Source organism: Prionailurus viverrinus, chromosome D1 (genome assembly GCF_022837055.1).
Source record: "Prionailurus viverrinus isolate Anna chromosome D1, UM_Priviv_1.0, whole genome shotgun sequence".
Taxonomy (NCBI): domain Eukaryota; kingdom Metazoa; phylum Chordata; class Mammalia; order Carnivora; family Felidae; genus Prionailurus; species Prionailurus viverrinus.
Genome location: NC_062570.1, coordinates 16685096 through 16928888, shown reverse-complemented (window position 1 = coordinate 16928888; position 243793 = coordinate 16685096). Strand labels below are relative to the sequence as shown.

At 49.0% G+C, this 243793-nt stretch overlaps 13 protein-coding genes, 1 long non-coding RNA gene and 1 other non-coding gene across 47 annotated transcripts; 6 read left to right on the top strand and 9 right to left on the bottom strand.

Annotated features, from left to right (window-relative positions):
• The first annotated feature begins 9423 nt into the window (after nucleotides 1-9423).
• On the top strand, nucleotides 9424-17036 carry MCAM (melanoma cell adhesion molecule). Of its 3 annotated transcripts, XM_047876814.1 has the most exons (16): nucleotides 9467-9548; nucleotides 11315-11439; nucleotides 11529-11736; nucleotides 11823-11893; nucleotides 11971-12058; nucleotides 12978-13157; nucleotides 13281-13402; nucleotides 13487-13649; nucleotides 13743-13861; nucleotides 13942-14083; nucleotides 14252-14373; nucleotides 14471-14612; nucleotides 14694-14765; nucleotides 14941-15088; nucleotides 15410-15527; nucleotides 16000-17036. In XM_047876814.1, the coding sequence occupies exons 1-16, from the start codon at nucleotides 9482-9484 to the stop codon at nucleotides 16027-16029; spliced, it is 1917 nt and encodes a 638-aa protein (XP_047732770.1). In that variant the 5' UTR covers nucleotides 9467-9481; the 3' UTR covers nucleotides 16030-17036. The 3 variants fall into 3 exon arrangements, with proteins under 3 accessions (XP_047732772.1, XP_047732769.1, XP_047732770.1); XM_047876816.1 differs by lacking the exon at nucleotides 15410-15527 and having other exon boundaries at nucleotides 9424-9548; XM_047876813.1 differs by having other exon boundaries at nucleotides 9424-9548; nucleotides 14471-14765.
• Nucleotides 17037-17406: 370 nt separating this feature from the next.
• On the bottom strand, nucleotides 17407-102326 carry CBL (Cbl proto-oncogene). Of its 2 annotated transcripts, XM_047876811.1 has the most exons (16): nucleotides 101792-102326; nucleotides 79257-79504; nucleotides 51321-51467; nucleotides 48002-48158; nucleotides 47090-47211; nucleotides 46620-46757; nucleotides 45705-45792; nucleotides 44990-45121; nucleotides 44572-44775; nucleotides 37815-37946; nucleotides 37291-37668; nucleotides 35460-35554; nucleotides 27969-28109; nucleotides 27497-27597; nucleotides 26603-26785; nucleotides 17407-25604 (listed from the first exon to the last, which is right to left on the bottom strand). In XM_047876811.1, exons 1-16 carry the CDS (start codon nucleotides 101984-101986, stop codon nucleotides 25333-25335), a joined length of 2733 nt encoding a protein of 910 aa, XP_047732767.1. In that variant the 5' UTR covers nucleotides 101987-102326; the 3' UTR covers nucleotides 17407-25332. The 2 variants fall into 2 exon arrangements, with proteins under 2 accessions (XP_047732767.1, XP_047732768.1); XM_047876812.1 differs by lacking the exons at nucleotides 79257-79504; nucleotides 101792-102326 and adding an exon at nucleotides 62223-62432.
• On the bottom strand, nucleotides 36046-36175 carry LOC125147295 (small nucleolar RNA SNORA19). Its single transcript, XR_007145123.1, has one exon. It is a non-coding gene; the product is annotated as a small nucleolar RNA SNORA19 (small nucleolar RNA).
• Nucleotides 102327-105947: 3621 nt separating the features above from the next.
• CCDC153 (coiled-coil domain containing 153) lies at nucleotides 105948-110669 on the top strand. 3 transcript variants are annotated; one of them, XM_047878578.1, is made up of 8 exons: nucleotides 105948-106023; nucleotides 106570-106651; nucleotides 107111-107176; nucleotides 107600-107719; nucleotides 108230-108322; nucleotides 109805-109935; nucleotides 110216-110348; nucleotides 110444-110669. In XM_047878578.1, the coding sequence occupies exons 1-7, from the start codon at nucleotides 105970-105972 to the stop codon at nucleotides 110342-110344; spliced, it is 675 nt and encodes a 224-aa protein (XP_047734534.1). In that variant the 5' UTR covers nucleotides 105948-105969; the 3' UTR covers nucleotides 110345-110348; nucleotides 110444-110669. The 3 variants fall into 3 exon arrangements, with proteins under 3 accessions (XP_047734534.1, XP_047734533.1, XP_047734535.1); XM_047878577.1 differs by having other exon boundaries at nucleotides 110216-110669; XM_047878579.1 differs by lacking the exon at nucleotides 105948-106023 and adding an exon at nucleotides 106108-106216 and having other exon boundaries at nucleotides 106575-106651; nucleotides 110216-110669.
• Nucleotides 110670-111370: 701 nt separating this feature from the next.
• On the bottom strand, nucleotides 111371-115664 carry NHERF4 (NHERF family PDZ scaffold protein 4). Its single transcript, XM_047878576.1, is given in 9 exon segments — nucleotides 111371-112207; nucleotides 112440-112640; nucleotides 112781-113008; nucleotides 113114-113310; nucleotides 113534-113738; nucleotides 113994-114130; nucleotides 114241-114430; nucleotides 114706-115182; nucleotides 115184-115664. Coding segments are annotated over 9 exon segments (1926 nt in total). The 5' UTR covers nucleotides 115445-115664; the 3' UTR covers nucleotides 111371-112177.
• Nucleotides 115665-115842: 178 nt separating this feature from the next.
• On the top strand, nucleotides 115843-116294 carry LOC125176766 (uncharacterized). The gene is made up of 3 exons (XR_007156385.1): nucleotides 115843-115906; nucleotides 116029-116122; nucleotides 116219-116294. It is a non-coding gene; the product is annotated as an uncharacterized LOC125176766 (long non-coding RNA).
• Nucleotides 116295-116346: 52 nt separating this feature from the next.
• Nucleotides 116347-128649, bottom strand: NLRX1 (NLR family member X1). Of its 6 annotated transcripts, none has more exons than XR_007156384.1 (11): nucleotides 127877-128038; nucleotides 126193-126320; nucleotides 125567-125636; nucleotides 124977-125065; nucleotides 123793-124412; nucleotides 122385-123206; nucleotides 118990-119585; nucleotides 118628-118714; nucleotides 117642-117893; nucleotides 116803-117233; nucleotides 116347-116692 (listed from the first exon to the last, which is right to left on the bottom strand). XR_007156384.1 is itself a non-coding variant. In XM_047878572.1 (11 exons), exons 3-11 carry the CDS (start codon nucleotides 126260-126262, stop codon nucleotides 116912-116914), a joined length of 2928 nt encoding a protein of 975 aa, XP_047734528.1. In that variant the 5' UTR covers nucleotides 126263-126320; nucleotides 126547-126730; nucleotides 127877-128038; the 3' UTR covers nucleotides 116347-116911. The 6 variants fall into 6 exon arrangements, 5 of the variants coding, with proteins under 5 accessions (XP_047734528.1, XP_047734530.1, XP_047734529.1 ...); XM_047878572.1 differs by adding an exon at nucleotides 126547-126730 and having other exon boundaries at nucleotides 116347-117233; XM_047878574.1 differs by lacking the exon at nucleotides 127877-128038 and adding an exon at nucleotides 128502-128649 and having other exon boundaries at nucleotides 116347-117233.
• Nucleotides 128650-131633: 2984 nt separating this feature from the next.
• On the bottom strand, nucleotides 131634-145125 carry ABCG4 (ATP binding cassette subfamily G member 4). 3 transcript variants are annotated; one of them, XM_047823780.1, is made up of 15 exons: nucleotides 144943-145125; nucleotides 144056-144305; nucleotides 139798-139915; nucleotides 139541-139673; nucleotides 139365-139415; nucleotides 139016-139161; nucleotides 137763-137886; nucleotides 137520-137634; nucleotides 137207-137349; nucleotides 135856-135954; nucleotides 135464-135632; nucleotides 135258-135358; nucleotides 133770-133928; nucleotides 133484-133602; nucleotides 131634-133319 (listed from the first exon to the last, which is right to left on the bottom strand). In XM_047823780.1, exons 2-15 carry the CDS (start codon nucleotides 144291-144293, stop codon nucleotides 133094-133096), a joined length of 1941 nt encoding a protein of 646 aa, XP_047679736.1. In that variant the 5' UTR covers nucleotides 144294-144305; nucleotides 144943-145125; the 3' UTR covers nucleotides 131634-133093. The 3 variants fall into 3 exon arrangements, with proteins under 3 accessions (XP_047679736.1, XP_047679737.1, XP_047679738.1); XM_047823781.1 differs by lacking the exon at nucleotides 144943-145125 and adding an exon at nucleotides 144615-144698; XM_047823782.1 differs by having other exon boundaries at nucleotides 133216-133602.
• A 9191-nt stretch (nucleotides 145126-154316) lies between these two features.
• On the bottom strand, nucleotides 154317-166256 carry HINFP (histone H4 transcription factor). 7 transcript variants are annotated; one of them, XM_047823785.1, is made up of 12 exons: nucleotides 166160-166243; nucleotides 165709-165746; nucleotides 160641-160825; nucleotides 157792-158021; nucleotides 157420-157531; nucleotides 157099-157251; nucleotides 156522-156599; nucleotides 156314-156434; nucleotides 156089-156227; nucleotides 155872-155996; nucleotides 154986-155286; nucleotides 154317-154516 (listed from the first exon to the last, which is right to left on the bottom strand). In XM_047823785.1, exons 3-12 carry the CDS (start codon nucleotides 160813-160815, stop codon nucleotides 154505-154507), a joined length of 1446 nt encoding a protein of 481 aa, XP_047679741.1. In that variant the 5' UTR covers nucleotides 160816-160825; nucleotides 165709-165746; nucleotides 166160-166243; the 3' UTR covers nucleotides 154317-154504. The 7 variants fall into 7 exon arrangements, with proteins under 7 accessions (XP_047679741.1, XP_047679739.1, XP_047679742.1 ...); XM_047823783.1 differs by having other exon boundaries at nucleotides 154317-155286; XM_047823786.1 differs by having other exon boundaries at nucleotides 154317-155286; nucleotides 165709-165848; nucleotides 166160-166229.
• Nucleotides 166257-169820: 3564 nt separating this feature from the next.
• Nucleotides 169821-179156, bottom strand: C2CD2L (C2CD2 like). Of its 2 annotated transcripts, none has more exons than XM_047823777.1 (14): nucleotides 178392-179156; nucleotides 176266-176361; nucleotides 175783-175902; nucleotides 175506-175616; nucleotides 175299-175415; nucleotides 175093-175204; nucleotides 174847-174955; nucleotides 173880-173944; nucleotides 173662-173789; nucleotides 173396-173570; nucleotides 172607-172708; nucleotides 172331-172467; nucleotides 171958-172243; nucleotides 169821-170899 (listed from the first exon to the last, which is right to left on the bottom strand). In XM_047823777.1, exons 1-14 carry the CDS (start codon nucleotides 178743-178745, stop codon nucleotides 170688-170690), a joined length of 2124 nt encoding a protein of 707 aa, XP_047679733.1. In that variant the 5' UTR covers nucleotides 178746-179156; the 3' UTR covers nucleotides 169821-170687. The 2 variants fall into 2 exon arrangements, with proteins under 2 accessions (XP_047679733.1, XP_047679734.1); XM_047823778.1 differs by having other exon boundaries at nucleotides 172331-172464.
• Nucleotides 179157-183541: 4385 nt separating this feature from the next.
• On the top strand, nucleotides 183542-188585 carry DPAGT1 (dolichyl-phosphate N-acetylglucosaminephosphotransferase 1). Of its 2 annotated transcripts, XM_047823790.1 has the most exons (9): nucleotides 183544-183931; nucleotides 184265-184385; nucleotides 184559-184772; nucleotides 185013-185159; nucleotides 186639-186723; nucleotides 187089-187277; nucleotides 187586-187673; nucleotides 187833-187988; nucleotides 188067-188585. In XM_047823790.1, exons 1-9 carry the CDS (start codon nucleotides 183771-183773, stop codon nucleotides 188130-188132), a joined length of 1227 nt encoding a protein of 408 aa, XP_047679746.1. In that variant the 5' UTR covers nucleotides 183544-183770; the 3' UTR covers nucleotides 188133-188585. The 2 variants fall into 2 exon arrangements, with proteins under 2 accessions (XP_047679747.1, XP_047679746.1); XM_047823791.1 differs by lacking the exon at nucleotides 188067-188585 and having other exon boundaries at nucleotides 183542-183931; nucleotides 187586-187692; nucleotides 187833-187971.
• A 724-nt stretch (nucleotides 188586-189309) lies between these two features.
• On the top strand, nucleotides 189310-190637 carry LOC125146878 (histone H2AX). Its single transcript, XM_047823796.1, has one exon. The coding sequence runs from the start codon at nucleotides 189384-189386 to the stop codon at nucleotides 189813-189815; it is 432 nt and encodes a 143-aa protein (XP_047679752.1). The 5' UTR covers nucleotides 189310-189383; the 3' UTR covers nucleotides 189816-190637.
• A 318-nt stretch (nucleotides 190638-190955) lies between these two features.
• On the bottom strand, nucleotides 190956-198769 carry HMBS (hydroxymethylbilane synthase). 4 transcript variants are annotated; one of them, XM_047823792.1, is made up of 15 exons: nucleotides 198613-198769; nucleotides 195784-195831; nucleotides 195563-195616; nucleotides 195162-195234; nucleotides 194657-194706; nucleotides 194516-194571; nucleotides 194057-194134; nucleotides 193766-193843; nucleotides 193567-193642; nucleotides 192617-192730; nucleotides 192327-192365; nucleotides 191982-192101; nucleotides 191687-191740; nucleotides 191494-191580; nucleotides 190956-191396 (listed from the first exon to the last, which is right to left on the bottom strand). In XM_047823792.1, exons 1-15 carry the CDS (start codon nucleotides 198643-198645, stop codon nucleotides 191223-191225), a joined length of 1134 nt encoding a protein of 377 aa, XP_047679748.1. In that variant the 5' UTR covers nucleotides 198646-198769; the 3' UTR covers nucleotides 190956-191222. The 4 variants fall into 4 exon arrangements, with proteins under 4 accessions (XP_047679748.1, XP_047679749.1, XP_047679750.1 ...); XM_047823793.1 differs by having other exon boundaries at nucleotides 195796-195831; XM_047823794.1 differs by lacking the exon at nucleotides 195784-195831.
• Nucleotides 198770-200476: 1707 nt separating this feature from the next.
• Nucleotides 200477-210284, bottom strand: VPS11 (VPS11 core subunit of CORVET and HOPS complexes). Of its 5 annotated transcripts, none has more exons than XM_047823772.1 (16): nucleotides 210062-210284; nucleotides 209326-209474; nucleotides 209098-209233; nucleotides 208379-208542; nucleotides 207618-207865; nucleotides 206726-206927; nucleotides 206166-206317; nucleotides 204925-205111; nucleotides 204116-204262; nucleotides 203804-203992; nucleotides 203535-203696; nucleotides 203170-203309; nucleotides 202883-203085; nucleotides 202588-202759; nucleotides 201109-201331; nucleotides 200477-200982 (listed from the first exon to the last, which is right to left on the bottom strand). In XM_047823772.1, the coding sequence occupies exons 1-16, from the start codon at nucleotides 210246-210248 to the stop codon at nucleotides 200818-200820; spliced, it is 2826 nt and encodes a 941-aa protein (XP_047679728.1). In that variant the 5' UTR covers nucleotides 210249-210284; the 3' UTR covers nucleotides 200477-200817. The 5 variants fall into 5 exon arrangements, with proteins under 5 accessions (XP_047679728.1, XP_047679729.1, XP_047679730.1 ...); XM_047823773.1 differs by having other exon boundaries at nucleotides 202588-202729; XM_047823774.1 differs by having other exon boundaries at nucleotides 209326-209433; nucleotides 209981-210266.
• Nucleotides 210285-218190: 7906 nt separating this feature from the next.
• On the top strand, nucleotides 218191-229990 carry HYOU1 (hypoxia up-regulated 1). 6 transcript variants are annotated; one of them, XM_047823433.1, is made up of 26 exons: nucleotides 218191-218342; nucleotides 219202-219299; nucleotides 219513-219606; nucleotides 219783-219861; nucleotides 220014-220168; nucleotides 220262-220338; nucleotides 220636-220817; nucleotides 221044-221159; nucleotides 222390-222582; nucleotides 222774-222908; nucleotides 223062-223144; nucleotides 223243-223375; nucleotides 223530-223717; nucleotides 223918-224056; nucleotides 224765-224825; nucleotides 225038-225117; nucleotides 225523-225708; nucleotides 225800-225972; nucleotides 226169-226256; nucleotides 226371-226493; nucleotides 226678-226811; nucleotides 226944-227028; nucleotides 227674-227914; nucleotides 228009-228056; nucleotides 228333-228383; nucleotides 228507-229990. In XM_047823433.1, exons 2-26 carry the CDS (start codon nucleotides 219209-219211, stop codon nucleotides 228569-228571), a joined length of 3000 nt encoding a protein of 999 aa, XP_047679389.1. In that variant the 5' UTR covers nucleotides 218191-218342; nucleotides 219202-219208; the 3' UTR covers nucleotides 228572-229990. The 6 variants fall into 6 exon arrangements, with proteins under 6 accessions (XP_047679389.1, XP_047679394.1, XP_047679388.1 ...); XM_047823438.1 differs by having other exon boundaries at nucleotides 218212-218391; nucleotides 228510-229990; XM_047823432.1 differs by having other exon boundaries at nucleotides 218212-218391.
• The last annotated feature ends 13803 nt before the right edge of the window (nucleotides 229991-243793 follow it).

Sequence of the window (243793 nt, the reverse complement as noted above, 5' to 3'; positions counted from 1 at the left end):
CATTTGACTTCGGCTCAGGTCATAATCTCATGGTTGGTGAGTTCCAGCCCCACATCAGGGTCTCTGCTGTCAGCACAGACCCCGAGTTGGATCCTCTGTCTCCCCTTTCTCTCTGCCCCTCCGCCACTCATTCTCTTTCTCTCTCTCAAATAAAAAAAAAATTATAAAAAATAAAATCTTTGGGGCACCTGGGTGGCTCAGTGGGTTGAAGGTCCAACTCTTGATTTCAACCCAGGTCATTATCCCAGCGTCATGGAATCAAGCCCTGCCTCAGGCTCCATGCTGAGAATCCCTGGGTTCCCTCTCTCCCTCCCTCTGCCCCTCTCCCCCACTTGCTCTATCTAAAATAAAGTAAGGGGTGCCTGGGTGGCTCGATTTGTTGAGTGTCTAACTCTTGGTTTCAGCTCAGGTCCTGATCTCAAGGTTCATGAGTTGGAGCCCCCACATCAGACTCTGCGTGCTGACAGTGTAGAGCCTCCTTGGGATTCTCTCTCCTGGGCCCTCCTGTGGTCTCACATGCTTTCTCTCTCTCTCTCTCAAAATAAAGAAACTTAAAAAAAATAATAAAATGAAAAATAAAACAATCTTTTTTTTTTTTAGAGAGAGAGGGCACAAGTGAGCAAGGGACAGAGAGAGAGGGAGAGAGAGAGAGAGAGAGAAGCAGGGCTCACCCAAAGCAGGGCTCAAGCTCACCGGATGTGGGACCTGAACTCACGAACTGTGAGAACATGACCTGAGCTGAAGTCCGATGGTTGACGAATGAGCCACCCAGGTGCCCCCCAAAAATAAAATCTTAAAAAAAAAAGACAAAAAACCTTAAGTTAGTTTACCTTGAATATTTTCTTGACTTTAAGTCATACAAAAACCACAGCTTTACCTATTTTTTAATTTTGTCATTAGAAAGTGTATTTGTCAAGGTAAGAGGGTAAAGCATATTTGATAGTTAGCTTCCAAATAACTCAAATATTTCGATATACGATATGTGAGCCTTCGTTTGTACTCTGACCTGGCCCCACAAATACTGGGGGTGGGCCTGTGCCTTCCATCCCTCTGCAGGTAATGATTTTTATTTGGTTTTTGTCCTTTCACCATTTCTATTTGAAAGTATAAATATAGAGGTGTAATGTATAAAATGTTCACCCGCTTTTTTTTTTAAGTTTTATTTATTCATTTTGAGAAAGAGAGAGAGCTTGAGCAGGGTAGGGTAAAGAGAGGGAGAGAGAGAATCCCATGCTGTCAGTGTGGGGTCCGATGTGGGGCTTGAACTCACAAACTTCGAGATCATGACCCGAGCCGAAATCAAGAGTCGGACGCTCAACCGACTGAGCCGCCCAGGCGCCCCAAGTGTTCACCCATTCTTACACAAAAAATAGCATTGTCTGTATAGTGTTCTATAACTAGCTTTTTAATTTAAAATCGTGTTCTGGCCATCACTTCCTATCAGCGTACAGAAATCATTATTCTTTTTAACAGCTGCATAGTACTCCGCTGTGTGGGTTTAAGGATTGTGTAGAGGGGGCTCAGAAAGTGAACCCCACTTCAAGTTGGATATGGGAAGGAACAGAGGCTCCCAAGAGGGTCTCAGTCACATGGGGGTGACATAAGGGAAGAGGGCCCCCCCCAACACTCATCTTTCGCTATAGCGAGGGTCTCTCATGATCAGATAAATCGGCTTGTGGAAAATTAAAATAAGGCCAACCCGTGTGTGGAGACTGCCTCCCCAGAAGGGACTGGATGTTTCCAACCTCAGTCACAGGGGAAAGGATGGACCTGAGAAGGGAAACAGGACCTTAGAAAGTGGGGCTTCTCATTCTGTCCCTCTGGGGCCTGAGCGCTGATAACATCTACACCCGTCTGCGGATGCTTCCGTGATCGCAGCTTTCACAAGGCACCCTGTTGCTCTAGATAATTTCCCGTAGTTTACAAATCCTCTGTAATCTGGCCTCATCCCTCAGGAAACTCATCCTTCCCTTGCAGGATACTAACCAACTGCCAGTAGTCACCTGCACACAGCATGCTAGGTCACACTGTAAAGATTTTATCTTGAAGTCATCTCTACACCCAGTGTGGGGCTCGAACTCACAACCCCGAGATCGAGGGTCGCTGGCTCCACCAATCGACCCAGTCAAGCGCCCCCCCGCCCCCCCCAGGTCACACTTTAAACAGCACACGCCACACCCCGTCCCCTGGTTACCTACTATCATGGTTAAAATGAAGCTAGGTGTGAACTCATCTAGGCGGCCTTCTTTGACAACCTCAGGCCGGGTTCAGTAACTGCTCTGTGTGCATATTTGCGCTCAAGCACTTGGCACGTCGTATTATAACTGTTGACTTGTGTGTTTCCCTCAGTAGAGTAGAATTTCCTCAAGAACATGGATCCTGTCTTACTTATCATCCTACCAGGGCGTCTGGGTGGCTCAGTCGATTAAGCGCCCGACTTCAGCTCAGGTCATGATCTCACGGTTCGTGGGTTCAAGCCCCGCTTGGGGCTCTGTGCTAACGGGTGGGAGCCTGGAGCCTGCTTTGGATTCTGTGTCTCCTTCTCTCTCTGCCCCTCTCCTGCTTGTGCTCTGTCTCTCTCTCTCTCAAAAATAAATGAACATTAAAAAAAAAAAATGATCATCCTACCTCCAGCTCCACCTTAGTACCTGACACCCAATATCCTGCCCAGAACGATGGGGCGGACAAGGAAACCACCACAATGCCTTTTTCCTTCACATCAAGCCCTCTCTGTCCACACATCTCCTTGATTTCGACTTCCCTGCTGTTATCACTCAGGATGAATTGGAATGTGGCCCTAGAGTCTGGCTTCTCCAACTCATCAGTCCTGCTTCTCAATCCCAGTTCCTCCCACCTACTCCAGAAGATGAGGGAAACAATTCAAACTAGGGGCACCAGGGGGCGCTCTCGGGCAAAGAAGAAACAGGCCCTCTAATCTTGAGTTCCAATCGCATCACATCGGTTGCCATTGCTCAAGAACCCGCAGTGGCTCCCGATTGCCTACTGTCTCTTAAGATCCAGTCCTTCCCCTAGGACCTAACTCCACCCCATCTGTCCAAACTCACACGTTACGCACCTTCTACCCGGCTGAATATCTAGCCATGTAACACTCTTTCTTGGGCACCAGCTGTTTATGTAAAGGTGATGCCGACAGGTGATGGTAGTGGCTAAAACTCTCCTCAAGGCACTCCAAATAAACCTATAATGGAAATGAAAGCAGATATACTTGCCCCATCTGCTAGCCTCCCTTTCAGTCCCAGCCCTCCCCTTGCTCCTGCCACCCGCCCTGCCTGGAAAGATCTCTCCTCACTGTTCCCTCTCTAAAACCAGACTCTTCACAGAAGCCTCCACTGTTCCAGAAAGACTTTCCTGGCTAGTGCAGGCAGAGGTTCACATGGATGTTCCCTTTTCTGAATCCCTGTTGAACATCCTGTTTATACGTCCGAATTCAGTGCTCCTCAATCCACTGCCTTTGTTTCCATTATAGGCTTACTTAATTCAGCTGTAAATTGTTACAAGTATAGCACACTGGTTTGTGAGTTCGAGTAGTCTTGGTTCAAAGTTTAGTTCCTTGAGGCGGTCAGAAAGTTCTGGAAGTAGGCAGTGTTGATGATTGGATAACATTGGGAATGTACTTAATGCCACTGAATTGCACAATTGGAATGATTAAAAGGGTGAATTTTATGGTATGTGTATTTTACCACAGTAAGATATATATATATATATATATATATAGATAGATATATATATATATATGTGTGTGTGTGTGTATTCCCATTGCTCACAGGCTGTGTGAGTTTAGATCATGTCACTCTTTTTTTTTTTAAGTTTTTAAAATTTATTTATTTTGGGGGGGAGGAGGGGGCAGAGAGAGAGAAGGAGAGAGAATCCCAAGCAGGGGTCTCAAACCCATGAACCTTGAGATCATCACCTGAGCTGAAATCAAGAGTCAGACGCTAAACTTAAAAAAGGGGGGGTGGGGAGCAGCTGGTGGCTCAGTCCGTTAAGCATCAGCTCTTAGTTTCAGATCAGTTCATGATCTCATGGTCTGTGAGTTCGAGCCCTACATCAGGTTCCATCCACACTGATGGTGCGGAGATTGCTTGGGATTCTCTCTTTCCCTCTCTCTCTGCTCCTTTCCTGCTCGTGCTCTCTCTCTCGCTTTCAAAATAAAAAAACTTAAAAAAAAAGAGATGCTTAACCAACTGAGCCACTCAGGCACCCCTTGATCATGTCACTCTTCTTCAGTTTTTTTCATTTTTTTGCAAAGATCAAGATAAATACTGGTGATAAAAATGATCTTGATGTGAAACGTCCAAGTTGTAAAGCACCATATATTAGATATGAGTGGCTTCTTCCCTCATTCTGAGCACTGCCGTGTCCCCTCTGAACAGTCACTGGTTTGGTCACTTGCCCAAGATTAGTTAACGAAGTGGCAGGGCTGTCTCAAAGCCACCCACAGTCAGCGGTTTGAGACCAAAGTTGAGAGGGACGCAAAGGGAAGATGCCACGGGGGAGTGCAGCCCCAGTCTTAAACCTAGTCTGGGGCTTTTTCCTGACTCCAAATTCTGTGTTCATCCTCCAGCCACAGGGGTGTGGCACAGGGAGGCAGGGAGCAGTCTCCAGGCGTGCCTCCCCTCTTCTCTTTCCTCCTCTCTCCTCTCCTCCAAGGTCAGCTGTGTCAACCACAGTGGGGATCACAGGTCCCCACCTCCAGGGCTCCTCCCAGGTGGCTCACAGGTCTGTGTGGAAGGAGGGGAAAACAAAATGCAGAAGTCGCCTGGAAGAGAAGGCCAGGAGACCCTGGTGGTGTGCCTGGGTCCCCCTTAGGTCTCTCTGCAGTTAGATTAGCTGGCCTTTTCTCAGGGACAACTCAAAGTCAAATGTAAACAGCCCTCTGGGGACATTTCTAGGTGGTGGTATTTTGGGGAGCGGATGTGAACTTCCCTGAGGGGGAGAGGTGTAAGCTCCAGCATCCTGCTCCCATGCCCTCCCCCCCACCCTACCAACTTGCTCCCTTCTCCAAATTTAGGATGGGAGGAGGAAGCAGCAGGGGCCTCAGAAGCCAGAGAACTGAGATCCAGGATTCGGGGGAGGGGGGGAGGGGAAGGGGATGTGCAAGGAGGCCCTCTTATCACAGCTAACAGGAGTGGGTATTGCAGAGCTAGAGAGAGACCCAGAAACCCCCACTCCTGTCCCGAGGCTGAAACCCTGGCTGGAGGGTCCTACTCTTTCCTTGATCCGAGGTAGCTGCGCGCCCAGGAGGCGGCCCCCTGGGGCTCCCCATGCAGCCTCGGCTCTCTCCACCCACTCCCCCAATTCTACTTCCCGCTCCTACTTTCCAGCGCGAGGGGGGCGGGTGGGGTACTGGACTGAATCACGGCTGCCGGCTGCGCTCTGGGAAAGGCCTAGGGACCGACTGGGGCTTCCGGAGAGCTCCCGGGCCCCCGCCCAGAGCCCCTCCCCGGCCCGCGGCTGCCGCCTGAGCATTTAAGGTAATGTTTGGGTTGGTGCGAGCGGCGCCGGATGCCCCGCCTCCCGCGGCCCCCGCTGGGCGAGACCCCGAGAGCAGGGCTCCTGGGACGCCCGGCGGGCTCCCCCGGGCCGAGGCCTGGGTGCTGGAGGGCCGCCAACGTGGAGAGGCCCCTGGGGTCGGAGAGGACAGGGACAGTCACCATTCAGAGGCCTTAGCGGGGTTGGGATGGGAGGGCAGCCCCCCTCCATTCTGGTGGAAGGGTCCCTAGTCCCCAGGAAGCGTCCCTATGCATCCACATCCTCTTTCTCCTTCTCTCCCCCCACTGCCAGCAGACAGGGGGCTGAGAAGAGAGGCCAGCGGCTCCCAGGGGAGTCTCTGGAATGCTGGGAGCCTGGGAACAGGCCGTGCAGTCCCTGGGAAAGCCAGGCTGTGGGAATCCCACCCGCAGCCCCCTCCCCAGGATGGACCACCACCGGATGCCAGAGACCCCAGCTCCCCCACAGGGGGCTTTGTGAGAGTGGAACCCTCCCCCCCTTCCAAGCCCCAGCCTAGGCCGACCCGGAGTTCAGTAGGCCAGCTGTGACGAGGAGTCCCCTCCCCCGCCCTCCGCTTGCCCTGCCGGCTCCAACATAATTCTTGCCATTGTGCCACTCACCCCCGCCCCGCTCCCCTTCTCTAGACCCCTGTACAATGGGGCCTTTGCCGCCTCCAGCACTCAGGGTGGAGATGAACTCACTCAAGGTTTTCCAAGTTTAAAAATAGCCCCTCCCATCCCCCACGCCCAAGTCACCCTCCTCTTCCCCTGCCTTTCTGGGGGCACACCTCAATCCAAGCTGCACCTCCTTCCTCCTGCCCTGGGTCAGGTGCAAAGGACATGTGAGACTGCGTCCGGCCAGGATAGGGGCTGCTTCCCCCCATTCAACCTCTTCCCCCACATCTTCCAACCCAGCCCCCCAGTATCCGGTTTCCTGGCCTGATGATGTCTTCAGCAACTACCGCCCCCCACCCTCTTCCCACCCTATTTTCCACTCCCTCAATGCGGTCTCCTCCCAACTCAGACCCCCATTCTGGAAAAATTCCCCTCCCTTCCCCTCCAAACACTCAAACTGGACCCTATTCTCTGGCCAGGCCAGGGGGTTCCCCAGCCTCCATAATTGCCAAGATTGCTGGGCTGCCCCCCCTCCACCCCCAGTTCCTTCCTCATTGCAGCTGCAAACTTGTCTTTATCAGCTTCCTTCCTCCGCCCAGCCCGCCCTTCTCCTATCTTCCTCCCAGTCAAGCCCCTCAGCTAGAGGGTTGGGTGGAAGGGCCACCGTGCCCACTGTGCTGAGAGAGGACTCCTAGGTTAGAATCCTGCCCCGGTGGCCCCTTGGGCCAGGCCCATCCCTGTCTTTTTATCTCCCCATCCGCTACACTGCGGCCGGGGCCTCACTCTTCTCCACTTTAACTTATCCTGAAACGAAAGCCCCACCCACCCGGGAGACCCGACCATGGCCACCACCCCACCCAGCCTCAGTTTCTCTGCCTGTGGTCAGACCCATGCCAGGGAGACACGAAGAGGACATTCTACACGGCGGGACCCCTCATCTCCGAGTCGCCTGGGCCTATCATGGGGGTGGAGGAAAGCAGCCTTCCTACCCCTTCCTTCTGGAGAGAAATAGACAAAGAATTCGGACTCTGGTCCTGGGCTTCTTTTTGTCTTGGCCTACATTCGAGTAAAGCTGCTTCCAACACAGCCCAGGTGTCTCTGCCCGTGGCCACCGCCTCCTTGATCCCTCTCCAGCTGGGTCACAGTCCTCTCTTGCTGAAAGTTCTTCCTCTGCTGCCTTCTCTCTTCCCTGCCATTACTGCAGCCCCACTTTCTGGCATCTTCGAGGAGCCGGAGGGCTGATACTCTCCACCTTCTGTTCTCTCTACCCTGTTCTCCTGCCTTTCACTGCCCTTTCTTCTTGTTTCCGTGCCCCTTTGCATCCTCTCCAAGGTTCTGATCTCTCTTTGGTTTGGAATCTCAAAGTGCCCCCATCATGAGCCCATCCCAAAGCTGCCTGCCCCCTGACCTCTACCACCCACTCCCTGGCAGCCCAGGTCGCCCCCAGGCTGCCGGCTTCCTTAAAGGACAGCCTTTGCGCATGTTTGGTGGAGCCACACTGGGAAAGGATGTCACCCTGGGCTCTAACCTCATTTCCCCTTCGACGCTGAGGCAGCTCCTCTACCCCCACCTGGCTGCACTCTGCTCAGGGCGGAAGAAGAATTCTGAACTGACTGTCCTTGGTGGCTAGCTGGCTTTGTTTTCAGGCGGAGAGGAGAATGATTAGTTAATGGTGTTAAGTGAAGGGAAGGGAGTGGGGGCGGGGAAGCGGAGCTCCCTGCCCAGCTCTGGCTTGTGGGGTGGGGGAGGCAAACAGCATCCTTCAGCCATTCCTGCTCCTTCCCCCGTAGCCGAACAAACTCATCCATTCCACTCTGGGCCCCGGGGCCAGTCCATACATTCACTCCTGGGGGATGCGGAGCCACGGTCCTCCGGTCCTCCGCTTGGCCTCTCCCCCTAGGCTCCAGGCCCCATGCCCCTGCCCTGGCCGGCTTGGCATTGCATCTGGCTGGAGACTGATGAAGGGAGAGGAGGGGTCAGCAAGGTTCCAAAAAACCGAGGCTCATGTGGTTTGCCAGTCATCTCTGCGTCATCAAAATACCAGCCCAGAGCATTCTCTCAAGTCACCTGCCCATCTCTAGCGTTTGCTGCCTCACGCTGCTCCTCCCCCAGCCCGCTGAGAGGCTGCTCTGCCAGGCGACCGGCCTCCACCCCAAATCCAGACCTCTATTTGACCCTCTCCCTGGAGTCCCAGCAGATGTGATGCTGGGGTCTCTAAGAGGCAGGAGCCCATCCCACTCCCCAGAGCCGGAGTTCAAGGGGCCAGAAGACCTGGGTGTGGGAAGAGGGGGAGCTTGCTGTGTGGAGGGCTGCCTGCGATCAGACCTGATTCCCCCTCCACGCTTCCACCCCCAGCTGCGGAGCCAGTCCACAGGGGGCCTGGGGTTGTGCTGTTGGTGGTGGTGAAGGGCGGTGGGGAGGGGGGTGGGGAAAGCCCTGCTTCAGGGGGTCCTTTCAACCATCAGGACAGCAACAGGTTTTCAGAGGTCAACTGCAGACGTCGCACCCATGAACCCTTCCTTCTCCCTCTTTTCTTTATTCAGGAGAGGGGAAACTGAGCCCCAGCTGGGCTCATTGAGTGAAGAGGGCAAAAGCAGAATCTTCAAGGCCCGGACTCGGTTCCGTGTGAAAGCCTTGGGGCTGTGAATTCAGCCCCCCTCCCTCTTCCGCTCTTCAGACTTGCGGGGGCTTGGGTTCGAAGGGGGAGCCCACGGGGCACCGTCTCCACTCCTCAGTGCGGGTACCTCCGGGTCTGCGGGCCCCGGCCCGGGGCTCTTCCCTCAAAGCGACCAGCACTGCGAGGCTTGGGGGTGTGCGAGGCTTTGGGGGTAGTGTCAGGCCGGCGGCAGCCGCAGTGGTGCAATATTTCTGGGAAGCCGCCGCGGCCGGCCGGTTTCTCGGTGGCAGGGGTCCGGCGGGGTGGAGGAGGAGGAGGCGGGCAGAGGCGCCTGCACGGGAGGCCCCCAGCGGGGCGCCGGAGGACCTGGTCTGCTGCTCCTCCGCCCGGCCGTCCCGGTAGGGGCCGAGCGGGGCCGAGCGCCGCCGGTTCTGAGCCGGCGTGACTCGGGGCGTCCGGGCCGACCTCCCGTAGCCGCCGCCTCGGCCAGTCAGCCCGGCCTCGAGACACCTGTCACTGCCCCCTCGCCGGACCCGAGCCGGCAAGGGGGCTGGGCGCCGGGCCCGGCCTAGCCGGGCGCGCGGCTCCGCGCAGCTCCGGGCCCGCCCCCGTGGAGCGGCGGCGGGGGCGGGGGGCTGCGCGGGGCGGGGCGGGCCGGGCCCCCTCCCCCGCCCCCCTGACGTCAGCCCCCGGCCGCCGCCGGCTGGCTCACTAGGCGCTCGCCCTCCGGCCGGGAAGCATGGGGCCGTCCGGGCTTGTCTGCGCCCTCCTGCTCGCCGCCTGCTGCTGCTGTCGCCGCGCCGCGGGTGAGTGGCTTCGCAGGGGGCCCGCGCCCCCGAGCGGCCCGGGCCAGGGGTCTTTGGCGGAGCGCGCCCGGGGAGCGGAGCCGGCGGCGCGGCGCCGGTCGGGGCTTTGCGCCCGGGCGTGCGCTCCTCCTTCCCGGCGCCTTGCGCGCGTGCAACTCTTCTTCGCGGCCAGTTTGCAGCCTCGATCCTAGAGTATCCCGGGGAGGAGGACGCAGGGAGGAGGCTGCTGCCCGGAGCCGGAGGGGGTGGAGCCGAGCCTCTCGGGGGAGCTGGGGAGAGCTTTGCCTCAGGTGCCCACTCTGGGGGCCCGCGGCTGGAGCGGCGGCGGGAGGCGCCGCTGGAGCGCATCCCCAAATCCCGGATCCTGCGCCCGCCTGTTGCTGGAAAAGGCGGCTTGCTTAGCGGGAGGGGGCGCGCCGACGCCTCCTCTCCGGCCTGGGCTCCGAGCCAGGCTGGAGGTGAGCGAGCGGGGGAGGGACGGCGGCTCCCGCCCGAGCAAGGGCGTTGGCAGGGGCTGGGGGGCGGCGTGGGTCGCCTCGCGCCTGTCCGGGTGAGGGGATCACAGGTGGCAGAAGCGAGGGCTCGAGGGTGCCCAGGGTGGAAGCGCCCAGAATTGTTACGCCTCCCGGAGTGGGACCACGTTCAGGTGGGAAGAGCGCCCCTGCACCTCGGAGTTTTTCTCTGGAACTGCCTGGGAGCCGGGCGCTCCCGGGTCCACGCTGCCCTTGTATGGCCTGCAGCGGTGTCGCGTGTTTCTCTTGGCTCCCTTTCCCGGGTCCCAGCCGCTGTCCGGCTGGGGAAGGGGAGGGCTAGGCAATACCCAGCTCGCTGGCCTCATGCCCGGTGCCTACAGTGTCCCTGGGGTACCCCAGGCTGCTGCCTCCCAGGCTGACTGTGTTTCTGGGGAAAGGGCTAAATTGGGCTCCACAGCTGCAGCCAATCTAGCCCCACCCTGCCCCGCTCCACTAGCTCTGGGGAAACGGAGTCAGGGACGAGAGCGAGGCCTCTGCTGTGGGCTGAAGACCGCTCCATCTGCCCTCCTTGTCCGGGCGCCAGCCCAAGGCAACAACCCAGGCATCCCTGAGGCCAGCCAGATGGTATTGAGTGACATCACCTCCTCACAGGGCAGGCAGCACGCTGGCACCACTGACGTCACTCTTGCTCACTGCCTGGCCCTCACCCTGACCCCTGGGGGACATTCTGACCCCTTCGTGCTCACAAGACTCCCAGGCTGGGGGTCCCCTGAGCGTGTGGGATGTCCACGGAGGTACCGCTTTGGGAGCCCGAGATGGGAGCTTCTGGCCGGGGGTGGCTCGCTGCGTCTTGTGGGAAATTTGGGGAGGGCTTTTTTGGGGGGCAGAGTAGTGAGGTCTTCCCCGCGGTGTGGGGACACAAAGGGGCCTGTGTGCCCCAGCCTGGCACATGCCTTGCATTCCCACACTCTGAGCTCACTGGGAGTGGAGGGGGCCTGGAAGGAAAGGGGCCTTCCTCTTGGCCCACCGCCTGGCTTGCCCCTCTGCCAGCCTCATCTGGAAGGTGCCTGGTGCTCAGGGTCTCCTCCTGCGATGACCAGAGACGGTCCCCCTCGACTCCCCTGAACTGGGGGAGAGGGCGGCCTGGGGCAGCCGGTAGAGAGGGGTTGAGGCTCAGGAGGGCAGGGCCCTCTCCCGGAAGAAAAGCTGCAGGGAGCGGGCTGGGAGGGGAGGCCACGGGGAGCAGCTGGAGCTGACACCACTGCTGGGGTGTCCCCCCCCCCCGCACCCCAGGTGTGCCTGGAGAGGCGGAGCCCCCCACCCCGGAGCCCCTGGAGGTGGAAGTTGGCGGGACAGCCCTTCTGAAGTGCGGCCCCTCCCACTCCCCGGGCAACTTCAGCCACGTGGACTGGTTTTCTGTGAGTGCGTGGAGAGGGTGGCAGGGTGGGAGGCTCTCCCCCTCCCGCAGCCCCAGGACCCTCCCCTCCCCTCCGTCACCCCTCCTCAGGTCCACAAGGAGAAGCCTACTCTCATCTTCCGCGTGCGCAAGGGCCAGGGCCAGAGCGAACCCGGCGAGTACCAGCACCGGCTCAGCCTCCTGGACAGAGGGACTACTCTGGCCCTGGCACACGTCACCCCCCACGACGAGCGCATCTTCCTGTGCCAGGGCAAGCGCCCTCAGTCCCAGGAGCACCGAATCCAGCTCCACGTCTACAGTCAGTGCCCCATCCGTGCCTCGCGGGCGGCGTGGGTCGCGGGAAGCGGTGTGGTCCCACATGCCCCTCCTCTCCGTCCCTTGTAGAAGCCCCGGAGGAGCCGACCATCCAGGTCAATCCCTTGGGCATTTCAGTCAACAGCGAGGAGCCCGAGGAGGTGAGCCACGCCAGGGTGGCCAGGCGGGGCCTGGCGGGGCCTGAGCGGCAGCGAGACTCACGGCCTGTCCCCCTCAGGTTGCTACCTGTGTGGGGAGAAATGGGTACCCCGTTCCTCAAGTCATCTGGTACAAGAATGGGCGGCCCCTGAAGGAGGAGAAGAAACGTGAGTGCAGCCCCATCAGCCCTTAAGGGCCCTGCTTACGGTGCCACCACCTTGCCTTTCGTCGGACCTTGGTTTTTTGAAGTACACAAGCGAGGCCTGAAAACGTTCTCGCGAGAATGTAAACGACCCAGGAGATCTAGAAGGAAAATTCCCTTCTTGCCCCATCCCGGAAAGTAATCTCTGCTGTCAGTTGAGTGTTCGTTCTTTCCGGCCAGTTTCTGGGTCCTTACACATACAGAGATACGTCTCGGCACGTGTAGGCTTTTGATTTTTTATTCTCTAAATCAGTGGTTCTCAAAGAGGGGTCATTTTGCTCCTCCCTCCGGGACGTTTAGCGCTGTCTGGAGGTATTTCTGGTTGTCGCCAAGGGAATGGTGGTGATGGCACCTGGGGGACGGTCGGCAGCCTACAGTGCACGGGGCAGCCCCACCCCACAAAGAAATCTCTGCGCCGACCCTTCGGCAGCACCGAGGTCGGGAAACCCCTGATCTCGGTGGTTCTGCGTGGTAGATCACTTTTCTTTTGACGGTGAGCCTTGGAAACCTTTGCAGCTTCGTCAGTGTAGCTCTACCGGATTATTTTGCTTAACCCCCCCCCCCCCCCCAGTGGGTATGGTGTAGTCAGGCTGGCCGTTCATTACCCCCGTGGGTGGGCGTCTGGAGTGTTTGCTGAGAGGCATCGGTCAGTCACTGTGGCATTCCTGGCACGCGCCCTGGAGTGCGCGCGCGTGCGCGCCCGCGAAGCAGGTGGATAACGAGCAGTAAAACTTCAGAGGTGAAGAGTCGCGGCTCCCGTGGTGCCTGGCCTCCTGCGGAGCCCGGGGTCCCTCCGGGAGCCCCCTCCGGCAGCCCCTGCGACCAGGGGGTGGGGGCGGAGGCGGGGCCGAGGCCGAGCCTCTCTCCCCTTCCTCCCTGCCCAGGGGTCCACATTCAGTCGTCCCAGATCGTCGAGTCGAGCGGTCTGTACACCCTGCAGAGCGTTCTAAAGGCCCAGCTGGTTAAGGAAGACAAAGACGCCCAGTTCTACTGCGAGCTCAACTACCGGCTGCCCAGCGGGAACCACATGAAGGAGTCCAGGGAAGTCGTCGTCCCGGTTTTCTGTGAGTCCCGATACGGCCCTGGGCTGGGGCGGGTGGAAAAGTCCGGCCGCTCCCCAGCGCAGGGACGGCTGGTGGGCTGACGGCCGCGGCCCCCATGCCCCCCGTGCCCCCCCTGTGCTATAGACCCGGCGGAGAAAGTGTGGCTGGAAGTGGAGCCCGTGGGCGTGCTGAAGGAAGGGGACCGCGTGGAAATCCGGTGTCTGGCTGACGGCAACCCCCCACCCCACTTCACCATCAGCAAGCAGGTGCGGAGGGCGCCCGCGCTGGGTGCACACGGGCTGCGAGAGCGGCTGGAGGCACACGCTGCTCACCCCCTCGCTCTCCCCCAGAACCCCAGCACCCAGGAGATGGAGGAGAAGGCGACCGAGGACAACGGGGTCCTGGTGTTGGAGTCCGCCCGGAAGGAGCACAGTGGGCTCTATCAGTGTCAGGGCCTGGACCTGGAAACCATGGCATCGCTGCCCAGCGAGCAACAGGAGCTGCTGGTGAACTGTGAGGGCCCCGGGGCCCCGGACGGCGGTGGGGGGAGCAGGCAGGGGGCAAGCGGGAATTTTGCCCAGGCTGACGCCCTTGCCGTGTCCCCAGATGTGTCTGATGTCCGGGTGAGCCCTGCGGCCCCGGAGAGTCGGGAGGGCGGCAGCCTCGTCCTGACCTGTGAGGCAGAGAGTAACCGAGCCCTGGAGTTCCGGTGGCTGAGAGAAAAGGTACTCAGGCGGGCCTGGGGCTGTGGGGCATGGGGGGCCGTGTGGCTGTGAGTGACCCACCGACCCCTCTCTCACCCCAGACAGGCCAGGTGCTGGAGAAGGGGCCCGTGCTCCGCTTACACAACCTGCAGCGAGACGCGGGGGGAGGCTACCGCTGCGTGGCCTCCGTGCCCAGCGTCCCGGGCCTGAACCGCACTCAGCTGGTCCGCGTGGCCATTTTTGGTGAGGCCCTCTGGGCAGAGACCGGGCGGCCCGGGAAGCTACCCCCGGCTGGGTGGTTTCGAGCTCTTCGAGGACGAAAGGCCACCGGCTGCCCCGGGATGCTCTGGCAGGGAGGGGGAGGCAGGCCAGCGGAGTTGGCCGCCACACCCGTCCCCCTCCCTCTCTAAGGGTCCCCGTGGATGACATCAAAGGAAAGGAAGATGTGGGTGAAAGAGAACACAGTGTTGAATCTGTCCTGTGAAGCGTCGGGACATCCCCGGCCCTCCATCTCCTGGAGCGTGGACGGCACGGTGAGCCTACCTCCTTTTCCCCTGCTCACGCACCCCTGCCCCAGGCTCTGCTGCGGGGACCGGGCCCGGCCCCTGAGCTCCGCCTCCTTCCTTACAGGCCCATGAACAAGACCAAGATCCGCAGAGCGTCCTGAGTGTCCTGAACGTCCTCGTGACCCCAGAGCTGTTGGAGACGGGTGCAGAGTGCGTGGCCTCCAACTTCCTGGGCAGAAACACCACCACCATTTTCCTGGAGCTGGGTACGGGCCTCGTCCGTCCTCGGTGTGGCGGGTGCGGGCTTGTGCTTTTCTTAACCCACCTTTCGATCCGTTTAACCACAGACTCAAACAGAACCACTGGCCTCAGCACCTCCACTGTCAGTCCTTACAGCAGAGCCAACAGCACCTCCACAGGTGAGCAGGCGGTCTGGGCTCGAGAACGGGGGGCGGGGGGGGGGGGCCGCGGGGCTGTGCCAGGGCACCCTTATCCTGCCCTGTCCCTGCCCGGGGAGCCCCGGGCTGGGTGGGGCAGTGGTGGAAGCGTGGCCACCTGGGGCCGGGAGTGACTAGGAACGTCTCTGTGGGACAGAGAAGAAGCTGCCGGAGCCTGAAAGCAAGGGCGTGGCCATTGTGGCCGTGACCGTGTGCGTCCTCGTCCTGGCCGTGCTGGGTGCCGTTCTCTATTTCTTCTACAAGAAGGGCAAGCTACCATGCGGGCGGTCGGGCAAACAGGAGATGTAAGCATGGTACCCCGCGCCCTCTATCCCCCCGTCGTGCTACCCAGCTTGTTGCCTCCGCGGGCACATTCCCTGCCTGCTCGAGTGCCCGCTCACCCCTTAGGAGCAGGAGGGGGACGCTGAGTGTGAGTGCTCCCTGCTCTCCTGCCCGCTGCATTCACCCACGCCTTCTCCCTTCCATTCACTGCGTGTTTCCCTTCCCCGAGCTGGCCCCACAGCACCTGCCTAAGAGCCCCATCACCCAGTCCAGTGTCTTTCCCAGCGACCTTCCCTTCCCTTGCCCCTGAGTTGCCAACTTCTTGCCTCCCTCCCTCCTCCCAGCACGCTGCCCCCGTCTCGTAAGAGCGAATTTGTAGTTGAAGTTAAGTCAGATAAGCTCCCAGAAGAGATGGGCCTCCTACAGGGCAGCACCGGTGACAAGAGGGCTCCAGGAGACCAGGTAGGAGGCAGTTCCTGCGGCCAGTGCCTGACGCCTCTCCAGGGATTGGGAGCCGCGGGGGCTAATGGCTCTCGTCCCCTGAACACTCACTCTCTCTCCCTTTCCTCCTCCTCTACTGGAGACTGGGAGCAGGCCCGTCTTGCCTTCCTAACACTAGTCCCAGGTTGGTAGGGCGAGGAGAGTGGCCAGGGGACCGTGGACAAGGGGCAGCTCCCCGGACTGACAGCACACACTCCGCCCTGTCACCGCCACCTTTCCCCGAACAGTGCCGTGGCTCAGGTCACCGAGCGCGGTGTGGCCAGTCCAGTTCGGAGCCTAGGCCCTCCTGCCCCGCCCCCTCCCACCGCTTCCCTCCACGCCTCGTCCATCAGCTTTGGCTTCGGTCCCTCATCCCTTCAGCGCTCCCACCCCAGACGCGCCAACGCGGTCCCCCCGCGCTCCCCTCACCTCTCTCCTCTTCACCTACTTCTAGGGAGAGAAATACATCGATCTGAGGCACTAGCCTGCTCATCACACTGAGTGCCCTTCCCGCCTGGAACACTTCCTGCTCCCTGCTCACCCTCTCCCAACACTCAGGATGATCGCCAAAGCCTCTAAAGCGGGGTAGGAGAAGGTCCCTACTCCAGCTGGCCTGCAGACCCCATTTCTGAGGGAAGGGCCGTCGGGAGAAGGTCCTCTTCAAGGACCGACCCACCGAGGTCTCGGTTGGGTGAGGCTCATCCCAGGGAGGGGCCTCCGTATCCCGGGAGTGGGAAGGAGTTTCTTGCAGACCGCGTTTTCTCTGTAGACATATTGTGGATGTATATACCTGTTTTCTACCAGCAGCCAAGTTAGGTAGTCTGTTTATCTGGAGCTGGTTTCTGCCCCAAAGGCTGGCGTCCTCATTCGGTCGTGTCACTGAGGTGAGGACACACTGAGCCCAGGCCCCTCTCTGCTGAAGTATGTTGCTCACACCGGTTCTGGAGAGTATGTACCCCAGCATTCATTACAAAGCAGCTGCCTGCCTGCCGCGGGAGGCCCTTTTGTGACCCACGTCTCTCTGGGAAGAAGCCAGGACTGGTGTTGTTCCTTAGATCTTGTTGTCCCTGCAGGGAGGAAGCTGGGCAGTTTTCCAGGGTTAGGCCATTGTGCCCAAACCCCCCGCGTTAATTTGGCTCCCATTGCCCTGTCAGGGGGTCACGTAAGACTGAAAGGTGGGGTTAGGGGACAGCCATGAGGTCCAGACTATCCTTTATGACGATTAAGACTATAACTCTATAAGCACCAAACTTCTATAAAGTGAGCTAATGGCCTTAGACCCTGGGAGAAGGGCCTTCCCTAGTGGGAGAATGGTACTTAGGGATGAGAGCTGGCCTGGCTGGAGCTTTGGGGTGTGAATGTGTATCTGTGTGCGCGCACCTGTATGTATATGTGGTTTCGTTAGGTTGTGTGTAAATTTGCAAATTTCCTCTATGTGTGTATATATATATATGTATATGTAAGAAAAATAAAGCTTAACTGTCCCAGAAATCTCACCCCGTTTTTTATTCATCATGGGCACCACAGCAGCCTGGGGTCTCCACAACTGGAATCGTACTGAACAGAACACACCACCCTTCACATTTAGGAGCGGGGACCAGAGGTTCCCTCTGCTTCTGAGCACACAGCTCCTGCTCCACCACAGAGGAGGAGCCCCCTGCTTCTCAGCAGCAAGGCCGCCTCGCCCTAAGGCAGCTCTCAGGGCCCGGCAGGCTGTTGGCAAGGAGGAGCTATCAACTTTTTCCTAGGCTTTCCGGCGGCTCGGACTTGCCTCGAGGTAGCAGCAGACTCCCCGCGATGACTGCGCGGGCCTGGGCTTTCACTCTCCCACCCCCACGGAAGGGCAAGAACCCCAGGCTGCTACAACAAAAGAAACTTTATTTAAAAATATTTTTTTTTTTTTTTACAGACATGGGTGCTTGAAAAAGCTCTTTAGTTAACTGTGTATGGAAATGAAAAAAAATTAATAAATAACATTAGTATAACAGACCTCTAAACATTAATACGTTGGCAAAACAAAAGGGACGTCAAATGAAAACCAATCTTAAAGCTCTGCTCTTCTCTGTAAGAATATTTACCTTCTGTCTTATTCTTTACAGGTGAGAAGGATTAAATACTGCTAATAGAAATTTTTTTTTATATTAATGACACATTTTTAAAATAGTCCACAAAAATCTCCTCTAAGTTTTCGTTTTGTTTCATTTTTAACACTGATATACAAATTGGGACTCTATTCCGGAGGAAGCATCAAGTTCTCCTCAGCCCCACCCAGGCCAAGAATGTCAAAATCCTAAAGAGGGAGGACGTTCAAAAGAATGGTTTCTCTCCCAATTCTTGATTAAAGGCAGGGAAGAACTGAAAGGGGAAAGGGAGAAGTAAAATTCTCAGATAGAAAACTTTTTTTTCCTTTTTTCTTTGCTGAAACTGACTGTGACGACCATGCTGAGGACCGGGCACGTGGTCCTTGCTGCCTTCCCCAGGGGAAAACTGGACCCGCAGAGGGCACTGGCTGCTTAATGCTTTAAGACTGAAGTCTGCAAATGAAAGGAAAGCCACGTCTCGAGGGAGAGGCAGGAGGTCTAGGCCAGTTCAGGATCCAGCAAAGAGAAAAGACACACACCACGTCTGTTCTCGGGAGAGTCCGTCCTACACTTTCCCATGCAGTTGAGTCACTAGCAGGCCCAGAGGCTGGCACACTTGAAATGGTCCAGGGCGTACCTGGAAATCCCAGAACAGTCTCCCTCTCTCCTCGCTGGAGACAGAGGCTTCAACCTGGCGGCTGCGATCCTGACTAGAGCCAACCGAATGATCCCAGGGGAACACGTACTCCAAAAGAGCATCACGGCAGGGAGAGGGGACCCCAGACGTGCCTCACCTATCTGACATCTCTCCAGCCACACAGAGCGTTTCCTCCTCCCCCCAGTCTGTAAGGATGGACACTCAAGGTAGAGGAGCTAAGACTCTGGTATTTCCATATTAAGTCCTAAAATGCAGCCTGAGTTACAGTGCTGCCTTAGAAAGGCACAAAAATGTTTGGCTTTTTTTTTTTTTCACTGTGCTAAAAATTGTTTTGTTTTGAATAAAGGAAAAAGATATATAAGGTTAAAAATCCCAAGTCACCACAGCCAGAAAGCAAATGGAGGAGGAGGTGCCTCGTAGCTGCCATGCCCCTACCACATGTTTCAGCAGGAGGTCAAGGCCGAGACACGGAGACCGGTAGGTCAGGAGGCATCCGCTCTCACGGGCAACGTGCCTGCAGGCTTACCCAGACAGCAGAAGGAAGAAACCGAGGAAGAGAAAACACACAGTCTACAGACTCCTACGTTGGTTCTCTGCCTCTGCGGTTTCAAGACCGCCATGAGCACGGCTACCTCGCCCCGAGCAGGGTCCGAGGTAGGTAGGGAGGAGGGAACGGACACACGGGGCACGCGACAGGCGAGCAGGTTGGCGCACTGGGCGTGGGCACACGGCGCCCCCCTCGTCGGGGCTGGGCGGGAGGCGGAGTGAGGCCCGAGGAGCTGCCCGGGGCGTGTGCCCGAGCCTCCCCCCTTCCCTGGCCCTCTGGTCCGGCTCGGGCGTGCAAAGAGGACTTGTGAGAGGCAGTGGAGGGGTGCCCCTCACGTTCATTTCAGGAGCGGGTCAAGAACGTGGAGCCGGGCAACCAGAACTCCGCTGATCTGTTCGGCCGCCTGAGCGGTAGGAGAGCGGAGGCTGGCTTTCAGCCTTTGCTCTGGGCAAACAGAGGGAGCGGTCCACCGCGTTTTTCTCGAGCGTTACACAAGGGAAGCGGCAGGGAGAGCTGCAGACAGCTGTTGCTCTTAGCCGACAGCTGGCCCTTCCGTTCTTTTCCCGCTCCCATCTGAATGTGAGGGAGCCTCCGGCCAGAGCTTGCTCCTCCCGTCCCGGCCCCCCCGCCTCTTACGCGGGTGCCGCTGCTTAGACCCAAAAAACACTGCGCTCCCCTGTGGAACCACGCCAGATTTCCTAGGACAGGGAGGCACCCGGCCCTGCTGTCCCTCTGCTCCTTGATTCTGGCGCCCAGTCCAGGATACCAAATGCAAGGGCTGACGACCCACCCTTCATCACGTGCCTCAGTGTGTATCTTTGGATTACTAGGTTACTTCTGTGTATTCCTAACGACTCCAACAGTTTAAAAAAGTTACAAGTAATTATGAACATGCCTTAAGAACACGGGACAGGCTCTAGGATGAGGTAAGCAAGATCAAAAGACTTAGTAGGCAAGCAGTTTTTCGAAAAATAAAATTAAAATTAAAAAAGGCTCTGATACAGGACTACAAAGAAATCAAGTGGACAGGGGAGACCAGGGTTCCCGGTCTAAAGAGCTCTCAGTCAAAACTCTTCTAAACTGGAATCTACATCTAATTTATATCCTGGCTACTGTCCCGGTTATTATATATTCCTGCTGGCTATGGGGAAGTAGTTTCTGAGGTACCCCGGAAGGCTTGCCCAAGAATATTGCCGCAGGGCTCTCCTCGAGGAGGAGGGGAGCCAGGGCCACGGGCCCATAGAATGGATGTATTTTCGGTGCTAAAACTTGAAGAGAGCCCAAAAGTCCATGGGTGGCTACAGTGGGATGTGTGATCTGCTCTCCAAATAATATGAAAGAAGGCTAAAAACCTGAGATTGAATGAAGGCAAAGAAACGTCACCTAAGAACAGACTAGCTCTGGAACAGGAGGAACGGGTCCTGAGGAGGGAGGTAAGAAATCTTGGATGCCAAGACTGATAAAGGGATTGAAAACAGGAAATAAGGAAATAAAGACGACGATAACCCAAATTAAGCAAAACCCAAGAATTTTCTCAACATCCCAGACACAGTCCCATGCCTACCTTCCTACTCTAAAAAAAGGCAGTATGACAGCAGTTTTACTACTAAAAGACCTTTAGGGTATCTATCCTGCCTATAGCCTCTTCTCCCCCCATCTCCCACCCAAAGGGGCACACCGCTGCCGCCCCACACGCCAAGGCTAACTGGTCAGGCGTAGACACCCAGGCAATGTGCTGGGCCAATCGTGTTCTTTCTTGAGAATCTGAATGAATCAAGAGGCACTGGGAAGCTGTGTACGGTGATCCCTAGAGCTGGGACGTCGTGTAGACTTGGGGACTGGGTTGTCTATTCCAGGGCTGTGCCTGACAAGCAGGAGAAAGGACCGGGTGCAAAGTCGGACAGTCCCAGCCCAGCCCCATACAAGAATCGACTGTACTTCTCGCACTGGGGTCTATAAAATACCCTGTATCCTTAGGATTCCCTCCTTTCTTTAGCCTGAATACCTGTTTCTGACATCCGAAGGATTCCGAAACAGGACAAAGATACAAAACTGTGGCTTCCTTTCACTATGAACCCTCCTCCATGCACTGCGTAGCTTTACGCGCTTCTAAAGAAAGACAACGAACATAGGCTGAGGTCAAAGTAGTGCCAGTAACACTGTAGGTGGACTTAAGAATACTTCAGATTGAATTCTAAAGCCTGAAAGTCTAGCAGGAGAGTGGTGACGTATGTATTCTGATGCTAAGTTCTAGGGTCCTAGGCTCCTTAGCCCAGGAAAGGCTGGCATTTCTGAGAACTGAGTTCCATCTATTTTGCCGACTGGCTCTTGGGAGACCAAAGGATCAGCTGAAGATCAGGACCGAACAACAGGTATCCGCCCCTCTCCCACACCTTCAGCCTTTCTAAGACATAGAATCAGCTGCAAAGGTGTTGGAAGACTGGAAAATAAGTTCCAAAGAGAATGGGAGGTGGTAACAGGTCCCCGAAGGGCGACAAGGAAACTTCACAACAAGGGGGATTAGGAACTCCAGCAGCTCAGTAGGAAGATCAAGGAAGGCACTAGACTGGAAAGGAACTATGGGCAGATGCTTTACTTAAACACGTAACTGCCCTAACCGTGCCGCTGAGCCAACACACCCCTCAACCCACCAGACAGATTCCACTGAAATACACAAAAGATGGTGGGTACCCATGAGACACGTTGAGGAATCTCCCAGAAAGTATCAAAGCTCTAGGAAGACGACACGGGTTAACGGAAGAGCCTTGAATTGATTTTACCCAGGACAGCTCTTTAAGGAAATACAGATCTACATAAAAGAGCTGTGAATAAAAACTGCACCATCTTTTGGGGATGAGCTATTTTAGGGCCAAATGCAAGTCCTGGACAGGGAGGAACACAGAGAAGCTGGCACTTCTGGCACATGGTAATCGCTCATACACATTTGCTGAACGAACAACCTAATTGGTAACCACCAGGCCAGGCCGATGGTTAGAATACCACTGTTCCCTGGGCAGCGGTCACCAGAGTCAGAAAGGCCAACGGCAGGAAGGGGGACTTCCTTAGCTTGGGAAGGAGATCTAGAACCCTGACTGTCATGAGGTGAGGTAGGAGAATATTCTGCATCAACACCATCGCCAACCACCCACACACACAGGTGTCAAGTCTGATCATGGTGCCTTGAAGGGAATATACAGTCCCTACTCTGCTAGCAAATTTACAAAACTCATTTGTAGGTCTGCTGTTTGGACCCTAAGTTATATTTTAGTTTTCTATAGAGGAGATAAATACTTTAAGATTGAAGAATAGCGACCCCCATCCAAAAATTTTAACCCGCAAAGCAGCTGAATGACACTACGAGCGCTGTCCCCCACCCTGGGCCCTGGTGTCGTCTGTATGCGAAGAGCACAGAAGAATGGCGGAGTGTGTTGAGTGGGGGGAGGAGGGCTAGTGGAAGAGAATGGCTGTCCAAGGTGCAGATCATTACTTACATAAGAATGAACAGATGCACGTGGAGACCGGAAAGTGCCCAATCTCTTATTTTCTTAAAGGGAGGTATATCACGAGCCCACAGGTTTTTCTGCTCTGGGAATCTTTTACTTTAGTGGAAGCAGCACAGAGGGCAGCTGGGCACAGAGGAGCACAGAGGCAGGCCGTGCAGGGCAAGCCAGAAAGAGGGAAAGGAGACTGGACTGAACAGAATAGCCTAGTGCATTTGAGAAAAAAGAAAAACATCAAAGTGACTTTTACCTTATCCACCTGGCAAGTTAACACAGAAGGAACCACTTGTAATTCGGAGGGAGAAGGGAGATGGGTTTACCCAAAATGGCAAAACTCAAAGCCTACTTCTGAAAGAGCAATTCTAAATTCAGAGCAGAGCCCAAGGATTAAAAACTGCCATACGAATGGAGGATGAAGAAGCTGGTATTTGTGCCTTAGCCCAAGGAAAATTTAAGAGATTAAAGTTTTGGAAATACCCTCAAGACAAGCCTCCACGTGAAAACTTTCGTGAGACTACCTTGGCGACCTGAGGTTTGGACCCAAGTCTGTCCTCACAGACCCGAGGAGAGAAAACCTCACAGAATGGTCTCAGAAGCTTGAAAGCCTATAGCTACCCAGCTGCCAGGCCGATGACCAAGCCAATCAATGAAGCGTATGTCCAACACTGGGATCTGACACCCCAGTTGGAGGCCTGACCCCATGAGCCACAGGGGCGCTCAACGAGGAACAAAAGGATGAACTCGCCCTTAGCCTATATATGTAAGGACACACTCTCCAAAGATTTTGGATACACTGAACAGGCAAAAGATATGCAGAATCAGTGTTCTGTTCTCTTGACACATCTTCAGACTATGGGCAATGTCTGCAGACAAGGAAAACTTCCAGTGTGGAAAGGCATGGAAAATGCTGCCATTTCTTCTAGTTTTTCGTCTGGGTCTTCAGCATTTAAACAAAATACAAACTGAACGTTACCACAAACGAAACCCTATCCTTACTGGCTTTTAGAAGGAGACGCTAGGTTACTGCCACTCTCCCTGCCCCCGGCCACGACCATCAGGACCTCCTGCACCTGACAGCGGGCTGGGCTGTTTTCCGCCGCGTGGAGCAAACACTGGGGAACCAGAGCAAATCAACAAGAAGTCCTGTACCTTCTACCCTGGGAATGTAAATGGTTCGGAGGCAAGAGGATAAAGCCAACAGGTCTAGGAACAGCTGAGAGCCAAGAGAAGAGTTAAAAAAAGTTTTAGTTCCACAGATGACAAGATGAGAAACAAAACCGATCTGAAGGGATTCTGGATCTAAAGACAAAAGCGTGATTCAGATTTTGAGGAGGGCAGATCGATCAAAGAGCAGGCGTGCTCCTGACAAGCGAGGGGGTACACCCGCTTTGCTGGGGAAGCCAGCAAAGACCGGACAGAGAACTGACCCAACTCCAGGGGTCATTTCGCAGCACCTCCAGGAACCGACTAACGGGTGCCCCGTGCTGGACCCTGAATCTCCTTTGTAACCTGCAATTACACAAATCGTCAGGCTTCTCACATACGGTCTCTGACCACAGTAAAGTCATTTATACACTGAATGCTAATTACCGTGGAGAACGCAGTCACGAGAGAGTACACAGGACTAAGGTGATGAGGAGACGGAAGGACGTGCTACATGCCCAAAGCCACAGGCACAAGAGAAACCCAGCTGTCGGAGGCCCCCATGCGGGACTGGGGCTGTCAGCGCAATGCTGCACCACCATGGGTGTCAGCCCCTTTCCTTCGAGGGCAAAGAGCAGATTCTCCTCCGAAAATATAACCTGGCTCATGTTCAAAGGGAGACACCCGTATAAGCTGGAATTAACTCACCGGGAAAAAAAAAAACCCAACAGAGACATCTTCACTGTTTTGTGCATCTTATGTAGAACAAGGCAAAGAGCCTGTGCGTGAAGCTTGCTAAAAGTTTTGTGGTATTCGGGTCAGAAAGCCATTGCTGGAAACAAATGCCCTTCCCTTCCCGTGAAGCAGAAAAACCCACGGCCTACGTTAGAACACATACCTGGCATCAAGGCAACGGACTCCCACAGACCATCTTCTGGGGGAGGGCATGGAATGTATCTGAAGGCCTCTATCTCGAATCATGGAATTAGGGTAATGAAAACATCGTACTTTAACAGAGTCGATGTTCCTATGGAAACAGTGCTTTGGAGTGACCAGTGTTAGCTGCTAGATCAAACATGACTATAAGGATACAGCAACAGTACTTTTTCCCCCACTACCCATCTACCACACAAACCAACACCAACCATCACACATAATAAGGAACATCCTATAAGCCACTCGGCTTCAGTAAGTCTGGTCACAGCAAGCCCACTGCCAATGACAGACACCAAGGAGGAGGAGGAAGCAGGACAAAGGACAGAGGGAGGGTGTTCTAAAAATACAAGACTTGAGCTATGCACGTGGTAATCCAAGCCGTCGGGGAGTGTTGAAGTTGTAATACACACTGGGGTTGGGTAGAATACCACAGTAGATGGAAGTCTTTAAACGATTCCTTCCTAAACCTCTTGTGCTAATTCCCTGCCTGGGATTAACACACACAGCAGGTTAATCTTATAATCACAGGACACACGCAACCACAGACAGACAGAAACACAACCACATCCTTAACCCAGGGAAGTCTGAAGTCCCCAGTGAGGATTTACAGCACAATACTTCTCCTACTGCTTTCCGGACTGTTCCCCAGGTAGGCTACCATTTACTAAGAATCCACACTCTAAGGTGAGGACTGAAGGACACCTTCGAATCCACTCTCAAAACAAATAAAATAATAAAACACACTAGCTGCTCCATGTTCATTCCACTGCTTTGAAATCTTGGAACCACAGATGTGAAACCCCACAGAGAGGGCGAGACCTCACCGCGAAGTCTCCAAAGGCACCTCTGCCCTTGCAGGTGCCACTCCAGTAAGAGCGGCCGGCTCACTGGTCCTCTGACGCTGCAGCGGGGCGGGGGTGTGCTAGGTGGCGACGTGGGCGGGAGAAGAAATAGAAACAAATTCCCGGAGGATATTTTTGGCCATTTCGATGTTGTTGTGGGCAATGACCAAAGCTTTCTGAATGTCCTGGTAGGAGTATCCCTGACTCATGAGGTTCTCGATCTCGCTGGAGAGCTGCGGTGGGGCGGGGGCGGCACTGCCTTGCTGACAGCTACCTGCTTTTCGTTCAGAGTTGATTCTCCGAGGGAACGGTTTGGGAGGCCTTTCGGGAACTTGGGAACCCTCAGTGAAGTCTAGAAGAAATCAGAAAGAAAATATTTGCAAATCTGGCGGGGGCGGGGGCGGGGGGAGAGATCCCCACCTAACGGCAGGAATAACAGTGTGCTAAGATCAAGGTATTACCGACCTACTGTACCTGGGCAGGGACTTGTGCTCTTAAAGGGCCGGGTTTTACCGGTTCCAGGGTTTTAGCAGAAAGCCTTCGCCTCCTCCTCACAGCGGGAGCAGCCTTCTAAATATACCATGCACCTGCTCCGCTGACAGGAACACTGCTGTCCTGAGCACAGACACCTGCATCCGCATCACGCTTTATACACTTTTCACACACAGAGTGCCTAGATTATTTAAAACAACTTCTCTGGCAGGGCCAAAGACACTAAACTTCTCCTTCCACAAAGAGGACCACAGAAATAAGACTAAGTTGCAGTGGAGAAGCATTAAACAAGGCTGGGCGGGTGGGGATCACCACCTGTTTGGGCAACTGGATGTATCTTTTTTGCCAGCTGTCCTGAGCACAGTCTTCAATTTCCAGAGTGACAGCAACTCTGGCTGCTGCCCTCCCAGGCAGCCACAGGTGCAAGGGCAGCCCCTGAGAGCCAAGGCCCAAATGTGAGCTGGCTCCGAGCCCACTCAGTGTGCTTCCAGAGCCGGCGCGCCCTCGTTCCAATGGGACAGGGCCCGGAAGTCAAGAATGCGTGCTCTGAACCATCAAGCTTCATTACTGGTGTCATGACACGCACCCCAAAGAACCAGACGTCCTACCTAGCACCAGCCAGGAGCAGCCACGGGTTAAGGAACAACCTTGTTTCTAAGTCTGGCAGAATCCTGAAGAGTCTGACTACAGTTCAACTTCCTAATGGAGACCCCGGGACCACCTTTCCTCCCACGTAGACTAAAACAGACTTAACATCTGGTGACAAAAGCACTGTCACCAGGCAGTCACCTCTGTTGCAATACAAACCGGGAGCCACACAGCCATTCAGCACAAACCCAGGCCGGCCTGGAGACTCACTTGCGGTGGGGTCGCCTTCCAGAGACAACCAGCCGAACGAAGAGCTGGCGTTAGAGATGTCGGACAGAGTCCGCCGGGCCAGCACTGCCGGCACAGGCGGCTTGGGGACGTCATAGCCATCCTCCTCATTTTCAGACTCCTCGGGTCCGGTGCTGGCGTGGGCCGGGGCCAGATTCCCTTCACCTAGAGAACGGTTTGTGCGGTTATCTTCTGCTTCTCACACACACACACCCCGTCTTCTAACGCAGCTCATTCGTTCACACATGTCCAGCACGCAAGCTACCAATGGTCTACCCTGGGCCTGACCGCCAAGGCAGGCCCCGCGGGTGGAGACAAAAGAACAGAGAAAACGCAATCTGCACCGACACTGCGGCCCTGCTCTCCTGAACGTGGTAAAGGCTACCCTTGTCAGGGTTAACAGCCACTGAAGCCAAAGACTCAAGTGTCATTTTATAGTATTCATTCAACATTTCTACTGGCGTTTCACCTCGCAAGACCAGCCAAAGGGCCTGTGTGTGCTGCCTTCTTGAACTTTCAACTTGGTAAGCTAGTTGATATGGGAATTGAGTATTCACCACCCACACACAAAAGAATTTCATCAATGCTAAAAAGCAAAGGAAATAAAAGGGAGCTGCCAGCATTGCGGGCCCAGGCCATAGAACCCAAATGTCTCTAGGCCCTGGAAGGATGAAAAAGTACAAAGGAAACTAGTTGCGTGAACAGGAAATAAAACAGAGGAGAGGGTTTTACTGCCCCTGGATCAAAGATATTTTGCCAAGAAGATTATTTAAAAGAAGTTTCTGCCTAGAATCAAGCTGTCTCAAACAGCCAAGTATGACAGGCTCATTCCAATGGCACATCAATGATTTTCAAAGTAGCAGAATGGCTACTCACCAAAGGTGCTGCTCTCTGTGACAGCCGGTGCCGCCTGGGACTGAATATTATACATTGCTTCATATGTACAGCTATCAATCTGCTGGTCACAATCACACGCTCTGAACCAGAAGGAAAGTGGCATATGATCTTCAGAAATAGAACTCTGTTATCTGCAAACTTATTAAGCCTCGTCTATTCTTAACTATCCTAGACCCTGAGTCTATCAAGATAGCATTTTCCTTTTGCCAGGATCACTAATAAATGGCACAGGATCGACTCTTACGATGCACAATGGACGTGTGGTTTTGTAACTACTGTGACAGTGAGGAAGCGTAAGTGGAATTGCTTCTAGGTGCAAGGGGCCAAACGCTGGGGTATGTAGGCTCCACACGTCTTTCTGCTTTCGTTCTGGCCGGATAACATCACGTAGGGAGCAGCTAGGCAGGTGAGCGGTGTCAACTTAATTCCCAGAAGACTATCGTGAACGTACCGTGAACTCTGGGTTGTGTCCAAAGGCCATTTCCCATCCGGTTTTGGAAGTCCTAGAGGCCTGGAGGAGGGGGTCATATACTCCGTGTCCTCCTCACTTTCACCCTGCTCCCCGGGGGGCAGCTTTGGCACAGGAAGAGGCCTGGGAGAGGAAGAAGACAGAAAAAGAAAATGAAAACGATAAACAAGCTGCAAACGTGCAAGTGTGAAATGAGACATATCACTTCGAGACAGGCCGCAACTCACTTCTGACGGAAAAACACATGCCACCTAGGGAACTGTTACTTCTCCCGGTCGAGACAGGTTCATTATTACAAAACACACTAACTTCAAGTTTTGCTTTCAGCTGACCACAGACACAGCTATGTTGTCTGAGATGGGCTACACGGGAACAGTGCTTGAAGCCGGTTCGTCTCAGTCCCCAAATAAACTGGGGTCCCAGCCCAAGAGCTGGCGTGCCAGTTTTTCCCTCACCAGGCACGAAGCGAGCAGCAGCTGTGGCCTTCTGACAATATGCTAGGAACCTATGCCAGATGCTAATTCTTAACATCTACCTATGGTTTCAAAGACTAATACAGCTTGTTGAAAGCTTCCTCAAAGGTTATCTCCTACTTTAATCACTCTTCTCCTCATTTTAGAAAACAAAAATCTGACATCAAGAGAGATCAAGTGGTAGGTTAGCATCAATTCTGAGATGGCATCTCCCATCTTCTGACTCCTGCTTTGGGGATCTTGCCATTCCACCCGAAGCTCTCACCTAGCAGCTCTGGAATCGAAACTTCTCCTGCTCCCTCCTCCCACCCAAGAAACTTGACAAAACCAGGGGCAGAAAATCAACAAAACAAGACACATGCACGTGTGCACAAGCACACACACACATACACACAACTGCTGCTGGGAACGTGAGTTAAAGAGTGTACCTCCTCCCTTCGTCTTTGTATTTTTGCACATCCTAAACACTCGATAAGGAGCATCTACTGGATTTGTCTGTATTTACTCCATGTTTCTTTTTCCCAACTATAAAAGCAATAGCTGCTTATTATAAAACACTTAAATGTTACAGAAACCTAAGACAGAGCGACAGTCCCTATAATCTAACTGCAGGTTTTTCTTATGTCTACGTATTACTTTGTGTTCCGCGTGCTGAAGTTTTGGGGTGAAAGCATATTAGTATCTACAATTTGCTCTGAAACGTGCCCAAGAAGTAAGACAGACTGACAGATGGATAGGGACAGAAGTATATAGAGGGGTGCCTGGCTGCCTCAATTGTTGCAACGTGTAACTCTTAATCTCAGAATTGTAGGTCTGAGCCCCACGCTGGGTGCAGAGATGATTTAAAAACAAAAAGTACATGGAACTAAAGGGTATTATGCTAAGTGTAATTCGCAAGAGAAAGACAAATATATGACTTCACTCATATGAGGAAGTTAAGATACAAAACAGATGAACATAAGGGACGGGAAGCAAAAATAATATAAAAACAGGGAGGGGGACAAAACATAAGAGACTCATAAATATGGAGAACAAACTGAGGGTTACTGGAGGGGTTGTGGGTGGGGGGATGGGCTAAATGGGTAAGGGGCATTAAGGAATCTACTCCTGAAATTACTGTTGCACTATATGCTAACTTGGATGTAAATTTGGAAAAAAAAAAAAAAAAAAAGGGTAAGTGAGCATAAGAAGATGTTAATAGAGCCCGGGTGGGGAATATATGGCTGTTCACTGTAAAAATCTGTCACCCTGACTCTATGCTTGAAATTTTTCATAACAAGTCGTTGATGGGAAAAACCCATCAAGATTAAGAAAAAATATCAAGTATTAGTGAAGATACAGGGAAATGGTACTTTCACATAGTTTCAGAAATGAGACATTGGTACAATTTTTCTGGAGTGTAATTCAGCGAAAATATTTAACCAAACAGGCATACACTCGGGCTCAGAAATTCCATTTCTAAGAATTTTCCCTAAGGAAATAATCAAGAATACTCACTAGAGCATTATTTATGATACTGAAAAAATAGGTGATAACCGGTCAAATAAGAACGTACTGAATAAAGTAACTTTGGAACCACATACGCAGCAATATACCTGAAGCCAACCGGGTCCCTCAGTGCCTTAGAGGTTCCAAGCAGAAGCCTCAGAGGCCTACTTCCTTCTACCACAGCCTGTCTGTACTTATCTACTTTACCTACTAAGGTTCCAATTAAGTCAGTTCTGCTGCTTTGTAATCCTTTGCAAAAACCTGAAAATCATTGTAGTAGGAGACTATATTATGATGTCCTAGGATGTTCAAGATCCTCCTAGTGAAAAAACGCATGTACAATAGGATTCCATACCCACATAGAATGGCAACGAAGCCATTCAAGTTGCTAACCACTGTCTGAACCTAGGTGTTAAGATTATGGATAACTTTCATTTCTTCAGTGTCACATATCTCTATTTTCTAAATATTCGTTAGCGTATTACTTCCATAGAGAGAAAAAGGTCATTAAAGGTGCAAGCAAAAACTTTTTAAATTAGAAGCTTTTTGTTGATGATGTTAATAAAAGTATACAACTGCACTTCCTTCCTCATTAAGTATCTTGGCGATACATCAAAACACTCACAATCTCTTGTCCTGGTAATTCTACTTTGGATGTATCTCTGGTTATGTGAAGATGTTCAATGAAGCAAATTTATTATGGTAAGAGGTTTTATACAAAATAAACATCCAACAGGGCAATGGTTAAATATGTAATGTTATATGATACTATATAACCATTAAAAGGGACTATTTTGAAAAACCTTTTTTTTTTTTTTTTTAATTTTAGTTAACATATGTTGCAATATTGGTTTCAGGAGAATTCAGTGATTCATCACTTACATGCAACACGCAGTGCTCATCACAAGTGCCCTTTTTAATGCCCATTGCACATCTAGCCCATCTGCTACCCACCTCCCTCCATCAATCCTCAGTTTGTTCTCTATCGTTAAGAGTCTCTTGTGGTTTGTTTCCCTCTCCTCTTACCTCCCCCCTTCCACATGTTCACCTGCTTTGTTTCTTAAATTCCACATATAAGTGAAATCATATGGTATTTGTCTTTCTGACTGACTTATCTTGCTTAGCATAATACATTCTAGCTCCATCCACATTGTTGCAAATGGCAAGATTTCACTCTTTTTGATGGCTGAGTAGTATTCCGTTGTATATGTACTACCACATCCTCTTTATCCATTCATCAGGTGATGGACATTTAGGCTCTCTTCCTGGTTTGGCTACCGTTAATAATGCTGCTATACACACTGGATTGTTAAAGAACTTTTTTAATGATAGGGAGAAATGCCCAAAATAAAAGGCTAAGGTGAAGAAAAGGGAGACTTTAAAACCATACCTTGATTTAAAACATACGTACACTTTACATGTCTACAGACACGACCAGTCGCGAACATCATCTAACTGCCTGAAACAGCTATACAAGCAGGATGAAATACAAACGAAAGGACGCACTGGAGAGCGGCCTGGCAGCCAAGACTCAAGGGGCCAAGACTCAGGATACCTTAAAGCCAGCCCTATACAGGGGTTCTGAACTTGAGATGTGAAGGCAGTTTCAACAGGCTAGGGAGAAAGGGACCAGAAATTTGGGGTTCCGTGATGGCCAAGACATGGGAGGCCAAAAATCCCAGAGAAGGGCACAGGGGAGAACTAGGTGTGAAATCCTGCTATAGTTTTCCCTGGAGCTGCAGCTAACCTCTGAACTGTGTCTAGAGGCCAGCAGATTCTGAGAAACTGAGCAGACGGTAGTAACTGAAGGGCTCAACTGATACTTTGGTTATCTCACTAACCTGGAGAGACAAAGGTGGAGTTAACAGATACGGCCTTTGAAAGATTACTCTTCACGTGTTCAGTAAAAGACGAATGGAGAATTTTATTAGAAAATTAGAATCCGTACATTTTTAAAAATCACGTGGAGGGGCGCCTGGGTGGCTCAGTCGGTTAAGCGGCCGACTTCGGCTCAGGTCATGACCTCACGGTCCGTGAGTTCGAGCCCCACGTCGGGCTCTGTGCTGACAGCTCAGAGCCTGGAGCCTGTTTCGGATTCTGTGTCTCCCTCTCTCTCTGACCCTCCCCCACTCATGCCCTGTCTCTCTCTGTCTCAAAAATAAATAAAACGTTAAAAAAAATTAATAAAAATAAAAATAAAAATCACGTGGGAATTCCAGAAGCTTAAAACACAGTATCTGAAAATACAAACTGAACAGATGGATTCAGGGCAGGTTAGAAACTGTAAAAGAGAAGATCAGGAAACCGGAATAGAGTAGAAACTATTGAGATCAAAGTAAAGAGAGGAAAGGAAAACAGCAGAGAGCCTAAGAGCTGTATGAGGCACGGTCAAAAAGGAGGGACATTCAGGTAACTGTGGTCACAGAAGGAGAAGGGAAGGAGATGGCAGTGCTCAGTCTATTTTAAGAAAGAGTGGCTTGAAATTTTCTAAAACAGGTTTTAAAACATGAAATCACAAAATCAATAAGCTCTACAAACCTTAAGAAGAATAAAGAAAACTATTTAGAAGTATTATAGTAACAGCACTGGCATCCAAAGACAAAGAGGTCTTAAGTAGTCATGCAAAGAAACACTACCTGTAAAGAAGCAACATTAGCCTGAGAGCTAATGCTCCAACAGAAACAATGGGGTATTCTTAAAATGCTGAAAGAAAGCAATGGTTTGTAACTGTACTTTTTAATTTTTTTTTTCCAAATTTATTTGTTTTGAGAGACAGAGCATGAGAAGGGGAGGGGCAGAGAAAGAGAGGGAGACAGGATCTGAAGCAGGCTCCAGACAGAGCCCGATGCAGGGCTCGAAGTCACAAATCATGAGATCATGACCTGAGCTAAGTTGGATGCTTAACTGACTGAGCTACCCAGACACCAACCCCCCCGACCAATTTTTTTTTTAAGTAATTTCTACACCCAACATGGGGGTCAAACCTACAACTCTGAAATCAAGAGTCACATGCTCCACCGACTGAGCCAGCTGGATGCCCCACTTCATAAAAATGTTAAAATATTTTATGCATCGAAAAACTATCCACCATAAAATAGCAACCCACAGAATGGAAGGGAATTACTCACAAATCACATCTGATAAAGGATTAACATTCAGGATATAGAGAGAACTTATAAAACCCGACAACAACAATGAAAGGACAAACAATCCAATTAAAAAACAGGCAGGTGCCTGGGTGGCTCAGATGGTCTCAGCTCACGACAAGATCTCACAGTTCACCGGGTTCGAGCTCCTGTGCTGTCAAGCACAAGGAGCCTGGGATTCCTTCTCTCTCCCCCTCTCCTGCTTGTGCTCTCTCTTTCTCAAAATAAATAAGCAAAATTTAAAAAATTACAAACGAGTCGGGGCGCCTGGGTGGCTCAGTCGGTTAAGCGTCCGACTTCAGCTCAGGTCATGATCTCGAGGTCCGTGAATCCGAGCCCCACGTCGGGCTCTGTGCTGAAAGCTCAGAGCCTGGAGCCTGCTTTGGATTCTGTGTCTCCCTCTCTCTCTGACCCTCCCCCATTCACGCTCTGTCTCTCTCTGTCTCAAAAATAAAAAAACGTTAAAAAAAATTTTTTTTAAATAAATAAAAAATTAAAAATGATCAAATGTCTTAAATAGACATTTTCCCAAAGAGGATATGTGAATGACCAATAAACCCATCAGAAGATGCTCGATATCACTAATCATTAGGGAAATGCAAATCAAAACTATGAGACACCACCTCATTAGAATGACTACCATCAAAAAACCCCCGAAATACCAGGGGTTGGCAAGAATGTGGAGAAACGGGAATCCTTGTGCACTGTTGGTGGGGATGTAAAATGGTACAAGAGCTGCTGCAGGAAATGGTGTAATAGGGTCTCAAAAAAATTAAAGAAAGAATTATCCTATGATCCAGGAATACGACTTCTGGGTACATATTCACAAGAACTGGAAGCAGGGCCCTGGGGGTACTTGTTCCCCCACGCTCACGGCAAACTCTTCGCAAACAGCTGAAACGTGGAAGCGATCCAAGTGTCCGTCCACCGATGAACGGATAGGCAAAATGTGGTCCAGCAGTCACCCTTTATCTGCAATTTTATTTTCTGTGGTTTGACTTCCCCGGTCAATTGTGGTCTGGAAGCAGATGATCCTCCTCCTGATGAAGGTCAATAGGGGCCTAACACCACGTCACGGTGCCTACGTCGCTCACCTCGCTTCATCTCGTCACATGGGCATTTTACCATCTCACATCACCCCAAGAAGGGTGAGTACAGTACGGTATTCGGAGAAAGACCACAGTCACGCACTTGTATCATAGCATACTGTTGTAATTGTCCTGGTTTATGATCAGTTATTGTCGATAATCTCTTACTGTGCCTAATTTATAAATCAAACTTCATCATGTATGTACGTAGAGAAAAAACATAGCATACACACGTTTTGGTACTATCCTTGGTTTCAGGCATTCACTGGGGGTCTTGAAATGCACCCCCTGCAGATAAGGCACAGGGTGGGGTGGGTACTGCATACAAGGGGAGTATTATTCAGCCTTAAAGACGAAGGAAATTATGCAATACTGTACAACATGAATGAGGACATGATGATAAGTGAGTTAAACCACAAAAAGACACATACTGCATGGTTTCCTTATACAGGTGGTAGAGTGGTCAAAATCATAAAGTATAACGGTGGCTGCAAGGGGCTGTGGGAGGGAAGGATGGGGAGCTACTATTTACCAGGTACAGAGTTTCCGTTTTACGAGATGAAGAGTTTTGAGCATGGATGGTTGTGATGGTTGTGAATGTAGTTAATACTAATTTAATATTTAATACTAATAATGTACTTAATACAGTGAATGTATTTAATACTGCTGAACTGTACGCTTATAAACAAGATGGTACAGTTCATGTGTCTTTTTGCCACACACACAAAAAGAAGACACCAAAGAATTAAGAATTAAAATTAAAAATGGTAAGAATTAAGAAAAGAACTGTTTTTACAAAAGTCAACAAAACCAGACTGCTTCTTTGAGAAGATGAATAAAATTGTTAAGCCCAATAAGACAGAGAACATGCACAGAGAAAAAAAATTAGTCCAAAACAGAAAATATAATAATTCTGAATTGCTACAAATACAGATCAATTTTTATTTTCTTTATACTCCTGTGGGTTTTCTAAATTCCGTGAGCGAGCTGTTTTAACAGTACCAACTCCACGGTGAAATACAGCTTTAGGGGCACCTCAGTGGCTCAGTCCGTTAAGTATCCAACTTCAGCTCAGGTCATGATCTCACAGTTCGTGAGTTCGAGCCCCACATCAGGCTCAGTGCTGACAGCTCAGAGCCTGGAGCCTGCTTCAGATTCTGTGTCTCAGTCTCTCTCTGCCCTTCCCCTGTTGTGTGTTCGTTCTCTCTCTTTCTCCCTCAAAAATAAGTAAATGTTTACAAAAAAAAAAAAAAATTGAAATACAGCTTTAGTACTTACCTGGCAGCCAGAGAATAAATGGCACTGGCAGACGCAGAAGGTTTGATTTTGGGGTGCTCAAACTCTGAACCTGCTAATGGGCTGTTATTCATATTCTGGAAAGAAAAGTGGTGAAAAAGAACCTTCTTAACACAGCTCAGTATCTCCTCTTATTTATTTAACTTATTCAAAATAACCAGAACAGTAACACAGACACACACTTCACTCTCAACGCTGTGCTTACGGGTTATTGCATCCCACCAAAAGTAGGACTGCTTTCAGGCTCTGAAGAAAGTCTAAATGTAAGGGTTAGGAAGACAGAGATCTAAAAAGAGCCAAGGAGATGGGGTTTATGGTTTCAATTCTAGATTTGAGGAAATTGGCTGTCTCCACAAATACCATTTCTAATTTTAAATATCTGTACCTCTGCCTACAATGATGCCACCAGAAAGTCCAGTCTAATTTATTCTAATTGGACTGCCTATCACACAGATGCCACTTAAATGCAAGCCACTCTCCCCCTTCTCTTGCAACCAAGAAATATGCAGTTCATTGAAGGGCCACAGCATTCCTCAGCTTCACTACTCACAGACCATTCTCTCTTTTTATTTGTCTGAAGGAGACTGCCAGCATTACTATTCAGTTGTACTGCTAATTAACCTTCAACTATCCGTACAGCACACAAGAAATAACACCGCTCGCATACACAAGAGAACACGGGGTAATGAAATGTGCACTAGACCAGTCTCTCTCTTGCTTACTTCGCATCAGCTCTATAAGCCCCTTTGTGATTCCTCAGACTCTCCCAAACTCGCTGGCTTCCCCTTCATCCTGGAACGGTCTCCCTGAGAATCAGCACAGCGGGCTCCAGGTCTTTGCTCAGAACTGTACCCCATCCCTCCATGTACCCCATCCCTCCACGTACCCCTCAGCCCGACTCCAGCTATCCCTACAACCCCGTTTTGAGCTATTTTCCTCCACAGCACTCATCAGCACCAACATCCTGTGTTTCATTAACTTACCAAGTTTATTTTGTCTTTACTCCACCAGAATGTAAACTTTCTAAGGGTAAGATTTCTTGTTGAGTACATACAGAAACAAACCCCCCAAAAACAGATACACCTCCCCACGCCCAGGTCTGGACCCCTTTCTCATGCTTATTCAATGAACTACTAGCCTTTTTTCAATCTATCCTTTCAGCAATCTATTTTACATAATGCTACTACATGTACCTCTTGAAACCATCATTTTGCTCCTGTCACTTCACTGATTTAAAACCTTCAGATGCTCATTTCCCACCAAATAAATTCAAATTCTTTTGGCCTTGATGGGATTTTCAAGGTCCTCTAATCTAGCATTAACGCTCCTTTCATGACCTTTTCCCCACTCCGATACACAAACCTTCTGCTCCACTCATATTAACCTACTTCTAATCCCACAACACACCTCAAGCATCTGTGTCACTGCGGCTCTGACCTTAAAACTATCCACTTGGGAAAGAACACTTCAAATTCAGATGCCATTCGTTCCATAAAACCCTCATGATTGCTCTATTTGGAAATAACCTCTCCTTTCTCCAAAACTGAAGTGTTTTCTATTTACACTACACGAATCCAGCCATACCTACGTATATACACACATACGCACGCACCCACATACATACTGCAGTATTTACAAACATGCCTTATCTGATCTACTAATACACTTCTTGAGGGTATATATACTTGTGAGGGTAGGGATTACGTTTTATTATTTCTGAATCCTATACAAAACGTAGACAAAAGTGCGACCCATGAAATGCCATCCACAAATATTTGTTAACAGGCTAAATAATTTCAAAAGCAGGACTCACCACGGAGGTATCCACAGTGAATGTGCTTCCAAGCCTAGGCACATCTGTTCTGGGCTCCATTTGTGAGGGCAATGAAAATGGAAGTGAGTGCCGGTTGGTTAATTCTCTACCTGTCCAGGGGTCACCAGCGTTTGGAGCGACCACTGGTACTTTGGGGATCGGCCGAGGCAGCCATGATTCCCCAAGGCGGCTAGAGGGAACAGGGGGCAGTTTGTCCCTGGACGGACAGTCGCCTGGTGTGCAAGGCAAGGGGCGTCTCTGAGGCCGGCTTTCTGCTCCAACAGAGTATGGCCGGTCTGGAGGGGGCGGTGGTGGAAGATCTCGAAGTGTGGGAGGTATCGGTAACGGTTTGTCCTTATGAAGGGAGCCAGAAGCTGCCTGTGGACGCAGGATGAAAGCAAATCAATCAAAACCCACTAATCAAAAACAACAACAAAACACCCAACAACCACCACCACACACACACAAAGCCCACTAATCCACAACAACGAATCAGAAAACCGTAGAAACGGATAACGTCTTACCTTGGAAGCACTTCCAAGCCCAGAAGCACTTGAAGGAATAGACACCCGCTGTTGCAGAAGGTCAAGTCGCGGTGGCACCGGGGGAAGGGAGGCTTGCGGGGCCACTGAAAATGGAGAGGGAGGCCGTTCCACCTGACACAAATAAAATTTCCTAATAGGTTATTCTTGTTTTGAGGGAGTGGCATCTTTCAACTCCTCCGAAAGCTGTAGACAGCAAGTGCTAGATGAACACTGACTAGAACGGCCAATGGCTCAGACTTCCTGAATTAGTTCCGTGTCACCATAAGAGGGCGCTCTCAATCACAGAAACACCATACAGATGCAAGTTACAGGCAAGGATCTAAAAATGGCTGTGCTACAAAAAGCTTCTTAGTTTACATCCGAAAACAAGTGTTACAATTTTCCACATCCTCACCTGGAGAGAAAAAAATCTTTTCAAGGTTACAAATACGAGCCCATACAAAAAAGAAAGGAGCAGACGTTAACCTTTCAACAAGTCACCTGGGGAAAAAAACATTTAAGGGCACAGGACAATGAAAGAGATCAAAGATGATACATTCTCCATGGGTTGCTATGATAGAAATAAATAAATAAATAAAGGTGTTTTAAGAGGAAAACAACCAACAGGATTGCTAAAAAGCGTCTTGCGTCCTTCTGAAGAAACAAGTTATTTCAATTCAGCAATTCAAAGGGATTAATATTTTCTATCAATCTGTGTTCTTAAAGTATGAGGTGCCAAACTGGTCGAAGCAATACATGTCTGTGCCTATCGCAGGGTGCCGGGTAGCTGATAAGCGTTTCCAGGTAAGCGATCAAAAGAGATGCATAATTCATACAAAATGCTACTTGGCATTTGTGTTCCCTTCCAGGAAGCAATACAGATGGAATATGGGCAAATATGTATTACAAGCACTTGCATAAAATGACAAAAACAAAAAACAAAAAAAAGTTCACACCCTTAGCCCTGCCATTAACGCTGAGTGGTTTGTAAACGAGGGCAAAGAAAGCCCTCATCGTCAGCTACCGGCTGTACTCATGCCTGAGGAAACGGGGCTCCGACTCAGTGGTGCATGAGCGATGCAGCTGGAGCAGCCAGGCACCTCAAGGGTTAAGAAAGTGAGAAGTTATTAGGCTCATTCTCACTTCTCCATTAGTTTCTAGCCAGTCGCTGTATCCGGATTTCTCCATGGAAGAGTCTCGTATCTTTACGTGCCTTTTCGTTCTGCTCACCAATCCCAGACCCGATTTATTAAAGCCAGCTTCTAGCAATTCTCCCAACTTCTGGTTTCTTATCTCGCCAAATCCTTTTGCTCACCATTACCAGCTTAGCCATCCTTCAATGTGCAGTCGCTCAAAACACCATCCAACACTAACTCACTTTCCCAATGTCTCAACTCAGGAATTCCTACCTCCTCACCTTTGTTCAAGTTGTTTCCCAATCTGAAAGGCCCTCTCTGCCTTGAAGATTTATTTTTAAGTGATCTCTATACCCCACATGGGGCTTGAACTCACAACCCCAAGAGTCACTCGTTGCCCCGGCTGAGCCAGCCTATTTCAACCAGTCTCGCCATCTATCCTCGTTCTCATTCCTGAAGTGCAGAGGTTGAGCTAATCATACTCTTTAATTCATGTCTCACCATCACAACTGTTCTTTTATCTCAACATCTATGAAAGTTCCAGAAAAGGAGAAAAACACAGGGGAGAAATTATCAGAGAAATGAAACAAGAGTGTTTCTGAGACCTAACGGACACAAATATCCATAGGAAGGTTTTACTGCACAGTTAGCCCAATGAAGGAAAAAACCCACAACAAACAAGCAAATAAATAAGCCAAAAAGGCCCTTACATTTTCAAGGAATTAAGGATAAGGAAAATAACCTAAAAGTTTCTTGGGGACAGGGAAAGGGGACACCAAACAGCAAACTAGAACCTACAAGCGAAGTGAAGCCGTAACCATTGAGAGTTGAGTCTTTTTCAACCTACTATTCTGTAACCAGTCCGTCTGAAGGTTGAACAAAGACACTGTAAGGTATCAAACGTCTCAAAAATTTTACCTCTCACCTTTCGGAAGAGATACTCCACCCAAACAAGGAAGTAAAGCAAGAAAGAGGGAACATGGGAGACGTGTTTCACAGGCACTTCCACAGAAAGGAGCGAGGGAGGTTTCGCGGGGGTGAGAGGAAGGCTCCAGGGGCTGGGTTGCAACACCCCCAGAAAGTCCAGGCTGGGGCTGGAACGTGAAAGACTCTCATATGGTCCTACACTATATTATATACTACGTACTGTATTCAGAGAATTAAGAGGCTATCGGACAGCTTGGTAAGCCTTGGCAGTGACAGGTACAGACGGAAAACTAAGGAAATAAAAATAAAGCGATTATCCCAAGAAGAGCAGAAGGTCATGTGAGAAAACAACAGCAAGTGCATCGTCGCGTATTACTTGGAGAGTCAGGGAGCAAAATCCTTACACACCGAATAGTGATTTGGCCCCGAACCACTCAAATGTAATAGGGAGATATGGTGGAGGAAGGAGAGAGATAATAAACCCTTTTCTACAACACCTGAAGTGAACAGAGACTACTACTGAGGAGGCAAAAGAAAGCAGTGTAAGTAGATGGCATGAAGGGTTCAAGAACTAACAAATCTGAGTGGGCACACAGAGGAGCTGAAGGGAGGGCGGTGGAGGCAGGGAGCCAAGGTTTCTGTCAGCCTTCTAGCAATTCTTTTACACTTACCAGAAAATCCACACGCATTTATCATTTGGATTTTGTAGTAAGTAGATCCACTGTATTAAAAATGAATCAAAATAAAACAGCAACAAAAAACAGCAGCTACCCAGGACATGATGAAACAGGCACTCTCCTAGTCTCGTTTACCTTTGGGAGTGATTTTACAACCAAAAAACCGGGGATAAATTTTAGTATCTACACAAAAAAAATTAAATATCTTCATAAAATATTTTATTCATACAAATGCAAAGAATAATAAACACCTACGTAAGTACATCTAAGAAATGCAACAGCACTGTCTCTGTGAAACTCCCCTGTGCCTCTCCCCTAACTGTATCTTTTCCTCCATCAAAGAGTCTAAACGTACATTCACTTTCATTCAGCAATCCCACTGCTTGAAATTTATCATACAGACAGACTTGCAAAAGAACACCAGCCTGCATAAAAAGTCTCGAAATAATACAAAATGTTCATTGAGAGACTACGTAAATTGGGGGCGCTTGGGTGGCTCAGTCAGTTAAGCCATCCAACTCTTGGTTTGGCTCAGGTCATGGTCTCACGGTTCCTGAGTTCAAGCCCCAACCTAGGCTCCACAATGATAGCACAGAGCCTGCCTGGGATTGTCTCTCTTTCCGTCTCTCTCTGCCCTTCACCTGCTCACACACTCTTCCTCAAAAATAAATTAAAAAGAGAGAGAGAGAGACAGACAGACAGACAGACAGACAGACAGACACTACATAAACTGAGGTACCTGGCTCAGTTGGTGGAACATCTAACTCTTGATCGCAGGGTCGTGAGATCAAGCCCCATGTTCGGTGCAGAGATTAATTAAAAATAAAATCTTTTTTAAAACAGGAAAGACTATAAATAAATTATGGAATAGCCAACTGATAATACACGAAGCTGTTTTTTCTTGATCTGAATTATTACAGTGTACTTTTTATTTATACTTTTATTTAAATGAATAAATTTAAAATCATTCATACAGATCACATTAAGAAAATTTTTTACAAGCATTTTTTTTTTTTTTTTTTTTACAAAAATAAGGTGACACTATACATAGTATACAGTTATTTTTAAAACAATATACATCAGGGGCGCCTGGGTGGCTCGGTTGGTTTCGGCTCAGGTCACGATCTCACAGTTCACGGGATGGAGCCTTGTATGGGGCTCTGTGATAACACCGAAGAACCTGCTTGGGATTCGCTCTCTCTCTGCCCCTTCCATGCTCACATTCTCTCCTTCTCTCTCAAAATAAATAAACTTTAAAATCTATATGTAGATATACACATGAGACAGCTTTCCACTGAAGTGTATGTAAACTGAACTCCTTCTGCAGAGGATTCCACTATGTGGACTGTGGTAGCCAGAATGAGGATTCCCTGTCCCCCAGCCCGAAGATGTTCATGCACACCCTAAAACCCAGCAACTGTGGATACCTTACTTTCCTTGGTAAAAGGAACTTTGCTGATATGATTAAGGGTGTGGATCTTGAGATGGGGGAATTACCCTGGATTATCAGGATGGGCCCATCTAATCCCAAGAGTCCTTAAAAGCAGAGAACCTCTGAGAGATAAGGCAGGAGGAGGAGGAAAGGAGTCCAGGATCCAAAGAATGCAGCTGACCACTGGAAGCTGGGAAGAGCACGAGCTGACAGCCAGCAAAGACACAGGGATCTTGATCCTACAACTGGCAAGGAACTAAACTCTGCCAAATCCAAATAAGAAGGGAAATGGATCTTTCCCTAGAGCCTACAGACAGAACTACAGACCTGCTGACAGCCTGATTTTAGCTTGACGGCACAAGTGTTGCACTTCCCACCTTCTTGGAAACGGTAACAATAGTTTGTGTTGTTTTCAGCTGCCAAATTTGCAGTCGTTTGTTACAGCAGCCATAGAATACAAGCACATGGATGTATCATAATTTCTTACTGCTGGACATGTGACTTCATTCTGAGTTTTCATTGTTGCAGACAATGCTGTAAGAATAACTACATCCACATCTTTGTGTGCTTATCTGAGTATTTCTTTTCTTTTCTTTTTTTTTTTTTTTAATTTGATAGAGAGAGAGCACTCGTGCAAGCAGGGGAGGAGGAAAGAGAAAGAATCTTAAGCAGACTCCACACTGAGCAAAGAGCTCAACGTGGGGCTTGATCCCACGACCCTGGGATCACGACCTGAGCGGAATACACAAGTCGGACATTCAACCGGCTGAGCCACCCAGGTGTCCCATTCAGGATAAATCGCTAAAACTGAAATTGCTAGTTTAAACATTACACATTTTGATAGATGTCAAATTGTCCTCCAAAAAGATGGGCTAATCTGTACCCACATCAACACTGAATGTGATTCCTATTTCTCCACAGTATTACTCATCTACAAAATTTCATAAAGGGGTAATTTTAATTTCAAACAAATACATCCATGAAAGTTCACCTCTCTATCCTTTTATTCAGCTTCCCTAATATTCCAGGAGTTACGAATAGATTTTCATGAATGAACACACAGAAATTTATGTAAGAATATAAAACTGCTTTAGAGGCAGCTTGGAACCAAAACTTTGGAACCAAAGAGCCTGTTTAAGAGGCCAAAACTTCAAAAAAAAATCTGTCCACTTCAAAAAACCAAAAATGTACACCTCACTCCAGATTTCCTCCACTATCCATTACTGATACAGTATAGACAGATTTATCAATCCTGTTCTGAAGCGGTTTCAATTCCCAAACATTCAAAACAATTACTAAGTGCTCGATTTTGAGGAGTAAATTACAAATGAGACATGGCTCTTGCTTTGTGGGAATTTATAACATACCAGGAAATACATTTATAAAATATTACAAGGTGGTAAGTTCTATGGCGGACATATTCAGCGTCCTAGAGACACCCGGCCAGACCTAGATATGTGCGTAAATACATGTGAACTAGGGGTGGATGGAGGAGGCAGGGAACAGTCTGGAAAGGTTTCCTAGGAAATGAAATCTCCACTAAATTACATAGAAACCACCAAGACAAAAGCATGGAGAGATTTTTAGTGGTTTGGCCTTGCTGGACCATAAAACATAAAGCAGAAAGGATTATAAGGGCAAAGTGCCTGGAAAGGAGAATGGCTTAACCCATTAAGTAATGAGAAGTCTGGGGTAAGAGTATGAGGCAAAGGAATGAGGTGGTCAAGTCTGCACGGTAGACCAACGGTTCTGGAAGCAGGAAGAAGAGATAAGGAGGACAGCCTGAAATAAGGCAGTGGCACTGAGAACAGAGAGGAGACCCAATGGATACAATCATTTAAGAGATCAATCCATTCTTTCGATACTTACTGAGCACCTACTATGTGCCAGGCAGTAAGGGGATGATACGAAAGAAAGCTGCCGATGATCTGTAACACTCTAAACTAGAGAACCTAAAGCGTATCAGAAGCTTCTGTTTGCCCTATATTGGCTAAAATCTTCAAGGACTGCCTTACTTCTTACTTGGGAATGAATCTGTTTTACCCTACCTACTCATGTTACAGAATTTGATCCCATCCTTTCCCGGCCTTTATATGTTTCCTCTCTTTACCAGGGCCTTTCCAGTTTGTTTAGTTTCTACACAATACTTCCTACCGCCGGTTGTCATTTATTTGGTTACTAACAGTGCCTCAGCACCCCCGCCCCCCCGCAATCTAACCTTCTAATGCCACAACATTAATTAGGAAAGAAGGCAAGAAGACCGCATTCTCCTCACAGCAGCAAAATAGGGTCCCATTTTTTTATACTCCCCTCATTTTCTCCAACAAGCTACGTGAGTAAAGCCCTGTCTAGGACACAGGGCATGGGCCTTAAAGGCGGAATGTCTGGCCTTTGGAGGAGACATGAGTATAGGACTGTAGGAGTTAAAATAAGGGAAGTGCTTAACATGGTCTCTCTCACATAACAGATACTCAGTAAACGTAAGCTACTGTGACCCCTTGTAGATCGATGTCAGCAGGTGCTCTATCGCTTTAAAGCACAACTCAGCATGCAGTCTGTCACAGTCTCTTGCACTGCAGTCTTACCTTGGCACCAGCCAATTCCTTCATCATAAAGAGAGAATCATCCGCTCGTTCGTCGTCATCGTCATCATAATTTGGGGAGGGAGCTCCCTCGGCTCCTTGCCTCAGCAGGCTGCCACTTCCTCTAGGGTCAAACGGATCTACCACAATGGGCTCAGTACCTTTAATTTCACATCGGCAGAAAGGACAGCCCTGGCCTTCTGATTCCTGCGGAAGAAACAGGAGATGGTAACAGACACGTCTCAAAGTACTGACAAGATCTGTCCACTGGGAAATGCATTTCCTAGAGACGAAAAAAGAAATCAAAAATTTAAAACCTACCCCAGAAGCCAGGTCATCCTTTTTATCTGTAAAGGATACACAATCCCCAATTCTTCAGAGTGATTACACAGCTGGGGAAATGCATGCTTTGGATCCATACCTGCCAGGACGTAAGACAGGACGTGCACATGAGGTGTCCACAGGGCTCGATTTTTACATCCTTATCATTTTCAGCACATATTTTACACAGTTGGAATGTGGAGCCCATCTCACAGTATAATTCATATTGTTCCTTTGATTAGAAAGAAATTAAAGAGATTACTCAGCCCATTCAGGTATTTGTTGAACTGTAACTGTACTGTTACTGATTGTAAGTGTAAATACTAACAACAGAAAAACTAAAGACTTATTTTCTATACAAATTTTGCTTGTACGAAAGTGGTCAATAGTCTCTCGTTAAAAGAGAAAAAAAGCACTCGGTCTCGGTCCTATTTTAAGTTCTTTAGAGAAACCACACACACATAAATTCACTAATCTAGTCAATGGTTTAAAATGTAAATGTTCTGGGGTGCCCGGGTGGCTCAAACACCCGCCTTCCACTCAGGTCATGATCTTGAGGTTCGTGGGTTCGAGCCCCACGTTGGGCGCGGTGCTGACAGTTCGGAGCCTGGAGCCTGTTTCGCATTCTGTCTCCCTCTCTCTCTGCCCCTCCCCCACTTGCCCTCTGTCTCTCTCAAAAATAAACATTAAAAAAAGGATAAAAATACATAAATGTAAATGTTTCACTCACTTAATACAATAGAACTGTCAGTTCTGTAAAGTACATACAAAAGCTTGCCTCCAGAGCTATGGTTATACCATACAACAAAATTCACCTGGGTCACTTTGATGTGGTCTTGGGGAGTTGGTTCACACAAGCCTGTCAGGTCAGGATTCTGATTCCGTCCATCTGGAAACAGATAGCTGTAAAAAGAGTAACCAGCCTCGGGGTTTTACTAAAGCTAATTTGTAACTGCTACCAAGACAGACAAATTTTATCTAGCAATTCTCTCATTCTAAAAGGGTAGTTTTGCGTAAGTACAAAGATGTATCTTACTAATACTTCAAAAAACATACAGGGGCGCCTGCGTGGCTCAGTAGGTTGAGCATCCGACTCTTGATTTCGGCTCAGGTCATGATCCCAGGGTTGAGGGATCAACCCCCACATCGGTCTCCATGTTGAGCATGGAGCATGCTTAAGATTCTCTCTCTTTCCCTCTGCCCCTCTCCCCCACTTGCACTCTCTCTCTCTAAAAACAAACCAAACCAAAACAAAACAAAAACAGAACAGTTCCAAGAAGATATTCCCAAACACTGATAGCTCTTTCTCTAGGCCACAACGCCCCAGGCTCTATCGTCTGAGAGGCTGACAACTTTTTCAGTAAAGGGCCAGACGGTAACTATTTTTGGCTCTGCAAGCCACGTAAGTCTGTCTGTGTCATGTATTCTTCTCTGGTTGTTGTTTTTTAAGTAACACTTGAAAAGGGAAAACCTGTCTTAGGTGCGGGCTGTACCACAACAGCCAGCCTCATAGCTAACAACAGCTCCGAGCCATAGTTTGCCAACCCCTATGACTCCTTTTAAATAAAAACAAAAGTCCTACAGAACCTGGAGGTCAAAACAATATAACCTGTTAAGATGCTCCTTGAATCTGAAACTGTAAAAGAACCCTGGAATAAAGTCACTGATGATCAAGTTTCACAACCCCTAAGTTCCTAGACTCCAGCAGATGACAAACAGTAGATACTCACAAGCCTTCCCTGAAGCCGTCAATCAGGGCTTGAAAGAGAGGTTTATTGTGTGGGATTGTCTGGAGAATGTTCCCGTCAGCAGTGACGTACCCAATAGCCCACTGACCCAGACGAGTGCAGCTGAGCCGGAAAATGTAACTGTGAACAGTGAGGAACAGAACCTTTTACATACTTGTATTCGGGTGGAAGCTGAGACAGAGACAAAAATCAAAAGGACCACCAATAATAGATTCTACGATGACTACAGAGCAAAAGCAAGAAACACATAAGCTCAATTTTTAAGTGGCTTGAAAGCATTTATCAAACCCTAAGATCTGAATCCGTCAATTCCTCTGGTGAACAGACAGCAATCCCAGTAAAGAAACGTGGCCGCTGGGGAACTAACATAAGATCGTGTTTCCTCCTTTCTGGCAAAGGTCACAAGAGAATAAAATATAGGAGGATAAACCTCTTTGCTTCAAGGAACTGACCTTCCGGGTTTGTGAATGAACTTCTGGAGCCGAGCTTTTACTTCATCATACGTCAGGAAAGCCATGTATCCGGGATGAGTTACAGCAAGACTGTTCCAGTTCCTGAGCAAAGAGGACCACGGCTAAGGGAACAAGAGTTCAATCAGACCACTCAGCTCAAGACCTAAACCAACTTCAGAGCAATGAAAAACGGAAGGAAAACAACCTTGATTCTCAATGATAAATTCTCCATTGACTCTCACAAATTTTGAATTATGTTGTCACTCTGAGGGAAACACGGTTGAGATAAGAGCTTACAAAAACTAAGAAAAAACAAATAAACACTTACAGAAAGATTTTTTTCATAAAATGAAATTCAAGACATTCTAACGCAGTGCTACTGACAGGAGTGAGGTTAAATGGCAACAAACAAAAAAATCAGAGAAACAGCAGGACCCACACGTGCAACTAAGAAGTTGCAAACAAAGGCTTATGCGAGTTTGGCTACATGCACATTATCTTTATGGAAAGAAATAAATGAGCTCTTTCGAAGCTCTCAATATTAACAGTCAAGAATTTCAATACAATAGGAGAAAAAGTTGGAAACACATAATGTCCAGCAACAGGAAACTGATTAAATAGATCATATTATACCCATTTTCTGGACGTTCCAAAACCATTAAGACAATGCGAAAGAAGACTACTCACTAACAAAATGAGATAATAAATATGAGGTGAACAAAGCAGATCATATAGTTATTCTTACCAATAAATAAATAAACAAAAATACAGGGCAGTGGGGGTTTTTTTGCTTATAATTTCTAGACTAAAAATACTTTTATACAATAAACTTTCAAATGTTACTTTTTTAAAGAGCTCTCTCTTCAGAAAAGTGGCAACAACTAGTTGTTAGTTTTGTTTTTAGTATCCTACCTGAAAGAGTCTTGTAAAGATGTCAAATTCAAAAACTGAAATATAATCATTGCAGGTCAGATCAATAGTGGATTTCAGAGCCATGGCCTCGAGCCCGGAACTGATGGGATGCACTTCGTGAAGGGCCTGTCGGAAACTCTTCCAAGGGACTATTGTCCTGGGTGGGGGGTGGGGGGTGGGACGGAAGGCACTGAGTGAGACAACAGACAATTCTGGGCATTGCTAAAATAACCAAGGAAAAGAAAGCCACATGAGGTCTTAAAACCAATTTCAATTCTCTTAAAGAAGCTAAGCTATATTTTGGATTGAGAAGAGAAAGGGAGTAAACGATGTATTTCTTAACTTTCTAATGCGTACATTAGTAACAGAGACATCTTCTTCCACTATTCTTTGGCAGAAGGTCACAAACTAACCCCTTTCTCATCTTTCTTCACACATTTGTTCCATTTAGGGAAGCACGGAAAGAGAGAGGAAATTACTCTTTTTATATAATAAATGCAACCTCTGGCCAGGCCTCAGTTAACAGAAAGCTTACGTTTAAACTAAGTTTTTTTTTTTTTTTTAATATTTATTCATTTTGAGAGAGACCGCACACGCATGTGCGCGTGCACGAGCGGGAGAAGGGCAGAGAGAGGAGGGGAGAGAATCACAAGCAGGCTCCGAGCTGTCAGGGCAGAGTCCAACATGGGGCTCGATCCCACGAACCGTGAGACCATGACCTGAACCAAAATCCAAGAGTTGGACACTTAACCAACTGAGCCACCTAGGCGCCCCAAAATAACTTTTTCTTTTCTTTTTTTAATTTTTTTTTTAATGTTTGTTTATTTTTGAGACAGAGGGAGACAAAGCGTGAGTGGGGGAGGGGCACAGAGAGAGGAAGACACAGAATCTGAACAGGCTCCGGGCTCTGAGCTGTAGGGACAGAGCCTGTCGCGGGGCTCAAACTCACGGACCACGAGATCATGACCTGAGCCAAAGTCAGAAGCTCAACCGACTGAGCCACCCAGGGGCCCCCAAAATAACTTTTTCAAAGCATGAAATACATCCTGAGTTCTTTGAGGAACTCACACTCCCAAGGATGAGACAGGAGGAAATAGGCTTATGGCACAGGAGCAACAGAGTTTGACAAGGATGAGGAATAAATTATTAATATAAGTGATTAAACCCCAGATAAGGCAAGCACCAGATACTATGGGATTTCTATTTCTCAAAATACAAGCTCATTGCCTTTGAAAAGTTTTAAGACATCAAGTGGCATTTTGAACTCTTTTCTAATGTAGTTATTAAGTTAAAAGAAACAAAGTTAAACTTATTCCCATCCTCTTTACCCAGATTTTGAAATCACTAATTATTCTATGTTTTACATTTACACATATTTTGAAAAAGGTGGCATTTAAAAAGAAATTTACATTAGGATCTCTATATTCGATGAAAAAGTTTTATTGTTTTCTATCTTTTCATTTCCTTGATCCAAAGTTTCAGAGGACATACAAGAACATTTATATTAATACTTAAGAGCATAAGCTTAATTCATGAATCTGTCTGTCGAATTTAAAACTTCTATACATCAAAAGACGATATAAGGAAAGTGGAAAAACCAGCTACAGATTAGAAGATACTTGTAATGTAAGTAACTAACAGACAATCCGTATCTTACAAGAGGAGAAAGAGTAGTAAAAAGGACAAGTCAGGAAGAGGAACAGGCAAGTTAGAGTAAGAATCCTGACTGGTCACACTTGTGAAAAGATGCTCAGTCTCCCATGTCATCAGGACTATAAAGCAAAATATGACACCCAATTCACATCACCAGTGTTAGCCAGACTGTGGAGCTACTGGAATTTACGTACACTACTCATAGGGATATAAACTAGTATAACCACTTTGGAAAGCAACTGGGCAATATCTGGCAAAGCAGAGGATGTGAAACCCCCTGATTTGGCTATTCTGCTCCTAGCATGGAACTATGAAGAAGCTCCTGCCTATGAAGGTGAATATAATTTTGTTCACCTCAGCGCTGTTTGTGATAGCAAATAATGTGAAACATATGTCCACTAACAGCAGAACGGATGGGGAGAAAAAGAAATAGATATTCAAACAAAGAGCACGGGTCTCAACTGAATCTGCGAAATTTTCTCCAAAAAGAAAAAAAAGTTAACTCTTTACATCAAAGCAGGGAAGCAGATACAGTACGTCCTCCCTTATCTGCAAAGGATACTTTGCAAAAACCCTCAGTGGATGCCTGCAAACGCAGGTAAATACCAAACCCTATATATATTATGTTCCGTCCTATACACACACACCTAAGATAAAGTTTAATTTCTAAATTAGGCACACTGAGAGATTAAGAACAATAACTAATCAAATAGAACTGTAACAATATACTGTAATGGAAGTTATGGAAATATGATCTTTCCCTCTCACAATATCTTACGGTACATACCCTTCTTGTGGTGGGTGATGTGAGATGATAAAATGCCTAAGTGATGTGATGAAGGGAGGTGAATCACGTAGGCACTGTGATGTAGTGTTAGGCTACTAGTGACCTTCTGATGAAGTATCAGGAGGATCACCTGCTTCTGGACCACAGTTGACCGCAGGGAACTGAGACCATGGAAAGTAAGACTGCAGGTAAGGGGGGGAGGGGGGAAGCTACTGTACATTCATGTTCGTTATTTTTCTCTATGCTTTCCCATATTATTCCATTCATAAAAAAATAAGTAGGGGCTCAGTCCGAAGACCATATGACTCAGGGTTGTGATTTCGAGCTCCACACTGGGGTTAGAGTTTACTTAAAAAAAGTTGGGGCAGGGGCGCCTGGGTGGTGCAGTCGGTTAAGCGTCCGACTTCAGCCGGGTCACGATCTCGCGGTCCGGGAGTTCGAGCCCCGCGTCGGGCTCTGGGCTGATGGCTCAGAGCCTGGAGCCTGTTTCCGATTCTGTGTCTCCCTCTCTCTCTGCCCCTCCCCCGTTCAAGCTCTGTCTCTCTCTGTCCCAAAAATAAATAAACGTTAAAAAAAAAAAAAAAAAAAAAAGTTGGGGCAGCTGGGTGGTTCAGTTGGTTCAGCATCTGACTCCTGATTTCAGCTCACATTTGTGAGATCACTTGTGACATCAAGCCCTGTGTCGGGCTTCGTGCTGAGCAGGCCTGGTTGGGATTCTTTCTCTGCTCCTCCCCCACTCTTTCTCTCTCTCAAAATAAAATAAACATTAAAAAAAAAAAAAGGAAAAAAAGTTAAAAATTAGATAAAAAATTTAAAAATACACAAAAGGCCAAAACATATGCTTTAGTTTTTCATAGTTCAAATTATTTGGGCACTTACTTCTCCCCAAAAGCTTTCCTCCAAAATTCTGCAGCGTCTGCTTTCGTAATCCGAAATGTGTCTCCTTGAAAGAGTCCACTTGGAAAGATTCCTTTTAGTTCCGCCAGCATGTGGCTGAAGATCAGTGACAGTTTGGTTAGGTTTCGCCTACAAATGGTCAGAAGTGCAATAATTAAACACATAAAGTTATTTTTATTTTAAATTCACTGAAATCAACCTAGTCAGGTGTGTAATTAATATGAACATGAATATACATTTACGAAGAACCTCTTCCAATATACTTTCTGATCAATATTATTCAGAGATATTATAAAACTAGGAAAGGAGAGAGGAAGGAACTGTGCTGTTGACATATGAAATACTCTGTGATACCATCTGTGTTCAAAGCAGGGCTTCAGAAACTGTTTTTGCTCTAACATCATATGAAAGATGCAGATAGAACAAAGACTGTGGCACTCACTAGATCCACGCCCATTCCCTCCATTCAAAAGATGTCCTATAGTAAATAGAAAAAATTTAACAGAATATATTTTGAGGCTTTTAATCTAACTCAAGCCAAATACCTCTGAGTATTCACTAATATGAACAAATCCACGTTGTGAAGATGACAGAGGACTCAAATAAAGGTACTTACTTGAACACCTCGACTAATCTCACAAAAGAGAGGAAATGCTAAAAAAGCAAAATAATCAGAATAGCTTTGTATAAGCTATTCTGGATTTTAAAACAAATCATCATATGACTCACACAAATTAAAAAATAAATTACTAATAAATTAATAAATTACAATTCTCAATTTAACAAATATTTTCACTTAAATCAGACCTTAAAGAGGTTAAGTTTTACCAAAACAACTCCTCATCCTATACCAAAACTGAAGTGCTAAAATCCAAACCCTGTAAAAATTCCTAAGTGAATATGCTACTATTCTGCTTTGACAATCAGGGAACTTATTCTAATAGCCTGTTTAATCTCTGCTTAATGAATGGAATCATAAAGATGCCACACAGCTTAATGTACTGAGTTATGTAATCACTGTGTTGGGGCACCTGGGTGGCTCATTCGGGTAAGCGTCCAATTCTTGATTTTGGCTCAGGTCATGATGTGAGGGTCGTGGGACTGAGCTGCACACGTTAAGATTCTCCACCCCTCTGCTAGCACTCTCTCTCTAAAATTAAAGAGTCACATGCTCCACCCACTGAGCCAGCCAGGCACTCCTAGGTGCATACTGTAATCAGATTACCTTTCTTATCTTTAATGTGCTGTCACACAGAAAAGATACAGACAGATGCTTTACTGTTAAGCACCAAACCAGCTACCGGCTGCACTACCTTCCCTTTGTCTCAATCATTGGTATTTCTGTATTCAAAAGTCTGTTCTTGTCATGAGTGGCTTATAAAATTTCAAGTCAATTCATAATCAAATTTGATCATCTAAAAATTCTCTTTAATAGAGAGAGACTTTTCTCTTTCTGTTATAATGGAGATCCCATCTTTGTCTTTAATGTATAAAATGCTGCACCAAAGTAACCAAGTCTCTCTGGCCCTGACTCTTGTGCAAAATGCTACTGAAATCTTTCCAGTCAGCTTTTCAACAAATCCGCTCCACTTTCCTGATATGTCTTCCTGCACTTGTAGCAAGTTATTCTCTTTCTAGTTTCCTATTTGTTTTCTGAAAGCACCTACAAAAGTGATAATATATTCCTTGAAGAGAGTCTTAAAATAATTCATATGCTAAACAGATCAAGTGTGAGACAGGAATACAAGCACTTATCCAATCCCTGAGTTGCATCAGCAGTTCTCCTCCTGGCACTCGGAGATCCTTCCATTACGGCTTGCTAGAACTTTTACTATTTTACCAAAGTTGTAACAAAAATCATAAAGATCAAGGCTGTATCACAGAATGGGGTGCCTGGTTGGCTCAGCTGGTAAAACATGCGACACTTGATCTTGGGGTCGTGGGTTCCAAGTTTCACACTGGGTATAGAGAGTACTTAAAAATAAAATTTTTAGGGGCACCTGGGTGGCTCGGGCAGTTAGCATCTGACTCTTGATTTCAACTCTGGTCATGATCTTCCAATTCGTGCGATTGAGTCCCGCATCAATCCCTCTTGGGATCCTGTTTCTCCCTCCTTCTCTGTCCCTCCCCTACTCTCTCTCTCAAAAATAAATAAACTTTAAAAACAAACAAACAGAAAGAATATATCACGAATATATCTCAGAAGAATTCTGCAACACAGAACTTGGTAGAAAACGTTCAAAGCACCAATTATTCCCAATGACCTTACTTTCAAGTCGTCAGCGGGACACAGTAGACTGAACCTCAATAAACACAGATCACATTCTGCCAAATGTTAATCTTTAAAGAGAAACAAGTGAGAGCCCAGGATTTCCTTAAGTTATGCTAAATTGTTGAGAACTTACTATGTGTAAAGAACTATGCTGGGGCTCCTGGCTGGCTCAGACAGAAAACATGCGACTCTTGATCTCAGGGTCGTGAGTTTAAGTCCCACGCTGCGGATATAGGTTACTTAAATATTAAAAAAACAAAAAACAAAACAAACTATGCTAAACAGTACAGCAGAGTAATATATGTATAATATGACCAAGAAGATATTATATCACACTCGCAAGGTTTTAACAGCTTTTTCAGGACTCTTATTTCCTCCTGAAAGTATCTTTCTTTGGTTTCTCTCATGCTGTCCTCTCTTGGTTCTCCTACTGGCTTTGTCTTTCTTTGGCTTTTCTTCCTATTCTCTCAACAGAGCTACTTCCCAAGAATATGCTCTCGGCTACTTTCTTTTCTCTCTCCGTGTAATCTCTTGACTCTTCCTTCACAATCAGAAGCTTGAGAAACCACTCTGCAAGCGATTCCCAAATCTTAAAATTTGGTAACTTTCCAACTGCCAACTATACTTCTCCATTCACATGCTAACACCTCAAAGCAACATGTTCAAAATTAAATTAATCTTCCTTCTCAAATCTGTTCTGTCTTCATATTCTCTGTAATGACAACACCATCTTACTTCCCACAAGTTCAAAACCTTAGAAGGGCGCCTGGGTGATTCAGTCAGTAAAGCATCCAACTCCGACTTAGGTCATGATCTCACCACGGTTTCATGGGTTCAAGCCTCACATCGGGCTCTCCACTCTCAGCACAGAGCCCACTTTGGATCCTCTGTCTCCCTCTCTCTCTGCCCCTTCCCCGCCTGCACGCAGGAGCGCATGTGCGTGCTCTCTCTCTCTAAAATAAACATTAAAAAAAAATGTTTTTAAATAAAGAGTTTCTGAAATATATATATATATATATATATATAATATAAAGCTTAGAGTTATCTCGGCTTCTTCCACCTCCCTTATTCTCCATATCTGACCTATTTGTCAATTTGCTGACCACTGTTGTCTTCCTACCTTTAAACTACATGATTTTAATTGAAGTTCGTTGCTACCCTCCCCCACCTACTCCACAATTCAAACTTTAGTCTTCCACACAGATGGCCAACAGACACGTGAAAAGATGTTCAACATCACTCAACATCAGGGCAATGCAAATGAAAACCACAAAGAGATATCACCTCACACCTGTCAGAATGGCTCCAATCAACACACAAGAAACAATTGTTGGTGAGGATGGGGAGAAAAAGGAACCCTCATGCACAGTTGGTAGGAAGTGAACTGCTGTAGCCACTGTGGAAAACCATACAGTGGTACCTCAAAAAGGTAAAAATAGGGACGCCTGGGTGACTCAGTCGGGTTGACGTCCGACTTCGGCTCAGGTCATGATCTCCCGGTTGGTGGGCTCGAGCCCCACTTCGGGCTCTGTGCTGACAGCACCGGAGCCTGGAGCCTGCTTCAAATTCTGTGCCTTCCTCTGTCTCTGTCCCTCCCCTGCTCACACTTTGTCTCTCTCTCAAAAATAAACATTACCAAAAAAATGTGGTTAGGGTGAGGGGGAGGAGGAGGGGAGTGGTCTCTAGTCTTATGATTAGGTCTCAGCCTTTAAAAAAAAAAAAAAAAAAAAAAAAAGGTAAAAATAGAACGATCCTACAATCCAGTAATTGCACCACTGGGTATTTACCCAAAAATTACAAAAGCACTGGTTCAAAGAGATACATGCACCCCTATGTTTATAGCAGCATTATTTATAATAGCCAAATTATGGAAGCACCCAAGTGTCCACTGACTGATGGATAAAGATGTGTGTGTGTGTGTGTATACACACACAATGAACTATTACTCTGCTATAAAAAATGAAAGCTTCCCATTTGCAACCACATGCATGGAGCTAGAAAGTATAACACTAAGTGAGATAAGTCAGGCAGAGAAAGACAAATACCATATGATTTCACTCATACATGTAATTTAAGAAACATATGAGTAAAGGAAATAAGATAGGCAAACCAAGAAACAGACTCTCAACTACAGGGAACTCTGATGGTTAGCAGAGGGGAGGAGGGTGGGAGATGGGTGAAACAGATGGTGGGGATCAAGGAGGGCAGTTATGATGAGCACGGGGTGATGAGTGCAAGTGTAGAATCACTAAACTGTACATCTTAAAACGAATATTACAGGTTTTTTTTAAATTTATTTTGAGAGAGACCGAGAGAAAACAAGCGGGGGAGGGGAAGAGAGAGGGAGAATCCGAAGCAGATTCAGCATGGACATAGGGCTCGAACCCATGAAACCGCAAGATCATGACCTGAGCCGAAATCAAAAGTCAGACGCTTAACCAACTGAGCCACCCAGGCACCCCATTATTACACTGTACGTTAACCAACTGGAATTAAAATTAAATACAGTAACAAAAACAGACTTCAGTCTCCAGTCTCCTCCTGTGAAGGTGAATCATGCCACATATATAACTGCCTTTTTAAGGAGGGGAAAAAACAATTTCCACACTGCCAGGGGGACAAAACCCAAACTCAGTTTTGATTTGAAGACTTTCCGCTGACTTGAATCTAAGCTACCTCTCTAACTAATTTCTTACTTCTTCACGAGTATGTTCTAGCCAAACTGAATACGTCATCTTTTCTCATACATACTACCCTTGTTCACTTTCCCACCTGTAAGCCTCTGCTTATCAGTTTCCCTAGTCTGAAATAAGACGCAGCTTAAATGTCATTTCCTAAGGAGCCAGCTAGAAGTAATGAACCACTCAAATACCCACAGCACGTTCACCGCAGCTCTCATGTCATCTGAACCCCTCTTGAACTATCGTTATCTATGTACACGAGAGCTAAATCCATTTCTAACGGGTATTCACATCCCTTTGGGCAGCTGCCACCATTTCTAACCTTCGTTATACCTTCAGAAAACACTGCCTGCTAGTGCTAGGCTCTAGGGATGGATGCAGCTATGAACAAAACAAAATCTGGCTTTCTGGCATTCCTGTTCCCGTGGGAGAGCATCAGGTGGTGGGAGAAAAGTGCTTTGAAGAAAAACAATGCAGCCTATGAGAAGAGAGTCATGGAGAGTTGCTGTTTTAAAAATTTTTTTTTTTCAACGTTTATTTATTTTTGGGACAGAGAGAGGCAGAGCATGAACGGGGGAGGGGCAGAGAGAGAGGGAGACACAGAATCGGAAACTGGCTCCAGGCTCTGAGCCATCAGCCCAGAGCCCGACGCGGGGCTCGAACTCCCGGACCGCGAGATCGTGACCTGGCTGAAGTCGGACGCTTAACCGACTGCGCCACCCAGGCGCCCCTGAGAGTTGCTGTTTTAGAGAGGGTCGTCTTAGGAACCTCTCTTTTGAGAGTTGACTTCTAAGCCAAGTCTGAAGCAGGGGCAAGAAGGGAGTCTGGGATGACTGAGCTGTGTTGGCATCTTTTCAAAGAATGTTCCAGTGAGATCTACCAAGGGTCCAGCACGATGCTGGATCAGAGATAAAATATACACACCAAAATCATAATGAGCAGAAAGCTATTTTAATTTGTGAAGCCACAAAAAAAAAAAAAAAAAAAAAAAGAGAGAAAGAAAAGAAAAGGGAAAGTTATTGACCACAAGGATGTAATGGCACCAGGCACCTAAGAGCAGCTCAAAGTGCTGACTGAAATAGTTACTGAAAATCAATTTGAGACACTTTCCTACTCAAGGATGCATCCCCAAAAAGCCAACTTACATTTCTGAAAACCACCAGAGTTGTGCACCATAAGCATCATACTTCTTAAAAGGAAATTAAATATCTATAAAAGCCCATGGGTCACAGCATTTTGTAACTGATCTGAGTTGAAACTCTGTTCAGGAACATTTTAAGGCCGCTGGCTTATGGTTGAGTGCTGTGTATAAGGCTGAGTTTAATCAGCAGAATCCGTCTAAACATGTAATCTTAGAACCACGAGGCGTGATGGATATTTAGCTTATTACGAGGTAAGCAATACTTTTCAAAATTCTGTCAGCAGTTACTTCAATTCATACAATATGTTCTAACGATTCTCCAAAGAGCCACAAAGGAACACAACTGTTCTATTTTTTTATAAATACCCTGAAGACAAAACTTTTCTTAAGTTCCAGCAGTAGCAAGTAATACAGGTTTTACTTTAACTCATGAGGTATTTGAAGAAGGAAGTCATTTTTTTTTAATGTTTATTTTTGAGAGCGAGACAGGGAGCAAGTGGGGGAGGGGCAGAGAGAGAGAGAGAGAGAGAGAGAGAGAGAGAGAGAGATTGAGAGAAAGGGGGAGAGAGAGAAAGGGAGAGACAGACAGACAGACAATCCCAAGCAGGGTCCAGGCTCCAAGTTGTCAGCACAGAGCCCGAAGCGGGACTCGAACTCACAAACCATGAGATCATGACCCGAGCCGAAGTTGGATGCTCAACCAACTGAGCCACCCAGGTGCTCCCATTTTTATTACCTTTGACACCAAACATCTACACCTAAGTAACCACAAATTCTACCCTCTAGCTTCCCTCCTCCTCTTCTCTTACCTCACAACTTCCCCATAATAATCGAATGCTGACTCAGTATACAGTGTCAGTTGTTTTCAAAGTTCAGACCAGTGTCAGCTCTTTCCCCCTAACTCAGGTCCTACTCTACAAGCCAACATACCTTTGTACCTGAGGCCTAAAATAATGGTTACATTTTCTGTGTATAGTTTCAGTTAGTAAGGGACTAAGATTTCTATGTCACCAATACATAGCTATATTAAAGATTAAAGAAGCAATATAGCTCCTGCTTTAGCTTCTAAAGTAGAAAGATAAATACAACTTGATAGGAATCGCAATCACCATTTCTATAAATCAAACAGGACAGTGTTGAAAAGTAGCCTTTATATGAACACGAGATAAACAGAAAACTCTTCAAATGATTCCAACCAATGAACTTACCACACAAAATACTGAAAAACAAGCCATCTTTAGAACTCATGGCCACAAAGTACTTTGCAGAGAAAGAGGAAATGAAAAAAAGAACATAGTATGGGGAGATAAATTAACTCTTTATATTAAAATTTATAGTACAGCAACAATTTATTTCATGAAGAAAAGGACTTTTCAGAAATAAGTATTAAGAGATTGAGATCTTTTAGAAAACAATGATGACTTACAATACAGTTAGTCCAATGTATTCATAAAGATATTCTCACTTAGGGTTACGTTTCTGAAACTCCATTTTGGGGGCGCCTGGGTGGCCCATTTGGTTAGGTGTCTACTTCAGCTCAGGTCGTGATCTCACAGTTCGTGATTTCAAAACCCATGTCGGGCTCTGGACTGCCAGTGTGGAGCCTGCTTGGGATCCTTGCTCCCTTCTATCTGCCCCTCCCCTACTTGTGCTTTCTCTCTCAAAATAAATACATGAACTTAAAGTACGGTCCTTAAAAAAAAAACAAAAAACTCCATTTTGATAGTAATAAATTCTGTAACACACAAGCATGGTCTGTCTATTCTTTCTACAAAGCAGTATGTGAAAATATATGTGAGAATAGTTAAAAAGACTAGAGATCTAAAATGTATTTCCTGGAGGGGATGCGTGCGTGGATCAGTTGGTTAAGTGACCGACTTTGGCTCAGGTTGGGTTCTCGTGGATCGTGAGTTCGAGCCCCATGCTGGGTTTTCTGCTGTCAACACAGAGCCTGTTAATCTAATGTGGTAAGTTAAATATTGTTACCTATTTGGGGTGCCTGGGTGGCACAGTTGGTTAAGTGTCCGACTCTTGATCTCAGCTCAGGTCATGATCTCATAGTTCATGAGTTCAAGTCCTGCCATCGGGCTCTGTGAGGTTGTTGCAGAGCCTGCTTGGGATTCTGTCTCTCCTTTTCTTTCTGTCCCTTCCCTGCCTGTGTTCTCTCTCTCTCTCTCTCTCTCTCAAAATAAACTTAAAAAAAATTTTTTTTAAATATTGTTATACATTCTAACATTAGAGACTTGCTAAATGCCAGAATCTGTGAATTATTTTACTCAATTTTCTTTCTGAAGAAATAACACAGGGGTGCCTGGGTGGCTCAGTCTGTTGAGCATCAGACTTCAGCTCAGGTCATGATCTCATAGTCCCTAAGTTCAAGCCCTGCATCAGGCTCTCTGCTGTCAGCACGGAGCCTACTTAGGATCCTCTATCCCCATCGCTCTATCCCCCTTGGTTGCTCTTGCTCTCAAAAATAAATATTAAATGTTAAATAAGTGTTAAAAACATTAAAAAAAAGGTAACACAGAAACATCAAAAATCATCTCAGCCATTTCAAAATACTGTCTCATGTGAAAATGGTTCAAAGACTCAGAAAGAAGTTTCTTTGATTTTTAAAGCAAAGGAAGCAAGACTTTCATAATTTAGTTACTTGAAGAATCTAGGGGACAGGTATAGGATTGGTGTAAAGTTCTTTCAATGTTTCTGTATGAATGAAAATTTTCATAGTAAAACACTGGGGGGAAACCCCAATAATTTAGGCTGAAATGTGTTTTAGTGTTTGTGGACCCAATGAACCTGTATTTCCCAGTGGGTAAATTTCAAAGTGATTAACACTTTTAATACAATGATTCATAAATAGCTACACAACATTACACAGTATCATTTTGAAGTTGTAAAACATTCTCCCAAATGAGGTCAATATAACCCTTTTTTTGACATTTAGCCATGGTGTGGGCTAAGGACTCCACAGAGATGATGACAAATTAATTATACTGTTGAATGGTGAAATGATCAATGTTTGTAAGTACTTTATGTACCGGTACCATTTCAGTGATAACTATGCTGCTTTCCTAGTCACTGGACTCCAAAAACCTTATATGCAAACACTAATGTCATCCAAAGAATGCTGACTGAGAACATAGTGACATGACATTTATAACTCAATAGCAGCATCCTCTGCTCAGAGTAATCAGCTTTAAAAATAGATACAACGGAACTTCTTTCAACAAGCTTCAAAGGAAGTCAATAAAGTACTGTTTAGCTCTTATCTGCTTAAACTGCTTTAAAAAGGGGGGGGGGGTGCAAAACCAAAAGCATCACCTACAAAAGGAGTTCTGAACCAGTATCTCTGAAAATATCAATGACCTTTTTTTTTTTATAATACTAAACACACATTAAACGTATCTGTATATTGGTGGTCCTGCCTTTGAGATCCCCAGTTACATGTAACAGACTACCATCACACAACATTAATCATCCAGAGCATTTTGAACTACCGGTTTCATAGAATTCAAAGCTAAAGGGACACTAATGTAATTCACCAAGTGACTGGGAGGGCAGCAGCCCATGTGAGAATCTCTAATACTCCCCTCACACTTCTAACAAATTAATCTTAAAACTCAGACGCAATCTCTTTACTCCCTCCTACACAAAGATTTTCAAAGACTTCCCAATAACCACCAAAAAAGTTCAAACTCCTCAGCTTGTAAATTAACATATACTACAATATTTTCCCAAACATTCTATACCTTCTGGGGCCCCACACCTTTCTTGATGGTGTTACATCAATACATGCCTCCCTCTAGTTCTAATAGTTCACATTAAGAGCTTATTATGTGTCAGATGCTTTGCTAAACTACATGCATACCTCCTGTGATTCTCACAATGCTTTGAGATAGGAATCATTAATCCTACCTTACAAATGAAGAACAAAGACAGGGATATTAAATGACTCACCCAAGGTCATAGAGCTAGTAACTGGCAGAGCAGGTCGTGAGCCCAAGCTGGTGGGAATGATATATATTTCCTTTCTAATGTCTGTGGTTACTAAAATCCTGCCCAAAGTTCACTCTAAATGCTGACTCTTTGGTGTATGTGTTGGGTGGGGTGGGCATGGGATATTTAACAGCTTTCATTTAATGTCTTACTCTCCAACCCCAGACCCCAAAGCATCTTAATTCTTGGCACAGGCTTCATGGGGCGCCTGGGTGGCTCAGTCTGTTAAGACTCCAACTTTGGCTCAGATCATGATCTCTCAGTTCATGAGTCTGAGCCCCACATCGGGCTCCGCACTGGCAGTGTGGAACCTGCTTGAGATTCTCACTCTCTCCTTCTCTGACTCTCCTCTGTTCTCTCAAAATAAATAAAACCTAAAAAAATAAAATAAAAAATAAAATACTTAGCACAGGTTCCATCATGTCCTGCTTTGTATCAGCTGTCTCAGTCCCCAACAGAATAACAACTCCTTAGGGACAGGAGCAGGTAAAGGGTCTTACACACTATCTCCTGCAGTAGTGAGCACACTGCCTTGCACTTAATAGGCATTCAATAAATTTGTAGAATGGAATTAGAAAATATAACTTTACCTTTTAAATAAACTTTTTATTTTGGAATCTTAGATTTACAGAAAAGTTGCAAAGATAGTACAGAATGTTCCCATATACCCCTCATTCAGTTTCACTTTCTCCTAATGTTACCGCCTCATGTTACTATGGTACATTCATCAAAAGTAACAAACCTTCATCAGTATGGTCCTATTAAGTAAACCCCAGACATTATTCAGGTCTCACCTGTTTCTTCCATTAATGCCCTTATCTGTTTCAGGATCTAATCTAGGATACATAGCATTTATCATCATATATCCGCACTCTCCTCTGGTGTGGGATAGTTTCTTAGTCTTTGTTTTTCGTGACCTTAAGAGTTTCAAGGGTTACTGGTCAGGTGTTCTGTAGCACATGCCCTCAAGGTGTTTAGCTGATTTTATTCTCATATTTTTGACCGTGCTTGAGTTTACAGAAAGAATGTCATAGAAGTGAGGTGCCCTTTTCATCACAACAGGGGATATGTGAAGTCCACATGACATCACTAGTGATGTTAAGCTTGACCATTTGGTTAATGCTGGGAGTGTCTGCTTCTCCACTGTATAGTTATTAGTGGAAAAGATTTACTTTTTCACAGATCTATTCTTTCTTTCCTAACTCATCTGAAACAGTGATCACTTATACTAGAGACAATATTTTAAAATAATTATTTCTGGGGTGCCTGGGTGGCTCAGTCGGTTAAACATCTGACTCTTGGTTTTCGCTCAGGTCATCTCACAGTTCGTGGGATTGAGCCCCATGTTGGGCTCTGTGCTGACAGCATGGAGCCTACTTGAGATGATCCTTCCTCCCTCCCTCCCTCCCTCCCTCCCTCCCTCCCTCCCTCGCTCTCTCGCTCGCTCGCTCGCGCGCGCCAAAGCCTAAGAGACTCTTAAAAACTGAGAACAAACTGAGGGCTGATGGGGGGGGGGGGGGTGGTGGCTGATGGATATTGAGGAGGGCACCTGTTGGGATGGGCACTGGGTGTTATATGGAAACCAATTTGACAATAAATTTCACATATTTAAAAAAAAAAAGAGAGAGATTCTCTCTCAAAAAAAATTAATAAACAAATAAACAAATTTCCTAAAGAGTTTAAAAATAAAATCTGACTTCTCTATATTTCAAAATAACCTTTGAATTTATTCAACCAAGTTTTGAAAGGTAACTATATAAGTTATTATATACACTGAAGCATTTGTCTGCAGCTAAAAGCATATTAACCCTGAGAACTGATTACTACTTCTCTATACCAATTCTTTAAAGAATACACAAACACATAACTAACATAATGCAGAAATCTCCAAAACTTCTCATATCCTCCCACTAACAAATGACAAAACCACCAGGCAATTTTCAGAAAGCTCATTCTGTAAACTTAAAAAATAAATTTAAAAATATAAGGATATATGGGGCACCTGGGTGGCTCAGTCTGTTAAGCATCTGACTTCAGCTCAGGTCATGATCTCACAGTGAATTCGAGCCCCACTTTGGGCTCTGTGCTGACAGCTCAGAGCCTACAGCCTGCTTTGGATTCTGTGTCTCATTCTCTCTCTGCCCCTCCCCGATTTGTGCTCTGTCTCTCAAAAATAAATAAATGTAAAAAAAAAAAATTTTTTAAATATATGGATACATTATAGACAGACAGAACAAATTATACTGAGGAGATAGCTCTAATAGAATCTAATCAAATATGCAGAAAGTCTATCTGGTTAGCATTAATTATTTACCTCCTGAATATATTAGACATTAGACGTTTAAATACATGGTTTTTCCCAACAAATACAGAGTAGCTACTAAACTTTGCTATCCTCAAAACTTGGGAAGGAACATGGAATTTTCTATAACTATCTGAATCTAATGCTTCTAAGGGATCAAAACTAGAGAAATCTTCATCACTGCCATTCTCTTCAATGTATTTTCCATGAAATATAATCCTCAAGCTCACAATTCTGTATCTCTGTACAACTCTGGTATTAGTATTTTAGCTATTAGTATTACGAATTAGTATTTAGTATACAGTTTATATATGTAAAGGTGTATATATAGTATATATGTAGTATATAGTATTAGCAGTATTTTATCAAACTTAACATACTTTACTAAGAAACCATCAACAAAGACAACTACGACATAAGAAAGAACATCTTCCTCGACGCTACTGTCTAGTTAGCAAAGCAGACTTGCACACTTAGGAAGACTCTAGTAAGTACTAAAGTCAAGTAAAAACCAAGTGCCACAAGAACATGGGTGGGAGAACCACAAATTAAAACTAGTAAAATTTAGGAGACCTCTTGGGCTTTACAGAATCCATAAAACTTCCAACGATGGGAAAGAAAGGGATTCCAGGCCGAGGGAGTGAACCAAGACTCCACAGAGGAGCTCGGAGACTGGTAAACCTGACCGGGATGGCTGGAGTGTATCACCACCGTGGGAGGCTGCGATAAAACTGAAAACGCGGGCAAAACTCAAAATGGAGATTTAGCAAGCTGGGTGGGAGACAGGACAGATGCAGGGGGAAGTCATTAAAGGTCTGCAATCAGGAGTCATATTTAATGGGTTTTAAGGCCATAAATAACAGCAGTATTGAAGAGTGAATTAGAGGAGAAATGACAAAAGCAGGAACATCAGTTAGGATATACTGCAGTAGAAAGGTAATGGGAGCCTGAACATGGGCAGTAAAATAAGACCGATTTAGGGTGCCTGGCTGGCTCAGTAGGTAGAGGTTGCAACTCTTGATCTTGGGGTCATGAATTCAAGCCCTGTGTTGGGTGTGGAGATTACTTAAAAAAAAAAAAAAAAAAAAAAAGGAAATACACACACACACACACGTATATGTATGTATTTTTGAAAGACCAATTTGAGAGATACTGCAGAAGTAAAATCAAGAAGAGATGACTGAATAGAAGAGATGGTGAACAGGAAACTCTGAGCCTGAGCAACTGGGATAGGGTTATTCCCATTTTTATAGTAATAAATATACAATATATTAATATTTTATAGTAATAAAAGCTAACACTTTTATTGAAGGCTTTCTATGTGTCAGGCACTTTATGTATCTTACTATTTAGTTAATTATCATATACAATCCTGCCAGATCGATTGAACCATTATCCCCATTTTACAGATGAAAAACCCAAGGCTGAAAGAAAAAGCCTATAACCGATCCTAGCAGTTCGGGCCTATCACCACTATGTGATACCAATGCTAGGAACAAAGCAGCAGCTGCTGGTCTGCTTGTGTTCTGACACGTTGAGTGTGAGGCGTCCGAAAGATATTAACACGGCAACATCTAGCCAGCCGCCTGAGAAAGAGGCAGGGAAGCAGATGTGCACAGGATTGTTGACACGACTGGGAATGGAACGGCCTGTCTGTTCCTTCCCTCACACAGGACAATCCAACTGAAATGATGGCGTTTTGAAAAAACGTAGAGCGTCTGTCTCCCTTTGGGAGGAGTGTGGGGGAAGGTGGGATGAAGTCGGAACATGAGTGGCAGACTTCTTTTATAAAAAGCAGAACAAATCCATGTGGAAGGTTGTCTTGAAACAATGGGCAACCGGTGTCCCAAGTGAGCCACCTTTCTAAGAAAATCATGATTTTCTACTTGTTCTCACATAAGGCAGAAATTAATGCCATCTCTTTGGACCCAGACTTTGTTTCTCAGTATCTTTTACAGACTTGATGAAAATCCATTTAGCATCCTAGCGCATCTCCCTACGTTCTAAAATTTTAGGGGTTCTATCACCCATTCATATTTCCCAACAGGAAAATCATATGGAACCTGTATATTAGAGCCACCATGCAAAAGTAAACCATATTTACTGTGTTCATTAAATTTGGTAAAGTAAGACACATATGATAAAACATCAACATTGTCAAAGTGCAGAGGTATGTTCACAAATGAAGAAAAATAAAGAAAAAATCACAAATGTGTCTTGAGTAGAATGTAAGATATTTGAAAGCTGAAATCTTAAACCTATCATGATGAATTGGTAAAATAAAATCTTCAGAATCTACCAGCTTTTAAAATCTAACACAATTAGACACAAATAAAAATATAGAAGGTATTTTAATAACAGAATACAATGAAATCTATTCCAATAACCTTTACTAATTTACTCATTCCATAAACAGTGAATGCCTACTATATGGCAAGCACTGTTCTTAAACGTGTTAAGTTTAGGGGAAATGGACTTTCATTTCAAACCTTGAGTAAACCACAACCCCTAAACAGAGTAGGCATCAAAAACCCCCTCCCCAGCCCTCACACACATAGTTATGCATGCATGTATGCACAAGCATGCACATTAGACCATAACAGTACTACAGAAGCATTTTTACTGAATATTCCCCACAAAAACTAATTATTTTTGCAAACAGTCACAAATACAGAAAGAGAATAACTCATTTTGATTACTTCAATAGTCAAAAGACCATGAGAAAAAAATTCTATGCTAGTTTCTCTTACTGACATAGATGAAAAAATTGTAAACGATCGTTAAATAGAATCCAATGAAGCATTTATACATCATTACAAACTAGGGTTGATCCAAGCAATGCAAGGATAGTTTAGCATCACAAATCTATTACCACAATTCACTGTTAACAACTGCATACAGAAATAACAAAAACAAAAAAGGTTCCCTTTATAGAGCCATCTTTTTTTTGAGAGGGAGAGAGTGTGCGCATAAGCGTGGGGGGGTGGAGACGGAGAGGGAGGGAGAGAATCTTAAGCAGGCTCCTCACCCAGCATGGAACCTGACGCAGGGCTCAATCTCATGACCCCAAGATCGAGATCATGACCTGAACCGAAATCCAGAGCCACATGCCCAACCACCTGGGCCACACAGGTGCCCCTATGGAGTCATCTTTATCTCCATCACAGTCCAGTTACCACTTTAGTCCCAGCCACCATCATCTCACGTAGATAACGGACTCTGGCTCCTGACTGATCATCCTATGCTCTCTGGCAATGAGCTTAGCAATGAGCTAACAAAGACCAAGGGCTCCTCCTTCCCTGACAGGAAGAGTTTCTCCTAAACATCTTCCCAAGGGCTCCCACAGTCCCTAGGTACCAGGCAGCTGGTTCTCAGCAGTTCCTGGAAACAGGTGGTTCCCCAAATCCCACTTTTTACCTTACTCATCACACTCAACCCCTGTAAAGAGAGCTCAGGAGTGGGTTGGGGAGGTAGGGTCTCTTTCCTGGAGCTCAGTCGCATGCCCCAACCTAAGCACTTCTCTCCACAGGACACCCCGAGAACAGGGGGATCTGTGTACCTGTCATCCTTCCATGCATGAATTCCAGCCTGACATTCATCTGGAGTCTACTGAGAGTCAAGTTTTCAAAAGTGACTTCAGTAGTTTTTGAATTATGAGATTTCTTCTGAAAAAATTATGGTAAAATACACATGACATAAAATTATTTTAACCATTTTCAAGTCTATAATTCAATGGATAGGACATTGAATACTTTTCTCCTTCCCATAATTTGAGGACTGTGTATCTAATTGTTTTTTAAGAAAGCAAATACTTTGGTCTGTTTTCTGTGTACAGGCATTTTTCTAAGAGTTTTCTAAATATATTAACTTATTATAATATGACAACTAATATAATAGGATATATTATAAATACAATATTTATAATATAATAAAATTATAATATAACTTATAATATATAACTTATATATAATTCATAATAACATATTATACAATATTTATAATGATTGTAATATGTAATTATTATAATATAATTATATATAATTAATATTAACTTAATATAACATGATTATAACATTATAATATAATCCTATGAGAACACCTTTAAGTGAGATACTGAGGCAAAGAGCAGTAACTTGTCTAAGGCCATTACACACGGCTGATGGCAGAGGACTCCAATCTGGGCAATCCAGCTCACACATACCGTCAGCCGCTTAGCACCTAATTTCTACTGTGCCAAAACATCACGGCTCAACATGCCATGTTTCCTGATACATAAGTGTGCCGCTGAGTGGAAATGACTGACAAACTGTGCTATAAAACAGGGACTTAATAATCATTCAGGATCTGCAAGTAAAGATTTAATCTACAAAATCTTGATCCAGTGATTAAAAAGGAAAATAGACAATATTCACACATACACAGGCCTAAAGACCCCTGCGCAAAGTTCGTGTGGAGAATTTAACTCACTGTTAACACAAACAACAATGGAAGATTCTCTCTCCTAAATCCCTTTTCAATCATGCTCTTTGAAATCAGAACAGCAGAATCAAAGAAAAGGATCACTATTATCTGGTTCAACTTCACCAAGATTATACAAGTCAACTACTCTAAATATAAATAACTGGGGGCGGAGGGAGGCGGCGCCTGGGTGGCTCCGTCGGGTTGGGCGTCCGACTTTGGCTCAGACCGTGATCTCCCGGCTGGAGCCCTGAGTCGGGCTCTGTGCTGACAGCTCAGTTTCTGGAGCCTGCTTCAGATTCTGTCTCCCTCTCTGCCTCTCCCCCACTTGCAAGCGCTCGCACTCACTTGCGCACGCGCGCTCACTCTCTTTCTCTCGCTCGCTCTCTCAAAAATAAACATTAAATGTAACTAACTGGGGGAAGAGGCCCTAAGAATAAGAATGGAAACAAGTTAAGAAATACTAACTCTAAGTACTTAAACTTGGATTTCAACCATCTAGGTGTATTTTATTAGACACTAAAGCTGGGTGAGTGTTTTGCATGTAAAAGGAGGTGGGGGAGGGTTTAAACAAAGAGGAAAGAAAAATGCTAACGAAGTCTTCTCAGTCCATTTTTCTGGCAAATTTAAAACACTGGATTTAAGCTTTCGGAAAAAAAAAAAAAAACAAAACAAAACGAAAAACCTGTATTTCAACACACAGTAAGCGTAAGGAGAAAAAGAAGTTGCCAGGATGAGAATTCACACAGTTAGGTATCCCTAGCAAGCATTTGCTACTTTGTACACAACAGCCTGGCAAAAAAGGCATTCTTGCAGCCAGCTTTTGAGCTTGTTCTTTAAGATGTTCTCATTTAAATGCAGTTGTACACTTCACAAGTATTATGGTTTTAGAGCAAGCCTTGGTTGGCACTATTAGAGCAAAGTGATTAGAAAAAGGCTTTTACACATTCTACTTGACATTCACTGCCTACTTCGCTATAACGTTCTGGTTTCATAAAAGTTACCACAGATTCTCGGAGGGGAGGCAAGGGAGGAGAGCTTCATATTCCTTCTATTTGCATAATCAAGCTTATGTCCAATGAGAAGTATTCGAGTGACCTTCTCTTGTTATGTAAGGACATAATCCTGTGATAAATGGCACTGCTGAATATTTTTGTGTTCAAAAGACATGCCTGTTAAAAAAATGTTTTAACTTCTCTGAGTCTATGTGGTTTACTATTTCAGAAGATACTTGAAAAGTGGGGTCTCCAAGGGATCATTTCTATAGTATGGAATGGAATATACAGTTACCTTTCCTTTACATTCAGAGAAAACCAAAGTCATTAGTAATAAACATTTGGGAGAGTAGCTTAAAAAAAAAAAAAAAAAAAGAGGCTCTGGCACTTAACTAGCTACACGTACTTGGGTAACTTATTCTAACTCTTGAGAACACAAAAATATCTATGCGGGTCCTCTGCCCATTGTTTAGTCAGGTTATTTGTTTTTGGTATTGAGTTGTAGCAATTCTTTATATATTTTGATTATTAACCCCATATTGGACATATCATTTGCAAATATCTTCTCCCACTCAGTGGGTTGCCTTTTTGTTTTGCTGATGGCTTCCTTCACTGTGCAAAAACTTTTTAATTTGAGGTCTTCTCAAAGTGTTTATTTTTGCTTTTGTTTCTCTTGCCTCAGGAAACCAACGAGTTTACTGCCTAGATTTTCTTTTCGGAGTTTCATGGTTTTATATTTTAATTCAAATCCCTTCTCACTTCTTTTGATAAATCTCTAAAAGTGGAACTGGGGGCACCTGGGTGGCTCAGTCAGTTGAGCCTCCGGCTTCGGCTCAGGTCACGATCTCACAGTTTGTGGGTTCAAGCCCCACGTCGGGCTCTGTGCTGACCTCTTGCTCAGAGCCTCGGGCCTGCTTCGGATCCTGTGTCTCCTTCCCTCTCTACCCCTCCCCTACTCACACTTTGCCTCACTCTGTTTCTCAAAAATAAATGTAAAAAAAAAATTTTTTTCTTAAATAAATAAAAGTGGAACTGCTGAGCAAAAGTTTAAATCTTTGTATATAAACCAGCCCCCAGAAAGGCTGAACCAATTTCATTCCTACCACAACCAGGTAGGGGTGCACTCAATTTCCTGCACCCTCCTTTGAAACACTAAAGCCAATTTTCCATTTTTTTGCCAATTTTTTTAGTCCAAAGGAAAATTATTTTAGGACTAGCAAACTAGATTTATTTTTTAGTATTTCTATTTGCCCTTTGTTTATTTGAGAGCAAGGGCAGGCATGTGTGTTGCACAAACAAGTGAGGAGCAGAGGGAGAGGGGGAGAGAGAATCACAAGTGGGCTCCCTGCTGTCAGCGGAGAGCCTGACACGGGGCTTGACCTCGGTAACCTTGAAATCATGATCTGAGCTGAAATCAAGAGTCAGGCGCTTAAATGACTGAGTCACCTAAGTGCCCCTGTCAACTTTCTATTTAGAGAAAGGGTTTTTTTGTGTGTTTTTAAATTTTTCTTTGCTGGCTACTGCAATCTATCCTCTCTCCTTTCTTTCTTTCTCAGTCTCCACCATCAACTCCTCTCCCCTTAGATGATTCTGTCTACTCTCATGGCTTTAAATATTATTCTGAAAGCCACTAAATTTCTAACTGTAATCTACACCTCTCCCTCTGAATTCCAATGTCCAACACAGCTAATTGCCTGGTTGACTTATTGCCTTAGATCGCTCATAAAAATAGCTCAAAAGTAAACAAGTCCAAAAGGAACTCTTGATTCTCCCCACTCGCGATTTAGTTCTTCCCACACCTAGACTCCAAATTCCCCAGTTTAGTAAATGCTGCCGCCACTGACAGAGTTAATGACAGAAATCTATAGGTCATCATCGATCCTTCTCTGTCATCTTTTCTAGCTCTCCTCTTGTCCAAGTCACTAGCAATTCTTTTCGATTCTAGCTCCAATCCATCTCCTGTCTGTCCACTTTTCTCCCCAGACCAGGATGTCTCACCTCCCATGTGGCTGACAGCAACAACCTTGTCACGTACGCCTCTCCTCCCATCACTGCTACCCCCACAGGCCTAATCTGTTTCCCACAGAGCAGCCAGCAGTTATCACTGTAAAGTAACAACCAGGTCAGGTCCTTCCCCTTTTCTACTTCTCTATGGCTTCCCATTGCACCATCTATCCCGTTTCTCAAACCAGAAACCTAGCCAATCATTAACAACTCATGTTATGCCAGCCTGAAAACACATCAAGTACTATCTACTTCTTACCTTCTCTGCCATCACAACTTTGTGTTCAATTCATCATCTTCTCTGCCCAGCATTGAAAAGGAGGTGCTGCCCCTTTCCCAATCGAGAGAAATGCATTGCTAATCTGAGAGGGAATCTTTCCTCACCAAGCCCAAACTTCTCAACACAAAGATCTAAGCTGCCATCATCTACCAGTGAGATTTGGCATACTAACTTTATAACTAAAAAGGCAGGACAGTTACAACAAAGTTTAGTCTTACTTCCAAAGTACATACAACAAAACGGTAATGTTTTAAAATTAGCTGCATCTCAATATCCCATTCAGCTTCTGCTAGAACATCCTGTGCAAGAAAGAAAACAGGTGCAAAAACCAGGGTTACAGATCAAAGACAAAAAAGCAGCTTATAGCTTTTGCTTATATCGTTTTTATGAAGTCTAAGAAAAACAAGGGCAAATTTCTCTTTAGGGAAGTTACTTCATCCAATATCCTCTCTAAAACAAAGACAGGAAGCAACTATATTAAATATTGATAGATATACTTATGCAGAGCATATTGAAGGGATCAGCTCTTCAACTTTCAGTCTAAGAACAAACTCCCTTGTGCATACAGCTTGAGGGGAATAAGTATGCTCCCCAAGCCACAGGTTCATCTAGAGGTGACACCTGGCCCACGCCGGATGAATCCCAGCACTTGCCTTTTCTTTGGAGTTGACTGGTTCAGGGATAATCAACTGATCTCTAGCAAGTCAGATCAAAACGGAAACTAAGAGTCAGATGGTCTGCTACAGCAGAAACCCTTAAGATGTAAATCCTGGATGTAGCAGAGGTCAGATTTTCCTTTAATTCAGACATTAACCTGCATTGAGAGAACGCAGATAGAATCCCAGCACATTTCCAACCCTGGTTTCAGTTACTCCTCAGGCTTACTTGCATTCTTGCCCTTAATACAATTTAACATATTCACTTTTTCTAGAATTTTACAAGTCCACAGATTTCCCTCTCCAAAGAAGAAAAACCAGGAATGAAGCATGAAAGGCTTGTTAACTTCCTTTCATGATTTAAAAAAAAAAAAAAAAAAAAAAACCCACTAAACAAGGAATAGAAGAAAACTTTCATAACCTGATAAAGGACATCTCTGAAAAATCCCACAGCTAAACATCATACTCAATGGTGAAAGACTGAAAGCTTTCCTCCTAATATCAGGAACAAGACAAGGATGTCTGCTCTTACCACTTCTATTCAACATAAATTCTATTCAACATGAGGTTCTAGACAACACAAGTAGGCAAGAAAAAGAAATAAAACTTATCCATAAAGTAGTAAAATTTCCTCTATTTGCACATGACATGATCTTGTTTGTAGAAAATCCTAAGGAATCCACTAAAAAACTACTAGAACAGGGGCGCCTGGGTGGCTCAGTCAGTTAAGCGTCCGACTTCGGCTCAGGTCATGATCTCACGCCTCGTGAGTTCGAGCCCCACGTCAGGCTCTGTGCTGACAGCTCAGAGCCTGGAGCCTGCTTCAGATTCTGTCTCTCCCTCTTTCTCTCTGCCCCTCCCCACTCTCTCTCTCTCTTTCTCAAAAATAAACATTAAAAAAAATAACTTAAAAAAACCCTACTAGAATCAATAAATGAGTTATGCAGAGTTGCAGGATATAAAATCAATACATAAAAATCAATTGTGCTCTATAAACCAGCAATAAAGTATCCAAAAGTGAAATCAGAAGAGCAATTCCATTTTTAATAGCATCAGAAAGAATAAAATACTTAGGAACAAATTAAGCCAAGGTGAAAAACTTGTACACTGGAAACCACAAAAACAATGTTCAAAGACTTTTAAAAAAAACCTAAATAAATGGAAGGATATCCCATGTTCATAGATTGGAAGACTTAGTATTGTTAACATAGCAATACTTCCCAAATTGATCTTCCAGTCCAATGCAAAATTACAGCCACTCTTTTTGTAGAAATTGATGAGCTGATCCTAAAACCCATAAAGAATCTCAAGGTACCTCAAATAACCAAAACAATCTTGAAAAAGACCAAAGCACACTTCTTGATTTCAAAGCTTTACTACAAAGCTACAGTAATCAAGATGGTGTAGGGGACACCTGAGTGGCTCAGTGGGTTAAGCTTCCAACTTCAGCTCAGGTCATGATCTCACTGTTCGTGGTTTCAAGCCCCACATCCAGCTCTGTGCTGACAGCTCAGAGCCTGGAGCCTGCTTGGGATTCTGTGTCTCCCTCTCTCTCTGCCCCTCCCTTGCTCACACACTGTCTCTCTTTCTCTTTCAAAAATAAATAAACATTAAAAAAAAATTTTTTTGAAAGAAAAAAAACCGATGGTGTAGATACTGGCATAAGGAAAGACACATACCCAATGGAAAGAACAGAAAGAATCCAGAAATAAAAATTTAAATTTACATATAAAATTTACATATAAAATTTACATCTAAAAATAAAAATTTACATATGGTAAATTGACTTTTGACAAGTGCATCAAGCCAATTCAATGGGGAAGAGTGTTCTTTTTCTCTTTTTACTTTTTTTAATGTTTATTTATTTTTGAGACAGAGCACCAGCAGGGGAAGGGACAGAGAGAGAGTGGAAGACACAGAATTCAAAGCAGGCTCCAGGCTCTGAGCTGTCAGCACAGAGCCCGACATGGGGCTTGAACCCACGAACCATGAGATCATGACCTGAGCCAAAGTCAGAAGCTCAACCGACTGGGCCACCCAGGTGCCCCAGAAAGTGTTCTTTTCAATAAACAGTGCTGGCACTAAAGGATACCCACCTGCAAAAGAATAAAGTTGGACCCTTACCTTTAGACCATATACAGAAGTTAACTCAGAATAATCACAGGCATAATCTTCATGACACTGAATTAAGCAATGGTTTCTTAGCCATGACATCAAAAGCACAAGTAACCAAAGAAAAAATAGTGGACATCAAAATTAAAATCGTTTGGGGGCATCTGGGTCGCTCAGTCGGTTAAGCGTCAGACTTCGGCTCAGGTCATGATCTCATGGTCCGTGAGTTCGAGCCCCGGGTCAGGCTCTGTGCTGACAGCTCAGAGCCTGGAGCCTGCTTCAGATTCTGTGTCTCCCTCTCTCTCTGACCCTCTCCCATTCATGCTCTGTCTCTGTCTCAAAAATAAACATTAAAAAAAAAAAATTTTTTTTTAAATAAAAAAACAAAATTAAAATCGTTTGTACTTCAACTGATACTAACAAGAAAGTAAAAGACAACCCACAGAATGGAAATAAAATTTTGTAAATCATATATCTGATAAGAGTCTAGTATCTAGAATATGTCAAGAACCCTTACAACTCTACGTTATAAAGAAAAACAACCCAAAATGGGCAAAGAATTTTAAGACATTCCTCCAAAAAAGATATACAAACAGCCAGTAAACACAGGAAAACATGTTCACATTATTACTCATTAAGGAAATGCAAATCAAAACCACAATGATACCTACTTCATACCTAGTAGGATGACTATAATCAGAAACAAAAACAATAACAAGTGTTGGTAAGAAACTGAAACCCTTGTACGTTGTTGGGGGAATGTGAAATGCTGCTGCGGTAAACAGTCTTGTAGTTCCTCAAAAAGTTAAACGTGGAGGGTGCCTGGGTGTCTCAGATGGTTGAGCAATCAACTCTTGATTTTGGCTCAGGTCAGGATCTCAGTCATGAGATGACCAAGTTTCGTGGAGCTTCACGGAGCCTGAGGTTAGGCTTGGAGCCTGTTTAAGATTATCTCTCTCCCTCTTCCTCTCCCCTACTAGTGTACTCTCTTTCTCTCAAAAAAGTTACCATATGACTCAACAATTCTACTCTCAGGTATATACCCAAGAAAACATGGCCACACAACAACTTGCACACAGATGTTCATAGCAGCATTACTCATTATAGTCACGTGGAAACGAAGCTGTCTGTCTGTAATCAAAATGGGATATACCCATGCAAGCAGATATTATGTAGCCATTAAAAATGAATGAAGTACTGACCCGCACTATAACATGAATGAGTTGTGAAAACATGCGCTATGAAAGCCAAACAAAAAAGGCCACATGTTTTAGAACTCCACTTATGTAAAACACCTACAACAGGCACATCTTCAGAGATAGAAAGGATTGTGATTGTCAGGGGTTCAGGGGTACGGAGCAGGAGTGGGGAATGGAGAGTGACTGCTAATGAGTATGATGTTTCTTGTTGACGGAATGGAAACATTCTGAAATTAGACACTGGGGACGTGACACAATTTTGTGAACATACTAAAAAAACCACTGAATTACATGCTTTAAAAGGGTGGATTTTATGATATGTTAACATCTCAATGTGAAAACTGATTGGGGGATGCTGGGTGGCTCAGTCGGTTAAGCATCCAACTTCCGCTCAGGTCATGATCTCACAGTTCGTGGGTTGGAGCATGCGTTAGGCTTTTCGCTGACAGTGCAGAGCCTGCTTGGGATTCTCCCTCCCTCATGCTTTCTCTTTCAAAATAAATAAACTTTAAAAAAATTAAAAACCGATTAGGAAGGAGCACCTGGGTGGCTCAGCTGAGCATCTGACTTCAGCTCAGGTCATGATCTCACGGTTCGGGAGTTCAAGCCCCACATTAGGCTTGTTGTTGTCAACGCAGAGCCTGTTTTGCCTCCTCTGTATCCCACCTTTTCTCTGCCTTTCCCCCACAGAGCCCGCTTTTGATCCTCTGTCCCCCATCTTCTCTCTGCCTTTCCCCCGCTCGTTCTCTCTCTCTCAAAATAAACTAAAAACAAACAAAAAAAAAAACCCAAAACTGATTAGGAAAAAAGCCTCTAAGAAACCAAAATACAGATCACAAAGGTCATACAGTAAAGCCCTTTTCCTTCATTAAAAAAAAAAAACAACTGAATCTCAACTGAAATTTATTCTCACTTTACATATAACTTGTACAAATCTTGCTGTATTAAACCCATAGTATATTAAAAACTTTATATTATGGAGAATAAAACTGATATTCCCCAGGAATACTGGGGTAAAGTATCAGGCACACTAAGAGTAAAGTTAAAAAAAAAAAAAAGGCAAACGAGGGCCCTCCGCGACAGCCCGTTTGTGCTTAGTGTCCCGTGCACACGCTTTGCAAGCAGCGGCACCACGTGTCTGACTTCCAGCGAGTTGAATGGATGGCAGCAGTTACTATTGCTGCCAGTACAGCTGCGACTGGATTATCTGGCTCACAAAAGATTTTACATTCAAGATCATCCAACAAGGGGCGCCTGGGTGGCTCAGTCAGCTAAGCGTCCGATTTCGGCTCAAGGCCATGAGTTCACAGTCTGTGGGTTCGAGCCCCGCGTCGGGATCTGGAGCTCAGAGCCTGCAGCCTGCTTCGGATTCTCTGTCTCCCTCTCACTCTGCCCTTCCCCTGCTCGCACTCTGTCTCTGTCCCTCTCTCCCGCCCCAAAATAAATAAACATTAAAAAAAGATCATCCCACAAATCTATGGTGAACCCTCACATCCAGAAAGACAACCCTAAGGTAGTACATGCTTTTGACATGGAAGATTTGGGAAATAAAAGTTCGTGTACTGCCATTGCTGGAGGTCCAAAAAGTTCCCAGTCTGTGATGGATTCACACAAAAGCAATGAAGAGAATTGAGACAACGTGGGACCTCTGATCATTAAGAAGAAAGAAACTTAAATGGACAGTTTTGATGCTGTAAACCGACTCGTCATGATGTTACCCGATTGTTTAACTAGAATGACTACCACTTCTGTCTAATTCACCTTCCCTGGGTTCTAGATGGGGTATATTGCCAACTGCAGCTTTCGTATTCATAGCATTTGCTTCCTTGTTGAACCATCGTGGTGCACATTGTTTAAACAAAAAAAGGAAAAAGTAAAAACCTCATGGCCTTTGGGTTAAAAAAAAAATTGCAAAAGAACTTGAAACAATAGTATGAGGCCATTCAGTTAGGACAAATCGGTCTACATACTTCATTAGGATCTGGCAGTGTCACGAATACTCGGCCTTGTACAATAAGCTATGTTTAGAGTGAAGAAAATGAGGAAGATGATTAAAATTAGAGCTAATACACTTATCACTTTCACTGTGCCAATCACTGTCCTAAGCTCTCAACCTTTACTCAATAATTCCCAACAACCTTACAAGGAAAGTACTACTATTATCTCATTTTACAGATGAAGAAACTGAGGGATCAAAGAGCTAAGTGCCAAGTTAAAATTCAAACACAGGCTTCAGAGTCCATCCTCTTAACTAGTACACCATACTGTCACTCAGAGATGAACATTTCATTGTTTAAAAAAAAAGGTAACGGGCGCCTGGGTGGCTCCGTCGGTTAGGCATCCGACTTCGGCTCAGGTCATGATCTCACGGTTCATGGGTTCGAGCCCCACGTCGGGCTCTGTGCCAAGAGCTTGGTGCCTGGATGGAGCCTGCTTCAGATTCTGTGTCTCCCTCTCTCTGCCCCTCCCCCACTCATGCTCTGTCTCTGTCTCTCAAAAATAAACAAACATTGAAAAAAAAGTTAAATATTCAGTATGCTCTAAGACTGGAAAATCTATAATTTCACTGTAACAGTGCTCTTTAAAAAAAAAAATCTTAAAAATCATGGCAGCGTATGTATGATCTATAGGGGACTGTCCAGAAGTAATAGAACAGCTACCACCTGACTTCACCCTGTACTCCCAGCTCACTTATCTTCCCCAATTCTAGCTAAAGTAGCCTGCTCCCTTTCCTTCAACATACAGAGCCTATGTTTTCATGCCCCTGTGTTAAAGGCCTTTTCTTCATTTCACTGACTAGGAAATTTCTACTTGCCCTCCTAAAACCTAGCTCAAATAACACTTCCTCTGTGCCAAATTCTCTGATGCTGCTAGGCCAAACTGTGTTCACACAGCATTTTGTACGTATCTCTATTAAGCGATCTAACACAGTACCTCAACTGAGAGCTTAACTCCCCTTTTCACCTCCTACAATTAGAACCTGGTTCACTGCAGATGTTAAAATTAAATTTTAAGTTCTGGTACCTAATAAAGGAAAATTATTTTTTAAAAACTTAGCAATACAAAATCACCAGTTAGCTATAGCCCACATAGTCAGGGTTTTATTTTAACAAAAGTCATAAAATTTAAATATTTTAAAGGAACAAAGTTCACGTTCCTATCAACCCAGGAGTTACAAAGGTTCCCACAGACTGAATTCAATCGCCAGAGATCTTTTTAACGAGAAAAGACTGGTACTCTGGACCAAACCTGAGTAATTTGCCATAGTAAAGGTAATACGAATAACGATGTGGGTATAATTTTAAGTGAGAGATGAGGGTTCCTGGAATCTAAGCCAACAGAGTCAAAGGAGTGGCAGGTAGGCTACAGGGATACCATTCAGTAAGTTACTGCTTCAGTCGTCACACATGCTAACTTAATCCCGTCCTTCCTAATTCATGTCACTCCTTGAGAGTAATTTACTACCTAAAAAGTTCAAGTAGCATTTACATTTTTATTACTTGTTCTAGATGAATTAATATTTCCAACTGGTCATAATCTCATGGTTTGTGAGTTCAAGCCCCATGTTGGGCTCTGTGCTCGGAAGTCTAGAGCCTGTTTTGGACCGTGTGTCTCCCTCTCTCTCTCTGCCTCTTCCCCGCTCACACCGTCTCTCCCTCTCTTTCTCTCAAAAATAAACATAATAACAGCACACTTTTAAATCAAATGTCAACTCTGCATTCTCGTTGACATAAATGTTAAAACCAATTCAACTACTTCTGTGTGTTACCCACTCAGGCAGTCACAGACCTGAATAAATATTTGTGTGGTATTTGCCATTACCTAGGCTGAGAATTCTCCTCATACATTCTTTCTTTCCCCTCCTTGAAGAGGCTTATGGTCTGCTTAGTTTTCTTCATCAAATTCTCCATGAACACCCTAAAATACTCATTTTCTCCAAGTGTCTCCATCTTCCCCTCATATCTTGACAAGATAGTGCGCAGATGCTGGTAGGTATCTGGCAGCAGGTCTAAGATATAAGGTGGGCTATTCTTTAGCGCCAGCTTTGGGTTCTGACACAACCGCACCACCTGCAACAAATGGAAAAGAAGGGCTATTACTGGGAGGATCTTAAGGACAATATCCTTTTTCAAGTTAAAAAAAAAAAAAGTTACAAAATATGTGTTCGATTGCAGAAATAGAAAAAAAAATGCACAAGACCCTAAGAGATGATCTGTAACACCCCTGCCTATGGACAATGATTTTCCATTTTTAGTGGTTCCCCTGGAAGGGTGGGTTCTTAAAACCGTACAAGAGACTAATGGTTCAGAAATTACATAGCAGGCTAGGGGCGTCTGGGTGGCTCGGTCAGTTGAGCGTCTGACTTCGGCTCAGGTCATGATCTTGCGGTTCATCATTTAAGCCCCGCATTCGGCACCGTGCTGACAGCTCGGAGCCTGGAGCCTGCTTTGGATTCTGTGTCTCCCTGTCTCTCTGCCCCTCCCCCTCTCTATATAAAATCAAACACATGGCTACCCTGGGAAGTAATGCAGAGGCCAGAGTTTAACCACTGGGGTGAGGGAGCAGAGCGGCCCTGAACCCAGTAAAGCATGCAGCTGAACCGAGACACCATTCCTTGCCATATAAATGACCTCCAGAATTTGCCTGATAATTCTTTTTCCCATCTTCTACTTTCAACTTTTCTGAGTCCTGATGTCTTATATAGGTTTCTTTTAGAGAACAGGTAGCTGTATTTTTAAAACTCAATGTAACAATCTTTGTTTTTTAACTAGTGAGTTTAGTACATTTTATATTTGTTACAATGACCGATAAATCTGTATTTATTCCTACCATCTTATTTTGTACTTCGCCACTTACATGGATTTTTCTGTGTCTGGGAAAAACAAATAAATTAGTGGAACAGAAAAGCTTAGAAATAGACCCACACGTATACAGACCCTTCACTTATCACAAAGGAGTGGTCTTTTCCAAAAATAGTAGTGGGACAACTGGGTATCCATATAGAAAAACAATAAAATCAAACTAAACCCTCACCTTACACTATCCCAAAAATAAATAAATAAATAAGCAAAAAAACAAAAACAAAACACCAAAGAACTATGTGGGTTATAGACCTAAATGTCAAACGCATATCTATAAAGCTTGAAAAGATAATAGAAGAAAATTATCTTCATTACTTCATGAGAGAGAAAACTTTTTTAAACAGGATAAAAAGCATTAACCACACACATACAAAAGCTACTTAAATTCTACCACTTTATAAGAACTTGTTCACGAGATACCGTACAAAGAGTAAAAACACATGTACAGAATCAAAGAATATATTTGAAATACACAAAATATGTCTAAATGTACCTATATCCAAACTATACAGGCATACCTCAGAGATATTGCAGGCTCGATTCCAGACCACCACAATAAAGCACCCATCTCAATAAAATGAGTCAAATGAGTATTCTGGATTCCCAGTACATATAAAAGTCATGTTTATACTCTACTATAGTCTATTAACCGTATAATAGTATTAGGTCTTAAAAAACGTACATACCTTAATTAAAAAATACTTTATTGCTAAAAAATGGCAACCATCCCCTAAGCTTTTAGTGAGCTGTAACCTTTTTGATGGTGGAGGGTCCTGACTCAATGCTGACAGCTGACTGACCAGGGTGGTGGCTGCTGAAGGCTGGGTGGCTATGGCAACTTCTTAAATTAAGACAACAGTGAAGTCTGCTGCTTCGATGGACTCTTCCTTTCATGATTGAGTTCTCCGTACCATGAGACGTTCTTTGATAGCATTATGCCCACAGTAGAAATTCTTTCAAAATCTTTCAGTCCTCTCAAATCCTTCCACTGCTTTATTAACTAAGTTTATGTCACATTCTAAATCCTTTGCTACCATTTCAACCGTCTTCACAGCATCTTCCCCAGGAGATTCTATCTCAAGAAACCAGTTTCTTCGCTCCTCTGTAAGATGTGACTCCTCATCTGTTCAAGTTTGATCCTGAGATTACAGCCATGCAGTCCCATCTTTGGGGTCTGCTTCTGCAACTAGTTCTCTTGTTATTTCTATCACACCTGCAGCTACTTCCTGCCCTGAGGTCCTGAACCCCTCAAAGTCTACATGAGGGTTACAATCAACTTCTTCCAGACTCCTGTTAATGTTGATATTTTGACTTCTTCCCATGAATCAAGAATGTTCTCAATGTCATCTAGAATGGTAAATCCTTTCCAGGGGTTTTCAATGGACTTTGCTCAGATCCAAAGAGGAATCACTATCTGGGACAGCTATAGACTTATGAAATGTATTTCTTGAGTAGTAAAACTTGAAAATCAGTGTTAATTTTTTTTTTAATTTTTTTTTTTAACATTTATTTATTTTTGAGACAGAGAGAGACAGAGCATGAACGGGGGAGGGGCAGAGAGAGAGGGAGACACAGAATCGGAAGCAGGCTCCAGGCTCTGAGCCGTCAGCCCAGAGCCCGACGCGGGGCTTGAACTCACGGTCCGTGAGATCGTGACCTGAGCTGAAGTCGGACGCTCAACCGACTGAGCCACCCAGGCGCCCCGAAAATCAGTGTTAATTAAATGCGGTGTTAGCAGGCATGAAAACAACATTAACCTTATACATCTCCATCAGACCTCCTGGGTGACCAGGTGCAATGTCAATGAACAGTAATATTTTGAAATAATTTTTTTTAGTATTTTACTTTTGAGAGAGAAAAACCAAGTGGGGAAGGGGCAGAGAGAGAGAGAGACACAGAACCTGAAGCAGGCTCCAGGTTCTGAGCTGTTAGCCCAGAGCCCGATGCGAGGCTTGAACTCATGAACTGTGAGATCGTGATCTGAGCCAAAGTCAGATGCTTAACTGAGCCACCCAGGTGCCCCTGAAATTTTTTTTTTTTTTACTCTGAGCAGTAGGTCTCAACAGTAGGCTTAAAATATTCAGTAAACCATGTTGTAAACAGTTGTGCTATCATCAAGGCTTTGTTGTTCCATTCACAGAGCACAAGCAGAGTAGATTTAGCATAATTCTTAAGGGCCCTAGGATTTTGGAGTAGTAAATGAGCAGTGGCTTCAACTTAGTCACCAGCTGCATTAGCCCCTCAACAAGAGAGTCGGCCTGCCCTGTGAAGATTTGAAGCCAGGCACTGATTTCTGTCTACTGATGAAAGTCCTAGACGGTATCTTCATCTGATAGAAGGCTGTTTCATCTACACTGAAAACTTGTTTAATGCAGCCACATTCACTATCTAAGCTAGATCTTCTGGATGGCCCGCTGCAGCTTCTTTCTACACCAGCACTTGCTGCCTCAACTTGCATTTCTGTGTTATGGAGACAGCGTCTTCCCTTAAACCTCAAGAGCCAGCCTCTGCCAGCTTCAAACTTCTCTTCTGCAGCTTCCCCCACCCTCTTATTGGCTGAAGGGAATGTTGGGGCTGGTTTGGTCTTCTATCCAGACCACTCAAAGTTTCTCCACATCTGCAGTAAGACTGTTTTGCTTTTATCATTTGTGTGTTCACTGGAGTAGGTAGCACTTTTAATTTCCTTCAATAACTTTTCCTTTGCACTCAACTTGGCTAACTGGTGCAAGAGGCACAGATGTCAGCCTATCTCAGCTTTAGATATGACTTCCTCGCTAAGCTTAATCATTTCTAGTTTTCGATTTAAAGTGACAGACCTGCCACTCTTCCTTTTACCCCAACACTTAAGAGGCCATTACAGGGTCATTAAATGACCTAATTTCAATATTGTTGTATCTCAGGAAATAGGCCATATGAGAGGGAGAGAGAGGAGGAATCTGGTCAATGGAGTAGTCAGAACACATACCACATTTATCGATTAAGTTCACCATTTTAGGAGCGCCTGGCTGGCTCAGCACAACACACAACTCTTGATTTTAGGGTCATGAGTTCAAGCCCGACATTGGGCATAGAGCTTATTTAAAAAAAAAAAAAAAAAAAAATTTTACCATTTCACATGGGTGTGGTTCGTGGTGCCCCAAAACTAGAATAGGAATATCAAAGATCACTGATCACCGTAACAAACGTAAATAAGAAAAGTCTGAAATGTTGGGGGAATTTACCATATGACAGAGACACAAAGTGAGCAAATGCTGTTGGAATAGTGGAGTAAAGGGTTGCCACAAACCCAATTTGTAAAAAAAAAAAAAAAATGCAGTATCTGCAAAGCACAATAAAACAAGGCACACCTGTAATTGCTACTGTGACATTTCCTTTCTCCTCTCTTTCTGGGACTTCAATTACTTATACATAAAGACCTTTTCATCATATTCCATTTGTCATACACTCTTCGGTCTTCTCCATCCTTCTGCCTCTCAGTGCTTTAGCCTGAATTTTTTTTATCTTTCACTTTCCTAATTGTCTCTTCACTTGTATCTATGCTATTAAACCCATTCACTGAGTTCCTAATCATCAGTTCTTGTGTTTTTCGGTTTCAGAATTTCTAATTCATTATTTCAAATCTCAACGGTACCAATTTTATCTTTAATTATTCTAACACATTAATCACAGATTTATTAAGTTCATGACTGATAACTCAAATATCTCTGCTTGTCTTATGGGTATATTTCTATTGTCAATTTTTCCTTTTGGTTTCCAGTTGCATTTTGTCTTTTCATACGTCTATTTTTTACTGAATGTTGGACTCTGTATACAAAAAATGACAGAGGGGCACATGGGTGACTCAGTCAGTTAAGTGTCCAACTCCTGATTTCAATTTCAACTCAGGTCACGATCCCACAGTTTGTGAGATCAAGCCCCGCATTGGGCTCTGCGCTGACAGCACAGAACCTGCTTGGGATTCTCTCTTTCCCACACTCTCTGCCCCTCCCCCTCTCGTGTGCACACTCGCTCACTCTCTCTCTCTCTCTCTCAATAAATAAACATTTTTTAAAAATTATAGAGGGGCGCCTGGGTGGCTCAGTCGGTTGGGCATCCAACTTCAGCTCAGGTCATGAACTCAGAGTTCATGGGTTCGAGCCCCGCATCGGGCTTTGTGCTGACAGCGTGCAGCCTGCTTTGAATTCTGTGTCTCCCTCTCTCTCTGCCCTTCCCCCACTCGCACTCTGTCTCTGTTTCTCAGAAATAAATATCAAAAAAATTATAAAAAAGAATTATAGAGACAACCTGAGGCCATGGATGATGTTATTCAGAAAGGGTTTACTTTTGCTTCTGGCAGACAAACAGGCTGGGGACATTAGGAATCCCAGACCACCTTCATGTAATCCAGAATTGAACAGATTGAAAAACTGGACTTTAGTCCCTATAAAGACTAGTCTACTTCCGTTTCACCCTTACTCCTACAATTTAGGCCCTGAGGGACCCAACCCCAAAACCCAGAGTTTCCCAAGGCTCTCTACCTTGGCAGGCTCTAATTCCAATTTTTTTTCCTCGACATCCGTATCTTGAAAAGTCTGCTCAGCCTTTCAACGGTCACTTCCAGAATCAGCCATGACCTCATGGGCAAGGTAGCCTCAAACATCAGGCAAACTTCTCAGAGCTTTCCTCATCTTCCAGAACCTGGCCTCATAAATCCTTACTGCCTTCACAGCTCTTGAGGGTCTTCTGGTTTTTCTAATTATCAGCAATATTTGGTTTGAAACTTACCTAACATTGTGTACCAGTCGGAGGAGAGAAGTGTAACATCTTGCTTTTTATCTCACACTTAAAAACACCGATTTCTTCCTTGAGTCAACAAAAGCTCATTATAAACCTTTTTGTGATGTTTAAATGATTCCATTCTATGGATACATCATAACGTATCTCAAACACCCCCCCCCATTTGTTTTAACATTTACATTGTTTTCAAGTCTTTACTGCTCCAAGTATCACTGTGATGGACATCACTGGGCATGGTACTCTTCTGTACATTAGCTTATTTCCTCAGGATAGATGCCCCAGAAGTGGAAACATGAGGTCCATCTAGAATAACTGTAAAATTCCCATTTAATAACTAATCATGAATGACTCTTCAAACAATGAGTAAGTCGATACATTTTTAAAGCCAGGTAGGTGTTCTATTCTCTGTACACCATTTCCTGAGCTCTTGAAAAATAGTCCCATATAACCCTACCAAATAAACACAAGCTGCATCAATATGAATATCTGATGTATGAATATTTTAACAGTGTTTTAGGAAGCTGCTCATCCTATCAAAGGTTTAAGCCAAAAGGGAACAACATAGCCAAGGGAAAAAAAAAAAAAACTCTACCTCAGAAGACAACTATATGCTAACAGCAAGAACTCATATTAATAAAACAGTCTCCAATTTACAAGTGTTACATTCCAAAACCTCATTTGTAAGTCAGTTGTTTATAATTCAGAATATATTTTTACAGTGTATTTATAATAAAAACAACTAAAATGAGAGCTTCCTTAGGTTAGTCCATGGAGGGAGGTAGGAGAGTCTGACAATAAGACTGAGAGATCAAGACCCAACAAAGACTACAAGAGGTCTATAACTAAAGGGTTTTATTTTCAGAGAAAATTGGACATGATTTATATGTAGAAAGAATCAGAAGAGAAAAAGATAAACGAAAAGCTAAGGTTTCTGGCAAACAACAGGGAATGAGATCTACCACACAGCTAGAAACACTAAACACCATTAGAAGAAAGGATACCCCCTTCCTCTAAACCAGAAGAAAGGCAGGGAGGGCAGGTCAGAGATAAACTCAGAGATAGGAAGGCAGTAAGCTGAAGGCTGTTCCTGATGGTTTTGCCTTTTCTCAGTGCACGTATTCAATAAATATATGCCAAGCATTGGGATAAAGAAGTGAAAAGACAACATGCCTGAATCAGAGAGCAATCAAGGCAATAAACTATAAAAAAGAAGTAAAAAAAATACAAACTTCTAAGACCTGAAACCATAAAACTCCCAGAAGAAAATACAGGTGGCAAGCTCCTGGACATGGGTCTTGATGAGGATTTTTTGGATCAAACTCCAAAAACAAGGGCAAAAAAGCAAAAATAAATGGTACAACATCAAACTAAAAAGTTCCTGCACAGCAAAGGAAGCCATCAACAAAATGAAAAGGCAACCTACGGAATGGGAGATGATATTTGCAAATCATGTATCTGGTAAGGGGTTAACATGCAAAACACATAAAGAACATCTATAACTCAACAAAAAAACTTTTTTAAAACTCTTGATTTTCACGTGGGCAAAAAGTCTCAATAGACATTTTTCCCCAGAAGACATACAGATGACCAACAGGCACATGATCAACATCACTAATCATCAGGGAAATGCAAATCAAACCCACAATGAGATACCACCAGATTCCTGTCAGAATGTCTAGTATCAAAAAGAAGTGTTGACAAGGATGTAGAGAAGAGGGAACCCTCATGCACTCTTGGTGGGAATGTCAACTGGCGCGGTCATATGGAAAATAGTATGGAGGTTCCTTAAAAAATTAAAAACATGGGGCGCCTGGGTGGCTCAGTCGGTTAAGCATCTGACTTCGGCTCAGGTCGTGATCTCACAGTCTGTGAGTTCGAGCCCCGCATCGGGCTCTGTGCTGACAGCTCAGAGCCTGGAGCCTGCTTCCGATTCTGTCTCCCTGTCTCTCTGCCCCTCCCCCGTTCATGCTCTGTCTCTGTCTCAAAAATAAATAAACATTAAATTTTTTTTTTTTTTTTTTTTTTTTAATTAAAAATAGAGGTGTGCTTAGGTGGCTCAGTCAGCTGAGCATCTGACTCTTGGTTTTGGCTCAGGTCATGATCTCGCGGTTCATGAGTTCGAGCCCCACATCAGGCTTTGTGCTGACAGTGCAGAGCCTGCTTGAGATTTCCTCTCTCCCTCTCTCTCTGCCCTTCCCTGCTCACTCACTCTCTCTCTAACTTAAAAAAAATTTGTTTTAATTAAAAATAGAACTACCATAGAATCCAATAATTCCACTTCCAGATATTTATCTGAAGACAACAAAAAACTAATTTGAAAAGATACACGTACCCCTATGCTCACTGCAGCATGATTTACGAGAGCTGACATACGAAAACAATCTAAGTGTCCGCTGATGGATAAATGGATAAAGACGACACGGTAAGGGGTGCCTGGGTGGCTCAGTCAGTTAAGTGTCTGACTTGTGATTTAAACTCAGGTCATGATCTCATGGGTCGTGGGATTGAGCCCAGCGTCAGGCTCTGCACTGCCAACCGGGAATCTCTCTCTCTTCCTCTCTCTGCCCCTCCTCTGCTCGCACTCTTTCCCTCTCAAAATAACTAAACAAACATGCTTAAAAAATAAAATAAAAAGTGTAATCCTGAACTAAGAACTTGAAAAGATGTGGTATATATGCACAAGAGACTACTGCTCAGCCATAAAAAGAAATAAAATCTCACCGTCTTTGACAACATGGATGGACCCTGAAGGTATTCTGCTGTGAAATAAGGCAGAGAAAGACAAATACCGTATGATTTCACTTACATGTAGAATCTAAAAAATAAAACAAGCAAATAAAACTCATAGATACAGAGAAAAAAATTCATGGTTGCCAGAGGGGAGGGGTGATTGGGAGGTCAGCAAAATGAGCGAAGGGAGTCAAAAAGTATAAACTTCAGTCATGGGAATGTAATATACAGCTTGGGGACGACAGTCAATAATACTGTACTGCATACTTGAGAGTTGCTAAGAGAGTAAATCGCACAAGTTCTCATTGTAAGCAAAAAATTTTTGTGAGGACAGGTTTGTAATTCTGTATGGTGACAGATGGTAACTATACTTATTGTGGTGATCGTTCGATAATGTATACAAATACAGAATCATGTTATACACCTGAAATTAACAGAATGTTCCATGTCAATTATACTTCAATATTAAGAAAAATATCACACTCAATGCAAAGAATTAGAGTAATATAGCAAGAATATGCTGAACAACTCCTCTAGGCCAGTGAACAGGGAAAGCTTCTCTGAGATGAATCTGGACTAAAAGCGGAAATTACACAAAGGAGCTAGCCAGGTAGTATCAGCAGAAGAGGAGCCCAGAGGACGGGTCATCTTTAAGTCCAAAAGTGAAACAGGTCTAGATCTGTTTGAAGAATAAAAACATCAGTGAGACTAAAATGGAGACAGCAAAGTAGAGAAAGCAAGAGAGAGATGTGGAAGAGGTAGGGCATTAACAAGGAGACATTACAATAAAGCCTAACGTACAGGCTTTTTAAATTTTCAATGAAATTTTTAAAAAATTAAGAATGTTTAAGCTTTCAATTAAAATTAAAAAATTATCTGCAAAAACAGAGATAATACCTACTCACAATAAACACTTATGAAAGGCCTATAACTTCCAATAAACTAGGCACTCAATATGTTAGTTCCCCTCCCCATTTCCATACAACTTGACCAGGCTTATCTTCAGGGTAGGCAGGAATTATGTACCGAAGATGAGTGATAGATTAACACATCACCCTTTGATGACTCCCCGAAACTGGTACCATTATTTCTACCATCTTGGTTCACGCCACTCCAACTTCCTAATCCTGCATGCTCTCTAACTGATGACCAAAGGATAGAGAAAAGGCAGCAGGCCACCCAAGAACAGCGTAACCTACGATCTGCAAAAGCTACAGTAACCACCACTCCTCCAAAGGCACAAATCCAGCACAGCTCCCAATAAGAGTTTCCATTTATATCCAGGGCGATACACACCAACCCGCATGTTCTCCCTATTTAAAGATAAGGGCACTGGGGTCCCTACTTAGCTCTGTCGGTTAAGCGTCCAACTCTTGATTTCGGCTCAGGTCATGATCTCAGTTTCATGAGTTCGAGCCCTACATTGGGCTCCGCACCGACAGTGCACAGCCTGCTTGGGATTCTCTGTCTCCCTCTCTCTCTGCCTCTCCCCCACTCACACTGTCTCTGTCTCTCTCAAAATAAATAAATAAATGTAAAAAAAAAAAGAAAAACAAGAAAAGTAAATGCATTAACTTCACAGAATTTAGGTTAAAATGCAGTATTTGCCTAATACCTCTGGAAAAAAGACATGCTTCCTTCTAACAAAATGAAAATAAAATTGCTTAGTCTTTTTTTTTAATTTTTTTTTTCAACGTTTATTTATTTTGGGGACAGAGAGAGACAGAGCATGAACGGGGGAGGGGCAGAGAGAGAGGGAGACACAGAATCGGAAACAGGCTCCAGGCTCTGAGCCGTCAGCCCAGAGCCTGACGCGGGGCTCGAACTCCCGGACCGCGAGATCGTGACCTGGCTGAAGTCGGACGCTTAACCGACTGCGCCACCCAGGCGCCCCTAAAATTGCTTAGTCTTACATACGATGTCCAACCTATAATATGCAATCAATAAATGTTTATGACAATTGAAAAATATATCACTTCTCATAACATACCAGATTTAAAATATCAAGGGTTAAAAAATGTCTCCAAAACATTTGATTTGCTTGCATTTTCAAGCTGGTACCATGTACCTTCCACAAGTATTATTTGTCCCTCCTTCAAATGTGACCTTGTAAAGATCATTTGTAGATTAAATGTCTGCTTTTCTCAAGATCTTTTTGAGATGAATCCTCCAATGACCAGGGAAATCAGCATTCCACCACTAGCTCTTGAGTTTTTAACACTAATGCAGACATAAAGAAAACACAGAGACCTACTCTTTTGATGTTAAAATCTTCTAGAAAGAGAAACACCCTAAATATGTATAATCCCTAGGGAAAAAGTTCAAAAAAGGCTTTGTGAATAATTCAAGTCAATAGTCAGCAAACTTCAAAAGCTAACAACCTGCCTTTACTACTTAGTGAACTTTAAATTAGCAGTCATAGTTAAAGCATAAGTGGACACTCTGAGCTTAAAAAACATTCCCCCCCAAATTTCTAAAAAGATAAAATATTTCCCTGCTTAGTGTGTCCTCCATTTGGCCAACTTTATTTTGCCTTCCAAGTCTTGCAATAGCAAAAATGGCTTCCTTTTGTTTACTTCTGCCTGTACATTTACAGCGTCACTCAAAAAAACGCCAAAAAGAAACGTGCTTAGCTCTGGGAAAGCAACAGCATCCTTGTACAGCTGCCATACAGCCCATTCATAATAGCTTTCTCATTGGCCTCGCTCCTCCCTTTGCTTCTGCCAAGGCTCAATGGTCAATAGAAAAAAATTTGGAAAGTGCTATGGTCACAATAAAGAGAAATAAAATTATGCTTGGAAATAGCTAAATTTATAAAAAGAGAAAAGGTACCAAGAACAGTGCCTAAACCTAATTCTACTCTGAACACAGACTCCTTTCTAACGCTAAGGAATGTGAATTTCTAATTAGGCAGAAAACTCTAAGCATATAGGACTATGAATGACTAAGTATTTTTATCTCTATAGACCTCAACTTATCCATGGAAGTTTTTTCAAACATTTTTATATGTTAAAACATGATAGGGGTGCCTGGGTGGCTCAGCTGGCTAAGCATCCAACTTTGGCTCAGGTCATCTCACAGTTCATGGGTTCCAGCCCCGCATCGGGCTCTGTGCTGACAGCTCAGAGCCTAGAGCCTGCTTCGGATTCTGTGTCCCCTCTCTCTCTGCCCTTCCCCTGCTCATGCTCTCAAAAATAAACATTAAAATATTTTAACGTGATTAAGCTTTATACTTTAAAAATGAGTATTCAGGGGCGCCTGGGTGGCTCAGTCGGTTGCGCGACCGACTTCGGCTCAGGTCATGATCTCATCGTCTGTGAGTTGGAGCCCCACGTCGGGCTCTGTGCGGACAGCTCAGAGCCTGGGACCTGCTTCTGATTCTCTGTCTCCCTCTCTCTCTGCCCCTCCCCCACTCATGCTCTGTCTCAGAAATAAACATAAAAATTTTTTTTTTTAAATGAGTATTCAGTATGTTGAATTCAACATAAAACATGTAAAATCTGATTACAGTTTTAAAAGGCTCCATATTGCTCAAGGAAGCAGGAGATATAGCAGGGAGGACACCAGGTCTGGGAACCTGGGTTCTAGTCTGATGACCAACATTAACTGGCTCTGTTGACATTAGGCAAGTTTATTCACCTCTCTGGATCTGAATTTCTGCCTCTATAAATGAGAGTGATCAATTAATTTCTAAAGCCTTGTTAAGTGTTTCTTATTAAAGCTTCAAGTTTTAGAAACTCATCAACACAGAAACTTGAAGAGATTTAAGTTTTACAAGTATAAATGTACAGTGAAGCTTTTAAATATTTTTTAAAGAGAAATCAGAAACCTATATATATATTTTTTTTTTTTTCAACGTTTATTTATTTTTGGGACAGAGAGAGACAGAGCATGAACGGGGGAGGGGCACAGAGAGAGGGAGACACAGAATCGGAAACAGGCTCCAGGCTGAGCCATCAGCCCAGAGCCTGACACGGGGCTCGAACTCACGGACCGCAAGATTGTGACCTGGCTGAAGTCGGACGCTTAACCGACTGCGCCACCCAGGCGCCCCTATACATATATTTTTTTTTACGAAACATATCATCACTAGATAACGGCCCCAAGAAAAAAGCCTTTTACTTCTAATTACTATTCTCCATTATTGATTTATCAAAACTCCATTCAGGGATTTGAACTGTAATTACTACCTAACACTTCTCAAATACCACCCAACACTATTTATTAAAGACACTATGCCACTTATAACTAATTACCAATCTCATTACTTTCATTTATCACATTAACTGCACACACAAAAAAAATACATCCAACACAATGTACGATATTAAAGGAACTACATGTGCTGATAGTTTAAACATGCAGTTTTTATACACATATCCTATTTTTAAAAGGAAAAAAAAAATCTCTATCCGGACTTACTGGTGCAACTTCAAACCAAATACTCAGCATGAGCTAGAAATTAGACGATTTTAGCATCGCTTTTGGATGTCAGGCCCAATTGAGATGTAACTGTGGCTCAGGATATCGCAGAGGCACCAATTTGCTCTAAAGCCCTCCCCATTCCCAGTCCCCTTTCTTGTGTCCTCAGGGACTAAGTCATGGTTTGCCTAATGATTCCCACAGAGGCTTCCCAGAGCCTTTGTACGACTCCAGTTATATCACCAGAGTCTGAGTACACGGATTCATCTTTAACTCCCCAGCACCAGGCATATAGCTTGAGTTCAGGAAAAGTGTGATTGCGATCAGATCCACCATAATTTTCACCTAAGGTAACAAGGAATCATATATATTTTTTAACGTTTATTTATTTTGAGAGAGAAAGAGAGAGAGCAAGCAGGGGAGGGGCAGAGAGAGGGAGAAAGAGAACCCCAAGCAGGCTCCACGCTATCAGCATCCCTGAACCATGAGATCATGACCTGAGTCGAAACCAAGAGTCGGACGCTTACCCGACTGAGCCACCCAGGTGCCCCAGGAATCATTTAAATCAACAAACTAGACAAAGATTGTGGTCGGAGGCAAACTTTTTGGAGGGCAATGTGCTCACATATATATTTTTAAAACTTTGACGTGCGAGTCCATTGATGTGGCACATTTCATTTCTGGGAGTTTATTCTAAAGAAATATTCAGAAACCACAAAATGGATAGTCACTACAGCACAGTTTCTAATACTTAAAATCAGAAATAACCTAGAAGATTATCAATACTGTGCCTGGGTGGCACAGTCAGTTAAGCATCTGACTCTCGATTTCAGCTCAAGTCATGATCTCACAGTCGTGAGACTGAGCCCCACACAGGGGCTCGATACTGAGCATGGAACCTGTTTAAGATTCTCTTTCCTCTCTCTCTGTGCCTCCCCTGCATGCTCTCTAAAGAAATAATAAAACAAAAATATTGTTAATATGAATTCAGTAAACATATTTAATTATGAAATCTTATACAATCCTTAAAATTCAGGAAGACCTATATGTGGTATTAACATGGAAAATCTCCACAATTTAGCAAATAAAAAAAAATTCTAGAACCATTTTTGTTTAAAGTCCCACTTTTGAGGTACGTGGGTGGCTCAGTCAGTTAAGCAACCGACTCGGTTTTGGCTTAGGTCATGATCTCACAGTTCATGAGATCAAGACCTGAGTCGGGATCTGCACTGACAGCACGGAGCCTGCTTGGGATTCTCTCTCTTCCTCTCTCTGATCCCCTTCCTCTCTCTCTGTCTCAAAATAAATAAACTTAAAAAATATTCTTTTAATTAAAAAGAATCCCACCTTGGTTTAAAAATGTTTAATTCTGAGTATAAATTACTTTTGAAATTTAAGAACATAATAATTAAAATCTTCAACATAAACAAGATATCCTATTGCCATTTCTTCCAAAAAAAAAAAAAAAAAAAATCCAGCAAGCTTACCTAAAATAAAAGCAATTGTGGTACGGAGGTTTGGTACTTCAAGCACGGTCCCTTTGCCAGCTTCACGGACATCACCTGGGAGCTGGTCAGGACTACAGAATCGTGGGCCCCACCCCAGATCTATTCAGCCTCTACATTTTTAACAAGATCCCCAGATGGTCTGAATTCACGTTAAAGTATGAGAAGCACTTGTTTATAAGAATCACTTAACAGAGTCTGAATACCAGTTCAAGATCCACAGAAAAAAACAAAAGTATTAGATGGGTGGGTGACTTAGGTTATTTAATCTCTCTGAATCTCAGTTTCATTCTCCTAAAACACACTGTTTTGAGATTTTTGATGTATCAGATGTGAAACTGTAAACTGGTCTACAATATAAGAAATGATTAGAACTCAGCCATCAGTCTTAGGGAGTAAATGCTAAGAAGTCAGTAACTTGCTCAAGTTGATAAATCTTTCAAGGGCAAAAGGTGTCCATCCAACCTTCTCAGAGCCACTTAGGGAAAGGGATAAGGACGGACTGTAAGCTATAGATGCCAGGTACCTCTGGAGAGGTAGTCACTTGAAGGTATGAGAGTAAAGGGAGACATTTTGTTCTGCATTAAACTGTTTTTCATAAAAAGTGTTACACCTATGCAAAGCAGGTCTAAGAAAGGAAGAGGCAGGAATTAGGATCCCATCCCATTCACTGAACTACCAATAAGCTGGTCTCATTTTAAGACTTCCTCATGGCTGATCCCAGAACCAGAGGAAAGGCAGTGACCAGAGATGGTTCTGACAGGGTGCCCAGGAAGCAGAGTCTGCTAAGAAAGACTCATCATCCATCCCAAAAGCTGCAGTCAGGAGACCCAGAGTCATCTGTGGATTTCTTCTGAAGGAATCGCGGGAGCATCTATGAGAGTAGCACCAAATCTTCCCAGGGCTTGAAATTTGCACCCTTTTCCCCTCCTCCTTTTGGAAGCTGCTGCAGGAAGGAACATTGTGGGGACAGAGCTGAGGCTGGCTTCCAGTGCTCCTGGTTGACTACTCCCACCTATTTCCTTCCAGCACAAAATGTGCTAATCATGAAAACATTTCACAATGACTTGCTTGTCATAATCCCCCTACTTTCAACAAACCTAACGTAGATCAGAATTAACAGCTTCATTAAAAAATGTGATTGAAGCTTAGGCTTAGCTTCCAAACTAATACTTAATTTGTTTTTCTTTTAATGATCTAGGTTAATCATTAGGGAAATGGGTTTTTTTTCACGGCATAAACGTTATTATGTTATGTTTGAATATAACACAAACTCCAATGAAAGAGGAATAGATCAATTTGCCCATGGTTGCCATGCCCATATCAGGTTTAGTGTATGTATACTAAAAACATACCAACAACATACTAAAAACAGGTTTACTACCGAAAATCAAATAATCCAGCGAAGAACTGGGCGGAAGACACGAACACTTTTCCAGAGACATCCAGATGGCAAACAGAACACATGAAAAGATGCTCAACATGCCATCAGGGAAATACGAACCAAAACCAAAATGAGATACCACCTCATACCGGTCAGAATGGCAAAAATTAACAACTCAAGAAACAACAGCTGTTGTGGAGCAAAGGGAACCCTACTGCACTATTGGTGGGGATGCAAACTGGTGCGGCCACTCTGGAAAACAGTGCGGAGGTTCCTCAAAAAATTAAAAATAGAACTATCTTCGACCCAGCAATCGCACTACTAGGAATTTAGCCAAAGGATACAACAATGCTGATTCGAAGGGGCACATGTACCCCAATGTTTATAGCAGAGCTATCAACAATAGCCAAATTATGGAAAGAGCCCAAATGTCCATCAACTGATGAACAGATTAAGAAGATGTGGTACATAATATAAACACAATGGAATACTACCCGACAGTGAAAAAGAATGAAATCTTGCCATGTGCAACAACACAGATGGAACTAGAGGGTATTATGCTAAGCGAAGTAAGTCAGAGAAAGACAGATTATCACATGATTTCACTCACATGTGGAATCGGAGAAACTGAACAGATGATCAGAAAGGAAGGAAAGGAAAAATAAGATAAAAACAGAGAGGGAGGCATACCATAAGAGACTCTTAAATGCAGAGAACAAACTAAGGGTTGATGGGGGCGGGGTCAATGGGTGATGGGCATGAAGGAGGGCACTTTTCAGGATGAGCACTGGTCATTATATGTAACTGGTACATCACTGGGTTCTACTCCTGAAGCCAAGTCTACACTGTATGTTTATTTATTTTTTTTTTAATTTTTTTTTTCAACGTTTATTTATTTTTTGGGACAGAGAGAGACAGAGCATGAACGGGCGAGGCGCAGAGAGAGAGGGAGACACAGAATCGGAAACAGGCTCCAGGCTCTGAGCCATCAGCCCAGAGCCCGACGCGGGGCTCGAACTCACGGACCGCGAGATCGTGACCTGGCTGATGTCGGACGCTTAACCGACTGCACCACCCAGGCGCCCCAACACTGTATGTTTAAAAAAAAAAAAAAAAAAAAAAAAACAAGGTTTACTATAGCAAGAATTACCAAAAACTTTAGCCAAAGCTACAAAATGAACAGAACAAATTCTCTTCTCCCCTGGCCCAACCCCACTTTTATTCTATATACCTTTGAAAATTTCTACCATGAATCACATGAAATGCTCAAGTGAGCTCATTTCATAAGAAATTATGAAGAATTTTACATCCTTTTGGGGAGTTAATAGCATAAAAACAACACAATCATGTTTTACAATGACTGTATATTACCTTTATAATCGAAAAAGGTAAAACTACTTTAAGTAAATGATACTTTAATTCAGCACTCAAGAAGATTCCTAGGGCTCCTGGGTAGCTCAGTCAGTTAAGCTTCCAACTCTTGATCTCGGCTCAGGTCACGATCTCACACTTTGTGACATAGAGCCCCGAGTCTGGCTCCTCACTGACAACACAGAGCCTGCTTGGGATTCTCTCTCTCCCTCTGCCCTTCCCCACTTCTGCTTTCTCTCTCTCAAAATAAATAAACATTTGAAAAAAGGGGGGGATTCCCTACCTGACTCCCCCCTAATCAATCATACAAAAAATGAGAAGGGACTATGTTTTGATCTCATTTTATTTTGTTAAATGTCTGCACTTCATTCAGCAAGTACCACATGTTAGGCCCAGAAACTGATATCAAGACAGAGCCTGGGTCCTGAAGAGCTCTAGCAAAGGGAGAAACGGATGAAAAAGTGATAAATACTACCGCAGAGAACACAAATTAAGTAGAAGAGGAAAATGAAGTGTACAAGCCTCTGTGACCACCATGCAAAGTAACCAGTACACATTAATTTGAAGAAATGCAAACAGGGGCACCTGGGTGGCAGTCGGTTAAGCGTCCGACTTTAGCCAGGTCACGATCTCGAGGTCCGTGAGTTCGAGCCCCGCGTCAGGCTCTGGGCTGATGGCTCAGAGCCTGGAGCCTGTTTCCGATTCTGTGTCTCCCTCTCTCTCTGCCCCTCCCCCATCATGCTCTGTCTCTCTCTGTCCCAAAAATAAATAATAAAAAAAAAAAAAAAAAAAAAAGAAATGCAAACACTGAACTTGAAAGCAGATAACAGACATTTCACTGGATGGTATTAAATGCTACCTTATTATTCAAGAGAATGTCTACTTTGCTTGGGTGCGTTAATGAACGTGTGTGCGTGAGGACTACTGTAACCACACAGGTCACTTGCTGAATGGTTTCTGTTACTGAAACTTTGTGGTACACTTGAGAAGGTACTGTATGGAGGAAATAACCAAGCCTAAGGAGGTGGGTTATCCTGGATTCCAAGTCAGCTCCACCATTAACTAAATTAAATTACATAACATCTCTGAGCCCAAGTGTCTCCATCTATAAAAGAGATGATACCGCCAAAGGGCTACTGCAAGAAACAAGTTTAATGTGATTAAAATTTAGGGGCGCCTGGGTGGCGCAGTCGGTTAAGCGTCCGACTTCAACCAGGTCACGATCTCGCGGTCCGTGAGTTCGAGCCCCGCGTCAGGCTCTGGGCTGATGGCTCGGAGCCTGGAGCCTGTTTCCGATTCTGTGTCTCTCTCTCTCTCTGCCCCTCCCCCGTTCATGCTCTGTCTCTCTCTGTCCCAAAAATAAATAAACGTTGAAAAAAAAAAATTTTTTTTTTTAAATAAAATTTATTCCCACCCCCACACGCTTTCTTTTCAGTTATTCCTTCAGAACACACAAAGCAATTTAAATATTTACAAAGCTCTTACTATTGTATAAGTCCTCATGACCGGACACTGCAGGAGATAAGCAGATCATAGTCGCTGCGCTGTCCTCGCGGAATTTACAATCTCAAGAGGTTAAGATGAGTACAGAAGTAATATGTACAGAAAAAATAAGTTTAAACTTAAGAGATCTCCTATCACTGTTTACATACTTACGTAGTCACTTACCACTGTAATGTAATCTGGAGTGTAAGAATTTACACCTAGCAGTATGCCTGGGACTTAGCGTGCGAAGGAAGGAAGGAAGGAAGGAAGGAAGGAAGGAAGGAAGGAAGGAAAGGAGGATGTAGTCCAATGAAATACACTGAATCATAAATTCTAATTAGTGCATCTTACTTCCCAAATACAGGAAGTTACTCAAGGTATTTTTTGGGGGGTGGTGGGACAGAGGTGGGACAAACAGAAGAAGGCAGGCAGCAGAAGGATCACCTTTTGAAAATACTTTTTTAAAACTCATGCCTTAAAGGGAAGCTTTTTCCCTTAAAATCATAAGGGAACTATAAATTCTCTTATAAATTATATCTCACTAAAAAAAATCAACACCTTAATGTTTTAATGATATAAGCTAATTCGAAATAAAAACATAACATAGACCTAAAATATAGCCAGTATGTTGCTCTGCTTCAGGGGCAGGCAAACTACAAGCTCCAGCCCTTTCTTTTTGTCCACCTGCAAGCTAGGAATGGCTTTTACTTTTTTAAAGAGTTGTGAAACAGTAACAAAGAATACAAGACGAAGTATGTGTCCAGCAAAGCCTAAAATATTTACTGTCCCTTGACAAAAACAGATTGCCAACTCCTGCTCTACTTCATAATGGAATTTTGAGTCTCACTAGACACCTTACTACTTCTAAGTTTACATTTAAGGCAATTTATAGGATTTTTCTCTCCACTCCCCTGCCCAATCCTCTCTTCCCAGCCACTTTCTTCACACACAAGTATTTACACAAGTATTTATTACAATATACTCAGCTGGCAAAATAGAGGTTGACCATGTTTTTTGTTTAATAACAAGTGTCCCAGCACAAGGACTTTTCCGACAATGAGTTTAAGTTCCACAATGGATTAGTAAATTGGGCCTATGTTGACCAGAACCCATGACTTATGCCAACTTCTCCATCTGCACACATTCAGTACTGGGGGAGGGGAAGAGACTAACAGTTCCCAGCATGAAGTCAAGACACTGATCACTGATAAGCTAGAATAATATTCACCTAGCTTCAACAACAAGGATAGAACAGGTATGAGAGAGAGACTCAGAACCGAATTCAATAAATGTGTGGGGCAATTGTGGATTTGACAGTAAGTTCTTTACCACTTACATCATACCACATGAAGAAGGGTTAGTGACATTTATTTAAGACTCTAACAAAAACGTGGAAAAAAATATGCAAGCATAAAAGAAACAGTTCAATCCAATACTTATGAAAGTACTCAGGAAATCTGGAGAGCAATATGAACCTATCAGCCTAATACACCAGAAACGGGACTAGTAATTTGTGATACAGGGTACAGACATTACTAAAAATCACCTTAAGACAAGCAACACAAGAATAAAACATCCCTCTCTCCCAACACTAGAAAGGAAAAGCTGGGCACCTACTTCCCTTGAAGCTATCAAAACCTGAAAAGCACTCAAAATGAGTCCTATTCTCCCCATACAACTAAACATTCTGCAGAAAAAAATCACATCGCTATACACGTACTTTAAAGAAATGAAGGAAAAAAGCTTAAAAAGGATCTTATTTGAACTACCTTATAGAGATTCAAAAGTTTGAGGAAAAGTTTATTATTTTTAAGGAAAGGTCTCTAATCCATACAAGTTTGGGTATATTGCATACACATATCTTACACGAGAAACTAATTAAACATACAATTTTTTTTTTTTTTAAATCCAGGGGAACCTTTTCAGTCCTCAGCTGTAAATCCCTAAAATGCAAACCTACAAACTTCAGATCTTGAATACACTTGGTATTTTTTTAAAAAGGTGTCAATGAGGGCCACCTGGGTGGCTCAGTCGGTTGAGGGTCCAACTTCCGCCTTCGGCTCAGGGGCTCAGGTCACGATCTCAAGATCTTGTGGTTTGAGTTCGTGCCCCGCATAGGGCTCTGTGCTGACAGCTCAGAGCCTGCAGCCTGCTTCAGATTCTGTCTCCCTTGCTCTCTGCCCCTCTCCCACTTGCATTCTGTCTCTCTCAAAAATAAGTAAACACTTAAGAAAAAAAAAACGTTTTTAAAGGTGTCAATGAATTTAAAGTTTCCTTTACATGCCTAACTTTCTATAATGGTTTTATTACAATTTCTAAATAATGAAATGAAAACTACACCACCAACATAATAAATATGAAAAAACTTGTATCATTAACTACAATACCAATTATTTAACATGAGAAACACCAGCCCTGAAAAAGTGGCTCTGAAACCACTTGTATGCACTTCAGGAGTGTTAATGCACGCACGGGACTTATTAAGCATTTATACAGCACGTTTATGTTTGCCAAGTGTTTCATAATCATTCTTATTAGCTGTTTTAGTCCAAAACAATCCATGAAGAACTTTACAGAAGAGGAACCTAGACCTAGAGAGGAACCAGAGAAAACCAATTTTCCTCTGGAGGAAATAACACCATTCTCTTACAATATGCCAGATACTTCCAGTTACTTTTCACTGACAATATGAAATTTTCCAAAAGTAAGTTATTAATTAATGTCCATTAATGAACTAAGAAAACACTATATTGGGTGCTCTCAAAATGCTTAAACACTTTTAAGGACTCTGGACTACTATATTATAGACATTATAATGAGGTGAACTTCTCCCAAATGCCACACTTAATGGCTAAATATAAAAGCGATATTTTTCAAACTTGCTTTAAAAAAGGTAAGCAAAGAAGCTCATTGAACAAGCTTAAAAGTCAGGTCCTGTAACAAGGAGTCAGGTCGGCCACGAAAAAAGTAGAACCCAGCTAAAAGCAGCATGAGGAGGAAGTTCTGGAAGCAGTCAGAATCTGGAAGAAGTCAGAATCTGCTGCTTAGCACGCTCAGTTAATACATCTTTCAGAAGATAATGTTTCTAACCAGAACTTGTGGTTTAATCTCAGCACCAGCAATGGATCACATCCAATGTTTTGGAGAATAAAAATTTGCCCCAGCGCTAGAGGTGGAGGAAAGTTCCTTCCTTGGCCATTTAAACATCCTGATTTCTTTTACCTTGGTGTTAATATCTTAATGAGAAAAAACTACGGGCTCTCCCCGAGCGCAGTTTGCCTACGGAGTTGTCCTGACCCCAGGTCTCTCAACCAGAGCCCATAAACGTTAATTCCCGACTCAGAGCTCGACTGCTCATCCAGCTAACAGCCCCAGCCGGTAAATTGCACGCTCTTCTTCGCCCTCCCCCTCCCTCCTACCTCCTGGGGCCAATTCCGTGACCCACATCCCCAGACCCTGCAGAGCCCCAAACTCTGCACCCCCCCATTATACTTCCGCCCTGGTGGCTTCCCAGTTAACCTTCACCCCAGCCCCCACCCCATCTTTGTCTCGCCACCCCCAAACACCACCTCAACGTTCCCCAACTCCCAACCGCAGCCCTTCCCCCACCGCCGACCCCCACCTTCCCGGTCTCTTCCTCACCCCCGCGTCCCCCACCCTGCGGCCGGGTCACCCCAGCTCCGGGTCACCCTAGCTCCTCGCCTCCCCAGCCCCGCATGACCCGTCCCCTCCCCCAGCTTCCTCTGTCCCTTCCTTCCCCTCCCTCGGCCCCCTCCGCCCACGCCCACCCCTGCTCCCGCGGGTCCTGGGCAGGCCTTTCACCTTGTCCATGAGCTTCCAGCACTTCTCCACCATCTTCTTGTCCACGGTGCCGGGCGGGTGGGGGCTGAGGTGGTGGTGGTGGTGGTGGTGCGGCTGGAAGGCGTCCTTCATGAGCCCGATCAGGCCGCCCGAGCCCGAGCCCCCGGAGCTGCCGCCGCCCCCGGCCCCAGAGCTCTTTTTCACGTTGCCGGCCATGGCCCGGGGAGGGTTGGGGGCCCAGCCGCGTCCGCCGGCTCCGCTCCGCTGCGAGCGAGGGAAAGAAGGAGGGCGTGAAGGAGGGGCCTCTCCCGGCCGCCGCCGCCGCCGCCGCCGCAGCCGCCGCCGGCTGTCCGGGCGGAGGGAGGGGCGGCCGCGGGGAGGAGGAGTGGGCGGTGACGGGAGCGAGGTTCGCGCGGGCGCGCCCCTTCCGAGAGCGCAAGCCCGGGGACGGGAGGAGCGCACGGCGCTCCGGGAAGCCGACGGCCCGCTCCCGACTGGGTAGCGACCCTTCCTGCGCCACCCCCTCCCGAGCCACAGCTCCCGGAAAGCCGAGGCCAAGTTTCCGCGCCGCCTACCCCTCCCCTGCCCCCGGGGGCGGGCCCAGACAGAACCTTTGCGCCTGCGCCCTCTGCTGGAGAATCCGGGAAAGGAAGGGGCGGGGTCTGGGGTGGAGTCTGCGCGATAGACAGAAGCCGAGCCCTCCATGTTCCTTGTGGGTTGTTAGGTTGGCTCTCTTTGAGGGGTGATTGGGGTATTTAAATTAGGACAGCTACCGTAGAAAGAAACTTAACGTCAAGTCTTCCGCCACATACCTGGTAAATAAGGAAATTGAGCTTAAAGTCATTTGCTTCTGAACATTGTGGGAGAAAAACGGAAGTTATTTCCCCACCCCTTTGGTGTTTTAAACTCATTAAGTCGGCACCGAGGGACAGGAATGCGAATGCCACAGACTGTTCCAGCCTGATTACGAACACTCCAGAAAGACTTAAGACACTTAGGCCGCAAGCTCTTCTTCCAGGCCCTTTGACCTTCTGAAAACAAAACATTTCCCCTTTTTTGGCTTCTGAACACTAGTTCCTTTTCTGGGAATTGGGTATGTGCTTAAGATTCCCCGGGCTCAGCGCATTGCACCGCAGGTTAGCATCCCCAGCACCAGGCCTTGACCACAGAAAGACAGCTGCGAGCCCTAGCCCGAGGAGTACTCCTCTCATGAAACAAAAGCAGTTCCCAGTCATTTCCACTTCTCTAAACTAAAAACTTCGTTGGAAAAACTATGAAAAAAGGGAACTTTCTTCCTGAAGAAGGAAGTGCCCTGACCTAATTTGTTAATTCTGAGCCTCTTCTTTGGGAGCTTGCAGGCTCTAGTGTGTCCGTAAGTACTCAGTTCAGTCTTAGATCTTCCCACCTGGGTCCTCCACAAAGCCCTTGACTGATTAAGGAATTGAGTTTATTGTGTGCCCCTGTAAGGGGGGGAAATATCTCTGGACTCAAAGACCTATCCGTCAGACCTCCTTATCCTGCAATTCAGTGGCCTTTATCTAAGATTGATTAAAGAGTCAGCATTATTGTTTCCTATCAGTAGAATTAGAAAGAGAAGAAATCTCCCAAAGGAAAATCTAAGCACGGCTCTTAGATAATTGTCAAAACTTCCCATCTACCACCCTAGCTGCAGGCCCTCCCTTTCTCTCCCCTGATCTATTAAAACCTTTTCCTCACTGGTTTCCCTGCCACCTCCAATCCTTTCTGCCACCAGACCAGTCTTCCTGAACTATAGTTCTGACAGCATCAGAAAAAAAACTTTAAGGGGCGCCTAGGTGGCTCAGTCGATTAAGTGTGTCTGACTTCAGCTCAGGTCATGATCTCATGGCCCGTGGGTTTGGGCTCGGCGTCGGGCTCTGTGCTGACAGCTCAGAGCCTGGAGCCTGCTTCAGATTCCGTGTCTCCCTCTCTCTCTTTCTCTCAAAAAAAGAAATCAGGGGGCGCCCGGGTGGCGCAGTCGGTTAAGCGTCCGACTTCAGCCAGGTCACGATCTTGCGGTCCGCGAGTTCGAGCCCCGCGTCGGGCTCTGGGCTGATGGCTCAGAGCCTGTTTCCGATTCTGTGTCTCCCTCTCTCTCTGCCCCTCCCCCGTTCATGCTCTGTCTCTCTCTGTCCCAAAAATAAATAAACGTTGAAAAAAAATTAAAAAAAAAAAAAAAAAAAAAGAAATCAGGGGCATTTGGTTAAGCATCCGACTTCAGCTCAGATCGTGATCTCACGGTTCGCGGGCTCAAGCCCCCTGTCGGACTCTGTGCTGACAGCTCAGAGCCCGGAGCCTGCTTCAGATTCCGTGTCTCCCTCTCTCTCTGCCCCTCCCCCACTCACGCTCTGTGTGTGTCTTTATCTCTCTCTCTCTCTCTCTCAAAAATAAATAAACATTAAAAAAAATTTTTAACGTTAATGAAAAAAAGAAGGAAAGCTTGGCCTTTTTTTTTTGTTTAATAATTTTTACTTGGCTTATTTTCAAAGTGTACTCAAGATGGGATTGGATTGTTGATCACAGTGTCATTCTTATTCTTGGTTATTCTAGAGCTGGCTCAGTTTGTACCATCACATCATGTGACATGAGGCACTTTTATTACATTTCACCTTCACCCAGACCACATCCTCATTCTGCACCTGAATGTCGGTTGGTTGACTGAACATATTTGAAAAGTAAATGCTCTTCCAAGGCGTGATATGTCGTTTGTATTCTGTAAACTCTGTCCTCAAAATGTCATCAATGCATCAGCATAACAGAGAAACTGATCATTCCGTGGCAAATGACCCCAACGAGGCTTCTAGATGAGGAGGACCAGTGCAAAAACCTCTACTACATTCCAATGCAGGGGGAAACGGTTCTGGGGGAAGAATAAATGCAAACTGACAACAGGCAATTGAACAGAAGTGTGGAGGAGGACAGAGATAGAGAGAAATAGCTAAAAAAGTCTGCAGGTTCCTTAATCCACAAGGGGGAAATCCCTGACGTTTCTGCTGTTTTCATTCTAGCCACTATGGTGCCCAGAGATCCAGGTGGCAGACAGATGACAAGGCTCCAGAATAGCAACAGGGCTGGAAGGAGGGTAGAGGCTGCCTCACAAGGGCAGGTCGCTCACCATACTCTTCCCCCAAAGTCATTTTTCCAGCCATTCATGACTCCAGCAAGATGCTAGAAAGTATCCCCAAGAGGGAGGCACCATCAATAATTTAAGTAGAAAAATTTAGGAGCCTGGCCGGGGGGGGGGGGGGGGGGGGGGGGGGGGGTCGTCAAGCAAGTCCACTAGAGGGAGCCCCGACAAACTCAATACCACAGAGAGCCCAGCAAAGTAGTTTCTGAGCACCTGTCTCTGAAAACCAGCCTCATAAGGGAATAGGGGAAGATCAATAAATTAAGTCTCCACAAGGGAAGATAGCCCTGTGAATGCCCAGTTGAAACCCAGGCCTTACAGGATTTACAGAATCAAAGATTTAAAGACCAGGAAACTGAAGCTGAGCAAAATTAAATGGCTTGCCAAGTTTACATAACTGGAGGGGGGACTAGAACCCACGGCTCTTGTCTCTAACCAGTATCCTTTCTTCTACATTTGTAGCCTCTATGTCAGCCGCCTGGAGTCCGTGGGTCTATCTTTCTTCTGTGTCTCCTTTCTCCGATGTGAGAAACTCTCTCAACTCCCTTCTCCTGCATTTCTTTCCCTTGTACGCTACAGAATGCCTTCCCCAAGCCTAATAGTGTCATTTGCTGATCAGCCCTAGGGATGTAAATTGCCCGAAATGGCTACTATGAGCTCTTTTCCGCTGTATCAGCATAACGGCACCATATCAGATGTGTAAATCTGTAACTTGTAAGTCTCCAAACCTCAGGCAGTGCTACATGGAAATGAAGCATAGTTACCGGGCTCCAAAGCCCTTTCTCCTCAAACTACATTTAGAACTTAGGGATAAGGAGAGAATGGAAGAATTGACCCTCTGGGACCTTGCTATTTTAAGCTTTGTACTTGGCCCATTCCACCTGTCTCTGACTCCATGTTTCCCAGTTACCTGGACAACACTCAGCCTCCCGAAACCGAACCTTCCAGTTCTCAGTCCTGCCCTCAAAGGAAATTTGTCACCCTGGATTGGCTCCCAGAACCCAGGCTCCTCCTCAGGCTCCTAGCTGGTTGGGCCATTTCTCTGCCCCTCTCCATGAGTGGGTCACCCTACAGGGAAATACAACAGAAGCAAGAGAGGATCCTACAGGTAGGACGAGGCAGGGTAAGGGTGACTGGAAGAGGGAAGAGACCAGTACTGAGGTTTATTTTCTCCAAAAGAGGGTAGAGGGGAATGATTTCTGCACATAGAACCTTACTGGTAGAAAGAAACAGCTCTACCTTCCCCCTACCCCAGGCTTGCCTAAAGGTCCAAGGAGACCAAGAACAGAAGCTTCTGGAAGGTATAAGAGACATGCTCGGAGACTAGAGCTTTAACTCTCCTGGGACTCCTGGTTCAATCTAGGGGTCAGGAAAGCAACCCCATGTGCAGTCTTTTTTTAATTTTTTTTTTTAACGTTTATTCATTTTTGAGACAGAGAGAGACAGAGCATGAATGGGGGAGGGTCAGAGAGAGAGGGAGACACAGAATCCGAAACAGGTTCCAGGCTCTGAGCCAGCAGCACAGAGCCCGACGCGGGGCTCGAACTCACGGATGGCGAGGTCATGACCTGAGCCGAAGTCAGACGCTTAATTGACCAAGCCAGCCAGGCACCCCCCATGTGCAGTCTTAAATACAAGTCCTCTCCTTCCCCAGGACAGCAAGGAGATGCCATCTAAGACCAAAGGAAAAGGGATGAAAGCTGGGTCACAGAAGAAGAAAAAGAGTGTGGGTGCTGGTGAGTCAGGGTGGATGGAGGTGAGCGCCTCCTGCTTCTCCATTCTCTGGCTTGGACACCAAGCAGAGGTGCTCCAGAGAGAATTCAGCCCTCTGCATGACAAGATAGAGCCTTCAGGACCCTCTCCCCCGATGTCTTCCCTCCATGTTCCATGGAGCTGGGAAATTGGGGAAACCGGCATATACCCACTCTGTGCTGCCCTTCTGGCTTTGTGCCTTCCCTATATATTCATCACACATATTCTGAGTACCTACCCTGGGCTGGGCTGCCAGGACACAGCAGGGAGCTCAGTAGTCCCTGCCATCAGAAATCCCTCCTTGAAAGATCCTCAGATCTCCTGCAGGAAGAAAGTTCAGGGTGTGGCATGAGGATGGGGAGAAGTGAGGGAGGCTGAGATCATGATAAGGTCCTAAAGGTCCAAGGAGACCAAGCTGAGGCTTTGCCAACTTGCCAGGGCAGATGTGGAAGCCAAATCCGCACACAGGCTGGCAGTGCTGGAAAAGGAGTTGCTCCAAGACCACTTGGGTAAGAAAGTGGAAGCTCAGGACAACAGAGGTGGGCCGGGTGGCGGGGGGGGGGGGGGGGGGGGGGGGGGGAGGGGTGGCATTTCACATCGTCAGAGGCTCGGAGGCTTAGAGCTGTTTGCGGGAGGCTGAGGTGACCTCTGCCAATCCTCTGGTGGAGAAAGAATTGACGTTGCGAGGAAGGGTTGGGCCGGGAGGGTTGGTGATGATAGCTAGTTTTTATAAGCAGAACATAGAGGGGGGTGTCCCTTAGTAAGGAAAAGCTCATGGCATTCCAGGGACAAACCCATTTCCAACCCAGAGGGGAAAATGAAAGGCTGGAAGCCTGCCACCGGGTTCCCAGAGGTGGGCACGGTCCATCAAGCCCACGGGGCCACGTGGGACCCCCAGCCAGTCGTGAGGACGGCTCTGGGACTTTTCACAGCTCTGAGGAGGGACGAGGCCCGCCGAGCCAAGGCTTCTGAAGACCAGCTGAGGTGGAGGCTGCGAGTGCTAGAGGCTGAGTTGGAAGAGGCCCGAAGTGAGGGGAAGGCCGTCTATGCAGGTGTGTGTGGTTGGTCAGGCAGGTGGGCAGGAGACAGGGGCCTGGAAAAGGACAGCCAAGAGGGCCAGAGGATACAAGGAAGTGAAACAAGAAAGATGTCCGTCTGCCATGCCTAACTTTAACCTTCCCCGCTCAGCATGAATTGGGCAGGGTCCTGAAGGAAACGAAGGACAGCCTCCCGGGATCCCAGGCAGGAACCTTCCTGGATGCCTGATGCCATGTGCTTTGTGGATTAAAAAATGCAGTCATGGCCTTTATCTCATTCATCCCATGGGAGTGAGTGGGGAGAAGGGCTACAGTCTACGTACTGAGTTGGAATGGGGAAAGGGGCTTGGTTTCCTAGCTCTTCCCCAGCTTTTCGGGGTCAGCCAGCCTCTCAGAATCACAAGAAGCACCAAGGCGGCCTTTATGCTCCTGTCCCACTGGACCAAGAAGGCCCTCCCCGCCCACAATGTCCCTTCCTTTCTCCACCACTCCATCCACACCTGGGACCCTCTGTCCCCACCACAGAGATGAGTCGTCAGTGCCAAGTCCTGCGGAAGGAAACGGAGACCCGCAGCAGGCAGCTGGAAGAAGAAGTGAGGGGCCTTCGGGAGCAGCTGGGTAGGCTTCCACTCCCTAACCCCTGTCTCTCCAAGGGGCACTGACAAGGTCCAAGTCTGCAGGGGTGGACTTACGATGGTCCTTCTCTAGGGAACCCTGGGCGACTCAGTCTGTTGAGCATCTGATGACGGCTCAGGTCATGATCTTACGGTTCGTTGGTTTGAGCCCTGCATCAGGCTCACTGCTGTTAGCATGGAGCCCACTTTGGATCCTTTGCCCCCATCTCCGTCTGCCCCTGCCCTGCTTGTGCGCTCTCTCAAAAATAAACATTAAAAAAAAAAAAAAAAAAAGTCCTTCTCTAGAAGACTGCTATCTTCTTTTCCTTTTTAAAAAAAAATTTTTTTTAAACATTTATTCATTTGTAAGAGACAGAGAGCGAGCGGGGGAGGGGTAGAGAGAGAGGGAGACACAGAATCCAAAGCAGGCTCCAGGCTCCGAGTTGTCAGCACAGAACCCGAAGCGGGGCTCGAACTCAGGGGCCGCAAAGTCATGACCTGAGCCAAAGTTGGACACTTAACCGACTGAGCCACCCATGCGCCCTCTCTTATCCTTTTCCCCATCAACTCTCCCACCATGGAGGATTGGAGCAGAGGGTTCAAGATGGTAAAAATCTCTTAGGTTGTAACTAAAAAAAGACCTAAGTCTCTTACCCCATCTTCCTCTCTCAATGGTCTCTCCAAATCCAGATCTTTCTCCCCACCACTGCCATGTCTGTCATGGGCAAAACATACTCCCTCTCAGCTGATTTTTGCAATGAAACTGAGGAAAGATACTAGACTTACGTCCACATCTTCAATGCCTCATGCATGCTCAGTCCTACATAAGTACTTGCTACATAAAGGAATAAACCTTCCAGACAAGCAAAAATGTAAAAAACAGGAAGTTTTTCCTTTCTCTCTTGGTTACAGGATGCAGTTGAGCTATGTTAGCGTGCACATAAGATCTTTCACAATTGTGGTCTCAAAGTTTTCTTAACCTAAAATAGCCTCAGTTTAACCTAAAATAGTCTCAGATACCCAAGAGTTGCTCATCTGCCATGCAGACCCTGAATGCCCTTCCTCATCCTTGCCTTGTCTGGAATTTAAATTCGATCAGCATTTATGGAGCACCTCCTGTATATACTATACATTTCCCCCTATATGCTCGCATTCAACTCACAGTAAGCCTGTACGGTTTGGATCATTCTGTCTTTAAAGATGAAGAACCTTAGGCTCAGAGAGAGACATGCCTGAGGTTACACAGGTAGTCAATAAGCGACAACCAAACTCTGGACCCACATCTCTTGTCCCAATGCCACTACTCTCTCTACTGTACCTTAGAGGTATATGTCTGCTCTTTATACGGACTGCGGGAAAATTGGTGATACTGGGGGAGTCTGGAATGATCCCATTGAAGTTCCGCTTTTTAGGTACCTTTGGAGACTCTGTTCACAGGTAGAGTGTCACTACCCAATCCTCTTTCTCCTTCTGCCCGGCCCCACAGAGACGTGCCAGAGGGAGGCTGAGGCCGCACGGGAAGGGGCAGAGCAGGCCCTCAGAGAGCGGGACCAGACTCTGGCTCAGCTTCGGGCACACGTGGCAGACATGGAGGCCAAGTACGAGGAAATCTTACACGTAAGCACCCCTGTTTGAATCCCAACCACCCCAGTACCCAGCACTCCCCCATCCCCCCAAACCCCAACTAGTATGACAGTGACAGACCGGGGGAAGGAGAAGCATCATCTCCACAAGGAAATCTGCTCTGTCTTGAGGGCAGACAACCAGGGGATGCAACCATGCCCACTAAGTGTAAAAGCTCGAAGAAGCCACTGGCAAAGGAGAGCTTACAGACTAGCCTGGGGCACCCCTCACGCTGCCCTCTCCCTTCCTGGGGCCTGAACCTTGGTGTCTGCAGGGCAGTCTGGACCAACTCTTGGCCAAGCTGAGAGCAGTGAAGCCTCAGTGGGATGGGGCCGTGCTGAGACTTCATACCAAATACAAGGAGCGGCTCCGCCAGTTTGGACTCAACCCCCTGGATCTGTGAAGCTGTAAGCCTCTAGCCTCTGGGGCTCTGGGAGGCTCCAGCAATAAAGCTGTCTCCATGTGGAACTCAGCAGAACTGTGGGCTGTGGCTTTTTGGCAGAGGTGAGGACCTCTTACGGGGCAGCTTGGTTCTGGGCTGACCCATTACTCCGAAGACTGAACGAGAGGAGAGAAATTCGGTAAGGTCTCAACTCTCTTTTAGAGAAACTGGGGGGGCGCCTGGGTGGCTCAGTCGGTTGAGCGTCCGACTTCGGCTCAGGTCACGATCTCACGTTCTGTGAGTTCGAGCCCCGCGTCAGGCTCTGGGCTGATGGCTCAGAGCCTGGAGCCTGCTTCCGATTCTGTGTCTCCCTCTCTCTCTGCCCCTCCCCCGTTCATGCTCTGTCTCTCTCTGTCTTAAAAATAAATAAATGTTAGAGAAACTGGGTCCCATGCCTTGGGTCTGGAGCTTTTTTGGTCCCTCCAAACCACCGTCCCGGACCCCCCCCCCCAACACAGGCAGCCAGATTTGTAGGAGAAAGGCCATTTCTATAATAGACTAACAGTGACCAGCCACCAGCCCGCACAATCCTCAGGTTGCAGAGGAAGGTGTAACTTGTCTCCAAATTCTTGCAATATACCCGAGTCTCCTGGCGTCATGCCTAGGGCAAGTTCCAGATGGCTTCAATCCTAGCCAGCCCACAGCCCACCTAAAAAGGGAAAACCTATTTTACTACAACCCTCCCAGTACTATTTCACCTCTGGTCAAATGTGGGGGGGGGGGCGGTTGGTTTCCCACACCAAGAAATCCCCTAACAGTTCTGTGGACACCAGCCAGGTGCCTTACAAGTTAACTCAGTTCTGTCACTACTGACGTGAAGAGAGCATCAGATCCCTCAGGCTCAGCCCCGCAAGACCGGCCCCACTTCAAAAGCCAGCGGTTGTCATCTGTGCTTCTGACCAGCTGGCCAAAACACAAAGGTTCCCACGACCCCGCCCCCCCCCCCCACCCTTGGGTTCCAATATTTGCCAGAGCGGCTCACAGAACTCAAGAGAAACCTTTTAATCGCTAGATTGCCGGGTTTTTTTATAAAGGACACAAGTCAGGAACGGCCAGATGAAAGTAGGAACGGGACAAGGCATGAGCGTGGGAGCTCCATGCCCCCTCTGGGTACACCACCAGGCCAGCACCTCCAGGCTCCCTGAACCCCGTCCTATTGGGGTTTTTTTTATGGAGGCTTCACTATGGAGGCACCAGCAGTGAAACCATTGGTCATTGGTGATTAATTCAACCTCCAGTGCCTCTCCCCTCCCGGGAGGTCCAGGGTGGGGGTGGGGTGGGGCGGGGCGGGGCGGGGCTGAAAGTTCCAACCCTCTCTAATCACGTGGTAGGTTCCCCTGGCAACCAGTCCCCCAACCTTAGGTGCTTTCCAAAAATCACTTCCTTAATTAACAAAGTCAGATGTGGTTGAAAGGGGCTTGTTACGAGTAACAGAAGACACCTTTGTCATCTTACTACTTCGGAAATTCCAAGGGTTTTAGGAGCTCTGTGCTGGGAAAGGGTCTAATTTATTACAAATCACGAAATCACACCATTCTTCGTTTCGGGCGGGAAGTTCATCCCAGGGACACAACCCGATGCTCCTAGGCCCCCTAGTGGGCCTGCCGGAGGCCTCTGGCCACACCCTCTTCTGGGAGGAAGGCGGGGAGACCTTGGGCAATCCTGTGATTGGGGGTGTCCGGAATCCTAGAGCTGCAGTTCTGGCTTAAAGAGAGCTTCTCAGCTCCTACCATCACAAGCCAGAGAGTGAAGACGGGAAGGCCAATGGGCAGATCTTTGTCCAGCAGAGGAGGACTACAGCAGCTCTGAGGCTAGAGCCCCGTCCTGAGCAGAGAGAGAGAAGACAGAAGGTCATTCACGGATCAGAAGAGTTCCTTTTCCCTGCCCCCACCCCCACTGGACCGGCCAGGGATGTGGCTTGTTCCCTGGGTCCTTCTGTCCCCACCTACCATGGTCTAAAGTCCCAACCTGCATGCCTCACACTGCTTCACCCTGTAGCCCTCCTCTTGGGCTCTTTCTCTGGCTGCTCACTGCCCGTCTGTCCCTACTTCCTTACCTCTCCAAACCCTGGGCGATCGCAGGCTTCGAAGCCCCGGCAGGACCTGGCGGCCAGCTTCAGGCAGAGGGGTGGCTCAGCCTCAACCAGCTGCTGAAGCTTTTCCAGGTCATTCTCTCCACCCATGGGATACCCATTCACCTCCAGAATCACATCTCCCGTTTGCAGCCCGGCCCGGGCAGCTGAGCCTCCTAGGGTCACCTGGTGAAGAGGGGGGTTACGGAACATGGGACACCGTGGAAAAGTTGCTGGATGCTCTAAGACCTTGGGAGGGAAGCAGATGACGGCTCATTAGGAGGCAAAGGACTGAAAAGATCCGAGGTCCATAGGGCATAAGTCACCTGGGAGACGAAGAGACGAGGCTCACTGGCCACACAGGTAAGCCGGAAGCCGTAGCCACCGCCAGGCCCAGGGTACAGGAAGCACTGGCGGGAGCCACACGGGACAAGAGGCATGGCTGTGTCTTCAACTGGTAGGTCCTTGGTTTCAACCAGAGAGGCCGAGCAGTTTTCCTGGGGAGAGGCAGGAGCCTCTGTGCTCTCCATGAAGAGAAGTGGGGACAAGCGAACCTGGAAGGAGGCAGACAGAACAAACCTTTCTTTTTTGCTTCTCCCCCCTACCGGAGCCCTGCTCCATTCCTCCCCCCACTCCAGCCCCCGGCCCTCAGCTCGCACCATGCTGAAGAAGCGGTCAGCCTTACGGTCGACAACAGTGAGGGAGACAGAGGAGCCCTGCGCGCGGATCCTGGACACTGTCTCCTCGTGGCCCAGCCCCTCCACACTTTCCCCAGCCACAGCCACCAGCCGGTCCCCAGCCTGCATCCCGGCTTTCTCAGCTGGCAGTCCTGGGTCCACCTCCCACAGGAACTGTCCTAGGACGTAAACATCCTCATGGCCCCTTCCCTGCTAACCCCAGTGCCAGCCCAGGCCACTGTGGGCACACTGAGGGACTGACCCCGGGGGGGGGGGGGGGACACAGTAGGAGGAGGCTCAGGGCTGGGGTTCAGCCAGGGATACCACTTATACGCACTGAGAGTCGAATGTGAACAGGTTTAACACACACCTTCCCTACCCGCCTCCGGGACTACCACTCACCGGGTTGGCCATCAAGACCTTTCTCCTCCCGAAGCAGGAACCCAAAGCCCCGGGGCCCCTTCTGTAGGTGCAGAGAGCGCGGCTTGGTGGGCAGTGCCCAGCCCTCCGCTAAGGGCGCAGCCAGGGGCATTCCCAGCTGGCGACACTGTTCCTCCACCTCTGGCCCGGCCACCAGCAGGGTCACTTGCTCTCCACTCTGCCAGAGCTGTAGGAACCCAGCAGGGCATCGGCATCAACCAGCTGGGTAGGGAGGGCAGAGCCAGCCCCTCCTCCAAACCCCAGGAAGGAGGCACTAAGGGTGGGGGAGAGAAGAACCTAGCAGGAACTGTGAAGGGAAGGATGGCAGGAGGTACAAGGTCAGATGAGAAGATGAGTGTGAGCGGGAGGAATCTGCTGCCTGAGGCATGGCCCCCGGGCCCAGAGGGGTGAGGCCCGAATGGGGGAAGACAGCCGGCCATACCTTCCTGCTGAGTTGGTTATAAGTGAACTTCTCCACGCTGACCCCATTCACTTCTAGCAGTCGGGCCCCAGGAGGCACCCCGGCCCGCTCAGCTGCTCCTCCAGTGCTCAGCACCAACCAGAAAGGAGCCTGATAACCTGGAAGCCGGAAAAAAAAAACAAAAAAACAAGTAAGTTTCCATCTGCCACCTGCCCAGAACTGGGCTGAGATCCCGCTCTTGACCTCCCTCCCGAGCCTCGGGGCTCACTGTAGGTGACACTGAAGCCAAAGCCGCCCTCATCTTTCACTATGTGACACAGTCGGGGCCGGACCCCTGGGCCGAGAGTAGGAGACAGGTGGGCACTGTTCCCCTGCCGATCTTGAACCATGTCATACACGTGCTGCGCCAAAACTGTCAGCAACACCCGCGGACCGCTGGCCCGGATACGGCGCACCACCTAAAGAGAGGGCATGCAGGGGGAGGTTGGGAGCGGCCCCTCTTGCCAGCGCCCCCTCCCTGGAACCAGCTGTCTGCAGCCAAAGGCTCTACCCCTGAGCTATACCCCCTGGAACCAACTCTCCGGATCATCCCAACCTGGGCAGCCCTAAATCCTGGAAGGTAGGGGAGGTTGAGGCTAGGGACTGCCCCCATCTATCCAGGGAAGTGACTTTCTCTCTCCTTAAGGTGCTAAGGGATGTTCTACGCCACAGGGAAGCCCCAGCCCCACCTCACCACAGCATAGTCTTCACATTCCACAACGTGGTCGTTCACCCCTAGGATCCGGTCCCCTTCCCGAAGACCCTGGCGCTGGGCAGAGGTGCCTGGCTCCACCCTGCACACCACAGGCACAGCCTTGACCAGATCCTGTCTCAGGTGGAAGCCAAAACTCCTGCCCTCCTCTTTGCTCAGCAGACAGAAGCGAGGCCGCTCCAGGCTCCAGAGATCTGGAAGGGGATGTGGGCAACAGAAAAGGGGGAGGAAGAGGGGGCCCAAATACCAGTCGCCTTGTGCCTGGCAGACGCTACCCTTGTGATAGGGCACTGGGCAGGCTCCTACCCGGTTAAGTATTGGGCAGTGGGGCCAAATACCCAAATGTGGGAAGAGTGGCTTGGACAAAAGAAAACACCCAAACCCCTCCTAACTCCCCACCAGGCTGCTATCAGAGGGAGGCCGAGTGGAGTGGTTACCAAGGAGACGGGAGGCCGGAGAGGAGCTGTGGTATCTCTGGGGAAAGGGAATGGTTGCCCAGGGCGAGGGGGTTACCGGAGGGGTCAAGGTCTTCAGCCAGAGAGAGGACAGGATTATCAATGCCCTGCTTTGGGTTAAACTCAAACTTCCTGCAAGGAGGCAAGGGACACAGGTAGGAGCAAGCTGACATCGGGACTCTGGTCCCGGTCTCTACTTGAGGTGCGAATGAAGGCTTTCCCCACCTTGGATCTCCTCCACCCCTCGCCCCAATCCTTCCCAGCATGGCACTTACAGAGTTAACGAGGCTGTGTCCTGAAGATCTGCTGGGCAAAGAAGGGCTGAGGAGAGGAGGGGCGCATTCCCTCCCCACCCCACTCCTCTTCCACAGTCATTAACTGAAAGGACTTGGGCGAACCCCCAAATTTAGAACTTGCCCCCTCCATTCTGCTCCAGAAAGACCTTCCCTTCTTCTCTCTTCCCTTTGCCTCCCAGTCCCCAGAAATCTGAGCATATCAGGACGGGGCGTGGACCAGGAAGACAGACCTATCCACTCACCTCTTCTCTTCTAACTCGCCATCTATTTGCCTCCGGGCACCAAGCCCCAACATCAAGTACACCCTGGTCCCAAAGCCTTGGCCTCCCAATCTGCCCTCTCAACTGCCCTCTCAAGTCCCCAGCAGAGGATTTCTCCCAGTCTCCTACCTGCAGCTGCTTCCATAGTTGGATCAGTGACCCAGTGCTCAGGGTAGGGACAAGGTCCATGAAAAACAGCTGACCCTCCCACCTAACCTGCCACGTCCCGCCTCCTTAAAGACACTGCCTTAGGAGCAGTGAGATAATGGTTAACGGGAGGAGTCTTATCCCCAGGGAGAAGTATGTGTGTTCCTCCTGCCCCCATTCCTGGGCCCCAACTTTCTCTGGAGACTGCTGCGGTCCCAGCTTCTGCTCTGGGCAGACAAAGGTAGTTTGCTTTTCATGATAATGCCAAGCCTGGGATGGGTATGTTTGAAAAGGTGATAGAAGTCCTATAGCCCAGCATGACCTCCTCCCACCCCAGTATCTTGTTCCTAGACCACCCCCAGCCCTCGCTGCCTCTGAACCTAGCGTCCAAGAACCACCTGCAACAGAAAGTGGTCCGAAAACAGCGGCCCTTCTTGAAAGCATCAGGCAAGAAGGAGGCCATAGTAGGTAGAAGACACAGCTTTTTAATAGAAGCAGGGCAGTGCACAGGCCCCTCGGAGCCACTGAGCATAAGTACGATTGTGAGACAGGGGGCGTGAAGGTGAGGAGAAGGCACCAACAAGAGAGGAAAGCGGCTCCGGGCATCCTCCGTGTCCTCTGATGAGCAGAAAGGCAGAAGGTGGAGGCCCTCCAACGCATCTGATGGCAACACCGCTGGTGAGGCGGGCAGGAGAAGTGCGCCCCCTGGTGGCACACTCGGAAGCTCCTCGAGAGGATGGAGGTAAGGTTGGTGGTGCCACAGGGCGACTGGCTGCCAAGATGCCACATGCAGAGTCTTTCTCAGCCCTAGCTGAATGGAAGGAGGCACGTTCCATGAACCCTGGCAATTCCAGACTTGGGGGAGCAATGGTTGGACACGCCCCGGGAGAGCAACTGGCACAGTTGTGCCCTATCCTTTACCTCCAGCCCCACAGGGATCTTTCTGGAAGTAGTAGTGCAAACCAGGAGGCCACGGAGGGAAGGGTCTTGGGCCCAGGGGTCACACAGCTCGGTGACTGCCGCCACTGCTTCAGCTTCCAGGGCCTCCCAGCTGCTCCAGGAGGGCCCTGACCTCACCCTCCACTCGCAGCAGCTGGGCCTTGCGCCAGGGGTTAAGGGTGTCCCCTCGGCTGTCTTCCAGATCTCGAAGCAGCAGCTCAAGGTGGCGCCGGACACGACTGCGATCCCAGCTGTTGAGGTTCCGCTGGACTTCACTAAGGATCACCGACCAGTACTCAGACACTGCTGTCCCCTCTGTCAGCGATACCACGACCCGGGCACCACCTTTAGCAGTGCTCCCCACATCCCGCAGAGCCTGGCGGCCCTCTGAGCTCAGCTCATTGAAGTAGAGGCTAGAAGGAGAGAAAATAGAAGATGCCATTCAGCGGGGCTCTGAGAAGGAGGGCAGAGGGTGGACGGGACAGAGCCTGGGGGGTCCTCACGACTCCTCCCCTGGCTCTGGAATGTGATGGGGTGTGTGAGATGAGCCAGAGATGGAGGGGGGTGGCCAACAGGAGGTGCAGATGACATCTAAACTCAGCAGGACCCGGGACAGTAGGGATGGAGCCACTAGGACTCGAAGAGAAACGGTAGTAGGGAATCGGGGCGGGGTAAGGCGTGGGTCGGTTCCGAAGCGGGTCCGTGAGGACCAGTGAGAAGGCAGGGGTAGAGGGTAGGCCCTAGGGCAGGAAGAATGCAGTGGAGACAGGAGGGAGACTGAAGGGCTGGGGTGGGGGGATGGCACCGAGGACAAGACTCACTGCAGCAGCTCCAGGGAGGGGTGGTCCTGGGCAGCTTGGGCCAGGGCCAGGGCCGCTGTGTCACCAGCACCATTGTAGGCCACGTTCAGCTCCTGCAGCTGTTGATTACGGTCCAGCTGGGTGGCCAGCAGCTCCAGCCCCTCGTCCCCAAGGCCCGTATGCAGCAGGGACAGGTGTGTCAGGGAGGTGTTTCCGGCCAGCCCCTCCAGCAGCAGGGCCACACCGGCCGCCGTCAGCGGGTTGTTGGACAGCCTACGGCCACAAGCACCCCAACGTTATGAGGGCCCACGGCAGATGCCCTGCGCTGGGCGGCGGGACTTGGACCGAAAGGATACACAGCCTGGGGTGGGGGGAGCCTGGACACAAAGGTGTGCGGGCCGGGGAGAAGAGCACCAAGAAACAGGGGTGTGGTAGAGCGCACAGGAGGCAGAGCAGGGTGGGGGCTGGCTTCTCCTCCTTCCTTCCATTCTCTTCTGCCGACCCACCTCTCTTCATCGTTACCACTTCTCTTCTCCTTCCTTTTTCGCCTCCTCCCCAGACCGCCCTGCCCCTTGCTCTCCCCCTCTTCATTCACCTCCTCTTACTCCAACCAGGCTTCTGGGTTCCTAGTAAACCAGTCAGCGCTTTGGAAGCATCTGCTGAGTGCCCAGCATTAGGGTCATCCTTGTGAGGCGACAGGGAAAATCCTGGGAGAGCATCAGCGGCACTGTTGCCAGGCAACCGGCCTGGCTATTATTCCCCCGGACCCACGCTGATTTTAGCCACCAGAGAGGCACCTATTCCCAGTGGCAGCTTTCCTCCACCCCGCTGCTTGTACTGGACCTGGGCGGCAGGACGGGGGGTCTAGGCCCCCACCCCCTTCACCACACCAGGGGTGGGCCAGCGCCAGGTGTGTTGAGGCGGGAGGCTCACCCTTGACCTTAGCCTGCCAGCAGGATGGCCAGAGCCTCCCTCCAGCCCTCCCCCACCCGTCCCGAAACACTCACCGCAGGGTGGTGATCTGGCACTGGTCGTGCAGCAGCAGGTCTCGGAGGTCGCTGCAGGCCTCGGGGCCCAGGCTGTTGAGTTGCAAGCTGGGACGGAAAGCGGCCAGAGGGGAGGTGAGAAGCAAGGGAGGAGTTCAGCATGGAGCCTGCCCACCCACCATGCCCTTTTCTCACCATCCTGCCTCTCAAAGCCCACGCAGCCCTCCCTTCTATTGCTTGTCACCTCCACGCACCCCAGACTTCCTCGTCCCGCCCCCTGGTCCTTCCTCACTACCTTTGGTCTCCCCAGCACCTTCTCTTCCCACCTCTTCACCCCCAACCCTCTCCTGACTTCCGGCCCATGCTTGAAGGCGGGTCCTCACCCCAGCTTCCGGGCACGCAGGAAGACAGGCCTGAGTGTGCGCAGCCCGGCAGGATCCAGCTGACAGGAGGCCAAGTTCACCTCATCCAGGGCGTGCCTTCCGCTGCCCAGCACAGCTGCCACCACTGTGCACTTGAGGGGTGTCATGCGCACACCGGCCAGGTTGAGCTGGCGCAGGGAGCTGAGCACCTCAGCAGAGAAGCGCTGATTCTGGAACTCATAGTGGAAGAACAGGTGGTCCAGGAGCTCTGATGGGGGCAGCACCTGCCGGCCCAGCTTGCCCAGCTTCTTCTTGATGGCCTGGGCGTTCTCCAGGGCATCCAGGTTCTTGATGGGGCAGCCGAGCTGAGCCAGCACGGCCCGGTTGTGCGCGGACAGAAGCCCTCCCATGAACATGGGGAAGAGCTCAAAGACCTCATCATCGGGAGGCTCGTCTGGATGGCGCCGGGGGCCCTCCACGCCCAGGATACTGGCACCCATCTGGTCCAGGACATCGTCGTTGTAGTAGTCCTCCTCTCGGAACATCTCCAGCACCATGGCCTGGGCCACCGCCTCGCGGCTCTTACCCACCACGCGCCCAAACACTCTTGGAACCACCTGGGAGGGGACACAGGGACGGTGCTGCAGCCTCCTGTGTGCCCGCTCGGCCTTCCAAGCTCAGCGGAAGGTGCATTCTCCCTGCCCATCCGGCCTCACCGTCTCTCTTAAACCCCCAGCACGATTTGTCTGATCATACTACTCCCCCACGGCAGCACCCGCCGTGGCTCCCCACTGCCCACGCGGAATAGAAAACTTGTCATAATTTGGCCCCAATGTGACCTTTCCACAGTCACCTCTCGATACTTGTGTCCTACATTCCTGACATTAGGAAATTCTTTCTCCCGGACACCCCATACATTTGCGAGCCCGGTGGTGGAAAGGAATTTATATCTATTTTGCATTTGGTTTGGTACCAGGCTAGGTGCTGCTACGAAGATATCCTCATCTTCCACATCATCACGGTCACCCCAGCAACAAAGACTGATGTCGCTCTTGCTCCTTCAAGGCCCTGCCAGCCACACTGCCTTCAGCTACAGACTTCTTACGCTCACGCGCTCTGCTTCTGTCCTTTCGGTTTTTGTCATTATTATTATTTTTCGACAGTACCACGGTTCCATTCCTTCAAAGCTGTATTCTCTTTCTGGGGTGACTCCCCTCCCCAATTCTTCTCCTTGGCTATGCTCCAGGGTCAGGTTAAATGCCCTTCCTGCAGAGAAATGTTTCACACACACACACACACACACACACACACACACCCATCAGGTCCCCCACTTATACATTTTCACAGCACCTGCAACTTTGCTTTCCAGGCACTTACCATAATCTCATTTATTTATTTTTTTTTTAGTTCCTCATTTTTTCTAATGTTCTGTTTATTTTTGAGAGAGAGCACGCAAGTCGGGGAGGGACAGAGAGAGAGGGGAGTAGAAGATCTGGAGCAGGCTCTGTGCTGACAGTGGCAAAGCCCGATGCGGGGGCTCGAACTGGCACACTGTGAGATCATGACCTGAGCTGATGTCGGACGCTTGACCAACTGAGCCACCCGGGTGCCAAACCATAGTTTTAAATCACACGGTCACAGGGACATGTTTGTGTTCCCACTGGAGGACCAGAAAGGGCAGAAATCTGGGGTTTCGTTAATTGTTTCTTCCCCAGAACCTAACACATTGCCTGGTATACAGCAGGCACTCAAATGTTTGTTGGGGAAATTAACATTTAGGAGGTTTGGGACATCGTCTCCCGTCCTTGCCTTGGTGCAAGGCAAGGAGCCACGAGGTTGTTTTGTGGCACCTCCTCTAACGGCTGGTCTGGTTTCTTTTTTCCCTTTTTACAGGTGAGGTCTCTGCCATGGAGGTTATAGCGCTCCTCCCTCATGGTGACAGCATGAGAAAATGTCACCCTGCGAAGCTGAGTCAATAGGCTCGTGAAGAAACAAATCGGACCAGCATTCTCCTCAGCAGCCCTCCCTCCCAGAGGGCCGGAGTTGTGGTGCTAACAATTTGGTGCACTGAGGGGCTTCTGGAATCCTGTCGGGAGACCACAGCCTCTCACTGTAACCCAGATAAGGCAAACACATCCTCAAAGGGCTGGGCTGGCCTGAGCAATGGCCATTACCTTCCCGTCTGAGCCTATGGTGGGGGAAAGGGTGGGCTTCCCGAGCCTGTTTTCCTGTCTAACAAACAATAAATAGCACTTATGATGTACCAGATCCTGAGGATGAATACATTTACTCCTCATATTAGGCCAAATGCTACAGATTCTGTTATCCCCATCTAACAGGTAAGACTTGGAGGCACATAGCAGTTAAGTAACTTGTCCAAGATCACACAGCTAGTAAGTGGCAGAGCCTGGATTTAATCCCATAGAGCTGAATTACTGAATCCCTGCTCCTAAACATTATGCTTCGGTGCCTGTAAAGAGGAAAACCTGTTAAAATTTTGCCAGCACTGACCAGGGTTCTACCTCCCAAAGAAGTTACTGATGCATTCCTAGAGAGGACCAGGGTTACCTAGCAAGGCACCAAAGCTTAACAGAAATATCTATCACACACCAGTAAAGTTTGGCAGAGAGAGCACAGGGTTCAGACTCCTAAACCTGGACCCAGATCCCAGCTATCCCACTTACTGTCTGGGTGACCTTGGGCAAGTTACTTAGCCTCTGTGGGCCTCGGTCTCTTAGGATTTTCTTAGGATTCTACAAAGGGATCATAATAAGATTTCATTCCCAAGGCACCTGGTAGCCATCACCAGAAGGTGGATCCTCCTTCCCCTCAAAAACTTAGCACGTCTGCCCTGCTCACAGCACAGTCCTTGGGCCTGTGATTTGGACTCTGGAGCAGGCCTGCGCTATCCTAAGCCAATTATCAATGCCATTTCTCCTCCTGGTATAAATGAATAAAACGGCATCTGCTTTATAAACTTGTCTCTGGTGATTTACTTAGAATGAGTCATCATTCCCGGAGTCTAACCACCTCCAAGGGAACAGAGACATTGGAGTTTCTGGGCCTGCAAAGAAGAGGCCAGACCCTGGACTATAGCACGATTCCTGCCTCCCACCGACAAAGACCAGAAGAGAGGCAAAAAGAAAACCGTCATTAGGGTCATAGGATTGTGACTAAAGTGCCTGCGCCCTCACTCACATCCTCCTCCCAGCCATCAAGCCTTCCCGAGTCTGTGGTTTCCTGCTCCCCCTTCCCTTATGTCTCAATCCCACTAAAAGCCAGATTGCCCAAATCTGAAACCAGAGTCAAGAAGAAGATTCACAGCTACACAGGAAGTAGCGGTTTCCTTCTGGGAGAGGAGCGAGGGGGTGAACGGGGGCTAGGGGGGCTGAGAGCCCGGGGTGCTGGGCCGTTACCTTGAGCAGGTTGAAGAGCAGAGGCAGGGCTCGCAGGGGTAGAAGCTTGGCCACAATGCCCAGGACCAGACTGACGTCCTCCCCGACGCGGCCCACGAGCTCGGCCACTTCCTTGCCCACCCGCTGCAGGGTCGTCTTCCGCAAACCCAGCACGATGTAGAGGGCGGCCAGGTATTCCTGCATGGCAGGCACGGTGAACACAAAGGTGCCCTGGCGCCCTGGTTCCACACACGGGGCCAGAAAAAACCTCAGGGCGTCCCGGCGGAAGACATGTAGCAGCTGGAACTCTTCTTCAGTCTTCATGCCAGCTTCCAGGCAGCCACGGACATCCTCTTCAGAGAAGTAGGTCTTGCGGGAGGACACCCCCTCGTAGGCCAACTTGCCCATGGTTCGGGCTGCATAGGCCATTAGGGACAGCTTGGAGGGGTCAGTGCTGTCCAGCATCTCCCCACTGAAGTTCAGACGCAGGAAGCTGGTGTAAATGCTCGTGAGGGTCTGTCCAGCCGGCGTGGGAGCGTGCAGGAAGTGCAAGGTGGCACAGACAAGCCAGCAATAGGAGGGCAGGAAGCAGGCGGCGGCGATCTGGTGGTGCCCCTCCAGGTTCCGGGAGAGCATCTGCACCAGATTGTCACGCTGAGCTGGCGTGGCCGAGATCCCTGCACCCCCAGCACCGTACTCACAGTCTGGCTGGTTGAGGCGGAGCTGGAAGTAGAGCTTCTGCAGGTTGGTATCAGAGAAGCCACAGATCTGGCCATAGCGGCCCACATACTTGCTGGGGATTCGGCCGATGGCGGAGGGCCGGGTGGTCACCAGAATGCTGGCCTGGGAACGGCACGGTTGAGAGTTAAGCAAGACCTTTGTGTCCTGATGGCCTCACTCTCCAGAGAGCCCCTGAAGATTGAGTGTCCCAGGATGGAAATGATGATGCCCACAGCGCACCCGGGTGGCTCAGTTGGTTAAGCATCCAGCTTCGGCTCAGGTCACGGTCTTATGGTTCATGGGTTCAAGCCCCAAGTCAGCGCAGAGCCTGCTTGGGATTCGCTCTCTCCCTCTCTTCCCCCCTCTTTTTCAAATAAATAAAAACTTAAAAAAAAAAAAAAAAAAAGAAAGTGATGGCGACTATAGTAATTATAACTAACAATTACTGAGCCTCCACCAGGATCCAGGGCACCGTGTTAAAGTACTTCGTATGCAGTGTCTCAGTTGATGAGTATAGCTCTAGGAGAGAAGGAACAGAGCTTGGGGAAGTTACTGACTGGCTTAAAGACACACAGCTGGGAAGTGGAGGGGCAGGTTTGAACTAACCAAGAACCTATGCCCCCACACCAATAAAACACGAGGGCTCGGGACACACAAGTCTTTAGGAGGCAAGTTAGGGGCAGCAGTGGTGAGGCAGGGGGCCACTCACCTCGGGCAGCATGTATTTGCGCAGCAGGTTGACAATGATGGCAGCTGGCGCCTCTGGCTCCTCGGGGTCACTGCAAAGCCCTGTTCCGGCTAACCGGAAGTCGAGGTTGAGATGCTCCAAGCCATGGAGCACAAAGAGCAGGCGGGACCCAGCAGCAGCCAGCAGGGGCAGAATCTCCTTCAGGGGCGTGTAGCGCTGAGCCACAAGTTGGCACAAGGAGGCGGGGACGGGGCCCAGGGATGACAGATCCTCGCAGGAGAAGGGGATGAGCAGCTCGAAGGCTGGCAGCTGCCCATAACACCAGTCCAAGACCATCTTGCGCACCAGTGTGCTCTTCCCCGTGCCCACTGTCCCATAGAGCACCACTGTCTGCACCTGGCGCCCACAGGCATCTGGGTCAAAGAGCTGGGACAGAGCCAGTGCGGGGAGACCGGCTAGGGGTGGCTGATGCTCCAGGGCCAGCTCTGCCGTTGGGCGAAACAGCTCATCTGGGCTGCTCTCGCGGATCACAGGGTCTACATGGACCGTGTCTAGTGCAAAAGTCGGGCCGAACTGGCGCTCTTCTCTGGGCAGCCGGCTGAACCACTCGGCCAGATTCCGGCGATAGTGTTGGACAGCTTCTGGATGGGAAGGCAAGGGGAATATGGGTCAAGGAAAGGGGCTGGAAGATGCAGGAGCTTAGGGCTGGCCAGGGAGGTGGTAGGGTCAGGCAGCAGAATCAAATCACAGGACCAGGATACCGAGACCCAGAACGATGCTGTGCATAGAGGACACCCTCAGACAAGACTGTCCAGAGAGTTTGGAACGCCCATGGCAGAGAGTGGTGAGCCTTGAGACAAGTGACACCAAACCTGGGTTGACTGGTTGTGTGGTTGTCTGTGCGCAATCTCCACCTGAATGTCAGACCCCCGGTTTGTTGAGGGCAGATGTGATATATCCGCCCCCCCAAGTGCTTTGTATACGCTAAGTGCGCTAAGAGTATACTGCACAAGTGTTGCAGGAAGGGATACATGGACAGGTGGACGATGGGGTGAGGGGAGTTGATGGATCCTCTCTGCCTCCTTCTTCCTGCCTGCTTCTCCCTCCAGACCCAACTCCCCCGCCCCTCGCCCCCCATCAATCCCCATCACTAGGATCCCATTCAGCCCCTCTCCTCAGGCTGACTGAGCAGCCAGTCTCTTTACCAGATGCAGAGATGTCCTGGAACGGCTGTCCATGCCTTCTGGATGGAGGACCGCTGCCTGCTGAGCTTCCATGGTGACGTATAAAGGCCCTGAGAGCAAGAAGGGTTGAGCTGGGGCTCGGCTACTGGGCTCAGCCTCTGCACAGGCTCAGAACCCAGGCCCGTCTGAATTGCTGGACTTCGAGCTTCCTGAGATCTAGGCCTGACCCTGGATACCCAAGTCGAGAGCCTTATCAGACTCTCACACCCTTCCCGGGGACTGAGGTCTTTGTCCCGCTCACCGCCCCCCCCCCGCCAACCCCCCCCCCCCCCCCCCGCACCACTCTGCTGACTGCCTGCCTGGAGCTCAGGCTGACCACTGCCAGTCTCCACCCACTTCCCACAGATCCTCCCTCTGGCTGCCCACCGTCGCTTGTACTGTAGATCATGTAAACCAACTTCATCTCAGGCCTGGTAGCTGACTCTGTACCCTCCCCACGCTCAGAAAACCAATCTCACTCCCGAGGGATCAAGATCTCTCCAAGTCCTGCCCCTTCCCAGGCTACTCAGCTATGCCCAGATGTGTTCTAAGGCATGGCATGGAGGCCTCACCTAGAGAGCCCAAGGGGACGCTCCCCTTTATGGGGCCAACTCCACTGGATCAGGAAGGGGATTCGTCCATCTACAGAGGGAAAGGGGAAGGAAGAAATAGCACCCAGATCCCACCCACATTTTCCCACCAATACACAGACTCCATGTCTGCATTAAATTCCCCATCATTTGTTCGCATAACATCGTGTGCTGCCCCTCTGTAGCAGTTACCATGCAATTTTATATCTTGTTGTATGATTATTTGGTTAACAGACATTTCTGCCCCACCCCCTCCATGAGAGCAGGGACTCCGTCTGTTTTGGTTCATAACTACATACTTAGAACCTAGCACAGGGTCTGGCACATAGCACATACTTAATAAATATCTGCTGAACGCAAAACGAAACCAGACAAGGGATCCTAGACTCCTGTAGCTACAGGGACCCTCAAAGGTCATCTAGCTTGACTCCCTTATTTTAGGATGGGAAAAAGGAAGCTCAGGGAGGTGAGGTGGCTTGCCCAAGGCCAACAGCTCCTGAAGCACAGTTAGGGCTAGCACACCTGGTGTCTGGATCCCTGCCCTCTTGGAGACACCATCTGGACCCTGAAGAGGAATGTAGAAACAGAAACTGCTTCTTCCTGCTCACCTGCTGACTGGAGTACTCTTCCCAGACCAGGGCCCCAAGAGGCCCTGGGCAAGTGGCAAACCCACCACATGGTAGGAAAGAAGGTCAGAGCCCGGGGGACTTAGCACGCCACCTTCTATCCTGTTCCCCTGTAAGAAGACTTCTGTGAATGGACCACACACACACACACACACACACACACACACACACCCCTCCCCACTCCCATCTCCCCGTGCAGGCCACAGAAAGGCCTTTCTCCTCAGGGAGCATCAGCCTTCCCTTAAATGTCAGCACTGCCAAAGCCTTGACCTGGCTTCAGATCGACTCCCTCCCCTACACCCCCTACTCAAGGGATTCCGTTTCATCTCCTACTACCCTTGAGCCTTCAACGAATGCCTTTCTCTCGACTTCCAGCCTGGTGAACTACTTTATTCAGGCGTCGTTTTCGCTTGGCTGCCAGCAGGCTCGGATGAGTCCTGTGTTCATTTTCAACGGCTTTTCTGAGCCGACGTTTTCAAGTAACAATTATCCACTTTCCCCAGCTCTCAGGTCCTGTTGGCTGAGTTTTAATGATTTCATCACTTTATCTATTCTATGACTTTTATGTAAGCCGCCTTTGAGGCTGGCATAAATAATAAATGAATGGATGACTTCCTACTTGACATCTCCATATGGCCATCCTGCCTGTGCTTCATGCTTCGCCCATACACTCCTCACCACCCCCCCCCCACCCCTTTTAGTTACTTCATTGCTTTATCTTTCCAAGCACACCATTTATACTAGGCACCTGACCTCTTGGGTCTTGAAACACTTTCTCCCTTCACACACTTGAAACAGCCCTACCGACTCCTCGCGCCAGCGTTTTGCCAGCCTGTTTCTATGGCGTTGCCTCTGTGCCACCTCAGATTCTCTGCCGACTTCTGAGGACCCCCTTCTCCTTCTCTGCTCTCTGCCTTCAGTCTCACCCCACCCTCATCTCAGCCTAACCCCTCATCTCAGCCACCAATCACCTCCCTACAATCCTGGGTTACGTAAAGAGTCCAAACACCTGGCCCACACAAGCTATTTTTCAGTTTGCCCCCAACCCCTACCTCAGTAGCCAGGCTCACCAAATTCTTGCTCTCAACTGTCCTAACTGTTCATACATTTTCTTCGGCTTGAAATGGCCTTTCTCCCCTGCCGGAATCCTACCCAATTTTTTAAGACCCTGCTCCAAGGTCTCCTCTCCTGGGACCCTGATGCCTCTTAAATGGAGCGTGCTGCTAATTTGGTACCTGGTCTGCCCTGAGATGTGGCTCCTTAAGGGCAGGACACGTTCAGGGCAGGGGAAATGGGCTTGGGCCCACCCACCAGCAAGGCCCACCGGTGGAGCGGGCCCGGGGCCAGAGCCGAGGTCCCAGGGGCTGGAGAAGGGTTAAGAGAAGGCCCTGGAAAGCTGAGAAGAAAGCTCGGGGAAACTAGCTCAGTGGGAGAAAGTCAGATCCAGGGCCACTGCCTCAAGATGGGGCTCGCCGAGCAGGCGGGGCGGCGGTGAGGGCAATTTCCAAAGATCATTTCCAAGCAGCGGGCACAGCAGGAACAGTACGGGGGCTGTGCTCAGAGCTCCTCCCCGCCCTCCAAACTGGGTCCCAAACAGCTCTCCCCGTTCCCGCTGGCCTCGGAGCCCAAGGGGAGAGGCTGCCGGCAAGCCCACCGCTCAGCGCACCCGCTCGCTCCTCCGGGTCCCGGGCTTGACCTCCCCGAAGCAGCGGCCCAGCCGGGGGGCGCGGGGCTTCGGCGCCGCCCGGGCCTTCACCCGCGGGCCTCCGGCGGCTCCCGCTTCCTCCCAGAGGCCCCCGCTCGGCGCGTCCCGTCCGCCCCGCCCCGCCCCGCGTGCGCGGAGCCCGGCCCGCCCCGGCAGCAGGCCCCGGTCGCGGGCCGCGGGGAGGACGGCCCGGACCCCGGCGGCCCGCGGAGGAAGGGGACGGCGCCCGGAGCCCGGCGCCGCGGCGAGCAGACCCGGGGCGGGGACGTCCCGGTGCGTCACCCCCCCCCCCCCCCTTTCTTGCCCGCCCTCCGCGGCTCCGGGCCTCGATCCCGGCTGGCCCCGCCGCCGCCGCCGCCCTGACTGCCCTCTGCAGGTTACCAGGCGCCGGTGCCATCCAATTACTTCTCCCCTCTCGGGCGGGGCTTGCTGTTGTGCCCATTGTACAGACCGAGGAACTGCAGCTCAGAGGGTGGGATGACTCCCGCAGGTTGACCCAGTTAGGAAGTGGAAGGGCCGGGAATGAGAGTTCCCGGCCTAGATCCCGGCCTAGATCTTCCGGCCTCACCCCTCCTGAGGCACCTACCGGTCCCCGGGGGATTTCTTCCCTCTGGGCCTCTTCACCTCCTCAGCCTACCTCCTGGCAGACAGCCGAGTCAAGGCCTTAGCGGGCCCTCCCTCTGTACCGGGCCCTCTTCAGCCCCCAGACCTCTGTGTATGGCTTCTGGTCACTTTGATCAAGAAAGGAGTAAGAATGAGGGATACGCTCCCGCCCCAACCTGCTCTTCTTGTCTGGCGCCCTGTCATGGCCTCGCCCTGGGGCTTCCTGGTCCTCAAAGCCCTCACTCTCATCCCTGTGGCTCCACACAGGGCACACCCAGGACCCACGGAGCTGATAGAGCAGCCACCCACCGCCCACAGCCAGGGCCCGCCTCCACATGCAAACGTAGGTGTGCGATGTGCACGGAGCAGAGGTGTGCAACAGGGAAGCCATAGAGAGGCACCTTGAGGCAAGGCTGGGAAGAGGGCTTTGTGATCCCTACTGTCCATCCGGACTGAAGACAGTGTTGACATTTCATTAACACACCCAGGCCTATGTTCACTCACTGAATACATGGTATGGGGTTAGTTCTGAGCGACCGGAACAAGGCACGCAGGGTCCAGACCGTAGCCGCTCCCCTCCGGCTAGCCCAAATGATGGTCCATCGGAGGCAGACAGAAGCCTTTGGAAAGGCTGGGGCAGGAAGTTACTAACTGCCTCTGACAGAGAAGGTGACATTTGAATCGGATCTCGGATCTCGAGTAAGTCCAGGAAGGGAAGGGCAGGGCATTCCAGAACAGCAGGGGAAATAGCACATTTTCATTTTAAGAGAAGCTCTGAAAGGGGAGAAGAAGGGGGGCGGGGGGGGGGGGGGGACAACGCTGTGAATGTGGTCTCAGGGGTGACATTTCAGACCTGGGGGACTCTTCCAGCTTCACTCCACTTACCTAGCCGTGCGAGGCAGAAGGGCCCCCGGCTGCAGTTACTGGACACGGCTCAGAGCAAACCATTCCCCTCCCCCACCCCCAGTGGGTATGACAGCCATGTCGGCTTTATTAATAACATATCATTTGACCGGCATCTCGCGGACAGAAGTACCCTGAGTCACGCTGTGGGCACGTGCTCTGTCATCCAACCTCAGGATGGGGCACCAGGTGCTGTAGACCCATAGCGTGGAGAACTGCCTTAATCATCTCTGCCCTCCAGCCCCTTGCACGGGCCCTGGCACAGAAGGTGGCTGCATTGAAGGAAATGATCTCTGAGTCCGGGGAGGCTGGCACTCAGGGAGAGCAGGCCCATTCCTAAGCATGCTGGGACGGGCAGAGGGCACACCCCTGCAGGTTGATGGGACCGGTGGGAGAAATCGTAGGTGGCTCACAGTGGCAAAAGGACAGAATCTGGAGAGTTTGCTCAAGTTGCTTCTCCAAGCCTTGGTTTTCTTCTCTGTGAAAGGAGGAAATGATAATACTCATCCCCGCGGCCTCATGGGGTTACTGTAAGAATCGAAAGAGCTTTCTTTGCAAGGACATGAGCCACTCTACAAAATGTTCTCTGGGCCTGAGTGGCCCTTGCTGGCTCTGGATGGCTGTTCGTCTCCTGTAGCTCCCAAGGGCTCTTACCAGTGTGTGAGTTTACAAATGTTTTACTCTTTTCGGAGTATTTACATTTTGAAAGAGAAAGTAGAGATGAAGAATCTTAAGAAAGACGGCTTAATGGTGGGATTTTGTGCCCTCTGGTTTTAATAAGCCCCCTGCAGGCATTACTCCAGGGAAAGGGCGGCACCCAGCATGGCCCCTAAAGCTAGCTGGGGTTCCAGAAGCTAGGACTCTGACCTCTTCCCACTTCCCACCACCACTCTGAACCCCTCACGATAACGTCCATCTCCAGGGGTGCCTGGGTAGCTCAGTCACTTAAGCGTCCGGCTCTTGGTTTCGGCTCAGGCCATGATCTCACAGTTCATGGGTTCGAGCCCTGCATCGGGCTCTGTGCTGACAGCTCGGCGCCTGGAGCCTGCTTTGGAGTCTGTGTCTCCCTCTCTCTCTCCCCCTCCCCCACTCGTGCCCTGCCTCTCTCTCTCTCTCTCTCTCTCTCTCTCAAAAGTAAATAAACATTTAAAAAATTAAAAAAAAAAAAAAAGTCCATTTCCAGGCAGGCACCCAACCAGTAATAGACTACACCCTCATCTAGCCCGGGACACTTAGCTCTGCATGTAGCAGATGCAAGGTAGTCCTAGCAGCTGGCAGGGTCAATGTGAGTCCCTTCCTTCAGTCCCCAAGCTTCAGGATCAGGAAGGAAGAGGGTGAGACAATGTGCCGCTTCTTGGGTCACCTTGCCACCAACCTTCAAGGACTTCTGGGCAGTTGTCTACTGCAAACCTCAGACCACCAACCCACGTCCAGTCCTGATGGCTGATGGCTGGGCCCTGGTTAAGTGTGGCTCAGGGACGGGGCTGGGGGGTGGGGGGCAGGAGAGAAGAGAGGAAGAAAAAGAGAAAGCTGGGGTAAGTTCGGTGAGGTACCTGGTATTCTCATCCTAGCGCTTAGGCTCCGGGGTCTTTCCTGCTTCTCACTGCCCTTTATGACCACTGACTAGATGCCCTCCCCACCCCCCCCCCCCCGCCCCACCAGGCACAACCGGGGCTCAGTGAATTCTGAAGAGAGGGACATGTATCACTTGGCGAGAACACACCCACGCAACAGACACAAGGCACCCACACAGAGCATGCAGGTCCACCCTCATTATCATCATTGGCCAGTGTCAAGAATGAGGAGTCTGGAGGCAGAAGACCCGGTTCCCAGATCTGGCTTCACCTCCATTAGCTAAGGGTCCCTGGGCAAATTACTTAGCCCATGTCTCAGTTGTCTCATCTGCAAAATGGGTTATCATGAGGGACGATGCACAGTCGGCATCGGACTTTCTTGAGATAATGAACACAAAGCATTTGTAACATATAAAGGTACTTTATATGCTATACGTTCGCTACCTTGACATGTACTAGCTTGGCTTACCACCCACTGCCACAAACTCCCTAAAGCACGCAGACTCCTTTCAAGTGCTTCGAAGACCCCTCACAGCCCGTGGTCCTGGGTGCCACGCCCGTACACATTTCTACACGGCATACTGTATAAATATAGGTTTTATTAATAATGGGTGAAACCCCACAAATACAACTGGCATCTCTGGGTGATGGCGGGAATCCGTGGCAGGACAAGAGAAGGAAGAGTGGTATGTGTACAGAAATCAGGGGGGCGGGAAAGAGCCCTGGGGGAAGGGGAAATCAGAAGCGGCGTGAGCCTTGGACCTACCACAACGGCCAGACATGTTCTGTGTCTGTCGCTCTGGTGCCCAGGGGCCGCCTTGGCTGATGGGAAGGGTGTGGAGAGACCCAGACGGGAGTTTGAATGAGCAGCAAGCGGCTGGGGAAGGGGTAAGAGGGTGAGAATACCAGCCTGACGCACAAGAGAGGGGGCATGGGGTGGCAGGCGGCCAAGGCCCACGGATGCCCGTGCCTGTGCTTGTGTTGGCTCCTGAACTCCAGAGAGATAGTGCCTTGTGCCGCCCCTGACTTGGAGGGGAAGGAAGACTCGGGGGTAGACACCTGCAGATCCTGGAGACACCCCGGGCAGCACCCGCCTCAACCTTACAGTCCAAGCGGCATGGCCAGGAGGAGGCCGGCACTGCCCTTCCGGCAGCTCCCACCGCCACCACTGCCACCATCGCTCCTCGGAGCCACGGCGGACAGCGAGTGTGTGTAGGTCTGAGATTGCCTGTTCGCATGTATGCGCCCGTTAACTCTGGGGAGGGGAGGGAGTTTTGCAGGACCGGGCAGGAGAAGCAAGAAAGGAAGCTTGGTCTTCTCCTACTCATGCCCCAGAATAAAGTGCATTCTCCAGTTCCAGTGGCAGGTGAGAGAGAAACACGAACATTATTGCAGAGGTGCCACCAGACCCTACCCCCACCAAAGGGGACGGGGAAGGGTAAACGGGGCGTGCCGTGGCCCCAGGCCTCTCCAATCCCCAGGATTGGGAGGGGCGACCCAGACAGAAAACCCAGCTTCTGTCCCAGCAGATTGTCCAAGGCGGCCAGGTCTGGGGGTGGGGAGAAGGTGAGGAGGAGGAACAGACTTCCAGAGCCTTCCCTGCTCCGTTCCAGTGTCCAAATGGGACTTCCAGGGGGCCCCACCAGGGCCCAGCCCTGGAACCTGAACCTCAGAACAGTCCAGTTTACAAACACTTGTGTGGCGGGGACCCCCAGAGGAGGCCACTTTGGTCAGTTGTAAGTGGGGGCCTGGAGACCCTGGGGCTCCCAGGCAGACAACAGAGGAGGGTGCCGAGGGCGGGAAGGAGGGCGGCAGCCTCCTAGTGGTCTTTGCATGCAGATGTTGGAGGGACTAGGGAGGAAGCTACAAACTGCATCAACTGGGGAAGACTCCTGGGCATGGCGGGGAGGGCTGGAGCCCCGGTTGCCACGGCCACGGCCGGGAGCGCAGTCCAGCAGCCAGCCTGTGGAGCAGCTGAGAGAGGGGAGGATGGCTGCACCAGCAACCAGTGCCAAAGTCTACGAGGTTAAAACAGTCCCAGAGGGCTGGGGCTGGGGGCTTCCGCTGCGGGGGCTGGGGCGCAGGCCAGGGCAAGGCTCTATCTCTCTGACTTGACCCGGTAACGGAGCACAAGGTATGCCAGCAGCCGCAAGGCCAGGAAGAAGATGCCCAAGACCAGGAAGTCCATGTAGAGCTTGGCGTCCTCCACATCCAACGCTCGGAGGATACTCTGTGGATTCTGGAAAGGGCAGTGCTCCTCCAGGCAGGTCAGATCTTCTCGATCCATGCCATAGATGGTCAGAATCACACCCTCAAAGCCATACCTAGGCACGTGGGGACATCAGAGCAGGATACAGAGCATAGGTCACTGTTCCCTGGGCAAACCGCCAGGGCCCAGTTGCAACTCTCTCAGCCCTGGGGCCCGGGCTCCTGCCGGAGCGTGGGGGTGGGGGGAGCAGGGACAGACGGTGAGGGAAGGGGCACTGACCTGACATAGGAGAGGTAGGAGCTCCATTGCAGGTAAGTGGGGATGGTCTTGAAGCTGACAAAGAAACCGGAGAACAAGAGGACAGGGATGGCGGTAACTGGGCCCACAAAGGTGGCCACCTGGAGGGGAGGGAAGGGGACCGGGCCATCACAGGAGTGACCAGGATAGACTCAGGACTGAGGTGGCCCCGGGGTTTCCCACAGATCCATTCCTATGCCAGCCCCTGTTTCCTCCCACCAGATCCTGTCCACCGCCCCTCAAGATCCCCAAGTGCCGGCCCTCCCACCTGTAGGGAATTGGAGGCGGCTCCAATCAGCAGCCCCAAAGACTGGGCCACCAAGGCGGTGGCAGTGGCCAGGGCTGAGAAGAGCAGGAAGCGACTGGTTTCAGCTGGCTGGCCTGTCATCCAGTACATAATGCTGCAGTATACCACCGGGCACACCACCTGGGGAGGGGACACAGGCCTGGGCAGTGGACCGCGAGCCAGGGGCACGGTAGAAGCCCTAGAACAGCTCTTCCTCGAGCGTCCGTGCTTAGTCCTGTCCCCGCGCTCTGTCTGCTGTCCCCGCCCCGCCGAGGCTGACCCATGACCCCTTCCTTCCTGGCTATATGAACCTATTCTCTTCCTCCGGTGTCACCATTTCCATTAGACCCCCTCTGACCAGTTCAGGCATGGCGACTTCTCCATATCTGAGCTCCGAAACCTGGACCAGCTTATTGTTTGTATTGTTGATTAATCAACTCTACATCGGAAGCACACTTTGTCCCCCTCTGAGCTATCAGCTCCTGGAGGCGGAGTCCAAACCCACGAGTACGGTACGGCAGGCTGCCCCCTGCACGGGGGCGCCCAGTCAAGAGGCCACCAGAGGCCGAGATACAGCTGTGCTCTCCCCACAAAGCCATGCACCCTGGCGCGGGGCAGCAGCCGCCCTGAGGAAGGGGCATCTTCGTCCAATCTGCACAAAGGTGCCCTCGGGATTATTGGTGGCCCTGGAGCTTGGAAAAGAGTGGCAGTGGCAACAAAAAAAAAAAACCAAAAAAACAACCCAAACTGGCTAACATTTAGTGGGCACTTTAGTGCATGCCAAGCACTGTTCTTTTTTCTTTTTTTTTTTAATTTATTTTAATGTTTACTTTTGAGAGACAGAGTGTGAGCAGGGGAGGGGCAGAGAGAGAGGGAGTCACAGAATCCGAAGCAGGCTCCAGGCTCTGAGCCGTCAGCACAGAGCCCGACGTGGGGCTCGAGCCCGTGAACCATGAGACCACGACCTGAGCCGAAGTCGGACGTTTAACTGACGGAGACACGCAGGCACCCCTACCAAGCACTCTTCCAAGTACTTTACACGTATTAACTCATTTAATCCTCAAAAACGACCCTGAGGTAGATACTCTCGTCACCCACTTTATAGATGGGGATGTGGAAGCAGAGAGAGACAGGGGCTAGCTCAACGTCTCCCGGCTACCAAGTAGCACTAAGGCCCCAGGGACTCCACCAGCCCCCACTGCCGTGGATAAGATTTACAGAGTCATTCACGGGGTTATTATTCTTATCACTGTCTGTCTGTCATCGGTCGTTCCCACAAGAACATAAGTTCCACAAGGTCAGGATTACATCTGTCTTATTCGTTGCCGGATCCCAGCGCCTGGTGCACAGTAGGGACTCCCCGCCTATTTGCTAAGTGAAAGGGAAAAGAAAGGATGGCAGGGGACAGGGTTGAGGGAGGCCAGCAAGCAAGTGAGGAAGGAGCCAGATAGGAGGGAGGAAGAGGCTTACCTGAAAGGGCACGTCGGCCATGGTCTTGGCCAGATAATATGCTTTGAGGCTGTACCAGTAGTTGAGATGCTCCCTCATGAAGACTGCCATCTCTAAGGGGACTGAGGACACAGGCAGATTAGGCACAGCTGTCTGATACCCTGACCCCCTGTGCCCCCAGCCCCCCCCCCCCCCCCCCCCCCCCCGCCCAGGGCAGCTCAGCTCACAGGTGAGCACAGTTGGCATAAGGGCAGCAAACATGAGAAACAGCATGGAGAAGAAGAGGCAGCCGGTGTTGTTGAAGACCTTGCTGGCATCGTTACCGATGTGCAGGTAAAGGAGACCAATGAGCACGCCGATTACCACGTGGGACACAAACCGCAGGTGGGTCAGGACCTGGGTGAGGAGAGGGGATGGGCCGCAGGCCAGGGGTGAGCAGCCACGCTGGGGTAGGAACTCAGAGCTGCCCTCGCGGACACACAGACACACAGGGGTACTGGGAGACTGCCGGCGGTGGGGGCTGGGGGGAGGGGGGACACTCCCCTCCCAGCTGCTGAGATCCTATGCCCCCCCAAAGCCAGGCCTTACCAGCCTCTTCTCCCCCAACTTGATGCCTCACCGTGTCCCTGAGGATGGACAGGAAGGTCCTCTTGAAAAGGATGCAGAACTGTGTAAGGGTGCTGGTGGCAAAGGTGTGGCTTTCAATGGGATCCACTTCCTGGGGAGAGGACATTGGCTTAGGTGAGCCTGTCCCACCCACTCACTGCACATCCAGCTCAGTGATGGGAAAACCCCTGAGCCCTTCCTCAGGGCAGGGGTCCTCCAGGTGTACTGATGGAAAATTCCCCACCATTGAGGTGCGTGCCTGGAAGCTGGCCTCAGAGTCATGAACTGGAGCGAGATTCCGAGAGAGAGAGAGAGAGAGAGAGAGAGAGAGAGAGAGAGAGAGAGACAAGGAACAAGTAAAAACGTGGGAGGCAGGAGAGAGCAAGGAGGTCAAGGACACCTGTGGGGGCTAATAGGAGATCCGTCACTCCTCTTCTTTACTCCATCAAGAAACCTTTACCCCAAGGGCATGATGACAATCATATCTAGCAATGATAATAATGACGGCAGCAACAGTAAGGAACCCTTCTGGGTTTTGAGGCCAGCATCCATCGTATCAGTTCAGAAGAAAGAATTAACCAGAGGTCATATGGCCTCCAGGCACAGCTGGACCAACCAAGGGATTGTCGGAGTGCAACGCCACCAGCTCACAAGTGGTTAATTATCACTACCCTAAAGATATAAGCACCAGATGGACCGAATGAAATCTCTAACGTAGAGAACAAAGATTTTTCAGATTCCAACTCTCTTGAGGTGGGAAAGATCTCCATCTGCTCCGGACGAAAGAGCACCACAGCACCTGCTGGCATGACCTTATGGGTCTCCAGTCAACGCCATCCACCTTCTCAAGAGACCCTTGCCCCAACTTTTGGCCTTAAAAACCCTCACTTGCAAGCCCCTGGGGAGTTTGGGACTTTTGAGCACTAGCTCCCCATTCTCCTGGGTGGACCTACGGTGCAAAGACATTTACGTGATGATCTAGTTAGTCCTGCCAATGACCCTGGAGGTAAGTGTCGTCACCCCCAGGCTGCAGATGACAGTAGGACACGTTTTGACCATGAGGCGAGAGACAGCATCGGTTTTGCTTACCAGGTGGCACCGTGCCGGCACCGAGGACAACACACAGATGCTCAGTAAGAACTTGCTGAACAAATAAATGAACGAGAACGCCAAAGCTCAGAGGTCGAGCAACGTGCCCAAGGTCACACAGCTGTTAATAGTAGGTCGACTCCAAGTTCTGGGTTCTTCCTAGAACCCAGTGGTTGTGATGCCTCTGGGGGAAAGCCTCTTTGGCAGGGCCGTTGTCCATCGTCCCATCCCCCCTCCCCCACTTTTCCTTCTCTGCCGTCTCCACCCCTACTCACCTGAGGGCAAGGGGGGCAAGGGGTGGGGACCTCATTCTTCTCTGGGATGCTCTTCTTCTCAGCCATGGTACAGAGCCCATTCTGCACAGCCCTGAACAGCATGGGGTTGAGGTCTCCGTACTCTCCAGAGGCCACTTCGATGACTAGGAGGCACAGAGGGGAGCGCTTAGCTCAGATGCATCCTTGGTTCCCAAGGGCAAGCCAGCCCCTCCATGGGTGTGTGGGGAAGGCCAGTGACAGTGAGGCCTCTGCCCCCGAGGAGGCCCGGGTGCATGACCCGATCCCCCAGGTTTGGCCCAGCGTCATCACTCACTGAAATCAGCCGGGTTGTGGTAAGTGGGGCAGTGCAAGCCGAGCCCCTTCAGGTAGGGGATCAGGTTGGTGACCACGCCCTTGAAGATGCACTGACCCTGGCTCAGGATGTAGAGCTGAGGCAGAAAGAGAAGGGTGAGGAAAACACAGCCAGTGGACCCGGCAGGCCCCACCAGCACCTCTACTGATGCCCTGCTCTCTCCCCGTTGCAGGCCAGGCACGTGTGAGGCCCAGAGACCCTCACCTTGTCAAACATCTCAAAGAGCTTGGCACTGGGCTGGTGGATGGTGCAGATGATGGTACGGCCCCCCTGGGCCAGGGACTTCATGAGGGACACCACTTGGAAACAGGAGGCGCTGTCCAGACCACTGTCCAGAGAAAGGGGGTGGGGTGGGGTGAGGTGGGCGGAGCCGAAGAAGGGAGTGTTTGGGGTGGGGCGGCTGCTATGAAGGGGATGGAGCTGGCAAGGAAGGGAGTCACTGGCCATCCCCGTAGCCTGTACATACTGGACGATTCAGGCGTTTGGAGTTACCAAGAGGCCCAGAGCACCACTCAGTTCGACAAGCAAATATCCAGCGAGCACCTGTTGAAGGCCAGGCACTGGGATTACGGTGATGGATAACTAAGACGGGCTCTGGTCCAGAGGGAGGGAGAGAGAAGCGCACAGATCACTTGAGATAATGTGGAACAAAGAGGGGAGGGTTCAGGTCTGCCATACAGGGGTTGGAGGGTAGTCAGAGAAGTTTGCCGAGTGCACGTGGAAGAAGAAGGAGCTACGCCAGTTCTGGTGGAAGGGCAGGCATGGAGGCGAAGGGCATTCCAGGCACAAGACACAGCATGTGCGAAGCTTAGAGGCAGGAAACACATGTCCGGCCCAGGGAATTATAAGCAATTCAGTGTTATTAGAGCATAAAATAGAAGACGTCATGAAGCAAGATGTGAGGCTGGAGAAGTAGGTTCAGACCAGGACCTTGTAAGTCCTCTGATTTTATTAGGAGGGCAAATGGGAACCGTTGGGTGTGTTTTCAAGCAAGGGAGTGAGAATTGCCAGACTTGTCTTTTAGAAAGTTCTCTCTGGCTGCACTTTGGAGGAAGGATTGGCTGGAAGAGACTGGAGGCAAAGAGATGGGAGTCGGTTGCAGAAATGCGGGCAAGAGCTGCTGATGTCCTGAACTTAGGCAGGAGCACTGGGGATGGGGGTGGGGCAAATCTGAGAGACGGAGAAAGGAGGTAGAATCAGCAGGATTTGGTGACTGATTGGCTGTGGGGAAGAGAAGGAGAGGGAGGCATCAGTCAAGGAGGACGTGGGATTTCTGCCTGCATGAAGGATGGGGCTGCTACGGCAATAGGATTGGAAGGGACGGACGAGGAGTAAGCCCTTGTCTTGGCCCCGGGAGGCTGCGAAAGCGGACTCTGGTCTCCAGCAGTGGAGCAGATTCCCCGGGCTCAGGGCTGAGAGGAGGGGGCATCCTGCTGGGGGACGAGGGGGAGAACTACCTGGTGGGTTCGTCAAAGAACATGACCGGCGGGTTGTTGACCAGCTCCAGGGCGATGGCCAGGCGCTTCCTCTGCCCACCGGAGAGCAGGGCCGTCCTCGTGTGGGAGCAGGACATCAGGCCCAGTGCTGTCAGGATCTCCGTCACCTGGCCCAGGCACCACCCCCATCCCAGGTCGGCTTCAGATTCTCCGCTCCTCCCCACCCCCACACCACCCCAACTTAAAGAAGTCTTCCCTTAAGTCCATTGTCCCCACCCCGGGCCCCCCCCACCCCAACTCGGGGCTCTAGGACTCAGAAACACACACAGGGCAGCCGTCCTGTTCTCACCCCTGTCTCTTCCCCACTCACCAGTTCCTTCTTCACCTCTTGCTTCTCACTCAGCTTCAGGTTAGCAGAGACCTGAGGCCCAGAGAGTAGGCGGGTCAGATGTGTGTGGGAGGGGGGCCCTGCCTCGACCCCTTGAGGATGGGGGCAGGGGGACAGAAGCGGGGGCTGGGAGGAGGAGGCGGCCATCCAGCCCTCACCATCATGGCTTCCAACACCGTCAGGTGTGGGAGCAGCATGTCTTCCTGCATGATGTAACAGGACATCTTGCGGAAGGTCCTCAGTTCCCGCGGCCTCCCGTTGACCAGGATCTGCCCCTTCATGCCAGACTCCCTGGAGGAACATTGGTCGCGGGTGGGGGGTCAAGGCCACTTCAGATCCCCTTCTGGGCTCTCCCGGGGATCCGGATCCGTCCTCCCGGCCCCTTTCCCCGCTTCCGCCCCAGCCGCGTCCTCACCTGTACCCTGCCAGGATGTTCATGAATGTGGACTTGCCAGCCCCCGAGGGGCCCATGATGCCGATCAGCTCCCGGCGGCAGAATTTACCCGACAGGCACTTGAGGAGGGTCTTATAACCTGCAGTGAGGGAGGGAGGCACTTCTGATCAGGGCTGCAGTGAACAGAGGAGCCCCAAACTCTTAGCAGCGGCCATGGCTTTCATTGAAATAGGCAGTCCCTACTCAGGGTAAACTGATTCGGACGGAGGATCGACCTTCAGAGCAGCAAGAGTGTTCACACCCTCTCATCCTGGTCCCCTAGAAACGGCCACTCCTAATGTCGAAGCATCAGAGGTGACCATACTCTTCGGTAGGCTATGAAAAACCTCCACACCTCATGGATGGTCGCGGAGAGCGGGGTCAAGCGTATAGACGACCCTGCTCCCCTTCTATACACACAGCAGTGACCCTCACTGCCTCCAGGAAGATTTTCCCAACGATCAGCCCGAGTGAGCTGGTCGAATGTCCTCGGTGTTCCCATAGCGCTTTGCATATGCCAGCATGGTGGCTATTTGATGCGCCTGTCTCTCACCCCCTCCCCACCCAGCCTCTTAGTCTGTGAGCCGCTTGGGGGCAGAGTCTGTGGCTTGCTCATCTTTGTAACCTCAGGAGACCGTCTGGCAGGTACTAGGTGCTCAGTAAGTGTTCCCGGAGTGAGCGTTCTCAGAGCTTTTGCTTCATTCTGGAAAAGGCTTCTTTGTGCTCCCTTGGCCCCCTTGGCTTGTCTCTGCGGCCCCTAACGTGGCCCAGTAACATCTCATCATTCATTCACTCGTTGGGAGGCAGCATATGCATTAAGAGCACCGATTTGGAGTCAGGTGGATCTAGGTTCAAATTCTGGCTCCACACTTACCAGCTGTGTGACCTCAGGCAAGTTGCTTAACCTCTCTGAGCTCCAGGTCCCTCATCTGTAAAATGAGGATGATAGTACCTATCTCATAGGGTTGTTGTAAAGAGTCAATGCGATAATATATGTAAAGGCATATGACACAGTGCTTGGCACATAGAGTATATTTAAAAAATGACATTTTATCATTAATTCCATTTGACAAATGTTTATTGATATCCACTACATTCCAAGCTCTGTACCAGACACTGGACAAAAAAAAAAAAAAAAAAAAAAAAAAAAGGAAGAAGACACATTTCCTGCTTTCAAGAAAGTCATAATCTGGGGCATCTGGGTGGCTCAGTTGGTTGAGCGTCCGACTTCAGCTCAGGTCACGATCTCACAGTCTGTGAGTTCGAGCCCCGCGTCAGGCTCTGTGCTGACAGCTCAGAGCCTGGAGCCTGGAGCCTGCTTCAGATTCTGGGTCTCCCTCTCTCTCTGCCCCTTCCCCGCTCATGCTCTGTCTCTCTCTGTCTCAAAAATAAATTAAAAAAAAACATTGAAAAAAAAAGAAAGAAAGAAAGTCATAGTCTAGGTAAAAATGGTGGGAACGTCTGTGGATCTAAGGAAAGATAAAATAAGGGTTATAATAGAAGCGCAAATAATGCACAATGAGAATGCAGAAAATGGAACTGAGGAGGGTGGAGGGGCAAGGGAAATATCAAGAATGGCTTCCTGGAAGAAGTGGCAATTGAGCTAAGTCTTGAAGGATGCTCAGCATTCAAAAATGGAGAGGAAAGTCAGAGGCTCGCCAATCCTTGGAAGGAGGAGCTCTGCCATGTGGGAGAATATACAGAACACAATCCAGGAAGCAGAGGTCAGAGACTACAGGGAGTCACCCGGGAAAACAAGGTAGAGAGGAAGGAGGAAGCCCATGAGACCAGCCTTGCCTCGTATGCTTGCAGACCTGCCTCAGTGAGGCAGAAACACCAATCTCCCACTGGAGATTTTGTCCATTACCACCCTCCTCCGACCCCCACTGAGCCCCACTCCCTCTCCACAATACCTCCTTAGCAGAGACAGCGAAGGGATGTGATCTTTCACTCTCCCTCCACAGCACCCAGCTATCCCTCTGGACGCATCCATTCAGAAGGAGGCTCAGCTGCTGTCCACTCTGGGGTCCTGAGCGCACCGACGGCCTGGATAGTGCTTTCCCGTTTATAAACTCATTACCCGGGTTGCTGCTACGGCAACATGGACGAGCCAACTGGGGCCCAGGGACATCCAGTGACTCACCCAAGGTCACACAGCAAGTTCTTCACTGGGAGAGGGCAAGTCACAGGTTCTATCCCTCTGCCTCACTCATTATGACCATCAATCCGAAAGACGTGTGGTTGTATACTCCAGCAAACGCCTTTCAGAACCACTCACAGGAAATGATTTCTTTTGCAGGGGAGGAAACTGGCAATGATGAACCTTCCTCTCATTTAATCACAGCCAAGCACTAGATTGGACACTGATGCCTAATACAAATATCATCTCACACTTGCCTTTCACAAAGCATTTCCACAGATAATGTCTCAGCTAAGCCTGTGCAATGACATTTCTTATCACCCCTATTCACAGATGAGGAAAGTGAGGCCAAGAGAGGGTAAGCAGATGGCCCAAGGTCATCTTCCAGTGGACAGGCGGCTAGGAACCCAGTCTTTGAACCCCTGCTCTTCCATAGCTGCTCTTCATGGGAAGGGCCTGCCAGGCCTTGACATAAAGACACATCAGAGTTCTAGTCCTGCCTCAGTCAGTAACTCTCTTGCAATTCTGTCAAGTCCTGTCAAAATCAGGACAGTAACATCTCCTCCCAAGGCATAACAGGGTTATTGTGAATGTTAAGTGAGGTGTTTAATAATAACTAATAGGAAAGTGTTTTGAAAACAAGAAACACCGTAATAATTGGGGGAAATGGGCGGCAAATCCTTACCTGGGAAAGGCAGAAACTACCCTCTCTCCACATCCCTCTCTCTTTTTCCTCTCTGCCCACCTCTGATTTCTCTAATTGCTTTCTGTCCTCCAGACAAAGGGAGAGGGACTCCGGTGAAAAGGCAAGTCAAAGAGAGGAGGACAGAAGACAAAGAAAAGGGCAAGGGGCAGAAGAGACAGCAAAGTGGACAGTGGAGAGTATGGGGCTGGCAAGGTCAAAGGAGAAAGGACCTGGTCAGAGGTGCCAGTTTGTGACCGGTGGGTGGGATGAAGCAACCGGTCCATCTAACTACATTTCTTTCTTATCTACACATCTCCTTGAAACTGAGGAAACGAGAGGGCTAAGGACATAATGGCTACCTCTTCATTTTGCCCAGAGCTGGTCTCGGGGCGAGAGGCTGCTCAGGGACGGGCACCGGGCAGGGGGCCCAGAGGCCTCAGTTGCCATTGGCTCAGGCCCCGTGACCTTTTGGTCACTCATGGGAGTGAGGGTGGGGAGTACAGAGACAGCTCATGCTTGGTCCTGCTCGGAAGCACCCCAAACTTATTCTTAAATCTCAGAGAACAATGTCCCAGCTCCACCCCTCGTCCACACCCAGCTCTGGGGGAAAACAAAAACAAAATAAACCCCTCAGCTTCTCTATTCCCAGCTCAAGCTGCCCGTGGCCAGCCAGGGGCCAGGGATCCAGGCGATGGCGAGGGTTCCCAGGAACTCAGAGCCCCAGCCCTTCCCCACCTGTGCTGATGAGAGAAAAGAGGAGGGGATGGGAATTGGTGTACCAGGGAAGTTAAGAGACGGGGAAAAACAATACGCAGAGAGCAGGAAAACCTGGCTTCTGGTCCCGGCTCTGCCACGTATGAGCTGTGTGGCACTGGACAAGTTACTCAACTTCCCTGGACCTCAGTTTCCTTATTAGTGACGTGAGGATGTCATCTCTCTTGCTAAACCCTCACCCTCCCTGCCTCGGAGGACTTCAGCAAGAATGGAGTAAGATGACAGGAATGAGAACATCTTTTAGGATTAGCAGTGTTCTGTGGGTACAAGGCTGTTGCTAACCGCTGGGGAGAACCTGTGCAACACAGCCCGCCACTTCCTCGCACCAGCCCTCAAAGGCAGGAATTCTACCTAAAAATAAAGAGGGAAAACTCCGCAAGAGTCACTGAACCCCCCGAGGTCATCATGTCAACTTAGAGGGAGAAAGCTCCAGTAGCCAGTTGAACCTAGAGTCCCACACAGTGCTCGCGGGTGTGGGGGGAGCACAGCCCCGCCGCCTCAACTGTGTGCAAAGCCAGCGGGTTGAGATTTCGGTGCTCCCGCAGGGCCCATCGGTGCGGAACAGGGGGCTCCCAGACCTCCTGCTCTCCACGAGGCAACTCCTGGGGGCTCCACAGCTCCCCACCAGACTGCTCCCTTACCCCGTTTGCGCCAGCAGGGCCCCTCCCGCACGGAATAGGACAGCTCCACGAACTCGATGTCCACTGCTGAGCGCTTGGGTAGGTGGGAGAAGCGCTGGGCTTCGGTGATGTGGTTCTCCACCTTCTTCAGGTGCGTGGTCAGCATCGGGGGCTCCGCCCCGTCCTCCAGCGCCACGGCCATGGCCACGGCCCCGGGTCCTAGTCCACAGCCCACGGCCTCCAGCGCCTTCTCCGCCATCACGCCGCCGGCCTGCAGGGAGAGGGCCTGCTCGGTTCGGCGGAGACCCCCAAGCCTTGGCTCAAACCTCCCTCGCCTTCTAATGCTCCCCCGCCCCCACTCCCCGCCTCTTTCTCTGGGCAGATCTGCTACGGAGAGCACCCCACTCCCCACCGCCAGAGCGTCTGCCCCCTCCTGCCCCCCACTCCCGGCGCAGCAACGCTCGGTTCCGACCTCTCCTCGGTCCGGCCAGCCCCAGCTCCGGCTCCAGCCTGGCCGCAGCCCGACCCCTACAAGCCCTCACCCGCTCCCCCCTCCCCGCGGTGGCTCTAATCTCCTTACCCCGCAGGCCAGCAGCCCCTGGGGACTGGAGGGTTGGGGAGCGGGGAGGAGGGAAGGGGCGGCCCGCGGAGGCTGCCCGCTAGCTGGTCTGGGTAGCCGGGTGCGCGCAGGGCGGACCGGGGGGAAGGCGGAGGAAGAGGAGGCTCTGGGCCTCCCGCAGCATCCCCCTCCCCATCCCCGGGCGCGACGCCCGGCCCGCCCCTCCCGCCGGCGCCCCGGGGCCCCGGCGGCCGCACCACCCGCACCCAAGACCTCCCCCCTCCACCGCCGCGCCAACTAGCCTCCCGCGGCGGGCTCCCCCCTCCCCATCTCCCGCGTGCCTAGTCACCTTGATGCGCCCCCGGGCCGGTGCGGACCGAGAAGCTTGGCGCTGCCGCGGGCCGGGGATGGAGACTCCGGGCCCTTCTCACCTGCCTCCGGCTGCGGCACCGCGGCCCGGCTCCCGGTCCCGGCGGCGCGGGCCGGGGCGGGGCCGGGGCGGGGCGGGCGACTGGGGAGGGCCCGGGCCCCAGTCCGCCGAGAGATGACAAGGATGGGGAGGGGCGAGGGGGGCGCGCCCCGACTCGGCTGGGCTTCGCACGCCCGGTTCCCGGAGCCCGGTCCCGGGCGCTGTGTCCTCCCGAGCCCGCCGGGCGACTGCGCTCTGCCCCCAGCTACTGCTCGCCGGTCCCGCTGTTCTTAAAGGGCCCGCGCGGCCCCGCAGCCGGCGGGGGGCGAGCAAGGCGAAGGGGACGGCGGTGCCGGCGACGCGGAGGCCGGAGCCAGCGCAGGTGTGGCCCCGGGACTGGGGGGTTGGCGGCGAAAAAGGCCAACTTGAAGACAGGAAAGGAGCTGAAGTCGTGCAGTGGGGACAAGTCCCTGGATTACATACTAGATGACGGTGGTGCGTATATGGGGTGGGGGGTGGGCATTAGGGTGCAGATGCCATCTCTCTCAAGGGATTGTGAAAGCTGTCAGACTGCGCGCGCACGCACGCACACACACACACACACACGCCATCAGTTTCCCTCGGTTCTGGCCCTTGAGCTCAGGCTTCCCCCAGGGATTCCCCAAACTAGATAAAAGGCTTTGAAAGCTAGTCTTGGGATATCCTCCTCCCCTTTCCCCACACCACCCCCACTTTCCCTCTCTAAGCTGGAGGAAACTAGTTAAGAAGGGAAGGAGAGTGGAGCCTTGGGAGAGCTTGAAAGGAGCTCCAAGGTTAAGGTGGTACTTAGAGCTCAACCTGCTTCAGACATCTTTATTCTCCCAGGCAAATTCAGGCCTTTAAGACAGGCACAAGCCTTATACACAAGCACATATTTGCCAGGGCATGTACAGGGCTCACAGACACCGCCTTCCGCATCTCCTAGCACACATGTGCGTTCTCTCCCTCACCCCACAAGCCTTCAAATGCGGGTCTCCAGAACACTCTGGGGCTTTCCCCTGCTTTGCTCCTTACTCTTGCTCCTCTTGGTCCCTGCTTGCCCCAGACCCAGTCTTCTAGGGGTAAGTAGGTTAGCCAGTTGAGACGTGTGACCTGAGCTTTTAAGTTCCCACCTGTCACAGGGCAAAGACAGATGGGAGGGGAGGCTGCTGGTGCTGCAGCCACCTTCTTACTGCAGCAGTTGAGAGGTTACTAGCAGTCAAACCTCTCCCCTGCTCATCAGCCCCTCCTCCAGCCTCTCCAGCGCATGAGCGCCCCGAGGCTGGCAGCCTCTTCAAGACATCACCAGGCTCCACCCTGTAACTGTAAGGTTCAGTGGGTTTCGGATCCAGCCCTCCTTACCTTCCCCCCCACCCCATGCCCTACATCACCGCCGTTCCTCAGGACCAACGTTCTCCTTCTCCAGATGGACCCTCCGTTCTCCAAGTTAACTCCAATGCCCTAGTATAGACTCCCCGTCTCCAATGGTTGCATTCATTGAGCGATCATTATGGACCTGGCGTTATCTGACTTCATTCTCACAATGTCCTCATGCGGCAGGCATTACAACCTCTCTTTAGAAATAAAGAAACATGCGACAACGTGGTTGGAACTGGAGTGTATTATAATAAGCGAAGTTAGTCAGAGAAAGACAAATATCATATGACTTCACTCACATGTGGAATTTAAGATACAAAACAGACGAACATAAGGGAAGGGAAGCAAAAATAATATAAAAACAAGGAGGGGGACAAACCATAAGAGACTCTTAAATACAGAGAACAAACTGAGGTTGCTGAAGGGGTTTTGAGTGGGGGGGGGGAAGGGCTAATTGGGCAAGAGGCATTAAGGAGGACACTTGTTGGGATGAGCACTGGGTGTTACACATATGGGATGAATCACTGGATTCTACTCCTGAAATCATTATTGCACTATATGTTAACTTACTTGGATGTAAATTTTAAAAAATAATAAATTTAAAAGAAGGAAAGAAGAGAAGGAAGGAAGGAAGGAAGGAAGGAAGGAAGGAAGGAAAAGAAAGAGAAAGAAAGAAAGAAAGAGAGAAAGAAAGAAAGAAAGAAAGAAAGAAAAAAGGAAAGAAAGAAAGAAAGAAAGAAAGAAAGAAAGAAAGAAAGAAAGAAAGAAAGACAGGCATAAGGAGGTTGGTTAAGCAATGTGCCCAAGAGGACACATCTAGTCAGCAGCAGAACAGGGCTTGAATCCTGAAGTTTTTGCTTTTACCCACCTGCTATGGGGCCTCTCAGAACCCTATTCTCAAATGGACTCCCTCCCTCCCTCCTGTTTTCTAGACAGGCTCTTCCATTCTCCCAGGACAACCACATCTTAATGACACCCCCTCCTTTCCCTGGCGTACAACTTTCCAATTCTCAGGAAAATGTTCTCCCCTTTCTTAGGAACACAGTGTCCCCCTTTCCTCGGGACAGGCTTTCCCAGCTTCAGAGACCAACATTTCCAAGTGTTCCATCAGCTTTCCACACCATAGGATTTACACCCCATGCCCCAGAGCCGTGGTCCTCAGCCTTGGCTACGAGTTAAACATCACTTGGGGGATGTCTAGAAAATATGTCTAGATAGTACCGCAAACCAGTTAGTCCTGATCTCAGGACTCAGCTCTTAGTGTTTTTAAAAAGCTCCCCGGTGGACCCCACTGGGTAGGAAGTCGAGAGCCCCTGCCCTAATTGAACCTTCCATCCCCTGGTTTGAACACGTGCCATGGACCCATGAAAGTCCTCCCTCTTCCCTAGAACAGACCTTCCCATTCTCTAGGGCACCCTCTCCCCATTTTGTGAACACATCTTCCATGTCCTGAATCTGGAGTCAGTTATCTGCTTTCTGATTTTGATGCTTTGACTCATTCTGTGTTCTTAAGCAACTTCCTCCACCTCTCTGAGCTTCGTCCATGAAATAGAGATGATAAAAATTCCTGCAGATCGGCCTCAAAAGAGTCTCATGAGGTTCAAGTGTCCAAGACCTTAGTGTTTATTCTCAAGAATAGATCGTACATCCTTACTCTCCAGGCCAGGCTTACCATGGTTCATTTTATTTCCCCCAGAAGAAGCTCCCATTTTCTTGGCAAAGGAGGGAAACTACATTTATTGAATGCCTACTATGTGCTAGGCACCTGGCATAACCACGTGACCTCTGAAAAGAGCTAGGTCTGTATCTCTCTCCCCTGGATTCCTGGAACTTGGACACAGAAAGTACTCAATAGCTCTCAGCTGCCTGAATGGTCTAACCAGTCCGCATGACAATTTTATGAGGTCAATATTATCCTCCCGTGTTTCAGATAAGGAAACTGACGCTCAGAAACGTCAAGCACAAGTATGAGTTGATGTGATGGCTCCAGGGATCCATGTCAGAGTCATCTGGCGGGCTTGTTAAAACAAATTGTTAGACCTACCCCCAGACTTTCTGACTCAGCATCCGCAGTGGGGCCAGAGAATTGGCATCTCTAATAAATCCCTAGGTGATGCTGATACTGCTAGTCTAGAGACCACACTTTGAGAACCATTGCTCAAGAGACCCTTCATTCCTCAGCCCAGACCTCATCATTCCCAGAACAATCCCCCTATCACCTACCAAGGACTTTCCCTCAGAGTGGACCTGCTCCCTCTTCCCCAGATAGTCCTCCTCCATTCCCTGAGACTGATCCTTTTCTTTCTCTGAGACCTCCCCAGTTCCCATCCCAGACCCTTCCCCCCTTCCCAAGAGGGAGCCTCCAAACAGGGCAGGCTCCTTAGACCCAGAAAGGTAAGGGTTGGTGATAATTGGCTTACGAGGAACAAGGCAGAAGCAGAAAACTCCTGTCTCAGCTTAGTGCCAGGAGTTAATCTAGCAGACGGGTGCTCTGGGCAGGGATTTGTGGGAGAAGCAGTTGGTAAGGAGCTTTATGTACCTAGGGGGGTAGCAGTGTCCTATGGGACCGGGTGAGGAAATGGACTGGGGACTCTGGAACCAACTCAGTTCTGTTCCCACCCACCCCAGGCCACTCATCCGCGGGGCCTCCTTTGCCCACGGCACTAGTGTCTCGTCTTCGGCAAGAATGGTTTTAAAATGTATTTATCAATAGAAGGACCCTCTGCTGGCCACTGGGGGAAATGCAGCTCAGGACTGGGAATGAGGGGTGGATTAAGAGGGAGGCTGACCCGAGCACTCCCCTACCCAAGGCAGGAAGCAAAGATGGGCGTAGGCTCGAATCTGGACGGTGGAGGGGGGTACCTGCTAGGCAGAGCCCCTGCTGTTGCTTTCTAAAGGATCTTTATTCTTTTAAAATTATAAAAATACAGGGGGACTTGCGTGGCTGAGTTGGCTAAGCGTCTGACTTCCGATCAGGTCAGGATCGTACCAGTCCTGAGTTCAAGCCCCGTGTGGGGCTCTGCACTGACAGCATGGGCCTGCTTGGGATTCTCTCTCCCTCCCTCTTTCTCTGCCTCGCCCCCATTCACGTGCTCTGCTTCTCTCTCTCTCAAAATAAATAAACTTAAAAAAAAAAAAAAGTGTAGTAAGTAAGGGGTCAGTCAGTTAAGCGTCAGACTGGCTCAGGTCATGGTCTCAGAGTTCAAGCCCCAAGACCCCTTGAGACCCGCATCGTTCAAGCCCCGATCCCTGCGTCAGGCTCTTGGCTCTCGGCTCTCGCCTATCAGCATGGAGCCCACTCCAGATCCTCTGTCCCCCTCTCTCTCTGCATGCCCCCTCGCTTTCGGTCTCAAAAGTAAATATTTTTTTAAAGTGTAACACATACCTCTCCATCTCTCCCCTGCTATGTTGTACCACTCCCTTTTGCTAAGAAGAAAATGAGGGGACCTCCAAAGCTGCAAAATGTCAAGGGTCACTACCCAAGAGTCTCTCTTTTTCCTTCTGATCCCACACACCCCCCTCCTCTTAGTCTCAGCTCGTTTCTTCCCTTACAACTTGAACCTCCACCACACCTCTTGGTTATGTGTGTCCTTTGCATGGAACCAGCCTTGAGCGGGTGTCACCCAGTGGTTCTCTGGCGTCGGTTCCCCTTGTGAGACAGGACCCACTCCACTGGAGGGGGCACAAAGGCCTCTGCAGGTGGGTGTTTCCCTTGGACTCTTCCACTCCTGTGACAGGTCTCCGCTCTGCAGCCTACTTCTTTCTTTCTTTCTTTCTTTCTTTCTTTCTCTCTTTCTTTCTTTCTTTTAACGTTTACTTATTATTAAGAGACAGAGAGACACAGAGTGTGAGCAGGGGAGGGATAGAGAGAGGGGGGAGACACAGAATCCGAAGCAGGCTCCAGGCTCAGAGCTGTCAGCACAGAGCCCGACGCGGGGCTCAAACTCACAAACTGCAAGATCATGACCTGAGCCAAAGTCGGTCACCCAACCAACTGAGCTACCCAGGCGCCTCACAGCAGCCTACTTCTTTTAGATGTACTGTGGACTCTGAATAGCTCCATTTAAAAATGTCCCCTTTCTGACCACAAGCATTCCCCTCTGCCCTCTCATCTTCAGAAGCCTCATCGGAACCTCTAATGCTTTGTTTTTTGGCTTTTTTTTTTTTTTTTAACTAAGCTCTATGCCCAACGTGGGGCTTGAACTCATGACCCTGAGATCAAGAGTTGCATGCTTTATCGACTGAGCCAGCCAGGTGCCCTGAAACCTCCAGTGCTTTGATCCTAACCACTACCTTCTGGTCTCTCAGGGGCTCCCTGTCCAGTCTTCTCCAGCTGCTCTAATTACCCTGTTCCTTGGCCCGACGCCATCCACGTCCTGGCTGTGGGTCAACCCAGCGGTCTGTCTTCTGCTTTTGCTCCAGGGGTGCTGGTATCTGCTACAAAAAAGTACCTGGTTGTGGTGAATTTGCCAGTGCCTGATCTTGGCCTTCGACCATCAGCTGATCTCACTCTTTTATCCTTTAATGGCGATTCTTATCACTCTCCTCAAAACTTTAATTCCTACTTCCTCAAGGAAATAGAGACAACCAGATGTGAAAGCTTTCTCACCCCTCCCATTCATCCCTCCTTCCCTTGCTCAAAAGGGGTGTCTCCATTCCTTCCCCAAGTGTCATTTATCTACTTGTCCTCTCCATTCCTTGCCCGGTCAAGAAATGCAAAGCTATCAAGCGTGAAGAGTTGCCAGCATCCACCAACCTTGCCTCTCAGCCTCAACTCCTGCTGTTGAACAGGACGGCCGTGCTCCTTATTCCCGAAGTGCATCATGGGATTCCTGCCCTTGAGCAAAATTCATCCATTCATCTACCATCCACTATACCTATATTCGATAGGTCGTAACCTTACGGAAATGACCTGATTCCCCATGACCATTCCTCCCTCTCCTCATCTTGGGGAATCATTTCTCTTCTATACCTTAGTCAGCTCTCCTGTGCTCTTCTCTGAGACTGTGGACTTGCCCCAAGTAAGAGAAAAGAAGCATTCGCTTCCACACTCCTGGGCCGCCTGCCTTCTCTTCGTACCCCCACTCTTTAAGGGACAGTAAGGTAGGTTGTCTCCTTAATCTTCAGACACCATGATGTCTGACGTATGGGCTGACTCTGGATGAAACCCTAAGGTAATCAAATTAGCAGTGTCATCGCCCTACCTCCAAAGTCCTGCGCTGACCCAGCCCCAGCCTCTGATATCCTTCCATAGGGCTCTAGTTGCTTCGATTCAATAACCCCTCATGCTAGCTCCGGTGCTTTCTAACCTATGCATGCTGAGCCCAGAATCCCCTTCCCCCGAAGAACTGGATTCACGCGGTAGCAAGCCAGAACCTCTTCCGCTGTCCCCATGGTACAGAGCATGAGATCTGGTGTGGGTGTTAACTGTCAAGACTGGTAAGGGAGGTACTTTACATAAGGGATTGGCTTGATCCTCAAGACACTGCTCAACTGAGGAAAGGACGCCATCAGGGATGCTGGAGGGGGAAGCCTGAGCCACTGCTTAGAGCACCAGTAAGGGGGCGCCTAGGTGGCTCAGTCGGTTAAGCATCTGACTTCAGCTCAGGTCATGATCTCACACTCCCTGAGTTCGAGCCCCGCGTCGGCTCTGTGCTGACCGCTCGGAGCCTGGAGCCCGCTTCGGATTCTGTGTCTCCGTCTCGCTCTGCCCCTCCCCTGCTCATGCTCTGTCCCTCTCTGTCTCGAAAATAAATAAAAACGTTTAAAACAAATTTTTTTTTTGTTAGCTTATTTTATTGTAAGAATACACAGCATATAATACATATACAAAACATGTGTTAATCAACTTCTTACGTTATTGATGAGGCTTCTGGCTAACGGCAGGCTATCGCCAGTTAAGTTTTAGGGGAGTCAAAAGGTACACATGGATTTTCAATTACGTGGGGGGAGTCGGCGCCCCCACCCCCCGCATTGTTCAAGGATCCACTGTATTTGAATCGTATATGGAAAGTGGGGCACCGCCGTGTGTTTTCAAGGTTTGGAGTCTTTAAAGTCTTCATCTGGTCATGGTTAGGAGAAAGGTCTCTAAGGACTCGCCTTTGGGGTTTGTCTTTGGCCCTGTTTTATTCAACCTTTTAATCCACCTCTTGGGGACAGGTGCCAATCTCACAAGACAAAATTTAATAAGGACAAACAGGAGGGCCTGCTGTTAAGACCAAGGTAACAAGTGCATACCTCGGAAGTAAAGGAGCATGGTTCGGGCAGCACAAAGTATGTAGACAGGGGTTCTAGAGGGCAGTGGCTTCACAATGTGTAACCACCAAAAACACAGACCCAGAGGAGGTGGGGTGGAAGGGGCCCCAAATTACGTGACATGAGAAGATATAGAAGAAACTGAGGGTACTTAGCCCAAAGAAGCCTCGCTTGTCTTCGACGAGCTGAAGGCCTGCTGGGGTTAGTGGATTATACTTGTTTAGGGGAAGGACAGGGCGTGGGTGGCAAAACCAGTACAAGACCCTAGAGGAGTGAGCCTGGGAATGAGATGGCCTTGCTCGAGCGCATTTTTCATTCACATTTCCTCTCTTCTCCACACTGCCATTTCCTCGAAGGTGCTCTCGTAGAGGCAACGTGAACATCCACACGGGCATAACCTTAAAGCCCTCATTGTTTCTTGCCTGAATTCTTCCCAGCGGCCCCCTAACTTCTCACTGTTCCAATCTGTATTCCTCATCACTGGCAGAATCACCGTCCTGAAACCTCACGTGGATCCTTTTGGGTGGCCCGGCCTTCCTTCCTGGTCTCGTCTCTCCCCGTGGCGTACTGCCCTGTGCTGCAGGCCACGGAGTCCTCCTTCAGGTGTAGAGACCTGGTTTCCTCTACCTGGAACAATGTGTCCACCTCTTTGTACCGTGTAGCTCTAATCACTTCCTTGATGAAGCCTCTCCTGATCCCTCGCCCACGTAATGCGGTCTCCTCCTCCTCTGAGCCTCCTCAGTGAACTCTGGTAGGCTTCCAACCCTCCACTTACTTTGGTCTTGTCTCTGTACTCCAAGTCTCTTCAGGGCAGAGAGTTTCCCTCATCTCTGGGTTTTACTCATCATTTACTGTATCTTTACCACCTGCCACGGCGCCCGGACTATAGAAGGAACTCGGTAAACGGCGGCTGGAATTAACGAAAAGCCTGTTCTTTCCTAAATACTTCCTGCAACAGGCACATGCTGTTTTTGCGGTAAGAGTTAAGTTCGGTCCTCTCAGAAAGGTGCAGAAATCCTTTGTGGGCAGCTTTCTGCCCACGAATACCCCTGAGAGTATTCCCTTGACCTCAAGAGTGGCAGCGACCCCAAGAATGGACACAGGGTGCCGAGAAGTGGCTAGACAGGCCAAGCGAAATGGTTCTTCTTTTTGGAGGGTCTCAACCTCTTTGAGAATCTAGTGAAAAACAGACCCTTTCCCCAGGAAACTGTACATGCAGACACAATTTTCTAACCTGGTCTTTAAACCTACAGTACCTGCCATTCCCTAGGGCCTCCAAATCCACCACCCGTCCCAGCTTCCTCCTCAGCCCCACAGGTAGAGACCCTGCCCCAGAGACACTGGATTCTAACCAGGACTCAGACGGGATGGCCGTGGCCAGGTGCCCTACCTTCCTGTCTCCCAGCCGATCGTGCATTCTAGAGGGAGTGTTACTACTGCCCGCTCACAGCCTACGCCTGAGACCTCCATGGAGACAGCAGATGCTCTGAGAAGAAATGGAGAAGTTTCACCAAGGGGGGAGGGGGAGGGGAGCAAGAGTAAAGATACAAACAAAAACACACCCCAGTCACTAAAAGGAGAACAAGCCTAATGAGTCAACTCCTCTTCTGGGCAGCTGCATCTCCTATCTGGTTGAGAGCCACCAAGCATAAGGAAGACATGAGTAAGAGCCCGTGTTTCTTTTATTACCAAAACAACCGTTACACACACACTCAGTGCCTCCCATCCCATCCCTGAGGGTAACCATGAAAGTCCTTGCGATCGCGGGAGCCCTTTAGAGGGAGATGGCTGCCTGGTTCATGCTGCCTTGGCCGGTTGTAAGGAAAAGGCCCTCGCAGGAACCGGTTATGTGTCACCCCTGGACCTAAGGACGGGAATGGGTGCGAGTTGACGGGGGCTTTTACTCACTGTTTCAGAGTGACTAGGGGGTTATGGGTAAGCCTGATACCAGCCCCTCTACAAGGACACACACAACCAGCGCATCCCCCTCAAGGAACCCAAACTTCTCAGGTCCCCACAAAGCGCCGTCTGGCAGAAAAGGAAGTCCTTTGGATCCGCTGAATGACGCAAGCCGGGTCCAGAGTGCACCACACAGCTCTTGGCACCACCCTTAAAGGCATCCGTTGGCAGGGGCTGCCCACTAGGGGCACTGCCACCAGCCTGGCTCACACGCCAGGGTCTGGGGTAGGAATGGTCAGGCTCTGCAGCCCTCACACCATCTGGACTTGTGGCTCCTCAGCTATTCCCTGAAGCTTTTCCGTGACGTTCCCTGAGGGGGGCTCGGGGGCTGGGGGGGGCTCTCCCGGGGCCTCGGACAGCACATAGTAGACAACCTCTTGCTCGCCCTGGGCGTTGGTCTGGTTCACCACATGGATGACGGGGCTGGGAGTGTCCTGAGAGGCTGCGAGGGCCGTGCCGTCACCGCTCCCACCCTCCTCTTCCTCTTCGGCCTCTTCCTGGGGTCCCGGCTCCCCTGGCACTGCTTCGAGAATGATGCCCTGCAGGCTGCTCTCACTCAGCGATGCTCCCGGGTCCAATCCGTCCTGCGGCTGCCGCAGCAGCTGCTGCGTCAGCTCCACACTCTCGTAGCGAACCAGCTGCAGCCGCATGTAGCCATCTTCATGCTCCTTGTACCTGGGGAAGCGGGAGCATGGGGGGCAGCAAACATGCGCAGGGGGACGCAGAAATGTCCAGAGACCGGCAAGCTACGGGACAAACACGAGGGGGATGGGAGAAGCCCTGGGATGTTAAGTGATAGGAGTTGGAGACCAAGAGGGGTCTTTACTGGAATATGCAGAAGAAATGACAAGAGGGAGGGAGCATTACTCGAAATGGAAAATTTGATGTAGAAACTTGAGAGGGAGGGAGGGAGGGAGGGAGGGAGGGAGGGAGGGAGGGAGGGAGGGGGCGCAGAGGGGGAGAAAGAAATGATCTGTGTTGGAGGGTGGGAGTGTCACAGGATTCAGGAGATGGCCTTGGGGCTACGGATGAGGGCCCTTAGGCTCCGGTTCTGGCTGTAGGGCTTTGGCACTGTGCCTTCCATTCAAAGGTCACAAAACTCATCTTTGCTCCACCACTGATTCTCAGGGTTCCCCGAACCTCAACGGAGACGGTGGACATCCAATTATCCTCAAATTCAAGGTTAACTTGTTGAAAAGGTTATCGGGGGGTGGGGGGGGGAAGGTCTGCGAACCTACGGGGCAGGGTTCAGAGACATACCGAAAACGGGGGTGCCCTGAGGGCCACTTGAACTGGTGCTTCTCTCGAAGGTGCACGGTGAGGTTGTTGCCCCTCGTGAAGCATTTGTCACATACGTGACATTTGTATCTCGGCTCTGAGTCTCCCTGATGGGGAGGGGAGGGAGAGTGAGGCCAGCTCTGCATCCTGGGCTCCCCCACACCTGCACTTGTCCTCTCCCACCGACCGCCCAACTCACCTCATGCACTTTTCGGTAATGGGACTTGATAGAGCAGAGGGATCGCGCGCTGAAGCCGCAGCTCTCGAAGTCACACCTGTAGGCTGGCTCCTTGCTATGGGTGTCCAGGTGCTTCCGCAGGTCAATCAGATTCTTGCAGCTGCCAGGAGAGGTCAGGAGCGGTGGGAGGGCACGGGGGACCCTGGACCTCGGGTTCTCCGATTTCTGGCCCCTGGTTCCCCTTACCTGTACTCACAACAGTCACACTTAAAAGGCCGGTCCTCGCTGTGGCGAAAGCGCATGTGGTTTCGGAGGGACGATGGCAGCGGGCAGGTCATATCACACAGAGGACACTTATAGTGATTCACTGAGAGGAGCAGAGAGGAGGCTGTGATCGGGGGCCTAGCGGATACCCGGAGGGTGGGCAAGGAGGTTGGGGGCGCCGGCCGCTCACCATGGTTACGCATATGGTCCCGCAACAGCCGCTCCGTGGCAAATCTCTTGGAACAGTGAGAGCACTGGAAGCGTTGCTCTACAGTGGGGCAGGCAGAAGAGAGCCTGGGCTGCGGAGGATGGCGGAGAGGCACAGACAGGAGAGCAAGCCCGGGAGAGGAGAACCACCCAAGAAAGGGGGAGCTCAGGAACCAGGGATGGACACAGACCATGGAAAGAGCATGGCGCTTGCAGTCGAGAACCTGAATGAGAATCCCTGCTTGACCCCTAACTAGCTGTGCGACCTCAGGTAAGTGAGTTAACCTGGCCCTCGGTTTCTTCACCTGCAGAAAGGGGGAGGAGCAGCATACCTCATGGGGTTGCGAGGATTCACTGGGAAGAGATGCGGCACACAGTAAGCACTGAACAGTAAGAGCACCTAATGACTCTCCTGTCACACTGTGGCAGGTGACTGAGTCCTAGAGGTAGATGTAGCCAGGCTGCAGATGCCTTCGGTGGCCCCCTCTCCCGGGAACATGCCCCTTACCCCCACCGCAAGGACGGCCTGCACCCACTCCCCTTCTTCTCTGATTGCTTACGATCCAACGCGGTCTGGCGACGGATGTGATCTAAGAACTTGGTGTTGTTGGCAAACATGCCCCCGCAGGTGGGGCAGGCCACCACCTTCTCCTGGGTGTGGCTGCGGAGGTGCTCTCGAAGCTTCCGGCAGTCCTTGAAGGTGCAGGTACAGCCTGGGAAGGAAAGCCCAGTCAGGCTCAAACGCCCAGAGGCAGTTCTGACATCAAGTCTCCGGCCAGCAGCCGACCTTACCCTGGGGGACTGGTCCCGTACCCCGCCGCCCCAACCCCTTACCACCCCCAAGGATTCTTTAAGGACAAGATGTTGAGGAGTGGCCCTACCTTTCCAGCCACACAGCACCACCTGGTTGTCTTTGCCGACCGCTTGGTATTCACAGCACAGGCTGTGTGCTTCCACGTGCCGATAGAACCACTCGGGGTTGTCGAAGGAACTCTGTGCCAGGGGCAACTTGGGGTTAGGACCGAGGGTGGCTAGAGGGACTTTTACACCGACGTGCCCAAAGGGGGTTTCTTGGCGCTCTCTCAAACTAACTTGGTGGGCCTGAGAAAGTTTGAGCATGGGGGCCACCCGGAAATGAAACGACATAGCAGCAGGAACCTTGGCAGACGCAGGGCATCCCTGAGAGGGTCAAGGCATCTTGAGCTAAGATCCCCAACTTCCTTCCACCCCTACGCCCAGCACTGCCCGCTGACCTCACAGTGCTCCCACAGACACAGGAAGTGGTCAGGGATGTCAGGGATGATGTTGCGGCTCTGGAAGTCCAGGATGCAGGGGCTGAGGTCGGCCTGGCTCTGCAGAGCCTGCAGCCCCCACTGCTTCAGCTTGGTGTGGTAGCAGTGGAAGTAGACGTGGCGGATGAGGTCAGCAGAACTGTCCATAGAGCAAAAGCCACACTCCTGCCACAAGCAGGAGAATTCTTCTTCTGCAGAAAGGGGTTTAGGGGGAAAAGTCTGATACCTTCCAAAGCTCAGCTCTTCTCCTACCTGTGACACTTAGCGGCGAGCGAGCAGGCTGGACTCTGACCGAATTACCACAGTTCATTCGGCAAATACCAGCATTTAACAACTACCAATCGTGCACCAGGCACTGGGGGGGTGGGGGTGGGGGGGTTGATGAGTAGAGAGTCCCGGTCCTTGCCCTCACGATGGCTTTCAGTCAGGGAGAGGAAAGGTTAGTTAAGTAATCCCACGTATAAATCTAAAACTGCAGCCAGCTCCGAGTTCTATGAAGGGGGCAGGGGGTGCGGGTTACTGCAACATAATTAAACAGAGCCCATGTGATGTAGGCATGGAAGACTCGGAAGTGTCGCTGCGTTGAGATCCGAAGGGCGAGCATCTGTGAGCTAGATGGAGAAGTGTGGCCGAGGCAGAGGGAAGGGTGTGTGCGAGGTCCAGAGCCACAAACTCACAGCGTGGCTGGCGTGCGCTGCCGGCTCCCAAGCTGGGACACCCCTCACTCCTTCCCGTCGGACCGCAGGTCCTTCTTTCCTCCAAATTCTGCCCGAGATCCACCCTCTCCGGGAAAGCCATCAGCTGTGGCAGTCCAATGCCTGGCTCTCGTGCATCTCTCTCGAAGCACATTTTCAATGCTTTCCAGGGGCTTACTTGTTTTTAAAAGGAGCTACTTTGAAATATATACTAACCCCCTAATTTCCTTTTTGTGTACGTACTGTTTGACTTCTGAAACTATCACTTATGCTTCATAGTCACTAGACTTAAAACAGAATCTGAGGTTGGGGAAGGAGAGCTGCCTCTGTACTTTCTGTAGAACAGAATTTTATTTTTTTTTAAATTTTTTTTTTCAACGTTTATTTATTTTTGGGACAGAGAGAGACAGAGCAGGAACAGGGGAGGGGCAGAGAGAGAGAGAGGGAGACACAGAATCGGAAACAGGCTCCAGGCTCTGAGCCATCAGCCCAGAGCCCGACGCGGGGCTCGAACTCACGGACCGCGAGATCGTGACCTGGCTGAAGTCGGACGCTCAACCGACTGCGCCACCCAGGCACCCCAGAATTTTAAAAATTGTTTTGTGACCTGTTAGTGACTGAATACATCGATTTAGGGAGGCGCAAACTAATTTTTATTTTTTTAAGTAGGCTCCAGGCCCAACGTGGGGCTTGAACTCACGACCCTGAGATCAAGAGTCACACGCTCTACCCACTGGGCCGGCCAGGCACTCCCCCCCATTTTTTTTTTTTTTTTTTTTAATGAAAAAGAATAAGAATACTTGAGAGAACATTTAATAAAAGCAAGTATTGTTTCAAGTATTTTTTTAACTTTTTATCTGGGGTTGGGAAGTAAAATGCATGCCTATCTGGTAGTTGCAGTGGAAAAAAAAAAAAAAATTGAGAAGCATTACCAGAGAGGCAGAAAAGCAGGTTGTCGACAGCTTGTATAATATTAATATGATCCTTGGGGCGCCTGGGTGGCGCAGTCGGTTAAGCGTCCGACTTCAGCCAGGTCACGATCTCGCGGTCCGTGAGTTCGAGCCCCGCGTCGGGCTCTGGGCTGATGGCTCGGAGCCTGGAGCCTGTTTCCGATTCTGTGTCTCCCTCTCTCTCTGCCCCTCCCCCGTTCGTGCTCTGTCTCTCTCTGTCCCAAAAATAAATAAAAAATGTTGAAAAAAAATTAAAAAAAAATATTAATATGATCCTTTTTAAAAAAGAAAATCATCTTTATCTAATTTATTATTGCACGCAGAGAGACGTCAAAAGAACATTCACTAAAGTAATGTCACTAATTGCCTTTTGATGGCAGGCTGGCGGATTCAGATTCGTCCCACATTTCCTTGTTGAATGAATTTTCTATGATGAGTCTACAATGCTTTTTTTTTTTAATATGAAATTTATTGTCAGATTGGTTTCCATACAACACCCAGTGCTCATCCCAACAGGTGCCCTCCTCAATGTCCATCACCCACTTTCCCCTCCCTCCCACCCCGCCATCAACCCTCAGTTTATTCTCAGTTTTTAAGAGTCTCTTATGGTTTGCCTCCCTCCCTAACTTTTTTTTCCCCTTCCCCTCCCCCATGGTCTTCTGTTAAGTTTCTCAGGATCCAATTAAGAGTGAAAACATATGGTATCTCTCTTTCTCTGTGTGACTATTTCACTTAGCATAACACTCTCCAGTTCCATCCACGTTGCTGCAAACGGCCATATTTCATTCTTTCTCATTGCCAAGTAGTACTCCATTGTGTATATAAACCACAATTTCTTTATCCATTCATCACTTGATGGACATTTAGGCTCTTTCCATAATTTGGCTATTGTTGAGAGCGCTGCTATAAACATTGGGGTACAAGTGCCCCTATGCATCAGGACTCCTGTATCCCTTGGGTAAATTCCTAGCAGTGCTATTGCTGGGTCACAGGGTAGATCTATTTTAATTTTTTGAGGAACCTCCACACCGTTTTCCAGAGCGGCTGCGCCAGTTCGCATTCCCATCTACAATGCTTTTATAAGCAAAACAAGCACAATTAGGAAAGGAAAGTCAGACGTTCCACCTTCCTTGAGCTCCTTCCCCCTCCTGTCCTGCCCCCTTACCAAGTGGGTCCTCCTCCTCATCCTCCTCCTCCCCAGAGCCGTGCAGGTGCTGCCGGAGGTGCTGAGTGACATGCTCGCAGAACTCCTCCATGGCTGAGCACACAAAGGAGCAGGACCCCCACTCACACTGTAGCCCCAGATTCTCCTTTCGGGGAACTTTCCCAGGGGGCGGCATGGCCTTCACCCTAGAGTGGAAAGAAACCCACAGCTGCAAGGATTCCACCCAAACGCCACCAGGGGGTGAACGGCTGGGCTGACAGGCTGCCTAGAGGCGGCAGCAGGCACCTTCTCCCGTGACCTGTGAGAAACCCTGTGCTTTTTCAATAAGGATGGAGTAGCAGTTCCTCAAACCCCTGGAAGCTGTCTGGCGTTCTTGGGAAGGGAAAAACACACTAACATTATTGAGCGTGTGCCAGGCACTGAGCTAAGAACTTTAAAGGCCCATTTCTCTTGAAGCTCCAGAGCAACTGGCCAAGAAGGAATTAATTATTCCAATGGGATGCAGAACAACGCACAGGTCCAAAGAGATGGCTCTGGACAAGGAAGAGACTTCAAATCTAGACTCCTGTGTCCGCCACCTACTAGCTGCGTGACCTTGGCCAAGTAACTTAACCCTTCTGTTCCTGAACATCCTCATCTTCAAAACGGGGATAGCAAAACCTTTTGTTGTTAATTTCACACTTAACTATATGTCAAGCATCATACTAAGCATATTATATCATGTCACTGAATTACCAACACCACCCTATGAGGTAAGTACTATTTTTGACTTCATTTACAAATAGGAACCTCTGGCTCAGAGAGGTTAACTGGTTTGCTCAAGGTCACACACTCCTAGTGTGGTAGGGTCAGGTCAGGCTGACTCCAAAGTCCATATTCTTTCCACACAGCTTACAGATGAGCCCAGAAGCTCTTTATTTTTCACTGCATCATGTCCTAAATTCCCACCAGACTTTCAAACTGCCATACTATCAGCCTTTGCCTAATCTATCCAGTGGTTACTCACCACTCCCCTGACATTCTCTGAACTAAAATGTCTATTTAATCCTTGAACAGAGATTTGAACTGTGCGGGTCCATTTATATGCAGACTTTTAAAATACTTTTCAAATACATTGGAAAATTTTGGGGTATTTGCAACAATTTGAAAAACTTTGCAAATGAACTGTGTAGCCTAGAAATATTTAAAAAAAATTAGGGGTGTCTGAGTGGCTCAGTCAGTAAAGGGTCTGACTTTGGCTCAGGTCATGATCTCGCGGTTCTTGAGTTTAAGCCCCGCATCAGGCTCTGTGCTGACAGCTCAGAGCCTGGAGCCTGCTTCATATTCTCTATCTCCCTCTCTCTCTGCCCCTCCCCTGCTCACACTGTCTCTAAAAAAAAATAAGAAAAAGGTAGGTCACAAACACATAAAGTATATGTAGACACCAGTCTTTCGTTATTTAATACCATAAAATACATACAAATCTATTAAAAAAGTTAAAATTTATCAGGGCACCAGGCTGGCTCAGTCAGTGGAGCATATAATTCTTGATCTTGGGGTCATGAGTTTGAGCCCCACACTGGGTGTAGAGATTACTTAAAAAAATTTTTTATTAAGTTAAAATTTATCAAAACTTACACACACACCTACAGACTGTCATCTTTTCATTTTTGACATCTAGTGTTAGTAATACATGTAACATCTGCAGTATTGTTGTTTTTACATAAGACAATATTTTTTTAAGTTTATTTATTAAGAGAGAGAGAATTTATTGAGAGAGAGAATAATTTAATTATTAAGAGAGACAGGCTCTGCACTGTCAGCACAGAGCTCGATGCGGGGCTCAAACTCACGACCCGTGAGATCATGACCTGAGCCAAAACCAAGAGTCAGATGCTTAACCGACAGTAGAGCTATTAGTAGTTAAGCTTTGGGGGAGTCAAAAGTTACACATGGATTTTTGATTGCATAAGGGTTGGCACCCCAACCTCCACGTTGTTCAAGGGTCAAGTACAGATTCCATTTGAACAAAAGAGGCCTTATCTGTCTAGCTGATATCGTACCTTGGGTATTTACAGTACTAGTCATGCTTAGGCCTATAATAAATGCCTGTTGAAGAAAGCTGAATAAGAACCTGCAGGTTCTCCACCTTTAATATGAATTCAATTGCAGGGTTCTCTAGCCACCCTGCCAGAAATTCGGATTCAGGTAGGCTGGGGTTAAGCTTAGAAATCTGCCCTTTTACCTCGGCACCCCAGTTCTGATGCAGGCAGTTCCAGAAGCACAGTTTGTGGAACAATAAAAGAATAGTTTCCCTCATTAAAAGGAAACAGAATGACAGAGGACAACAGTGAAAGCAAAAGTCCAGGGACAAGAGAGGACACTAAGAGGCCTTGACTCTGCCTGGTGTGTCACCTCTGGGCGGATGTTAACTGATTGTCGCTGCCCTAGAAGGGAGCAAGGCACTGGTCTACCTGATAGAGCTGGGAACTCTGGGAAAGGCCTTTACTTACTACACATGGAGAAGAAAAAAAAACAACACAGAAAAAACAAAACACCTGAAATCCTTCATGACTACAAGTTCAAGAACCTCTTATACCTAACTGCTTATCAGAGAAACCCCTTTTTAATCCAAGGCTTTTGCCCCTCCTCCGAGAAGCCAGTCACCTCGGACACTCTGGGATGTCCATGGGGCTGCTGGGTGGCTCGAGACTAACAGTGAACCTTATCAGGAGAAAACGTTCACTGTTTTTATAACATTGGGGTAGGAAAAGTAGGGAACACCTTCCTAAGGCAGACACAACATCCGAAACCTCCTCTAACTCTCTGCCTACGGGATTCAAGTCCACCTAGTACCGCATGCAAAGGTCTTCAACTGGCCTCAACTTACTTCTCCAGGAACTGGGTAAAGAAACTAACCCTTATTGAGGGCCTACCATGAGTCAGCCCTGTGGAAACTTCTCTTCCAAAGTTCATTTCAAAGTGAGAGCGCCCAGACTCTAACCCAAAGATCACACCCTCCTCCTCTACACCATGCTGCTGCTCTGGCTTCCTCTCCCGTTCATTCGTTCCTCTTCCTCTCTGATTCAATGAACTTTATCTTAAACACATCACGTTCTCCTCAAGCTCTCTGCCTGAGAAACTTCTACCTACCCTTCAAGCCCAATGTCCCCTCCTTGATGAGTTCTTTCCCAATTCATCCAGGTGCAGCTGGAATATCTACCTGCTGTCCCCACAGCACTGTGCGCACCTTCATTATGGTGTTGCTACAGTGGAATGGAAGGTCTGTCTCCCCCAGACTAGGAGCTTCTCAGGGCAGGGACCATCACCCCTTCGTGGCCTATTCCCAACATTAGCACAGAGCTCTGTACTCCCCAGACACTCAATAAATGTCAGCATCTGATCACATTCCAGGAAGCTTTCCAAAACTACCCACCCCTCAGGTTATGCTTGCCTCTTGGTTCTATGTCTGGCATAGATAATGCCAGAAAATCTCGAGCCTATTTGTATGCTGCCCATGGTCACTCATGGTCATTTGATGTGTTCTATTCTCATTTACCCAATGGGACAATCTTAGCTGCTTCTGGGCAGAAACCGCATCACACCCATCTGTTGTTGACTGGTGGGCAAGACCCAGGAGATGGGTTATCTAGATATCGAGAATGACCTGAACCTTAGGCAAAGCTCCCCGAATCCCTCTTTTTTTTTTTTTTTTTTTTTTTTAATTTATTTTTGAGAGAGAGAGCGAGTGGGAAAGAGGCAGAGAGAGAGGGAGACACAGAATCAGAAGCAGGCTCCAGGCTCTGAGCTGTCAGCACAGAGCCCGACGTGGGGCTCAAACTCACAAACCCGTGAGATCATGACCTGAGCCAAAGTCAAACACTTAACTGACTGAGCCACCGAGGCGCCCCCCTGAATTCCTCTTTTGTCGTCCCCCAGCTTCCTTTACTTTCTTTGCCTGTGTCCTACTTGTTTCTAGCCTGGGGAACAGTGGGACAGTGACAATCTGCTCACCACTCCTCTTTCTGTGAGCAAAAAGTGAGGCAACTTGTATACTGGCGAGGGCAATGGACAAGTTGTCAGAAAACCTGGGCTCAAGTTCCCCGTCTCAATGATTTTACTCTGCCTAGAATAATGTAACATTAAGTACCTACTGTAGACAAAGCACTGTTCTAAGAATCTTAGGCATATAAAAACTCACTAATACAACCACCTACCTATTGAGGGAAGTACCACTATTATCCCACTTCACAAATGAGGAAATGGGCCCTGATAGGTTAAATAATTTACCCAAAGCCACAAGCTAGGAAGTGATGGAGACAGAATTCAAAGCCAGGGAACTTGGTTCCATTTTCTTTCTACATCTGCCATCTTATCACTCCTCGTCTGATTCCTTCCTCTCCACAGACCTCATATCTGTATACACAATACCCCAAACATGTTTCATTAAGTAGCTATTTTGTCAGTTTCCTCCACTAAACTGTGAGCTCCTAGAAAGCCTGGCCTGTGCCCTGTTCAGTTCTAACTTCAGGGCCAGTACATCCTAATACAAGCTCTTTTAATGTTTACGTGAATCTATGACTTATTATTTTATTTTGGATAAATCACCTAGCTTCTCTGAACCTGTTTCTCTAAATGCAAAACAGGATACTAATATCACAGCTGATGTTAGAGTCAACAAAACTGGTTAGAAAGCTCCAACATTTACTAGCTGTGGGGCCCTAGGCAAGTTACTTAAGCCTCAGTTTCCCATATAGCAGAGGAATCATTAAACTTGTCTCACTGGATTGATTTATGGACTAAACTAGATAATGTAGATTAAAATGTTTAGCATAACACACCCCTAGAACTCAACAAGCGTCAGCTATTTGTATCCTTGCTTCTGACGGTGAGATGATCTAAGCAGAATTCTACAAAAAGGTCAACAAAAGGACAACCCGACGGATTCCCAACACTTCTTTTCATCAGGGGTCACAGTAAGAAACAACCAGCAAATACTTGTATATATTTTAACGCAAGGCATCAAATTAACCCTGAACGATAGTCAAGAAAAGAAAGGACTGATGTCCTGAACCTCCTAAGGACTCACAATCTGGCCGAAGAGATGACTCTGACGTGTGAAGACAACTGCCAAAACAAAGCACCCGATGAGGGAGGTCAGGACAGAAAGAAATCCCAGTGCACAGGCGAAGCGGGGAAGACTTGTCCTGAGCGGCCGGGATCGGGCCCCTGAAACACCGGGAGAGTTCGAAGAGAAGAAAGGAGACCCTCCTGGCAGCCCCGCAGGTTTCTCGTAGTGCTTCCCGCATTAAGGCATGGCGGTGACCACGTCTCAGCAGCAGCCAAGCCCCACACGAGAAAGCAGGGAGGTTCGAGTTGGGGTTAGGGACTAAGGGCCAGGGGCGCTGCAGGCGCCAGGCCGACCGGCGTGGCCGAGCTACAAGACGAAGCCTCGCCAAGGTGACTAGGGAAGAGCCTGGCTTGAGCAGCCTACTCAGAGCGTCCCCAAAGTCGCCCAGGCAAGCCGGAAGCCAATTTACCGGCCCTCCGCTCCCGGGTCTCTCCAGCTCTTCCCACCTCCGACCATCTCCGGAAGGGCGCTTGAGCGACGGCCACCGAGAGCCAATCATCGCTCTCGGATACCTCTAGCAGCCAATGGCCGCTACGACTGACGGAACCCGTGCGCGACCAAAATACGGAAGGGGCGGGAGCAAGGAGCGGCGGGCTTCGGGGATGGCAGCTTTGCTGCAGCCGCTGGGTTCCAGGCGAGGTGCGGGCGAGGATCCCGAGGCCCCGACTTCCCCCAACTGCGCAGGCTCCGCGCTCGGCGCCCACTGGGCCTGCGCGGGGCTCCAGCTGCGCCCCGAGTGGCATCTCCTTCGTCGCGTGGGTTACTGTGTTAAGCTGCCCGCGAGCACAGGGAGGGGGAGTAGGAGGAGGCGGCGGTGGCGGCGCGTGAGGCTGGGTGCGCGCGGCTGTAAGCCCCGCCCGGCCCAAATTAGGGTCCTACCTCTATCCTTCGTTCTCTTACTCCGATTTCTTAAATATCGGCATTCCTGAGCCGTCTTCTCTCCCCCCGCCCCCCACCTCTCCTGTTCCCTGGCTCGGTAAGCAACCATGTTATCCACCCACTCCAAGTCAGAAACCCGGTAGTCATCCCTGATTCCTCTCTCGTGCATCACGTCCGACCCTCCTCCAAGTTGAATTCTACGTCCTTAAACACACGCCGGAGCTCTCGAATTCAGCTCCCTCCGCCCCTCCTCCCGGTCCTTCTCCGCTCCCTGTCTAGTCTATTAACGACGTCGAGCCCGGATGTCTACACTAACTGGTTCCATTGCGTGCACTCTTGTTTTCCTCTAAGCCATTCCCCACGGAGACCTAATCAAACCACCACCCTGCTTTAAACGCTAAAAGGCATTCTGTGGCCTCGGGGCACACACCGCCACCCCCCACCCCCCACCCCCCCGCCCAAACTATGGTGAGGCTTTCTAGAGCCTTCAGCATCTGAGTCCTGTGTACTTCGATGGTGTCTTGAGTCCTAGTCCTCTATTTCTGTTCTCCCACCCCGAGTTACTTTCGGTTTCTCTACCACACCTAGCTGCCTTTTACTTTTTCTGCTTTGTACTTGTTTCCTCTGCCTGGTACCGTCTTTCCCTTCTCCCCAGTCTGGCATGTATGTGACTAACGCCTACTCATTCTTCTGGTCTCAGTGAATATGCTTCTTTTTCCAAGAAGTCTTCCAGTAAGGGAGGGCAGGGATTGTATGTGTTCTTCACCTTCATACTCCATCACTTAGTCTAGTGGCTGAAACATGAAGGGCTCAAGACATATTTGTTAAATAATGTATCTTAGTAAAGTTCATTGGGGTTGATATTTATTTTGTTACATTTTTCTGTATTTCCTAACCTAAAAATAAGCCTATATAATTCATATCATCAGGAAACACATTAAATGTTCAATAGAAGATACTATTAAAAATAAGCATCATACCGACTTCAGCCAGGTCACGACCTCGCGGTCCGTGAGTTCGAGCCCCGCGTCGGGCTCTGGGCTGATGGCTCAGAGCCTGGAGCCTGTTTCCGATTCTGTGTCTCCCTCTCTCTCTGCCCCTCGCCCATTCATGCTCTGTCTCTCTCTGTCCCAAAAATAAATAAACGTTGAAAAAAAAATTAAAAAAAAAATAAGCATCATAGTAAAATCTGAAATTTGTGCATGAAGTTTGTTACTAACAACAGCGAATTATATTATTGTCCCTATTTTAAAATAGGACTTTTCAAATACAATCCAGAAGTAACAAAAATATATTTTATCAACTTCATTCCTTCAAAAGCGCATAGAGTAATACTTCACAAAATGCCAACCTTACTTTAATTCAAACTTACACCACTGAAGATGGTTCTTAGCTTTAATTTAGCAATTGCATGAAGAAAAAGTTCATTCACAGAACTATGTAGACTCAAAACAATTTTTACAGAGCAAAAATTTCAGGATAGCTCTGGAATCCACACATATGTCTTCAAAATTTGAGACCGAGTCTTGCTGTCTAGCATAGTTTACTTCCATCTCAATCTGCTTCTCTTGAAAACAAGCTACAATTTTGGCCGGATAATTCAGACACATCCTCAGATTTGGTCTTTAAGAGCTGCCACAAAAACTTAAAGCATAATTCATACTCCTCCAGAGCTGTGGCTCTCTTCCGAAAGTGTAAAATGAATAAAGTTATCAAGTGATGTTTTGTATTTCTTTTGTGTTCATGTAAAAACACCTGTATCTTTGAAATGTGATCAGGTTCTTTACCATAAAATAGATGATTCCACTGAGCTCCGGGCAGCTCAACACTAGAAGCTGAGTCCAGCTTCCAGTTAGCGTCCACTCAATCCGCAGGTGCAGTGGGAATCTGAACGCTCGCCCCCCCCCCCCCCCCCCAGTGACAAAAATTTCTTGTAAAAATTCGAGAAATTCGAGATCAGTGTGTCTGGCTACCTTGGCATCCTGGTAAGCAAGCCACTCCTGTGTGTGGACCACTAAGAGTTGCACTTTTTAGATCAGGCGAAATAGCTAGATACATCTCTTTGAGTTCTCATGACCTAGAGTTGAGCGTATCACTGTATACGAATTAGCTAAATATCCATACTCTACCACTCTTTCTAAATATCCCATATTCTGTGACTAGTATGGACAGGAACGTGGGGAATATTGCCAGTCCCGTGCTGCCTACCCAAAGGCATGTGCCCTAACCCCCCAGTGGTGGGGGTCAGAATGGTGAGGCTGGAGGTGACCTGAATGGTTATCTAGGCCACTCCTCATTTTAGAGATGAGGAAGTGGAGTTCCAGAAAGGAGAAGTGGTCTGTCCCAAGGTCACTTGGTGTGTCTGTGGCACACTCAGGCTTTCTGTCCCTGGTCCAGGGCTCTGTCTGACACCCTGTGGCAGCTTACCCAGTTCAAGTCCTGTGGAAGGTCCCAGAGAACAGGGACCAGGGGTGTAGATTTTGCTAGTACCCCTAGCTCCCTGAACCTTGCCCAAACTTAGGAATGAAAGACTTTTCATTGTGATGAAACCCTTATAAGACTTCCCCCTCCCAATCTGTCTCTTCTGAGGCAACAGTTACACTTATTCAGCACCGACCGTATGCCAGCAAAACTGTGAGCGCTCGACGCATTTGCTTCTCGGCCACAACCAAGCCATAGCTACTATCACGGTTCCCATTTCACAGATGAAAAAAACTGAGGCATTCTGAGGTAACGTAACTTGCCCAGGGTCACGCAGGTAATCACAGCAGCTGAGATTCAAATGTAGGCAGTCTAGAGCCAGAGTCCCTGCCTAGGATTCTGTTCTATCAGGGAAGCAACAGCCTGTTCAAGAAAGGGGAGTGAAGATGCCTGTCCTAATTGATTTTTTCTTCTCTGATGGCCTTCTTTTGGTACAGTATCATCCCTCAAAGGCCCGTTCCCTCATCCTCTCTAGGTCCTCTCAGCCCACCCTCCACATCCTCACCCTCTCTAGGTCCCTCATCCTCCCCTCATCCTCTCTAGGTCCCTTCTTCCCCACGGGAACTTCTTAGCAGCCCCAACACGTGGGTCGCCGACTCCACCTCACCGTCTGGGCCCCTGTCTCTGACCCTCTCACCCCACCCATCCCACAGCCTCGCTGCCCACTCACCTTTCAAAGGATAACCAGTGGTCCAGTTTATAAACTCCAATTTGACTTTAATTTAATAAATTAAATTCCAAGCCATCACACAGCAATGGACATCATCATCTCCCAACACGCGGAGGGTGCAGCCCTGCTCTCGCTCCATCATCATCAGTCTTTAGTAAAGCCCCTGGAGCCATCGCTCTGGGGAAGGCTCCCACCCAGCTCTGGGCTCCCTCCTTCCAACAGAGCCACTGCTCACAGAGAAGGCATCAAGTACAAAAACGGTAATAAAGGGAGGGAGGGACGAGGAGCAGGAGGGGAGGCAGGGAGGTGGGGAGTACCTGCCCCCCAGCCCGGGCACCGGCCCGGCTTTCTGTGAGCTGCCAATGTCCTCAGAGGCAGACACTGGTGCTGGTCAGAGTGGGGACCTGAGGGAGACAAGGGAGTCCTGTCCCAAAGGGAATTGCCTACCTTCCTGGGACAGGAAAGAAGGGTCACCTGGGAGAGATGCCCTCTCTCGTCTGTGCACTGAGGGTCCTGGACCACACATATAAATAGAAAAGAGAATAAATAGGGGAGGAAGGACCAGCTGAGGAGCTGAGCACCCTGGGACTCCTCTGAGGGGCCAATGTCGACAGCACAACCGGTTCCGAGGAATGCCCACAAGTGCAGGGGCAGAGCCCTCCTCTTGCTCCCGGCCACCCACTCCCTTTTCTGTGTTCTCAGCAACAGGTGCCCGCCTCTCTCATGCTTCCCGTTGTAAGCACCCTTCCAACTGGCCCCACAGCCCAGGGTGGACAGGGCTTCCTGGAACCCAGAGGGCTTCCCTGGCCCAGGCTGTTGGGAATCCAGGAAGGGGAATGGAAGAGGATGTGGAGGGTGGGCTGAGAGGACTCCTGCCCTCTCCTCGCTCAAAAGGTGAGGAGGGCCCTCAGAGCTGGGGGCTGGGGTTGCCATTGGCCTTGGGTTTGGATTTGAAGGAAAAGCGCTTGATAAGGCGGCGAGAAAAGCTGCCAGCCTTCTTTCGGACACTGGGGGTGGCCGTCGTGTTGGAGAGGTCGTCGTGTGATTGGCTCAGACCAGCTTCCTTCTGTCGAGGCCTCCGGCGGAAGATAAGCTTCGTGCCACTGCGCAGGAAGCTCACTGTGGGGGAAGAGGGGAGGCTGAGGCAGACAGAGGGGTACGACAGGCGTGGGGTGAGGTGGGGAGCAGAGAAAAGGACCAAGCACGGAGGGGTCAAAGATACAGAACAGAACCTTTCCTTCGCCTAGAAGCCAGGCTTCCTTAGGAAAGAAAGTAGAGACAAAACAATGCCTCTTATCTTTCCTGAGGAAAAAATGGTGGCGCTCATGGGATTCTGTGGGCAAGTCTAACTATCGCCGCTGAGGAGGAATGTCACAGGGCTGCTTCCCTGTAAGGACAGACTGACAAATGGACCTCTTTACTCTGGAGAGAAAAGACGGAGCAGAGGGCATTTCTAAAAGCCCATAAAGGGGCGCCTGGGTGGCGCAGTCGGTTAAGCGTCCGACTTCAGCCAGGTCACGATCTCGCGGTCCGGGAGTTCGAGCCCCGCGTCAGGCTCTGGGCTGATGGCTCAGAGCCTGGAGCCTGTTTCCGATTCTGTGTTTCCCTCTCTCTCTGCCCCTCCCCCGTTCATGCTCTGTCTCTCTCTGTCCCAAAAATAAATAAACGTTGAGAAAAAAAAAAAAAATTTAAGTAGGCAACCTTGTTTTAAAAAAAAAATAAATAAATAAAATAAATAAAAGCCCATAAAAATCATGAAAGGATAAGGTGGGTGGCCAAATTCCAGGATGCGAGCAGGAAGCTGCATCTGGAAAACTTCAAGGAGGTAAATTTGGGACCAGTATAATGAGACAAGTGTTTACACGGCAGGCTTTGGACTTAGGAATCTCATTATCCCAAGAAGTGATGCAGGCTGACATCATAGTTAAAATACATGTGTGGTTGACGGACTCGTTGGCAGAGGGATAAAGATGTTTGGGGGCAAAGCCTCTCATCCTTAGAAGTTAGAAAAGCACCACGACTATCCACGGGCTGTGTCACTGCTAGGACACTTCTAGGCTCGACTGGGCGTAGGATTCCTTATACTCAGAGGAAAGCGAGTACAGAATGGAAGTCGGCGGGGGCGGGGGGGGAGAGAAAAAAAAAGAAGTGGAGAGGACATGCCAATATTCCCCCACCTTTGTGATCCTTGAGGCTGCGGGTCTCCAGGGCGCCAGTAGACCCTGTTTCTGACTCAACATCATCCACAGATGGCCTCTCAGAAATGTCCGAACGTGTTGTCTCATCTGCTTCCTGGACGCTCGTGGGGCTGGAGAGGGGATCCAGGGGTCCTGGAGACATGGCCGGTGGGTCTGGGGGAGGTGAGGAGGGACCTCCACTGGTTCCCGCATCATCCTGCATTGAGGCCTCCAGGGACGCCGCATAGCCCAGAGACAGTGCCAACTCGTCCTGAGCGATGGGCACCTGGCAGGAGGGACACGTTTTAATGGGCAGGACTGACCCGTTAGGGCTTTCTCCCTATCCCAGCTCCTCTCCTGAGAGCCCTGTTACCTTGGAAACGCCAGAGATGATGAGAGTGCTACGCTTGGTGGGTGTCTTTTTGGCTGCCCGCCCGCTGGGCTCCGTCAGCTGGCGAATCGCTGTCTCTGCTACAGGGTCCAAGCCGTTGGAAAGGTGGCTCTCCCCTGCTGGGGGTACAGAGGATTGGTAACATGACTCCTCCGTGGCTCCTTCTTGGACTTGGACTCCTGTGCCCCACCCAAAATGGTTTCTGACTCTGGGGCTCCAGTGCCAACCGCCACTCATACTTCCCGATCCCCCACTCACGGCTGCTGCTGTGGGAGGCACTGCTGGGGCCGCTGCTCTCACTCAGCACAGTCGTAGTCTTCTCGGTCACCTCCACCTTGGACGGGGAGCGGGAGGGGGAGTCTGGTGGGTGGGGGAGGGTCAGTGAGCCGGGAGGCGCCTTAAAGTGGCCCCCACCCCCTACTGTCTTTATTGAGATGCACACTTTGGCTGACTCAGAGGGCAGGGGTGACGAAGGCACGATTAATCACATGGGTGATTAGTAAGATGCCATGGGGGCAAAAAGACAGCACGGGAAGCAAGGGGAGTGTGGGGCCATGGCATGGGACCCACTGAGGGTATCGGGAGACACCTTGAAAATGCAGAGTGCACAGAGGTGGCACAGGGGTCCCCTGGGGGTGGGGGGAACCCCAAGAGACCTCTGGAGCTGGGAGAAATGTCCTGGAGGGCCCCTGGGAGTGGGAGAAGTACTACAGAGGCCACTGGGTTTGTTGGAGGATCCCAAGGATGCTAGGAGGTCGAGGGTAGAAGGCGGCGCAAGTAGGCAGCCGGGGCCGGGGGGGAAGGGACGGCAAGAGAGCGAAGTACACGAGTCTTGTAGAGGAGGCCCTGGCCGACCCAGCGCTAAAGCGGGATAGGAACAGCGGGGAAAAGGAGGGATGGAAGAGAAGGCTTGAGAGAGAAAGATGAGGAGGAAGATGTGGCTGGAAAGCAGGAGGAGCTGCAATCAGGTCTTCCCTTGCCCTTCCCTGTCCTGCGTGGGTCTGCAGCCGGGGACCCCTGGCTCAAGCTGGGCTCCCTCCTCTTTACCTAGTTTCCCTTCTACACGAGGCCGGGACTGGACGGTGGTGACTGTGGTCACGATGGTGCCATCAGGCATGATGGTCCGGTCCAGCTCGATCTTCTTGGTGGGAGTGATGCTGGGGCGTGGAGTGGAGGGAGCAGGTGTACCTAGGTTCCGGGGGGAGCCCTCCTCATACTGAAGCTGCCGAGGGGTAGAAGAGCAGAGAGGCGGCGCCTCAACAACCGCGCTTCCCCAGTGTCCTCCCGTCTTCTCCCCAGGCTCAGCTTCTCACCTCCACTGCGATGGTGGCCGCTGGTCCCAGGGCTTTCCCCGGCCCCAGGGTGAGCGGGCATACCTGTCTTCGGGACAGCGGTCTGGAAGGGGAGCCCACAGGCAGCATGACCTGGCCCAAGAGTTCAGCTGGGGAAAGGGGGAGCACTGTGAGCTGGGCCCACGACCGGGCCCCGCTGAGCACCCATCCAGACGGGCTCCTTCCTGCCCCATACTCACTGTCTGCAGAGCTGCTGTTCCTCAGCACTTTGAGGGTCAGCTCCCGACTCTGGGGGCCCAGATCCCTGTGGCCAAGAGGAGGTGGGGCAGGGAAGGGGAAGATTAGTAAACTGAATCCACCCTTGAACTGATCACAGGCCACAGGCCCGTGGAATAAGGGCTCCAATGGAGCCTGCCCTCCAAATTACTGTCTCTTCCCAGGGTGCCTGGCTGGCTCAGTCAGAAGAGCATGTGACTCCTGATCTCGGGGTCATGAGTTCGAACCCCACTTTGGGTGTAGAGAGTAGTCAAATAAATAAAATTTTAAAAAAGTAAATCTTAAAAAAAGTATATATGCTAACTAATTTGGGTGTAAATTTAAAAAACTAAAATTAATGTTTAAAAATCTTAAAACAATTAAAAACAAAAACAAATACTCTCCCCAAGAGAACGGGACAGAACTCTGCTCAGTGAATAGTATGCTAGGCATCCAGATCCTCCCTGATCCTGCCCCGTTTGCCCTCCCTGTCTCTCCATGTCAAACCACCCCCTTCCCTTTGCTCAAGCTGTTTCCTCTGCCAAAAACACTTCTCTCTCACACTCTGTTGAAACCCTCTTCTTGCTCTAAGGTGCGGTTTAAATGCCACCTTCTCCATGAAGCCTACTCTGATCTTTACTCCCCATGGGAATTAATCTCCCCACACCTAAGCACGCCCACGGCATTCTGTGTAAATCTTGACTGGAGCCCTTATACCATCGTCTTTACATACATCTGTGTCTGCCTGGAGCCTGCAATCGACTCAGGGGTGGGGGTGTATCTTGGTCACGTCTGTATCCGCAGGACCTAGGCCAGGGCCTGGCATACAATGGGGGCTCACACCAAAGTTCAGTGAAAGCAGAGCCGATTCGTGCTAAGGCTATGCTGGAAGGGTCTGATCTCCAGTCTGCCCATAGGAGCAGGGGTGGGGTTGGAGGAGTCACTCCTTACAGTGCCAGGTCGTCAGTCCACTCCACGTCGGGACCGGCACTTGTGGGCTTGGTCCACTTCTGTTGTGCAGGGTTGTCGAGCTCAGCTACACAGCATAGCTCCCCAGTGCCTGGGAGGAACGAGAAATGAGAAGATGCTCAAAGATGGGAAGCCGCTGAGGAATGATGAAACTACACCCGTGGAAGAAGGGCAGGGGGCACCTGCACCCAGAGCCCTGGCAGGCCCCCAGCTGCTTCTAGCTCTCACCTTCCAATTCACCTCCCAGGTGAGATGCTCGAAGCTGCCGTAGGAATAACCGGATAGGTCTGGAGATGGCTGGCTGCGCCTGGGGCACCGTGGGTGGCTTCTCACTGGGTACCTAAGAGCAGAAGGAGGGAAAACGAACGAAGATCCCGACATAGCACCCTGGGGACGATATGCATACAGACTATTTGCTTTGAGTGCCTACTTACCAGGCCTCCAGGGGCAGAGCAAGCCCTGAGGTTGACCATCATGGCTGGCTGAGTGCTGACAATGGCATCCTCAATCAATTCCTCAATGGTGGAGAGATCTACTTGCTCCTCGCCTCTCTGTAGGGAGAAAAGGAGAATAAAGAGGGGGGCCCCCAGCTCTGCACCCCCTCCTCGCTCTGCCTCTTCCGCCGAGCCCTGCCCCCTTACCTCCCTGGCCTGCAGCTTGGGAAGCACCGTCAGGCTGAGATCTGGACGATCAGTGAAGGCCCAGGACACAAGCAGCCCCTCATCAGGGATTTCCTCCAGGCTGACTTCCAACTGCGGAGGAGGGACAAAGGGGCTGGGTTGACTTGCCTCACACCTCCAACTACTCCTGCTCCCCAGGACCCTCCCTTCCCAAATTCTGTCCCAGAGGGAAGCAAACTGAAAGGCTGAGGCCTTGAACCGCCCCCTGCCCAGCTCAGTTTCCCACATCCCCTTCCACCTGTGTTGGTGGCAGTGTCAGAGTGACGTGGTAGGTCTCCATGGAGACGGCAGCGGGGGACTGCTGGGTCACGGAGACTGGGAACATCACCTCCTCAGCAGAGAGCTGGCAATGCAGCACCTGAGACAAGCGAAGCACGGAGGCCAGGAGGGTCAGGCATGGAGGAAGGTGCCCAACCTTGCTTTGCGCTGCCCTTTAGAGAGCCCTCCCCACTGGGTTTTCCTTGGGACTTCACCCTTCTGGGGTCACAAGCCCATAGAAGAATTAAAGTCAAAGACTCCTCTCTCCAGAAAAATGCAGATATACACACACATGTGCTACATTTCGCATGCAACTTTAATGGGATTCTCAGACCTCCTGAAGCCAATCCTTGCATTCCTAAGGCATTCACAGACTTCAGGCCAAGAACCCTCAGACTAAAGGAAACTCTTGGGACCAGCCCCCCTCGGGGCCTATAGAAGGCAGTGCCCGGCAGCCCCTTACCATGGTGCGCTCTGATTGGTCTACGCAGGTCACATGACTAATGCTGGCTCTGGGTGGGAGTTGGGGCACCTCCTCAAAGGCGATTTGGATGGAACTCTGAGGGAGTAAGTAAAGTGGACACAGGGTCAGGTCTCCGGAGCTGCCCCCCACAGGGCTGGCCTGCTGGGTTGCTGGCTGGGTCCTGGCACTGCGGAGTCCTCAGCTGCAGGCTGGCTTCTGGCCCCTTCTTGGCTCAGGGTTTTAGGACAGGGAGTGTTCCCCTTGAACCACACCTCTCTGGGGCCTGCATTTGCTAGGAAGGATGGAGGAGCTAGACCACCTCAAAGACCAGATCACCTTGAGCTGAAGAACCTAGATTCCTCCTGGAATACTAGGAGCCTCCCTCTTCTCCTCCCACCTTTCTCTTCATTCCTCAACCTACCCCCAAAGAAAGGTGCGCACCGGGGAAAAAAAATAATAAAGGTGTTGGTTGCTACCTACGTACAGTGAGGGAGAGAGTGACTCGGCTGAGCTAAAGGCAAAAGCAATAGGGCCACTTATTCAAGATAAGAGCTGGAGAAATGAGGCTAAGCCTACGTCTACATACACAGGATGCAGAGGCTCAAGAGTATGACCCTATCTATATTCTTGGGGTTGAGGACTAGCTCCACATGGGCGTGGGGAACTTTACCAGAGGCACTGGCAAGAAAAGCAAGCTCAGAGAGCTCAAGCTTCCAGAGGCCTGGCTAATTCCCCAAGGCAGACAGCAGGGTGGTATTAGGCAGCAGAAAGCTGCTTAGCTTGGGTCTTGAAAGAGCTTCCTGATTCTTACACAGCAGTGGAAACAGCCTACTGCAGTCCCATCCAGAAAGCAGGATGGGAAGGAGAACTGAAGAAGGGGCACCCACTGAGCTGGCAGCCCTTCCTCGGGTCTTGGGATGGGAGGAAACAGATTCACAGGGCCCGTGTGCCTGGCACACCAGAGAACACCAACTTCTCTGCGCCTGTAGCTGGCTTGTTTGAGGGCCAGGCCCAGGGAGATGGGGAGATGGATGCTAGGAACCCCAATCTCCCCACCCCCTGCAAGGGAGGCCAATGTCCAGCTGAGTCAGCTGTCCTGGGGAGTCTCTCCTGACCAAGGGACAAGGTACAGGGAGAAGTGGGTGGAGGCATGAGTTCAAGATGTAGACTAACAGATGCCATCTGGCTTTCTGCTGGCTAGCTGGACAGAGGAGACTGAGCAACTTCTTACGTGGCCACTTTTGTTTCCAGGCATCTGGGGAGCTAGTGGAGCAAAGCCCTAGTGGGAGCTGGAAATGGAGAACCTTCTGGGTAGGGGGCTGATGGGCTGTGAGAGTGAAGACAGAATACTGGGCCGGGATGGGAGAGGGCCCCATGACACGGAGGCCTCTACCTCCCACCCCACCTCAGTCTTATGACCATGCTTCCTGCCCTACTTCCTGGGAGACCAGATGCCCATGGTGCAATGGGAGGAAGTAGGCTGGGCTGGTTTGTGACTGACCCTCAAGAGGCAGTTCCAGACTCATCTACTGAGAGGGGCATGGACTGTCAATCTGCTCTCCACCTTAACACCTTTTCCTCAATATATACACTGCAGGTCAGCAAAAAGAAGGGTGTGTTAGACTGTATCAGTGAAATTACTAAGGGCCTGGGGGGGGGGGGTGGTGTATATTTCAGGCTCCTTGGGGATCTATCTGCCTGATCAAACCAGGGATTTGGGGCATGAAATGTTAACTGGGTGTGGTGGCATGAGGACCAGGCAAATTTCTTCTGCAGGTGCACCTGTTTCCCTTCTATCCTTGCTCCCCGACACAACCAGCACCCAGGCTACACGGAAGTGCCCTCGGGCCCAGGGATTAGCGTTGCTATGAAAACAGCAACTTGTGCTTGGGTTTGCAGCCAGAGAGTACCTTGACCACAGAATAGAGGATCTGGGACATAGCTAGATTTCTACAACCTCCAGCCTCACCTGCACCCTTTTCTGTGATCCCAGACGGGAAGAGAAGCCGTAGGGTTCTCCAGTTGATCCCCACCCCCATCTGGCCCTCCAGGCAAGAGCAGTCCCTCCCTCCCCGCCCTGGAAGGAAAGGCTGAGGGAACCACCGAGGTGCTCCTGTCCAACTCACCCCGTCCCTGCAGGCCTGCTCGTTCAGCGCTCGCACCCAAGCCCGTTGCCAGTTCTCTCGGAAAGACTTGAAGGCGAAGAGCGACGCCAGGAGGCCCCGGACGCCTGGCTCCTCGGGGGCACCAGCCCGAGTCGGCCGCAGCCGCAGCAGCGAGCGCCACACGCCCAGCTCCCGAAGGGAGCCCGCGGGCTCGGCAGCTAAGGCGGGTCCCGGCCCCCGGCCCCCGCGGGCCCGTGCCAGCCACAAGCCCCGGGCATACTGTAGCAGCCAGCCAAACACCGTGAGCAGCGAGGCGGCGAAGAGGATCAGCAGGGCCGCCCAGCCCACGTCCTGCTGCCCCCAGCCCGGATCCATGCTCCGCACGGGCTCCGGTCCGGGCCCCGGCACGGGCTCAGCCGCTGCCCCGGGGGAGCATGGCCCGGGCGGGCCGCGGGGCGGGGGCGGGCTCCCCCGGGGCTGAGCGCGCGGGCTTGGGGGCTCTGCGGGGATGGGTGTCCGGAACTAGTGGATGCCACAGATCGATGAGAGGAGTCCTGGGGGCTCGCAGCGCCGGGGTCCCTCTCTGCGTGATCCGGGTCCCTCCTCAGTTGGTCCGGCAGTCCGACCTGGGTTAGTCGCCTGCCAGCGCCCGACTCCTCCCACGGCGTGGGCCCTTCTGGACCCGGGCGGGGACTCTTCTGCAGAGACGTGGGGGCTCGCGGACCGGCACCGGCTCCGGAAGGGCTGCGTGCGCAAAGCCGACATTGACAACACGGCCGGCGCCCCGCCCCCACCCGCCCTTAAAGGAGCCGCACCCGCGCTGGGCGGGGCTTGGCGAGCCTGGCGCCCAAGCGCTTAGAGGAGGGCGGGAGGACTACGCCGAGGGGAGGAGGTTCCGGGGTTGAAAATAGGCGGGATCTTTGACCACCCCGCCCCATACTGAAAAAGGGGTACTCCCTTCCCCCCCCCCCCCCCCTCCCCCCGAGCTCACAGCAAGAGCAACTTCGCTCACTTGAGGTATCTCCTCTGATTTCCCTTACGCACTTAGATTTCTATAGTTTGGACGCATGTGGGGTTAAGGACATGACCTCCGTGGATGGCGTCGGCTTCCTTCTCCCAACACCCCTAGGCACAGCAGCTTCTTTGGTTCCCATTTCTTGACCTAAACTAGGCCCTGGGTGAGTAAATAGGTGCAGAGCATCCCTCCTACATAGAAGTGCCTGGCGGAGGTCCAGGAGACACCGACCAGAAAGAACTTGAACCTAGTAGAGTCTGAGAATAGAACATGGAATATTAATCTCCCTCCACCACCACCACCTCTCTTCTCCTAGCACCTAGGACCCAGGAACACCCTATTAACCTCCTTGCTCGCGTGGGTTTGTTCTGGAGATATTTCCCAAGCCTGGGGCTGCTTCTGTTTTTAAAAATAATATATTTCCATAGTAACAGCTCTTGCCCATGGAGCACGTGTAGAAGAGGTGGTAATGAGGAGGGAGCTGGCAGCGTAGCACTGGACTATCAATAGATTCAGCCAAAACATGTGATGCCATCCAAATATGTGATACCCCAACAAGTGCACACACATACAAAATGATGCTGTGGGTACACTCTGGCCTCAGGATCGATCCCTTTTCCTGGATTTAAGGGAGGAGATTCCATCCCTATGGGACAGGAGCTTGTCATTTCCTTCTGGAGGGAGAGGAAGGAAACTCTTGCAACAGAATTAAAAGGAAGCCCCATTCCCCAAGAGGCCCTTCTCCATGTACATATGGCAAAGTGTTCAGCACACAGGGTAACAGGGTAGGTATTAATCTCCCTCCCAAATCCAGTCAGTAGTCCAAAGAAGGAGTATCTGGGAATAAACAATGCCTTCTAAAGTGCAGGGCTGCAGAGTTAGGCAGAATCTGGCAGGTCAGCAACAGGGTTCCTGAGCCAGAGGAGGTGGTGGGGTAGCCTGGGATGCTGGGAATTCACTGTAAGAAATGAAGGGGGGATGGTTGGTAATGGACTAACCTTGCTGTCGTCCTGCCCATGCATGCGTCATCACTGGACACCAAAAATGATGAAAGATTCCTAGAATGTGGTTTTTTTAAAGTTTATTAAATTTTAAATTTTTATTTAATTTTTATCTTTTTTAGTAATCACTCAACGTGAGGCTCAAACTCATGCCCTCAAGATAAGAGTCGCATGCTCTTCGGCTTGAGCCAGCCAGGTGCCCCTAGAATGTTTCTAAAAGACATGAAACGAAGGGAAGAAAGAATCCCAGGCAGGCTCCGCATGGCCAGTGCAGAGCCCAAAGTGGGGCTTGAACTCACGAACTGTAAGACCATGACCCAAGCCAAAATCAAGAGTTGGCCGCTTAACCGACTGAGCCACCAGGCGCCCCTGTCATTTAAAAAAGTCTAACAGAAAATATTCCATTATGCATGTCAACACTAAGAATTTCTATACTGTTTCCATCTTTTGAAAACTCATTTCGGGGCGCCTGGGTGGCTCAGTTGGTTAAGCGTCCGACTTCGGCTCAGGTCATGATCTCGCAGTCTGTGGGTTCAAGCCCCACGTCGGGGTCTGTGCTGACAGCTCGGAGCCCGGAGCCTGTTTCAGATTCTGTGTCTCCCCCTCTCTCTCTGACTCTCCCCTATTCAAGCTCTGTCTCTCTCTGTCTCAAAAATAAATAAACGTTAAAAAAAATGTTTTAAATAAAACTCATTTCATCTCAGTTGAATGGGAGATCTTGGGGCTTGCTTTCAGCTAACAACTTTTGATATACTGATAGGGGAGAGATGGGAAGAAAAGAAAAACGTAGCTCAGCTGCCTGGAAAGAGCCTGGATCCTGCAAGTGTCATTGCCTAGACTATCCAAAGCTGTCTCATGGACTTTGTAGGCACTATAAAACATTTTTGGGACAGGCTTTGACAGGGAATCAGACTTAACAATAGATTGGCCTTGCTCACTGGGAGGTGCTCAGGGCCCCCTAGTAGGAGACATGCATCTGAGATATTGTCTCCTTAGCCCAAGAAACCGGCAGAAGCTACTGACGACTCACCTCATCTGTAAGTTCTAGGACCAGCTTCGGCGTTCAGGCAAATGCTTTGAACTTTAACCAGGAAAGCCACAAAATTTCAAGTGTGGCCAAGTCCTGTGTTTGTTTCTCCTAACTAGTCTGATAATCAACTGGGCATTTACCATCATGGGTACAAAAATGTTGAGATTATAACGTAAGTACCCAAGTAACCATTTTCTGATGGTAAACATGTATATTGGATGAAAAATCCCTAGTGTCTTGACGTTGAACAAGCCCCCCCCCCAACCAACCCTGTTCCAGTGGGGGTTGCAGGGGGGGTGGGGGGTTGGCTAATGATCTCTGGAGAAGAAAGAGTCAAATGTTCCCAATGCCAGGTTGGGAAGGAAGATTTATTAGGACTGAACTAATAAAAAAGGAAATAGATACACTGTCCCTCAAACCTCCAGGGAGTCTCAACCTACTCCTGATCAACAAGATAACTAAATGCTGCCTCCTCTGAGGCTCCCACAAGCTCCTCCTTTCCACCTGCTCCTGGAGTCTCACTTTCCCTATTTGGGAGGCCCTTCCACCCTTCCCACCGACTGAAATCTTTGGAGATGCTACTCTTCAACATCCTCTCACCTCCCCCTAATTGCTCTGTGTGCTCCTATTGTGATTTGGCCCTCTTTCAAGACCCAGACTCATTGTGTGTGATGATGCCTTGTATACAGATATCTGTGTGTCCTTAGCCCCATGGGGATCCCCTTAGAACAGAAAACACTCACCTCTGGGGAGTTTCCAGTCTGAGAGGCACCGATACACACACACACACACACACACACACACACACACACACAGAGAGAGAGAGAGAGAGAAACACTACCAGTGGAATAACAAGTACTTACAATCTGGTGGAATACTATCAAGTACATTACTGGGATTACTTTATATATATAAAATATATTTTATACAGAGATGAGTTTTTTCTTGCTAATTACAGCTGCCTTCAAGTCGAAGGGACATTTCACACCTGGTTTTGAGAGACAGGAGAGACCATCTTTGGCCCCAAAAGTCAACCTGCCTCTGACTCCTGGTGAGCACCATTTTTGAGAGTGGACAAAGTGAGGGGATACTTGAGTTGTCTTTGTACTCCCTGGTGGCGATTTCCTCTCTGTGGAATGTAAATCATTTTCCACTGAAAGCCTGCTGGTGAATGAAAGGGAAGAAACGGGGGGGGGGGGGGAGGGGGGGGACCGTTATCTGCAAGGAAACAGGTGCCAAGGAAAAGGCATGGTAACCTAGAGGAAGAAACCTGACTGGCAGTTCCTCAGGCCCACAGGAAACCACGTGTGGGGCTCAGCCTCCTGCTTCCTTAGCTCTTTCCAATGCCGCCTTCCAGCTCCACCTCTTAGGTTTGGGAGCTTGGCACAATGCAGTGTTCCAGGACTAAGGAAAGTCAAGTACCAGGTTGAATTCAAGACCTGAGGGCACTCTCAGTCCCTTCAGTGGTTAAGTGCCTTGCTGGGTTGCCCGGCAATTAACAGCTTCGGCGGGGGTAGAAGGCGGGTGGGACTTTGAAAGAAGAGTACCTGAATCAAGGACAAGAAAAACATGGAGTGGGAGGGAGTTTTCAAGTGTCTGGGCTTTAGAATTTACATCATCTTCCAAACTGTAGTTGCGTTTCCAGGAGCCAAGCTGCTTTTACCTTGGCTTCCGACTACGTTGGCAACAAGTTTTCTACCAGGGGCAGGGGTGCTCCTCATCCTCGTCCCTCCTGCCCTTCCCCTTGCCTCCAGGAGCCATCTTCCCGGCTCCAGAGGTACCCCAGAGGAAACGCGGGGTACTGGCCCTTTAAATGTGACCTGAGGCGGCCGGCCGGCCTAAAACTGACGTGGAACCAACAGAAAGCGGCGTCAGACACGTGGGACAAGGAGGTGTTCATTTTGGAACCGGGCAAGGAATTTTTCCGCTTTGGGCTGTACACCTTTAATATGGTCTTAGGAAAGTATACACTCTTGTTTGTCTTTTTAATTACTTTCCCAATACCCTCGTGGCGACTCAACTCTCGAATAAAAGGCTGAAGTTTAAAATAACACTCCGGTTCCCGCTCTCGTGCCCGCATTAAAAATGGCCGCCGCCGCCTCCCACAACGCTAGTTGCTCTGCGAGCAAGATCCGGGAGGAAACCGTGGGAAGGCAAATGCAGTGGGGCCACAAGCGAGGTTGCTCTATAGAGGCCCGCCGGAGTCCCGAGGGTGGCTCAAGTCGGAGTTGTTGGGTTTCGCTCAGGCGGCTGTGGGAAGACGCAGCCACTTCCCCCTGCTGAGGGCCGAGGGCTCCCGCCCAGCTTGCCCTTTAGCTGCGGAGGCGGCGGAACGGGCCCCCTGGCTGGTCATCATGTGGGCCTTCCCCGAGTTGCCGATGCCGCTGCTGGTGAATTTGTTCGGCTCGCTGCTGGGATTTGTGGCCACAGTCACCCTCATCCCCGCCTTCCGTGGCCACTTCATCGCCGCGCGCCTCTGTGGCCAGGACCTCAACAAAATCGGCCAGCAGCAAATGTGAGCGGCGGCACCCTGGTCCCAGGCGGGAGGCAAGGGCAGAGGAAAAGGGTGGGCCGGGCAACGGCGGGAACTGGGGTGCCTGAGCGCGGAGACGGAACGCTAACTCCGCAGAGAGCTCCGGGCTCTGGGAGGTGAAGGGCAGAGCTAGTTAACATCGGGAAGGGATGTAGTGGTTTGGGGGACCCTCGTGTGTATCAGGCACTCCAGCAGTGGTGCCCTTCCCCCCTTCCCCATTAGATTGCTGTGATGCCTGCACTAGTGAGTGACCACGCCCCCTTTCCTCCTTCCTCCCCCCCCCCCCCGCCCACCCCTTTTGCTGCTGGGCCACAGCCCAGAGTCCCAGGGAGTGATCAGCGGTGCTGTTTTCCTTATCATCCTCTTCTGCTTCATCCCTTTCCCTTTCCTGAACTGCTTTGTGGAGGAGCAGTGTAAAGCCTTCCCGCACCATGAAGTAAGTGGGTGAGTGGGGGCGGTTGCTTGTTGGCTGGGGGCTGGCAGCTACTTGAGGGAGTCGGGGTTATTTGGGTTTGGGTTGAGGGGCTGAGGAACGAGCGCAAAGACAGGAATTTTTGAAAGGCGAAGTGGGAGTAGGCTTGAGCTGTGACCTGCCCGAGCCTCCCCCAGTTTGTGGCCCTGATAGGTGCGCTCCTTGCCATCTGCTGCATGATTTTCCTGGGCTTTGCGGACGATGTACTGAATCTGCGCTGGCGCCATAAGCTGCTGCTGCCTACAGCTGCCTCACTACCTCTTCTCATGGTCTATTTCACCAACTTTGGCAACACGACCGTTGTGGTACCCAAGCCCTTCCGTCCAATTCTTGGGCTGCATCTGGACTTGGGTGAGTAACCCTGCCGCTGCTGACCCTGTGGCCTCTACTTTAGGGCACCTTACGCTGGGAGATACCTAGCAGAGCATCCTTCCTGATGCTCCAGATTCTCCCCTAAGTATCCCTGTCTTGTCCCTGTGTCGTCTCAGATCCTTTCTGTTGCTTCTGTACTTTTTCCTCGCCACTCGTCTCTGAAGAATACCTTTACACCCTCATTTCTATGAGTGGCACACTCCTGTCTTCCTCCCCCAGGGATCCTGTACTACGTCTACATGGGGCTGCTGGCCGTGTTCTGTACCAATGCCATCAATATCTTAGCAGGAATTAATGGCCTAGAGGCTGGCCAGTCGCTAGTCATTTCTGCTTCTATCATTGTCTTCAATCTGGTGGAGCTGGAAGGTAGGTGGGATTGGGGAGTAGGGAGAGAAGTCTGAGTGTTGAGGAACTTGCCTGATATCTGGCTTGGGGAGGTTAGGGGACAAAGCAATATATTCAGATTTATTAAATGTGAGAAAAATAGCTGCCCTGTCCTTTATAGCTGGGTTGGCACTAATAGGTAGGTTATGGTCTTCTCCTATTGAACGTAAACAATTTCACAGAACCTCGGAATCAGACAAGGGTCACTCTGTGACACAGTAAAACAAAAACCAGATTCCTCCATAACCATGTCTGAATATAGACAAACTGCAAGAACACTGTGCATTCATAAAAACGACTAAGACCTCCCTCTTCTGGCCAACATGGGCAGTTGCTGCTGCTTTCTGATAACTCAGTTCCTGCTAATTCTTAGAAAAAATTAAGATACTCAATCACAGAATCACTTCTACTGACAGCACCCAGTCTAGGGCAAAGCTCTGCCTCCTTGCTTCGCCCAGAATTACTTAAATCCTATAATAGGTGCCTCTTACTGAGGCATCCCCTGGTTGCCTGTGATGTGTGGTCTCCAATGTCTCCCTTATTATAAGTCAGTAAACCCAGCTTTGACTACAGGTGTGTTTCTGGTGGTCTTTGGCTGATGGATATCAGTAAGTGCCTTTTAAAACTAACTACTTTTAGGGGCATCTAGGTAGCTCAGTAGGTTAAGCGTCCGACTCCCATTTTGGCTCAGGTCATGATCTCACAGTTCACGGGATGGAGCCTGTCATCAGGCTCTGTGCTGACAGTGCAGATCCTACTTGGGATTCTCTCTCTCCCTTTCTGTCTGCTGTTTCCCTGTTCGTTCTCTCAAAATAAACTTAAAAAAAAAAAAAAAAACTAACCACTTAAAAAAAATTTTTTTAATGTTTTTATTTATTTTTGAGAGACAGAGAGTGCAAGCTGGGGAGGGGCAGAGAGAGGGAGACACAGAATCTGAAGCAGGCTCCAGGCTGTGAGCTGTTAGCACAGAGCCCAATGTGGGGCTCAAACTTGTGAACCACGAAATCATGACCTGGGCCGAAGTCGTACACTCAACTGACTGAGCCACCCAGGCGCCCCAAAACCAACCACTTTTAAAACATGATCTCATTTAAGCTTTATAACATGTGGCACGTATTCTCATCAACCGTATTTTACATTTGAGGAAACTGAGGGTTAGAAAATTTAAATGGTCATGATCAAAGTCACACAGTTAGGAAGTAAAGCTGATATATCAAACCTCGGTGTGAATGATCTAAACCCATTTGAAGACAGCAACTCATTTAGGAGGGGTTCATGAACAAGGTGGAATATTAGGAGTTGCCTGGGTGACATAAAAGGGGTAGTGTGTTCTTGAATGTGACTGGGAAGAGGTGGAGAATACAGCTTGGAACAGAACTTAAGAGACAGACAAAAATAGGACCAAGGTATGCAGGGGAAATACCTATCAACTTGTGCTTTCTTTTTCCCCTGCTTCCAAAGGTGATTATCGGGATGATCATGTCTTTTCCCTCTACTTCATGATACCCTTTTTTTTCACCACTTTGGGATTGCTCTACCATAACTGGTAAGTAGGCCTGCGGCTAGGGGTGATAACTATTTGAATATGTAGCAAGTATGGTCCTGATCATGACCCACCTCCTGCTGGAGAGGCTACACCTGTACACACCTGCAGTGAGTGTTTTCCGGGTCTTTAGTCGGTAATATTCTTCAATCACTCTCTATCCAATCATAGTTAGGGACAAGTGCTATAGAGCCCCCAGAAAGAAATGAACTCAGGGCTTTGGGTTCTGGACAGTTGCTGAAAGCGCTGGAGTCTCCTCTGGGCCAGAACTAGAGTCAGGGCTAGCCCAGGGCCCAGGGTACGTGATGTGCGAGAAAAGATTGGTAGTGCCTCCTGCCCCTCCTGCTCAGATCCTCTCCCCCACACAGGTACCCATCACGGGTGTTTGTGGGAGATACCTTCTGTTACTTTGCTGGCATGACCTTTGCCGTGGTGGGCATCTTGGGACACTTCAGCAAGACCATGCTACTCTTCTTCATGCCCCAGGTGTTCAACTTCCTCTACTCACTGCCTCAGCTCCTGCATATCATACCCTGCCCTCGCCACCGTATGCCCAGGTAGCCACTTTGGGGCTTGAAAGGGACATCATAGCTTTTTCACTCGGGATGCAGAAAAGCCAGCCTTACACATATGCTGTGCAAAGGGAGTGGGCCCAAAGAAGGGCTAACTCTGGCCATGTGGTTAGCTCTTATAAATTACAGAGCACGTTTACCTACATAATCTGATCAGCTCTGATCACACATTAGTAAGCAGAGCCAGAAGATCTTAGGTTGGTTTCCACATTCAGTGCTCTTCCTATTAATTGGCCACAGTGAGGAGAGTTCTTGTAGTGGCCCAGTCACATAAAGCTCTCTTCCCCCTGCAGACTCAATACCAAGACAGGCAAACTGGAGATGAGCTATTCCAAGTTCAAGACCAAGAGCCTCTCTTTCTTGGGCACCTTTATTCTAAAGGTAACAGGGTAACAAGGAGGTAAGGCTCTAGGCCGCCATCTGGAATTCAGGGACTGGGGAACCTAGGCTGGCATCAGATCCAAGGGGAGTTTGGAAGCATGAAGCAGATCCCCATTGCTGAAGCATGGTTGATGTTCTCTCCACCTCTGATCCTTCCAGGTAGCAGAGAGTCTCCAGCTAGTGACCGTGCACCAGAATGAGAATGAGGACGGTGCCTTCACAGAGTGTAACAACATGACCCTCATCAACTTGGTACTTAAGGTCTTCGGGCCCATGCATGAGAGGAACCTGACCCTGCTGCTGCTGCTGCTCCAGGTGTGGTTGGGGAAGGGCTTAACACTGCCTTGTGTCCCTTTTTCCAGGGTTCTGACTCTAGTGTGTTTCCCCTCACAGATCCTCGGCAGTGCTGTCACCTTCTCCATTCGGTACCAGCTTGTCCGGCTCTTCTACGATGTCTGAGTCTTCTGATCATTGCCCTGTACTGCACGGTCTGCAGGGTTCCTGACTCAGGCCCACCACCTCTTTCTGGACGCGAAATGCCTCCTGGCCAGGCCTCTCCCACCTTTCATTCTCCTCCAGATTTTGTACTTAGCGTTTCCTTTCTGCTGTGATTATTGACATCTAACGACTGTGGATTGGATTTTGGCTATGGCTTCCTTCAACCTGCCACTCTCCCTCTCCATCCTGTCTTTGCAGCCTCCGAAGGTGGGATACTGCAGCTTTTATGCAGTTATCCACAACTCTGACTCTGAAGGAATATGTTGGGCCTGAGAATAGAACCCTGGCTGGGGATAGGGACACGGGCTTGAAGATCACTTGATATCTGACTATAAGTATTCTGATCAGTAAGAGCAGACTGGGGGGCCAGGTGCTTCCAGTGGTGACAATAAAGTGTTGTCTTTTTCTTGTTGTTCCGGTAGGTGTATTTCCTATATGGGCATTTTAGGGTAGATTGGGAGGGTGGGTGGAGGCACCTCCTTCAAGAGGATGCCTCTCTCTCGGGCCCCGTCCTTTTTCTTTCAGTGTATCGGGAAGTGAACAAAGAACGGAGACTGGATAGAATATGTTGAATAAATATTGAAGTCCCGCTACTTCAGGTAGCGGAAAGGCCATAAGATTGGACTTACCTGCTCTCTGGTGTGGGGTAGAATTGGGGTGGCGGGCGCGTCTTATTTATTCCCTCTTCAGCTTTACCTTTGCAGGATGGGAGGAGGGAGAAAAAAGAGGGTGACCAAACCTGGAAGGGGAGGCAGTGGTGTTGACCCCTTGCCGTGAAAACTCCTAGGCCCGCAAAGATTTCCCAGAGGCTCTTGAGGTGGCTCAGACTCCACCCTCTTTGTCTTCCGGTTCTGGGCTCCAGCTGGAGCGTTTAAATCTGGCGCCCTTCACATAGATTGGCTACATCAGGGAGTGGCTGGCTGGCTGCGTGCTACCACTCCTCCTCCCCTTTTTCCCCGGGCAAAAGGTTTTCAAATTCGACCAATCGGCGGGCGCGCTCCCTCAGTCGTGGCACGTCACTGAAGGGTTAACTGCAACCAGCCGGAGGCGGGTATTAGAGAAAAGGGCCAATCAGGAGGGCGCGGGGGTGTGCCCTGGGGGCTTATAAGGGCGGCCCCTGGGCGCGCGCGGCAGCAGTTGGACTGCGGCGGGCGGCTGTTGGTTGGCCTTTTGGTAGGCGTCCCTCTTCACCGCTTCTCTACCTCGCGCAGCATGTCGGGCCGTGGCAAGACGGGCGGCAAGGCCCGAGCCAAGGCCAAATCGCGCTCGTCGCGCGCCGGCCTCCAGTTTCCAGTGGGCCGCGTGCACCGGCTGCTGCGGAAGGGCCACTACGCCGAACGGGTTGGCGCCGGCGCCCCTGTGTACCTGGCGGCCGTGCTGGAGTACCTCACCGCGGAGATCCTGGAGCTGGCGGGCAACGCGGCCCGCGACAACAAGAAGACGCGGATCATCCCCCGCCACCTGCAGCTGGCCATCCGCAACGACGAGGAGCTCAACAAGCTGCTGGGCGGCGTGACGATCGCCCAGGGAGGCGTCCTGCCCAACATCCAGGCCGTGCTGCTGCCCAAGAAAACCAGCGCCACCGTGGGGCCGAAGGCGCCGGCGGGCGGCAAGAAGGCCACCCAGGCCTCTCAGGAGTACTGAGGGGAGCCCGCGTCGCAGCCGGCCCCCCATGCCACCACAAAGGCCCTTTTAAGGGCCACCACAGCCCTCACGGAAAGAGCTGAGCCACGTCGGGCTCGGGGCGGGAGGCCGCGGCGCTCGGCTCCCCCTCCCGCGTTGTCGTCGCCGCCGCCGCCGCCCGGCCCACCCCTCCCCCGCGCGGGCTCGCGGGTCCTCGCTCTCGGTGTCTCGGGCCGAGGGGCGGCCCCGCTCGCCTGGCGCAGAGACCAGAGAGCTGCGGCTGGGAGGGGGCTGGGGGCGCGCACCTGCTCTCCGCGGCGCCCGTGACTCAGCCGCGCCGGCCCCGGAACAGCCGGTGGGCTGCGGTGAGGCCGCGGTGCCTTCTGGAAGAGCCGCTCGCAGCTCTGACGCAGGGCTGAGGCGCGCGCCGGGGCCGGGACTCTATCGCACGCGGTGCAGGAAAGACCCATCGCCGTTCGTCCTGGCAGCCCCCCTGGCTCCCGCCTCCTTCGCCCGGGGGGGCCGGCCCGCGGCGGGGAATGGGCGGGGAGCCCGGGTTTGCGGGCCGTGGGGGACCGCAGGAGGTGTGCGCGCGCCCGCGGTGTGACCGCCGCCGGGCCCTCTGGCTCCGCCGCTCGCCCCACTTCGCTTCCGGCGACTACTCTACCGGGCCACGCGCCTCGTACCAGCACCGGCCCGTGAGTCCCCGTCTGCACTGAGCCTCCGATAGCTTCGGAACTGGAATTTTGCAGCTATAACCCATCCAAGACTAGTACCTTACATGTTGGGGAGTTTCAGATGGACTAATTTTGTTTATTAAAGGATTGTTTTTTAAAAACGCAATGTCTGTGCTCGTTCTGTACGAGTTGTAGGGTTGACTTTGTAGACTCCTGTCTTCCTGAGGTCGTGGGGGCTGGTGGGGGAGGGGGGCTATCTGATACGTGGCTCACCTGATAGACACACGGGTTAGCCAGAGAGGGGCAAGTCCTAGGTTTGTCTGATCACGGCTTTCTTGGTGTTCCCTGGGAGACCATTTGTTGTTTGAAATAACTACGGTGGCAGAAACCAAAAATGTCCCAGAAGAACTTTGGACAGACGTCCCAGCCTCTAGAATGAAAGGTTTTCTGTTGGTCCTTGACTGCAACCCCACCAAAAGCAAAGTCGCCTTCAGAGCTGGTTTATTAGTTGAGTTGGTTACATTCAAAGGCTGTGGCTTGAACTTTTTCTCTAAAGAGATGAAACCCCCACCTACTGAGGAGGCAAGGCACTCACACAGCCCCAAGGTGAGGCAAGTCCCTGGGAGTCTCTGACCTTGCAGTTCAATCCCCTGGGGTAATCACTCCCCAGTTAGCAGTGAGACTGGGGCACTAGGGCTGGGATGCAGGCACTGCATTATAGCAACCCAGGCACTTGTGCCCCACAGACCAGTTAGTGGGCATCGTTAAGCTGTCGTGCAACATCCAGGATGTTCTTGGCTCCTTTGTTCAGCAACAAGCTGGCCAGGCTGATGCCCAGGTTCTCAGCAGCCAGCTGGGCTTGTCGTGGAATGTTCCGGGCAGTGATCCCCACCAGCTGTGGATCATCCTCTGGGCCATCTTCATGCTAGGTGAGGGAAGGAGGGGGGATTTGGTGAGCACAAAAGAGGAGGTAACATGCAGGTTTGTTTCTCACCCTCTCCCTCACCCTCCAGCTTTGGCACCTGGGCAGTGACACAAATGGTGGCCTGCATGGTCTCTTGCATGCTATCTGAGCCGTCTAGACTCCAGACTCCTCCTGTCAGGTACAGCTGGGAAAGAAAACGGTTATCTCAGCATATTCTGAGAGAACTGGTTAGAAACCTGGCCTCTTGTGGACAACTTGACGTGCACGGGGACAAATGTCACAGTGCTTACTTGCCCATCCTTCATAGCTGTATGCACGGCCACTGGCACACTGCAGCCTCCTTCCTGCAATGAGAAGTTGCCCGGTGAACTCCAAGGACTCTTGTGTCTCCAAGGACTCTGTCACCAGAACCCTCAGAGATAGACTTCTGAAGACATAACTGAAACAGGCAGGGGCCCAGTCCTGCCTATACATTCAAGAATGAATTACCATGAAATAAAGAGCATCAATTTGAGAAATCTCCCCCATGACTATTCCCAACTCCTCAAGTCCCCACCCCTCCAATCCCCGGAACACAGGTCCTACCAGGTGCCTCAGGAAGGCTCGCTCGGCAATGCAGCGAAGCAGGGTCTCAGGATCATGCAATACACCCACCAGATCCAGGATGTCCTGGTCCTTGGCTCGGACTTCCACGCCCAGGGCCCCCTGAGGGAAAAACAGCCTAAGACATCAGGCCTAATCTTTCCCCAACCAATGGAGCTGAGGATGGGAACCAGCCCACCTCCACCTGCTCCCTGGGGTCTCTTTTAGCCCAGAAATCTCGCAAGCCCTCCCCCTTCCCAGAAATGTTTATGCACAAGGTTGCAAGACCAGCTTTTTGGTTGAGAACAAAAGAGCACATCAACACGTGGCTTCCCGGGTCAAACATACCTGACCCACAGCATACATGCACTCCTCCGGGTGGAGTATCTGCAGGGGCAGAATAGGCACTCAAAAGGGTGGAACTGGGGGTACTAAAAGCAGACAGTAGTGAGATGGGGCTTCCCTACCACACAGAAAGCCTAGGTAGGCAAAAGTGGGGGTCTGTCCTCTGATCCCCAATCTTCCCAGCCTGGGACTCACTTCCAGCTCGTACCGTTAGAGGCAGGGTGTTCAGAAAGAGAATACAGGCAGGAACAGGGGGACGATTAACTGGGGATGGAGAAGGGACAGCCCCTTACCTGTCCCACCCGGTGCTGCCAGCCCATGCGCTGCAGGCCAGCTGCAGCCAGGATGATGGCACTGAACTCCTGAAATTCATCCAGCTTCCGAAGGCGTGTGTTGAGATTTCCCCGCTGTGCAGAGACACTAAGGACCACAAGCGCCGGGCAGTTTGGAGCCTCATGCTGCTGCCCCCCCTGCCTGAGTCCTTCTGTATCCAACTAGCATCTCACCTTTAGTTTTCAGCTTACTGATAACAGCTAACGTTTACTTAATTACTAACACTTAATTGCTACATACCAGACACTGATCTAAAGTGCTTTGCATACATCTATTTAATTTTCACAATCCTATGAGGTAGGTATTATAATTATTTCCATTTTACAGATGAGGAAAATGATACAGACAGGCTGAATAACTTGCCTGAGATTACAAGATCTCTGGGAAGCATTCCCCGACCCCCAAGTCTGTGTTTATCGATGTTCCAGCTAGAAGCTTCTAGAGAATTCCCTACTTCGTGCACTGGAGCACTCAACATGTACTATTTTGAAAATCAGCTTTATGAAACATTCGATATATTTAGAACATCAAAATATAGTAGAATATGAAACAAAAATGGAAGCACCCTCCACCTCCCCTGTTCCCCAGTAATCACTGTTCAGTATCACTCTGTATTATCAATGCCTGTTTGTCTCCAGGCAAAAATGTAAACCTCTATAAGCAAGGACATCGTTGGTCTCACCACTATCCCCAGTACCAGGCACTGGCCTGGGGCTAAGAAAACAAAAGGATTAGGGATGGATGGATGGATGGATGGATGGATGGATGGATGGATGGATGGGTAGATGGACAAATAAGGCAGACAGTGGAGGACAGACCTGCTGGTCCATGGTCCACTTCCTCTGGAAGTGGCCCCATGGACCTCATCATCCTCCCTGGCTACCGCCCCCTCCCTCCTCTGAAAGGATACAATGCTCTTGAACTCCAGGTGTGGGAACTTTCTCTGCAGCTGGGCCGCCCTCCGAAGGGAGCTGGTTCCCACCACACTGTTCAGAGAGAGGGTGTAAAATGAGATTTAACCCAAGAAAGGCATGGTTCCTTTCCTCCTCCTCTTAGCCCTCTGTCTTCTGTGCATGTCCCACCGGGATGTCTATCTGGGCCCCACTCACCTCTTCTCTGGCAAGGTTTCTAGGGTCTTCCCAACAAATTTTGGGTGAAAGACAACGGCATCATAGGGGTTCTCCCGCCTGGAGATGGAGGAAAAGTCACAGAATGAGAAAGAGCTCTCAGTTAAGGTCACTTCCAGGGTCTCTTGATAGCCAACTAACTGGCATTTTCTGTTTTTGGCCATGCCTGACACCCCTCAGCCGTAGAGGCAGAGGGTAGCGTCCCAAAGGGAAAAGCAAAGGTCAACACGATGCCTACCCCCCTGCCCATCCCCCGACTCGCAGCGTTCTTACTTGCAGATGGCTCCAATGGTGAAGCCAGGAGGAAGCACAGTGGGCAAGTCCTTCAGGGAGTGAACGACTAAGTCCACTCTAAAGAGACGGGAGAGGGAGGCTAGGAGAAGGGATCCCAGCAGCAGGCCCTCACCCCTCCTCTACCTACACCTGCCTCTACTTCAGTGGTGTGCTTAGAGCACATTAGGAAGCAGGCACGTCTAAGACCTCAGGACCCTGAGACCCGCTCCTCCCCACCCTCCCTCCTGTCCCCAATGCCCCAGCCAATCCTGCCCTCCAGGCAGCCAGATGGCTAGGAACCAGGACACTCCCCTTTTGTGAGGTCTGAAAAACCCACATATGAGCCTCCTTCTAGCCAAGGGTTGAAGCCCCCCAGTCTAGCTGATATCCAGCTCTGATGTGCACTGGGGTCCCAGTGAGAGACTGGGACGGAACCATGCTCTCCCGTCTTTCACATACTCATTCTTTTCCAGCGCGTGTTCTAGCTCCTTGGTAAACAGGCTCTTCTCGCCAATCTGCCGGTCAAGAAAAAGCCTCAGAGTGAATCTTTTGGGGGAAGGAAAGAGAAAGGAGGGAAAGGGATTGGGGGGAATACGTTACCTTAGAGAGCGCAGTATCAAGAATCTTGTCCCCTGTGGTGGACATAGCAACTGAGGAGAGAATCAGTCACGTGCTCATCGATCGGCGTTTAATGAGCCCCTACTGAGCCCAGCACTGTACTAAGACTCCTAATGGATACAGGCACCCCCCCACCCCCGCCCAATTCCTTGCCCTCTAGGAATGTATGATCTAGGAAGACCAGACACACTCATAAAAAGACCCAAAGCAGAAGATGCAAAATGCCAGGTTAGCCCAGGGAGTCAAAGCTAGAGGTAGGTATTCAGAGGAGGAAATGGCCCTCCAAAGTGGGGACAGCTAAGAATTCTTTTTTGGGGGGTGGGGTGGGGGAACAGCTAAGAATTCTTTTTTGGGGGGGGCGGGGGAACAGCTAAGAATTCTTAAAGGCACTGGGACCAAGCTTTGGGCCCAGGGAAAGCCAGCAGTGTTGTGTCTTCCCCTCTGGGGGGAAAGGGCTTCCCTTTAGCTTCCATTCCAGAAGACTCACCGATTTCAAACTGCAGGCCTGGGTATAAGGCTTTCAGCACTGCCACCACACTGTCTGTTTGTATGCGAGCCAGCTGGAGGCAAACACTCAGATTAGTCCTATCCTTCCCTGGCACTGCCCCGAGCTCACACCCTCACAGGGTTTGGGAGACTCGGAAGGAATTGGAGTCAGAGAGGTGGCTGAATGCCCACGTAGGAAGGAGAGGGGCCTGGCCTGGTCTGCTCAGCCCGGGGACTATATCTCCACAGAATGCAATATACCATTCTGTGTGGGATTTAACACCCAGCCCCCCACCCCCACCCCGTTTCCTCCATTCCTAACCCTCTTGGCCCCCCAGCTTGCAATACTGTGGAGCACAGAACTCTTGTGACAAACTTGCTCCGCCCCGTAACCGTACTCACCTGGCTTTTTCGGGTACCCACGCGAATCACTCTCATCTTTGGGCTGTTTTCTTCCTGCAGAAAAAGTCCCCAAGTCACAGTCCCCTCTGTTCCTCGTGTGCCTCAACACCTTGTCCAAGAACCAGAATCCCTGGCTTGGAAGAAAAGAACCTCAGCCAGCCCCTGGCCTGTGGCCAGCTGAGCCTTGGAGTGGGAAAGTACTCCGAGACTGGTCCCTTTACCTGCCTCAGCACCTTTTGCCCTCTTCGCGGATCCAGAGAAACAGAGACCTGAGGGAAGCAATAGCAGGACCCGCTGTTGCTGTTGCTGTAATAACCGGACACTGGGTCCAGAAGCCCATCCCGGCTAAGGTGGTGGGAGTGCTGCACACAGCCAGGTGGGTAAAGAGATAAGGCCCATCAGCCTGGCCACAGGGAGGGTGGGCCCTGCAGTAGGCAGGGGCAGGGCAGCTGGGGCCTCGAGGGAACTTGCGCTGAGTCACTGAGGACAAGTTCAGTATCCATAATACAGCAGGCACAGGAGAAAGTTTCAGTGCCACCTAGATACCGAGAGTTACCCCACAGGTGCCACACCATGGATTCCCTAATCTGGCTGGAATGTAAAGGACTGGGATCAAACAGATCTTCTGTAGAGTCCAGGTGACCTTGAGCATACCATCCCATTAGTATCAGTTTGTTCATCTATAAAATGAAGAGGTTTGGACTCCAGGATTTTCTGCCGCTGATGTTTAATTTTTTTTTTTTAATGTTTATTTATTTTTGAGAGAGGGAGAGAGACGGAGCATGAGTGGGGGAGGGACAGAGAGAGAGGGAGACACAGAATCGGAAGCAGGCTCCAGGCTCCGCGCTGTCAGCGCAGAGCCCGATGCGGGGCTCAAACTCACAGACTGTGAGATCGTGACCTGAGCCGAAGTCGGACGCTTAACCAATGGAGCCACCCAGGCGCCCCGGTGCCGCTGATGTTTATAAGACTGAAAGGCTGAGCTGCCTACTGTCCATTCACCTAGAGTGCTGCCTCTGGTCTCACCAACCAGAAATATCAGGAGGTCAGTGACCAAGCTAGGAACTCAAAGGGACATGCCTCTTCCTCCTGCCAGGGCACCCTGGACAAAGGTGTTCAGTGCCTAGCAGGTAGAATTGCGTTCCTCAGTCTCAGGTCCTATTTCTTTCTAGACCAAAGAGTAGCCACTGCAGATAATGTCAACTTTCCCTATTCTGAGATCTTTAACCCATGGAGTTGTTTTGCAGGCAGGATTCTGGGGCCTCTGTTGTCGGGGATGTGACAGTTGGCTGCTCCTGGACCCTAGTCTATTGCATTGCTGTCACATCTCCCGTAAATAAACCCTAGAGACCCTGAGCAAATTAGGCTAGGCCTGAAATGCTAAATATGGCCCCTAAAATTCTGGGCCACTAGGAGCCCAGAGAAAGAAATCTATGGTCTCAGAAACTGCTGGGTTCAAACAATCCCTGCATCGATTCTGCACAGCATATTTTATTCCATTAAAAAGTTACTTATTGGGGGCGCCTGGGTAGCTCAGTTGGTTAAGCCTCTGACAGGCTCAGGTCATGATCTCACGGTTTGGGAGCTCAAGCCCCCATCAGGCTCCGTGCTGACAGCTCAGAGCCTGGAGCCTGCTTCAGGTCCTGTCTCCCTCTCTCTCTATCCTCCCCTGCTCATGCTCTCTCTCTCTCTCAAAAATAAATAAACGTTTTTCAAAAATTGGAAAAAAAAGTTATTTATTGAACATGTATCCTATTGCTTTTAATTTTCATGACAACCTATCAGCTAGACAGGGCAGGATCTCCAGCACCATGTTATGGAAGCAACTGAGGAGTGAAATGACTTGCCCAGAGTCACACAGCTAATAATGGGCAAAAAGTTGGAGCTAGAATTTTCCTACTCCTAGTCGAAAATTTTCCTACTCCTAGTGCTCAAGAATGTGTGCAATGGTAGGGGTGCCTGGGTGGCTCAGTCGGTTAAGCCTCCGACTTCTGTTCAGGTCATGACCCCTCGGTTGGTGGGTTCCAGCCCCACATCTGGCTCTGTGCTGACAGCCTGGAGCCTGCTTCAGATTCTGTCTCCTTCTCTCTCTGTCCACCGCCCCCCCCCTCAAAAATAAACATTAAAAAAAGAATTTAAAAAAAGAAGAATGTGTGCAATGGCAAAAAATCCCTCTCCTCACCAGCAGGCTGGACAACGGGAGATAAGCATTTTTTAAAATGTTTGAGAGAGAGAGACAGAGCACTGGGGGGGAAGGGCAGAGAGAATGACAGGGGCAAAGGGTCAGAAGCAGGCTCTGTGATGACAGCAGAGAGCCCGATGTGGAGCTCGAACTCACAAACCGGCTGAAGTCGGACGCTTAACCGATTGAACCACCCAGGGGCCCCTGCCCATCTCTTTATCTCAGGCTAGCAGTGGCCTCCACTGGCTGTAGTCTGCATCTACACAAGCCCACAGCTCCGGCGCGGAGCTTGGGAGAGGCAGGCGCAAGGGTGGCGCCCCACCCACCATCGTAACCCTAAGGTGTGTCTCAGCTGGGGACTCTGAGTAGGCCAGGGCTGAGTGACCGCTAAAACGGAAAAAGGGGAGAAGGCGCACTTCCAAGATGTGTGTGTGCAAGTGGAAGACTTGGGGTACACTCTCCTCTCAGGATCCGAAGTGGAACATATTCCTAAAGTGGCCGAATGCTGCCTCGGCCCTGTCTCGTATAAAAGGGTCCCGATCTTGTGTAGACGAACTTATCTGGGCTGTTCGCTAAGTCTAGAGTGGATACCAGGCCCGGCGGAACCCCACCCAGATCCTCGCAGGTATGGGGGTTTCGTTCCAGACTATCCCTCCACTCTTAATCCCGCCCCCCCAGCTCCCTGATCTCCCGTCCTTCCTAAGGGCAACTCAGCTACTGGTCCTTTAAAAAACTGTTTCGGAAAAAAAAAAAAATGACGGATAGTCGCTCGGACCAATAGACGACGGAGGGTGGCAACCTGGGGCCAATCGTTGCCCGGCTAGTCCGGAATGCCGAAGTTGCGAGGATCCCCGGCTCAAATACTCACCGCCGTCGCGGCCGCGTTGCCATTGTCAGACATGGCTGTGCTCCGGAGGTAGGTCCGGGAGGTGCCGCCAGGGTCCCCGGGAGTACAGGGAAGCCGGAGGTCCCGGCCAACGGGCACCAGGTGCACGCGGGGTGCGAACTCCTCCTGCAGCCTCAGACTCCGGGCTCTCCGTCACTTCCGGCGCCCGCCCCCGGAGGGGAGGACCACCTCGGGGCGGGAATTAGAAGGATTGCGACAGACCTGACCTTACCCTTCTGTTACCGCCCCTACGCCACCCGGCTGGTGGGGACACTGGGGACCCTGTGCGCCCGTCTTCCTTGCTGGAGACCCGGGCCTATTAACCATACATTATTACTCTTACATATACCTCGTTCTGAGCCGGGAGTACTGATGGTCAATGACTAAGAGATGCTCCCCAGATTTACCCGCAGAGCAGCCCTCCGACGCCACCCAAAGGGCCAAGCCAAAGTTAGCAGGGCCCGAGAGGAAAAGTATTAACTCTAAAATGCTGCGTTTGAAGTAAAGCGTCCTTGGGTAACTTCCATGCCCCTTCCACTGGATTCAACACCTCCAGATAAGAGGATGCTGCAGAAAGTTGGTCACCCAGAATTCTACAGCTTTATCTCCTTGGCTGTGGCACAATTAGTGAAACTGATGCGGTGCTTCCTTTGTTCTATTAAAACTTCGCTCTGCCACAGCCCTGAAATAGGCAACACTCGTTATTTCTTAACTGAGGAGACTGGCTCAGAGATCAAAGGTCATGCCCCAAGAAGGGGGGCGCCTGGGTGGCTCAGTCGGGTGTCTCACTTTAGCTCTTGGCTCAGGTCATGATCTCCCAGTTCGTGGGTTGGAGTCTCATGTTGGACTCTGCTGACAGCACAGAGCCTGGAGCCTGTTATGGATTCTGTGTCTCCCTCTCTCTGCCCCTCCCCCTGCTCACACTGTGTCTCTCTCAAAAAATAAACAAACGTGAAAAAAAAGACAACCCAAGTGGGAGTGCCGTTATAAATGGCACATAATTATTAGTGGGAAAAGTGCTGGAGAAAGTGCTTGTATTAATAACCATGCACTGAGTGCCCACGTGCTAACTACCACCAAGGAACTGGACACCCATTCGTGCCTCAGGCCTTCACAACAGCTATACGCGATGTTGTCATTCCTAATGTACAGACGAAGAAACAGGTTCAGAGGAGGTAAGAGACAACCTAAATCAAACTAGGATTCAAACTTAGGTCAGCGGCCCCGAAGTCTGTATTCGTAGCCACTGCAAATACAGTTGTACTCTCTCTTTTCCACATACTACCTAAACTCTAAAGCACAATGTCCAAGTTACTCTTCAGCTGAGTAACACGTAAGAGCAGTCTTCCGACACATTTGTAGGCAGACACGTAGCCACACAAACTTCAATGGGCAGCTTCCAAGAGGTAGGAAAAAAAGCGTTTCAACCAAGGCCCTTCTATCTTGTTTATCACTTGGTACTAAATCCGGCAAGACACCAACCTATGCATAATGAAGGCAGGCTCAAACCCCAGGATTCCCACCAGAATCTGCCTCCTGCTTGAGTATTTTGTGCAAACAAGAGCCACTGAGACCAGCCAGACTACAGAGCAGGCGCTAGTCTGGGGGCCTTGGTCCAGGTTGCTCCTGGAGCTCAGGTACCAGGCCTTTCGTCACTGAGGCTCTACAGTAAACTGGTCTACTGGAGGCCACCAGCCCCACCCATTACTGGAATGAGGTCTTGTCAACATAATCTTCAAAGAACCCTGCAAGAAGGGAATTGGAGTTCTACAAGAGCAGAGGGAAAGTACATCTTGCACAATTAAGAATCACCAGGAAGTCCCCAGAACAAAACCTTCAACCCCCAAACCATTATATTCTTTTATTTATAGACTCTGGGAGCAAGGACCCAAGCACAGCCTGGTGCCCTTGGATAGAGAACAAAGCAGCTATTGTCCACACTCAGAGGTTGCTGAGGTACCCTCCCCCGCTGGTCTGGAATGATCCACACTGCTCAAAAAGTCAACAGGAGGAATGGCGGGCTGGCCGAAGAAGGGAGAAAAAGTCCTCTTTAGTCCTGAGGGCTATGGCATCAGATCAGGGTGGAGTCCTGGGCATGTCTGCCTGACTCCTGTGCAACAGCCCTGCCTCTGTCCCCCATGTCCCCACTACTGTGCCTCCACTATCACACCCCTTCCCCTGAGCTGTTTAAGTGCCCCTCCTGGAGTGCATGAGCAAGTCCCGCTGCAGCCCAGCCTCCAGGCTTGCAGTCAGCCTGGCCGTGGGAGGGTCGGTCAGCAGAGTCAATTTGTTGAAAACCCCTCGGCCGAAGTAGTCAGCAATCACAGAGAAGCTATCGTTGGAGCACTTGAGCTGCAGGGAAAGAGGAGAGAAGAATCAGAACTGCAGGTGTCCTGTCCTGAGGAGGAGGAAAGAAAAGAAGCGAATGCTCCCGTGACTCTCCGTGAGGGGGGCAGTCATCCACCCACTCATGCCCACCTGGTGCTGGAACTGATCATGGAGATCGCGTTTCTGTTCCTGGGCCCGGATCATATCCATGACCTTCCGGTTTTCAGGGAGGCAGGTGGGGCAGTCGGCATCACTTTCCGAGTAACTCTCAAAGCAGTGCTGGTGGAAGGAGTGGCCGCAGAGAAAGTGGACTGAGGGCAGCTCCAAGGCACTGTTACAGATGCTGCACTTGGTCTTCTGGAAAATCTTCGGACTGCAGGCAAGGGAGACCAGAAAGGAGTGGCAAAGAGTGGGGGCAGAGCCAAGAGCCGGGTGCAGAGAGAAGGTGGCTGGAGTCGATGAGGGGTCCCTGTCGAGGGACTACAAGGTCTTGCTCTTAACCACCAAAAGGGAGTGAAATGACGATGCCGCCCGGGCCTGCAGAGTCTCAGTGTGCTTCCAGCAAGTCCGACTAACCCGTTCAGTTTTCACAACCACCACTAAATTGTCTTTCACGGTTTTTAAAAATTTTTCATGTTTGTTTATTTTTGAGACAGAGGGAGCACACACACACGAGTGGGGGAGGGGCGGGGAGAGAAGGGGACAGAAGATCCGAAGCAGGCTCCGAGCTGACAGCAGCGAGCCTGACACGGGACTCAAACCCGCGAACCTTGAGATCATGACCTGAGCTGAAGTCGGACACTTAACCCGAGTGAGCTACCCAGGCGCCGTTTTTTTTTTTGTTGTTGTTTTTAATTGAAGTATAATTGACGTACGTTACATTATTTTGGGGTGTACAACACGGTGATTGACAAGTCTGTGTGTTGCGCTACGCTCACCACAAGTGTACCTACCATCTGTCACCACACAGCACCATTACCACACCGACTACGTTCCCTGTGCTATACCTTTCATCCCCGTGACATTCGTTCCACAGCTGGGGAACTTGTACCTTTCAGATCTTTACTTAGACGTGATCCTTCCACTGAAGACTTTCCTGGCCACCTTATAAACGAGCGCACACACACACACACACAGCACCCCACTCCCCTTCCTAAACTAGTTTTCTCCTTAGACCTTATCACCATCTGACATACTGTAATATTTTGTTGAATGTATTCAGCGCCTGCCTACCTCTATGTTGTAAGCTCCACATGGCAGGGCTTTTTCTTGTCTGTGTTAAGATCAGTGCTTGCCATCTGACTCCTGATTTTAGCTCAGGTCATGATCTCACAGCCCTCCCCTGCTCTCGCCCTCTCTTTCCCTCTCTTAAAAAAAAAAAAAAAAGTGTCTTTAGAAAAAAATACAGACTCATAAAAAGAAAAACACCTGCTGCAAGTTAACATCCTCCAAAAACCTAATAAATAACGATCTATGGAATAAACCATTCTTTGGAATTCTTCCATGAAAACAGATCTTCAAAAATGCAAAGTTTGAACGTATTTTCATACAATCCTCTATGAAAAGTATTTAATGACACCCAGTGAAGAACAAGATTATCCCCCCTCCACATATCTAGTCGCCAAGTACCTCGCCTTGAGCTCCTGGATCTCCTGGCGGATGCGGGTGGTCTCCTCTCGGTACCGTCGCACCCGGAGCTCGTCCTGTGCAATCTGCTGGCTCTGTTTCTGTAGTTTTTGGACCAGGTAGTCCCGGATGACAGACAGGGTGGCTGTGGAGTTGTGGGCCAGAGTCTGCACCACTGAGATTGGGCCCGGAAGGAAACAAGACAGTGAACCGAGCAGCACCCTCTCGATAGAATGGAAGCGCCCCTGCCCCAGAGCTGTGGGCAGCCTGCACCCCTCCCTACCGCCCTCTGAAGTACCTAGAAGCGGTGGCATGAGGTTCTTGCTCTCGATGTGCTTGAGCACGGCCGCCACATACTCCTTGCAGTCCTCCTCCTTGCGGGCAAAGTAGCTGAGTGCCTGTTCCCACAGGGACGGCTCCTGCTCCCCGTGGCGCTCGCACACAGCAATCACCTGCCGGTACTGCTCATGCTGCATGTGGTAGTGCATGATCTGCTGGAACCTGGGGCCGGGGCAAGGCGCACCTCAGTGGCTGTCCCTGGAAAACCGGATCCTCCCCCTTCCCTGAAGTTGCCCCAAATCTTACAGCTTCCCCTGCTCATAGAGGTAAAGGACCCCATCCTGGAAGTCGTGCATCTGGCAGAGGACCAGGGCCTTGTCAAAGACGTCGCAGAAGCGGCCGCTCTTCAGCAGGGAGATGGCCTCTGCATGAAGCTTCTCTTTGACCTAGGGAAGGAGGGTAGAGTTGCTGGGCATAAAGGGGAAAAAAATCACAAAGCTCTCTTGTGACAAGGCAAGTCAACTGCCTCTTCGATCGCCTCTTCACGGAGGAACCAGTTAGCCCCCAAGGGTGAGGGGTCACTGGTCTAAAGAATGCAGCAAAAGGCAACCACAAAAGATGGAGGGGCTGTCTTTTCTCCAGCATCTGCTGCAGCTTTCGCCAGGCCTCACCTGTGGATCTTTCTCATGGGCCCAGTTCTGTAGCCGCAGCTCAAGGAGTGTGTCATAGATGCCCTGCGGGGAGTCAGGCTGTACTTCACTCATGTGTTCTAGGAAAGCTTTCAGCTCTCGAGGGTTGTTGGCAAAGATGGGGATGAACTCCTCTGAGTTGGCCTAGGATGGCAAGGGAGGAGAGAGGAGGCCGAGTGAGTGGGTGTGGTATCCATGAGGCCCCGGAAGTGATCCCCGTTGTCCAAAAGCCATTCTCCTTGACGTCTCACCCTGCAGCCTGGAGCCTCCCTGTCACCTCGGCCTTCGAGGCTCGGCTGATAGTCGGTACACAGTCCCTTCAGCAACTGGGTCGTCTGCTCTGGTATGTGGTGCATGAGGATCTTGCCATAGCGTTTCATGTTGCTCTCTGCCTGCTCAAAAGGCAGCTTGCCGATGTACCGAAGGGCTTCCTGATAATTCTGTGGAGAGGTAAGGGCAGAGTAAGCACATGCTCCTGCCTTCCCACCAGGAAGTACTTTCATCATTCCGGGGATGTCCTGGAAAAAGAACAGGTCTCTGTCTGGGTCAAGAGTCTCACTTACTTTAATGTCCTCTAGCTGAATCTTTAAGTACCACTCATGATGTGCATGGTTCTCAGCCAAGTAGAGGGCATGGGAGTAGTAGCCAGCCTGCCGGAGGACCTTGATGGCTGTCTCCACATCAAAGTGGACTTCGCTCTCACTCTTGGTCTGCCAGGGAGACGTCAGACAAAATCATTCACAGAAAGGTTGTGGTTGGGGAAGGGAGAGGAAACCTGCATCTGAGACCAGATTCTTTTTTTTTTTTTTTTTTTTTTTTTTTTTTTTTTTTTTTTAACACGAACTCTAGGCCCAATGTGGGGCTTGAACTCACGACCTGGAGATCTAGATTTGCATGTTCTACCAACTGAGCCAGCCAGGTGCCCCCTGACAGATTCTTAAGATAACAATAAAGTTGAGGCCGGGAGGGTTGGAGACAAAAAAAAAAAAAATTAAAGAAAGTCCATGGTTTTAAAACACTAGGTCCTCCTACTTCTCAGTAAGTTTTTAAGAGCTAAAGTCTTCCTCTTCCCCTACTATTACAGGGACACCTCTGGGGACCCAGGGGCCCACCACTGTTAATTCCCTGAGCTTACAGACCCTCAAAAGTTCAAGCATCATAAAACAAGAGGGAGACAAGCATCATAAAACAAGAGAACTAGCAGGAAAGGCTATTCCTCTTCCCAGTTTATAGACCAGAGGGTCCTAGTCCCCAAATAAGGTGAGCCCTTTCTTCTCCCTGCATCTGCTGAAAAAGAGGCAAACCCTGGTAAAGCCACCTCCCGCTCAGTGGGGCCCTCGGGGAATGTACCACCACCACCACCACCCTGCACCTTGATGAACTCCTCTAGCTTCGAACTGTCCTTGAGCTTGGTATAGCAGTTGAGCAGCAGGGTAGTGTGGTCAGCATTGGCCAGGGACTGCCGGTGCAGGGTCTGTAGGTAGGCGGTCAGGTTGTGGATGCGCTGGGCATCCAGAAACTTGCGGATCACATAGGATGGCTCCAACTTTCCAATGGTTCTAGAGAGACACGTGCATCAAACACCATCTGGATCAGCGTACTTCTCTTTCATGTGCCTAGGAATCGCTTGCAGATCCTCAGCACGTCTGGGGGGAGGCCTGCGAATCTGTATTTCTAACAAGACCTGGATGATATCAATGCTACTAGACTGTAGACCACATGAGATGCAAGGCTAACACAGCACTGGTTCTTAAACTTGGCTGAAGATAGGAATTCTAGAAAGGTAGAGAGGCCAGACAGGTTCACACCACCTCTTAGTAGGGCAGAAAATTTCAAGAATTAGGGTTTCTTCAAGGGAAGAAACTGTAGAAGCCAAGAGATGAATACCCTTTCCCTTTAAAGAATCAAATCAAGGGGCGTCTGGGTAGCTCAGTCGGTTAAGTGTCTGCCTTTGGCTCAGGTCATGATCTCATCGTTCATGAGTTTGAGCCCCCCATCGGGCTCTCTGCTGCCAGTGCAGAGCCCGCTTCAGATCCTCTGTCCTCAACTCTCTGCCCCTCCCCCACTTGTGCTGTGTCTCTCAAAAGAAACAAACAAACAAACAAATCAGATCAAAATGAATTTGTTTTTTTTTAAACTAAGCTTTGTGCCCAATGTGGGACTTGAACTCATGATGCTGAAATCAAGAGTCGTGTGCTCTACCAACTGTGCCAGCCAGGTGCCCCAAAAGTGAATATTAACAAAGGCCAGCCTAAACAAGAACGGGTGCCTGGCTGGCTCTGTCAGTAGAGCATGTAACTCTTGATCTCGGGGTTGTGAGTTCAAGCCTCACATTGGGTGTGAAGCCTACTTAAAAAATATAGATACACAGGTAAAAACAAAATAAAATTTAAAATAAGAGATACTCATCAGCTCCACTGCACCCTGGCCATGTAATATTTGACCCTAAATGTTCCCTTTACGGTGAACTGTACCAACTTCTCACCCAGGCCATCAGTTTCTGCAGGGAAAAAGGATGGCTCCTTTTGGTGGAGTCCACTCCCGTAACCCAAGCCCAGGTGTTAGTCTATCTGGCTGCATTCAGAGCTATATCCTAAAGCACCCAAGACTAACCGGATATACTGTTGAACAGCCCCATCGTGGTTGCCCTTGCTGTAGAGATGGTCCCCATACTGCATGAAGATCTGGGCCAACCCATCACTATCTAGGTGCTGGCTCTTGGCCAGGTTAATGGCCATCTCAAATAGGTTCTTCTTAAACAGCATCTGCAAGGGGAGAGAGATTAGAAAATTACTAGAAGCAGTCCTCAGGAGACACCCTACCAGAAAGCAGCTACAACACACAAGCCAGACGGTCCTGGATTTCTGATCTGCCTAGATCCTAGACAGGGCAAGACCTCAGATACCCCGAAGTCCAACACGGCCTTACTTTCCAAGGCTCTATGCAGACAGAACGGACCCTGAGAGTGGACTCAGGCTCTCAGCCATTACTTTACTCTTAAAACCTCATCCCAGGCCATTTACCTTGGAATTCGGCCCTAAAGGAGCTAGGTAAGGCTGTGCCCCAAAGGGAAGGAAACACCCTGGCCAAGGTGACTTGGCCTCCAAGAGGAGCCTGTTCCTACTCCTGCGTCTGGGTGCCCGTGGCCAGCTCTGGAAATCTGGTGGCCTTGCCTCCAGTTTGGTCTGTGTGTCCTTCTCCTGCAGCGCGTGGACCCGCCCATCCCGCGTCAGCACGTACAGGGAGCCCCACTCAGCAAGAACGTCCACTACGTCCTCAAAGACGGCACTATAGGCTATGAACTTGTTGCACAGGTCGTAGATGTTGAGGATCTGCTTGTCGGAGCTCTGGGAGTCCCTACTGGTAAACTCTGACCTGTGTGGGAAAGAAAAAGCACCGGCTATTTGCACCAGTTCCTCTTCCATGACAACTTTGGTGCTGCCTACTCTGCCCAGAACAAATCACCCTCTGGCCCCTCTAGCAGCATATCCCATAAATGCAGCATTGCATGGGCAGTTGTAGGAAGAGAACACATAGACCTGATCGTACCTTTCAGGATCCTACCATTAACATAAGGGGTAGCTTAAAAAATTAAGAACATCCAAACACCCATTCATATAATTAGCCCCTGGTATATGTGAGATACTGCGCTTAGTGCTGACTGAAGATAAACACTGACACGGATCATTTCCATCATGAGGAAGAGCCTGCCACCCCTTTTCAGGTGGCTCAGAATAAAAATACTGTGTCCTGCATTCCCCAGCCCTTTATAGCTTCTCCACTGTTCATTTCCTTGTTCCGCCACCCAGTGTGTTTTGACTGAAGAGTAAAAAAAACAAAAACAGGTCAAAAATTCCCTGGGGCGTTCTAGGGCACTTAGCATATACCTGTAGCAAAAATACATTTTTTCAGTAAAAATGTTACAACTGAATCTAAGTGTGAGGACAATGTACAGAAAACCAAAGTAGCAGACTGACAGGATTGGGGTATTAGGATTTTAAAATCATGCTAATTCTGGCAAACAAGGGCAGCCTTCTCCCTTTCCCTTCCCCCTGGAGTCCTTACTTGGGAGAAACCTTCCGGTCACGGGAGACAATGACAAGGTAGCCTCTAAACCAGTGAGCAATGAGTTTATGGCCCTCGAAGGCAAAGCAGGGCCCACGTTCATCAGGCTGGTACAAGTAGACACATTCGTCTCCAGCCACTATGAACTGCAGGTCCTGAGAAGGGTCGCTTAGAGCTGAGCAGCGCAGGCCGCAACCATGGGTGTCCAACTCCACACGAGGGTAGTCCTTTCCAGAAACTATATAGGACTGCAAGAAGAAAGGCGTTAACAGGCTCCCTTTCAGGAGGGGGCATCTAAGCCTTCCCAAAGGTATTCCCATCTCCATACTGGCTCTCTTTCTTTTTGACTCTTAGCACCCTAACACTTTCCCTGGCTCCTTGCTTTGTCCATTACCATCACCCACGTTTTCTCCCTCTGTGTGTATGGTCACTAACTACAGGAAAACTGCCACTACAAGAAATGCAATAATTTTGAACTTTTACCAAGACCATACTTGAGAGTAGACTGTTAGAAATTAAGAGCATCAGTGTCCGATGTTACTTAACAAGTTAGGGGGAGAAAAGCAGGTCTTTCACTACAAGCCCATCGTTCTTTTCCTAACTCTGACTCTTCCTTGCCTCTTAAGTGAAAAAATAAAATATTATGCTGGGCAAATGACTCAAGGCTACATGATAAAGAGTTTAAGAACCCTACCTCTCGTCATTTCCTTATCGTAGGCCCCTTTCTTGCCTGCCCCTAACAGTGCAGGCCCCCATCATACCTGAACGTTCTCAGTTGTCACAACAAACAAATGAGTGGTCTTTCCCGCTTGGCGAAACGCCAGTCCAGTAACAGGATAGTTGCCCTTGTGCAGAATCTGGGTCTTGCTATGCCGGTCCCGTGTGATGTCTCCTTTGTTCAATGTAACACTGCCATCTGTGAAACCTGTAGGGGACCAGGAAACAGCACTTCACTGAGGCTGAAAAGATCAGGGAGCACAGAAGGGGAAAAAGACCATTTAAGGCACTTGTTAGAAGTGACAAGCTTTCAGGGTGCTTGGGTGGTTCAGTCAGTTAAGCATTTGACTCTTGATTTCAGCTCAAGTCATAACCTCATGGTTTGTGGGACTGAGCCCTGCGTCGGGCTGTGTTGACAGCATGAAACCTGCTTGAGATTCTCTCTCTTTCCCTCTCTCTCTCTCTGTCTCTCTGCCTCTCTACCTGACTCGTTCTCACTCTCCAAATAAATAAACTTAAAAAAAGAAGTAACAAGCTTTCTCCTTATATCTAACTCTTCCAATGGTTAACATAAAAATCGGTGCACACAGGCTCTTTTTCAAAGAACAAAACTAAATGCTTTCCCACTCCAAACTTTACTATCTCAAAGGCCTTAGTTCAGAATAAAGTGGTCTCATTAAAACAATGAAGACAAGCTGCAGAAGCAACTCTGAAGAAAATCTATAAAAACCACGGAGTGTTAGCTTTGCCTTCTTCTGCTTACCAATGGCCATAAAGTTGAGATTTTCATGGACAGTCAAACAAGACACAACAGTTGGCTCTGTTCCTGGGATGGCAGGGAAGATGCGAGTGCAGAGTGGATTGCCACCATCTCTCTTTTCCAGGTTCCAGATTTTTACCTGTGAACAGACCTCAGATATGTGAATACTACTCACCCTCCAACAGCCATTCCCAGGGCCTGGGTCTTTCCCACTTCCTTTCTGGGACTCACCAGGGGGTTGATGCCTTCTTCATCTTCACCAACAGATGCCAAAATATTGTGCTGCTTCAGCTGATATAGGTGTGTCACCCGTAGTTTGTAGGCTTGGAAGCCTGTAAGCTGTAGAGAGCGGGGCAAGAACCAGATTTGGCCTTCCATATGTGTAGAATAGTCAAGGAACCTCCTTTCCAAGGAGAGAGACTTCTATTTAGACCAGATCCCAGACAACTACTAACATATATTATTTAATCTCTCTCAAATTTTCAAGAATTTCTCCACATATTATCTCCTAAAAGTTCTCCATCTTAAAAACAGTAAAAACGGAGACCAGAGTTTAGTGGCAACAATATGAAGAACAAAGCAGCAAACTTCTAGTCTCATGTATCTCCTTGCCCACAATTTGGGCAGGAGAGATCATGCCACCTTACACATTCATCTTGTAAAGCCAACCTGCATACGCTGTTTAGATAGATCTTAAAAATAGCCTTGCCAAACTGGTATCTTACACCTCTTTCACAGAGAAGTAAATGGAAGCCCGAAGAGGTTGCCTTGCCCACGATTGCTCAGTTGGCAACAAGTTACAGAATGGACTTCCTCCTTTATTCCCGCAGGCCACAGAAGGAGCCACTGGGCGCCCACCTAAAGGAAAGTGTCACGTAACACGAACCCCTCTGACCGACAGATTCCATCCCAGCTGGATCTCTTCAGGGATCCGGGGAGGGAATAGACAGCTCCAGAGGAAGGATATCTCCAAAGACGAGGCTCCCTCGGCCTGAGTCGCAGACAGTGATGCCAGGAGGAAGGCAAAGGAACTTAGAAGCAGCGGGTCCTGAGGCAGGTGCAGCCGCGGGAGCAGCCCCATCGTTGCCCAGCGGCTCCTTCACCAGCTCCTTGTCGAAGAAAACGAAACGCCGCCACTGCAGGTAGGCCGCCATCTTGGCCGAAGGTCCCCGCCTCTGGGAGAGAGGTCATGTGAGAGGGGCGGAAGGATCACGTGAGCCGACAGCTTCCTGGGGCCTGAGTGCACATGCGCCCTGGGGGCCAGGGGACAGCTTCCCGCGGCAGGGAGAGTGGGCGGGGCCGCGGAGGTAGGACTCCACGCCGGTCCCGCGCCCCGCAGTTGGCCTGTTTACCGGCTCTGTACCTGCGCTGGCTAAAGTGCTTCTGAAGTGCTGGACCCTTCACCTCTTGGAGCATCAGTTTCCTCCTTTATTAAATTCGTGGGCACTGAAGGATCAAGATGAGGAATATCACACGCCTTAATTGTAACCCACTGTGCTCAAGCGGATTATGACCTCCTACGACGGGTTTGAGGCATGAATAAACCAATGTATATGAAACTGGCTTTTCAGCTGTAGGAGCGGAGACATAAAGTTAGAAGTTTGTGTCTGCAACGAGATACGGATTGCGCACCACAATCAGTGTCTTACGTTCATTTTTGTGTCCCTCTGTCAGTGTGGCATGAATTAGACATGTAAAATCTGTTTCTTAACGAAGCTAGGAAATACTTGTGGGGCAGGAACTCTCAAGAACGTGGGCTTTTTTTCCTTTTCCGTAGTGGGAGGGTATGGGACATAAGCCGAACGTGGGAAAAGGCCTGGAAGTGGCAGCTCTGGGAGCTGAGTCATTTAACAAGTGGCAAGTGTCTAAGATATTCCACGGCCACCCACCATTTACATCTCTGGCTAAAGCAAGTGTTCCTGGGGAAAACTGTAGGTGTACACTTTGGCGTCACAAGGAGCTCTGTACAGGAGTGACAGTCATTTTGAGATCATACGGACATATGAAAAAGTGACCATGTGGTATCTGTGAAGTTTGTTTTTGCATCTCTCTCCCCCACAGCTTTTTATTTCCAGAAAATGTTATCTTTATTCCCACCAGCTGGAGATCCCAGAACGCGGGGGCTGTGTTTTGTTTACCATGACCAGTCCTAACAGAGCCCGGTAGAGGCTTCGTGTTTGGTTGAAGGAATAAATGTGGATGATTCTCCTCTTACCCCCGCCTCTCCTCAATCTGGTTGACGGGAAAGGTAGCGTCCATTTGCTAAAGAGATAAGTGAGGGGAAGAAACTGTATAGCACATAGATTTCCTGAATTCTAGCTCAGATTTCTTTCCTCTTTCACAGTTTCAACATCTAAACCCATGTGCAGAAGTATAAATGGGGAGTAGCCTGGACCCACTTTCACCTGCTGAGTATATTTTGTACTACTCATCGGAATTTTTGCAAGTGTGTTACGTCAATCGTTAAGACTATGAATAACATGTTAAAAGAAGTGATGTGGGGGGCACCTAGCTGGCTCAGTTGGTGGAGCATGTGACTCTTGATCTCAGGGTCATGAGTTCAAGCCTCATGTTGGATGCAGAGTTTACATTAAAAAAAAAAAAAAGCAGTGATGTGAGGACAAGGGGTGAAGGATGGGCGAAATAGATAAAGGGGATTAAGAGGTATTTACAAAAAAAAAAAAAAAGACAGGGATGTAATGTACAACATAGGGAATACAGTCGATAATATTGCACAAACTTTGTATGGCCACAGATGGTTTACTGGATCTATGTGGTAACCATTTTGTAATGGTTACACCATTTTGTAATGTAAACACCACGTACACTTGAAATGAACACAAGGTTGTACATAAGTCACTTTTCAAGAAAAGAAAACAAGCAATGTGAAATATAGAGACGTGAACAGCAGAGTGGCATCTTTGTTGTTGACTTAGGTGCTCCCCCTACTGTCTAACGGCAGAGGTCCAGAGTTTTCCTACTTCCTATTTGAACCTGGGAAGGCCTATGCCCGTTTGGTCTTATTGATGAGGGTACAAAGGCAGGGATTGGTGACCCACTGCACTTCTTCAGACTCACTGCCTTCCTTCCCTTCCTCCTTTAGACAAACATGTATCAAGTACTCACTATCCCTGCAATTGTACTAAATGCCCAGAATATAAATATGAACAAGAGGTGGTTCTTGCCCTTTAGGCAGCTCAACCACCACCATGGGAGACAGACATAGGAATGACTGCCAGTAACCAGCCCTGAATTTCATACAATTAATTATACCTAACAGAGTGCTTTCACTTTTTATGGACTTTCCTAGCAACCATCTGCAGAAGTATCATTATCTCCGGTGAGAAACGGGAGTCTCTATGAGGTTCAAGTGACTCTCTGGGCAAGCACATCAAAGTTCTTCAGTTCCCTAACCTTTAATTAGATGCTCTTCTGGAGTGTGAAGCTAGGCTGTACTTGTCAGAACATACACCAGGATTTGTCTTTTTGTTATACTTGTCTGAATCCAGGAACTTCAGTATAGTGAGGAAGATAAGCAGAGGAACTACACAGAAAATGATGTACTAATTGTTACAGTTGTGCATTTGGAGAACTTTGAGTTCTGAAGGGACTAAAGAAGCAATTCAAGTCTTTAGCTTGAAATTAAAGGGATCGCAACTCAGAATCAAGGATTGCCTAGCAACGGCCTCTCTTTTCTGCATTAGCAAAATGCTGCCCATGATGTATAAAACAGTCATATTCACTGGAGCAAAACAGGAACTTTTCTTGTTTTGGCTTCAAACTTTTATTTTCTATCAGATTTTGTTTTTTTGTTGTTTTTTTCCTGCCTCATGTGGCTCTCTGGGTAGAAAACCATTTTTTAGACTACTGAAAAGTCTGGGTTTTTTTCTCTTAACCCCTAAAAGGCTATCAAAAGTTTCCACCTTAGCAACAGGACAGCTAAAGTTTCCGCTTCAGCAACAACCTCAGAGGTCTCCCCATACAGGTTCCAAAGTTACAGGGAAACAGGAGGAAGCAATTAGCTCATTATTGATTGTGAAAATCTGGCCAAAAAAAAAAAAAAAAAAGGGAAGGGAAGGGAAATTCCCCATGAACTTGGCAAAGCACTTAACCAAGCTTTTAACAACTGCAGTAGTGCCCATTTTTAAGTTGTGTTTCTCTAGAGTAATAATAAAAACAAGTGGTTAACTAATGTGTACTTGGTGCTTAGGATGTTCCAAGCACTCTACTAAGCACTTTACCCCCTTGTACATCAACCTTGTGAGGCATGTACCAGCATGTCGCTTTTAATGATGTGGAAATTGAGGCTCAGGAAAGCTAAACAACTTGCCTAGAGTCACACAGGTAGGAAGTAGTGCTTACAGGCAAATCCAGGTCTGTCCAACTCTGAAGGCCCATATTCTGGGTGCTTGATTTATTTTTTAAACAATATTTATTTATTTTTGAGAGAGAGAAAGAGACACAGAGCATGAGCAGGGGATGGGCAGGTAAACACAGAATCCGAAGCAGGCTCCAGGCTCTGAGCTGTCAGCTCGAACCCACAAGCCGTGGCATCATGACCTGAGCTGAAGTCGGACACTCAACCGACTGAGCCACCCAGGCACCCCTGGGTGCTTGATTTAAATTTTTGTTTTTAGAAGTCAATTCCATAAATTTGTTCATAAATCTGAGTGATTTTCTAGGTGTTCGTGAAATCACAGAATTCAAGAACACAAAAAGCCTTGCTTTCTCCGGACACATAATCATTCCCATCTCAATGCAAACTGGGAAATGTCCCCAGTACTTTGTCTCCTCATCCACTCCTCACTCCATCGAATTCAAATTCATAATACCAGGACTGGAGAATTGCATCAGTATTTTTTTCCAATGTTTTTTAGTTTTATTTATTTTGAAAGAGAGAGAGAGAATCCCGAGCAGGCTCTGCATTCCTCAGTGTGGGGCTCAAATTCATGAACAGTGAGATCATGATCAGAGTCGAAATCAAGAGTCAGATGCTTAATCAACTGAGCCACCCAGGCACCCCTGTAACCTTAACAGTATTATTAAAGATACAGGGGCTGTCATTCACTGCTGTTGGTAGTGCATATGGTAAACGGCAATATGTATCAAATGCCTAAAGAGGAATTTAAGCCTGCATAGGCACTTCTAGGAATTTATCCTAAGCAGATTATAGGGGACAGATCTGCATAAATATCTGTCAATAAAAGTGTCTACTGCAATTTTATAATAGAAGGGAAAAAAGGAAGCAACATAATTGTCAAATACTAATGTTGGTAAATAAAATTATTGTAGTTCTTTATACAAATCTATAAAAATAGCCACAGAAAATTCTGTAGAGGAAAAATGACATAGGAAAATTAACGGAATTACAGTCACAAAATATTATCTCCATTAAAGTTTAAAGTGTGTGCATATACATCAGAATGCTAAGTGTTTAATTTAAAAAATGGAATTGTGGGTGATTTTTATTTTACTATTTGTTTTTCCTATGTTCTTCAGTTTTCTTCAATCACATTTCTTTCGTAATTCTAAAACCATTGGTGAAGAAATAGAAAAACAAACAAACAAACAAAAAAAACAAAAACTTATCTAGGTACAGCCTCTCCTGCTAAAAGTGAGTTTTCCCCTGTCTCAGGGTTCCAGCAAAATCAAACCTTCTAGTCTTTTGAGTGACACAAAATAACTTTTAAAAATTTCCTAAAATAACTTCTAAAAATTGTATTAAGGTATAACATATATAGAAAAGCATACATACCATGGCCCATTAAATTTTCACAAAGCCATTGCAACCAGCATGGTAACCAGAGCACGGCAAGCACCCCCAAGAAGTGTGTTATGTCCTCTTCTAAACACGAGCACCCCACAAAGGTAAGGACTGTCTCCACCTCTATCACCATAGCTTAGTTTTGCCTGGTTTTAAAATTTATATAACTGAAATCATAAAGTATGTACCCTTTAGCTTCTGGCTTCTTTCACTCAGTATTAGCTTTGTGGGCTTTAGTTAAGTCACAGACTGTAATCATAGACCATTTTCATTGCTGTATAGAATTATATTGTGTGAATTCACCACAATTTATTTACCGATCCAACTATTTTTTTTATTTTGAGAGAGAGAGAGAATCCCAAGCAGGCTCTGAGCTGTCAGGGCATAGCTCAACATGGAGCTTGATCTCACGAGCCATGAGATCATGATCTGAGCTGAAATCAAGAGTTGGATGCTTAACCGACTAAGCCATCAAGACACCCCTACCCATCCAACTATTGATAGGCATTTAGGTAATATTCAATTTGGGGCCATTATGAATAAAGCTATTACAGTCTCTTAGTGAATATATATAAACATTACCTAAACCTAAGATGGAAGTTGCTGAATGACAACTAATTTTATTTATTTATTTATTTATTTTAACGTTTATTTATTTTTGAGACAGAGAGAGACAGAGCACGAATGGGGGAGGGGCAGAGAGAGAGGGAGACACAGAATCGGAAGCAGGCTCCAGGCTCTGAGCCATCAGCCCAGAGCCCGACGCGGGGCTCGAACTCACGGACCGTGAGATCGTGACCTGAGCTGAAGTCGGACGCTTAACCGACTGAGCCACCCAGGCGCCCCAACAACTAATTTTTAAAATTCTCCTGAACCAGGATGTTTGTCCTGATTAACACTGCCCTCAGCACATGATGTAACATGCATGGTTTATAACGTATGCACATGCTCCTGCTAATGTGTTCACTTTAATCTTCTGACAGTTGCACATGTCCTGCAAGATGGCAACTTTAGGGTTTCTGCTCAGGGTGGGGGAAGCGATGTAGTCCTCAAATGTTATTAACATGTTGTTCTAAGTGAGAACTAGTGAATTCAGCTGCCTTCATCAATCCAAATCAGGTGTTTTACCTTAACATTTTCCCATCATTTTACAACTTGTTCTTGTGAAACACTAGGGTCCTCTCTGGTCAGAAAACAAAACAGGTGACTCTCCAGAGCACTCGCACCTGCCGCACCTCCCAAGGGGACAGATACCCAGGTCGAAAACCGTAGCTGCAGCAAAACTGTACTCCCACCAAGGATAACCCGAGGATGGGAGCTCATTTAGGAGCAGATCAAACTGACCTTCTTAGTGTCCCAATTTGCACACATTCAATAGGTTTTTAATAAGTACACTGAGAGGCGCCTGGGTGGCTCAGTCGGTTGGACGTCCAACTTCAGCTCAGGGCATGATCTCGAGGTTCATGAATTCGAGCCCCACATCGGACTCTCTGCTGTTGACTCAGAGCCCACTTCAGATCCTCTCCCCCTCTCTCTGCCCCTTCCCCTCTCGCTCTCAAAAAATAAACTAAAAAATAAATAAATAAGTGCACTGAAACCATAAACATGTTTCCCAACAGACTGACTTTTCCAAAGGCAAGGACATGGTCATCCCCATCTCTGGAATCCCACACCTAGTGCAATGCTTATAACTGACAGAGGCCCAATAAATATTAGAAATGAATAATCTGTTTGAAATGGATGGAATCTATCCTACCAGACTGCTACCCAAAAGTTGGGTCAGTCATACAGTAACAAAATCTTTCTCTGTGGAACTGAAATGACAACTTAGCATGTCTCATAGAGCTGAAATGACAACTTAGATAGCCATCACTGTGGCTGGCCAACCCCCGTGCTATGGAATGTTCTACAGCAGTAAACAATGAGGTGAATCTTTACACACTGATCCGGAAAACGCTCCGTGATACGTTATTACTTTCAAAAAAAAGGGGGAGAAAATGCAAGCTGCAAACAAACTTCATTATACAACATTTTATCATTTAAAAAGAAAGCAAAAGCTACAGATTTCAACAAATGTCCGTAAATGCCCAGGAGGAGACCTGGAATGTTACACACCACACTGTTAACAGTAGATAATTCCAGAAAGAGTGAGATTGAGCATGGTATCAGAGGGGTTTATTTCTCCTTATTTCTACCAAGGTCTCCATACGAAGACTGAACAGTCCACAAAGGGAAGAAAAATAGACCTCTCCCTGATACTACCAGTAGATGCGTTTATCTTCCAAGTACAGACACCTGACTACCCTGCCTCCCTAGCCATCATGAAAAATGTAGGGAAAGGAACAGGTAAGAGTTCCTTAAACAAGTCCTGGTCGTTACAGCCAGGACCTTCTAGGGAACCTTCTGCGAAGGGAGGCTAGGAGTCGATTTCGGAAGAGGGAGGATACAGGAGACCGATTTTCCACATTTAAGAAAAGTGCGCTCAGGTCAACAAAACGGGGGTGGGGGTGGGGCAGGTTGAAAAAAGAAAAGTGAGCTCTCCAAGCGCTGTGCACACTTCCATTAGGCTATGAAGTACACAGAAGGGAGGGAGGAGCGCCAAACCTGCCCGAGATACTTTAATTCTGACAGAAGCGGGAAAAAAGAAGATATACAAGATTTAAAGGAACGGAAACATGAGGTGATGCATTTATGCTCAGTTGATCACAGCCTCATAGATAGAAGTGTCTTTTGCGTGCAGCGCTTTCCATTTTGGAATATTCTGTCTCAGAAAAATGGGTCTTAGAGTAAGGGGTCCAGGCCAAGTTCTGTTATCTCTGTCCCACCAGCGAAGATCTGTCTTGGTGTCTTTAAGGTGAAACGAAGGTGGGGGTGGACCAAGCCTGAAGCGTAGCCATTCTGGATTTCTATCCGAAGCCTAAGCAGTTCCATACCAACCAGCAAGCGAGAGCCTCTTCCGCGTGGCTGCGGAGGGGATGCCGGTCATTCCTGCTCCTCGGCCGGGGCTCCCCTGGTGACCGGAGTAAGGGGACCGACTGCGGAACTGTCCGGGTGCTCACTTGCACCGGGTACGAGTCACTCCCGACATCGGCAGTCCGGCATCCAGTGCCGAAGCCGGAAAGGTCCCGGAACGCACCGGGGCGCGCGCCGGGCCCCATGACGTGGCCCAATCCCGGGCCGGCGTCGGCCGTTTCCCACCCCCAACTGGCGGACTGGCCCCTCGGCAGCCTCCGGCCTGAAGCCGGCGACGGAGGAGGGGGCGGGCCTAGGACGTGGCCCAATGGGAGCGCGCGCCGCGGCGATGGGGGCGGGGCCCGGCGCGCGGCGCAGGGCCGGGCGGCCGAGGCTCCAATGAGCGCGCGCCGCGTCCGGGGCCGGCTGGTGCGCGAGACGCCGCGGAGAGATTGGTGGCTAATGTAACAGTTTGCAAACCGAGGGGAGTTGTGAAGGGCGCGGGCTTGGGGGCGCCCTGCCGGCCTCGTGGGTACGTCCGCCGCCGCGTTTGTCCCAGAGCTGGGGCCGCAGGAGCGCAGGCAAGCGGTAACGGGGTTGGGGATGGCGATGGGAGCCGGCCACCCCTCCTAGGAGAGGCAACGTGCTAGCTCCGGGGGCGGGTCGGTAGCGGGAGCAAGGGCCGCACGGACGCCGGTGCGCTTGACCCCGCAGCTCGGTCCCGGGGCGCCCCCACGCTTTAGGGGAGGGCCGGGCCGCGTTTCCGGGGGTGGGAGCCGCCGCCTTCGCCAGGTGACGCTTAGGTGAACTCAGGGGACTCGGTACCTGCCCGGCGAGGAATCTTACCGTTGCAGGCACGGCGTCTGTGTAGGCAGCGGGGCGGGGGGTTGGGATGGAGAACGGGCGGCGGGCGGGACAACCCGAAAGGATACCGAGGAGGAGACAGGCCCTTCTAACATCCCAGCCTCCAACGTCACCACTTCTCAGTTCCCGTCCAGGCCCGGCCTGGCTTTCCCCGCCAGCGGGGGAGCTCCAGGTGTAGGGAGGCAGTTGAGCCCTGGGCGGGGATCCCTGGCCGCACCCCAGGTGTCTAACAGCAGGGGCAGTGCTAGGGTGAGCCAGTTACAGCCTATGCCGTGGACGGAAGGCTCTGGTCTCCTTTCTCCTGTCCCGGTACCTTCCCTGTTTAGGGATGTGGTGGATGGAGCCCAGGACCCTTTGTGTGATTAGAGTGCTGGGTCCCTATCAGGAGGGCGGGGAGGGGGGTGTAGGCCCCTTTGCCCCCTGGTGACGGTGCAGTATGAATCTTAAAGCTTCTCTGTACTGGGATGAGTTTCTGTCTTCTTCACTCAGGGCATCCGGTTACAAGTGTTGTTTTTCTCCTCCCTCAGAGGCACAATGGCAGCCACCGTCAGGAGGCAGAGGCCGAGGAGGCTAGCCTGTTGGGCCTTGATGGCTGTGCTCTTGGCAGATCTGTTGGCACTGAGTGGTATGTACCCCAGTAGTGGGCTCAAAAGAAGAATTGATGAATGAACTATGGTGGGAGAGGAGGCTTTTAGTTGGAAGTTGGACTCTTGAGTTGCTGAACCTAGGGTTTTATCTTTGCTATCTTTCCTTCTCTTTGGAGGGTGAAGTGCTTTGGTTAGAGGGGACTCAGGAGTGTTGGGGAACGGGGTAATCAACAAATCTCTTTCTTTTTCAGACACGCTGGCAGTGATGTCTGTGGACCTGGGCAGCGAGTCCATGAAGGTGGCCATCGTCAAACCCGGAGTGCCCATGGAAATTGTCTTGAACAAGTGAGGGCGGCCCCAGTGTCAGGGGTGGGGAAGAGGGAAGTCTGTGCTCCAAGCCCGTGTGTGTTCTTGCTAGGGCCCACAACAGGCTGGTGTCTAAGTGATTGTATTTGGGGTGTTGAGGCTCCTGAATCCACATCCTGCTGTAGGCACCTGGGCCCTGTGTCTCTTTTTTTCAGGGAATCCCGGAGGAAAACCCCAGTGACTGTGACCCTGAAAGAAAATGAAAGATTCTTTGGAGACAGTGCAGCAAGCATGGTGAGCTAACAGCCCACCCCCTTCCCGTAAGCGATGGGCAGAAAAGAGATGTCAGACCCCAGAGCCTGTTCTCTTACCAGCCTCTGATGTGAGAGGTAGGTGATGGTGGACTTGGGAACCTCACGCCATATTCCTTATTTATCTGTTCTCAGGCCATCAAGAATCCAAAGGCAACACTGCGTTACTTCCAGCACCTCTTGGGGAAGCAGGAGGGAAACCCCCATGTGGCCCTTTACAGAGCCCGTTTTCCAGAGCATGAGCTAGGCTTCGACCCACAGAGGCAGACTGTGCACTTCCAGATCAGTCCGTGAGTGTTGTGCTGGGGACAGTGGGCTCAGTGGGCCTGGTGGGCTCCCCTGCTCATGGTTGTCCTTGCCTTTAACTCATCCCCTCCCCACAGGCAGCTACAGTTCTCACCTGAGGAGGTACTGGGCATGGTTCTCAATTACTCACGTTCCCTGGCTGAAGATTTTGCAGGTGAGTGTCTAAGGTGGGGCCAGCGGTGGCCAGGTTCCCTAGGGTCTCAGTGGGACAGTTTTGCCTCCCAGGGAACAGCCAGCCATATTTGAAGACATCTTTGGTTGTCACAACTGGGGAGCTGCTACTGGCATCTAATGAGCAGAAGCCAGGGATGCTGCCCGAGATCCTACAATGCACAGAATAGCCCCACACAGCAAAGAGTTACTTGGCCCAGAAGGTCACTAGTAGCAAGACTCGGAAAGGGTCGTCTGAGTATGGAGCTGGTGGGAACCCTGGTCTGTTGGCCCTCTGTAGAGCAGCCCATCAAGGATGCAGTGATCACCGTGCCAGCCTTCTTCAATCAGGCCGAGCGCCGAGCTGTGCTGCAGGCGGCTCGCATGGCTGGCCTCAAAGTGCTACAGCTCATCAATGACAACACCGCCACCGCCCTCAGCTACGGCGTCTTCCGCCGGAAAGATATCAACACCACTGCCCAGGTGAGCTGGGGAGGAACTTCTCACCGGACTTGGAGGCTGGCTGGCTGTGACGACGGAGACCACTTGACTCTGTTTTGCATCTCGTTTGCACGACTAGCCCTTGACAGAATGCAACACCAGGCCCCTCTCGGCCAGCGTTGGGGCTTTTCGGCTTTCAGTGGAGAGTCGATACAGCACCTTGGAGTTAAAGAAGGTTTCCGTGACAGTTGTCTCGGTGTCTCCACAGAACGTCATGTTCTATGACATGGGCTCTGGCAGCACCGTGTGCACCATTGTCACCTACCAGACGGTGAAGACTAAGGAGGCGGGGATGCAGCCACAGCTGCAGATCCGGGGAGTGGGGTAAGTGGGTACTTGCTGAGACACCCTCGGGTCGGGGGTTTCTTCTTGGAGGGGCAGCTGCCTCCTTTTCCTGCTCCCTGCATGAACGTTCTCCTGAAGCATCGGTCACTGTAGGGTACCTCTTGGAAGAACCGGGGGAAGATGGAGAGAGAAGGGGACAGTTTGGGAAGATTGAAAGGCAGGGAACTTACCGAGAGCTATTACTTAGGAAATCCGTAGGGCTACCGACCATGCGCGATGTGAGATGCGGTCATTTGCTTGTTCTTGTCACTTTCAGCGTACTTACTGGTGACGTGGTCTGGTTTTCTGAGCCGTTCTTTTCTGTGCGGCTCTTCCTCCACCACTCTAGTCCCAGCTGCCATCATCTCTGACCTGCAGGGTCACGATAGAAGGTCTCCCTGTCTTCACTGTGGCCCCCCTCTAGTTCTTTCTCCACATTGTAGCCAGAAGGTTGTTTTCAAAATGCCAACCTGATTATAGTCTATTTCTTTAAAAGCCTTCAGTGGCAGGGTGCCTGGATGGCTTAGTCGGTTGAACGTCGGACTCTTGATTTTGGCTCTGGAGGCTGCTTAAGATTCTCTCTCTGCCCCTCTCCCCTGCTCTCGCACGTGCCCGCATTCTCGCCAGCTTTCTCTTTCAAAGGGAAAAAAAAAAAAAACCTTAGTGGTTCCAGACCTTTATCGTGGCCTGTGAAAGCTCTGACTCCTCCCTTTTGTCTCTACCCAGAGCCTTTGCTTTTTGAGTTCTACCATGCCTGTCCTTTGGAACTGATTCATTGGGCTGTTTCTCACCTCAGGGTCTTTATGCACACTGTTCCCTTCATCTAGGGTTGTTTTCTCTTCAACCCATTAACTCCACTCAATCCTGCAGGTTTCAGCTCAGGCATCACATCTCCACAGAACTTTCTATGGCGTCTGTAAATAGGGGGCATTTCACTTCTACGTCTTCTAACGCTGTTGTCTGTCTCCCTTATAACTCGGGGTGGTTGGCATTTTTTTTCGTGTAATTGTTCGATGCTAGACTGTAAGCTCCTTGACAGCAGGTTCCCTGTCTGTTTGCTGTTAATTGCATCTCCAGAGACAGATAGTCAATGCCCAGTAAGTACGGTGGATTGGATACGCACGTGAACTGCCACTGAGGTGTCAGCCACGTGGGAGGAAGGTGAGGTTCCTAGGTCGATGAAGGGACACTGTGTGTTCCTCACGCTTTTTCTCTCTTTTCCCTGGATAGATTTGACCGCACCCTGGGGGGCTTGGAGATGGAACTCCGGCTGCGTGAGCACCTCGCAAGGCTTTTCAACAAGCAGCGGAAGGGCCAGGGAGCTAAGGATGTGCGGGAGAACCCCCGTGCCATGGCCAAGCTGCTACGGGAGGCGAATCGACTCAAAACGGTCCTGAGTGCCAACGCTGATCACATGGCACAGGTGCCCACTCATGGCTGGTCGAGGGCAAATATTCCCCATCCAGAGCTAGGCCCCTGGTGTGCGGTGTGGCCCATCCCTCTTCCCAGGCCTCCTACCATTCTCCCAAAGTCCAATTCCCTCGATTTCTGACCTGCCCCCCCCAAAGAGGAGGACCTGGGTGGGCGCTCTGACTTGCGCCATCCTCCTCCTAGATCGAGGGCCTGATGGATGATGTCGACTTCAAGGCGAAAGTGACCCGTGTGGAGTTTGAAGAGTTGTGTGCAGATTTATTTGAGCGGGTGCCCGGGCCTGTGCAGCAGGCCCTCCAGAGTGCCGAAATGAATTTGGTGAGGGGGTAGTGAGATGTGGGCGTGGAGTGGGGGGCATGTGGGATAGAAAGTGGTTAGGTGGCAGGGGGGAGGGGGTGGGAATGTCACCGGATTCGTCGGTGCCGAGGAGGAGGGCTAATGATGTGCCATTCCATTTCCCATTCTCTGTAGGATGAGGTTGAGCAGGTGATCCTGGTTGGTGGGGCCACTCGGGTCCCCAAAGTTCAGGAGGTGCTGTTGAAGGCTGTGGGCAAGTGAGTGTGGGTGCTGAGGCATTGGGGCCAGGGCTGCAGAGAGGGCGACCAGGCTGGGTGCTCCAGAGTAGACGTGCTGAAGTGCAGGACTTTTGCAGGGAGGAACTGGGGAAGAACATCAACGCAGACGAAGCAGCTGCTATGGGGGCTGTGTACCAGGCAGCCGCGCTCAGTAAAGCCTTCAAGGTGAAGCCGTTTGTAGTGCGAGATGCGGTGATCTACCCCATCCTGGTGAGTAGGCCTGTCTGATCACCTCACCGAGGGTGGTTTCTCTCGTCTGCCGTAGCCTGTACCCTTGTTTTCTGCCAGTTGACAGTCTCCACGTACCCTTACCCCAGCATCTGCTCTGGCTCTCCAGTGTGCTTCCTCTCTGCCTGCTGTGTAGGTGGAGTTCACAAGAGAGGTGGAGGAGGAGCCTGGGGTTCGCAGCCTGAAGCACAATAAGCGTGTTCTCTTCTCCCGAATGGGGCCCTACCCTCAACGCAAAGTCATCACCTTTAACCGCTACAACCATGACTTTAACTTCCACATCAACTATGGTGACCTGGGCTTCCTGGGGCCCGAGGATCTTCGGTGAGAGGGTGGGGCGAGGTGGGGGCTCCAGAAGGGAGGATCTGGGGCCACGGGGCTGACGGGGAAGCGGGCTGTGCGGTCAGGATTGGGGTGAGCATTTTCTCTGGAGGGCCCAACATTTCGTGCTGGGAGGCCTTGTAGTCAAAGGCTGGAGGCAGGCTGGCTGAGTTCCCTGGACTTGCTCTCTCCTCCCCAACCAGGGTATTTGGCTCCCAGAATTTGACCACAGTGAAGCTGAAAGGTGTGGGTGAGAGCTTCAAGAAGTATCCCGACTACGAGTCTAAGGGCATCAAGGCTCACTTCAACCTGGATGAGAGTGGCGTGCTCAGCCTCATCAGGGTGAGAGCAGAATGAGACCGTGGGTACAGGGCAAGGGTCCAGGCCCCACCAGCCTTTGTAGAGCGGTTCCACCTGGTATTAGAACATGATAAGCGAGAAAGGTTTATGGAGGTGGATAAGTCCTGGCTCTAAACACAGTTAACCAGGGACCTGGTGGGTCAGGGCCTATAAAAAGTTACAGATGTTGTAAATTTCAGGATCTGTAGAATGGCCAAGTAATCCGTTCTCAAAGAATGGTTCGGGGCTGGGCGGTTGGGGGGGGTGGCGCGCGCCAGGGTTGCTCAGTCAGTTAAGAGTCCAACTCTTGGTTTCAGCTCATGTCTTGATCTCGCGGTTGTGGGTTCAGGCCCTGTGCTGGGCTCCACGCTGGACATGAAGCCTACTTAAAAAAAAAAAAAAAGTAGTTCTGGGGGTTAACATCTTTTAGAAGGTACCGTGGGAAATCACGGCCCATTCTGTTGTCAAGTGGAGAAGTGCAAGGCCGTGAGGGAAAGAAGGAGCTATGACCCAGTCCTCAGGAGGGCTCATAATCCAGGGGGTAGTGATGACTTGATTCAAGATCCCTTAGAAGAAGGCGGGTGAGGGAATAGGCCAGCACCACCACGGGTCGTGTGGATGTGTGTGAGTAGACACCCACCGTGGCAGGACGTTTGTGGGGACGAGGTGGGTTAGCGTGTGCGTCTCGTCACCTCGAATCCCTGTTTCTAGGTGGAGTCTGTGTTTGAGACATTGGTGGAGGACAGCCCAGAGGAGGAATCTACCTTGACCAGTAAGATGAGTGTGTGTGTGTGTGTGTGTGTGTGTGTGTGTGTGTGTGTGTGTGTGTGAGAGAGAGAGAGAGAGAGAGAGAGAGAGAGAGAGAGAGAGAGAGGGAGGATGCACTTGTGTGCCTTTGGGGGAGGCGGGCAGGCCTTGCCCTTAGGCAAGGAGGTGGTGTCACTGCTGTGGCCCCTTTGAGTCTTTGGGTTTTCTTCCTCCTAGAACTTGGCAACACCATCTCCAGCCTGTTTGGAGGTGGTACCACACCAGACACTAAAGAGAATGGTACAGACACTGTCCAGGTAAGGCCAGCATGGAGCCAGGGGAGCTTGGAGGGTGGTGAACGGGGCCGGGTAGTAGCAACAGAGGCAGGGAGGGATTGGGGCAGGCATTCCAGCTGCCTAGGACTGACTAGACCCCCGCCCTCCCCGCTTTCCCCGGGCCCTTGCCGAGTGAACCATACCCTCCTCTGGACCCTGAGCTGTCCCTGTGCTCGGGCTCCAGGGCACATTCCCTTCATCTCGAAGCACTGCTCCTCCGACCAGACTGCCTGCCGTAGTCTGCACAGCCTGTTACCGTATGGTCATCTGCCTGTCCCCAGGCTGTGCTGGGAGCAGCAGGCCCCTTCGCAGCAGAGCCTGGGGGATTTGGCGTTGCCGGCTGAGCGGTTCATCCATAGGCTCTGCTGGGGACCTCGTGTTTCCCAGGAGGAAGAGGAGAGCCCTGCTGAGGGGAGCAAGGATGAGCCTGGAGAGCAAGCGGAGCTCAAGGAGGAGGCGGAGACCCCAGTGGAGGACACCTCGCCGCCCCCACCCACTGAGCCGAAGGAGGCTGCGGTTCCTGAGGAAGAAAAGGCCACAGAAAAAGAAAACGAGGAAAAGCCTGAGGCCCAGGTGAGCCGGAGGCGAAGGGAATAGATGCCTGCCTGTGGGGAATAGAAGGACCTGAGGTTCCCCTGACCTCCTCGTTTCTTTCCCCCACCAGAAGCCGAGTGAGAAAAAGGAGGCAGGGTCTGAGGCTGCCCCTCCAGCCCCAGAGGAAGAAAAGAAGCAGAAGCCTGCCCGGAAGCAAAGAATGGTAGAGGAGATTGGGGTGGAGCTGGTGGTTCTGGACCTGCCTGACTTGCCCGAGGATGAGCTGGCCCACTCAGTGCAAAAGTGAGTAGAGGCTTGTGCACACGCGCGCGCGCGTGTGTGTGTGTGTGTGTGAGAGAGAGAGAGAGAGAGAGAGAGAGAGAGAGCGTGCACGCACAGGGTGGTAAGGGCAGTGGCACCCATGGGAGGGAGAGCCGTCTGCCCCAGGGTCTGAGGTCAACATGCTCTCTCCCTCATGCTTGCTTCTGTCATCCCACAGACTTCAAGACTTGACGTCCCGAGACTTAGAGAAGCAGGAACGGGAAAAGGCTGCCAACAGCTTGGAAGCTTTTATCTTTGAGACCCAGGTTGGTGGGCTGGGAGACACAGCTGCCCCGGGACCTGTGTCTGAGAAGGGTCTGCCTCTGTGAGCCCTGCTCTTGGGGTTCGGTGCATGCTTGGGCCCGTGTGCACCTCTCTAGGACAAACTGTACCAGCCCGAGTACCAGGAAGTGTCCACAGAGGAGCAGCGCAAGGAGATCTCTGGGAAACTCGGCGCTGCCTCTGCTTGGCTGGAGGACGAGGGCTTTGGGGCCACCACAGTGGTAAGCGGCTTCCCGGGACGTGGTGGGTGGGATGGGAGCCCTCGCTTTGCTCTTTACAGGCAGAAGGTCAGAGAAGGTGAGGAGAGCTGGGGTGTGAGGCCAGGAGAAGGACGCGGGGTCGGCTCCAGGGCCAGGCTCTCATCCCTTCAACCCCCTCTGCCCACTCCCACCCTGCATCCATCAGATGCTGAAGGAGAAGCTGACTGAGCTGAGGAAGCTATGCCACGGGTTGTTTTTTCGGGTAGAAGAGCGCAAGAAGTGGCCCGAACGGCTGGCTGCCCTTGATAATCTCCTCAACCATTCCAGCATGTTCCTCAAGTGAGCAGCCCCTTCGATTTTCTTCCTTATTCGGTCCTGCCAAGCCTGGAGGTCCATCAGCTTCCCGTGCCCCATGCCCACACCCCAGATCCCTCTCTCCCCTGGGCTCACCATCTCCTTCCTGGCTTACAGGGGCGCCCGGCTCATCCCAGAGATGGAACAGATCTTCACTGAGGTGGAGATGACAACGCTAGAGAAAGTCATCAACGAGACCTGGGTAATCCCTGCATGAACACTTACTGGGATGCTCACCTGGCAAGGTGTGCTATGCTGGGCAGAGAGGAGATGCCGAGAAACCGGGGTTCAGCAGCTGCTGCCTCCTGGCCCGGCAGCTAATCGGGAAGGCGGAAGGCATTTACATTTGAGGCCACATGTGATTAGCCCCAAGCAAGGGTCACGGCCATGAGTTTTGTCAGACTGCAAGAGCAGCAGAGCCCATCCCTATGAGGTTAGAGCAGCTGCTCCAAACAGCTGGGGCTTGAGCTGCACTCAGGAGGTGAGCCAGGGAAGACTTGTCACAGGAGGCCGAAACTCTTCCTTTTGGGTGTGTGGAGAGTGATAACTGAGCCAGAGCTCAGAAGTGGAGAGACCAGGGAATAATCAATCAAGAGCTTCAGCTGTAGTTGGTCCCTAGTATTGTAAGCCACAGACATGGTTATGAGTTTGGGACTCCTTTGTGGGGATCCTCAGATGCCATTCTGAAGAGTCTGCTTACCATCGTGGGGCTGACAGCCAGGAGTAGTGGAGTGGTTTGCCATCTGAGGGAAGAGCCTGGGGCAGGTCTGGGGTGTATTTCATCCAGGCCAGAGATAACCTACCCTCTCCAGGGCTAGCTCTGAGCCTGTCCTGGGCTCACCCACAGGCCTGGAAGAATGCGACCATGGCCGAGCAGGCCAAGCTTCCCGCCACAGAGAAACCCGTGTTGCTCTCAAAAGACATCGAGGCCAAGATGATGGCCCTGGACCGTGAGGTGCAGTATCTGCTCAACAAGGCCAAGTTTACCAAGCCCCGGCCCCGACCCAAGGACAAGAATGCAACCCGGGCAGAGCCTCCCCTCAATGCCAGTGCCAGTGACCAAGCAGAGAAGGTCATCCCTCCACCAGGTGAGGGCAGGGTGCCTGGCTCCAGGTGCCACTGGGCAGGAAGAAGGCCTCCTTTCCCTCCTGGGACTACATTTTACCCCTGGTTTTCCTCCAGGCCAGACTGAAGATGCAAAGCCCATTTCAGAACCTGAGAAAGAGACTGGTGAGTTGAAGAAAGTGATTGGGAATATGGATATTGCTAAGCCTAGGGGTCGGCAGACTTGCAGGCACAGCCTGTTTCTAGAAGGTCCACAAGCTGTGAACAGCCCTTACGTTTTTAGGTTCTTACATATCCACACAAGCATGTCTGTGCAAAGAAGCCGGGTGTAGCCCACAACCCCTAAAACGTTCACCATCTGTCTTTTTATAGAAAAAGTTTGCCAACCCTTTCATTAGTCCCTTCCTTCTGCAGAGGCTAACCTCTTCCTCCCAAAAACAGGATCTGAACAGACAGACACCGAACCTCTGGAGTTAGAAGGTCCTGGAGCAGGTGAGCATGGGGCTGGGGGCACCCGGGAAGCCTAGTAGGGCCCAGCAGGGAGGATCTGCCCAGAACGGGGCCAGTTACCTTTGTCTCACCTGCTGGCATTCCTTCGCTCTTCCCCACTCCCAGCAGAACCGGAACAGAAGGAGCAGCCGACAGGACAGAAGCGGACTTTGAAGAATGATGAATTATAACCGTCTCCCCAGCTCCCCCTTTCACCCCTCCCCCTTCTCCTACCTCCTCTATTTATTAAACATCGAGGGTCGGGGGAGGGGTTGCTCCTGCCTTCAGAGGCTTCGGTTCCTTTTCTCTCACCTTGATTGGAGGTGCGGAGAAGGGGGAGGAAGGGACAGCTCACCAGTTCCTTCGGCAGTGGTTCTGTGGTAAAAACTGAAATTGTTTTATTTCCCAGTCCCACCCCTGGTTCCTTACCCATCCAGGCCCTCATTTGGGGAAAATCACTATTATGTCTTAATTCTTTGCCTGTGGGTAGGTGAGAGATTGGCTGTTGATGGGGTCGATGGACCTGGCAGGTGGGAGAGGGATGCTCTGGGCTATTAGAGAGTCTCCAGTCTTCTCTGTCGTCCTCCCTGCTTCCCTCTTCCACTACCAAGTCCGCCCCTACAGGGGCCAGTGTCTACAGAGCCTTGGTTACCAGGTCTGGTTTCTGAGTGCCTATCTATGCTCTTTCCTCCTCCAAGGTCTTGTCTTTCCCTAAAAGGCCCCATCCCCGGTGACGACTCTTCCCCTGGTTTCCTTGGCTTCCGGTTGTGAGTAAGGCAGCTGTCTGCCTCTTGCCCCAGCCTTTCCATCTGGACTGGCTGCAGTAAAGCTAGATCCATCCTCACCCGCGGTGGCCAGAGTAGGCAGCAAGAACGTGAAGAAGGGAAGCCAGCCGCCTCTGTGGGAGAGACATCTGAAAACCCGGGAGCTCCCACTTATGGCCTCTCAGACACAGGAAAGCGTGTGGAGTGGCCAGCGTGGGATGCCAGCATCCTGCGAGCACTGTCAGAGTCTGCATCTTCCCTGTTCCTGTCCCTCCGTGTCCCTGTGACTCCTGGCCCTCTCTGCTCTCCTGTCTTCTGCCCTCCTAGATATGGCCTTTCCCTGGTCCCTTGGCCCCCTGGGCTGACCAAAATGTGCTTTCTACTGTGAGCCCCTATCCCAAGACCCTGGGAGAAGGAGAGACCATGGTGTGAATGTAAAAATGCCACCTCGCCCTCTTTGAGGCAGGCTGTGTGGGTGAAGGAAGAGGGTGTGGGCTGGCCTGCCTTTCTTGCATTGCTCTGCCAAGATGGAGGCTCTTTACCCATCATGCCGATGTTGGGGAGCCTGTCCTCCAGTATTCGTCTGGAGCAGGAGCCACAGCGCCACCCAGCTCCCAGGGCAAGGGGGAACCTGGTTGTGTCTGTCCTTTGTCTTTTTTCCTTTTTTTTTTTTTTTTTTTTTTTGCCACATTGGCAGATATGAGACTTAAGGGTCCCCCACCCCATCCTGTATGTTTGAGTTCTTTCACTAGCGGTTGAGGCTGGTTGGACAGGTTTGAGTCAAATTGTACTTTGGTCCATTGTTAATTGAGAAACTGTTTCAATAAAATATTCTTTTCTACAGTTTTTGTGCTATGGTTTTTAAAATGTTTGTTCCCTGGGGCAGCGTGGTGGCTCAGTTGGTTAAGCATCCGACTCGATTTTGGCTCAAGTCATGATCCCAGGGTCAGGAGTTTGAGCCCCAGGTTGGGCTCCTTGCTGAGCATGGAGCCTGGTGCACTTGCTTGCTCTCTCTAAAAACAAATGTCTCCTGTGTATGAACAATACATGTTTATTATAGAAAATTTGGACGCTAGAAGTTTGAATCTTAAAATTACGCATCCTACTACTGCCAAAATACATTTTGGACTTAGTAGTTGAGATTCGTATATGTAAGTTGTTCTTTCATGAGAACACAATTGTGGTTTTATTTTTCCCTTGACATTTGGACCCCTATGTCCCAGGCATTTTTAGGTGACTACCATTTTTTAAGATAACAACCCCATTTTGCAAGTAAGAAATTGACAGTTCACGGGAGACAGCCCAGCTGGCTCAGTCAGTGGAGCATGCGACTCATAATTTCAGGGTTGTGAGTTCAAGCCCCACATTGGGTGTGGAGCCTACTTAAAAAAGGAAATGAAATTGACAGTTCAGAGGTCTCAGTAATGGACCCAAGGAATCAGAGGTGTTAAGTGCCTTGGCTAGGTTTGAATTTAAGGCTGACCCATTAGCACTCGCTGTTAACTGCTCTGATACGAGAATGTGTTACTAAAGTCACCACTCAGCACCGTTAATTTGGGTTATCAGTGGTGATGGAACCATATTTTGCCAAAGGAAGATCATTCTAGTCCTTAATCAGATGTCTAAGAAGCTGAATAAATAATGGGAAGATTCTGTTTTTCTCTAAAGTTTGAACACGTCAGACATGTTTTAAAGCCTGAAGATTTTTATTTTTTAAAATAGACTTTCTTAGAGCAGTTGTGGGTTCACAGCAAAATTGAGCAAGAAGTACAGAGACTTCCCATATACTCTGGCTCCACGCGTGCACAGCCTCCCCCACTATCAACAACCCCCCGCCAAAGTAATATAGTCATACTAACGTATGACCCGATGTTGATTATTGTCATCACCGGAAGTATAGTTTACATTAGGGTTCACTAATGTACTAATGTTGACATTGTACATTCTTTGTAATTTGGACAAATCTATAATGACATGTGCCCACCATTACATGTCATACAGAGTAGATTCACCCATCCCTCCTGCCACTTGTAACTCCTGGCAACCACAGATCTTTTTGCTGTCTCCCTAGTTTTGCCTTTTCCAGAATGTCATGTAGTTGGAGTCCTACGTATGTAGACTTTCAGCCTGGCCATTTTTGCTTAGCAACATGCGTTAACATTTCCTCCATGTCTAAATTAATTAATTAATTATTTATTTATTTATTTATAGCAAGAGTGTGTGCAGGAGGGTCACAGAGAGGGAGAGAGAGAATCCCAAGCAGGTTCCACACTGTCAGTGCGTGGAGCCTGATGTGGGTGGGGCTCAAACTCACAAACCCCTGAGATCACGACCTGAGCTGAAATCAAGAGTCAGACGCTTAACAGACGGAGCCACCCAGGTGCCCCTGTAGCCAGTATTTTTAAAGGATCAATTTTTGATTCTCTAGTTTCCATCATCATACGGACATTGTGAACAACTCTGTAATACACTGGCTAGATATGCCATAGTTTTTTTAAATCTTTCATCCATATTGCACCCCTGGATGTTTCTGCTTCTCAGTATTACAACAGTGACTACCTTTGGGCATAATATTGTTTTCTTGATCTCTTAGGTTACATTAGAAGGTAGGAATATTTAAGGCAGCGGTTCTCAACCGGGGAAATTTTACCAGGGGTCATTTGGCAATGTGTGGAGACATTTGGGGCTGTCAAAATTGGCAGGTAGGGGGCTGTGGAGGATAGGTGTTATTGGTATTTAGTGGATAGATGTCAAGGATGCCACTAAACATTCTCCCATGCACAGGACAGCCCTCCCCACTGCAACAAATTACCTTGCCCAAAACGTCCATGGCAGTGATACTGAGAAACCCTAATCTAAATTCTCGAGTGTTACCTTCTTTTAATTCTTTTTAATTCTTAATATGTATGGGAAACAGCGCTGTTCATTGATTAAGGACATGGGTTTTGGAGCCCAACAAATTAGGAACTAGTCAGTAACCTACACCTGAGACAAATCATTTGGCTTTGATTTTTCTTATCTTTTTAAAGCAAGACGAGACCCAACCCTACATAGTTGCTGAAGCCAACACAGTATTTTTTTAACCAATACAGTATTAATACTGTAATTTTGCCAGACTGATAAATTAAAAAGTGGCTTCGATTTTATTTTATGATTGAGGTTGAACATCTTATTTAAGAGCCGCTTGTATTTTCTTTTGCCGTAAGCTATTGTTCCCTATCCGTTGCCCCTTTTCCTTATTAGGTGGTTGGTCTTAATGATCTTTAAGAATTCTCTGGGGCTCCTGGGTGGCGCAGTCGGTTAAGCGTCCGACTTCAGCCAGGTCACGATCTCGCGGTCCGTGAGTTTGAGCCCCGCGTCGGGCTCTGCGCTGACAGCTCAGAGCCTGGAGCCTGTTTCTGATTCTGTGTCTCCCTCTCTCTCTGCCCCTTCCCCGTTCATGCTCTGTCTCTCTCTGTCCCAAAAATAAATAAACGTTGAAAAAAAATTTTTTTTAAAGAATTCTCTCTGCATTAAGGAAATCAGTCCTTAGTCCGTGACTTAAATCTGTCTTACCCAGTTTAGGCTTTGACTGCGTATGTGGTCTTCAGCATGAGTTTATTTTAGGTAGAATTTATTATTTTGTATTATTTTGTATGGCATAAGTTTATTTTAGGTAGAACTTACTATTTTTGTATGGCTTTTAGGGATTTGTTGTACTGAGGCCTTCCCCATTCCAAGATTACGTTGTCATGCTTTTGTCTGGTATTTTTGGTTCTACTTTTTTGTGTTTAGATCTTTTGATCCACCTACAGTTTATTTTATGGTAAGGTATGAAGCAGGATCCAATTAGCCAGTATTCCAATACCATTTATTGAAATCCGCTTTTTCTAGGCTGTTACAGAAAGCCACCTTTATTATATAACAAGTTCTCAGGTGGGTTTGAGCTTCTATTGGGATTTTTAATTCTGTCTCAATGATAGTTTATTTTATTTTAATTTTTTAAAGCTTTTCCCTTCTTGTTTACACGTTTTTGTTTTTTGGGTTTTTTTTAATTTTTTTTCAACGTTTATTTATTTTTGGGACAGAGAGAGACAGAGCCTGAATGGGGGAGGGGCAGAGAGAGAGGGAGACACAGAATCGGAAACAGGCTCCAGGCTCTGAGCCATCAGCCCAGAGCCTGACGCGGGGCTCGAACTCCCGGACCGCGAGATCGTGACCTGGCTGAAGTCGGACGCTTAACCGACTGCGCCACCCAGGTGCCCCTGTTTACACGTTTTTTAATGTTTATGTTTGAGAGAGAGACCGACAGAGCGTGAGTGGGGGAGGGGCAGAGAGACAGGGAGACACAGAATCTGAAACAGGCTGTCAGCACAGAGCCCTATGCGGGGCTCAAACTCAGGAACGGCAAGACCACAATCTAGGCTGAAGTTGGACTAAGCGCTTAACCAACTGAGCCACGCAGGAACCCCTCAATGATATATATATTTTTTAATAAGGCAGAGGTTTGGGGCACCTGGCTGGCTCAGTCAATAGAGCATGCAACTTTTGATAAATAAACTTAAAAAAAATAATGCACAAGTTTAATTATTGTAGTTTTAAATTTTTTTCTTGGGTAATCTTGCTTATTTTTTTCCTAACAGCTTTAGAATTGGCTTATCTGAGAGGTAGCAGGAATGAGTGGGTTTAAATCCTGACTGCCACTTAATGGCCCTATGATTTGGGCAGATTTCTTAGCCCCTTGCCTCAGTTTTCCCATAAAAATCGTGCCACCCTCATATGGTTGTTGTGAGAATTAATGGAAATAACATAGGAAAGCTCTCAGGGCAGTGCCACGCACATAATGCATACTGTCTAAATGTTTGCTGTTTTATTAACCAGAATCCTGAAACAGGGCGCCTGGGTGGCTCAGTCGGTTAAGTGTTCAACTTTGGCTGAGGTCGTGATCTCACAGTTTGTGAGTTTGAGTCCTGCGTCAGGCTTTGTGCGGACAGTTCAGAGCCTGTAAACTGCTTCAGATTCTGTGTCTCCCTCTCTCTCTGGCCCTCCCCAGCTCGTGCTCTGTCTCTCTCTCTCTCTCAAAAATAAATAAACATTAAAAAATAATTAAAAAAAAAAAAGAATCCTGAAACAAAATGATAAATGATGGCAACTGGAGATGGTAAGTAAAGGAATTTAGACTAAGGAATTTATCTTATTAAGGGGATGATATCAATTTTGGAAAGCTTAAGGAATAGAGAAAAAAATAAAGTCAAGTATGGATCTCAATAATTAAGGATACACTGCCTCCAAAACGCTCACTTTATTTTTTAAAATATTATTTAAGTAATCTCTACACCCAATGTGGGGCTCGAACTCGTGACCCTGAGATCAAGAGTCACGTGCTCCTCCAATGGAGGCAGCCAGATACCCCCCAGAAGACTCACTTTATTTTTTTATTTTTTTTGCTTTTTATTATTCTTTATTTATTGGTCCTACCACGTGACCCATGTTCCCCTGTGCACTGGCTACCAAAAGACTAACTTTAGGTCAAAAACAATAATATGTTGCAAGTGAAAAAATGGGAAAATTATATTTCATACAAATAGTAACTAAAAAAGTAGCTGGAGTAGTTCTACTAGCTTCAGACAAAATGGACGAGAAGTCAAAAGAGGCTTAAGAAAGACATTCTAGGGGTGCCTGGGTGGCTCAGTCAGTTAAGCCTTTGACTCTTGCTTTCAGCTCAGGTCATAATCTCACACTTTGGTGAGTCTGAGCCCCGCATCGGGCTCCATGCTGAGAGTGCAGAGCCTGCTTGGGATTCTCTGTCTCCCTCTCTCTCTGCCCCTCCTACACTCACACTGTCTCTGTCTCTCTCAGGATAAATATATATATATATATATATATATATATATATATATATAGAAAAATATATATATATATAAAGACATTCTCTCTATATTTTTGTTACATACACATTTTTTCTTCATTATAAGAGACAAAGACATGATGTATTAATAAAATAATCAATTAAGAGGCTATAACAATTATATGTACCAAACCAAAGAGGCCCCAAATATGTAAAGCATGCAATGACACTCAATGAAAAATTGAAGGAAGAAATAGAACTTCCACAGTAATAGTTGAGATTTCACTACCCTACTTTCAACGATGGATAGATCTTCTAGATGAAAGATCAGTAAGGAAACAGCGGGCTTAAAACTCACTATAAATCAACTAAACCTAACAGACTTCATCCAATAATAGGACACTCTGCTGAGCAACAGCAGAATACTCATTCTTCTCTATTGTACATAGAATATTCTTCAGCATGGACTATATTTTAGGTTCCCAAACAAGTCTCAATAAACTCTATAAGACTGAAATCATACAAAGTATCTTCACTGACACAATGAAATGAAACTAGACATCAGTCACAAAGAGAAAACTGGAAAATTCATAGACACGTGGAAAGTAAGTGATACCATCTTTTTTTATTATTAAAAAATGTTTTTTAACATTTATTTATTATTGAGAGACAGAGACAGACAGAGCATGAGCATGGGAGGGGCAGAGAGAGGGAAAGACGCAGAATCTGAAGCAGAATCCAGGCTCCGAGCAATCAGCCCAGGGTCCGACCTGGGGCTCGAACTCACAAACCGTGAAATCATGACCCGAGCGGAAGTCAGACGTTTTACAGACTGAGCCACCCAGGCGCCCCATGATGCAATCTTAAACAGCCAATGGATTAAAGAAGAAATCACGAGGGAAATCAGATACTACCTCAAGATGAATGAAAAGAACACTGGAGAAAGTAAAAAAGATAAGTGGTTTCTAGCGGTCAGTGGGAAGGGAGAGAGGAATAGGTGGAGGACAGAGGATTCTCAGGGCAGCGAAATCGTTCTGTACACTTTCATGGTGGCTACATGTCATTCCCAACCCAAAAAATGTACAACACCAAAAGTGAATCCTAATGTAAACTGTAGACTTTGGGTGATAATGATGTGTCAGTGCAGGTTTATGGATTGTACAAACCATACCACTTTGACGTGGGACGTTGATAGGGGAGAAGACTGTGGGGGTGGGGGTGGTGGCAGGGGGTATATGGGGCCTCTCTGTACTTTTCCACTCAATTTTGCTGTGAAGCTAAAACTGTTGTAACAAATAAAGTCTATTGAAACACACACACTTGTGTGTATACATATATATACACAACATATCCAAACCTGTGGGGATCACTGAAAGCAATGCACAGAGAGAAATTATAGCAGTAAATGCCTACACATAAAAAGAATAAACATCTTTAATGAACAATCTCACTCCACTGCCTAAGGAACTAGAAAAATAAAAGTCAACTAAACTCAGCGTATCTGGGTGGCTCATTCGGTTAAGCGTGGACTCTTGGTTTCAGCTCAGGTCACGGTCTCGCAGTTCATGGGTTTGAGCCCCGCGTCCAGTTCCACAATGATGGTGAGGAGCCGGCTTGGGATTCTTTCTCCCTCTCTCTCTGCCCCTCGCCTCCTCGAAATAAATAAGTAAACTAAAAAAAAAAAAAAGTAAACTAAACTCAAATGTAACAGAAAATAATAAAAGTGAAAGCAGAGAGGAACAAGATAGAAAAAAAAAAAAGGGAATCACTGAAACCAAAAGTTAATGTTTTGGAAAGATCAACAAAATAAATAAATCTATAGGTAAATTAACTAAAATAAAAGACAGAGAGGAATCAAATTACTAAAATCAGAAGTGAAAGAAGGGATATCACTCCTAACTGTACAAAACTAAAAAGGATTGTAAGAGAATGGTATGAATAACTATGTGTCAACAAAGTGGATAATCTAGATAAAATGGACAAATTCATAGACACACACAAACTACCAAAACTAAAAAAAACCAGAAAGTCAGATTAGACCTATAACAAGTAAGGAGATTGAATCAATAATCCAAAATCTCTGGTGGTGCCTTGGTGGCTTAGTCGGTTAAGCATCTGACTTTGGCTCAGGTCATCATCTCACAGTCTGTGAGTTCGAGCCCCGCATCAGGCTCTGTGCTGACAGCTCAGAGCCTGGAGCCTGTTTCGGATTCTGTGTCTCCCTCTCTCTCTGCCCTCCCCCACTCACATTCTGTCTCTCTCTGTCTCTTAAAAATAAATAAACACTAAACAAAAAGAGAATATTCATAAAATAGAAGAATTAAAAAAAAAGAATGGAGTTCTTGGGTGGCTCAGTTGGTTAACCTTCTGACTCTTGATTTCAGTGCAGGTCACAATCACACGGTTGTAGGATAGAGCTCTGCGTTGTGCTCCACGCTGAGTGGGGACCCTGCTTGGGAGTCTCTCTCTCTCTGCCCCTCCCCCAATTGTGCATGTGCGTACGCTCTCTCTCTCAACATAAATAAACATTTAAAAAAATTTTTTTTAAGTTTTTAAAGTTTTTTTTTTTTAATTTTTTTTTTCAATGTTTATTTATTTTTGGGACAGAGAGAGACAGAGCATGAACGGGGGAGGGGCAGAGAGAGAGGGAGACACAGAATCAGAAACAGTCTCCAGGCTCTGAGCCATCAGCCCAGAGCCTGACACGGGGCTCGAACTCGCAGACCGCGAGATCCTGACCTGGCTGAAGTCGGACGCTTAACCGACTGCGCCACCCAGGCGCCCCAGTTTTTAAAACGTTTTAATATGTATTTATTTCTGAGACAGAGCATGAGTGGGGGAGGGGCAGAGAGAGAGGGAGACACAGAATCCGAAGCAGGCCCCAGGCTCCAAGCTGTCAGCACAGAGACAGACGTGGGGCTCGAACTCACAAACCGTGAGATCATGACCCGAGCCGAAGTTGTCGCCCAACCAACTGAGCCACCCAGGCGCCCCCCCCCCAAAAATTTTTTAAATCACAAATATATGGAAAGGCTATAAAACTACTTCCTCTCCAGCTACACATCTGTGTGAGGCTCCATCTTCATATGCTTCAACCAAGATAGCACAGGCAGCAGTTTGAATGCAGAAGCAGATGTGAGAATACAGTGGTCTTCTCTTAAACCAGAAGTTAAAGAGATTTGCAAAAATGTAAAACGATCTTACTGTTCTCATAATTGTTTTTTTTTTTTTAAATGTTTATTTAATTTTGAGAGACAGAGAAAGGCACAGAGTACGAGCGGGGGAGGAACAGAGAGAGAGGGAGACACAGAATCCGAAGCAGGCCCCAGGCTCCCAGCTGTCAGCACAGAGCCCAACGCGGGGCTCGAACTCACAAACCGCGAGATTATGACCTGAGCTGAAGTCGGACACTTAACTGACTGAGCCACCCAGGCACCCCTCATAAATTCTTAAAATATAATTATTTGTCATTTAAAAAGCTATTTACATTGATGTCCTATTTGGTTTATTAGCATTACTTTAAAATGTATTCATAAATACTTTTTAAATCTCTCAGTTTTTTCCGTTTATTTTTATTTTGAGAGAGGGATAGAGAGTGAGTGGGGGAGGGGCGGAGAGAGAGGGAGAGAGAGAGAATCCCAAGCAGCCTCCACACTGTTAATGCAGAGCCCAATGTGAGGCTCGAACTCAACAACTGTGAAATCACGACCCGAGTGGAAATCAAGAGTCAAAACCTTAACCCAGCCACCCAAGCACCCCCTAAATCTCTCAGTTTTAATGATGTGAAAAATATCCACAGAGATAACCCACATGGCTCTTTAGAGTCTTCAATAATACTTGAGAAGGTAAAATTATCCTGAGAATACCGGATTCAGATGATCTTCCTCTACCCTTAAAACTGTTTTCAGATAACATGACTTTATATATAGAAAACCCTAAAGACCACCAAAAAACTGTTAGAACTGATAAAGGCATTCAGTAGCCTTGCGAGATACAAAATGAAGGACCCCCAAATCACTTGTGGGTGTGGTTTTTCTAAAGCCATATTGTTTTCCTTTTTTTAAATGTTTGTTTGTTTGTTTAGAGGGAGGAGGAGCACAAGTGGGAGAGGGGCAGAGAGAGGGAGAGAGAGAATCCAAGCTGAGAGCGCAGAGTCCGATTCGGGGACGGATCTCATAAACCATGAGATCACGACCTGAGCGGAAATTAAAGACTCCAACGCTGAACTCACTGAGCCACCCAGGCGCCCCTCACTTGTGTTTTTTTATACACTAACTAGGAACCGTCCAATAAAGATTTTTTTTTTTTTTTCCCCTGCAAAAAGCATTATTGCTTCTATCTGACCTAGGGCTTGGGAGAGGGCTGCAGGGTGGTTAAAAAGCTGCCTAGCGGCTGCGGGTAGAGGCTCTGGCAGAAGCCCCCACGCCAGGGGGTGCAGAAGGGTCCCTCAAAAGCCGTGGGCTCCGGGGGCTGCTAGGGGGCAGGAGGGTGAGTCTCTGGAAGAGGCGCTGCGCAGCCCGGCCCCGGGAGCTCAGGCAGGTGCACCCCATCTTCCTGATGAGGTTCACCTGCTCCTCTAGGATCCGGTTTTCCGGCAAGACCCAGAGTGTGTGTGGGCGGGGCTTGCAGATCCAGAAGGGCCTGCTTCGGGGTTTTCTCCTGGGCTGGGGCGGCTTCCACGGAGTTCAGGGTTTGGCCCTGTCAGTCTTGGGAGGCTTCTGCTCGTCCTGGAAGAGGGCACAGCCGCGGTGCGGGGTTGGCATCGAGGGGCTCCCAGTGCCTTGGCGCTGGTCCTCTGCCCACTGGCGGAGGAAATGCCCCAGCCGTCCAGAGCCACACCGTCGCGGCGGAAATAGAAGCTGGGAGGGAGGTAGGGTAGGAGGCCCGCAGATGCAGGTTGATTAGGCGGCAGGCCGCGTGGGTGGAGTAATTCTGGCAAATCTGGGAGCTCAGTAGCTGGTCGACCACAAGGGGCTAATCTCAAAAGCAGGTGTTGGCTGGTCCCGGAGGCAGGGTGTGGTGTGAAGATGGTTCTGAAGGTTGCCTATGGACGTTGATCAGATGTTGGAAGAAACTGAAGCCTGGAGAGAGGTCAGGTGGGCCCACAGATGAAGGTTGATGAGGCAGTACCAAAGTATGGACCCACAGATTACTAATTACAAAGAGATACACTTGACAATAAAGAAATCGGGCGGACACCATTTTAACTAAATGATCAAACTTATCCCAAGCCTCCCGATGTGGTACACACATCATCATCTATACAGTACTTCTCCCAAAATTAATATAATCATCGCAAAAATAGTTGGACAAATATCGAGGGACATCCTGTAAAACAACTGACCTAGACTCCTGAAAAATATTAGCCATGAAAGATTTTTTTTTCCTCTTCTTTTTTAAAAATGGGAAACTGCTTTCTCTTTATCTAGGCCTTAGGAAGAAAATTAACTTTGGTCACATATTCCCTTTTTAAAAAATCCAGTTTTACATATAGAAGACCAATTGATCAGAGAAGTAATTTTTTTTTTTTATGTCCAATCGGGCCAAGTTTCATCAAAAATATACTACACTATGTAATTCATATTATGTACAGATTGCTTGGGATCGTAACATTCCAAATGTATGACAGTTGCCATCCCATCCTAACAGATGGGAAAGTATTTCCTTTCGTGTTGCTTTGGTTCAAAGGCCAGTACCTAATCTTATGCCAACAATAATTTAGATTGCTATTGGCAGTAGGACTATCCATGAGGAATAGTACTACTATTACAAAGAATCATACAAGAATATTTTTCATGAACATATCACAGTATCAGATAAGATTTTATAAGAGAAAAATATACAGGAACAAAAAAGGCGAAACAGTTACCACGAACTATAAAATGTCCTGCCTGTAACTGTAATTGAAGGGTTGTTAAAGGATGGGATTGGAAATTTGACGGTGCTGGGGTCCCTGGGTGGCTCAGTGGGTTAAGCAGCAGGCTCTTGGTCTCATCTCAGGTCATGACCTCACGGTTTCGTGGGTTCGAGCCCCACATCAGGCTCTGCACTGATAGTCCGGAGCCAGCTTGGGATTCTCTCTGCTCCCCCTCCCTCCCCACCAACTCATGCTGTCTCTGTCTCTCTCAAAATAAATAAACTTAGACATTTTTTAATAACAAAGAAGGTTGATGGTGCCAATAAGAAAGAAAATTGAGTACTGTATTTATTTATTATCTTCTACAACCCTTACTCTTTGTCAAAATGGTTATAGTCATACCCATACAAGTGTAACCCATAGTATCTGCAGGCACTCTTTTAAATAATTATAATGTAAAAGTCTGTGCTGTATAGTCCCCCACTGTCCATTATAATAAGGCTTTTATTTATATTCATTTCGATTCCAGTATAGTTAACATACAGCGTTATATTAGTTTCAGGTGTACAATAGAGTGATTCAACCATTCTATATCTATACATTATTCAGTGCTCATCATGATAGGTATACTTTTTTTTAGGTAAGTTTGAGAGAGAGAGAGAGAGAGAGAGCGCACATGCATGGGGGAGGGGCAGAGAGAGAGAGAGAGAGAGAGAGAGAGAGAGAATCCCAAGCAGGCTCTTCCCTGCCAGCACAGAGCCCAACACAGGGCTTGATCCCTCGAACCATGAGATCATGACCTGAGCCGAATTCAAGAGCTGGACACTTAACCCACTGAGCCACCCAGGCACCCCATCATAAGAACCTTCTTAATCCCTTTCATTTATTTTACTCAGCCTTCACCCACCTCCCCTCTGGCAGCTGCCAATTTGTTCTCTATGGTTAACAGCCTGTTTTGGGGTTTGTCTCCTTTTTCTTTGTTCCTTTGTTTTGTTTCTTAAATTCCACATATGAATGAAATCATGTAGTATTTGTCTTTCTCTGATTTATATCACGTAGCATTATACTCTCTAGAGCGATCCATGGTGTTGCAAATGGCAAGACTTTACTCTTTTTTATGGCTGAGTTACCCCCCCCCCACACACACACCACATCTCTCTCTCTTTTTTTTAATGTTTATTATTTATTTTGAGAGAGACAGAGAGAAAGAGAATCCCAAGCAGCTCCAGCCATCAGCGTGGAGCCTGACACAGGGCTTGATCCCATGACCATGAGACCGTGACCTGAACAGAGATCAAGAGCCAGACGCTCAACCAACTGAGCCACCCAGGTGACTCTATCACATCTTCTTTATCCATTCACGTATTGATGGACAATCGGGCTATTTCCATGATTTGACTGTTGTAAATAATGCTGCAGTAAACATAGAGGTACATATATCTTTTTGAATGTTTTCATGTTCTTTGGGTAAATATCCAGTAGTGTAGATCATATGGTAATTCCATTTTTAATTTTTTGAAGAACCTCCATACTGTTTTCCAGAGTGGCTGTACCAGTTTGCACTCCCACCAACAGTGCATAAGTGTTTCTTTTTCTCCACATCCTCTCCAACACTTGTTTCTTGTCCTTTTGATTTTAGTCATTCTGCAGGTGTGATGTGATATCTCATTTTTTTTAAGTTTATTTATTTATTTAGAGAGAGAGAGTGCACGTGGGGGAGGGGCAGAGTGAGAGAGAGAGAATCCCAAGAAGGGACAATCTCTACACTGTCAGAGCAGAGCCCGACACGGGGCTGGAACTCATGAACTGTGAGGTCATGACCTGAGCCGAGACCAAGAGTCAGATGCTTAACCGACTGAGCCACCCAGGCAGCCCATCTCATTGTGGTTTTGATTTGCATTTCCCTGATAGTGATGATGAGCATCTTTTCATGTGTCTGTGGGCCATCTATATGTCTTTGGAGAAATGTCTATTCATGTCTTCTGCCTATTTTAAAAATTAATTATTTTTGAGTAATCTCTGTACCCAATGTGGGGCTTGAACTCACAACCTTGAGATCAAGAGTTGCATGCTCTACTGACTGAGCCAGCCAGGCATCCCTCTTCCAACCATTTTTAATTGGATTATTTGCTTTGTGGTGTTGAGTTTATATAAAGTATCTTTATATATTTTGGATACTAACACTTTATTGGATATGTCATTTGCAAATATCTTCTCTCATTGAGTAGGTTATCTTTTAGTTTTGTTGGGGATCCTTCACTTCATCCGGGTGCTCAGTTAGCTTGGAGTTCTTCAGCAGATTCTTCTTTCTCTGTGAGCCACTTTCAGAGTCATTTGGACTTTCAGAATCAGGTGAATCATTATCATCATCATCATCATCATCATCATCATCATCATCTCCAGCCATATTACCTTCTGCGCCATGATCCTCCTACCTCACTGAAGCCAAGTCTACAATGTCCTCAATATCTTTCTGATAATTTACTATCCGTACTTTGCTGATATTAAGACTCCCAGTTCTTCATCTTTTATCTTCATCTTTTATCTTCTCCTAAATCGGCTGCCTCCCAATTGCTAGATCCAAGATTGTCATCTGGGAGACTGAATGCTTCATCTTTCTGCTCATGGGAATCCCTGGCTGCATTCATTGTTCTGGGTACCCAGATGGGAAATGAGGGGAAATACCAAACGCACCCACGATTCTCATCAGAATCCAATCAAGGGGCACCTGGGCGGCTCAGTCGGTTGCGCATCTGACTTTGGCTCAGGTCATGATCTCACAGTTTGTGAGTTTGAGCCCTGTGTTGGGCTCTGTGCTGACAGCTCAGAGCCTGGAGCCTGCTTCAGGTTCTGTGTCTCCCTCTATCTCTGCCCCTCCCTCACTTGTGCTCTCTCTGTCTCTCAAAAAATGAATACACGTTAACACAATAGAAATAAAATAAGAGCTTTCATGAGGCATTCTGGA

What these genes read in the sequence shown, in the direction of transcription:
- MCAM (XM_047876813.1), top strand. Translation starts at nt 9,482, where the DNA reads ATGGGGCCGTCCGGGCTTGTCTGCGCCCTCCTGCTCGCCGCCTGCTGC. An exon ending in ACAGGAGCTGCTGGTGAACT is followed by an intron (nt 13,650 to 13,742) that starts GTGAGGGCCCCG and finishes CCGTGTCCCCAG; the next exon opens with ATGTGTCTGATGTCCGGGTG. An exon ending in AGAGGGCTCCAGGAGACCAG is followed by an intron (nt 15,528 to 15,999) that starts GTAGGAGGCAGT and finishes ACCTACTTCTAG; the next exon opens with GGAGAGAAATACATCGATCT.
- CBL (XM_047876811.1), bottom strand. Translation starts at nt 101,986, where the DNA reads ATGGCCGGCAACGTGAAAAAGAGCTCTGGGGCCGGGGGCGGCGGCAGC. An exon ending in GACGGCTTCAGGGAAGGCTT is followed by an intron (nt 45,793 to 46,619) that starts GTGAGTATCTAC and finishes CTCTTTTTACAG; the next exon opens with CTATCTGTTTCCAGATGGAC. An exon ending in AGGAATTGGCTGGTGCCAAG is followed by an intron (nt 37,947 to 44,571) that starts GTAAGACTGCAG and finishes TATTTGTGTCAG; the next exon opens with GTGGAACGGCCTCCCTCTCC.
- CCDC153 (XM_047878578.1), top strand. Translation starts at nt 105,970, where the DNA reads ATGAGTGGGTCACCCTACAGGGAAATACAACAGAAGCAAGAGAGGATC. An exon ending in GGGCCTTCGGGAGCAGCTGG is followed by an intron (nt 108,323 to 109,804) that starts GTAGGCTTCCAC and finishes CCGGCCCCACAG; the next exon opens with AGACGTGCCAGAGGGAGGCT. An exon ending in AGTACGAGGAAATCTTACAC is followed by an intron (nt 109,936 to 110,215) that starts GTAAGCACCCCT and finishes TGGTGTCTGCAG; the next exon opens with GGCAGTCTGGACCAACTCTT.
- NLRX1 (XM_047878574.1), bottom strand. Translation starts at nt 126,262, where the DNA reads ATGTGGTGGGTTTGCCACTTGCCCAGGGCCTCTTGGGGCCCTGGTCTG. An exon ending in AAGAGTACTCCAGTCAGCAG is followed by an intron (nt 125,637 to 126,192) that starts GTGAGCAGGAAG and finishes TTCCCTCTGTAG; the next exon opens with ATGGACGAATCCCCTTCCTG. An exon ending in GCAAATACATGCTGCCCGAG is followed by an intron (nt 123,207 to 123,792) that starts GTGAGTGGCCCC and finishes TGCCGTTCCCAG; the next exon opens with GCCAGCATTCTGGTGACCAC.
- ABCG4 (XM_047823780.1), bottom strand. Translation starts at nt 144,293, where the DNA reads ATGGCGGAGAAGGCGCTGGAGGCCGTGGGCTGTGGACTAGGACCCGGG. An exon ending in TATGCCAACTGTGCTCACCT is followed by an intron (nt 135,359 to 135,463) that starts GTGAGCTGAGCT and finishes CTGTGTCCTCAG; the next exon opens with TCCCCTTAGAGATGGCAGTC. An exon ending in TGGCCGACGTGCCCTTTCAG is followed by an intron (nt 133,929 to 135,257) that starts GTAAGCCTCTTC and finishes TCCCCTCCCCAG; the next exon opens with GTGGTGTGCCCGGTGGTATA.
- HINFP (XM_047823784.1), bottom strand. Translation starts at nt 166,206, where the DNA reads ATGGTCGGAGGTGGGAAGAGCTGGAGAGACCCGGGAGCGGAGGGCCG. An exon ending in TCGCCAGACCGCGTTGGATC is followed by an intron (nt 156,600 to 157,098) that starts GTAAGCAATCAG and finishes GCCCCACTGTAG; the next exon opens with AGCAACGCTTCCAGTGCTCT. An exon ending in GGACCATATGCGTAACCATG is followed by an intron (nt 156,435 to 156,521) that starts GTGAGCGGCCGG and finishes TGCTCCTCTCAG; the next exon opens with TGAATCACTATAAGTGTCCT.
- C2CD2L (XM_047823777.1), bottom strand. Translation starts at nt 178,745, where the DNA reads ATGGATCCGGGCTGGGGGCAGCAGGACGTGGGCTGGGCGGCCCTGCTG. An exon ending in GCTCTGCCCCTGGAGGCCTG is followed by an intron (nt 175,205 to 175,298) that starts GTAAGTAGGCAC and finishes TTCTGCTCTTAG; the next exon opens with GTACCCAGTGAGAAGCCACC. An exon ending in TGCCTCCCACAGCAGCAGCC is followed by an intron (nt 172,468 to 172,606) that starts GTGAGTGGGGGA and finishes CTGTACCCCCAG; the next exon opens with CAGGGGAGAGCCACCTTTCC.
- DPAGT1 (XM_047823790.1), top strand. Translation starts at nt 183,771, where the DNA reads ATGTGGGCCTTCCCCGAGTTGCCGATGCCGCTGCTGGTGAATTTGTTC. An exon ending in AAGCCTTCCCGCACCATGAA is followed by an intron (nt 184,386 to 184,558) that starts GTAAGTGGGTGA and finishes AGCCTCCCCCAG; the next exon opens with TTTGTGGCCCTGATAGGTGC. An exon ending in GGATTGCTCTACCATAACTG is followed by an intron (nt 186,724 to 187,088) that starts GTAAGTAGGCCT and finishes TCCCCCACACAG; the next exon opens with GTACCCATCACGGGTGTTTG.
- LOC125146878 (XM_047823796.1), top strand. Translation starts at nt 189,384, where the DNA reads ATGTCGGGCCGTGGCAAGACGGGCGGCAAGGCCCGAGCCAAGGCCAAA.
- HMBS (XM_047823792.1), bottom strand. Translation starts at nt 198,645, where the DNA reads ATGTCTGACAATGGCAACGCGGCCGCGACGGCG. An exon ending in GCAACGCGGCCGCGACGGCG is followed by an intron (nt 195,832 to 198,612) that starts GTGAGTATTTGA and finishes TGCTTCCCTCAG; the next exon opens with GTCTCTGTTTCTCTGGATCC. An exon ending in GAGCCTTCCTGAGGCACCTG is followed by an intron (nt 191,741 to 191,981) that starts GTAGGACCTGTG and finishes TTCTCATTGCAG; the next exon opens with GAAGGAGGCTGCAGTGTGCC.
- VPS11 (XM_047823772.1), bottom strand. Translation starts at nt 210,248, where the DNA reads ATGGCGGCCTACCTGCAGTGGCGGCGTTTCGTTTTCTTCGACAAGGAG. An exon ending in TGACAACTGAGAACGTTCAG is followed by an intron (nt 207,866 to 208,378) that starts GTATGATGGGGG and finishes TTCTTCTTGCAG; the next exon opens with TCCTATATAGTTTCTGGAAA. An exon ending in CCCATGAGAAAGATCCACAG is followed by an intron (nt 203,310 to 203,534) that starts GTGAGGCCTGGC and finishes CTCCTTCCCTAG; the next exon opens with GTCAAAGAGAAGCTTCATGC.
- HYOU1 (XM_047823433.1), top strand. Translation starts at nt 219,209, where the DNA reads ATGGCAGCCACCGTCAGGAGGCAGAGGCCGAGGAGGCTAGCCTGTTGG. An exon ending in ATGGTACAGACACTGTCCAG is followed by an intron (nt 225,118 to 225,522) that starts GTAAGGCCAGCA and finishes CGTGTTTCCCAG; the next exon opens with GAGGAAGAGGAGAGCCCTGC. An exon ending in CTTTTATCTTTGAGACCCAG is followed by an intron (nt 226,257 to 226,370) that starts GTTGGTGGGCTG and finishes GCACCTCTCTAG; the next exon opens with GACAAACTGTACCAGCCCGA.